Raw genomic sequence first — 232,256 nt, forward strand, 5'->3', positions numbered from 1 at the left:
CCGCTGAGACGGGCGGCTTGGAGCAGCTTTGCCTCTTCGTCCCCCCCCGCTTCCCCCCAGGGCGGTGAGGGGGGCCACCGGCTCTCCGCTCGAGACAGGCGGCGGCAGGGCGGCGGCGGGCTGAGCTCCGCCGAGCCCCGCTCTGTTGTCCCCTCTCTGTTTCCCCTCCATTTCCTTCCCGCGTGAATTTGCACAGCAAGTCGTCATAGGAACCGAGGAGCGGTCTCCTCGCTCCTTTTCCCCCTTCCCCCCGCCATGAGCGGCGGGGTTCGCTCCCCCACTCCTTCCCTGCGGGCCAAGCGGCTGACTGCGAATAGGGCACGAGGAACTTGCCGTTCCTCTAGACAGCGGATAATGCTGTGGGAGTTGCTTCGCTTGAATTTTTTTTTTTTTTTTTTACATAGAAATGGGGGCCACGTTTGTTTGGATTTCCCCCAGCTCTGCGGAGCGGCCCTGGGGCCATTGAGCCCCCAAAGCCCCACTGAGGGAGGGCCAAATAGCTTCGTCGCCTTTGAGGTGAGCAGAAGCTTTTTCCTTTACAGAAAAATGGGGGCCACGTTTGTTTGGATTTCCCCCAGCTCCGCGGGGCGGCCCTGGGGCCCTTGAGCCCCCAAAGCCCCACTGAGGGAGGGCCAAATAGCTTCGTCGCCTTTGAGGTGAGCAGAAGCTTTTCCTTTTAGAGGGACAGTTGATTTTTGTTTGGGTTTTTTCCCTCCCCCCCTCCCTCAAAACATTTCTTCTCGAGGCGTCTCTGTGAACAGAATTGGAGCCTTAAATGCCTGTTCATAATAGAAGAAAAATGACAAGAAATACAAAAAACAAATAAGCAACCTTTGTTACCTTTCGCAGATAACACAAGAATTATTAATAATTCTACAGTATAACCGTCAGTTATGAGTTTTAAGTGTTATCTCAGTTTTTAAGATATTTGATGTGAATTCACAGATATGATAAAGTTATCACAGTTCTACAGCCGGCTGCTGCTTCTGCTTCTTCTTCTCATGTACTTTGCTATTTGTCTATAATTGCCTGTAAGACACGTGTCACCCAAGAATTTTTCCTTGTTTCCTAGCTGTCTATGCTAGTTTTGCATTCATGATTTTCTAAATATTTTCAGATTTCCAGACAAGGTTATCTGAGTTTGTAAGAATGCCTCCTCTGTCCTGACGGTTTGGGATGCAGTTCCAATCCTGGTCACAGACCATCTCAAGAGCCTGCTGAGCTCAGAGCATCTCTACCCTGACAAATTTAGGAGGTGTCAATTACCATATTAGTTTCTTATTATAAGATTTTTAGAAAGTTTGTTTTTAAAATTGGTGTAAGGGATTCCTCTGCAGTTAGAGCTGGGCACTGGCCATGCCTTGGCTCTCTCTGGATGGGAATTGCCTGTTTGCCCAGATTTTTAACAAAAAATTACATATGAGTTATTTGACTCAACAATTTGACCTTTAAATATAATAGCTGAATTGATCTTTGAGGTGAACCTGGAATTCCTGCCCGGGAAGGATGAACAGGATCTCACTGGAAAAGAAGCACTTCAGCTTTTGCAGTTCCTGGGCTGATCAAAATTATTATCAAAAAGATAACAGGCAACAATGTAACATTTATGTTATGAACCTGAAGAAAAAGTAATTCTGAAACCTGGATGTTGAATTTAGACAATGGAGTCTGACAAGTTATCAGTTTAGGGCAGTGGAGCCTGACAAGTTTGTTAATTTAAGGGGAAGATGTGCCTGTGTTTTATCATTAGCAGGTTCAGCAGTCGTGTTACCCATCACCTTTGAGGAGTGAAAAGGGACATTGCATAGCCTTAGTGGCTGTCATATAGACTGCAAAGATGACCATGTGGTTGGAAGTTATGGAGACAACAGAAGTCCTGTGTCAGCAGCATGGTCCTGTTTTCATCGATCTTCCTCGAGTCACTTCCTGCTCCAGACTTCAAGAAGACATCCAGTGATGCTAAGGATCAACATCTTGTCTCAATGGACATTTCCTTTTCATGTGTTTTAATGTAGATGTTGTTTCATTTAAGTTTCCTACATAGATGTAGTTGTATTTTAGGTAATATTTCACGTGCCTTCGGTGTATGTTTTGTAGTTATTAAGGGTTGTTATTTCACTTTGTGGTTTTTGCCTTTCTGGTCTTTGGGATCATGTAGATTTTTTTTTGGAGTCAGATATCTTTTTATTGATATTTTTATTAATTTTATTATTCTTATTCTTTCTTTCTAGGTGACATCCTACAGGTATCATGGGCCAATTGAGTGACCAGTGGTCCAGTCCTGCACATCCTGCAATGGGTCTTTGCCCTTTCAAACATCACATGCATTTTTGCATTTAAAAAAAAAAAAAAAAAAAAAAAAAAAAAAAAAAAGGGTCAACTCAGGTTGTCCAAATAATTGGAAAATTAAATCAGTTTGCGGTTGCAGGTAATGCAAGGACCACTGTCCTTTGCTAAAAGGCAGAAAAAGCCCTTGTTATCTGAAAGGATGATTCCTAGAGTGATGGATCTTGACAAATTAGACTGCCATTTTTGAGCAGGCTAATGATGTTTTGTTTTTTTCTGTATTAGAATTAGTAAATAGCTAAGCTTGACACTGGTGCATGGACATGGTTATGAAGGGTCAACACCAAATGCCACAGAACTTCCCTGACCATTTAAGTTGGTGCCCAATGAAAGTTCTATTTAGTGATTGGTTGATTACTAAAGGGACTTCTGGTGTCATGTTTGTTTTTTTCTCTTGCAAGGGCCCTGCAGGAGAGGACACAGACACAGACGCCGCCCTCAGCAAAAACTAAAAGGGGGAGATGTGGGCCTGACATTGGTCTGAATTTAGGCTTCAGGCTCTGCTAGTGTCTGTGTGAAAGGCAGGCGAGCAACTTTCTCATGTTAGCCTGAGAAATCTAAAGGAGGAATTCAAACAAACCTTGGGAAGTGAGAAACCATCCGCAGGTGGTGTTTTTCCAACGTGTTTACTGGAAAGAAATGTTTACTAAAGGGTGTAGACGCTGAATAACCAATCATGTTCTTTGTACCGAACTACTCTATAAAAGTAGAATTTAGAAGAATAAAGTTTGCTCTCATCTTTACCATCATGGAGAGTCATGTTGTTATTTCTGTGCCGTCCGAAAACCATAGCAACACTATCCTATATCCAATATCACAATATTCTATATTTTGTAGGCCTTGCAGCATCATCGTGCATCAGCATCTTTGTGGTTTATTTGTTAATCCAGATGTTTCAGCTGTTTACTTAACAAACTTATCAGGTGTTGCAACCTGCTATGTAATCGTTGGCTTTTGCTATTATGTATTTGCTTCAGGAAATGATTATAAATTGTAACCATTTCTGTAGATGTACTGCAAATTATAATTCCTTTTGTGAACTATATAACTAAAATTGTGCACGAAGCAAGGCTATCCCAAGGTGTAAGCATGCTTGCAAAAATATCACAAGAAAAAAATATCACAAGATATGACTGCTCTTACAAAATGTATAACTGAGATAGCCCAGGTAAAGAGTGAGATAACATAAAAGGAAAATACCAAGTCTAAAGTGGCATCAGAAGGCCACTCCAGACTGCTTCCCTGATGGACCCTCGGAGACTGTAGCCATGGACTTACACAATGCTGTGGCAACCTGAGGTGAAGCTGTGGTAAACAGAAATGTGCAAAGTCATTTGGGGAAGTAATGCAGCTGTAATAGTATAAAGGACTGCTTGCTAAAGAATTTGGTGTGCTTCTGGCTCTTGCACGCACCAAGCGCTGTAAGTTTTGCGTTATTGATCATCCTTATTATCCCTTTTTAAACTCTTAAAATTTTGAGGACTGGGCTTTGTTTCTCACATCAGGCATCAGCAGCAACCCGTGCTTCTCTTAGATATGGATCTTTCAGGTAATTTTGTGAGAATGGGCAGGCGTTTCCCTCTGTTAGTCAATCACATATTCTTTTTAGTAGGAGTAGTGTGAAATGTGGGGTTGTGTTTCGTGTCAGGTAGATAAAGGTGGCCTGTGTAGTTGTAGTTGTGAAATGTGGAACAGTTATAAAGATGAGCTTTAATAAACAACTAGAAGAGACATGGAAAGGGGCTTTTGAATAAATATTTTTGCTTGCTTATAAGTGAATAATGTAAGTTTTAAAGTTTTCACAATATAAGTTTTAGGGTTTTAGTTAATATGAGTTTTATAGGCCTTTAACATGTAGGATAGAAGAATGCAGAAGTATTAATACTATTTTCTTTTGAAAAGAAAATTATTATAAGCTTTAATCTGCTTTGTAAAAAGAGGTTTTGAACTATAGCTTTAGAAAATATAGAAGGATTTGTAATCACCTAAACAAAAGAGGGAAGTAAGCTTATCCCAAGCTAAGAATTGATGATCCTGGAAAGGAAAACTGGACAGTCCTGGAAAGGGAAGCTAGACATCACCGTCACTGATTTACGATCCTGGAAAAGGAAGCTGGACATCACCATTGCAGATGGATGATTCTGAAGAGGGAAGATGGACATCACCAGCACTGATTTACAGCCCCGGGGTATAGAAATTCGACATCACAAACAGGAACTGATCACAATGGAGTATAGAAATAGGACTTATCTTCAACCCTAAGGTGTATAGAAATCGAATTCACAAATAGAAACTAGGAGGAAACCACAGAAAAAACTGCTGAGAAATGCTGATGAACATGCAATAAATAGCAGTAAGAATTAGCAGTCGGTGTGCAGCTGGAGGGGAGACCCCGCTCCACTGTACCCAGCCCCACGCTGCTTTGCTCACACTGTATCATTTGAACTAATGAATCAATACATTGATTATAGCTTGATATATTGGCTGAGTCAAGCTCCTCATTTATTCCAAGTAGATGGTGGGTCTTTGGTCCGAAGATGATGATGCAGTGTTTATATACTCATAATGCTGCTAGCTTCTAAGGACTGCATGCTCTCAATTTATACCACACCATATAGGCAGAAATGTAAAAAGGAAAGAAAAAAAAAATCAAAAGCAAAGACAAAATTAATTGCAGGACGAAAGAGCTGGCAGACAGCAGGCTCTTATCGCTGCAGATGGATGGCGGTAATAGGAAACCCGGTGCTGTGGAATGCCTCCACTGATGGCAGCAAGGAGGGAAAGGCCCTTAAAACCACTGTGGCCCTTGCCTGAAGGCTCCCAGCCTCCCCTGTCCTTCTTCCAGGCTTAGGAGAACACTTTCTCCTAACTACTGAGCTCTGGGAATGGGGCGTGGGAGCCCTGTTTTTGCGGCTGCGGGGTGTTTCAGCGCTCCAGGCCGCTCCAGGCCGCTTCAGGAGGCGCTCCCCGAGCACGCCCGAGGCGGTCCAAGGCGGGCCGGCAGCGGGACTACATCTCCCGTCAGCCCGCCGGGCCCGCCGCCATCTCGGCACCGACCGCCGGGCCGGGCCGGGCCGGCGTGCCCGCATTGCCCGCTCCCCGCCGCGCTCCTCGGGCCCCGCCGCGTCCCCCCCTCCCCGCCATGAGCTGGGACGGCGCCGGCGAGGAAGTCCGGCTCCTCCTGGACCTGTGAGTGCCGCCCCGACACCCTGTGGCCTGCCCGGCCTGCCAGGGGGCCGGGCCGCGGGCAGGCCGGGGATGGCTCGGCGGGCCTGAGGCGGCGGTGGAGGAGCGGGGGCAGCGAGTGCGGGCGCTGGCAGGGCTCGGCGGCGCTCAGGAGCTGCAGGAGAGGTGGCAGGGTTTGTCAGAGGTGCCCCTTGGGGAGGAGTTACAGGGCAGGTGACAGGCAGTGACAGGCAGTGACGAGGTGTGTCGGGGAGGTAACAGGATGACCCTTGACAGATCCGGGTGTGGAGGCACGGCTGAAGAGCTCTGGCTTCACCTGCCCCCACAGAATCCAGTGAATAGTGTTTTGCTCTGAGTTTTTCTCCATGTTGATACCAAATTTGTCTAGAAAACAAAATTTCTAAGACAATTTGAAGTATTAGAAAGTAGGCATTCTTTGTTGCATAGCTGGAGACATCTGGAGGATTTTTCCACTGAGTGGGTATATCATGACACTTTACAAGAGGTTTATTCCATAGTGCTCGTACGTATTTTTTAAAGCGTGCTTCCTGGCTAATACATAAATATCACTTTCCTAGAACTAATTTGCATGCATCCATGTCTTACTGGAAGTCCTTTTGTGGTCCTAGAAGATCATCTGAAGGGGTGTGTGGTGGTCACCAAGTGTCCCCAATGTTGCAAAGGGTGACTGTAATAAATGATTAGCCAATTATATCAATAAAGAATTTTATTGAAAATTTGCAAGATAGAAATCCGAGAAACTTGTGCAAAAATCAGTGCTGAGCCCAGGGTCGGCACTGGGTGAACCTCAGGTTTGGCCTCTGTCGCACCGAAGCTCCCTGAGTTCACAATTCAGTCCTTGCGGTGTCTGTTTATATACAGTTTTTGGCTGGACAGTGGATGCTTCCTACTTCTTTTGTTTCTCTTGATTCTTTAACGTGTTCATGTAGCCTCTTTTCCTTGCTGCTGGTCCGCTGAATAGCCTTCCGAGAAGGGGTGAATATTTGATTGATATCTGGGAAGCGGTATTGGGATGCACGCCCTGGATGATGGAGATTAGATCCCTATCGAGTGTTAATCACTGTGTCGTTGTCAGAGCCATCTCCCGAGAGGGTTCATCTCTTTTTGGTGCCACCCTTCTTTCTATTGCAAATTTTGGTCCTTTCCCGGGTTCCTGGCAGGGGCGTTCACAATTCCTGAACACGTCTTTTTTTTTTTTTTTTTATTCCCAAGCCTGAATGACTTTTCACCGTATATTTTATAAAACACCAATTATTTCATATCATAGATTACAAACACAAATTATTTCACACCATATATTACATCCCCAATGTTGTAAAGGGTGACTTTGCCTTGAACTTCTCTTAGTGCATGCACTGTTGCTTCTTGTTACATAACTTCGGCACAAAAGCCACTATATTCCTCATTATCTGTGTTTAAAATGACAATATAATATTGGCTTTCACATTTATTTATTAGCTTTTGCATGTTGTTATTGCTCATAAGTATTCCGATATGGCACAATTTATAACTCCTTTTAGCTGCGTGTTAATATAATATAATCTATCATTTTATATATGCACCGTATAGCTTATAAAAATAGTGGTGTAATGGATGTATTATATTGTAGGCCTTAGCAAAACTTAATAAAATGTCAAAATGCTCCTATGTAACTAAGAGAACATGTAAAGCAATTCATGTTGTTTTCCCACATCTGCTGACTGACCTCTCCAAGAGATAACAGTGACACAAACCAGAGCACCAGAGAAGAGTTAGAGAAGAACTTAACTCCTCATTATCAGGGAAGTGTGAAACAACAGGATAAAACCACAAGAAGAAACAAAATATATTGACCTGATCTGCAGGTTGTCATGCAGATAAGTCAGAATGTAAAGCCAAAACAAAAGAGTTCCCACAACATAAAAAGCTCCTAAGCATGTTTGAATAATGTATGAAGCTTAGGGATATGTATGTACCTCGGTAAAGTAACAGTATATAGATAACACTGCCTTAATTTACTGGTGCATTCTTTGGCCAATAGCCAGGAATATCCCAGCACTGGACAGTGTCCCTTTTTATCCCCTTATTAAACTTATAAAAAATATTCTAAAGCTTGAACTTCGTTTTTCACATCGGTTTATCCACTGGTCCCAGCTACATTTTGTATCCTGCATGTCTACTTTTTTATTATTTTATCTAATTTGCTAGTTAGTCTTTAAGCTCTATCTTGCAGCTCCAGGGGGAACTGAAAATTTCTGTTGTCTGCGTTATTTTTCAATGTTAAATTCCTCTGTGTTCCGGAGGAAGTTAGAAACAGCACAGGATATTATATTTCATTTGAAAGATAAAAGAAAAATAGCTAGCAAAGAGTACAGTTAGATTGTTATTTGTACCTTAAAGCACTGAAGATAAGATTATAGTTGCCATATTGTAGCCAGTAAGTGTTTTACAGTTTCCTATAAAGTAGAATTACTGTGAAGACCCTTATAATTTAAATGATTAATTGTTTAAATTGTACATCAGTATTGTACTATGAGAATATCAACCAGCTTTTTGAAAAGAACGTGATTAATCTTAATAACCATTCAAGGTAAATTTAATATGCCATGGTAAGAGACAGTTGGCATAGCTGACATTGATTTCCATGTATCTGTGCTGGGTTTGGAGTATTTTCTGCAGATTTTCTTAGATTTAGAGGCCCCTTTTGAAGCTGCATTAGCGAGACAAACCCCTGCTTTCTGCTCACCATGTTGCACAGATCCTGCCTGTGAGCAGGTTCATGTTTGTGGTTTTCAGAAATGATAATCAATGGTGTATTTATTATCTTTGATAAGATTATTTTTTTGAAGAGGTAAATAACTATTCTCAATTACTGCAGCCAAGCGGAGGAATGTTGTGTATAGATAAGATGTTTAATCTCAAAACAAAGAATGTGGATGGTGTAGCCTACATGTACTGAGGCAGAGCTTGGTACAGGCTTCTCTGTTGGACAGTCAGCCAAGTTCATCCAGCAGTCACTGATGTTCCCTCTCTGCAGGAATGAGTTCAAGGTGATCCTGGTGTGTGCTTTGGTGTATAAGGGTCTCTGCAGGCAAGACCTGGGTTTAACTGCCCAGATTATGCTTGAAACGTCTCCTCCACACAGTGTCCTCTACAGTGACCTGCTAGAGGTGCTCTTTCTATACTGTGTGAATTTCAGTGGTTTGTGGGGTTTTTTTTTAATGTGCTTCCATGATGGAAATCTTGCTTCTTTCCCGCCTTAAATCTGTGCTACCCTTCAGATTATAAAGCATTACTATTTTGACCTCTTTTTATTTGGTATGAGTTTAATTTCCTGCGGTTTGGTGGCATTCTGATGCCAGACAAGGTTTTGTTGCAAAACCAGTTGCCTGTAGGGACTCCAGAGCTGAGGTTATATGCTAAATTTAGTTTGACATTACTACAGGCTGCTGCTGCCCCCTGCACACAGCCACTTGTCCCGGCAGTGTTGTTTCTGTGTCCTCAGAGCTCTGGTCAAGGGGATTTTCTTTCAGATCAGACACTGAACAGCTCACACTGCAACTGCGAATTTCAGAGACAGCTTGAGGAAGGCGCAGAAAAAAAATGGTTGAGAAGCTGATTTTTGCCTTCAGCTGCTTAGGAAACAGTTTCACAGAAAGATCAGCTTGACCCCAAAGGGCAACAGCTATTCATCTGTTGTTCCAGTAGTAACATGGAACAGCTGAAACTGCTAAGGTCTGAGGGGACCAGAGCTGGATGCAGAAGATGACAATTTGTGGCTTGATTGTTCTAGTTCTACTATGTAATGCCTCTTTTTGACTGTACTGTAACTTTCCTTTATTTCAGATGCCTTCAGTGTTTGACAAAGAACCTTTCCAGATACTCTGCAGATATTAAATCATTGCCACCCAATATAAAAGATAAACTGATTAAATTAATGAGTAGGCAAGGGCAAATAACTGATGAAAATATCAGTGAGGTAAGCATTCAAAACTATACTGTCTGTTTTGGGAGGGGAAAGTAGCCTCTCTTGCACACCATTCTGTTCCTGAGTGTGGTGTGTTTCGAGATGCTCATGCATAATTTATTATGTATATTATATAAAGGATTTCACCAGCTGGTTAGAATTCTGTTGGTAGAATTCTATTGACACTAAGCACACAATCTCAATATCATTTATTTAAGTTTTGGTTCCTTGAAATATAAGGATGGCAGAACGAGAAATCGATAGTTCAAGTTCTCCCATCCCTTTTGCACTCTGATGTGTGTCAGTGTTTCAGTATGACACCAGTTAATGGCATTTCTTCAGCTGTAAATTCAGGGGCACATCTGTTTTGCGGTCTGTTTACTGTTATCTTGTTCAGCCTCACAGGGAGGCGTGAGAATTGAGGGAAGCTAAAGGTTGGCCTTGGTGAAACAGAAAATGAATGACTCCCTGTGCATTCCTGCTTTGACCTGTAACTCAAGAGACAAATATTATCAGTTTCTCAGAGTCAAGATAGTGGAGCCAAGACTAGAGGCAGAAGCACTGTGGAAAACTTACAAACAAAACAATTTAGCTTTAGATAAAATGATTCTGTGCTTACACAAAGTAAGTCTTTGAATAAAAATCAAATTCCTACTAATTTATCTTATTTTGGAAAAATTGACTGGACAAAATCTGGTCTACGCTAGCTTTTCAGTAAGGAATAATTTCAAAACATCCTAAGAGGTTATATAATTAAAGCCATGTGATTGTGTGTGTATGAATGTGCAAAATCCATAAGGATATTTTTAGTCTGGAAATAAACTAGAGACCTTAATTTACAGACTTTTCTGCTGTCTCTTTCTAAAGTCTCCTCTGTATTTGTCTTCATTCAGCAGTTGATCAATGCCTCTTGGAGCCTATTTTCCATGTGACTCTGGGAAATTCTGCTCTGGTTCTTTTTTCATGTCTTTTTCCTTTCTCTGTTCCTGCAATTTACTGCAATTCTGTCCTTAGTTGTCATCATCTTCCTTGGGCATGTTATACGTTAGCTTTCTTTGCTGGCAGTTTCCCATTTGTTTTCATACATGTCCTTCATGTCTTTTCTCTGTTTTTCAGGGTTTTTTTTTAAGAATTTTGCTTGAAGTTAAATTTCAGTTGAAATTCTGTTAATCTGAACTTTTTTGTAAACTTCTATTTAATCTCTTACCTCCTTGTTCTTGTCCAAATTTGTGTTACCGTGCATCTTTTTTTCCCCTTACTCTGCTTTTTACTTGGAGCAGCCCTCCACGTGCATGCCAAACTCTTTATTCTAAATCTCTTTTACCATCAAGTTTTATAAAGCCATTCAGCATGTGTCCACAGAATATAAGCCTGAATTTTCAAATGTCTTTTTTTGTGTGCTACATCCAGACAACCCTCTATCTAAAAATACTTTATATTTACAAAGCGGCCAGTTTTCCTTGTAATATCTTTGTTGTACCTTGTTAGAGTGAACAGGAGGGATAGGTCTTTAACAAGCCTGTCAGCTGTGCTGTTATCTTTGCTAGTTTATGGAAATTCGTGTTTCTATCCCTGGGAACTAAGGAAGGGAGTGACAAGCTGAAGGGAGTATATGGCTATTGTTACTAAAATCTGAGGCCTTCCAACGCTTTGGGTCTAAATTTCATAAATGTTCTCTTGGGAAAGATCTCACAAAAATTCCAGTCTGGGTCTTGTGGGAGTGAGAGATCTCATTTAATGAGGATTTGGTACAGCTTCATGGTATGGTAATGAAAGTGCTTGTTTATGAGCAAAAGAGTGTCTGCAGGTGAGAAAAATACTGTGGGGAAAACACCTTCCAAATATCACTCTTACCTGTTATGCAGGTTGAAGTTTTGATCACAGTCAGTATTTTTTTTTTTGCACTGCAGATTTCTGCCCCCAAAGTTGTGATAGCAAGTGGCAACTTGAGCAAGGGCCATTGAGGGCGTTGTCCTGGGTACACGTGTAGCAAGTGAACCACCAAGATTGTATTTCCATTGTTTAAGTATCAGTAAATGTGTTCCTACTCTATATGTCACAGAAACAGCTCATGCTACAGGAGCTGAACTGTTGCACAAATACACCAGATTTTCTTCAATTTTTAGTTCCTAGGACTGGTAACCCCACCCTGTATTGCAAACTTCTTTATGATGTCTAATATTACAAGTATTTTGTGTAAAAATGCACATGTTTGATGGCATAGCAGAGTTTGACTGAAATGGTGGGTTTTCTTTACAGGTATTGCACCCTGCTGTGGAATCTCTGGACCTCCGAGACTGTGATATTTCAGATAATGCATTATTGCAGCTTTATAACTGCAAGCAGCTGAAAAAAATCAACCTCAATTCTTGCAAGGAGAACAGATTTGGAATTACTTCAGAAGGTGTGTTATCTGTGCACAGATAACTGGAATCTTATTTCTGCCTTATTTTTCTTGTTAGATTGTGTAGAAGATACATCCATGAAGGATCTTTGGGCAAAGGCAGCTCTTCAAAATGCTGTTTATTGTATAGAAGATTTTACAGCAGTCATGGGTGACCTAAAGCTGCCAGCTACAGCCTATAGGCTAGCCTGAAGCCAGTTTAGTTCTGGTTACAATGCTTTATATAGTTTTCTTTGCTGAGCATCTTTATGCATAAAAACCAATCAGCATCATACACAATACCTTTACCATTACCTCTAGCCTATCATTACTATCATTACCACATTATGTTACAGTCTAAGCTTAAAGTTATTTTTCTATTTTCTTGCAGTGCAAAATCCTTAGACTTTTTTTGTACTTGGTGAAAACATGGTTTTTGTTTGCCTGTAGTATCTTTTGCTTAAGACCTGTTTCTGCTTGCTGAAAGCATCTTCTTTGTTTGTGGTCAACGTATCTTTTGCTCCAGCCATAAAACCTCCTTCCAATTCGACTTAACCTTTGCTTTCTAAGTTGTCCAGTAACAACAGGCTCAGCAATTCTTAATTTAAACATATTTTATTCTTCTGTATCAAAACTTGCTTTCATTTCTATTCTGTTCTCATATTCTACATTCAGAGAGCTTTCTGCCAAGCATACAGATCTGTGCAACTTTCCTGTCAAACATTCATCTTTCCCAACAAGATTGGAATAAAAAGAAAATATCTAGGATAAATATTGCTTTAAAAAATCCTCAGTGCCACCCCAGTACTAATTAAAAGTCTCTCCAGAGGTGTAAATTTCAGCCCTAGAGCACTAATTATCTCAGGAGAGAGCTATCAGGTTACTCTCCTGCTAGATTTCTGGTAAAACCATGCTATGCTCAGCATGTTTTGCACTTTATTTTAATTATTCCTTCCTCAAAACTTGTTCCAGAGCCTTTGCACTCAGCATGGTGGTTATGTTAAAGAATGACTAACTCTTTCAAGTGTTGTTTCTTTGGCAGGACTCATAGCACTGGCCTTATCCTGTCCGTACCTGCGTGAAGCGTCTTTCAAAAGGTGCTGTGATATAACTGACAGTGGAGTTCTGGCTCTTGCACTCAACTGCCAATTCCTACAGATAGTGAACTTGGGCAGCTGCTCGGGCATCATGGATGCATCTCTGCAGGCACTGGGAGAAAACTGCAAATTTCTTCACAGTGTGGACTTCTCATCTACTCAGGTAGCTACGGTGGCAATTGACCAATTGACTTGTGTTTCTTTTTTAAGATTGTCATGATAAAATTCAAAGGGGATTGTTTTAGCTCTACTCTTGACAAGATTTAGGACCATAGTTTACTTCTAATTTCTGCCTCTTAAGGAAAAGGAAAGGTGTATTTTGCTTACTGGTGAAAAATACACATTTTGGTATCAGAGCATGTATGGTGAACCAAAGGTAAACTTTTGTTAGAATCTACCTAGGGTTTGGGGTTTTTTTAGTATATGTATTTAGTGCAATCATTTTCTTTAAGTTGTAAAATAATCCAAAATATTCCATTTAAAGAAAGTAGAATCTTGGACAGATTAGTGCCTGCTTTCAGTTAGGACAAACCGATGTGGTAATAATCTAGGATGTCAAACAATACAAGCCCCTCGTAGAAGTAAACGCTCCATAATTAAATGATAGTTTAAGAGTGATTGTGCTTGTCAGAGTTATGCTACAGAGTCACCACTGAAAGAATGACATTTTAAATGTCAGGAATGACAGCATTTAGCATGAGAAGGGAGAGACAAGCTGCAAAAGCAATCCTGTAAAATATTTCATAATTATAGTGGGATAATGAAGTGAGAGAAAGGTTTTTTGCAGTAAGTGTAGCACTCAATTGACACTGATGGTAAGTAATTATGTTGAATGTTAGTCCAGTACTGAGCATTCACAATAAAATGTCAGTTCTGGAAATCATGTAGGAGGTTCTTATTTTAGATGCTATTCTTTTTTTGATTTGTACAGAAGTAGGGTATCATAAGAATCTTAATATTTGTTCAGTAATTTTTATTTATTGCCATTTAACTCTCATTTCTCCAGATTTACTTCATTGCTTTTTTATTTCCTTGCTTTTTTTCCTTTTTAGAAAATAGCTGTTTCCCTATATGTAGTTTAAATGAGGTAAAAGCTTCTTGAGTAACTACATGTTTACACCTTTTTTTTGTTTACTTTTCTGCTATGATTACTTTTTTCCCCAACCCAAATTGGTCTAGATAGAGCAGAAATGCTTTTTAAACCTATAAATTAAAAGTGCTATGGTCATAGCATATTAGTGTACCCATTGTTAAATGAGAGAAGCAAGCTGCAGAAATAGCAGTTCAGTTGGAAACATCCTTGCAGAAAGCCAGGCTGGATCACACAGCAGGAAAATGCAACAGTATTTAATAGAATGAAAAAAAAACCACCTTGGATAATTTTCTCTACAAGTTTAGTTGGGAAGAAAATACTGTAATGTTAAGTGTATTCATTGACTGCAGGGAGTGAATAAATTAATAGGATTTTTGCATCCAAATAGCTGTGTTTGAAAAAACTGAGCTTTAATCCATTGTGGGTTTTTTTCTCCAGGTAACAGATGATGGTGTTGTAGCACTAGTGAGTGGAACATGTTCAAAGAATTTAAAGGTAACTGACTTAACCTAATAAGAAATGGATGAACAAAATAAAACCACCTGCATTTTAAAATTATAATTACTATTATCAGCAGCATTACTTCTGAGGGAGGGTTTTTACTGACTGACTTTCATTTCTGTCCTCTTTCAAGATCCTTGGAGTTTATAAATTGGACTTTCCAATAAGACTTTTTTTTTTTTTTTTAACTTTTACTGTACGATCTTCAAAATATATTTTACCAAATCCCAATTTCACTAGATTTGATGGGTTTTTTTCTGCATTTCTTTTTATATGTTATATTTATTGATAGGTAAGGCAATTTAGAGGAGGGGAAAAAAGTTGGTAATAATCTGTTTCTTTATTCTGCTTTTTATGTTTTCCTAGCATGTACAAGAGGCAGTAGTTGTACATTCTCTGCAGAGAAATGGAGAAAAGAGCAGGATTTAATCTAATGAAGAAGTTCTTTGATTTATTTTAGGAACCATGTAGATAAATAGAAATACCAGAAACTTCAGCAGAGGCTATTTTGGGAAATTTTGGGAAACACCAGAATTTAGTTTGGGTTCTGTTTTCCTGAACTACCAATTTGTAGGAGAATGTCATAGGCAAAGTGGTGGGACTCAAACACTGTGGAATCTCACTGAAGAGTTTTCTCAGATATCTTGAATGGTATGTGTGTGTTGGGAAAACTCACCTTTATGTTTTTAGTTTAGACCCTTTACAGAAAAGCTGTCTTATTTTTTCCTTGGGGTATTTTCTTGTTCTGTACAGGACCACATATGAGGTCAATGCACAGAGGTCATCATTGCTTCTGGTTGGTGATCTCTGGAACTGGTTGGGCAAAGGAAACTCTGGGTGCTGTGACAGTCTGTTGTCATTCCTGTTTTCCTAACAGGAAATCCACATGGAGCGTTGTGTGAATCTGACAGACGTCGCTGTGGAAGCCGTCCTTACTTGTTGTCCCAAGATACACATTTTTCTGTTCCATGGATGCCCACTGATAACAGGTAGGTCTAATCACAAGAAGATAATTACTTGCTGATCATACCTTCTTGCTTTCTAAAAACCGTACTCCATAAGTAATCCCAAACAAATAATAACTTACTGGCTAAAATAATCATCATACACTGAGATTTTCAAAGCAAGGTGAGAGTTTTGCTTTGAAATGTGGCAGCCTTCAGACAAGGGATTTTTTGTTGTTGTTTTGGAAACTGGATTTTTTTCTTCCTTTATTTAACCCCCTCAGCATGCTGATGGAGACCCAAAGACTTCAGAAAAATATGAGCATTTTAAACCCCTACTCTGTTCCAAAAGTGTGGAACAGCATCCATTCAAGAAACAGTGGAATGGAGCAGGACAGCCTGTGGATGTTTTAACTCTGTTGGTTGGTGATGCTTTACAGTTAGGTGATTGGAGAAAGAACCAAGAGGCTTTGGATTACTACTGATGTATCTGAAGTGTGATATTGTGATAGGAAAAGAAGCATAAATGCAGATATAGAATTCCTTTACTGTGTTGTGTACCTATTCTAAACAGCACCTCTATATTCTGAATGAATAAGAAGAAATTCCTTTGTTCTTTTTCAGATCGTTCCCGAGATGCTTTAGAGCAACTCATCATATCAAACAAAATCAAGCAACTAACCTGGACTGTTTACTGATTATTTATCCTGTACATGTGAGTGTGATGTTTACAGGTGGGAGAGCTCCTTGAGCAAACAAGCACCTTGGAGAACGAGCTGGTGACTTTTGTGCCACCGGGTTGCATCCCTCCTGCTTCCCACTGGAGGTCTCTCTTGCCATTCCAGTCCTTGCCTGGGCTTCCCCTTGACTTTCCTTGGAGCCCTGTCTTTGCATTGATCATACTTAATTAAGAGGAAAGTGAAACTATATTTAATATTAGAGGGCCCTTGCTCAGGCTTCCCCAAGAGCTAGATTTGGCCGCTACTTAGTATCCTTTACCAATTTAGCTACATGTACAAACCCAGTTTAGGTAAGTCTGTGTTCTGAGTTTGTATTCTGGGGTGGTATTTGCAATTAAAAGTACTGAGTGCAGATATAACACTGACACACAGAAGTGTCTAAAGTTGGGAGTTTAGTCTAACAAATATCAGTAGACAGAACTGGTGAATGGAGGTGGCATTAACAGCAATACAAATGCACTTTCAGTAGTAACAATCTCCTTTCACCATGTACTTCTGGAATAAAAAACGTAGGTACCTTTCTTTTGATGTTACTGATGCTGCAGATTTCTGTTCTTACCATCAAATACTTGCTGGATTTTTACACATCCAAAAGTATAGCCTGTGAATGTGTAAACATAAACTTGCTTTGGAATTGTTATGATGACTTCACAAATTTCAGAGTAGTAGCTGTGACCAAGAAAAGGATTTTATGTATGGGCAATATTTCATTTGTTCTGGCTTTTGCCTGTGTTTCTACATGAAAATCCTTTTAGGGAACAAAACACTGGTACTCATAAGTGTATCTGTGAGTGAAATAGGACCAAATGTAGTGTCTGAGCACATAAGTTGCAGGATGGTAGAATATGTGTTCTGCTGTATGCAGTTCATTATATATCCAGTGCGCCCCAAAGTTGAAAATATTAATATTGTTCAGTTATAGTCATATTAAAAAATAATTTTTGAATTGTAGAATGAATTTCTGATATGATGAAGCAGTGCTCTCATCACAATTATAAGTCATGTTCCTTGGCTTTCTTGAACCAGCATAACCTCTAGTGAGAATTCTATGATTTCTGCATTAAGCTCCTTAATGCCAGCCATTTTAGCTTTATAAGGGCATGAAGCCCTTATAAACACTGGGTTCAACCTCTGGATTTGGAAGTAGAAGAGTTTAGCTACAGTGGTCCAACATGGATCTGATGACAGCTGGACTTCTAAAGAGTTTAGGCAACCATAAGGAATATGTTTACTTCACTTTAACTCTTGTCATAGCCACACCTAAGTGTTGCAGAAATAAACCAGTCTTATATTAATCTATTTAAAGTTCAGGTCTAATTGCATGGAAAATATTTTTTGTTGGCAATATTAAAGGATATTATGATGTCTGACAATAATCTTTTTTCTCCTGTTGATTATATGGTTTATGGAAGTGCAAGTCTATTTAGAAAAGTTGTTCAGGTGTAAGTAAAAGCATATTTCTCCAAGAGCAGCACCTAAATCCCTTACTCTTGTTGCATGGCTCAGCCCAGTGATGAATTTGTTCCTACGATCCCTGTGGGTGTAACTGCACCAGTACAGACCATTGGTGCAAGAAGTTTGTTTTGTTCCAGTAGCCACAAGCATCTGACACCTGTCATTGCAGCAAATCCTTGCACCAGACAGAGGTCTAATAACCTAATCTACATGGTTTTATTTCCCCCTTTTTCTTTTTTTAGCTAAAGAGTAGTTTATTGTTATTCCCTGTGGAATCTCTGGGATCAATCAGGGCCCATCATTCCTTTGAACTCTTGGACAATAAATCTGTGTTGCATTATTTTTGATGTTGAATAGTATAGCTGTTTAGGCAGCTCTGTGAAACAATGCCACTGCTATCCTCAGTGGCAAAGTTGTCCTTTTTCTCCCTGCTGATATGACCTTGCATTTGTCATGTTGATGGCAAATACAGCTTATAGTACTGTGTCCTTAAGTGTGCCTGTAGCTTTACCATCTTCCCGTACAGCCTCTTCTCAAGGTGTAACTTAGTGGTACATCCTCACCTGCTGCTTAAAAGCTGTACAGCACTGCAACAAGGTAACACTGTATTTCTAGGTTGGAAAGTTTAATGTGAGTTACTTTAAATCTCTCACCATTAGAGCTTGAGTTTGCCCTTACATGTTTAGTATTCGCATAACTCTAGTGGAATGTTTTTTGGGTCACAGTAATTTTCAACAAATGTTTACAGGCACTGGGTGAGGTGGAAGAAGAACCTCATGGATGTGCTTACCGCTTCATATTCTCTATTGTTTGGACATTGTTATTGTTGTGAGTCTTGCAGAATATTCACATATTGTTCTGAAAATTAAAGTTTAGAAGTTGGCTGTTTGGATAGCTCTGAAAACTTGTTGGATTATAGAACCACACATGTCTGACCATGCTCCTAAACCCCCTACTTCACAAATACCATGGTTTTCTGAGTGAGCACTTTTTCACATTTGTAAGCTTCCACCACAGCACCTGGCAGTGGGAGAGTTGTGGGTGCACTGTGTTCTGTGGTGCAGTTATTAGCTCCCCATCGCTGCTTGTTCAATAATTGACTGCTAAAGTTGACACTTCCTTTAAGACTGCTCTGAAGACATTGGTTACAGCATCTTACCTGAGGATCGGGGGTTTTTTACCATGTTTGGCAGATGAAACTGAGAATGATTCTGGAGTTTGTCCAGCATCTCCTCAAGATAAGAGCAAAATAATTACATCAGACTTTTATTCCCTGTTTTTATTTAGTTACCCTCTGTTTGTCACACACGTAAAGATTTCTTCATCCCTCAGCAGCTTCCCAAGGTGACAGATTGCCTGGTTTATCCTTGCAAACAGTAATGCAGGGAATGCAGTTAATTTGACCCTACTCTCAAGGGGGTGAAGTTACTCCATAGCTGGTACTATTTATTCACTTTCTATTTATTAAAGCTTTTACACTGGCTGACAGTCAAGAAGCAGAGTTTAGATTTGGGTGCAACTCCTACATAATCACTCTGGCAGTTTGAAGGAGGAGGAAATTTTTATTCTAGAGGGAAAGGGAGAGATTCAAATTAGTTACTTTGACATTCAGAAGAGATACCCAGAAAAAGAGCAAGGCACTTCAAGTTGAGCATATTATGAGCTAATAAACTAGTAGAGAATTTTACGGAGGACACCAATAATTATCTATATTTAGAAATTTTCCATAAATAAATTGCAAAAGCCTGTGGAAGCAGTGCAGTAGTCCTCTAGTCACAGCCCTCTCTTCCCACAGCAGTATGCTGGACATCCAAAACATTTCACAGTAATGTCAGCTAGACACAAATACACATGGGAAACATCAAGCATGCAAACTCCTACGTGTAAGTTTTCTGTAGGTCTGCACTTCAGTGCAGGCCCCTTTGAACACAGTTTGCATGTAGCTTTTACCTCAAACTGAGCAAAATCCTCAATGAGCATGATTGAAATCAGTCCAGTGAAGGTACAGTAAGCTGCTTTACTTTAACAGGTAATGTTCCCTGTTTAATTCCCATTTTCATTTTCTATACCTGCAAAAAGCCATCTGAGACAAAATCCCATCGAAAGGCAGCTTCAGGAGTTGTCTAAGCTGTTTGAGGGCTGGTAACTCCAGACAATACTTGATGTTAGCCCGTAGTTCTCTTGTCTCGTATGCTCAGGCAGTGAATATTCTATAACTTTGTGCAGCTGACTGCGAATGCTGTGGCTCAGAAACTGATGCCTGCCAGGGTCACCAATCAGCACTTCAGTCTGGTGAGTCCTGATGCACTTCTGCAGCCAGTGATGCAGACCATCAGCAAGTTGTTCATCATAAAACATATCTCCCAGAACTATGAGGTCCCAGTTGCCAGCCTCTGAGTTGATGATGTTCTTAATGGTGATGGGGAAGGGAGTCAGGTGGTTCAGTTCACAGTTCAAGATCATTGCCATTCCTGCAACTGAAGAAAAGTCGTAGGAAAATTAAAGTTTTAGGAGTCTGCAATTCAGCCCCCTTACATATTTCTGTGACACGTTTCAATTTCATCTCTCAAATGTTCTTGTTCATCCTGTCTAGGGGCCTGCCACAGTTTTTATTATGAGTCAAAATCTAGCATGAAGTGATGACATTTGATCCTCATTACACCATGACACAGGGAAGAAGTATTCCTAGAATGGATGCCAATGAAAAACAATAATGGAATTGAAGTAGAATATAATAACTGCCTTAATCTATAGATATACTTCATTCCTAACTAATGAGTAATTAAATTATGAGTAATTATGGAAAGACAAAGTCTAGAGGAAAAAGGCAAAATCTAGGCCCTGATGTACATGAAAGTACAGGAAATGTTATGGTCCTACAGAGAAGCCAGCTTGCTGCTTGTGCTTGGAGTTCTCATCCGAAGCAGCTGTGATGGTGTCTGGGCAACCCTTGATAGAACCTTTCCTGTTTGTTCTGAGGAGCTGTGGAGATACACCTGGGCCAAGAGAGGCTGGGACAACCCAGCTTCCAATACCGGCAAAACCCATCCCTCTTTTTAGCATTCGTAGGATTCTGTTTGGCACTTGAATTTCTCCCGAGTGGAGCAAAGTCTGTGTTAAAGGTGCTTTAAAAATGAGTATCTTTACACAGAGATGAAAGAAAAAGCCTTACTAGGGTCAATGTCATTGGCAAGGACTTGGGATGCACCGCTCATCACAGCAGCTATTGCTGTTGCTCCACATCCACTTCCTAAATCCAGAACTGATCTCCCTTTAACCACATGTGGATTATCTAAAATATACCTGAAAAAGAAAAGCTGTTAAAGCAGTGAACAAGAGCATGCAAATTTCTCAAGTTTACATTACTCTTGCCAAACATGTAATGAAGTGTGGTACCTTGACACTATTCCACATGTGCAGCTGCCACAAAACTCATTTGTCTCGGATGATATAGAAATCAAGAACCATCATTTTTCTCCCTTACTCCTCCCCCACCCACAAACAAAAAGAAATTCAGCCAAGTAAGCAACATCTTACATCAATCAACTCCTTCTCTGAAAAGTGAGCTTATCTGTTAAGTAGACACAAACTGGTAGGTAGACACTTCCAGGTAACTAGAATTCACCAGAATGCATAAGAAATAGTAAAGTAAGGATTTGTAGAAATTAAAAGTAATCTGACTGAACAAACATGATGTATTCACAGTGAATATGGTGCCCACCCATCAATCTGAAACACTGCTTATGCAACTGCCTGGAAGAAGAGGAATTTCTCCTCTTACTTATCCTGAGCCATGCAGATAGAGATGCAAATACTTTGAGACTGCTTAGTGTTGCTCCTGAGTAGCAATGAGAAAAAAAATAGAGCTGTGGTGAGAAGAAAGGGTGCCTTCATCTAATTGCTGACACCTGCCATGAGAAATCCTGAAAAACCTTTGTGCTGAACTGAAGAACTGAACTGCTGGAGAACTGACAGAAGGCAAGTAGCAGTTACTGTTAAATACTATGAATCATATATAACCATTACAGAGGGTTCAGAACTTTAACAACTGCCTTGAAATTCAATTGACTGCAAAGGGAAAGCCCTAAGTGTCAGGGAGAAGAGCCCTGGGTGAAACGAATTACTGCAAACTGCCATAAATTTACTACCAATTTCCATAACTTCTTTTGAAGTAGAAACAAGAAAGTATTCTACAATTGTGTTATCTTCTGACAGGGAGAGTGATGGCTGACTCTTCACAGAGGGCTACAGGTAAAACACAGCTTTTGCAGTGGGATTCCAGTGCAGATAACTGTAACAGAAAGACTGGTGTACATTGGGAATGGATGGATGGAAATGTCTGGGCCTGGAAGCACCAGCAGGAATGGCACCAAGAGGCCTAGTAAGCTTGTCGAGTGCAGGACATTTGTGTGGAGGCTCAGCAGCTCAGATGTTTAACAGCATTCCCCTAAGGCCATCACTCCCCTAAGGACAGCCCCTAGTTTACCACCAGGATGAAGGACAGGCATAGGCTCTCCACAGAAGTGCTGTGTTTCTCCTTTCTAGGAGCTCTGCTTGGATTTGCCATGACCTTCCATTAGTAATTTGTGTAGGGCATGATGTCACTAATGCTGCAAATGCCTTGTTTCCAGCTGAGTGGTTACTGCGTTACTGCTGCTGGTCGTGGTGCCTCAGGACAGCTGGATGCTGCTCTATCCCTGGCACAGTGCACACAGTGTCTCTGCCTCCTTGGTTAACAAGGAATCTTGGATTACACCGAGAGCAGCAGCTTGAAATAGGAGACTCCTGATGCTGTGGAAATGCCAACTGTGAAAGGAGGACAGTTATGGAGGCAACCATATGTTTCTGAGCTCCCTTTTTACTCTTCCAAATGATGCAACTGATTTCTGACATTTCTTAATACATCTAACCAGTGCATAAACAGTAAGACAATAAAGTAATGAAATGCCAGACAATTATTATTGCTACCCAAATATCTGAGCATACAAATCATATGATAACAAAATTAAGAGATTAACTAATCTATTTTATATACCCCATGTTTAGAAGCACTCCAGTTCATCTACATGGCAGTCTAATCTACTCATAATTTAACAGTAAGACTCATCTTTTACCTGGTCGAAACTGCTTTCTTATTTATGTTTCTTGCAGAAAAACAGTAACGCCTCATTCAGATTCTTCCCTTTCATCTATGTGGGAACTCTCTGACAGGTTGTTCCCTGCTGTAAAAATTAAGATTTTTTTTTCTGCTGTTTAAGTGAGAGATTTGATTTTACAAAATAAAAGAACTCTAGTTCTTGGGAATCAGAAACATTAAAGACATTTTGACAGTCAGCGGCCAAAATCAAAATGTGGCTTCTGATGTGACTAAAAACCCCAATAAGTCTCGACAATAAGGCTGCTGAAACCCTAGGTGAGGAGAGTTATTCAGGCTAGCCAGCACTCCAAATGCATCAGCATTAAACTACTTTTCTCAACAGACCAGAGGCACATCCACACTCCTGTCCATCTCAAACAAAAAAAACACACACGTTACAAAAAAATAGCAATCCTCTTGTTTGGAGTGACAGAATTAAACACCTTGATGGCAACTGCACAGCCCTTCCACGGATCCAAATTCAGCCCTGTTGTCAGCACATGCACGGCCACTGAATATAACAAATTTCTACTTAAAAGATGGAAGTTATTTAATACAGCAGGTGCTGGAACTCGCTGCCAGCCAGCAGAGATTGGGACACTCCAGTATAAGCAGAGGGGGATGGATCATGCACCCATAATAGGCAAACACACATCACCAGGAGTTGCTACAAGCAGAGCCAGGTCTGCCATCCTGGCACACTGGACTTATCAGCTGTGGTGCACTGTGCTGCATACCTGGAGAGGGCTTGGCCTCCTGGCCAGTAAATTGCCCAGAAGGGGTCCCCATAAGGCCACAGGTCAGGTTTTTCTCTCCAGAACCTGCAGCGAGGGGTGAGGAGGCGCAGCCGGATCTCTGGTGTGAGGTGCCCGCTGTTGGTGACCTCGGTGTTCTCCTCCAAAAACGCTCTCACCTCCGGGTCCAGAGACTTGCCTGTGCTCCAGTGACAGCAGCGCCTCCAGAGCAGAGAGGGGCCTGCCCTCCTGCTTCTCCACACCTTGGCAAGGGTGTTCTGCCTGCCCAAGAGGAGGAGCCATTTCCAGCCACGGAACGCCATGCTTCCCCAGGGACACCAGCCTTCCCCAGGAGCGCAGCTTATCTGAAGCAAGGGATGAGGCACAAAGCTTGGAAAAAAACTCACAAGATGTTGTTTTTCATAGTGATGGGTGACAATTCCTGCAAGGAGACAAATGCTGCGTAAGTGATGTTTCTCCAGTGATTTCAAGGCTTTGCACCACCAGGCACTTTAAGAGGAGGTCCCTGTGCTCTTGTGCCTTGCCCCTGCCCAGTCTTAAATCTGAAAGAAGTGGTATTCGAGGAAGAGGCTATCAAGAGACCCAGTCAGAAGAGTACTCTAAATTTATCCACTAAGAAACAACCAGTTAGTGGGACAGCTGATAGAGCTAAAAATTAAATGTGCAACCTTTTAACATCTCTCTCCCTCTGCCCTGAAGATATACACACAGCAATCTACTCCCATTTAGGGTTCTTCCACTGAATCTTGAGATTTTGCAGGAAGACTCTGGCATTGCAGGGCCTGTGGACATAGCAATGGTTATCAGTAGGTTGTTTGAAGAGACACCATTAATTACCAGTTTTATAATGGTGATGAATCTTTATAAAAAAGCATTTTTTAAAGGCAAGCAATTAAAGGATTTCCTCTGTCCCAAAGATTTATCAGTCTGCCAGCTCCAAAATTGACAAAAATACCAAAAGCTCCAAAATTGACAAAAATAGAAAAAAAACCCCAAACTGATCCTAACCAGAGTTGTCCCAATTCATCACATTTCAGTCTGTATTTTAGAGGATTGGTTAGTCTTATGGTGCAATGGTCTCATGTGGATGCTGTCAGCTGTAGAAGAAAGCAGATCTCCATCCTTGTAGCCCACTCTGAGACACTATATAAACATGCTCCAAGCTGCCTAAAGAGAGAAACTGAATCCAACACATTTAAATCAAGTTTTTAAATATACATTTAAATACATGTAAATGTAAAAATACATTCAGGCGGGATGGCCTTGTCATACCACTTGAGGTGTGTGATGCACTTCACACAAGCAGTGAAGGAGAATGAAAGATTGGTATATCAGAGTTTAGATTCATTTAAGAATCAAGAGAATGGAGAGTGGAGAGCCACAGCACTGCACTGAGAGGCAAAGCAAGAGCCTCTCAGTACTTTATTACCAAACTTTCCTCACCCACCATCTCTTGCAGACCCTGGGCCTTTCCTACGCTGATCCTGCAAGTAGACTCAGCAAGAAGTGGCCTGAAGGGAGAGGAAATGTTTTCCTGCCTTCCTGCTTCACCCATGCTTTAGTATTTCCGTGTCCTTTTTCCTTCCTCACCTTGCTGTCTAATTTCTTTTCAATAATCCAGACTTCCTTGCTTCAGGGCACAGCTTTTGAACTTTCCCTGAAACTGATGACCAGAGGAGCATTTCAGGCCTGTGCTTCCACAACAGCAAGACTGCAAGTACAAACCAACCAGAAACTGAACTCATTGTTTTGCAATTGTTTTCTCTCTTCTGCAGTGGTTTTCACAAACCAGCAGAATGATGCATGAAGAAAAACAACTTTCATCCCAGCCCCGACAATTTTTCACAACAGAAGAACCATGGACAGCTTCACCATCTAATAGCTGTGCAGGTTGTCCATAAAACTAGACAAAGGGACAACAGGAAGAATATGCCAGTGAAACTGTGCTAACACTTCGTAATTCATTAGATCAGTTTGATTTGTCTGTTTAGTAGTATTTTTGTTGTGTGCTGGCCTCTGCCTTAGGTACTGGTTTTAGTTTCATCACTTACTAAAACGTTAAACTGCGAACTTCACACTTTGCTATTTAGGCTGATACTCCCACTAAATCTTTGTTTAAATCACTGGCTAAAGGCTTTATGTTCCTATTACAAATAAATACACATGATCAAACATTTTGCATTTTTCCACATTGGAGAATGCCATTCAGAAGAGTCCATGTAATTAATGAATGCAATTAGCAAATGCCTTCCTTCTTGAAGGCAGAGCTCTATAATCCTCATCTGCCTAAGGGAAGCATGATGTTAACTGCAATCAATTGGAGAGATAAATCTTGTCAGCAAATGCTGTATGCTGGCTTTTCTCCACGAATTGCTGCAAATTAGCAGGGCTGAGATTCTGTAGCGTTTATTTTGCATGGCCCGTCACGATGGTTACTCTCCTGAAATTAATTGTTGGCACAGGAACACCTGCCAAGAGCTCGGCGCTCAAGATGCCAAACTGTGCTTAAGTGGGGGAAGGCATCAGGATGGACATCCCTGCATTTGACACTCCTGGCTCATGCATCTTACAGGGAATAAAATCAGGATGGATAGCCAGATGGATATCCCTGCATTTGACACTCCTGGCCCATCCATCTTACAGGGAATAAAATCAGGATGGATAGCCAGATGGATATCCCTGCATTTGACACTCCTGGCCCATCCATCTTACAGGGAATAAAATCAGGATGGATAGTAGGATGGATATCCCTGTGTTTGACACTCCTGGCCTGTCCATCTTACGGGGAATAAAATCAGGGTGGATATCCCAGCATTTGACACTAATGATCAGCCCATCTTACTACAAATCAGTGGGCGAGTACAGAAGACAAAACGTAGCAAAACACATAAGCAAACCTCACTTCCCCCTGCAAAAAAAACCCGAACCCCCAAACCAAATTCTAATTTCTATGCAATTTAAGCTGCTTTTTTTTCTTCTTCTTTAGGCGGCAGGAGCGGTCCAAAGCCGAGGCCCCCCGGCCCCCTCCCCTCGGGGCTGCCAGCCCTCCCCACGCCCGCCCCTGCCGGGGCCAAACGCCACCGCGCCGCGGGCCGGGCCCGCCCCGCCGCCATCGCCGCCCGCCGGCTCCGCGCTCCCGCGGCAGGGCGGCCGCAGGCCTCGGGAGCACGGGGAGCGCCCGGCCGGGCCACGGGCACAGCTCTGCCGGCCCGGCCCGGCCCGCACGTACCTGCTGCTGCCGCCGCCGCGCTCCCGGGGCCGGGCCGCGCTCCCGCCCGCCCGCCCGCCCGCCCTTAAAGCGGCAGCGCCGGAGCGGCCGGGCCGCGGGGCCGCCGCCGAGGCCTCCGCCCGGGCCGGGGCCGGGGCCGGGGCCGGGTCTCGGTCTCTTTCCCGTCCTGCAGCGCCTGCCCCGCTCCCCGTCCGGACCCCTGCGCGGTGCCGTGGGCTTGCTCCGTTCCTAATGCGTTCGAGAGGCTTTTCTGAAAGGCTTGCGTCAGTGTGACTTAGCCCTGGGTTTAAAAACGCTGATAAAAATCCACGCGGGAAAAGGAGCGATAACACACGTCCCAGTCGAACAGCAGGGAAAATGAGGGCTTTTTTTCCCCTTTGCACATCAGATCAAGGGCGCTGTCACTCCGGCGTGGGCCAGGGAAAGCTCTCCAGCCTCTTGGAGACAGCAGCAGCTACCGCAGGCAGCGGGCACGGAGCGCGCCCGGCGCCGGCTCTGCCCGTGGGGCGAGCGGGACCTCTGCCTTGTCCTCCGCGCGTTCCCTTCCGCGGGCTGCCCCCGCCCCGCTCCCGTCTCTGCTGCCCGAAAGAGCCCCTCGCCTCTCTCCCCAGAGCCTCTCCCCAGAGGCTTCCCGTGCTGTGGCTGTCCCTCGGGAGGGCACAGCTCTGCGGCAGGTGAGCAGCAGACACACCTGCAAACACCGCTGTGTCCTCCGAGGCCTCGAAGGGGACACATCTGCACTTGGCAGTGACTGTGACTCATTGGTGTGGGACAAGGAATTGTGAAAAACAAAGTTCACTCTTTAGAATTTTTAGAAGTTTAATAAGGGACAATAAAAGGGACAATATCCAGCGCTGGGGTGTTTCTGGCTATTGGCCAAAGAAGACACCATTAACTTAAAATAGCGTTCTCTAAATACTGTTACATGACTGGGATATATACATATTCATGAGTTTTATACATTATTCAAACGTTCTGGTGAGGTTTTGATGTTGCAGAAACTCTTTCGTTTGGTTTTAACCCCCGAATTATCTGCATAACGTCCTGTAGATTAGGTCAATATATTTTATTTCTTCTTGTGGTTCCATCCTATTGTTTCACGCTCCGTGATAACGAAGAGTCAATAAATTCTTCTCTAATTCTTCTCTGGTGCTCTGGATTTTGTTACTGTTATCACTTGGAGAGGCCAGTCAGCAGATGTGAGAAACAACATAATTGTTTTACACCATTCCCTTAGTTACATAGAAGCATTTTAACATTTCGTGTTTTGCTAAGGCCAACGATATAATATATTCATCGCATCACTATTTCTGTAAGCTATACAGTGCATACATAAACTGATTGAGTATATTCTATTCTATTAATGAGCAGCTAAAAGGATTATAAATTGTACCATATTAGAATACTTGTGATCAATAACATGCAAAAGCTAATACATAAATGCGAAAGGCAACATTAAATTGTCATTTATAACAGAACCAAACCCACCTGCATCCCCTCCAGTTCCCTGATTTCTGAGCTTCACAGAGAGCTCCCCCAATGGGCTCATCTCCCCCTGGGACCCCTGCGACTCCCCAACAGCTCCCACCTAGTCTCTGCCCCATCTCCAGTCCCATCTACTGGGATTTAGGGAATATGAGCAGCATCTAACTGGAGTGACAAATGAGGGGCTCTCTACTTTCCCGGTGGGACAAAGTGTACCAGATTTCTCCCGCTGCGTTTTTAAAAGGCTTCTGTACATTGCCCGAGGTGATGTTTCTGCAGCACTTGAGGTGCCAGGCGTTTAAACCTGGCTGTTCCTGAGCCCAAGCCCGACTCTGCCCAAATCTCTGAGGTTACGAGGCCATCTAGTGATCTGCGAGCTTGTTACAATTAAAATGTACTCTCCGGGCTCGGAAAGCTGCCTGTAAACCAGGATCTCTTCCTTAAATGCGGGTAATCCGCAGTGTCCCGAGAGAAGGTGACCCCTGCATGCTGGGCTGCAGAGTGACCAGCACCCAGACAGAAGCTGGTTCCTCCTGCCACACGAAGGAGCCTGGAATCCACAGATGTGTTAAACTACAGGGATCTTGCATGCCTTGTACTCTTCTGAAGCAGGACCCACACTCAGTCTTTTTAGAAATGATCCCTCGAATTGTATAAACGTGGACCTTTGTGGTTTCAGCTCAAGGAAGGACATTATTTCTTGGAGCTCCTAAGGGAAGTGTGAAGTTTCAAAGGTCTTTCAGCAGCTCTTTCTGGTCCTCTCCAAGAAGGGAGATATTGAAAACACTCATAACACCCAAATTTGTGAATAAAACCGGGGAGTTTGTGCCCTGTGAATACTCACCACCATGTTAGGAATAAAAGCTCAGTAATGTTATCAACATCAGCTCAGGATGCCATGTAAGATATGGTACCACTATGCTGACAGGTGATGATACAGCTCTACCTTGCACATTTTATTTTATGCCTGACATGGTTCTCAGGGAAGCTTTTACACTTAGATCACCAGCCTCTTTGACTGATATTTTAACAAGTATCTTCTCAGATCTAGTTTTTCTGAACTTCTGATACATGATTTTACTCAGTAGCTATGTGAACCTCAGTAAAGTCACTGCTGTCTAACACAGACCAACATCACACTTTAAAAGGCAGTTTAAAAGGATAGAATCGTAGAATCACAGAGTGGCTTGTGTTGGAAGGGACCTTAAAGATCATCTAGTTCCAGCCTCTCAAAGAAGTTGTCTGGCTGCTCCCAGATGAGTGATTTCTATGGTGAAAAAGGAGAGGTGAAGTCTTTGCTTCCCAGTAACAGTGGCAGGGATGTTAGAACCGGATTTTGATTCATTGTGATTGTACAGACTCCTAGCATGACATAAGAAAGCCTCAATACCAGTGATAGCTGCCATACCTCTTGTGAGAGTCTAGGTGAACCTTTTAACCTTTCAGGACAAGCTTTGTGCTGATTATTTCAGCAAAGTATCAAATGGTGTTGTCCATGAGAAAAAAGAGCTTAATTTCCAAAGGCATTTTGCTTTAGATGGTGACATCTTAAGAATTTCATCTACAATTTCTGGTATGCTGTGCAAACTACCAGAAGTGTGCTGGAATTTGCTCTGAGGACAAGGACGTCTTTGATCACCCTGTAACATCGATTTGGTGTATCATGGAGGAGTGCAACACTTGCAAAATGCAGTTGTAGAGTAGCACACAAGGGACTCCCGAGTGTCCAAGGGAATTAGGGGATTACTGGCTGATGCTACAACTGCCCAAGTGTCTGGGGAAATCTTGTTGGAGCCAATTAATAACAAAGAAATGGAGCTGCCCAAGGACAGAGAGGAGGGCAAGGCAGAGAGGAGCTGCCTTCACATTAGCAAGCCCACAACTCATGAATCTTCATAGATACAAAATTTAAACTCAAAGGAAGGCAGGCCAGTGGTTCAGCAGCCTGGTGGTCTTCCCAGGTCACTGTTCCTCTTCCAGCTGGTACCAGTGACAAGGCCAGCTGCTCCAGTTTGCTGTGGTGAAAAGACCCTGGATAGATTCAGGATGCTGTTGATTTGTCAAAAGTGTTCCAGCAACTCAGCATGAACAGTCAGGATTTTTGTACATCAGGACCAATTTGTGATTGCCCAGAGGCTGTGGAAGCAAGTCATTATCAGAATGTAGCTGGTGCAGGTAGCTAAGGTAAAATTGAAGCTGAGAGCTCTGGCTAGGTAAGGGAGAGGCAATTCAGTTATTCTGTCATGCCTTCAGCTACAATCCAATTTTAGAGTAACAGTACATCTTTTTCAGATGAAGAATAGGCATCTTTACATAACAATCTCATATTACCTGTGATGTGTCTTGAAAGCCCTACATGTGCTTTTCATAGGATTACCTTTCCCCACTGGCTTACCAGCTGCATTAAGTTAGGAGCAGGAAGGAGCAGCAGCTAGCAGAGATGAAGGCATCAAGTGCTTTCTAGCAGTGGAGGTGAGAAGGGGAATTTGTAAGGTGCAGATATTTTTCAGAGTGGAGGTGGGGTGATGAATTGAGGAGAAACTGTATTAATCTGACCCTTGTGCTGCTGTAGACTCGAGTTTTCTGGCACAGAAAATCTCTCCTCTGTGAGAGCCTTGTTGCTAAGAGTGAGAAGTTGAAAACTATTATCTTTGAGCTCATTCTTGATTTTGTCTTTTGTCCATGTCTGTGATTGAAGTATTCTTGGCCTCAGCTGTCTGGATTTATTCATGTGCAGTCAGACACGAGAGTACGTTTTTAGCATGAATGAAGATTGGAAAGATGCACAGAGTCAGGTGGCTTGTGCTTCTCTTTGGGGTATTTTTGGGTACTTGTTTTTCTCTTAAAACAAGAGGGTTCATTTTTTCAAGCCTTGTTTTTGAACAGTTGAAATCTCCTTGAGCTAGTGGGATTTTGGCTCTCATATATCTCGTGCAGTAACGACCCTTGGGCTCCTGAGTTTCAGGTCCCAGCAATATTTTGTGATAATCAGCTGAGTAATGGTTGTGCCTGGCATCAGAGCATTTATTTGTTTGGGGGTTTTGTAATTTTTTTGGCATTTGTTTGTGTGTGTTCCTGCAAAGCCCTGAAAGATGATGGAAGCTGAGTGAATATGGGCAGCCAGGAAAAAAGGCTGCTTAGGCACCATGGAGTGTATCTGTTCTGGTCTCCAGACAACAGGTAGCTAAGTTTTCCTGAATGACACAAAGACATTCTTCATGACCTCATCCCTCCTGACTTCCTGGGACACTAAAACCCATCCCATGTGTCTTCCCTGTGGCTTTGTCCCACATTCTCTCCATGTGTGATATATCAAGGGTGATATGCAAATCTCATTATTTCAGTGTAGATATTAGTCCTTAGCTTTTCCCAGACAGGCAAAAACATTGTCAAAGACCAGAGCTCAGCCAACACTTAGTCTGGAGCATGAGATCATGACCAACAGCTGGGGCCCTAATGCAAGTGATGCTTCCCAATCTTGGCTCTGTGTTGCCTGGCAGGCTGGATTCACTACTATGTTTAAATCTCTAATTTGTCTTTGATGAATTCTTCTTCTGACTAATTTCTTCTCTTTTCTCCAAGTAGAGTAGTTGCTCCATCTTGTTCCAGAAACAAATCCTGAAACCATAGTACCTCTGGTCATCTGGTTTTAAGGGTCATGCTAACAGCAGTTGGTACCAAGGGGCAAGGTAAGCAAATCAAGTTTTCAGGGAGCTGCATCAGTTCACAGAAGCTGGTTTGCTTTTGCAATTCAAATTTTCTAGTTTTCCGCTGGTGTTCAGATCCTGGCACCAGCAGAACTTTTCCTTTTACCTTCCATATGGTACTCTGCCAGAAATTTGGACCCAGGGACAGAGGGAAACAATGGAGATCTGAGACAGATAAGATAGACAGGTGGTGCTTACTCTCTAGAGCATCTAGACAAAGCTTTTTCCCAAGGGCCTGACACAACATGATTCCTCTTTTGGCTGACGTTTGCTATTGTGTCTTGGGTGAGTGTCAGGGTCCTCAAGCAACTCAGTTGTGAGTCAGGGTCGGGTCATGCTATGTCAGGACCTGTGCAATTCATTATTTTGCATTAATATCCAGAGGACATGGAAAACAAATGATACCACTGCAATGAAAGAAATGGACACAAAACTCCCCTCCAACACCAGCCAGCTCCCTCACATGATTAACAGGATGAAACTGAAGTTGGATGTGACCAAGGGCAGAACAGCTACTGTTTATGCACATGGAGGCATGGAAAGATCATGAGGGGCTGAAAAAATTTAGTCTTTGAAACTCCTCTCAATTTTCATTGATATCCTACAAAGCGTTAGCTCCACTGGCTTTCTCATCCATACTTATGCAGCATATCCCATAAAATGGAGTGTTTGGAACACCTCTCCTTTAGGATACAGGCAACTCTGTCACTTTTGTGTCAATAGATTTCAAACACATTTGTGAACAGACAAATGACTGGGGTAGAGGATTTCAAAGATCTTTTCCAACCTAAATGATTCTATGGGCCTGGTTTGCAAAACAACTCAAGCTGACATTAGCCCATATATAATGTCTGTGTGTATTTCAAGCTTCTGCAAGTTTGGTGTGTTGGCAGTACACTCCAATTTGTTTCCCTGCAGCAGAGGACATGGTGCAGTGACACCCAGATGGCTTGTTGGGAGCAGGCTTGCTTCCAGCTGGACCTGTGACCTGCAAGGCTGGGCAGATTGCATGGGGAGCTGCTTGGACACCTCCTCGTCACAGCTCCCAGGGCTCCAAAGAGCAAAGGGAGCCTGGGAACCCCCAGCCTTGTGCTGTGTGATCTCACATCATGGGTTTCATCAGCTGAGGTGTCAAGCTTCAATGCAAGCAGCTGCATTTTGTGGAGGCAGCAGTGTCACCACGACCCTAAAGCTCTGTCACTGTGACAGCAGTGTCACTGTGACCCTCTTCAGCTGTGGCACCATGAACTGGTGCTGGGGGAACCAGGGCAGGAGCACCTGCAGGTGAACTAATCCTCCATATGAATAAATGGCCAAGAATAATGAAGCATTCAGGCTCTGTTATCTTCCAGACAGGAAGGTAAGCACTTCCACCACTGAAAGCAGCACAACTTAGCTCGTGTGCTGAGTGTCAGGGCCTTGAAGGGCCTAATGGGTCTTACTGACTCTCCTCACACCCTGCCCACAGTACAGGACCCTGTTTCAGCTCCTCTGGGGCTGTCAGTCCGTGCCCAAGCAATGTCACTGCAGGGTGGGTCTCCAGCTCCCCACAGTCCTGCCCAGTCCATTCATGGACCCCAGCAAGCCATCCCCCTCCCACTGGCCATCCCAAGGTTGTGTTTCCAGTCTGGCTCCCTTCATTTGTCATCCATGGGCTGTCACCCATCAGAGTTGGAGCTGCCAGGTGCTCTGACAGTGCCTGGCACCAAAGGTTACCAATCACCTCTTGCCTTCATCCCTGCCGAGTGTTGTTGAGCACCAGGAAGCCCATAGCTCTGATTTAACTGGGAAAATACTTTTTACTGGGTTTTCCCAGTAACAGCTGAATTTTAGCCTGGAGGGAGGTGCTGAGCTAGCTCATTGCCACATTAGACAGTGTTAAATGCTCCCACCCCCAAAGGATGTGCTTGATGGGAACTGCTGGAATTGCTCAGCATGGATCCGGCGCTTAAATAAGTTGTGACTATTGCTTTGCAAGGAAGTCACTAAGAAATATGATCTTCAAGGAGAAGCAAACTGCTTTGATCTCTGTCCTTCTGGTTGAGCTCCTCTGTGTGAGCTCGGAGCCGATTTCCAGTAAAGCACGAGCGCGGTCAGCCAGCACGGAAAAGCTGCAGTGTAGCTGCTGTCAGTAGCAACTCTCCTAAGCAGCAAGTACTGCAAGGAGGTGTGCTGTTCTGGGACATGAGGAATGAGTGGCAGAGAGACATGGCTGAACCTGTGGATGGAAATGTTTAGATTTTTGCTAAAAGCACTAATAGGGAAATTGAAACAGACCCTTGATTTGTATGAACTGCTTCTGGATTCAGAACATAACACCACTGCAATGATGTGATCACAGAGGACAGAGCAAAGGCAGTCCTTGCTAAATGACATAACAATTTGCAATGTATATTCATTGCAGGAAATACTTTTCATCCGTCTTTGATTGCATGTTGTATATTGGCTATGGATTCGATGGCTTTGGATTTCTTTAGCGTGCCCTTGGGCTTTCAAGTGTGCTAGGATGCATTGTAATGTAGATGCTGGGTGTCTGGCACTTCTCACTGAATAAGGCTTCAAAGGGAAGTTGGAATCAGACTCTAATTACATTTGTAATAAGGCCAAAGGCATTTTGACAAAGAGATTACCTGCTGTTCATGGACAGATTTTGTCCGCAGCGCTTGAAACCGGTGGGATTGATTCATGCTTCCACTGGTATTGGCAGACATGGGATTACCTGATTTTCGGTAACTGAGATAAAGGCAGGCAATATTTGTGACTAGGCTTTGAACACAACGGTGTTACTCAGGTAGATGTGACAGCTTGAATGCATCTTCTCTGGAAGCTTTCCCAGTGCCAGAGATAATCTAACTGGGAGCACAGACCACTGTCACAGCTGTGCCTGAACCCCTGCCACTGCAGACAATATTGCTGAGGGCAGGTGGGCCAAGCAGCTTGCCAGGATCCCCTCATGCCTTTCTCCTTGACACAATATGTGCCTTTGAAGCTCTAGTGCTTTAAAAAGAAGCCCACAGCCTTTTCCTCATGCTTTACTTGGACAGCTGTATTATGTTGCAAGACTCTTCTACCTTCTCAGGTCTTTCCCAAACAGAAAGTTTGTAAGGGACTGGGGTCCTGGAGCACTGAAAACAGAGGAATTGGAGTTTAGGGGAAGCAAACACCTTGAGCAGAGAGCAGAAATTATTTCGAAGCGAAGGACAGAGGTTTGCTGTCCTCGCTGAATGCCTGCCTCCTCTCTGGCCTCCCGTGAGAGGCGTCTGTCAGCAGAGGATGGTGTTGGGACGCGCGGGCTGCAGGGACTCGGCATCGGGGCTGCTGCCTGTGGAGGTGCATCTGCCTCCCGTGCAACGCCAGGGGCTGGCCTGGGCAACAATAGAGCTCTGTGCCTGGCAGATGTTCCGGCAGCGTTTGCTTTCTTTTCCTGAGAGCAGTTGAAACACAGGGAGTGCGCTGACCTGATTTGCAGAAGGGTGTCTGGTGCTTCTGCAAGTCGGGTGACAAGCGATTTGGCCAAGGTCATGCAGCAAGTAAGTGAGAGAGTGCTGTCAGAGCCTGTCAGAGATAGATGGAAATCTCTGCGTGGCTGCTTGAGCTGGATGGTCCCAGCACAACACCTCCATTACTGCGTGACATGCTGGTGATTTATCCAAGCAGTGCTTTGCTCATTGGGTTTTATCTCAGTAGCAGTGGGAACAGTCTGTGTGTCTTCTACACCCAAAGAGCAGAAAGTGTACCCTACTCTGAGCAAAATATGGTCTTTGACCCAAGGATCTTGGCACTGACCCAAACAAAAGGTAATGGTTACATAAGATCTTTCTCCTGACTTCATGGAGTGAGGGACTGGAGCAAGCCCTCACTGATGTGTTGCTTGGCAGGAGAAGGTGCATCTCACAAGCTCAGTATATAATCACAGGCAGAAGTGGAGGAAATCAGCAGGAATCACCACATATTTTTTACCATACTGTGCCACTGAACAGGGTGAGAGGAAAGAGCGGGGTGAGGAAGGACACAAACCTCCAGAAAGTAGGCATGGCAAACGCAGGACTCACCTAGGAGTGCTTTCTGAGGCGGTGTGTGAAGCTGAAGTCTGTGTGCCCTATCTGCCCAGGGGATTGCTGTGACCTCCCCCGTCCAAGATTAAACCCTCGAGGAGGCCGATTCCGGCTGGGGGGATGTTTGAAAGGCCAGAGAGGAGGCCAGCCATGAAGCAGAGCTGCTTCCTCAGCAGAGGGATGAGCTGCATGCTGAGAAGCCTGGCTTGCAGCGTGATGATGATGTGAATGAAAATGGACAACACAGTTCCATGTCTCCCTGTGTTTTGGGATCTGTTTGCTGATGGTGAACTGGATGCACTCAGGAGAGGCAGATGAGGCTGCAGATTTGTTTGTGAAGGAGGCAGTGGGAACACAGAGCCAGTCCCAGGAAGGAGGGGGGAAGAAGGTGCAATAAACTATTGCATAATTTCAGTTGCCTCATGCAACCTCTCCCTCAAGGATCCTCTCAGAAAGCAGATAAGCGTGGAATGCATCTGTATGTGTTTGCAATGCAAGGGCATGGGTATAATGAATGTACATAAAATTAATAAAATGCAATGGGCTACAATAGGGAATTAGGGATTTAAAACCTTCAAATTTTAAATCACCAGAGCTTCAGAGGTCCTGTGGCAGAGATTCTGGAAAGTAATCATCTTTTACTTTATCTGTAGGTCTGGTGTATGAATAATAATTACACAATGTGTCAGAGGAAAGCCATGTGCTTTTATTCTAGTTTAATCTTTACAGATATGAGGCAGGTATAGAAGGTGAGCTACTTGCTTTAATGGTATTATAATTTGATTAGATATTAGAATATGTGCCTGCAGTATCTGCTTTCTAAGCAAGGATGGATTGGGCTGGGGGAAGTGTTCTTTGCTTTATGCCTTATGGTTAGTGAGCTGGTTTATTTGGGTTTAGACCCTAAGGCAGCCAACACCTTTCTCATGCCCTAAGCAGTCTTCTTGCATAAGCTTAGAGAATGAAAATTGCATTCTTTATGAACCTCTCTATAAAATATTCTGCTGTTCTTTTTTCAACTTCTGCTATAGACTCTTCCACACTTTGTGCCAGAATGACTTTTATTTTGGTCTTACAGTCCATCCTTAACCCATCCTTATCCCATTTCTTTCAGGTGACTATTCACATCCAGCTCCTCGTGAAGGAGTTGACAACACTGCTCAACTGGAAGTCAGCCAAGGGTTGAAATGTTCTGAGCATTACAAACGTTCCTATTGCATCTTAGTGGTTTTCCTTCTTTCCACCCTACAGGATCTCATGACCCCATAGATACTAGAGCAAAACAGGAGAGGCTTTCAATGGAAAATCAATGTGGCTTGGCAGCTTGTGAAAGATCTTTGAGAGGGAACAGGAGAGCTGTGCAGAAGAGTGAGCAATCCATCACAGCAGCAGGATTTCCAATTCATGGCAGAACGATGAAGAAAATGGAAAGTGAAGCAACAGTGTCACAGCAAGGGGAAGGGACGTAACCTTTAAATTGCAGGTTTTTCCACCTCTCTGAAGCATTGGGCATTGGCTTCTTGCAGAAGTAGGACAAAGCGCTTGATGGTCTGATCTTTTATGGCAGATCCTAAGGGCAGGGGGAGCTGACACGCTTGTTAGCATTTGACCCAGTTTAAACTAACAGGTTCTGAAGAACAAAGATTCACTGAGAGGTTACAGAGAGGGAAACCTGAACCAAATTGACATTGAGAGAAATATTCATGGCAACTAGAGATACATGTACCTAAGGAAGAAGAACAAATCTGCCAGGCCAAACACCTTCCCTTGCTTTGTTGTACCAGTGGCAATCCAGGTGGTGAGGGAACAAAGCTGCTGCCACAGGAGAGAAGATCAAAGTGAAAGATCTGGTCTATGCCAGTAAGTTTTTTGTGCTTGTCCCAGTCTGAAATTCTCAGTCCTGCCTTATCTCTGCTCCTTGGAGGAACATGTAAGAAGTTCTGACACTGCTTTGTGCTCTGCTGTGCCAGGGACAAACCTTATCTCCCTTGGGTTATTGTTAATGTGATTTGAATAGAGAACACCCATCCTATTCAAATCCCTTGTGGAACTTTGACACTTTTTGTCAGTGAAAGGAAAAAATACTCATAATCCCACCCAGTTATCTCTGATCATCCTAGATGTGTCTCCTGGCACAATCCTACCAGACAGTGCTGCTTCCCAGGCTTTTCAAATGGTTTTCCATGACATTTGGCCGATTAGTTAGTATGTGCAGCACTTTGTGATGCTTTTAGGCTTCATCTTTGTTTTTCTCTTACTCCTGCAAGAAGCTCCATAGCACCTTTGTGGACCTGCTGTTACTTCAGTAAAATTTAAGCACTCAGTGTTGCAAGTAGAGCAGAAGTATTGAAAGCAGGGAAATCTTTCTAAAGAGGCACTGGTGATCAGTGTAGGGTGGGTTTGGATGGTGAAAAGACAACCAAAATGCCTAGATTCTGCTAAAATGTTGTAAAAGTTACAGATTCCTCAGGGTGAGAGCCAGGGTGCAGGGGGAAAAATGAGAGTGAAAAAGAGTTACTCAAAGGCAGGGTGCAGTATCTAAAGCTAGATCAGCTTGGAGGGAAAGACTAGAATCCCTTAGATGGAGGTGTTTAGGGGAGAAAATCCAGGGACATAATATGGCTTACCAGAGCTCAGGCAAGCTGGGTCTGCTGGCACTACTTGGCAAAAGATCTGAGTGGCCTCTTAGGATGACTTTTGTGCCCAGAAGATCACTTGTCATAGGAGAAGCAATCAGTGCCCCCACAAAATTCCCCCACAAAAAACTGTCTGAGGGAGCTGGACGTATAGAAGTGGGAGCTCAACCTCACAGCTAACCCAGGAAGAAGGAGTTTATTCATTTTACACCTCCAATCCCACGTGTTGTGCTTTTTCCTGTTGTTTAATGCTATATGCACTACTGATTTTATTGAGATTGAGGTGTCTGTGCACTGAACTTTATTCAAGCAAAAAATGCTGCCTTGTACAGAAGACAGCTAAACCAAAGCAATCCAGAACCAGCTAGGAGTTGTTTTTTACTTAAGAGAAAAAGGTCAGAACCATTGTGTTAATTTTTGAGTTATTTTTAGAAGAATTCTTAACTCATACATCCTTTAGAGAGGCTGATGAAGCCTCTGTCTTGGACTTCCTGGAAACATCCATGCTACTGGGCCTCAAAAACCAGAGATACCTCCATTATGAGCTCTTGGTTTTGAATGAGAGTCTGAAAGTGACTTGTCAAGCTCTTACCATCTGACCTAAAGCTGAATAAGCAAATACATACAAGTTAATAAACAAACCAAACTAAATAAAACAACCTGGCTCAGGTGCAAAGTCGAGAAAATGACTGGTCTCATGGAAAATTTCTCTGCAGCTCCAGTAAAGTTCAGGCTGCTACTGAGTGCTGCAACTACAAGAATTGATGACTGTGAGAGAGGATTCATCTTCTTTTTCTTTTTTTTTTTCATATTGGGAATGGGCTATTGAGAAGGGGAAAAATAGTTTAGCTCTTGTCTGCTTTCACTAGAACACTACAGGAAGCTAAGAAATAAAAAGGCATAAAATTTGTTAATTTGATGGGATGAAGAGAGAGCAAGAGATGCAGACCTAGGTGGCTTCCAGGTCAGACAGTTACTCCATGTACCTTCATAAAATGACACATTCTGGATGAAATATCAGTTTCCTTGTAGGCATTTTCTTATCAAAGGCAAGGTTGTTGAACCAGGACAAATGTAAACCATAAAAAGAAAAGATATGATTCACACTGCTAAGAGGTAAAATAAAGGGGTCATAGGAGTCCATAGTAAGAAAATGACGAGACTGTAATTATTATAGACGGCATAGACCAACACTAGTAAACAAATGAAACACGAAAGGATAGAAGTGAAAATGCTGAATTCTGCCAGCAATGTCCTTATGATATCCAGATGTCAGAATTGTCAGATCGACATATGGGGGGAATCTCATCACTTTGGAGAAGAAATAGTTAGAACTTCAAACGAATCATCTCTGCCCCTTTAAAAGTTGGTGCCAGTAGTTTGGCATCGGATGATCCTAACGAGAAGGATTTATAGCAGCGGGGGTAAAATAACGCCGATTTCTTTCTGGACGCGGCAGAATGGCTAGTAAATCTTAAATAAACTAGGAACGAAGCAACATTTTAGGTTTTTGCTCTGAAAGGGAGTGCGGGTAGCCAAGAAACAGCTCTCCCGTAACGTGGTACGGGTGCCGTCCATCGCGGAGCGGGGATGGACACCGCACAAAAGCCACCCGCCGCGGGTGGTGGCTGTCGCTTCCACGTCCGGGCGGGGAGGAGAAGCAGCCGCTTCCCCCGGCAGGATTCCCGCAGGAAGCGCTCAGCGCGGCCCGGGCGCCGGGCGGGGCTCGGCCCGTTCCGGCAGCGGGGCTCCGGCAGCTCCTCTTGGGGCGGGGGAGAAGAGACATTCCCCATAGGAATCTACCACCGTCTCCTGCTTTATTTAAATAAAGCCAACCTCTCCGGCTCATACGCGGGGGAGCTTTAAGCTTAACCCGCGTCTCCCGAGGACTGCGGGCACAGCGGGTGACAAAGGCGCCCGCGGCTCTCGGGCCCGCCGGGAGCGCCGGCGCGGGGCACGGGGCGGGGGCGGCCGCGCAGGGTTTAAATGCCCCGCGGGGGCGGCGCGGCCCGGCCCGGCCCGCCCGTCCCCGCCCCGCTCAGCTGACAGCGGGGCCGGCGCTGCCGCCCGCCGGAGCCGCGCTCGGAGCCGCCGCTCGGTGCCCGCCTGCGCGGCCCCGCCGGGGATGGGGGGCGGCGCGCCGTGAGCGGCCCGAGCCGCGCTGAGCCGCCCGGAGCCGCCCGGAGCCGCCGCCGGGATGAGCGGGAGCGGCAACCCCGGGCCCGGCGCGGCGCCCTGCCGCTTCGCCCACTACTTCGTGCTGTGCGGCATCGACGCGGAGAGCGGGCTGGAGCCCGACGAGCTGGCAGGTGAGCGGCGCCGCCGGGAGGCCTCGCCCGCACGGCTGCGGCTCGCCGGGCGTTCGGGATGCGCTGCCTCAAAATGTCTGCTCCCCCCGAGGAGGGGAGGAGGAGGGGTCGCCGCGCCGGTGGGAGCCGGGAGGGAGCGACTCGGGAGGATAAAGCATCCTCCGGAGGGCTGGTGGAGCATCCCCCCGAGGGCAGCTCCCGGCGGGGAGCGCTGGCCGCCGGGGTGCGCCGTGCCCCGCAGGCCGGGCTCCGCCGGTCCGGGTCCTGCTGCTGCCGGGGACAGGCAGCCCCGGAGCCGGAGCGCTGCGGCCAGGGGGATGCCGCTGGCAGGAGAAGGGAACCCAGGGTTACGGAATTGGAGGGAGCCGAATGACCGAGCTTTCTGCCGGGGCAGATGCCTTTTCTTCAGTATCTGCACTGGAAAGGAGGGGGAGGGATCTGGGAAGAACTGAATAAATTAATGGAATCGCATCTTTATTACGTTTATTCGCATCTTATGTATATTCAGAAACAGTCTTCCTGCATCGTTCTTTCGTCTTTCACCCCAAAAATGTTACAGAAAAAAAAGGAGCAAAACTATTGCTGTAGGGTCGAACACATTTTCTAAAATGTTTATTTTTTGATGGGTTCATGACTGGATGTGAGCTGATTACGTTGGCACAAGGCAGCAGTTCTTCCTCAATGTCACTTTTGTTTATGCAGAAGAAACTATTTAAGTCAGGGTTTTACATATAAAATTTGGTTAATTTCGGGTTTAATAACAGGGCTTAACTGCATGGAAGCCAGGCGTTTCCTCACGGAGTTCCGAGCTCGGAAGTGTTTGAGTGGCAGCGCTTGCCCATTGCCCGGCAGGCAAAGGAGCTGTGCATGGCTCAAGTTGTCACAGCTGTGGCTGTGACAGTGAGCACCTCTGCTGGCAGTGGGATCCTGGGGATGGAGCCTAATGAGCTCTCCGCAGCTATTGCATCAGGAAGTACCTTGCCTTCTGGTTGTGTAAGAGAAACACGATGATCTGTATCGCTGATCAATGTACGCTGGTTGAAGTTCATGTTTTTGTCACCTGGAAAAGGGGTGGATGCACATATGTTTCCAAGGAATGACTTCCCAAGGAACCTTATCTTAAGGCAGGGTAACTAAGTCTCTACCCTTGGCGGTGAGCACACACTGGAGGTAGCCTTGGAGTCTCCAAGTTGAGGCATTAGCTAAATGTACTTTCATATCTTTGTTTTTTCACATGTCCTTGTGACCACAGTTGCGTGTTTTCAGTTTTGCTGCTTTTAGTAGAAAACTCCTGACTTGTGAGCCACCTCCCAGCTGATGGCGTGCAGGGTTTGATTTGCATGATATGACCTATTGGGGTTTCAGCTACCTAAACTTTAAGTCATCTATCTGAAAAGAAACTATTTTTAAAGCTATGTTGCCTGGTAGGCTGTGCCTTCCCTGAAGTCCCCAGACTTTCCAAGTTGTCTTTTGCTGGTTTTTGCACTGCCTGCATTTCCCAGGGAGGTGCACAGGTCTGTTCTTGGAGAGCACTGCTCAAGGACAGCCTGAGCATGGTGAATTTGAGCAAATGTAGTGCCTCGACTACAGGGCTCCTCTTCCACGGTCATTCAGTAGGTTTGGCTGAACTGCTCCTGCCACACTAAGCAGATTTCAAAGCTAAAGTAATCTCGTCTTTATTTTCAGTGAAAGAAAGTAATTTTGGCATATCTAAGATATACTCATTTATAAAATACAGTGCAGCTGTGAGTAATTTCAAAGAGAAATTAACAAAAGTAGTAATTTTTGAAGCAATGTCCTTGTAACTGCTTTAAACTAGACAAGGTTCAGCAATATGGCTTGAACATACAAACAGTTTTGGTAATGTCAGTTCAGGAGGCATTCTTAATATCTTAGGAGGGTTGGGATGTGGAAGAAGTGGAGTAACAGAACTATGATGGGACTTAATATTGCCACTGAGCAATGTTATATTTTTAGGGACTCGTGACAGGAGCTTTCTGCTATCAGCTGGGAGCTCAGCAGTGGGAAATGCTGGGGAGGAACAGGGAGTGCTGTGAGCCACAAATGTAATGCAGCCATGGAAAAATTAACTCTGGTTTGAGATGTAGCTGAGAAAACGTTTCTGTTAAAGCTTGGGGAGTACTAGTGCTGCTGTAGGCAGGCAGTAGTGAGAGCCCATCTAGAAATCTGTGTTACAGGTTTCAAAACCAAAGTAACTGTGATTGAATTCGCTGCTGTAATGGGTGGGGAGAAAGATGCTTGAGGGAACAGAAAGTCTGATCTATCACAGGAAACCCACAGATGGTTGTTCTTTCTGAAACTGTTCTTAAAATTCTTTGTAGAAGTAAATGGCCCTTTCAGTTCTTCCAGTGTTATGGAGCTGTGATAGCTGCATCTTGCTGTCCTTGTGCTTAAAGAGCTTGTTGAGGTAAGTCACAAGGCATCAATGAAAAGTTGCCTGTGACTTAAGCTGCTGCACAGATCATCCCCAGTTTAGCAAAAAAAAAGTAATCAAGCACCTGCTTATCTCCAAACCCGTGAATCCCTTGGCAGGCAGTGTTCCCAAAGCGCCCTGCTCACCCCAGGTCTGACTGATGGAGCTGCCTTGGGGTCAAGCAAAGGAGCAGGACAAGGGACAAGAGGAGCTCCGCTGCTGCTCTGGAGGCCCCAAGGCCTCTCCTGTGAAGAGAGAAGCAGGAGTCAGAAAATCCTTGAGGATTTGAGATGGATTCTGTGGTGATCTGCTGATATCCAGGCAGCTCACCGTGGTACACAGTGTGCTGAGGAGCTGCCTGTGAGTCAGCTCTGGTGGCATCTGGAGCTCCCTGACCTGTGCCCTGCCTTAGCTGGGGACAGCCTGGGACTCTCCCCTCTGTGGAGGCTTTCCTTGCCTTAAGCCCAAAACCTCTTTCCACAAAAACTCTCTTCAATTAAAAACAAAGCACAGAAAAATCCTCATCTACTGCATCAGGCATGAAGTGAAATGTTCCAGTGTTACTTGTGAAAGCAGGGCAAAGAACTGCTTTTCTAATTCTTGTAGTGTTGATAGGTTTGTTCAGAAAATGAAATCAAATCAACATGTATGGTTGTATAACATTTTGACATGCTTTTTAGGGAAGAGTATTTTGTTTTATAGTTCTTTTTTCCACTGAATGGATGCTCGGGGCTTAAAATAAGCTTGGTAGATGAGAATTTTCCACCAAGCAAATGGTTCATTTTGCTTGGATTATTTTTTGTCTTTTACATGTGCGATGTTTTCTGGTACAGATTTTTTTCCCCTTCTTTTTTTTTTTTCTTTTCTTTTAGTGAGTTGCTTCGCAGCTGGCTCTTCAGATGGCTGATTTGGGGTTTTTAAGTGAACTAATTTTGAACAGCTGAAAGCTGTTTACCTATTGCTCAACTTGGTAGTGTATCCAGGCTCACAACAAAATTGTGAGTAGATTATGGTGTTGTCAAAACACTTGTGGCCCTTATCACAAAGCTCTCACTCAAGGATGGAAGAAAAAAAAAAATCCTTTTTTTCCAGGGACTCTTTTCCAGGCTCTTTCCAGGGACTTGAGGGAGGAAAGGAAACTATCTAAGGATTTCTTGGCGTTTAATAGTTGGAAAGGTCATAAAAGAAAAGCAGGGTATTTGATGTGAAATATCTTGAAATGCATGAAAATTTCAGTGTTGGTTCCAGTGCCCTGTTGAGCTCCACAAAGTAGGGTGAAGGGAGCTTTTCTGTCATGTTTAGGGCTGATGGAAAATAAATTTCAGGTTGCTTTCCGCTTCATGCCTGCTTCTTTCAGGTAAAGCCATTTTGAAGCTATCAGCCTTGGAAAAGCATGTATTCAAATGAATTTGTTGTAGTAAATATTTAACATTGCATTTAACAAAAAAACCTAATTATTCATTAAATTGTTTCTATCATATGTTTTGTCATACTATATGAACTTCATGTTCATATATAGTGAACTATATGTGCAGGGCACAAGGTTTTCTGGCTGCAGCAGCTTTTACCATTTGCTTGGGGAACATGTTAACTTTTGTAGTATCTTGTTCAAGTATCACAAACTAGAATTTAGAAAAATCCAGAATACACATGACTCGACTAAAAAAAAAAAAATGAAATACACATTATTGGGGAAGTAATTTAGTGATCTGGAGGAAAGTAGGGAGAGAATTAGGGATGGGTGTTTTGTTCTGAAGTGGAAGGACTGGTCTCCATTGAGGGAGTAGTTTGGAGGAAGAGAAGATACAGTAAGCCAGCATGGGTACCTGAGACTTGAAGGACCATGTAGGATGGTGCCTTCTCTGTCTTAGAACATGAATGTTGGTGGAGTTATGGTAGCCTGCTTGTTGTGTGAAAAGATTGATAAGATTTTTATAGAGTTTTTTTCAAGACATGAACTGTAAATGTTACCTTATGCTGTCTAGTTTTGGCCATTGTGTAAAGATCCAATGTCTTACTGTCCCATTCAGTGCATAGTTGAAAACTGTAGAGAGCTTCATCACTCTACTTTTAAGATCAAATTCTTTATTTTAATGGCCAGCAAAGTAGAGAGTGGATACTGGTCATGCTTACTGAAAATGCTGAATGTCTTGGGGAAAATACACGTTTCTTCTCCCTCATGCTGTTTCCCTACAAATACCCACCATACTGGTAATTAATTTCCCTTCAACGAAATGCTGAAATCCAAGCAGGGCATGCTGCAGTCTGGCTAACTGTGCTTCTTATCTAGTAGGCTCTTATTTTTAGAAAGCTGGAAGACTCTTTCGTCCTTGTGTGTGCTTGGCACCTGCGTGCTCACGCCTTGCAGAGCCTCCCCGCCGCCCGCGCCCTTCTCCTTGGCGCTTCCCCCGTGCCAAGCCTGCGCGCCGAGCGCGCTGCCAGAAAACTCGGTGGCATTACTACAGTGATACAACTCCTTGTGTGCATGGCTTCTCTGAAAATAGGCAATTGGATTTTTTCCTAGTTTGCTGGAAATAGCCTAAATTTCCCTTCACCGAGGAATATCTGATCAGTTGTGATTGCTGTTCATGACTTACGCAAATGAAAAGCAGGCTATGGAAGTTTTGCTTTTCATTTTTAGTTACAGTCCAGACTTACACAAAGTATGTGGGGGGGGATTGTCCAGATTGAGTAACCTGGATGTGTATGAGAATGATGCAAGTAGAGGCAGAGATGGCATATGCTGTTCAAGTTAACAAAACTTAACTTGCTCCTCAGAAGCAGTTGAGGTCGATTGCTTAGGATTTCTCAGCTTTGTAGGGCTTGTGGGAGGGATGCAATTCAAGAGTTTCTCCAGCCCCCCTTAAGAAGTGATGCTCAAATGCTGCACTAAATCTTCTGACATTATAGCTGGAAAAAACCAAGTCTCATGGATTAGGGATTGGATGGACTAGCCGGTTTATTGAAGTAACTGTCATTTTCTGTGAACTGTTGTAATAATAGGGAAATACTGTGTATTGAGTTAGGAAACCTGTTGGATAAAAATCTAAGCTGGGTTAATATTTTGTTCATGTGAAACTGAATCTTATTGTTCATAGATAAAGTGTTGCTTTTCTAGTTAAAGGAGTACGGAGATAATCCCTGCTTTTGGGAAACCAAAATTGGATGCTGGAACAGAAATAATATTTCTACTCTCTTCTCCATCTTTAAAGATGGTGGCATGGTTAGTTGCTGTAATGATTCATTAGTCACCTTTTTTTTTTTCTTTTTTTCTTTTTTTTTTTTTTTTTTGCTATTAGAGGAAACCAGAATTCCATTGTAATACCACAAAGATTTTAATTTTATTTTAAAAAAATCTTAATTATGCATTAAAGACTTAGTTCCTATAGGAAGATTTCTGCAGCCGAAGGAAACAGTGCTTTTATAAAGAACTGTCATTATTATTGACAAGTATGATCTCCAGTTACAATAACCTTTAATAAGGAATAACTCTCTTGCTTGTTTTGATAACAGACCGTTTGTGAAATTGCTGATGGCTGTGACATATTGCTGTGTTTTAGCAATAGCACTTTCATTCTCTATCTGTATACATGCCAGAGAAATGCTGGATGGATTTAAATGCTCACCCAGCCCTGGTGTGATTATTCTGTTATACATTTGCCTTCATCTGATTTTTTTGTACTGTGTTCCTTTGAAAATAAGGTACTGATTGGACTGGAAAAACATCATTATTCCTATCAATAGCGCTAACTCACTAATGCTAAACCAAAGAGAATTTCTTGTACTTTGCTTGCCAGATAAGCTGCTGTTTTGATTTCCACTTAGAAAGCCTAAAGCCTCTTGCAGGCTGGGAGGCTGCTTGGCTGGCAGTGGCTGTTCAGCAGCAGAGCAGAAGGTGTGATAGTGTACGTGAGGGGCTTTTTCAGTGGGTCCCAGGAACTGCCCCGCTGATATTGCAGGAGGTTTCCCTTTTCCTACACTGTAAATGCGGTAGTAGTCAAAGCAATGCCAGGCAGAATGGCTGAGCTGCTGTCCTTTATAAGAACGACCTAAATCCAGCCCTAATCTTGTTCCTGCGCATCAGCCTGAAGTCGCTGCCGGCCCATCCCGGCGGCTTAGCGGCGCGGCGGCTGGGAGAGCCGGGCTGCGGGGCACAGGGCTGCGGGGCACAGGGCTGCGGGGCGAACGGGGCACGGCCCGGGAGCGCGGCCCTGTGTCGGTACCGGGGGAGGTGTGGACACGGTGGCTGTGAGCCTGAGGCCAGGGTCCCTGCTGCCGGGGGAGAGGCTCCCGTGCTGGTGTCCCTGGTCCTCCGGCTGCTGGAGGACGGTGGCACCGGGGGAAGGCGGTGCCCACCGCCCTGCGAACGGAAGAGCAGGGACCATAAGAGTGTCGGAATTGCCCAGGGCAGTGCGTGACTGTGGTATTGATTCCTCTGCTCAGCTGTTTGCCCGTGCCCTCGCCAGAGCCATTTCCCAGTGCTGCAGGAGCCGTGCCAGTGTCCTGACACCCTTCCCACAGCTCCCCTGTGCCAAATCAGAGCTCCACGTAGGAATAACTCCGGAATGAGCTGCTTCAGGAGAGGCTGAGCTGCACCCAAGGCAGCAGAGCAAGGGTGTCAGAGCTCTCTTGCCTGCCTTCTTTCACCCACTTGTCGTGGACTAATCAAGTTGTCCTTAATGCCAGCTCGTCCCTAGAACAAGCTGGCAAGTGTACAGCCTGCAAAGCCTCTGCGTGGGCTGGCGCTGGGTACGTGGCTGGCACACTGCTCCTGCTGCAGTTCTGGGCTGTTGCAGTGAGGGCTGGAGTCAAGGAGAAATGTGAATGAAGGGGAAGAAAACAAACAGCGTGTGCACTTTGATGCAGTGAATGCCGTGGTCTTTGGCTGGTGCTGTTTGAGATCATGCAGAACCACTTACCTATGTGGGAAGCACATTACAAGTAGCCTGTTCAGCCACCTCTGGTGTGCATGGCGAGGAGCTGTGTGGAATATGTAAGTCTCTGTATAGTTCATGAGTGTAAATAGCCTACAAATTTTTTTCTTTTTTTTTTTTTTTTCATGAGCTACCTCTTGACCAGTGAATAGCAAAATATATATACAGTAGGAAAAATTGCATTGAGGAAAACCAAATTTGGTCAGGAAACAGTAAGCCTTCACTGTGGTGTTTTGATTAACATTAGCCATATTGATAATCCCAAAAGTAGTTAGGGAAGAAATGGTGATGGGTCATCATAGTAAAAGAAACATACTGGGGAGATGACTGAGGTGTGACAGACTCCTGATACAGTGTCAGATACAGGCATGGCTGGAAGAAATGTCTGTTACATTACCAGTATGAAAATATAAACAGCTCCATTTGTGCTTCTTGCTTGGAGTCAAAGGTAATTTTTAATCAGCTGTCTGATCGTTGTATTTCAGCTGATGGTTCTCTCATTATGGTGTCCTAGGCTTGGTGGAGGTGCCTGCTGAAAATATGAAGCTGTTCTCCTTTGAGGTCTGGGATTTTGCTTCTACCTCCATACCTACCCAAACCATGAAAAATGACACCAGAACATCCAAGCAGATGCTTAAAGAGTGAAATGGGAAGAGTATTCCTGTGCTAAGGCATACTCTGTGTTTTGAAGGACTTTGACAGATCTCAGTGACTTGCTTCAAGTGATAGTATAAAAATTAACTCTCAGTAGAATATGATACTGGAGTGAGTGGTCTGGTTTTGGTGTATCTGTAAAGAAAACTGGTTCTCCCACTGGAGAACAATTTCATGCAAACGTGTCAGCTGTTCTTGGTTTGTGTTCAGAGGCAATGTTTATATATGTCAGTCTTGTAGAGTGAGCACCCCCCTCACCCTGGAGCACAAATTTGACTTTGCTTTACAGTCATTTTAACCATCAAATCACAATAATAATTCTGGGACCTAGTAGCACTAAAAAAATAAACCTAGCAAGCTTTATATCAAGCTTGATATGGAGTCAAATCATGCTTTGAATCTGTGTGAGTGGTAAGTTGCAGAGCATGAAAAGCAGAAGTATCCTCTGTCCACCTCCTTCTTGGTATTCTCTTGTCATGTTAAAGACTAACATGTGGAGGGGTAAGGGGGTTTAATCTGAAACACCATTCTGTGTAAACAATGACAGGATTAACAAAAAAAAAAGAAAAAGCCAAGCTCAACTGTCATGGTGTGTAGTGGCTGCTGCTTTTCACGGATGACTGAAATTATTTGTATAAATTTGCATTTTCCCCTCAGCATCTCTATAAACCTCTGCTCATTTCCATGCAGAGCTATTTTCGCGTACAAGCGGATTGGCGTGCGGTGGCACGCGATGTGGGATGTCACCTGTGGGAGCAGGGACTAGAGTTACAAGGGAAAATCAACTATCACCACGTTTGCTCCTTACACGAGGCTGCCCAGGTGTCAGAGGTGCTTTGAGTCCCTTGGGACTGAAACACAAGAAGGCTGAGCTCTTAGTAATGGAGTGATGAAACTCAGAACTCACTTATCTGGTAATTCCTCAATGAAATATTGATCAGATGGGCCAAGCAGCCTGCTTGGGATGGGTCAGCGTTTGGAATGCAGCTGGAGCCTTCTGGGAGAGGATGCTGCTGTCGTGGTCCAAATAGGTCTTGCTTACACTGACTTCAGGTGTCTGTCAGCTTCTGCAATCCGCGTTCTCGCTGACTTGGAGCCTGCCTGGAGGGTCTGAATCACTTGTCTAAAAGCCCCCCTCTCCTGCTTTTTCTCCAGATTGCTGCTGAGATTAATCCAGTCAGATGGTGTAAATACCTTCTGCTGGGCCCTCTGGTCTCCCCTGAGATGCTCAGGAAAGAGAATTGAGATTTGTTGTTTTAAATTCAAATTATGAGGTATTTGAGCAAAGAATGCAATATGCAATTGAATAAATATTTGGCTTTTCATTGTTGAGGGAGGGGAGGATTTGCTGATGAGTTAGCTATTCACACAATACTATTTTTTCATCAGCATTCCCACTTGGTATTCTTGTTTGTTTTATGCTGTGCAATACCCTGACATGAATTTAAAATGAAGAACAATTTTATGCTTAAAAACAAAACATGAGCTCTGTTAACACAGACTTTCTCTCAGCTGTGATGCTGGCTGGTGTGGAAGAGATAAAGGGCTGCTGCACTGTTTCTAGAATGGGACTTTCTTGTAATGTAGATTTTGTGCTTTCCCACTTGGTTTATTCTTCCAGTATATCTATATGAAAATACACAGCACCAGGTATTTGAGGAAGAATTCCCAGTTTTTCTTTAAAAAAAACAAACCAGAGGATCCAAACAAAACCAACAGAAACACTGAAAACATCCAACCCCCTAAAATTTTGTGAGGATATGAAGATTGAATGTTGGTCATGACTCACATTGCTTGAAAACTGCCAGATGCTTTATAAAAATGACTGATGGCAGATGTGTGCAAAGCTGTGAAGGGTGTATTTTGCTGTACATGATGCCTTGTAAGCACTGCTGGGATATCAAGTCTAGGAAGAATGGTATTATGGTGTCTTTAATGCCCCCCTTTTGGGGTTGTCAGCCTTTGTCTGTAACTACTATTGCTATTAATCTATTAAGGGAGAACGTTTATCTCTGGAAATCGAGCCAGCAGCTATTCAGCATGGATGGATTAGGTGTTTAGCCTTTTCCCAAGATGATGCTGTTCAAGATAGCTTTCTCTTACAACATATTTGCAAATATGTTGACTCTTTCTGGCTTTAGTGAGTATGATAGCAGATGTTGTTTGACTCTCTTAATTCAAGCAGGGATGTGTCATCTAGTGTTTGTGTCTCAGACTGGGGAATGCCTAAGAATTAAAGAATCCTGGTGTAGGGAATGCTATTAAGGAATAATTTTTTTCCTCTATAAATATGAGCATATGCATAGGGTGAGGCAGCTGTAGCTGTGGTCTGCTGTGGCCCTTAGCAAAAGGGGAATGGTGATGGGAGATGTTAACTTTCACAATAGCAGTTCTGGGTAATAACTTACTGTCACTTCTATTCCCATTGTCTTTGTTTTCTCTCTACTTGAAGCTGCCTGCAGAGTGGTGAGTGGAGTGGGGAGAGAAAGAGCCCTGTTGAGATTTGCTCAGCCTAACACACTGTTTAAAAAAAACCCTCCAGTGTAATGTGGGCTGAACTTCCCAAGAAAACTCTGCCCTAATGAGCTGAGACCCCTCGGCCCTGCTTTGTCCCTGTCAGCAGGTGAGAGAGAGCCGAGGTCCCTGGCGCGGGTGCCCTGGCTGTGACCCAGGAGCTCGGGGCCCCGATTAGTTCAGCTCTCGTGCTTTCGGCGGGAATAAGAATGACAAAACATCTTGTCTGGGGGCCTGGATGCGTTCGTGCTCCTCGCCTTCAGGTCCCTGCTAGTGCTGGGAGAGCCATTTGTCCCGGAACCTAGGAGAAAAAGCACAGATTTAGGTCTGGCCCAGAGCAGCCATTGCAGTGGCGTGGCCAAGATACAGATCATATGTGATGGTGATAATGGTCTGAAAGCTATTTGCAATTCAGAATTGGTGTTGGGTTTCAGTTATTGGTTAATATTTTGTCAGCGCTTTGCGACAGTGACTTCTGACGGTGTCCCAGTATTGCTTGTGATGCACTGAGTAACTCCAGAGGGAAGCTGATGCTAACTAAGCAGGAGACCATCTGTGTTGTTAATAGTGCAGTGTTATCACACTCAAAACTCAGCTTGAGTGATTGATAACATGATCACACTAGGCTTGTTTCCTTTTTATTAAAAAAAAAAAATCAAAATACCAACCCCTCAAACCAATCTTATCCTCCCCCCAATCTTATCCTTACCTACCAACTTCTGAGCACACAGGTCAATTTAGTTTTGTCAGAGATGGAATGGAAAAGAAAGGGATTTTTTTTTGGTGAAGTCCCTGCAGCTAGAGCAGAGATCCTAATTAACCTTCCAATAGTACAAAGGCTGCAGGAAAAGCAACAGCCCTTTCTAAAGCAGGGGAGGCCCCTCCTGATGGGTATCCTGGCAGGGTAATTGGCAGCCCCAGAGCTGGGATGTGAGCAGAGCATGCATTGCCTCCTGCGTCTGGTGGGGTGGGTAGTGAAGGTAACTCCTGGTACTGAGGGGGAAGGAAGGAATATTGGAGCTAGCAGGCCTGTGTGAGCAAAAGGAGCTGCAGATGAGAGGACCATCAGTTCTGTCCTGGCATCCTGTTGCATAATTCCTAGTGCTCTTCACTGGTACCTGTGAAACCCTACAGCTGTGCTAAAGCCATCAGTCTTTCTCGCTCAGTCTCAGCTCCTACAGTGTGATAACAGGCAGTGGGAACAAAGCTATGTTTGGCAATAAATAGCAGTTCTCAGATGGTTGTTTGCAGGGTCCAAGTCCTTCCTGAAGCTCAATGAAAGGATCTAGGAGCTTGACTGTGTTGGTACTGTTGCATCCAGAGATGTGTCCGTGGGAAAAACACTTCTGTTTTTTTCAAAGTGCACTGAATGGGAGATACAGAAGCAGAATATGCTTGGGAAGAGAGTTCTTTACTATCTTTCTTTCCTTATCTTCTCCCTTCCTACATTCAAGAGCAAACCAGCTCATCCTCATGCTTTATTGTTCTAAAACGCTATTCTGACTTTTCTGATGATATTGTTAAGAATGAGAGTCTGTAGTCTGATATATTGAAGTGCTAATGATGCATTAGGAGTCATAAAACTGTATTAAGTGCATTAAATTTTGAGTAACTCCAGTAAAAGGCGCTGCAAGGGATGGCTAATCACTTCTCATTTGAGTTATCTTGGAAGTAAATGACAATATCCAGCTGAATCTGCCCGCTGAAATAGCCTAGGAGGAGATGGCATTGCCTTGCAGTGGAAGTTGGCAATCTGTGCTTGATTAATCTGCTCACACCAAAGTGGCATCACTCCATGCTTCCAGCAAGCTTGTAATAGATGAATGAATTAATGAGCCCCTGGGTAACTGAGACGACGCTCGGGGGCCACAGGATGTGGGGAAGGATAAACATCGCTGACTCTGATTCTCTTTCTTATATTACATATTTTTTCCAAACTGTGCTTAAGTGGTTCCATGTTAAAGTGTTAGTGCCTTTCTGCACAACTAACAGTAGCAGAGCTATTTCTGTGGGTTTGACTGCCTGGGTTACTTAGGCCTTTTTGTTTCCCTGACCTTTCTCTACCTGAGAAAATGTTATGATCTTCAGATCTGAAAGACTGACTCTTGGTTAGTTGCTGCCAGACCATGCTGAGTCTTTGTATGTTAGAGAGGGGCTGGGATCAAACCTCCCTTGGGGCCAGCCGAGTGATCCACTGAGCAATCACCATCTTATGTGTGTATTCAATTAAGTGGCTGGTAAAAGTGTGTAGAGGCCTCTGAGGGCTGATGACAGTATGTGGTCTAAAAGTTGGGAAATTATTCTAGCTTTAAGAGAAACAGATTCAGGAGGCTACTTATCTTTTGCAGGCTTGATTATCTTTAATTTTCACCATCTGAATAGGTTTAATAAGAAAGGAATTGCAGCTAAATTTAAGCAGGCTTTTACATTCGGGAATTAAATTTCTATTTTTCTTTCTTGCTTACTGACAATTGTCTTGCTAATGCATTTAAATTCTGCTCCTTAAAAATGTATTAACTGGTTTATTTGTAGGAGGTCATCAGTTTCACAATATTGTATAAAACTGAAACCAAATCCTCCTGTCTGCAGCTGCAGAGTTAAATAGAGCATCATTGTCATGTGGTGAGCATGGCTGTCAAAACACTTTGGTCAAAGTGGGTAACATGAACAGTTCTTCTACATTAAATATTTATAGAAGAAAATGCAAACTCAGAGGGCTGCCAGCAGACAGACACACTGCCTAAATACATTGTTGTGGTGGCTAGGGCACGAATGTTTGAGCCGTAGCTTTAGGAAGAAGACAGCGACCTGTTTCTCCTTGCTTATGGGCTCAAGGGTGTGCTTTTTCTGCGTGTCAACATACACAAAAAGGAACTGGAAATTTAAAACTGGGAAAGGAAAACAATAGCTCTGCATTTGTTTGAGTGATTTGGCTGCCAGCATTCCCCAGGCTGGTCTGTTCTGCTACAGCAGCCACAGAAGAGCTCAGCACAAGCCTCTCTTGCGTTCTGGCCTCAAGGGCCAGCACGTCTTTATTTCAGGTCCTCTGGTGCAAACAGGTGGTGAACTACAAGTGGCGAGATGCTGAGGAGAAAACCGTGTAATTAAATCTGGCGCTGTGGTATAATAAATCTCCGTTGTACTCTTTGGCTTTCTAGACGCCTTTCAGGCAGCACACAATGGCTGTGATTAATGACTGGTGTATTGTCTTCAATAATAAGCTTGAGCCTTTGGATAGGTGACATAATTTAGCCGTAATGAGCGTCAGCTTCACGTGTTTGATCTCAATGCTTTGAATTTCGGTGTCGTTGTTGCCATGTCCTTGAGAGATTGTTTTATGCTGAAGAAAACCAGTAAAGGAGGGGGATGGGGAAAAATCTTTATGAGGGTGTGAAGAATCCAACCAAACTGTTGCTCTGAGGACGCTGACTTTCTTGTTGTGTCTTGTTTTTAGATATGTGAGATGAAAGTGATTTGAATTGTTCATAAACTGGATGCACTGCTATTGAGAGAGGTCTTGTCTTTGATAAAAGTATTCCTTGCTGGGAGGTGTCTGCTGAGACTACCAGTGATGGGTGTTTTCTTTTGTGTGTCAAGATGCACCAAATAGCCATAGCAGGGAAAAGGCTTTTCGATCCTTTCCACATCATCGCCTCGTCCATCACCACCTCAGCAGGCTTCTCTGTTGTTTTCTCCCTTGACTGAAGGCAGCAGTTCTTTGATATGAGCTCCTGTTTCTTCACATTGCCTGGATTCAGCAGGCAGACAAGAAAAAAACATTATACTCTCTTCTCTGCAGTACCTGTGAAGATGTTTCCCCATTTATAGGCTGTGTATCTGCTCAGCACTTCGGCAGAGCTGGAAGGGGAGGGCTGAGAAACTACAAAGCACGTCAGACCTAATTATTCAGCCAGCATAAGGGCCTTTCTTTCCTGCTTGGGATATTCCCTTTTGCCTGTGTGGTAGTTTGACTGACAGAGCGTGCCGATTCCAAAGCCACTGTGCCATATAAACGCTCCAACCCCAAATCCATCCTCCCTGGGGCAGCCCGGCCCGAGGGGGCAGCCCTGGGGCTCCTCAGGGGAGGGTCAATGCAGACTCTCCCCTCCCTTTGTCTTTATTTTGCAGGGATGGTGGGGAAAGGGATTTAAAATCCCTCACCCTTTCCTATGAAGTCTGACTCATTTTGTCTGGTTTAGCGTTGTGCTGGAAAGAAACATAATGGATTTGTTAGGGTCAGTGCTTCACAATGTGACGGTTGACTTTGATGGGCAATAGGGCCTAGTTTGCCACTCCAGACAAAGGATTTGTAGGTCTTGCAGGCTGCCATCTGTTTCTAAAAGCAAGTTTTTGTGGAGAAGTGATGCAGCTTGCATGCTGAAAAAGTTGGGGTCTTTTACTTAAAGCTGCTATATTTGAGCTTTTAATTTCATAAAAATTCAATAAACACAGTTTATTAATAGCAGGACTCCCTTTTGCCCTCCCTCAGACAAGCTGAACATCCAAATAACATTAGTGATGTGTTGATGTCTTCTAAAATATTTGTGTTTTAGAATGCATGCAGTGATCCCCAGAGAAGGTTCTATTCTTCTCTTCAGCCCCCACCCAAACTCTGAAATGCAACATCTGGCTGCATTCAGGTTGTTTGCCTTTATTTTGCTACACGAGCATATAAAGCACAGATTGGAGAAGAAATAATGTTCGATTTTTCTCTTGTGCTGATGTTTTGTCTTGTGCTCCCTTAAAAACAGCAGAAAAACAGTTGATCATATTCTGCCCCTATAATTCAGAGTGGAAGTCCCTGCTTTCCTGCAGTGAGTCTGCTGCAGAGTCTCTTAAATAAAGTGGCCAGCTGACCTGTAGGGCTTAGGCATGCTGACAAACACGGTTATTTATGTGCTGTGTGTTAACCTGACTGTTAATGGATTGTTTCTATGTATAACTACTGGAGGAAGCACAGAGCTGCACAATCCAGGTCTGGAGGGCAGGAAGACATCCTGCTGCAGGACTTAGCAAATATAACAAGTAAAGCCTCTGCAGTTTTCTTGTTTACAGCTGGAGATGAACAGGACCTCCAGCACTATAAAGAGATCCTGGATTCTGGTCCTGCCCATTTGTTTAGCCCATTACCCATCTCCTGGTATAGTCCTTCCTAACACTCTTACAGTGCATTTTTCTTTTTTATTAAGGAGAGTGGCTGGTATGGCTGCTGCAGCTGTGCAGGTACACAGGAACATCTCTAAAAATGAGGCTGAAAATGCCGTGTTGTGACAAGTGAGTTAATATGCTGCTGCTGAATGTCATATTAAGACTGTGGTGGCAGCCAAAGGAAACTGGCACCTTCCCTTTGCCCCCAAACACAGCAGCCCAAGGCGTGCCTCCGCAGACATCCTGGGCATCTTGTCACTCTCCTGCAAACCAGCGTTTGTCAGCCACTGGCAGAAAGCTGGCAGGCTGCACTGGCACTCGTGCCAAAGTGCTGTGTTTCTGGCTGTTCCTGGAATTAACCTGTTCTCCAGACCTGCTCCCAGCCCTGGCAAGTAGCTTGGTGCTGGGGGCTGGCATGGGAGAGGGGGCAGAAGAAAACACAGTCATCAGCTGGTGAGCAGCATGACCAGCTCTGGTTCCCTGCCCTGGCTTTCCTCACAGCACTGTGCCTGAGCCAGCAGTGAAAAGAGGATTTTTTTTTTTTTTGAGGGAATTAAAGGAGTAAAATGACTGCCTTTGATGTGGTGGCCTGGTTCTGTACTGAGCTTTCTGCCACAGAAGCTAATAGCCTGTCCCTCTGCCAAATTTTCCTCTGAAGGGTGGAAAACGCTACTGACAAAGACCTGAGGCCCAGAAAAGTGGCATTCCTGGTCAATAGGATTAATTTAAAGCAGGGGGTACCCAGCTCTTATATGATGATGGGAGCTGATCCATAATAGTAGGCAGTCTAAACACAGGCTGCTTCTACTGAGTCAGGCTCCTGGGTCCTCCACCTGGCTGTTTTGTGGAATTTAAATAGTTTGCCAAGGAAGGGCATGTCACGTCCAGCCACGTAATCTAGCCAGCTTTGGATAGCTGATGCTGATGATTTTCTTTGGAGATGCGACCATGGTTCAATCATCTAATATATGTCCCAGGAGTGAGCCCATCCAGCTACCTCTAAACTCTTTCCAAGCAGCAGAAAAACTTCTGTCTCCTTTTAGGTGTGGGAGTGCCATGGTGTCAAGTCCTAACACCTACATGGAACCCTTGGAAATAGGCTTGAGGACGCCCATAATTTTCTTGCAGCTAATTTTAAATTTCCAAAGCTGAGATTTTCTAGACTCTCTTTCATTAAAAGACAGAGTGATACAACAAGCTTCACAGAAGAGCAGTCATTGGCTAAAGAGGATCAGATAAAAATTGAAAGGGTTTTATTTAAGAAAAATTTGCATCAAATGCTTCTACGTAGCTGTGTTATCATTATATCTAAAATGAGTATTCAGCTTGAGAATCCAGCACGTTCTTTTATGGTCCATTTGTGGACTACAGGTTTTTGGCCATGTGTATATACTGCAGCTTTGAGCTATCAAATTTATTGAAGTGGTAGGTATATGACTCTCAGTATCTTTTATGTGTACTCTTTGTATTTTCTACACCTCAAAAAAAGATTAAAAGAAGGGAGTTGCAGGGAATAAACTTCTGAAGAGTGAGGACAAAAATGGTGGGATTGTCATTTGTAGAAATATCAGTTGATTTAGTCTATTTAGCCAAAGAATCTTTGGCTCTATCAGAAAAGAACTTTTTCTGCTGTACTTAATTGAATTTGCCAAGCTGGAACAAGCCCTGGCATAACAGTTTGAACCCCTGCCTTTGCTAGTCAGCAGCATTCAGAGCTGCAGAGAAGTGATGAAAAATGCTGAGCAAATGCTGTGTGAACTGGAAAGTCAGCACTGAAATGCCTTCTTGACCTGGTGGTGATGGTCATTTCCTCCTTCTGAGTCAATCTGGGACATTTGGCACGTGTCCGACACACAGAAATGAGTTGTGTTCTGCAGGGATTATCTTCCCTGCAGAGGTTTGTGGGTCTGGGTGGGCGCCTGTGCAAGACGAGCTGTGCTCTGGAGAAGCTGATCTGATCAAGCCTCTCTGGAGGAGGAAAACTCAGATTAGTTGGGAGCTGCAAGAGGAAAGCACAAGTTTTTACATATCATTACATAGGCGCATTACTTATGGAATGCTGGAAGCATAAGGGTTATAGTGGAGGTATATTAAGTATATTAAACCTGAATTTAAGTCCTGATGTGGCATTGATTGTAGGTCATGAGGAGCTTTATGTTCTGTCATTCATGCGGTCTGCTGGAAAAAAAAAGTGTTATTTGTACAGGCAGTGAAAGCACTGGCTATGGAAGTTGCAGTCATTTGCACATACAGCTGGATGGTTCTGAACCAGTTCAGTGATGAGTAGTCCCAGCCTAGTGAGATAGTGGGGAGTTAACATCCTACCAAATCAGTTGTTACTTGCATCAGGAAGGAGAGGAGTGGTGTGCAAAGGAATGCCTTCCATTTGAGTTCATTTGGATGTAGGAGCTGCTGTTTTTGTTTGATAGACTTGATAAACCTCATCTGCTGTAACAATGATTTCAATTGGAGGAAGATAAATTGAGGTGGAGAAGGAAATTGGAGGGCACAGGCTCAAGCTTGAGCAGGAAGGTTGTTTTAATAACCTTGTCAAATGCTTGTTGCTCTGGTTCAGTGTAAATGCCAATTCTTCCAAGTTCTTAAGGTAAAAAAGGCAGAGACCTCAGTTTTTCATGTGTATTTGAATATAATATTTGAATACATTGGAGATGCCTGTGAAAAGCAAGCCCAGTTTCAACCAACTGAGCAAGACAGAAGACTGTGCCACTTCCTTGAGCAAACAGACAGACTCTGCTGGGTTTGTTTTCCCAGTCCTGGAATGAGAGCTTTCTGTTTGTGCTGTCCAAAATGCTGATAAGTAAGATGCCCAGACAAAAAGGAGAAATTTAATGCAGTAGGAGGAAGAGTGATGTAGGAGGAAGAGTGATGTAGCTTTTCTGTGGTTGTGGGTGTGCCCCTGTGGGTGTGTGAGATTCCTGCCCTGGATTAAGGGTGATGATGTGTGCTTCTCTAGGACCCAGAGGAAATGACTTTCAAGTGCATTGAATAGTGTTGAGTGTGTGTGAGGAATAGAAGGCAATGAGCAGAAGTCTTTTTCTAACTTAAGGTAAGTTTCACTTTTATTTGATGCACTGCACCAAAATATTCCAGTTAAAAGCTCGAGGTTAAAATGCGTGCTAAAGCTGGAATACAGACTAGTGTCTGGAAAAGCTAAGTTGCAGAAGTTTGTAGAGAGCAAGTCTGTAGTCTAAGAAATAAGCAAAACCAGTAAGAGACCTGATAGCTTCTTTAGTTTATAAGGCAGGAAAGATTATCAAACAGAACCGATGAGTTAGGGGTGCTGAAAGTCAAAGCAAAGATACACATTGCCTGGGAAGCTGACAGTGGTGGTGCCTGTTATTTCTCCACATCACAGAGAATTCTGTGTGTGTGTGTACAGATGCATGTGCACATCAAGTTACTCTTCCCCATCACAGAAGAACCCCAGGTAACCTTGTTTGTTAGAAAAGGAAGTTTCTGCAGGCTCACAGCTCTCTGAGACCCTTTTCCACTCACTAGATGGCAATTCACTGGATATTTCTGACTGTCCTAAATGAGACACAATGACCTCAATGGCCAACAGTGACAGCTTCAAGAAGAATCCTGGAAACTTGATGGCTTCTTGTGTCCATTTTTTCTGTACTAGGTCAGAGAACTCTAGTAATCTTGCATAAGGTGTGCAGTCAGTGATCTGAGTGAAGGAGCCAGCTTCATTCAGCTTCATTTGGTGCCAGGGCTCTTGCAGATGAAGAATGTGCGGTGGCACCACCCTTTTTTTTTTTTTTTTTTCCCCTTTTTTTCTTTTTTTTTTTTTTTTCCCCAGATGGCAGCCAGTTCTAATGCTTGTTGAAGACCTTCATTATTCCACAGGTCCCAATGTTCCACCAGGAGTAATCTTCTAATGTCTGCAAACTTTTCACTTATGCTAACAGGAGAAATTTTGACATCTCGTTCCCTCACTCTGTCCTTCACTAAGAGAAAGTTGCGGAAATGTGAAACAAGAAATCAGTCTTTTTTTGTGTGTGTCTGTGCGTGTTCATGATGAGTCAAGATAATGTTCTTAACTTTCTTAAGACTCTGAATATAAAATCCATATTTCAAAATCTATGAGGTAAGAAGTAAAAAGACATAAATGGGAAGTGCTTTTGATAAATGTTTCTAAGAGGATTTGTTGAGATAGATGACATATAAGGATTACCTCATATATATGTATATATGTATGTACTACAGGAGGAACTAATGTTAAACCTCTGACAGACAAAATCACAGTATTTCTGAAATGGACACAGCATTTACATTTTTCTTGTGATATGGCTCTGATGTGGAGTCATTTCCCCAAGCTTATTCCAAAAGCTGTGGAAGCATGAGCTCAGTTACATCCAAATTCAGTAAAATGTTTAGTGACATTAGAAGCAGCACATAGCTGACAGCAGTCCTTTTTCCTTTCTCTTTGAGGCTTTCAGGCAGGTTGTGTGTTGGCAGCCAAGGTGGTGTTTTTCAGGGCTGCATCATCTTTGTCCTTACATTGCAGATACCACACAGTTCTGCAGGGTGATGGATGGCTTCTGGAACAGGCTGCACAAGCTGTCCTGCTGTTGGAGCAGGGAGTGAGGACCAAGTTGGCTATTTTGGGGCAGTGGTGATGGCTACTGCAGCACTGACAAAGCACTGGCTGCAGGAACAGGAGAGTTCCAACTGGTCATGACAAATTCTAGGGAGATGTGTGGCTTGATTGTGACTGTCCTGTCTGGTGATACTTAACTGCACAAAAAGACTTAGCCAAACTAGCATGCTGAAAGTCTCATGGGGAGCATGGAACAGATTTTGACAGTTTTCAAAATCTTTATGTCCGTTCGCTGGTGTCTGAAATTCTTTCCTTCAAAAACAATTTTCAAAAGAATTTTCAAAATTTCAGGAGTATTAACAAAAAGGAGGGGTTTGGGGTCTCTAAGCCTGTTTTGCAAGGAGAGGTGTGGTGGAAGAGGCTTCCAAGGACTTGGTCTGACAGTAGACAGCTTCTGTGTGAAATTCATCTTTATAATCCTTAACTGAGAAAGGTCTTACCACTCTCTTTGCCTTCTCTTTTTACCTTGCTACATCTCTGAAGAAAAGTAGTTTCCTTTTTGAAACCTACCAATTTAATGCAAGACAACTAATTGTAGTTGTGGCCCTATGTTGTATTATGGGATAAATTCTGTTGGAAGGCTTAATTAAAAACTAAGATGTCTCACTCAAGCAATCCCACGTGTTTATTAAGTAGCTTGAGCTGCAGATGCTGTTCTGTGCTGCATATCAATGTCTGTGTAGGTAGTCAAAGAGTCAGCCTAATGCCAGAGGTGGTTCAGAGTGCTTTCTGTTGTTCCCTGATGGGGGTTAACTCCTATGTGGGAGTTCCTGTCCTGGTCAGGTGTATTGTCCATCTTTTCTAACAGCTGGGATATGCTGTTGCTGTGGAGTGTGATTCATATTATGAAATAACTCCCCTGCAAGGAACACATCTTCATGGTAACCCTTTGGAAAGGTTGATTTCCATACTGGAACAGTAGGGAGTTTGTGTGTGTCTGCACGTGCATCCTTCTGCTGAGCTCAGTGTGCTGCGACGGCAGACATGGGCAATGGCTTTTCATTCTCTACCGATATCAAAGTGAGATTTTTTTTTTGCTGTCCTCTGTGCACTTAGATCTTCTCCTCATGATCATCCCCAGCATGTGAAGTAATTCAGCTGATGGCTGTATAACTTTGTTCAGTGTGTTTGATGGATGGGGTTTATCCCCATCACTGTACAGCCTCTCCATTGCAACTTGTAACCTTATTTTAGAAAGTGGTTCAGTCAGTTTAGAGGGAGAGGGAAGCAACAGAGCTTGTGATGATATTTTTAGAAGTGAGAGAGAGGAGAACGTAGTTATTTGGGTTGCTTCCATGAGGCTGCCAGATTCACTTTCTGAACATTCCCAATGAAGGCAGATTTGGCATTTTTGAAGAATATGCTTACTGCTGTTTTACACAATATTAGGAAACTGTTCCAGCTCAGGAAGAGCTGGACCTCTCCTCTAATAAGCTGCAGCAGCAGTGTGTGCATGGCCCCAGAAGGGAGTTGGTGTGCCCTTGCCTTCTTGGAAATCTGTCTCAAGTGGTACAGCAGTCTCTCAGTGCATGATTACTCATGCTTAACAAGCCATGGTCCTTCAAACAGAGGCAAGAATATGAAGAAATAAAATATTAAGCAGATTGAAGTTCAACACAATCATTGCATTAATCAAAACTGCCCTCCTCCACAAAACCAGCTGAAACAAAGTAATGGACTCATCAGTATGGATTGAATTAATTTCCAAATGATTTCATCAATACATTGATCTTTGATGTATTCATTTTATCCAGTTCATTTGTTACACAGCTTTTCTCACCAGTCTCAGTCCTTTACAGGAAGCAACTTGGTATGGCAGAGCTTAGTTTATGAGTGGGTTTCTGCAGGTCTGCTCATGAAGTATACACGTGGGTGCTTATAGACCTCCAGTTTGGGCTTGCCTATAGAAAATTCCCCATAGGGTCCCCAGAATCCTTCTAGGAGAGGGAAAAAGAGCCTCTACATCCCATTTGAACTGAAGGTTTTGTGTCGTGGTTGGCTGAGGGTTCAGCAGATCTTCACCTCTAAGCACCTGGGAAGCGTGGCACAGGCTGACCAAGGTTTGGCAGGGTTCCCCTACAGAGTTCTGTTCCTGGCTGTGTGCTCTTCCCTGCCCTTCTGCTTTCTAGGCATTCCTGAGCTGCCCCTCAAGAGGAATTGGGATACTAAAACACTGCCTTGTCATCAGAATTGGTGTGCAGTATCTGTGGGATCGAGGAAGCAGAAGGTCCTCATGCCAAAACTCTCCTCACAAAGGGGATATGAAGTAATTTGGCTATTTATGGAAAGTTTAGGGTTCCACTGTCTGTGATGGTTGTCTACAGCAAGTTTCTTGTGGAAGAAAAGAAGTGGGTGGGAAATCTCTTTGGAAGTTGTGTGAGCACGTGGTGTGGCTGGATCAGGATGCTGTCTATGATTTGTGAGTAGCAGCTCCTGGCCCCATCGTCACTGATTAAAAGATTAAATATCCCTACAGTGTAAAACATAAGTTGATGTATCTTTTCAGTGCCATCCTGTAGTTTGTTTTCCAAGGCTTCAATTTACAACCAAAAGGTCTGTCCTTGTAATGTAAGGCCAGCAGTGGCTCTAAGGGGCTGTGTGGAGGGGTGCATTTTCCTAGGGCAGGAGACAGGTTGCTGCTTTGCTGTGTCTTGGAGAACTGCAGTATCTGTCTGAATAAAAGGCTTTTGTAGACTGTATAAAGAATTTGGTAGGGCTTGGCACAAGGTAATGCAGCACGTTGTGAAATATTAATGTAGAACTTAAAATCTTGCTTTAAAAACTTGTTAAACTTTAATTACAACAAACACAGCTGAGCCACCGCATTAAAATGTTAGAACTTGATGTCTCAGTGTGTGAGTTCAAGCAGGCAAAGATCATCCTGAAATATACATGTGAACAGGATTTCCCCTGCCCTTTCTCTTCAGAGTAAGAGGGAGGAAGCACCAGAAAGTCAAGTGTGACATCAGCGTGCCAGTTACAGCAACATGCATGGATTTAATTCACTAGGTTCATGCCTAGAAAAAAGCTTACCCCCAGGAAGTAAAAAGCAATTGTTCATCACCTTCTTAATGGGGCTCATAAATCTGTGTGACCTAAGGAAAGCTGCAGAGCTTGAGAGGAACCTTAATTCTGTCATGCAGCTACAGGTTCAACATGAGACTGAAGTCTCTGTCTGCACTCCCAGGATTTGTCCCCCTGTTTTATCCAGCTGAGGATTGGACCAGGTATTCCACCTGACAATGCTGAGCTCATCCCAGTGAGATGAGTGGTGTCACTGGGGAACTGTGGAGGTACAGTTACCTCACAGGTCTTGTCTGTGGCCATTTTACAAGCTTGCTGGCTTAGCCAGGCACAATGTTTTTGCTTTAGTGAAGTGTTGACAAAGGCATGGCATCATCTGAAGCACTCCTCAATCCTTACTGAGGGACTGTGAGTAGTGATTGTCTTGGCAATGCTTTGGAGCACCCCGCTTGCAGCTGGGTGATCCCTATGGAGAATTCAAACACTGCTCATACATCTCCAAGAGGGCCTTTTGTTCTTGGTTGCAGCAATTATTCAATAATGAGTAATTTTTTTTTAAAAAAAACCAGGAAAATGTCCCTAGTTCATCACAGGGATGGCTGTTCTAAAGCAGTGAAGAGCCTCAGGCTCTTCAGGTGCAGGTCTCTCTCACTGTAGTGGTTGCCTTGGCATAAATTATAAAAGCAATTACGTCTAATACAGCCTATGACTGGACTGCCCTGCAGTGTGTGGGAGGGAGGGGAGAAATGAACAGTATCCTCCTAAGCGGGGGTTGCTGGCTACACATTTGGGAAACCTCACAATTACTCCTTCATAAACCAGCTTTTGGTAAGGTAGCTATGGAACCTTCTTTGAAAAAGAGGTAATTAAATACTTTTCATCATTCCACATTTCAGGTTGGTTTTCACATACTTCATTCTTATCTTCCTTTCTGCTGTGTCCTAGCAGTTTCCTTTTGGAAGTCTGGGGCCTCAAGTTCTAGAGAGCATGTCTGCCTTTTGTTTCCATTTTTTGAACCAGTGCTCATTGAAATCCTTTTTCCTTTAAATAAAATTTCCATGCTTGAGAAATTGAAAACTTTCTTGCCTGCAAAACCAGAGACAGTTTCCCTGAACTGTTTAAAGCTGATGTTGCTTTCCTCATATCCTTCCTCCCTATCCTCCAGGTGTCTTTTTAACAGAAGAGGCTGAAAACACCTCTGAGGTATCACAGCCTCCCATGGAACCCACTGGAGCTTGTGGAGATTTTTATATCATAATTATTGTGCAGATGTTTAACATGAAAATTTTATCTGTGGAACATAGCATAATTTAGCACCTGTAAACAAAGCAGGGACAGGGCTTTGCAATAACAATGAGACGTGTTAATAAAAAAAGAAAATGAAAACCTGGAACAGGGATGTCCGAGATCTTTTTGTGGCACTTGTAACAAAGTGAATTGACTCAGCTTTACAGGTGTTTAGAGTAAGGACACAGGAAAGAGAGAACTTTGATTTCTGTCTTAAAATGAAGCCAAAATGAACTACAAGCACAGTTTGTGGTGCCTGTTCCTATTTATAGCCAGTACAAACCTTCTTGATAGAACACCTGTAGTCTTCTGACATCAGCCAGTAAGGGCTGCTGGTTCCAGCTTACATGTGAGGAGATCTCCAGTGACATGAGCCCATGTTTTATTTGGTTTCTCTAATGCTACAAAAATCATAGTTCTGAAGTTCTGATTAGAGATGGCCAATATTATACAAGAGAACATAAAAATATTGGAAGTTTTCCACATTATTTACCACATCAGCTGGACTTTTGCAGGGATCCATGGGATTCCAAACACTCCTGAAAATTTGGTTGCTACAGGCAAAGCAGAGAGTGGCTTGTGGGAACAAAGTCTCAGCATTAGCTGAAAGTGACTGTGTGCAAGACAGACTGAAGAGTGTGTTTGAGCAGCAGCAATAGATGGAAAATTGTAAATAAGCCAGTGAAATGGTAATAGGTAAAGTTATAAGAAAAAGTATCTGGATGTGTCTGATCCTTACTAAATACTTGACATGAGATGCTAAGGCAGCCCTGAGAACAGAATATTTATTTCTTCCTGCCTCTTCCCCAGCCAGAGCCTGTGGAGCAGGAGCAGGAATAAGAAATTAAGCAGACTAGTGCAGCCACTTTAAGGACAGCAAATCCTGTTGCCTCAAATGAAGCTTCAGAACCATCTACATACATTTTATATTCTGCTTCATCTCTCATGTGGTCTCACAGAGATCCTATAATTTTTGTAACTGCTTGAAAAATGTTGATAATCTTTCTGAATTGAGGCAGTAAATTAAACGGATAAGTACCAAAAGATTAGCTGCTTTTTCTTTAGATTCTGGATATAATAATAATTGAAAAGCTACAGTATTCACTAATCTGTGAAAAATGACATTAGGCTTTCCCAGAATGTACAGGTCTGTCCCTTGTAGTGAATACAACATGAACATGTTCCCATCTGGTTTTTTGTTCCGTTGTTTATTATGATACAATGTTTTAAACAGCTGTTGCTGAATAATTGAATGTGTCTCTAACTCTGTTTTCAAATGAGTCTTGCTGTTAATGTGTGAAAAGTAACAGATGCTTCAGGATAGTGGCTATCTAAAGTTCTTTAGGGAAAAGTGCATGGATACCAGGCACCAAGGTAGACCGTTTTGGTTCATTGTTCATTTTTTTTACCTATGTGTCCTTCTTTATGTTCCATTTAACATCCCTATGTCCTTGGGCTATGCATTTGGTTGGCTTGGTTCCTGTGGCTTTCTTTTAAGATAGCAGACTTCTGTTTTTTCATATTTCCCAAAGGAAAGTTGATGTGCCAAAACTGTGTCATTTTTTACTTTGGAAGATTAAGTAAAATTTAGAATATTAAATTCACATCCGGGTGAATGTTGCAGTGAAGTTGTCGTGTTACTGAGGACTCTCATTGTTCATCCAGTTGTCTTGCTATGGTGCTATGGTCTGCTACACAAAAAAAAACAGCTACAGGAAACATATGGTGTCAGTTTTAATGTGTTAATTCATGATTTGTATTCTTAACCTGTCTATGGAGCCTGATTTTTAGTAACCTCCATCAGTAGGGTTGGCTTGTTCTATTTATTGTTGGGGCACTGCATCTGTTTACAACACAGATGTCGTCTCCTGCAATAGAAATTGAGCTTTTTTTAGAGCCGTTTGAATGTTTTTAATATTCAAGCCCACTGCAGTCTCATAACTTAACCTACCAGCTGAAGTGAAGGCTTTCAAATGAGGCTCTTCACTGCTGTTCCTATGGTTACACTGGAAGAGAAACCTCTAAATAGGAGCCAGAAGGGCAGACAAAATCTAGTAGCAGTTGCTGTCATTATTGCAAGTTTATAATTTCCAACTTATTTCATTTTCTGTGCAGTATTTTCTTTTTAAGTGGAAGTGTATCTTTGTGGGGATTAGTGACTGGTAGTGTTGGAAAACAGCGGCTAGAAGATGATGGAGACACACCCCCTGGAAGCAGGTTTTTGTTCTGCTTGCAAAGGGGTTTGTATTTTCCCCCTTTACCAGTTAACTTAAATTGCAAAGCAGTCTTTGTGTGCAGTTCTAAGAGACAGATCCTGTGTTATCCATAGATGACTTGCATGGGAACTGTGAGCCAGCATCAATGTACACCTTCCTATCAGATGCTGGGAGTAATAAGTGGTATGTTAACTGCTATTGCATGTAAATAATACATATTTAAAGCAAACACACATCAGTTCCTTGAGTGCTGGAACAAATGGAGCCTGGGTCTCCTGTGGATTTGCCGTGTGCATGATTGATTTTTGCCATCTGAGAATGAGCACGAGTATTTCCTCGCAGCTGGGGCATTTTGTGGGGTTTCCCTCGTGTTGCAGCTCCTGGGGGAAGGCACACACGGCACTGCTGGTGGGAGCTGTGGTATCCTCCCTCCTCTCTCATTCCCACCCTACACCCACCTTTGGGCTGCAGCAGAGTGGTCTCCCCAATTTCACTTTCTGTTCAAAAACTTTGCCCTCATGAAAACAGCCCCAAGCCTGTGGCACGAGTGCAGGCCAAGTCAGCTTTTGTGTTGCAGAAAAACACAGGGTAATTAGACATTCATATAAATAGCAGTTGAGGACATATTAAAACAGAACAATGGTTATTCCAGCTTCTCTCTGAGTGCCTGAGTTTGCCTTGCTTTTTACATTATTGCAAAGGGTGGATAGAAGATCTTTGCAAACAAGGAGTAAAAAAATCCGATTATAATCACATAATGCAAGCTTTCCTGCCCTCTTTAATGCTTTTTGTGACTCAGCTCATGTGTGAGTGAAGAAAAATGGAGATCGTTTAGGAGGGACTGAAGGGAAAGGACTACAAATTGGGCACTGGGGCTCTGCTTCCTGCTCTGAGTAATTTCTAGCTGTATCCCATGGTGTGGTTCCTAGTGAGGCAATCCATGTTTTTGTATCAATGGAAATGTGTCAGGAGCACCTGGGGCCGTGGGGCCAGGAGCAGCAACAAGCTGTCGGGGTTTTGGGAGGGCGTGCAGCAGAGCCCCAGGCTGTAGCAATATGCCCCTATCTGGCAGTCAGGCTGTGTGATGCGTTCATGGACTGCTTTTGGCTGTGGGCTCTGCTCTCTGGGGCAGCCTTGGCTCTGGCCTGTGTTCTTACCTGGCCACCAGGGTTGGGGTTCTCTCACCTCCTGCCCTGCCAGGGAGCCAGCCTGGCTGTGTCCTGCCTCGCACAGCCTGGGGACAGCCACCTCAGGGCTGTGCTGGCTTCTCCAGAATATCCAGAGGATAGAGAGTTTCATATAGGTATGGTGCTCTGGTGCTGTCGTTTCTGGGATAGTCACCCCAAAGAAAGACAGTATCTTATGTCCACCACTTGACCTGAAACCTTTTCTAATGGGAAGCAGCTTGAGGTCAACACAGAAGATATTTTGTTTTAAGTTTAGTTTATTAAATAAATCACGAGGTTGAAATGCAGACAATACAGTTGCAAAGTTGAGAAGAACAGGTGAACAGGGATGAAAGGAAAACCAGAGCTGAGCTCTGGGCACCTTCTCCTTAGCCAAACAGCTGACTATGGTTTGGTTTAGAGGATGTCCCTGTGTTGGAGATCTCTAACCCATCTCCCCAGGAACCAGCCAGCTGTGTGCTGCTCTGGTACCTGGCTAAGCCTTATGTCCTGAAGGGCTGATGGCAAATCACTAGAGCTTTCCATATCAAATCTTGTAACCTGTATGAGGTGTAACAGCGATCGATGCACCTTGCATGCTTTGAGGTTTCTCTCCAGACCAGCAGAGGCTCTCATCAGTCACTGGAGGCGATGGTCCATTTAAAGGTAACTTGTGCAACTCTGTCACAGGGAATAGTGTGGCAAAGGGATTACACAAACTCACTCCAGTGCCTGTTGTCTGAGGGGTGATGGGTCCATGAATGCACTGCTTGTCCTGTGCTGATCTGAGACTCCTGCTAAGCTTCATCTGTAACAATGTTTTAGCAGAAGTGACTTCCCAGCACCGGTGCAGTAAATAACTCTGCCATGGTAAATTTACTGACCTGTTTATTGACGGTTGCTGACTGCTGAGAGACCTTTCTGCCCTGTCTGCTACTTTCAGGGAAGTGAAACTACTGTTCCAGAAACTGGTGGTTTATTGGTGCTCATCTTCAGATGCTTAAAATCATCTTCAGCCTTTGATACAGTTATACTTATGCAGACACAGCAAGTCTTGGAGGTAAAATGGGGAACTTCAGAAAGACTGTTAACTGCACGAATAAATTCTGAATTTAAAATTAGTAACACTTCTGTCTTGTCAATATATAGACATGTAAAAGTTCACTTTGTACCTCCCCTCCCCTTCTGGGTGTCCATTTTTGTCTTTTAAGAAAGTTGCCTTTTTTTTCTTGTTTCAGACGTTGTCAGTAGGACTGGCTTTTGCTTTTCCCTCTGTGTAAAAGCTATTGATCAGCTGACAAGGAGAGAAAGGTGTTTAGATTATGACCTGAGGCTGCTTTCTGCACAGCCAGGTCCTTCTGCACAGTTCCCCAAATGGCTTCAAATGCACAGTTCCTTTGGTCTACATCGCTTTTTTTGTTATTTTGTATTGGGGTTTTTTTAACAAAGACTGCATATTGCTTTTTTGGAGTGTTGTAGGTGACATATGAAGTAAACCTAAAATGAGAAATCTCTTTCTTTAGATGCCTTTAGTTGCTGGGATCTCCTTTGATGGCCTGACACACCACTTGAGAGATACCACACAGAGCCTTCTGTTAAATGAGGGCTGGTTAGGAGGATCCCAGTACATGTGAAGCTGGGCAGAGAGCAGACCCCAAATGTATTCATGGACTGACTGAAAATACAGCTGGGTAATGGCTGGGGTTCTTCTTGCATGTCTGCCTTCAGTGTACTAATGGTGCATTTCTTTTGTTGTGCAGTAAGCCATTTTTTGTTGATATCACCTCTTTTGGGAAGTGGGAGAGGGAAATTTAGGTGCAGTCTCTCCTCATTCCAGCAAGTGAAAAATGGAACACGTTTTTCATGCCTGAAGGCATGTGTTCTACCTCTTACTCAGTGCCAGAGCAACCCCTTAGAAAGATGTTTGTCATGGTTTAGTCCCAGCCAGCGACTCAGCCCCACGCAGCTGCTCGCTCACTTTCCCCTGGTGGGATGGGGGAGAAAATTGGAAGAGTTGAAATGAGAAAATGAGGGTTCACATATAGCCATTTTAATGGGTAAACTAAAAACAGCCTGTGCAAGCAAAGCCAAAAAAAGGGAATTCATTTGCTGCTTCCCATGGGCAGGCAGGTGTTCAGCCTTCCCCAGGACAGCAGGGCTCCAGTGACTTGGGAAGACAAATCCAAGCCTCATGGCTCACTACTGTGAGGAAAATTAACTCTACCCCAGCCAAAACCATCGCAAAGCTATAGCTGCATTTTGTGAGGATGCTTGTAACACACTGGAAGCTTTTTTGCATGCTGGATCAGGCTGTGCAGGGACTGGAAACCAGGGGAAGGGGTGCCTTAGCTGTAGCTGATACAGGTAGGAGCCGTGTTTCTGGTGGCTGAGGGAGGAAATGTGATGGGAAGCAGCATCCTGCAGGGCTGAGGTGCCCAGGCCAAAGGAGGAGCTGCTTAACAAATCCATAAACCCCCAATCAGTGAGCAACCAACCCTGCAAGTGCTGAAAGCCAGGCTTTTCTTAAATATAGAAGGAAAATCCTGTGGTGCTGTATCCAGTTTTGGATATGGGTTTAAAGACTTTTCAAAGACCAGAAAGCTCAGCAGTGTTACTTTTCCATTTAACCAATTTTGTGAAAGCTTGAGTAATACCAGCCTTGCTGACACTAAGTTTGTGCAAGCAGTTCACATGCAGCTTTTGCCTCTGTGCATGAGCTGCCTCCAGGAAGGTGCTGGATTCTGTAACTCATGTCGAGATCTCTGTGTAGTTCTGCAAACAGGTGAAATCAATAGATCACTCCTGAGCAGGAAACCTTCCTAACAGGATGCCCCTTTGCATGTTAGAAACAAGGGCAGTATGAGGATAGCAGGGTTTATGAAGGCTGGAGGCTTTTCTCTTAGGGCTGGAGGAAAAAGAGAGGGGGAAAATATGATCCAAGAGAGCATGCACTGATTGTCTGTCTTTCTGGCTCTGAAAAAATCTGGGGGCATTCTGCTTGTAGTCTTCCCCACAGAGTATTTTCTTTTTAAAACTCTGGCTCTGCCCTGGGTTGGGGGTTCGCTTAACACAAAGCATACACTTCCCCTGTGGCTGCCTGGAGCCCAAGTGATGGGGCCTGACCAAGTTTCATCTCACCTTCAGAGCCAGGCTGGCATTGCTGGCTTTTAGGATTTGCTCTGTCCTTCTGTCTCATGCTGGGCTAATTTAGCCTCATCTTGGTAAACAAGAGAAGGGTCCTTATTCAACAGATTTGAGCTGGAGTGACTGCAGCTGTCGTCTGGTCTGTGCACAAACCAATTTTGTTCATTCCCTCGCCTGGCAGGAAGCCTGAACCAGAATTTTGTCGGGACTAATCAGCATTAAACCAATGTCAGAGGGGCTGCAGCAGGCTGCTCTGTGGCAAGGCAAGAGCAGCAGGGCTGTTTGGGAGGGATTAGCCTAAGTCCTGCTTGGGATGCAGCTGTGCTAGGAAAGGCACTGGAACTGTGCAGAGTATTTTTCTTGGGCTTTCACAACAAGTGCCAAAAAAGTGGCTTCTCAGTGAGAAATCAGCATGATTTACTGTATGTGACCATAGATAAAAAAGCCAGGAGAAGGTGCAGTGTCCACAGAGCTGCAAAATCCAGGAGATACAAATGGTGCCTTTGAGCATGCTGGGCTTTTCTCTTCTGGAGAGGCAAGGAGGCAGACAGTGAAATGAGTTCAGTGTGTGGTCTCCAGCCAAGAGATGATGTTAGTGATGCTGCTGCTATTGTGGTGTTATACCATAATAGATGTGTTAGTACTAAACAACATCAAGACTAGGAGTTGGAAATATTTTGAAGAGAAGACCAGAGGTGTGGCAAGGGCTGATTCATAGCTCAAGTGCCTCACAGACTCTGTTTTCCTGCCTGGCATTTACCTTGCCAGGTTCACAAGTGCCTCCTGGTTTGCACTGCAAGCATTAAGTCACAGAGCCTGCCTTACACTGTTTGCTCCAAAGATGCTGAAATATTGATGTCTTACTTTGCTCTCCCCTCCTTACAGCTATTGAATTGTCCTTGCAGTCTTTCATCTCAAGAATTATTTTGGTCTTGCCCCTGAGCACCATGATTTGGCTTTGAAGTCAGAAATAGGGGCATGGACCAGATAACCTCCAGAGGCCCTTTCTGGTCTGGTTATTCTAATACACTAAATCCTGACCCCCCTGCCTTTGCAGGTACATATTTTGGATGATTCTGCAGCTGAAATTCCTCAGCTTCCTCTGTGACTCTGTGTGTTTGTGTATGTCCTCAGCATTAGTCATCCCATCTCTGACTGCAGCTAGGAGAGTTCCTGGGAACAACCTGAAATGGGCTCGTGTATTATCCACAGCAGGCACAGCCCTGAATGTCTTCTAGGCCTCCCAAACCTCTGCTAAATATGAGTCTGCCTAAATTTACATGTCAAAACTGTTTTCTTGTGCAAAGCTAAGCCCAAATGAACTTTTGAACCACATCCCTGCCACATGCTAAGCGTGTTTTTGTTGTTTTGGAAGCTCATTCAGGGGCAACAAGCAGACCTTCTGCTCTGGGGTGCCCCAATTAATTATAAGCTACACAACATAAGAAATCCTCCTTCCTAGGGAAAAGCCTTTAGCAGCAAACCTGTCTGTGATGAGAGAGCTGAGACACAGGAACAGAGCAGCTGTCTGAATGCTTTCATCACAGAAAAAAACTCCTTCAGGTCTCAGTGAAGAAAAAGGACTCAAGGGCCCAGCCTTGCCTTGTGCTTACTGATAGATGATATGGTCTCCCTTGGCAGTGTCTGATGGCCTGGAACATTCAGTGGGTGTGAGATTATTCATGAGGCAGAAGAGTATTAGCTACCAGCAGTGCCTTCTGGAACACCATTTTCCTAGAGGAAGGTGAAATGGTTTGGGGTATACTCTTAAGTGGAAGTAAAAGGTCAAAAAAACCCCCCAGCTAACCAAAAAGACCATCAATTTTCTGAGAACCTGCCATCCAGCTGGGTGCAAACAGAATTGGGTGGGCTTTGGAAGGAGCCTCCAATGCACATCCTCAAGCAGACACTGAAAATATGTATGAACCACTCCAGTTCTGGTAGTGGGGTTTTTTTGTGGGTGGTTTGTTGTTGTTGTTGTTGTTTATTTTTTATTTTTCTACTCCTGGCTGAGAGCATCCTGGCTTGCATGTGGGCTGGGCTGTTTAAAGGAGGTAGGGCCAGTAACAGAAACTAAATTTGCTGTAACCCAAAGCCCCTTTTATCTTCTGTCCTTCAAGACTGGTATTTTTTTCCTAAACAACTTCCCACTTTGAGTTTCAGAGTCTCTGTTAGTCTGTGGATATTCAAAAATTGCTTTCCCCAATGCAGTTGTTACACTTGGATTCTGCAGGGACCCATTTTTCATGCCTAATTATAGGCAGTGTGCTCTGCTGATGGTCAGTGGCTTCAGGCTGTTATCCTGAAATTGCCATCTCTTGCCATTTCTAGTGCAAGAGGTGGTTGTTGTTTTTTTTTTATTAATTCAGGGCATTTGACAAGTTTGGGCCCCCTCCCTGTGGGAGCACAGATGGCAGCTAAAGGGATGCTGGAATGATTTCCCTCCTGCCTTGGTGATGGCCAAACCGGGTTTCAGGAGAGAGTGGCAAGACTCTGCAAATCTGTTTGAACTTAACCTGCGTCTCTGACAAATGTGGAAGGGATTTGATGCTCTCTGTGATGGCCAGTGCTGAGGTCAGAGGTCCCTCTTGCTTACCTACACTCTCCTGATTGATGATTATATCCAGGGCTCCCCTCCTGTCCACATTTCAGTGTTGTGCTTCCTGCCCATTCTGCCTCAGGGCATCCTGTGAGAAGTGCAGAGCTGTTCTTGTCAGGGAATTAATTCTTCATCTTCAAGTAGAAGGGCCCTTCAGGAAAATTTATAGAATGATAGAATGGTTTGGAAGGGACCTTAAAGATCATGTAATTCTAACCCCCCTGCCGTGGAGAGGGGCAACTTTCACTATCCCAGGTTGCTCAGAGCTCCATCCAACCTGGCCTTGAGCACTTCCAGGAACAGAGCATCCACAGCTTCTCTGGGCAACCTGTGCCAGTGTCTCACCACCCTCACAGTAAAATTTGAGCTGCTGCAGCTCCTTTCTCCATCTTAAAGACCATGTGTGGTTTCAAGTTTTGTATGTGCCCAGTTTGCACAGCTCAGGGATTTGAGGAAAGGGACAGCTTGGAATTGAAATGTCTGGAGGTGCAGCAATTTCCAAGTTCATGATCTGACTTTGGAGTTTTGTTTTCTGTTGAGGATCTTTGCAAAGCTTTGTGTTACTTTTTGTTTGGAATACACAATACTGTAGTTTCCGTACTGGGCTGCGCTTTTTCTCAAAAAAGCACGATTTCCAAAATACTAGGTAAAAGAAGGGTTAGGGAAAGGGAAAAACTGACTTTGGGTCAGAATGGAAGTCAGTGCTTTTGCTTCTACAGGTTAACACAAGGCTGCAATTAAATGCCTTTTCAAAGCAGAAAATAAAGACTTAGGAAACATCAGTTATTTTGGACAATATTGATTTCATGGCTTCTTTGACATGCCCTGACAGTTCAAGGAGATACAGCAATGTTGTTTGTCTAAGAAAGTGCAAACCTGTCAGAGAGTCCACCTGCATGGCTATTGCTGGGTCATGTGAGTCTGTGTGTTATCATTTGTGTAAGGCACTTTGATCTGACCTGGAAAGGGAGCTGTACCTGTGTGGGGCCATTCAATATCTGCTCAGGATCTCCTCCTGGGGGCTGCATCAAAGTCCATCAACCCTTTAGGCAGGGAGAAAGCAGTGGAGAGGTGGGAAGGTGATGTGGATTAGTGCCTGCCTTTAGTGCAGGATTGTTACATCTTCCCCCTTCACTGTAAAATCAAAGTGTTCCTGACCTGAATGAAACAGGGCTCGCTGCTTAAGCTGCAGCCTAAAGCAGCTTTGTGGGAAGCACCAGTTAAGAAAGGAGGCAGGGAAGGTGAGGAAGGTCTCTGGACAAACACAGCAAATAGTTTACATCTCTGGGATGGGTGGCAGAAGGACATTTCTGTGGGGAGGCAGTAATTTGGGAAGGGGTTAACCAGAAGCAGAGAACACACAGATCCTCAGGCTGTTTATAAATGGATACTCTGATGCTATGAAATACAGATTCAGGTTGAAGTTTCATATTTATGCATTAAAGTAAGTCACATTCAGGCTGTCATATCAGGATAAACAGAGAAGAAACCTTGCTGAATTCAAAGCCTGGGGTGAAGTCCTACTTTAGCAAGCAGCCTTTTTCAGAGGCAAAAGGAGCCTGTTTTGGAAGCTTTGTTGTTTTGGCTCATAAATAAGTTTAGCTAGAAGTTTGAATGTTCTGAAATTCTTTCATGACTCTGAAATTTGCAGCTGTAGGATGTATGGGAGTGCTCAGATTCCTTTAATCTCATACATACATAGTGGTTTTGATTTCAAAGGAGAATTCTGTTCCCCACATTTACCTCCTGTTCTTGTGACAGCTTGGAGACCAGCCCCATTGGACTGATTGCCTGTATACATGTGAAGCCCTTGAAATATTCATTGTGGTCTGTGCTAATCTGGTATTAGTAGGTCATTTTACAGTCCTTAACAAGAAAGTATTTTTTCATCCTGATAGTAAAACCACAGAGTTTATTTCAGCAAATATTCAGTAATTCTTGCACTCAGGTATCCCCTGCTTATCTTATTGCTAACGTCTGTGTAACTGCTGAGATCTGTATCATTTGTTGTCACAAATATTTTTTTAGTTTCTTTCTTCTTGTGTGTGCTTCCAATTTAAATATTAAAAAAAAACTTGCTTCCTTAATGTAAATATTGAATGCAATGCACACAGACCTGTTAACCTTTGTGTTGAGGAGGCATCCATCAGGGATGCTCCTGGTGTATTCTGCAGGATATACACCAAGAATAAATCACTGCAAACATGTCAAACCCTGAAGAGGTATGCAAATGTCTGTGTCTCTTTAATCTGACATGTGTGTATCCTGCCTGATTTGAGGTGGGAATTTTAATCCCACAGGAGCAATGCAGGAACTCCTGATGCTGCTGCGTTGCTGTGCAGAATTAGGAGCCAGCTGGAGTCCAGGTTTGAGGACCATTCTATTGTTGCTCAGGTCATTTTGTGGAAGAGACCCAGGTGGAGGGGACAGCCTTTATCCTGGAGCAGAGTGTTCCTGCCAGTCCCCTCCCTCTCTTTGGGGGAGAGGGAGTGTGCACATGCATGTGGTTGTGAATACACTGCACGTGTGCACTTTCTTACACAGAATAATCATCTTGAGGGCTTAGGTTTTATAGGGAATGTTGGGTGGGACTATTGAAACCCATCCTTAAGCACCCAAAATTACTCTCTTCTGCTTTGATTTGAAGGAATAACAACTTTTTCAAAGCAAAATGACAATGCTCTTGTTTTTTTTGCAACAGGATGGTCACACCAAGACACCACTATTTTCAGTTGTGTTGCTACACCCGTACATTGTTTTAATTCTCTCTCTTTTTGCATGTAGTTCCTTGCTTTTATTAGACTTTGCAGACCTTTGTACACTCACAGAAACCATAGCTATGCTCCATGCCTAATCCAGCCTTGATCTGCTCAGTGTGAAATGCTCCGTTTCTAATGTGTAATATTCCAACAGCTACCGAGGCTCCAAAACAGCGTGGTATGGTTTGCCTCATTAGGTGAAGCATTTTATTTAACTCCATAAAATTCCACTTTATGCCAAAGGAAGGTGTAAAATACTATAACATATGTCATGTAGAAATAACAGGAGTTGTGTGCAATGGCCAGGAGGGTTCTGGTGTCTGTTTGAGGTGGCTCTAAAAGCCTTGGTTTTCAAGTAGATCTGTAGTTGGTGACAGCTCATGCTTACATAAGAATTGGAGCAGAAATTACGTGCCTTCTACCTCTGTATTTTTAGCATGCCAATCAACCTAGGATCCAGGCACCCAAAGATTAGTGGATTAGCGGTGAAGAGGTAACATTTTTGCTTAAATGCCAAGTAATTTTAGGTTTATTTAGATCTCTGTTCTCTGCTGCTTTCATCTCTACTAAAAGGGCACTGAATAGTAGCTAAGACATGCACTTTGACTGAAAGTGGACTTCAATTTCTTACTCTCCTTTCTGTGCATCTCTTGTCTTTTAGAGTCCCACTCGGTCTCTTCAGCCTGGTTTCAGGACAGGAATTGCTCCCTGTTCCCTTTTGTGCCTCTCTTGAGTCTTTTTACTTCTACTTTAAAAAATTCCTGAAACATATGCCATTCCTAAATGGATATCTACTGATAGAGGGATTTTCACTGCAGTGGCTGTAGAAATGTGAGGGGAGAAAGGATTAACTCTGGTTTTCATTGCTGGGCTTTGGCAAAGGGGAAACTTGTAAGATATAGAGCCCTTTGCACTTTTATGTATTCTTTAAGAGATCTTGTTGATGGCAGTGGAAAGTGTATCCTGAAGTTTAAAGCTGGATTGTTTGGAGAGCAAGCAACTCCAAAATACACCTGAGAGAAGGTCTGGTAGAAGCCTCGAAGCAGTGTTTTTGAGGCACAAGGGTCAGGACTGCACTTGCAGAATGGCCTTCATTTCCAGACATTTGTGGGGACCAGTGGGACAAGGGAAGAAAGGATCTGGGAGGCATTTGTGAGCCCAGAGACAATTACTTTTGTGGTCTTTTCAAGTGACATCCTTCTTTCCACAGATGCTTTGGCACCTAATACTCCCCAAGGCGTTAAGGGAAGGCAAAGGATTTTGTTTCTGGCAGTCTTGGTAGGGATCTGAACTAAATCTAGAGGCATGGTAGAAGTGATGCTGTGCTTTGAGTTTTCCGCCTGAAATCTAGTTTGGATCCAGAAATTAATGTTTGTTCAAGCCTTTGCATTTGAATCCTGAAACTTTACAGTGTCCTGGTGGTTGAGTCCTGGTGTCAGCTTTCTGTATTTTCAGTAAACTTGGAAACTGGCCACCAAATTGGTAGGAGTGATAAAGCATAAATCTGGGGGTTTAGGCTTTGTCTGAAACAGAGCTGTGCTGTAATGAATAAAACCTAAAGCTGTATCTAACTAATCCAACTAGCAAAGATTTATTTAAGGTTTACACAAGCATAAAGAATATTCTTCATGTAGATTACATGCACAATTACTGTGTACTGATGCACTTCATAATCCCTTCTGTAAATTCACTGGCATTCTTAAGATTGTAAATGAAGCTGGTGTTGTCCAACACCTGTAGAGATGTTCATGGAGTAGTTACAACTGATCTTTCTTTCAAGATGATATTTTTTCCTTTTAACGATGTTCTAACACTTCTAGTGGACAAAACTCCACTTTTTTTCCCCCAAAGCTAACAATAACTGCATCACACGGTGTATAAATGCCTCGGTCCTTTGGTAACAGCTTTGCCTGCTTTGGAAGCATTTGCAGCAATATGGTGATCTCCAGTTCCTGTGGTAGGGCTGGGTTGAAGCAGCTGAGAGCAATCTGCAAATTGAAATGGTTTTCAGGTAGCTCTTAAGAGAAGCACCAGCTTTTAAGGATGACTGTGGCTGTGTGGGAAGCACATCCTTGTCTCTCTGCAGCTCCATTCCTTCTTGCCACCCTTCTCCATCCGGAAGCTTTGGTAACTTCAGCCCTTGCCTGAGGGTTCTTGTGACTTTTCAGTGTGCAGAAGGTTTTTTGTCTTTTCTTCTAAAAGGATTCATTTGTTGAAAACTGGCGGAAGACTGGCTCTTGGAGACTGTCATAAGGACAATTCCTTATCGGCAGCAACTTACACTGCAGTTGCTCAAAACTCCCTAAACAAAGTTTGTGCTACACAAGGGAGTGCTTCTTCTCTATGCCAATGAAAGGGCTTTGTTGGCTGCAAGATGCAAAGTTCTTCCTTCGCCTGACCCTTTTCTCATCAAAACCACATATTAACTAAGTTTTCATAAAGCTTAGTAGCTACAGCCTTTGGCAGGTGACAATTGCCTTCTTGTAACCCTGTGCTTGTAAAGGGTGTGCAAAAGGAGTAACTCACTGCAGTGGGGAGCCACCTCTGGGCCCACCCTTTCTAAATCCTCCTTTTGCCCCACTAAGAAAACCAGCTGTGTAAATCTCTCAGGTGTTGGCCAGCTCTTCAAAGGACTGCTAAGAGGGTGTCCCTTCTCAGGGTGTTTTAAATATCCATCTTGAGTGCCAGTGCTGGGTTATGGACTGTGCTGTTGGAAGAGGAAGAACCTTTCTCAGACACTGGGGATAGCTTCCTTCTGGTGCCAACAGCATGTGGGCAGTGCTGAGTCAAAACCAACCATAAGTTCCTTGCATCCTCTGTGTGCCTCAGCACATCAAGGGATAGTTCTTGGCAACATCAGCAAGGAAGGGCTTCCTTTATCTGTGGATAAAGAAATCTCAGTGTAACATTGCTGAGTCCAGGGAGCTGAGACCTCAAGCTTGTGTGAGGTGGATAAAAAGAAAGCTGAACCCCTGGGTTGTTTAGCTGGATATTCAGGCTGCAGCATGGACATCTTCGTGCTCTGTTGATGTCAAAGTTGTTTAGTACTGAAAATGGTACAGGCCAAATTGTACTGATTTGCAAGCTGAGCTTAATTAGGATGGCAGGAGATGTTATATAAATGCAGCTTTGGTGAAACTGCTTCTGACCTCAAGTAACAGAACACCTGAAATTGCCATCCTGGTGAGTGGAGACTAGTATGGGTGCATGATAGTATGTGTATTGCAGAGTGGTTTAAAAAAACCCCTAACTTAATACAGCCCAGTTTAAAAACTAATTGAATGAGCTGGAATTATAAAAATAAAGCTGTTTGTTCCTGTCTTTAAAAAGCCCCAAGGCAAAATTTACTGAAAAACCCCCTTGTTTCCTGCATTGTTGCACACAAACCTAAACAGTAGTAGTACAGGGATTTTTAGGATGACAGGTTCTACTTGTTTTTGGGTTTTGCTGGTTTTTTTCCTTTCCTTTTCTCCAGAAATACCAACTGTAACAAAGCAGATCTTGAGACAAGACTCTGGTACTACCTCTGTCACAGTGGAGTATGGAACAAAACCTGTTTTAAGATCGAGTCAGAAATTATATTGGTGACACTATTTCCAAAACCAGCCTGAGAATGCAGCATCATATTCTAACACAGAAATCAGATGCATTTGAACTTGGACCTGTCCCTGTAAATAAGCAGAAAGCACAAGCATGAAAGATGTGCTGTGCACAAGGCCTGACTGGGCACCTCGTCTTGGGTCCTGTCCGTGGAGGGAGGTGAACACGTGAAGCAGGGAGTGGCAAACTGGCATTGCAGGGGGTAGGAAGCTGTTCTGACTTCACAGGGAATGTGATGGCATCTAAAATACCTTCATTTTCTTCATGGTTCAGCCCAAGACTGCAGTAGTCAGGTCCTGTTGCTGCTAAGCCAGGGATCCCCTTGCTGGACCAGCTTTAGCATCCTGCTGTGTTTAAGGACCCGAGCCAGTGTCTTATTCCTGCTTGAACATTTGTCACTCTGCCATCATTAATGTTCTTTTGGGAGCCAAGAGCTGCATTTCCAACTCTTCAATTTCGTGTGGTTAGGTACATTGCTGATGTCCTGTGTAACTAAACAAAAATTTAGCAGGCAGTTTTAGAATAATGACATATGAAACTTCAGTTTAAATGAACTTTTAATTGTTGCTTGGATTGTTTTCTCTATTAATAAAAATGCTCATTCATTCCATATCAAGTGTTCAAAAAATACAGCAGATTTGAAAGTAAACATGCAACAGAAAAGAAAATATGCCACTTGTATGTGAACAGCATAGGCCAAGGGTCTCTGGGGCATGTTTTCCTAGATTGGGAGCCCATACTTTTAAAGCAGTATGAATATATGAGTGAATTCCACATCTTGATTTCTAGAGGAAAAAAAAAGGCCTGAAGTACAAAAGTTCCCTGTATTTGTAAGTACAGGTCTGGTTTTATACCTGCTCCACTGTTGCCTGCTAATGCCTTCAGCCTTTGGAGACAGACTCCAAGATGTTTGTATAGGAGCACCATGCCTTGGGTGCCTGTTTACTAAACTCCACCTGTTCCACTGCAAAAAATCACCCAAACTGACGTAATTTAATTTTTTAGATTTGACAAGATCATAATACAATTTTGATGTAAAAGGAATAGTGTAATTCATACTTACTTGCTTATGTAGTCACATGTCTGTGATCTCTTGGCAGCTGGAACTTGGGACAACATGTCTCCTTTTTAGTAGAGTTTTTAAAATATAGCATCTTTTCCAAGTGTAATTAATTTGTGGCAATATTAGTGTTCCATTACATTGTGTTTGTGTAAAGAATTAGGCTGTACAACACAGGGAGTGTCCATAGCTCTGTATTTGTATCATTGCTGTCAATTTGACTTCCTGTGCAGGAGTTTTTACATAATTTCTGTGACTGTTTAGCCATGTGATTGATGATAATAAATAGTCAAAGTGCTGTAATGGGCATCAAAGCAGAACCTGTGGTAGAACATACATTGTTTCACAGGTTGCTCCTTTTCATTCTTTCTGTTGCAGAGGTGGTGGCTGCCTCTGTGGAAGCTCGCTGCCAAATTCCCTTTGAATTAAAATCTCTAGGGGAGAGCTGAAAGGACAGCCTGGCAGAGACTTGTAAAGGTATTGTGGATATGGGCCATTAGCAAGAGGCACCTCTTGTTTTGACAGTTGTTTTGTTTCCTTTAATTTAATACTTATGCAACTTTTTAGTTCAAACAGCTCAAAATTAGAATGAAATAACTTCAGGCACACGGGATGGAAAAACATCATCCCGTGGATTTGAATGTGGGCTATCTTCAGGTGCCTCCTAAAGAGAAGGAAAATTATCCTAAAGTACAAATCCACATCTAAAAATCTCTGGTGAAGGAACTCCTGTGCCCTCTGCTGAGAGTTACCTTCCCAAAAAATCTGGCCTTGGCAGAACTGTTTGTGTCCCCTACACTGGTGGATTAACAGCTCAAGTGGGAGGTTGTAGCGGAACTACTCTGAATTTACACCTAGAGGGTGAATCACCAGGGAGGTCACTGGTATTGCAGCTTTCACATAGGCAGCAGCTCTATAAAAAGAGATGTAGCTTGAGGAGGATTGTGTAATGCCTTTGTGTAGTGTGTGAATGCGACTTTTTTTGACGAAGAAATTCCAAGGCATCTGTGGAAACATTTTTGTTTGTCTGCAGGAGATGAGCAGACCAGTTGGAAGAAGCCTCAGTTAGACATGCTAGCAGGAAGCTCTTCCTGTAGAAGTGGTAGCTGTTGCTGGAAGACATTAAAATTGTTCATCCAAGTTCTAAACATAGCTTATTTATTCGCATTTTAGTCTAAAAACACCCGTTATGAGACAGAAATGATGAATAAAGCTGTTAGGTAACTTCAGTAAGTCCTGCAAATGGCATGCAGTACAGGATTGAAGGTGTAACAGCACAGATAACAGTATTCTCCTAAATAAAACTTCTTGAGTTTAGTTCAACACTAGCTGAAGGACTAATATGTTTTTTCCCCTGAGTTTCTCAGGCTCTGGAAGGGCTCAATATGTGAACAAAGATGTCTTTCATAATAGGGAAGCTGTAAAGCAGCATGTTGTTTGAAGTACTGAGAATTTAATCTTGTTACTAATTTTGACAAGTATTTCTACCATGTCTGTCATTGCATTCAACACCTCTATAGTAATCCAGTCCTGGAAGGTTTTATTTATCATGCGGATTTACCCTTTGGATTACTTTGGCAGTAGTGGGGGGAAGAGAGATTGCAAGGGGGAATATTTAAGGTCTACTTAATATTTTTTTCCCTTCCCCAGTACATTGCTTCATCAAGCATTCATACTTGCTTTTTTTTTATTTCTGTTTGTTATGTTGTGTAGTCTTGTACCAATATCTACAAGCAGAACTCCATGGCAAGAGCTCAGACACTGCAGACAAAACCTCAGGTAAAGAGGGATTAAGGATAAAACAATGATCAGGACCTTTCTATTTCTTTACTTTCAGTCTTCTAACTCTTCTTGAATCAAATTAAAGATCACAGATCAAAATCAAAACCAAAACTCTTGGACTTTTTCATTCTTTTATCTAATTTAAATCAGTATTTGGAAATTTTTGTTCTGTTTCTTGAAGCTCTCTTGGCAGACGTGGTTCTCCAGCAAAATCCCACTAGTGATGTGAATATATTGGTGGAGAGGAGACTGTGCTAGGTCTCTGTGCTTAATAGACTGAACATCTTGCATGAGGCCATTTTAGAGGGTACTTACCCAGAAATCTAACAAGGCTTAGATTTCCCCCTTCCAGAGTGGACTGGAAGGTTCAGCTCCACCAGTTTCTGCTGCAGAGATACAATATTTTGCAGTCCAGATTTAAATGGCGATACTGGTGAGGGTCACATAGATATATACCCCCTAAAAATTTCCAAATTATTTAGATGTATTGATATGGTACACATCCCCCTCTGGTTTCCTGCTTAAATATGATCCATTAATTCCTTTATATATTGGCATACAAAAGGCAGGTTAGGCACTGCCCTCCTCCTCAGCCCCTCAAAATCCATTGCCATCTTAAAGGCAACTCAGATTTAAAAACTTTTGAAATGAAAACTGTTTTGTCTGCCTTGTCCCAGTCCTCCCTTTCATATCATATCCATCCTGTGCTGTGAGGTTGTGAGAATGTGAGGTCAGAAATAAGAACTTCGAGTTAATGTCCTTGAACTCTGCTCAGCCTCCCACTGCCCCCTTGGCATCCTGGGGAGGTGTGGAAGAAAAGCAGCAGAGCAGTTTCTGCACTACTCAAACTAACCAGTCCCTGAGCCTGACAATGAACAGCTTGCTTGCTCCCCAGCCAGGCACTGTTATTCCTGTGCCCACACTGTTTTCTCTCTCACACATTGTGTATTATTCACATCTCGTCCAGGGTCATCCTGGTATTTAGTAAGCTGAACAAAATTCCATCTGCAGTGAGGGGACATAGCTGGGTGTGCTGAGCACTTTTAATTAGAGGTGGCTATCACAGAGGTGGTCACCAAGAGCACTGTGCATAGCTGTGCTCCCAGTACGTTCCTCTAAAGGAATAAAAGATATTTTTGTTCCTGTAGTCACAAGCATTCCTGTCCACGTTCCAGAGCTTGGAAGGAGTGAGAGATAGCTCACATTCCCTGGACCAGAGGGTGTGGGTGGAGGATGCCTCTGCCTATTTGGTACAAGGCTTTGTATGCCTCTGTCACTGTGACAATTAATTGAAACAGATCTGTTTAAACCAGAAGATGGCTAAATGTTTACGTGGGATCACTCTTAGGAAAGTCATTGTGATTAACAACTTCATGACTGCAGTAGCATTTCCCTAGTAATTGTGTCCTTCATCCAAAACACAGATCAGGCTTGTTTTCTAATTTTGAGCAATCTTTTTGTTTTGAAACAAAATTAGCACAGTTTTTTCTTGACCTAGCATCCATCGTTTCACATTTGCTTTTAATTTGAAACTAAATGTCCCTTTAAAAGCCATCTCCTTAAAGGAAGGCACAAGTTGTTTGAGTACCATTAACAGGATGTAGTATCCAAGTGAAATGGAAACTGAATCTGACATGTTTTACACAATTTTTACAAATACTTGATTTTTTTTAAATATCCTGAAAGCAAAAGGATTCAATTCAAACACAATTTTTTAATTTGCCTCTGAGGGGCAGCTGTCTCTGTAAGTTGTGCTGTTTGCATGGGCAGCATGGATCAAATACAATATTCCTGTCCATATTCATAGTACAGTTATCTGGCCATTAGTATTTTAGCAAATGGATTCAATTTGCATTTAATACTTGTTTCACTTTAAATGTGCCTTGCTAATCCTGTTTGGAAAGTTAGCAAAGAAGCACTTAAAAGCACGTGGGAGGTTTAATGAGAATTCACTGTTCATCCAGAATAACAGCTGAGTAAATTCTGTCTGCCACGTGTGACTCAGCAGTTCAGAAGTACCGAGGCTGAGCGCTGATAGCATCAGGTACCCTTCAGTCCACATCCCTTCCCTCCTGTTTGCCAAGAAGATTCTGCTGCCTGTGGTTCTCTTCCAGCTGCTTGTCAGTGTGGAGCTGGCTGTCATGGTCCATGGCTCTCATCTGGTTTTGGTGAGAGTTGGGGGGTTTCCTCCTAGGTTGGGCAAATGATGACATTTCACCCTCACACACAGGCTGCTCCTGTCACATCCTTGTACTGTTTTTTCCTAATTTATGTATCTCCTCTAAAAGTTTGCTCGGCTTGTCTTTCTGTGAGGCAGCTTTGTATGGAGGGTGCAATGTCATATCCTTTCAAGCTAATGACAGATTGATTTACTCCAGTGTGGTGTCTTGGCTCTTCTCTTTTCCCTCATGATCACTGACTGAGAAAATTGTATTTTCTCTGTGTGTATTTTACCTTAAGTTTATATTTTTCTTAAACCACTGGAGTGGTAAAATGCAAGCACCGCAGAGACACTACAAAGGTAAGTTGTTTGTGCCATTTACTTTCCTGGATAAAATGAATCCATGTTGTCAGCCTACAGGCACATTGTAACTGCTGGTTTTGGGCAGCTGGATGTCTTAAAACAATGCTTACACTTGATAACCAAAACTTTTTTATTTTTTTGTCATGAGAAAGGAAACCTTTAAAGAAATTTAAACTTCAGCAGTCACCTACTGTTAGCAGTGGAGAACTTCATGAAGTCATCCAGATATTCTCTTTTAACTTTTAGTAGGAGCAACCAAATAAATTTAGTATCCAATACCTGCCTTTCTGCCAAGTCACAGTTGTAAGGGTAGACTGTCAGATGTGAGGATGATTGAAGATCTAATTGGGAAATCACCTCATGCATATTTGGTGGATTATGCGAGTGTGTTAATTATTGTTTGATCCTAAGAGCTAAAAATATTACTGAGTACGTCTAAGTACATACCTGGAGAGAAAATTTTTGCTGGCTTTGCTTGGGGAGGTCTTTATTGTGTGAAATTTTGGGAATTGCTGGATGACACTGTGTCTTTAATGGCTCTGCAGAGAACTTTTGGACCAAAATAAGAGGTTATTCTACTGCCATGTTCTGAAATAGAGAAATGGTGTCTGTTTTTGGTGTACTTGTCTGAGCTTGTAACTGAGCATGAGGAGGATCTTCATAGATTATTAAATCCAGCCACTAAACCTGGCTCTGCCTTTTTACTATTAAAAGATATCCCCAAATGTCCCATCCAGAAGTTTTTTGAACACTTCCAAGGGTGGTGATTCCACCACCATGATGCTGCAATGTGTCTAAATCCTGTGTTCAAAATAAATATTGTATAAAAATAACTACATCTTTAAAATCTTAGAGATTACTTGGGAAAGAAAAGATTTTAAACCCCTTCTCAGAATGCGCTTGCATGTGAGTGCTGTTGGGAGAACTGGTTTAGTGTGATAGTGCAATAGTTGGTAATTTAATTAATAGATATTAGGAACTCCTTGTTTTGATTACTGTTTTGCATGCTGTAGACAATCCAGTGTAGGGAACTCCATTAACAATATCACTGTGAAATACAGTATTTGTATGCTGATAACTGGATGCATTTCTGCTTGAAGTCTAAGTTCAACCTTCTGCTTTGCACTTGCTGGATTCTTTGTGTGAAAAAAGTCTGTCCTTGAAATTTTATGTAGAAAAAATAAATGTTTAATTTTCACACAGGATTTGTAATATAAAAAAGATCATCTATAATGAATCCTTTAATAATTTATAATAACCAAGAGGTGCTCATATTTTTTATTGACCCTAAAGACAGCTTATAACAAACTTGAGGGAAAGTGCTCTTTCAGAGACTAAGTAAAGTCTATCTCTAGATACTCAAGCTATTGGGGAAGGCCAAGAATCCAGCTGATTGCAAGGTCCTTTTCTGTGGAATTTCAGTAGTGACTTTTGTCTTGACAATATATTTCCATTCTGTAAATACTAAACTGGCAGCTGTGTTGCAACTGCAGTAGGATTTTGTGGAAAAGAGGGTAAGGTCAGACTGAATGGGAATCTTTTCTGTTTCTCTTTTAAAAGTAGTACCTCTGTTGAGAGTCAAAATGTCTATCAGATTTCACAAAAAAAGAAAAGAAAAAGAAAACCGAAGCCAGCTCTCTCTGAACTCTCACTGCTGTTTTGAGTCATTATTTCTTCATTTGTTGCAGGAGAGAATTTTGACCAGAGTCCCCTAAGAAGAACCTTCAAGTCCAAAGTTTTGGCCCATTATCCTCAGAACATCGAATGGAACCCCTTCGACCAGGATGCTGTCAACATGGTAGGTAGAGAAAAACTCTCTCTTCTCAAATTGTCACCTGACAGTGTCACCTCTCTCGAGGTTCCAGGGTGGTTTACAGCCAGCCCTTGTGATGCTCTGGTGATCTTGTGGTTGTGGTGCTTCTGCTGGCACTAAGAGCACTCACTGGGCTTGCTGCTGTAGAGGAAGAGGTGTTGTGAGAACACAGAATACTTTCAGGCACAACAAAGGTGAAGTGCTGCATTTCCCTTGTTCTAAGTGTGCTGAGTGATGGAACCAGTCTAAGCACCAGCCCAGGGACTGGGTGAGGAGGAGTGTGGTCACCTAGCATACCTGTCCACAGGTAGGAAGGGGGCAAACCAAGGAATTTTAAGATACTGATATCCATGTGAGGGTTTTTTGAATACAAAACACCTCGATTCTGTACACAAGGGAAAGAGGAATCTTTGCACAGAAGCTGGAACTTACCTAAACCACAGCTTTTGCTGGGTCATCACTTTTAATGGCACCTCAGCACAAATCCATCTCGTGTATGTCTCTTTCTGCTCAGTTACATTTGGTGTGAGCATCTGTGGGGCTGGGTACCATGGGCTGGGAAGGGAGGTGAAAACAGCTCCTGGAGTGGGGGCAGTGACAGCTGAAAGACTGATGATCCACTGGGGAACTTTCTGAAGAGCTGGTAATTACAGGATGATTCCAAAATCACCAAAGCACTTGTTAAGAGCATGACCTGATAAAGATAACAGATCACTGGTATTTGAGCTTCCTGTACAGAAAATGTCATTTGTTTCTTAATTTAAAAACAGCCAATTTTTGTAACCATAACACTGAATAATATTGCCACTTTTAGCTGTTTTCCTAAGTATGCATTGGGTCCAACTCGATACTGGAAAATTAGGGAGGCCCTTCGCCCAATCGAGTTTAGATGAGCTTTGCATTTGAGGAAGGCAGGACAGCACAGTACCTGCTTCAAAACAGAGCTGACCTCATTGTATGGTGCAAGTGGCAAGTCAGGAGAATCTCCTGGCCCTCACCAGCAGATAGAGAGGTGGGGAATACATAGAACCCACATTAAGTTGGCTTTTCCAAAAGCAAAAATGCGTTTGTAACTTCCCTGCAGTCGTGAAGATGTAGAAATCTGGAGTTCATCTCAAGTTCTGAATTTTATTTTTAGCGTTCTGCCAAATATTTAACACAAGAGCACAGGAGCTGGAAGTAGCAGTGACAGAGAGAGCTGATTCTGTGGCACTGCACTTGCACAGAAAGGCAGAGATGAGCCCAGTCGCCCCCTCTGCCTGCTGACAGCTGGGGATTTCTGTCTTCTGCTTCCAAATGTGCACTGCTGGAGTTGGGGTGGTATTTGAGTGGGTCTCCACATCACTTTGCTTATCCTGAAGGCATGAAGGACTCAGAGCAATGCTTTGTCAGCAGTTAAGATGGTAATAGCTCAACTGCCAAGGCTATTTCTGCCTCTCAGTTCTGCCTTTGCATTGGGGGTGTTGCAGTATGAAGTGGTGAGGGGTGTGCAGCAGGAAGAAAGCAGCTGGAATTGCTGTGTTATTTGTCTCTCACGTTACAGTGGAGAATGTCTGATATTCATGAAGTGTGATCACAGTATCAGACAAAAATGGAATGCTAAAACCAGCAGGAGACATATTAAAATAATTGAACTGAGCTGCATTGACCACATCTTTCATCTGCAATGTGTCTTGGAGAAAAAATAAAGCATCTACTAACAGCAGCAGTATTTAATGATCTTTTAAATTATCTTTTGGAAAACTTCTTTATTGTTTTGATCTGAAACATCATTTAAAGTAATACCCACCTCCACAGAATCCCTTGAGGCAATTATTGGCCTTTCTGATCTTGCCTTGCTGCATTAGTTCTGCCTATGTGTTTGCTTTATGTGAGCTTCCAGAAGCAATTTTCCTCAGAGAAGAAAATGCATAAATCCTTGAAGGTTAACTTGTGAGAACTTTGGCTTTGCTGGATGCCTAAGGAATTTCAGTTGCCTTCTGGAACTATCACTTTAAAAATAGCCCCCTGAAGTCCCAAGCAATCAAGCTGCCAAAGAGTCATGTTTTCTCTCTCTTTCAAAGTATGTGTCAAAGTACTGGGTTCTCTTTAATGGGAAATTGTCTTTCCCCCCACTGCTTTTTGTGATTATCCCTGCCTAACCTCATATACTATCTTCTGTGGCCATTCTGCAAGTAAGTGTTGTACCAAACTAAAGTTCTCAGTAGAGAGATACAGAAATTTTTAGAATATGAGCTTCCTATTTTAGCCCTCTGATTCATCAAGGTATATAAATCTTTGCCTGTATTTCTGAAGCTCAAGGAAGCATTATCTGTTTAATGTCTCATGTACTGAAATAAAAGAATTAAAGGTTCCCTGGTGGAATTTGAAGGAGCAGGCTTTAACACAAACAAAAGCATCTTTCTCTCCACCCCCTCGCCCACAGTGCAATTTGGGTATGGAGCTTGCTGCCACGGCATGTTGTGAACATGAGAAATACATAGAGGTGTAAGAAGTGAAATGAAGGATCTAGTGGAGAAGAGGTGCTCCAGAAGGGACCTTTGGTTCAGAAATACCTGCAAATGATGATGGCTGGGAAAAGAAGGAGGGAGTGATTATGGGGGGGGTGGCTGTGTCCTGCCTCTGTGCCTGGGGAAAAGGTATCTCCTACTCAGGACTTCCAGAGACGGGTTATGGATTAGTTGAAACCTTTTTATCTGTCCTGGTGTAGCTTCTGCTTGTTTATACCAACCATTTTGGTTATAAACCTTATTGCAAATATGGTGCAATTCCATAGTTTTCTGCTGATGGATACCTTTAAATATAAATAGTGAAGTGCTTGGGAAACCAAAATCCCAATGTCCTTTGATCAGTAATCTTGGATAGTTTTCAGTATTCGTACAAAGATGCAGTGCAGGTGACTGACTGTGTTCTCAGCATTAGTGAGCCAGATTCACTCCAGCAGGCTAAAATTTCACCCCCCTTAGCACATCCCAAGCTGCTCTCCAACACTCCCCTGTGTCATGTGTGACACAGATGAGATGGGAAGTGATTGATGTCCAAGGCCCTAAGATGAAAGTTTTCATGCATTAACTGCAAATTCAAAGGTTTTCTGTATTGCTGGAAAATGATTACAGGCTCTTCCTTTTGATCTTAGCTTCTTAAGTGACTCCTGGTCATTCCTCCTGCCTCGGTTCTTCCCATCTTTTTTTTTTCCTCTGCTTTTTCCTGTGTCCTCTTATAGGTCTAACAACAGCAGAGTCTCTGGGCCAAGGTTTGCAGCCAGGGTCTTAAAAGGTCAATATTCTGTATGTGTCAAGTTGTGGCTGAAACTTAATAGAAGGGCATCCCTTTGTGTGTGTTTACCCAGTATATAAAGCACAAGGAATAATAATTAAGGCTTGGAGGAAATTCATTTAAACGGCCTTCTGAAACTGTCTCAACTGATCTGAATTTCCCTGATGCCTATCTGGGTCTGATTATAATAGTATATCTAATTTGCTTGTCCTGGTATTTTTCACCTGGTAAAGTGAAGAAAATTTAATTTCTGGTAGTGTTGAGATTGAAGCCTATGATTTCAGCCTGGTTGGCTTTGATAAGGCTTACAGCCACCACTGAAAGCCCACATTCTAGAAATAAATTTTTATTAAGCAAGCCTGCCAAAAAATGAGGTTAAGAGATATATTTATTGTGGAGAATAAATTTAAATAAAGTGTGAAACAAGGGGTTTTTACTAATTCTTTATTGGAGAGGCCTTAACCGTGGCACTGCTGTTAATGCCTCAATAAAAGCTATAAAGCTCTTGAATAAAAATGTGGCTGCTCTTCAGAAATAGTTCAAGCTGCAATTTCATGGTTTGTGTCAGCAAAGCCCATCAATTGAATTAAATTCTTCTGCCAACTCCAGGCTACTGATTTCCCTACACATTACCTTTTTGAGCAATACGTAAGAGCTGCCCTAGATAATTTAGGGGCCTGATAGCCTGTTGTGGAGTCTGGGCCACTTGCCTGATTCCCAGCTATACCAGGCTGTTGAATTGTCTCTGCAATGTGCACTGCTGAGTTCAGGGTAGGATGTGCCTGAAAATATATAAATATTTCTCCTGACCTCTTCCAGCATCTGAGGAATTTTCTCCTGGTCAAGGTGAGACTTTAGGGGGCACACTGAGTTGTGCCTAGGTTCACATACTATAGTAAAGTTGGCTTCTACTGTTGCCCTTTTTGAAAAGGAACACTTTGAAGGTTCTCCTTCTCTTCTTTCCTTTTATTTCTTCAGATGGCACAAATAAAGCTATAGTCCTTTGTTTAAACATACTTACTTAGCTAGAAGGTGAGGAGTTTCCTGCTGATGTGCAATTCAAACAAGTTCTGCTGGATGTTTGTTATTTTGTATCAGATGGTTGATAGCATTCTCAAAGAATGTCTGGAAAAATGCCTTGATTTAACACTAGGGCCCTGCTTCAGAGAAACGCCCAGTGTAGTAGAATCACTGCACGGGGTTTTGCTGAGTGGTAAATCAAAAATGAAGCTTTCATAGATTTTGGGTGTTTCCCTCCCTGTCCCTCCTTTTTACCAGTCTAAGCTATTTGGTAGCACTTAGAGAAGAAAGTAAATATAATAGCTGCCAGTCAGTTGGGGTTTGGTTTGTTCGTTGGTTTTTTCCCCCCCAGAAAATTAGGGAAGATCAAAGAATTCCAGAAAGTCTGTGTAATTTAAATTCAGTGGTATAAGATCCTTCCTTGGCTCTCTGATTTTAGAGTACTGTGGGCATGATATATGCAAATGAGTGCAAAACTGGATGTTTTTGTATGATGCTTAAGGAAATGACACAAAGGCTGTTCAGTAGTGAAAACAGTTTCAGCAAGTAATGAAAATGACTTGTAATGACTTAATAGATGGATTATTTTGGACGATGCTTTCCTTTCTTCAGTCATGTCTCCCTTTTAAGCAGCATCGGTTTTAGGCTGTTTGTTCTCGGGTATTTTTTATGTCTAGAGGTAAATGGCTTGTTGTGATGCAGCAGATAACAAGAATGTGCCCGTACAGCAAGAACAGCAAAACAGGATTGTGTCTGAAGTAAATAACTCTGTTCCTTCTCTCCTTCCCCAGCTGTGTATGCCCAAGGGGCTGTCCTTCAGGACGCAGGCGGATAACCGAGACCCGCAGCTGCACTCGTTCATCATCACCAGGGAGGACGGCTCCCGCACCTACGGCTTCGTGCTCACCTTCTACGAGGAGGTCACGAGCAAGCAGATCTGCACGGCCATGCAGACGCTGTACCAGATGCACAACGCCGAGCAGTACGGCAGCGTCTGCGCCTCCTCCTCCTGCAGCATGGACTCCCTGGCCAGCAGCATCGACGAGGGCGACGCCACCTCCCTGGCCAAGCTCCAGCGCTACAACTCCTACGACATCAGCCGGGACACGCTCTACGTCTCCAAGTGCATATGCCTCATCACCCCTCTGCCCTTCATGCAAGCCTGCAAGAAGTTCCTGATCCAGCTCTACAGGGCAGTGACCTCCCAGCAGCCGCCTCCTCTGCCCCTGGAGAGCTACATCCACAACATCCTCTACGAGGTGCCCCTGCCGCCCCCGGGCAGGTCGCTCAAGTTTTATGGGGTTTACGAGCCCATCATCTGCCAGAGACCTGGGCCCAACGAGCTGCCGCTCTCTGACTACCCTCTGAGGGAGGTCTTCGAGCTGCTGGGCCTGGAGAACCTGGTCCAGGTCTTCACCTGTGTTCTTCTGGAGATGCAGATCCTTCTGTACTCGCAAGGTGGGCACTCATCCGGCAGTGTCTGTTTCCAGCGGGCAGTTCCTGGGCAGCTGCAGCCACGGGAGCTCATAGAATTTTGTGTTATATAGACCTAAGGTTGATTTTTGAAATGTGAGAATGCATTGAAAAAATGAGAGAAATGAGTGTGTCCTAATGAAAGCAATAAATAATTGTTTCCTCCAGGCAGTCTAGGTGCTGCTTGTTTAATTATGCATTGTCTTTATCAGTTGTAGCAGCTAGCAATAGAATACATTTGATTATTATCCTCACACTGGCCTTGATCATGCAAGACAGCATGAAATTAATCCTATCTTCTTCAAAAATACCAGCAGAAAGTAATACATCTTGCAGAAGACACTCTTGCTACTACTTGATTTTTCAAATTTCAGCAGCATATCAAAGTCTGGTGTAATTTCCTGTTTCCCATATGATGGATGTGTTCTTGATGAAACACTGAGAGTGTTTTAGCAATAGAGGCTAAAGATTTAATGGTGAGTTGAAACTGTGTGGAGCTGCAGGTCATTCCTCTTTAGTCCTGCTTGAGGTGTTTGGGAACATTGCTGACAAGGATGCTGGTACTTCTTTTTGAGACACTAAAATTGCACTTCGCCAGACATTGGCAGAACTTGCTTGCACAGAGCCTGTCCATGTTCCATGTTGGAGTGGGCCAGCAGGCTTTGGAAAATCTGGTTTTGAAAACCTTTTCTCTTATGGTTGTGCCTTTCTGTAATAGTGCAGCACTCTGCTGCAAGTTTGGGGAATCCTGACTTAGTACTGGGCATGCTTTGGGATTTTACACCCCTATTGCTGTTTCCTCTAGGATGGTGGTTCCTGTGAGTCTGGCCCTGGTGGTGTTCAGATGCCTAACATGTCAAGTTCAAGTTTTCCTGCTGATTTTCAAAGGGGGTGTTCAGACTTCTTGGGTGTTCCTCTAAGTCTCACTGGAAGCCTGTCCATGTAATTCGGGTTCCCAAATGGCATCTGTGATTCTGACCCTAAATTAGGAAAATGTGTGTCAGGGAAAAATATTTGGGGTGAGGGGAGTGGTTTCATCAGAGAAGAATGAAAAACCTTGGAGCCAGGAGGTACACATGCCTTGTAGTGAAAAGAGGAAAAGATGCTGAATCTTAGGCTTTTCAAGAGAAGTGGTTCAAGCAGCAGACAGCTTGAAATGGAGCAGGGAGGGAGGAAGGGAAATCGTCTAAAATGAGTATGGATAATGAACCTTCAGGCTCCAGAAGGGATCACTTGGGTTTGTCATATAGAAGTAAAGGTCAGAAAGTGTGTAATGGTAATGCTAATAACTAAATGACTGAGAATGGGGAGGAATGTTCAGGGAGGTGGAAAAAGGGTAGTTCTTCTGCAAATGACTGAATTCAAAGGATTGATAGTTCTTTGCAAAGCTCTTCTCCACATGGACTCCAGGGGTTTGCTTTCAAGAACTGAAAATGAAAGGTTTTATCTTTTCTCAGTTTGAAGTGTGAGCAGAAATCCTGCTGTTAGTTTTGATTAGGCTGCTTTTCCCTCCTTCCTGCTTCTATGTGTGTGTGCACTTATCCCCTTTCTTCCTCTGCTGGAATCGTGCTGCCTTTGCCACTTTGCACTGGGGTTTGCTGTTAAACAGCAGCACCACTGAAATGCCTCTCACCCATCCCTGCTCATCAGTCCCACCCTGCTCCCTGCTTATGCACTCACTGAGAACTGAGAATTTTTTTTTCTTTTTTCTTTCTCACTGAAAGATAGTAGAATTAGGAAAAATGTGCTTGTCAGGTTACATTTTAGTAATATTTTGTGCATGTGGAGAGCAACCTGTATATGTGTTACTTTTGTAATAATTATTGAGACAGACACAAAATATCTACTAAGTCATTTTGACTCAGCCTTCATTGTTCTTCCAATTATTTGTTATAATTTAAGGTTTTACTTGGTTTGTTTGGTTTCATTGTATGGGGTTTTTTTAAAGTGAGATAGTGAGAAGTCCTTTCCACCCTTCAAATTGCAGCATTTTTTCTTTGCCCTCCCTTCTCTTCTATTTGTGAATCTAGGGATGTCCTTGACATGACTTCTACTTGCCTGTCTAATATAGACACAATTTGATGGTGCATGGGGGAAAGTATATAGCTGTATTAGGGAAATTCTGTGATTATGTAAATAGCAGTGTAATGCTGCTATTTCCCAGAGGTGAGGAATGTGGAGTGGAGGGCGAATGCAAAGCCTCAGTTTTGGCATACTCTGATAGCTGAGTGCTTAGCTAATTGTGCACTGAGGCTTCTTTTAAAGGTCAGTTCTTGCAATTCCTGAAAATGAAAATTGTGGCTATTTACCAATTTGAGATATAACCAGTCTGGAAGGTGCTGAAATCTGCTCTCTTCAGCTTTGAGATCCATTGGGGAGAAACATTTTTTTAACTCCCAAGTTCTTTCAAGGCAAAAGATGAAAAGGTTTTGGCTGACATATCTCTTGTTCCAAAATAACAAATGGGAGAGAGATTTTGCAAGTTTTCCTGTCTTTGCCTTCCCGCTTTAAAGAGGTTGGACTCATTGGAGCATGTTTCCAGAGGCCTGGCCTTACTGCAACCTTCCCAAAGTCAGCAAGGGATTAGTAGAAGATCCTCTGGTGGCAATTTCAAGCAAGACAGCATTATTTACACAAAATCACAATTCACTAACATTATCTTGTAATACTCAAGAAATCAGAGCTGGACCAAAACCTACTTCAGTTCACTAAACTATTTCAGTGAAAGCTGCTGTTTACATGTATGGGAAATGCAAGCTGGCTTTTTTGTGGTTCTCCTAGACCTGTTGGAAGGAAGCTTTTCATTTAAGCTTGCCAAAAATTTAGTTCTTCTTCTGTAGAGTGAAGACTCATTTTGGAAAGTGGAGTGAAAAGACAAATTGTTGCACAACCCTGACCATACAATGAGCCTAGTTGGTAATAGCAGTGAAAGGCTAGCAGGAAGGTAGCACAGAGTCTGTATTGGATTTTCTGGAGTGGTTTTTCTCAAGGGAACTAAAAAGTTTGGGATGAAAAAGTTTATTTTTAACCCTGTAGCTTGAACATATTGTTTCCAGCTGCCTAAACAAAGGCATGTAAGTCAATGAAGAGGTGAAGGTGTTGGGTGACTTCACCCAGCCTGCCCTGATGTGTTCCCAGGGTGATCCAAGAGTGTCTGGCACAGCTGTGCCTTGGGGACAGGACCAGGGAGTGGCTGTTTGCACCATGGCTCCTAGAGTCATCTCTGGGTATCCAGCTGCACTGCTGATGGTGTCTTAGGGCTGATCCACCATTTGGGAAAATGCAGGGATTGTAGTGGATTGTAGCTTCACTTTCCAGCTGTGGTGGTCAGGCAGAGGGCTGAAGAGACTGGCAGCAAAAAAGGATGGGCTCATTTTTGAAGCTGCTTTGTTCACATTTTGGACTGCATAGCTGGGTAACTGACCTGTGCTTGCATGTCAGTGGCAAGACTGAAAAGATCAGCCCTTACTGTTCCTGGAGATTGTGTGGACTTCCAGGGAGATAATCACAAGCACTGCTGCTGGGAAGGGCCAACTTTGGTCTGCAGAAGGGTACAGAAACCTGTACCTGAAATCACTTTCACTGTACATTAATTCTGCAGCTTCAGGTTACATCCTTCTGCATATAGAGAATATTTTTAAGATTGAATAGGGCAAATTTTCAACATTTGGGCTTTAAAAACCAAAGGGAGGGATTAGATATGTTTTCCCTGCAATTCTTCAGGGTGCAGTCTTTCCAGTGCTCTTGTAAGTGCCCTTTATTCAGACACAGCTCTCCCGTGCAACTGTGCAGATGTAAAGTCTTATGTCCACTCTTCAGTAGCCACTACAATTTCCAAGGGATAAGTAACAAAACACCACTGGTGTGAGATTCCTGCTGGATAGAGATGAATTAAACTGTGAGCTCTGTGGAAACCTCAGCAATCCATTTTGTATGTCTACCTTTTGGGGGATTTAAGCATGAGAGGGAATGTGGGGATGAGACAGAGATGAACTTCTTAGAGCTTAGGCTGTTCCTACTCATTATAATTTTGAGCGTTTTCCAAGTTGTTTTTCCAAGCGCTTGAGTAATTGCTCCTTCAAGATTGAATTATTCTTTGCATTTTTTTTTTGATCTTAGAAATTATAATACAAATTACTATGCATATATAAAGTCATTGCCTAGAAAGCCTTGTGTCTGAAAGATCTTTCTCATGAAGTCTGTTTTGGGGTAGATTTTTAAAAACTAATACATGCATAATGTATTTGCCTTTTAAAACATTTTTACACCAAATACACAGAAAACCTTTGCTCTTCTACTCATTATTTAACTTGTTGCCCTCCACACTAATATTCATCCAAATCAGTGGAATGTTATTGCAAAGAACAAATTGTGGGGACAAAATCTATGTGTGCTGTGGAAGAGACCTCGGTTCAAAGTGTCAGTAGAACTACACTTGGATGCTGCAGTGCTTGTTTCCCTGGAAAAAAGACAAGTAATTGGTTAGCAAAATCAGGGAATGACATACAGGCTTCCTTTTTAAGTTAGGTAAAATGATAAAATTGTTTTTTAATTAGAAGTTACTCAATTTTATTAGCCAAAGTCAGTATGACCTGAAAAGTGAAGGTTTTAAAGCATCTGGAAAAAAGGAGAAGGAGCTGGTTCAGGTCTATGCCACAACCCCACTCCTGTTTGTGTTCACAGTGAGCTCTAAAGGGAGATGGGGCCACTGCTTTTAACACTCTGCACACACACACCACAACATCTCCACTTCTTTTTTTTAACTTGGATCTCATTTTTTCCATGATGAAACATCTTTACTTTTTCAGAATGAGGGGAAGAAAGTTAAATTAGGCCTTTACATTGCAGGTATGGCAAATGCCAGATAAGTAACATGGCAGTCTACAGTGATCTTGAGCAAAGTTGTTTCCCTGCTGGACTCTTGTGTCCTCCCCATCATCCTGCTGCTGGCTGGGGAGCCTGTTCTGCCCCAGCAGCTACCTGGAGAGGGAGCAAGGGGCTCCCTGTGTCTTCAGGAGCACCTTCCTGTGTCCTGCTGGCACCTTGTCAGCCTTGTCACAGACTTTTGCCCTCTTCTCAGAGACTTAACCATGCTGGTAATAGGAGCTAATTCTTGAGGTGGCTCTTTAACATAAATTAATTCATACTGAACCAATAATGGCAGGCTGGGACACAGTTAAATTATATAAATGGAAATGTATTGAAGCAGAAGCTTTTTATATTAAGGGCTGGCCAACAAGGAAAAAGGGTAAGAATTGGTGAATTGGTGAATATTGTCCTTGGGATGTTTCCCTTGGGGCAGAGCTGACTCCCTGTTTGAGAGGCTAATTCTTCAGGCAATTGGATGCAGGCATATCTTGACCCTTCTGTTTAAGAAAATGTGTATTTTCATATTTGCATAAATAGCCATTCTGCTTTTATCAGATAACTGATGTGCTGCATCATTCACTGGCAAATCCACCCTTCCTTTGGGGATGGAAGGGCACGGAGATGCCGGGGGTCATTTCCTCAGGACAGTCTGCTGGCTACAACCCCATGCCATGGCCCCTGTCCAGGTTCCCTGAATGCAGCACTGCTGCAGGCTGATTTCTGTAGTGAATAAACATTTCCTGCACCATTTTTGTGTGTTTTATCTGAACATCTCTTGAAAGTCACCAGGACTGCCTTGTCAGTTGTCGCAGCCGCCAGCACGCACACCAGATGAAAGGTGGAAGCTTCCAGGGCACTTTGATGTCTGGAGCACTTGTGTGTGCTGCTTCTGTGGAACTGTTGAGATCTGATTTGAAAACCTTTGCTTTCATAAACAATTTTTGTCTCCGATGTGAATTTCAGATTTTGTTTTTCATCTGCAGTGTGCTATATATAAACATTACAGGTCTGAAGGTACCCAGACCCAAGACAGGTCTGGTTATGAGCTGTTCTTGAGTCATACTCAGAGCTCAAAGCAAAATAGTTTTATTTCCCAATTTTTCCTGTAAACCTGGCTCACCTAATTCATATCTTGTTACAAAAAAACCCAAAAAAAACCAAACAAACAAAAAAGGCTGTTAAATAATAATTGCTTATAATACTTGGACTGAAAAGGTAGCATGTGGAAAAACTACTGGTCACAAGAATGTTTGAAAGCCTGTTCAGGTCTTTCCCTCTAAAGAATTAGCTTTTATTCATTCAGGTTCATTGATTTTTTTTTTCTCTGTTGTTGGTTTGGTTTATTTTGTTTAAAGACAATTGTTTTGTGCATATTGATAAGGTACTCTTTGAGAATGCCATCTGATTATTATCTTCCAGGATACATTTTTAAATATGTGGCTTTTCAAAGCTGCAGTTTCCTTTGTGTGTGTTCTAAAAGCAGTAGAGGAAAGGAAGTGGTGTCCAGGTAACTCATCTTTTCAAATGCTTTCAAGTGCTCTCAAATTCTATGTCAGTGAGACTTCGAAAGGAGAATGAAGAAGCACAGTCTATTTTTAAAGCCTTGGACTGGATTTAGAGGATGCAGGCTGTGACTCCAGCTCTGTGGTAGGCTTTCTGCCCTACCTTTGGCAGGTTAGTGGAACAGAGAGTTGGAAAATGGCCAAGTTGTGCTTTCATTGGGAAGGCTGGGAGTGTTGAAACTGGAATAGCAGTACACTGTTCCCAGCAGGAACGCCGTTTCTGGGAAAAATGAGCATGTATGCCTTATACACAAAATTCCTGTGATTGGGAATTTGCTGAGAAGGTCCCAGGTGAAATTCTTTTCTGTTTGATTATGACCACAGATTTGAATCTGTTTTGGGGGTCTGAATGTGGTCTTAGCTCTTTGGGGCAGGGATAACACTGATGTCTTTTTGGCTTCCCAAAGGATCTTGGTTTTGCTTTGCTGCAGCATGGGAAGGATTTTGAGATATCAGACTCTTTTGTGGCAGAAAAAGTAAATGCTTTGTGAATTGCTTAACATCCTAGTGCTTCTTTCCACAGTATGTAGAATGAAAAGAGGATTGGGGTTTTTTTATTGTTTTTTCAGTCACTGCCTGTGTTTGAACTTTAAGGTTTTTGGGATAGATATTTCTTCTTGATTATTGTCCTGTTATTGTGTTATGGAGAATCAACATCAAGACAAAAAATAGTCAAGTTCTGTCCTCTTTCAGAAAAACATTTATAGGGAATTGATGTTCAAGTGCTGAAACCATTTCCATCTCCAGCAGAAAGTAGTGTTGGGTAATTCTGCAGGAATATCTCAGTGTGTGCTTTTTAAGCACTATATCTGGTGAGCCATGTGAATGTTACCAGACCCGGTAAAGGTGGCAGAACACGGTGCTGGAGCAGCAGAGCTGCCAGCCTGCAGTGGAGCAGGTCCCTGCAGCCGCTGCATGTCCTGCACAGGGAATTGAAAGGCTTGGCCAGGGGCCCCGGCAGATGGGGCCAGAAAAGGGAGGTGGATGCAGAGTCTTTGAGCTTGACTCTGTTGCCCTCCCCTTCACTCAGTGAAGAGGTTGTATGAGAGACAGCACTGCACCAAAGCCAGCTAAGCTGTTAGGAGGCTGTGGTTGCAGTAGAAGCCCCAGGGACCACTTTGCCCTGGGGTTATCCTCCTTGAGCAGTTTCTCTTGGAAAATGTTCTGTGAACAAATTAGAGATGGAGCTTTGAACATGGAGAGTCATAGAATAATTTTGGTTGGAAAAGAGCTTGAAGATCATCAACCCCAGCTGTAAACCTCACACTGCCAAACCCACCACTAAATCATGTTTTTAATTGCCATATTTACATGTCTTTTAAATGCCTCCAGGGATGGTGACTCAGCCCCTTCCCTGGACAGCCTGTTGCAATGCTCAGCAACCCTTTCAGTGAAGAGCTTTTTCCTAATATTTAATTGAAACCTCGCCAGGCACAACTTGAGGCCATTTCCTCAATCCCCTCTTTCCAGGTTGTCCTCAGTAACCATGTAAGATGATGATAGGTTCCCTCAGATGATGATAGGTACAAGAATATCTCCATCAAAAAATACTTCAGGCTTTATGTGATAGGTGTTTAACCTTGTACAGGCTTGAAAGTACATAAAAAGTAACTAGAGTTTCTGACTTCTTTAAACAGATAACAAAAAAAATATTTACAGATTTTTGAATATTATTTTTCTGGAGGAAACTGGAACTTCCCTTTCTTAAGTCAGAACTGCTGGGTACATAAATGTTTGTTATCTGCTAATCACTGACAAGCACTGCTAGATAATAACAGTCTAATAATTTAGTCATCACTAGTTTTTTAGGTTTTTTTAAAAAACAGCTTTTCTCATAGTAAATTGGTTACAAAATTTGTGCTGGTGATCATGTTAAATATTATCAGTAACACCAGAGAAAAGTCAGCATGGATTTCTAGAGTTGCATGCCCTTATCCAAACAGATCCTTGCAACTTCTCTGCCATAACCTTTTTCTTCATGTGGCTGTGTAGATCAGAACAGACTTTGAAGGTGTTTCACATACTAAGATGTGCTGCTTCCTCTATTAGATTTTTTTTTTTAATCTTTAAAGCTTTCAAAGTTGTGAAGTGTTATGAGACTCGTAAGCTTCTCCAGTAAGTATTATAACTTGAATTTGTGTAAGTGCTCCTCAACAAGACAGGGAATGCACATGTGTAATTATGGACCATTGCATGGGCAGGGATTCATGAGTGACTGAGCTGTAGCTGGGATGTTTTGGAGGTGTGACCTTGAGACTGACTTGTATGCATGAAAATCATTTTGAAGACTGAATAGCTATTAGTAAGACAAGATGAAAAATGTTTTTCCCCGCCAGCTGACCTTCTGCAGCTCGTGGCTGGTTTTCCACAGAGAGGTGCTAGCAAGGAGAATGGGTTATGCAGTTTGTTGTTGTAATTTGCATATTTATTCAATAACGTCTTCCCAGTGACCTCCTAATAGCTGAGCAGTGTCAGATGACAGCGCTTTTGCTGTTGGTGTCTGCCAAGGTCTCGGGCTGGGATGTTCAGGAAATGGGAAGGGTCAAGCTGGGCTCCTCCCCAGGCAGAAGCAGTCAATGGGACTGCAGAAGAAGCCTTCTCACCTGACTCAGAACCAGGGTGTTCATACATGTGTCTTCCATTTCCTGGAGTGGGGCAGAGAGGATTAGGGGAGATGGGCAGCAACCCAAATGTTACCCAGGGTCTGGGTCTAGCCTCCATGAGAGGGAAATTGCATCATGCCAGCTGGATATTTGATAATTTGCTCTTATCCAAATTCTGAAACATCCAGCTCAGCTGGACCAAAATAAATTTTAATTCAAAACATAATGCACAATGAGCTTACTAAAATCAAAATATTGTAAAGCAATGAACTAGTGGATTAAATAAAAAATTGGGAAAGTAATGTAATATAAATATACTAGCTACACAGAATATATTAGAGAGCTAAATTTATATTAGGCTTCTGTTTGGATTTAACTTAAAAGCACTGCTTTTATATACTTAGGGAGTGTAAACTTCTGCTGGTATGTGGCCAAGACAAGTCTTCTGGAAAGTACACTCAGCTTTGGAAATAGTAGCAAGTGGAGCAGAAGCAGGCAGGAGCAAGCAAGAAACCACAATGTTTGCTTGAAGTTCACTTCTTTCTCTTCTTCTTCCCATGTAAAAATATATGCTTATTATGGAATTAGAGTACTATTATCCTGTACTAGAGACAGAACTTTTGGTGTCTCTTTAATAAATTAATTTAATGACAGAATAGATCTAGATAGGGTATGAATATCGATGCTCAGCAGTTTCTTTATGGGAGGAATGAGTTTTAACAGATTAAATAATGTTTAAAGTTTTGAAGTACTGTCTGATTTTCCAAACAACATCTTATCATATAAACATGATTTCTGTCTTGTTTTGTCACTGATGTCCTTGCCAGATTTCCAAAGCAGAACACGGGGAGATAATTCAACATCTGTCTTTCTCTCTCCCATGTCTAGATTATCAGCGTCTGATGACAGTGGCAGAGGGAATCACAACGCTGCTGTTCCCGTTCCAGTGGCAGCATGTGTATGTCCCCATCCTTCCTGCCTCCCTGCTGCATTTTCTGGATGCTCCTGTCCCCTACCTGATGGGGCTGCAGTCCAAGGAGGGAACCGACCGCTCCAAGCTGGAGCTGCCTCAGGAGGTCAGTGTCCACCTTTGGGGTTGCTATCCTGGAATGCCTCATTAGTGTTTGTGTGAATTACTGCTGGAAAACAATGCCTGGTGTTCAGAGGCTTCTCTGGCTCTGTGGAGACTGATTGCCAGCAGGAGTAAGATAGTAGGGAGGTCTCCACAGCCCTTCTTGGTCCATTTCTGAATTTAGTGAGTACCACTTACCGCTTTGGTTTCTAAATGCTTCTCCATCCGCCGTTTGTTGTGTCAAAGCTGAAAGTTTGTTGGCTTTCCCTACATCACACACTTGACCAAGTTTTGTTACTCCATCAGTGTCACAGTCCTGCTGACAGAGGGCTAAAGATCCCATTTGAGGAGGATCTTGATGGATCTGGGTCTCAGGTGCAGTTGCTAGAAGGTGTAAACCTGTCCTTGTCCCCCTGCTGCTGAGGAGCGTGCCTGGTCCTGCCAGCCCCGTCCTGTCTGTGGCTGAGCCCATGTGTCCCTGGTCTATTGCTAGACCAGCATCCTGGCCTCAAACAAGCCAGGTTAGCATTAATACTGTGCCTGTGAACCACCCAGAGAGAAAAAAAAGGAAGGAGAGGTCATCCTCTTAATCTCAGGGTTACATCCTTGGTGGTGGTGGAGAGTGAAATGGAGATTTTTTCCCCTCAATATTTGACGGAGGCGATTAAAACTGCTTGACATTTTTAACCTGGCCATGTGGCAAAGTCTTTGGGATAAGGCTCACCTGTCTGCATTCCACATGGTGGCTAGTGGTTTTAAACTCAAGTTTCTTCTCAAAATCAAAAAATTGGTGTGGGAACCCCAAGAGTATTTGTTCATACAGCAGTGACATCTCCTGCCAGTGGCTGTGCTGAGGGGACTCTCCTGGGGGCAGAGTCCTTAAGGTTCCAAATTCTTGCTCTGACTGAGAAGGCAGAAGGGAGCAGCAGCAGAGGAGAATATGCAGGAATGGGAGTTTTTGTGTGGAAGTGGAGGGGTAACACAGGGCAGGGGTTATACAATTTTTAATAAAGGTCTGTTTTACATGCTGCATGAAGGTGACTGAGTCAGCCTCAGTGGCATGGAACTGCAAATCAAGGTTTACTTCATAGATACAGTGACTGCAACACATGAAATCTGCCCTGATGTGGAAGCAAAGCTGCTATCTAGCAATGCTCCTCAGTAAAACCATGCTACTATTATGTAATTACTGCAATTTTTAAAATTATTAGTCACATGCTTTCAGTTAGCAGATTAAGCTGTCATTTTCCTTAAATTAAAATTTTATGTGACAGTATTTAATATTGCAGTATCATTGGAATAACAAATATCACCAGGGAGAGAAGAGGAAGAGTGGGGTGGAATCTGCCCCCTCCATGACATTTAACAAATGAGTGAAAAATACCAACATTTATGAATACCACAGGTCCAGTAACTGTGGTAGAGGGAAAGAAAGAAGACACATTGAACAGGGGAGATCTTGAATCTCAAATTCCTCTAGACAATAAAAAGTAAAAAATTCCTCAGCATGCGAGCAGTGCTGAAGTGCTGTTCACATCAGCATTCCTTTATTGTTCAGGCCAGGGGCTAGCTTTTCAAGCTCTTGCTCTAAATGTAAACCATTTGTTTGTTAGAGATAAAAATTCTAACAACTGGCCATCATGCTGTCTTAAGGTTACTAATCTCCCTGCATTAATTTTAATCATCAGATGTTTTTGAAGAGAGAAGTGAGACCAATTTCCCCAAGGGTTTTCTGAATCCAAATCTCATTTTTCAAATTTTGTAAATGATATGCAGAGCTGAAATTAAAAAGCCTTTGAAATGAAATATTGATAGATAAGAAGGCAGTCCCTGAGCTAAAGAACTGTACTGACACATACCACAACTGTGTAATAGCTACACAGTTAAATAAAGCCAATCATTTTGTATGAAGAAATGCTTTTCTTTGTACAGACTAAATTTAATACAAAAATCTGAAGGGACATTTCTGCTTTACCAGGCAAATCCTAATACGCTTTAAAGTATTTGTGTGAAAGGTGATTAATGTTAATAAACATGTCCCTGAAATATACGGTATTTTATAAACATGTTTGCTTTGGAATGTATTGTCCTGCTGAAAATTAACCTTTTCAAAAATGAAGGAAAAGAAATCATGTACCTTAACGTAATCTGAAGATTAGTCTGGGGTGTTTGGTAAGAAATAAAGAACACTGAAAGTGCCTGGCAGAAGGCAGAGGAGCTGTGCTTATGGCCAAGTCAGGCTAACAAAGACCTACTGCTGCCCTATGGGTTTTCTGCAGTTTTATGGCAGGATAAAATGCATCAGAGCTCAGCACCTTGGGAATCTGACCTGGTTTAAGATTTTACTCAGTGCACTCATACAGTGAATTTCAGATGTAAGCTGCCATTCAGAAGATCAATTACTGTTTTTCATTCTGCTATTATTCCTGAGGGTGCATGTGCAATGTAATTAATTTTTATGTGGGGTTCTTGTATCCCTCCATCGACACTTTCCTAGTAAAAGTATCTGCTCTGGTAGATTAATGTCTTCACTTAGCTTTAATCTTACAGGCTGAGATCTATCTCCATTCATAGCAAAGCTAAGAGCACTCTCTTTAAATCTCAGGCAGAGGAATTGCCAATATTAAAAGCCTCCATGGAAACAGGAGTCAGGCGAGTAGAGAAGTAAGACTTGGCCTCTAGTGGACAAGCTGTATTTCACATAAACCCAAAGAATTTCCATGGAGCCCTCTTTTGTGGTTCTGCTTGAAGCAGCATCATCTTTCTCATTGAACATCTCATTTCTTGGTAGCACAGCTGCAGAGGCTTCTTGCAATTGGATCCTGGTAAAATAAAAGTGCCTGTGAGATGCAGTAATTCACACAAATGGTATTTGCATGGACTGAGAAGTGGTGCTGCATTTCCTGTTTGGTGGTGTGTCCTTGGCTGCTCTGGAAGGGCATATGAAATCTTTGTAGTGGGAAGTTTGGGGTCTGCATGTCCTGGGGGGAACAGGAGAGGGTCAGGAGCCTTTATTTGTCATCCATTTGATGACAAATAAAGTCCTCAGCTTTACTGAAGACTGAAATGTCACAACACAGCTAAAGCGTCCTGCATACGTGTGCACTTACCCTTCTGTCTGGAAGCACCCTGGGAGAAGAGGCCACATCACAGAGGAACCAGTTCAGTGCTCAGGGTCCATTTTGAAGCTTCTGTTTGTATTTCAGGCAAACTTGTGCTTTGTAGACATCGATAACCATTTCATCGAACTGCCAGAGGAATTCCCGCAGTTCCCCAACAAGCTGGAGTTTATCCAGGAAATCTCCGAGGTTCTCCTGCAGTTCGGGATCCCTCCAGAAGGCAACCTGCATTGCAGTGACAGCGCCACCAAACTCAAGAACCTGGTTCTTAGTGACCTGGTGAACGACAAGAAGAACGGGAACATCCCCAGCAACGCCCTCAACATGTACGAGCTGCTGAAAGGCAACGAGACGATCGCCCGCCTGCAAGCCCTGGCCAAGAGAACGGGCGTGACCATGGAGAAGATGACCATCAGCAGCCCCCTCACAGAGGAGAAGGATGGGAAGCTGTCGTGTGAGGAGCTGGAGCTGAGGGACTACAAGCTGAACGTGCAGCTCCGCGAGGTGTTCGCCAACCGCTTCACGCAGATGTTTGCCGACTACGAGGCTTTCGTCATCCAGGCTGCCCCCGACATGGAGTCGTGGCTGACAAACAGGGAACAGATGCAAAACTTTGACAAAGTAAAGATAGCCGTGCATTCGTGTCTCCATCTAAAAGGGGGAGGGAGGATGGCTGTATTTGTATAAATAGCCTAGGTACTCTTTAATCTGCTGTTCCTCATCTGCAAGATTTGTCCATTTCCATTACACAGGGCCAGATCTCCTGCCAGAATAAATCAGAGCGCATCCACTGAGCTGTTCAGAGCCATCCTGGCTTGTACAAACCAAGCTGGCCAGCTCCTGCCTGCTCACAGGGCTGCTCCTGTGGGCTTGGTGGAAGGGCAGCAATGCAAAGTGACTTCTTTTTCTGTCTTATTTTCTTCTTCTGTTTTTTGAGAGGAGAGGTACACACTTGAGACAAAAACCAAATCTAGTTTTACATGTCTCCTAATCTCACAGTAAAGGGTTCTTTGTAATGGGTAGTGTTGTTCTCAAGAAGGTTGTCACTTAAAGAGTATTGTTATGACTCCCTTGCAGTGTATGCAGAAGAGGGAAAAGGAATCCCTTGAGATTAGAAATGGGGATATAAAGAGATGGGAAGATAGCAAACAGAACAGGAAATGTTGGGAAGCTTGTATAGCTGCTGAGTGACTGTGCACAGCAGATAGTGTTCATAGCCATAATTTTTCCTAGATACATGTCCTTCTCTAAGGAAAAGGTTAACAGTGAGGAACAGACTAAATACTGATCTGAGTCAGTTTTTGATTTAAAAAAATTGCTGCAGTGCCTTTTATTGTTTTGTTTGTTTTCAGGCATTAAACAGGGCAGCATTCAAAAGGATGGGGTTGTTTAGGCAGTCTCTGCTAGTGCTTCTGCAATAAAATGGGCTGTTGAGTTTAGGGTTTTCAAAGCTCAGTTAGAGACCTAGATACACAGTCAATTCTAATTGGAAATTCATGACTAATTGCCCTGTGTAACATTACAGAAGAGTGTCAGCTGAAGAGCACTATATGACCCTTGATATGTTTGACACCTTAGTAAGTGATATTGTCCAAGGCAACTGTGCCCAGACCAGCGGTCTCAAGGGGGCACGTGTGATGGTCTGCTGTACATTTCACAGGGTTTATTCCTGGGGGTGATAGCTGCTAGGTTACTTTGAAAAAGCTGGCAGCATGAGCACTACTTCAGTAACTCCACATTCCCTTTGTTCCAGCTGTCACAAAGCCTCCCCGACTGCTTATTTCTCACAGTTGTGAATCAAATCCCTCTGTAGGTGGATTCACAGCTCTCTGAGAGATGTTTTTATGGTGGGGGAAGCCTTCTCCAAGTCTTCCTGCAGGCTGCTGGTTCAGTTCTCTGCTGAAGGATGGCTGGGCACATCAGTGCTGGGTGGGAATGTGGCACTAATGAGCTGTTCTGTATTTCAGGCTTCCTTCCTTTCGGACCAGCCCGAGCCTTATCTCCCATTCCTTTCACACTTCATCGAAACACAGATGTTTGCAACCTTTATAGACAATAAGATAATGTCCCAGTGGGAAGAGAAGGACCCTTTTCTACGAGTTTTTGACTCCCGAATTGAGAAAATAAGGCTATATAACGTCAGGGCCCCTGCACTGCGGACATCCAACTACCAGAAATGCAGCACTTTGAAAGAAGCAGGTATGTTCAGACAGCCTGGTAAAATATTCAAAAGTACCATGCCAGCCATCAAACAAATACAAGTCCTGAGTCACCTGAGTGTTGCAGTTGATGAGAAAGTCCTAGAGCTACCTGAGGAGGACTCGGCAGTGTCCGTATCTAAGCAAAAACTTTAGGATGCTGTTAAACACAAGGAACAGCAGGAGCCTTTACTTTCCCTTTGAGCTCTCCTGGGCCGGTGCCTTTGATAAAATCAAGCCAAACTCAAATGGAACTGGCTCAGTTTCCCATTTCAGGCAGCTCCTGTTCCATTGCCAGGAGAGCTTTCCTTCACCCTGGTGGTGGGACCAGTGCCAGCCACACTGAGGAGTCGAGCCCCGGTGTCTGCTCTACTGGCCTTGTCTCCCCCTTCCCATAAAAAGATGTTGTTTTGCCTTACACCATTTGGTTAGAGCAGCAGGGGGTGCCGGGGATGTAATCCTGTGTGGCATATTTAGTACCTCCAGCAATAGATGTTCAGTGTTAATGAACAATACTCTGTACTGAAGGCTTGGCATTTTTTTTCGTTACTGTCACAGGAGGCCTTATCAAATTGTACTTTAATTTTGTACTTAACGCTTGTGCAAGTATTTATTTAATTTCTAAGTAATACAGGGAAATTATATTCTTAAATTTGTTGGGACATGTATTAGTAAGCTAGGGCAAACACAGTTCTCATGGTTTTTTTTGGTGGTTTAACTCCTTCAGTGTTTTACTTGTTATAAACTTGTCAGAAATAGAAATCTGTGTCTGTTAACTTTTTCTGTCTAAACCCAATTCTAATTTGCAGGTCAGCTGTCTATTCAGCGTCTAGTTTTGGCAGATATTGTGGCACCAGAACCTCATTTTCTGTCTTGTGAAAAGCAGCAAACTGATAGTAATACAAATTTTCCTTCATATTTACCATTCACAGTATATGTGACCCTAGCACTGATCCAGCACCTGTTTGTTTAACTAGTTTCAGAACCCTTCAAATCCTCTGACCCCACACTACCCACTCCTTTTCTCCAAAATGGAGCCATACAAAGTGATTTTTATTTTTTTAGAGGGGAAAAAAAATACTTGCTGAGTTTCTAATGATAATGTATGTAAATCTTGTGACAGCTTCTTCCCCATCACAGTTTTATAAAATAGGAAATGAGTTCTGTGTTGTTCTTAACAAATGGAAAGCAGATTTAGCTTCCACATTTTGCATATGTATTCACTAGCTGTGATACGCTGAAAGAACAGGCCTGCCCATTAATAGATGGGCTAGAAAGAGTTGAATATTAAAGTTGCTAATTAAATGCTGAATTTGCCCATACACCTCCTTTCCCAAGTTCTTCACAAGTTAAGAGGGTGACAGGTTTTATTTTCATTCTGCTTGAGGTTTAAGATTGAAACCCTCAAGTCCTTGAAGCAGAGGATTGAACCGCTTTAGTCTCAGTGGAGCTGAGATTCCCGGGGAGCCCTCTCCCATCTTAGCACAGCCTTCCCTGTTTCCAAGAATCTGCTCATCCTCTTGATGCTGCTCAGGTCTTGCTACAGTTAGCTATGCATTTTGAAGGCCTGTCATCCAGTAAAGGCGTATCTAATTTCAGGAGGAGGATCACTGTAGTCCCAGATGTTGGCAAAACTCAGGTGTCACCCTGCCATGCATCTGCCCAGGGAATGTGTCTGGGGCTGAGCAAGGTGCCCAGTCCCACAGGGCTTGCAGCTGGCCTTGGAGGTCTCCATTCTGCTGGAGAAGCCTTAAAATCAAACAAGGAAATTCAGAAAAAGATTGCACTGTTCTTGGCAGTTCCTAATGCATCTCGTAGGCTCCTGTAAATACCTGCTTGCTTAACAGCTAACTTGCTTGCACCAGTGCTTGTTGTGTTGGGTGAAGAAACTAAAAGCAAAATTAAAAAATCTACAGCACAAGTGTCTTCTCACCTCTGTGAGTGGCAGATTTCTCTGTCCAAGGTCACTGTTTAACTTTCTGGTGGGTTTTCACGGGCATGACCACTGCTGTTGGGTCAGTGTGCCCTCGGGGGGTCGTGGCGTGGTTGTTCACCTGTGACTGTCGCCTGCAGCCCAGTCCATCGAGCAGCGCCTGATGAAGATTGACCACACGGCCATCCACCCTCACCTGCTCGACATGAAGATTGGCCAAGGGAAATATGAGCAAGGGTTTTTCCCAAAGCTGCAGTCAGATGTCTTGGCAACGGGACCCACCAATAACAAGTAAGCGCAGCTTTTATTTTCTGGATTTAAGAGCAGGTTTTTCATGCAAATAATTCACATCATTGAACAGAAGTCCTGATTTTGGACGGCATATAGCTGATCTAATGAACCCAACAGTGGTTTCCATTTCTGGTTTGTATGGGCTGCGACTTTTGAAAATATAACCATAGTTTGGGTTGTGTCAGGAAGCATTAGCTCTGTTTAGGGGAAGATTCCTCACTGCTGTTTTCTGTTGAGTGGTAACTACTCTGTCTTCTCATACATAGGTTTTGTTTTGTAATTGGTCTTACAAGTTTCAAATTAATTATTTGGCTGTTTAGCACTGAGTACAGTAATTTGGGAATTCGAGCCAAAATTCAGATTCTGAAAGAAATGTTGGTGTTGAAACCTTCCCACCATCATGTGGAATGAAATTAGTATCCACTCTGTTTCTTTCATTTCTTTGGCTGTTACTATGTGACCCAGAGATTTTTGTAGCTCTTTCTCAGTTGCCACATTGGAATACCCTGGAAGAGTAACTTGGTGATGGTGGAACATATGTGGTTCTGTACCTGGGTTTCTTTTTTGAATCTGCTAAGGTTCTGTGGTGCTCCTTGATGAGAGGGTAGGGGTACCTATAGCTGTGGAACTGAGCATGGCACTCGTTTACCTAATGTAAAATGAGAACCTGGAGTACTATGCACTTTACATCTGTACAGTTATAGTACAAAGTGCGTGCTGTGAGTTCCTTTATTTTTTAATCTTTCTTCATTCAAAACCCATGAATGAGAGGTTTCTCCCTCCTCAAAAGTGAAATATTTGTGCATCATTATTACAAACTCATTAAATTATCAGCCGAAGCCCTCAGTTTCAGTTTCTGGACATCACAATGTGGGAGCACAGGTAAATCCAAGAGCTTCAAAGACTGCAATTGTCCAAATGTTAAAGCTACCTCTTGTTTTAGACATGTGCATGCACACATGCTGCTCTGAGCTTCTGCATGAGGTGCCCACTCAGTTCTATTTATACACCTTTTGTGCATACCAATGCTAGCTAAACCCTTTTTAATAACCTGCTAAGAATAAGAATTGCAAATGATAAAAAGATATCCTTAAGCACTGAATGTTTAAAGAAATTGAGTTCTTTAAAAGAAATTTTAAAAAACCCAGGACCAACCGAAAAGGAGGAACGCATATTTCTAAGTTCCTTTGCTTTCAGTCCTCCTGCAAATGGAGACAGAAATGTATGGGTAATGGTCCTTTGAGGAATGGAAGATTTCTTCATCTTGTGAGATGCTGTATTTTGCAGTCTGACTCTTAATCTTATGGGTGAGTTTCAGTTTTACAGTATCAGCAACAGTGTGAGTGTGCCCAGCCTGCTTAAAGTTGCTTAAATCTTCTGTCTCTGTTGCAAAATCTTAGTGAATCTATGATTAAGCATCACTTAAAAATAGTTTTCCTTATGCCCTTTGAGATTTGCTTCTGTTAGATTGGTACTTGTTCTAAAATGACTTTAACTCCTTGAGTGATAATTTTGATTTAGATTGCAGCAGGTTTCAGAATTTGTAAGTACCAAAATCCCATTGCTTACCACAAAGCGATGTCAAAGTGACAAATGTTTGGAATTCCTCCAGTTGTATGTTGCCAAAAAGGCTTGTAATGGGAAAATCTCAAGACCATCTGTTTTTATCTTTCCTATTCCTGGTTTTCATGAGAGCAGCTAAGAAGAGTCTTTCTCTCCCATTTAGGACATGTAATTCTGCTGATTTTACACCCATGTATAGAACAGTTTTTCCATGCTTTCTGCAGATACAGCATGACTCTTCTGATCACAAAATCAACTGAAGTATAACCTTCCATTAATTTGAATTTCCCAGTTTATGATTCTGGGAGATGCGTTTTTCTTACAGGACTGGAGCTTTGCATGTGGTTATGGGGTAAGAGAACATTCTAGCTGCATTTCCAGACTCTTCAGGTGTAGCTATTGTGTGTTTATATTATAAAATTAATGCAAAGGATATTGCTGTGTAGATAAGAATTATTTTTGCAGACTTTAATTTTACATAGCAAATTTTGTCCTGATTCTGTATGGAAGTGTATTTGTGGCAAATGGGGAATGATTCCCATGTTGCGGTCAATTGTTGCTGGACAGTAGCAAATAAAGTAATTCAAAGCTGTTGTAATGAAAACATGTCCCCAGTGGCCAGCAATCAGGGATTTATTGCTTCCCTTCCTGGGCTGATAAACTAACAAAAGTACAACCAGAGCTCATATTGTTATCTGGCTCTTCCCTTCCTGTAGGCAGGAGGAGCCCTGAAGATACCTCTGCTGGGCTGGTACATGTGTAATATGTTATAACTAAATCACAAATACAATGCAGATAACAAACACTTCTGGTTTCAGTTCTAGATCCCATGTGTAAGATTTAAAGAATTTAAACCCAAACACCCCACCCAGTTCTGTCCTCCTTCCCACCAGGCAGCAGTGTCCCACTTGAGGGACTCCCTCTGTGCTCCTTGCCTTTGATACATCCCCCACATCATGGGAAAACCTTCTCAATCTACAGAGAGCAGCTGCAGGATTCCTCTGGGTACAAAAGCATCCTCTCCACACTGCTGTAACTGTGTAAAGCAGTGGCTTCTGCAATGGTCCTCCTAGAAAGCATCCCAGGAGAAAACAGGCTGCGGTCCCTCAGGCTATTTGTCTGTCATTCTGGAAAAGAGCTGTGGTTTCCAGGGCCCTCATTTTTTTTCTCAAACCCCAGCACCATGCTGTGGTTTCTATGTGTTCCCTTCTTCCCTGTGTGCATTTTTTGCCAGGCTTTAAAATTGTAGCTGGGTCTCCACTGGCTGATGCATTTGCAGGAGTGGAATTTGAATGACAAAAAGCCAAGCTTCGTAAACACTTCATGGTTTTTGATTAGCTAATTGTTAAATTAGGGGGAATATGCTTATAGTGCAAAATTAAAACAATGAAACAAGCTGTGTTTTCAATCTAATTGATTACCTTGTAACTTAATTTGTACTAAGAAGCTTGATAAATGAGATTAAATATTGCAGAGGAAAACAGTGATTCCCAAGCATGGGAATATATTTGCATTCTGGCAATTTGTATTGAATGCCTTCAGAGAACAACTGAACAGATTTTTCTTTTTTTTTTTTTTTTTTGGTTTTCAAATGAAGGGTTTGCTTTGTTACACATTTACAGAATAGCTTTAATTATCCTTTTTTTGCCTTCCTCTCTGTTTAGGCGTGCTTTCCCCTCTATTTCTCCACTGGAGCCCTGCTTTTCTCCTTGCTTACCTTCCTGACCAGCCCGTTTCCTCTTTCCTACCCTGGCCTTTTGTATCACCTGAACCCTCTCACTTGCATCCGAGCTTCCTGTGAGTCCTGTGCTTTTGTGTGTCCTCTGTGTCCTACCTTTCCTGCCCAGTCCCCAAAGGAGGGCACAGTCCCAGTCTTCAAGCACAGATCCCGCTGTTCTTGGCCTCTAACCTCAGGGTTTTGCTGAGTGATGTTGCTCTTGCCCATGAAGCAGAATTCAGAAGTTATTTGTTTGCTTTCTCCAGGCGTTTGTTCCCGAGCTGTGTTTTGCTGATCTGACTATTGTGTCAGTATTTATTTACAAAACCCATGCACTCGGAGTGTATGGAATTGGTTCATTTTTGTGCTCCATTTTATGACATGACTTGTGTGGGCACTGTCCTATGGCCTTCATCTTCACCCCCTCCTTCAAGTTGGGAACTGCGCAAGGTTTATCTGCCATGGACAATGGTTCTCCTTATTTTTAAACAGGACTCTTGTTTGCTTGTTGCTAGCATTTAACATCAGGTAATGATTTTTAAAGGAAATATGATGTATAGATAATGCAAAGGGGTTGATGTATCTCTGTGTGAGGACAGAATTTGTTCTGGTTTTAATTAAATTATTTTTTGTATGCCAAATGGTCTTTCTCTTTTAATGAGTGCTTCATATTATATGGCCATTTACTGTGCCCCCCTGTCTGTTGGGTACTGTTTCAAGGCTGTGTTAAATGAAGATATCTTCTTTTTTAATCAAACAAAACAATTGCAAGTCATATAGAGTGGCATCTATGCAGCACATATAGGTGAGCATGAAATGAGTCAGCAATGAGCCATCCATACACAGGCCTGAGGTTATTTAATTTTTTTGAGTAGTAAAAGCTCACCTTTTACATAAGAAAATCTGAAATAAGCAGTTACTATACATCAGGAAACATAGTATAACAAACCACTGATGGGTGCAATGAAAATATGAACCACTTGCAGTCAAATACATTCATTTTCAAGAATAAAGTGTGACTGACAATCTGTACTTAAAGATGGTTTCTGAGATAGGAAATATGTGCTGTGGTGACTTGGAACCTGATGGGTGACTCTCTTGAGCTGCTGATACTCTGCTCAACTGGTGCAAGGCAGGAAAAGTGCCATTAACTTCTTTGAGTTAATATATCATTTTAACATAGCTGTGCAGAATTAAAGCTGACAGGGGAAAATGGGCATTGAATCCTTGCATCCGCTGTTCCATTTGAGCAGTTACTACTGTCACAAGGGACTTGCAAATTAAATACCTCATAGGACAGTGTTTCCTCAGGGCTCAGGAGGTGATGCTGGCAATTCACTACAGCTCTTCCTTGCAGAGGATGACAGTTGTGTGCCACCCTTTAATATCCTTCTTTTCATATAAACTGATGAAAGAGCCTGTCAGTGCAAGGCCACTCTCTTTAAGGCATTTTACTAATCTTTCTCCACCCAATGAGCAGTTTCAGAGCTTTCCTATTCCACCCTACGGCAGAGATGGAAAAGGTGCCTGAGTCTCCATCTAAGCCTTTATTCTCCTTACCATGGAGCAGATTCACACGGTGGATCCCCTCCCCTGTCAGCCCATCCATGATCAGGTGGAGCTGTTTCAACATCCCTTTTCTTGTTTGGTCTGACATGTGTCTGACCTGGAATCTCTGTGTAGTCCCACACAAACTACATCTGAGCTCAAGGAGTTTGCACATGAAGTCTGTGTGTGTTTAATGTGGGCAAGCTTTAGGGGGGCTTGGTGGAGGCTGTAGTACAGCTGTGTGCTAATCTGTGAATACAGAAACTCAGATAACTCCTTTGATGGACATACCTAGGTAGAATAGGTATTGTCATGGTTTGCAGACCTAAATAGCAGCCTGCCTCACAGGATTGTGTATATGAGGAGATTTAGGTTCTGTCCTGTAAACAAGTGCATTTGTCTCCTTCCTTCTCTCCATTATCACTGTAAGGGGCTTGTAAATTACAACAGTGATTTTCATGGTGATGGCAGTAGTGGTTAAATCCATCTGAGGAGGAAGTTCTCTAGCAGCATGTTCATGTTTTGCAGTATAAATCTTGCCTGCTACACCAATGTCTGATTTGGGAAGACATACCTTCTTCATTTGTCCAGGGAGCTTTAAAAAGGAGGGTGGGGAGAAGGTGGGGGAAGAAAGAGCTGTGTACACATGTTTGCAGTACAGCATGGCCAGTCCCTGGTGTGAGGGGCTGTTTTGCTAGATTGTTTCTGACAGTGCAGCTTTGCTACTGACTACCTTACCTCTCTTGTTATAGAAACGTAAAAGATGATACTTACGTGGGATGTCACCATTACATTCCCTCCAACCTCTGCAGACCTATTCCTACGCTTGTTGGGTCTAGTTGGATATTAAACAATACTGACTTGACTGCCTTTATGTTACCAAGGTTTTGGTTGGAGGTGCCTTACTTCATTTCCATATGTTGAACTGAGCACAGTCTTCCCTGGTTCCTCCTCGGAAATATCACTGCTTTTCTGCAGTCCCTGGAGGTGAGGAGCATTCATCTGTGGACATGGGAGTTAGATAGAGACAGACACACTGAAATGAGCCTTTCCTCCCTTCTCCATGGGGGCAGCTTGTCCCTGGGCTCCCTGCAGCACCACGCCCGAGCTGTGCCAGCGCTGTCCCCAGAGACGTGGTGCTTGTAGCAGTGCCTCCACTGTGAGGAATAGATGAAACATGCCAGTAGCCCATGCTCATGGCCCTGCCAGCAAAAAACTAAAGGGGAAAAGGTATTTTTGGGGTCAGGGAGTCCAGGCTGAGCAGCAGGAGGACTTCACCTCCTCAGGACAAGGAGGGGAGGGACACAGGCAGCAGGGGTTATCTGAAAAGCCCAAGTGTAAGGGCTGACAACAAGCAAAGGGTTGCTGGAGGGAGAACAGCTTTCCCTGCTGCTTTGGCAGCACCTGGGCTGAGGTGTGAATAGAGCAGCAGCTGATGACAGGGCCAGCAGAGGTACCCACACAGGATTGCAGCAGCCATGGGGAGGTGGTGTGACCACTGGGGCTTTTATCCCCCTTAAAATCACTTCAAGTGATCGCGGGGAGAGGAAGAGCAGTTTAAAATACAGTCACTGTTGAGGAGAGGGAATGGTTATTGTAATACTGAAGCATTGTTTTGGGAAGATTCTATGTGGCCCAGAAAAGAAAAGCCTTTAAAAGATTTAGCTGCTTAATCCTGTTTATCTGCTGTTAGATCTTCACAAAACCTCCCAGAGAGATTCAGAGCAGCATCTGAATGCACAGACCTCACCCAGCGACTCAACAGCTCCTCTTCCTTAACTTAGAGTTTGGAAAAGAGGGAACGTGAAGCTCACTGTGTGTAATTGCTCCTGCTAATGAGCAGCAGTCCTTTTTTTTTTCCATAAACATCTGATAATCTTCACTTTTGTATGATTAAAACATTCAAATAGTTCTGATTAATAATCTGGAAAATGGTCGGTGCTGTCTCCCAGATGAAGTACAGCTCTGGAATGAGCTGAAAATGCTTTAATGATGGTGCATTATTTTGTAATTATTCTGTGGCTTTCGTTCTGCTTTCACCTTTGGTGAGATGTTTTCCCTCAAAGGACACTTAAAGCAATTCTTTCATCTTCCAGTAAATGCATAAATGCAGGTGGAGATAGATCCAAGCTCTGTCTAGAATTCAGAAAATAACCATATAAATTGGAGCAGAAAAACTATGATATGGGGTAATATTTGATGTGTAACTTAAATTTCCAGTGTGTTATTGGCATTCTGATGTGTGGAACATAAACACGGTCCTGCCTTACAATAAATGGAAGGCCTCCAGAACCAAGTGGCTAAGGTCACATTATATCTGCTCTCCTCTGTTCAACAGAGTATTTTCCTGTGACATTTCTGTTGAGATTATTAAAATGGAGGTGTTTATTTTCCCCCTCTTAGTCATCTAACGAGGCTTTGACTGTTGCTTCTGAAAAGAAAATTAAAATGGTGATGTATTAAACTCAAGGGCTGTACATTTTTAAGGCTTCTGTGGACGTGCAAAGACACTTATGTCAGTGATGTGTTCCTCTGAGAGGGTATCAGCATTTGCTGTGCAGACACCTATTGGGCTGTTTTGTTTTGCAAGCAGAGACTTGAGGCCACCAAAAAAAATCTGCTTTAAAAATAAATGTGTTGGCGTATGGGGATACTGAGGTGATGAACAGTAATTACATGCAGACCTAGATTTCTTCCTTTGTATTTGTTTTCTTGAAGTTATTTGTGAGGTGTGATGGTACCTCAGTTTGGCTTTTAAAACAACAATTCCTGTGGCTTTTTTTCCCTTTGTATCTGTGTGGTGAGCCAAAATTCAGATTTTGGTTGACTCTCTGAAGGAACTGATGAAGATAGCTATGTTTGCATAATTTTTCTCTCTGAAAACAGAGGCCTTCTTTTGGTCACCAGGGCCCACATTCCTGCACTACTCTAGGACCAGATTCCCCTCCCTGTAAATCCCCAGTGTTTTGCCTAGCATGTCAGAGCCCAAGACCAGCTCTGTGCGAGAGTTTCCTCCCTAGACATTCATCTGCCTGTGTCACTAGCTGAAACTTCTTGCCTGAACAGTTAGATCCCAAATTTTATTTGTATGTGCTTCTGTTTGGGGTTCACACAGAAATACTTGGGTTTGGGATCTGGAGACTGCTGTCCTCACCAATACCATTTGTGTAGAGAGAGGAAAAATTTAACAGGATGTACATGAACAGGTGGAGAAAAACAAGGCTTTCTGTGGTACTTAGAAACCAAATGCAAAAAAAAAGATAAGGTGAAAATAGCAACATGAATAATCCCAGGAACATCAGTATTATTTATAGCCTTTAGACAGAGGTGCACCCAGTAACAGTTGTTAAAATTGCAATGAAAAGTTTGTCTTGAAAAATTCCTGGAAGTACCACAGAAAATGGACAAAGGAGAACTTCTCACAAAAGAGCAAAATCGTAGAAGTTGCTACTCAAAATAAATCATTGTATTTTGTTTTTTGCTCTTGTCAAACCTCATCAAATGCAGCCATGGTGTTGGGTAGCTACGTTCAATGACTTACCGAGTGATGGTATCAATGCTGTGGCATGACCTGCATTTCAGGCACCAGGAGCTCTCACTGGAGACCCTGGCAGGCAGCTGAGCACGTTTCCATGAGGATTTTTGTCCCCTGGGTGAGTGCTGGCCTGTCACCTTGCGGGTGATTTCCCATGGGGAGGTCAGGCACCAGCTCACACCCACATTTACTGCAAGGTCCCAGCTTGGGCTTTCCCTTCTTTCCGTGCAGGCCCACTGGATGTTCCTCAGCTCCTGATGCAGGCTGTCCCTGCTGCTCCTCTCTGCTCACAGTGTGTTGTCTCTGTTTTCCCAGCCGCTGGGCCAGCCGCGGCAGCACCACGCAGCGGAGGAAGGACCGCCTGCGGCAGCACTCGGAGCACATCGGCCTGGACAACGACGTGAGGGAGGTGGGTGGCCTCACCTGAGGGCAGCACAAGCTGTGACCCAGGAGGTGCAGGTTTGGACAATGATGTGCCCGTTTCTTAGGGCAGCTTTGTGGCTGCTGTATGGCGTGGTTGGGTCTCTGTAGCCATTCAGATGCTGCTCCGCTTGTCATAGATGCGGAGCAGCTTCAAAGCACACAACACAAATGAAGTGCTTTTATTGTTTTGGAACAAGACAGCCCCATTGTCATCAGGAAAGTGGCTTATTTGCTGGTTTAGACCCTGGCCATGTTACTGCACGCAGACAGCAGAGCTCTGGCAGTGCAGCTGCCATACTCTAGCCAGGGTGGAAGTCTCTGGAAAAGTGAAGTCCTTGAGTAAATGTCAGCCCTGTAGAAGCAAATGAGGCAGGATTCCTCCTTTTTTTTTAAAGGGACCTTTTTCCTTTCTCTTACATAGATTTATGACATGAGTATGCTTATTTGAACAGTTAAGACTTTGGGGCCTTTTTATGCCTAAAGCTTGGAAACTCCCATGCATCTTGTAAATGTCAGTCACGTACATGTGTTCCTTTCCCATCTTTTCAGTTCCCCATCCGTCATTAAATAATTTCTGCCACATTTTTCCATTGATGTCCATATGCTTCTATTGTATGTCACTAGCAAAAATATAACACTCATGCTGTTTTGTGGTAAAACTCACTGAATAATGTCGGTCAGTGTTGGAGTTTGCCCTCCAAAAGAACCTGAGTGGATGAGAGGACTCTTCGACCGTAGCTCTGAACAATGTTTCATGGAAACACAGCAAAACAGCACTTGTACGTGTTTGTTGCTATTTTTGCTAACATGGCTTTGCAGGTGTTTTTGGACAGTGCCCCGTGCGTGTATGTCGCAGCAGAGCCTTTTCAGTACTTTGTCATATATTTACTTTCTTCTTTTTTTGGCTGTGGATCATATGCATGCTTCTTTTGCTTTGTCTCCTCTTTCTTTCTGGCTGTTCTGCCATTGTGCATCTGCCTCCTCTTAGCCATCGGAGGAGCTTTTGCTTCGTCAGAACTCAATGGCCTTCTGGGAGTGGGATCAGGGACCACCCCCTCCTGCACGGCCTCCTAAAAAATCCTTCTCTGAATGCTGCCTGGTATGTTTTAGTTTTTCTTGTTGAAAGCTGCTTTTGAGATGTTGTTAGCATGAGGAGCCTCTGTCTTTGCTGCATCTCAAACCTGCCCCTTTCTTGTAGAGTATGAGCACGTCCCTGTAGTACTTGGAAGTGTGGTTATAATCAGAAAAGTAACTGGAAAGGAGCTTCCCTGGAAAACTCAGTGACTCCAAGGCTAAAAGACAAGAATTTTTTTTCTCTTTGGGGTTTTTTTTTCCCCCATGTTGCTCACCCAGCAGTTCAGTTTAGGGTGTCAAATCCCAAAAGCATTGCTTTCTGCCTGCTGGATCATTGCATCCCAGTGTGCAAGAGGGTGGTGGTGCATGGTTGCTGATGAACAGGCAAAGGGCAATCAACTCATTCCCTCAACCCATCCTTATTCTTCTTGGAACCTTAGAGTTTTGGTTTAAAAAAAAAATATAATAATAAGATATACAATTAATAAAGTAAGGTTAGCTATGTTTTGTACTCTTCGGACTATAACCACACTTTTTATCCCTTTACATTTAAAAAGAAATATTAGTTTTTCTAGTTGTATATTCCCTGTATTACTTTTTCACTGGTTTTGCTGTTAATTTTTGCACTGAAGTGGAAGTCACTTGTGAGGTTGCTTGCTGAACAACATACTTTCATCATCTGTAACTTTTTTCTTTTATTCCCACCTGTAGTTTTTGAACTATTTCAAAATCCTTACTGTACTGTAGTTACCTGAGTACTTCAGTGGAACACAGCTTTTTCATGGCAGAACCCTACATTCTTGTCTGACCTGTTAGGGTGATGCTAAGTGCTTCTTGTCCAGGTTTCTGTGTTGAGAAAATCCAATTTCATCAGAAAAACTGTACTCCCATTAAAAAACAAAAAACAACAACAACAACCCCCACACACACGCACACAAAACAAAACAATAAGAGGGGGGTCCAGCTATTTCAATTAACTTCAGTGTGTTAAGATTTTGTTTTTGCTTTTCCTGATCTACTGGAAGGGGTCCATGCCCGCAGCAGAAAGTTTGGAACTGTGTGATCTTTAAGGTCCCTTCCAACCCATACCATTCTGTGATACTATGAAACAAATTTTCTACCCAGGCAGACAGCTCCAAGGAGGCAGCAGGCATAGTGACCTCTCAGTTACCCAGAAAACCCAGTAAGCAGCAGCAAGAATTCCCTGGAGGGATGTGATCTGCTCCTTCCAGGAAAGACTGGTCATTGTCACATACCATCCTCCAGAGCGGCATCATTAACTGGACAAAAACCCACTGTGGAGACAGAGCATTCCCACACCAGGCTTTGAGAGCTGTTATCAAGACTTTTATTTGGCAACATTCTATTATCTTGCTCTTTTTAAGAAAAAGTTGTGGATAATGCTTGAACAACATTTTGATAGTTGTGGCCGAGTTCTCAGCCTTGCTCAGAATGTCACTCTCTCACTGATGGTGGGGTCAGAGGTCACTTCCTGATTGGTTTGTGGATTTTGACTTAACAAAAAAAACCCCAAAAACCACACCAAAGCAAAAAATACCCTACCCTTGATGACAAGGCAGTGGAGCAGGGAAGTTTAAAAGTCTTCAGCTATAGCTTGGATCTTTATTTAAAGAGTATGCTGATTTTTGTCCATACTTAACAGTTACCATAGTAAGAACATGAATGATCCCAAGTATCCATTCTGCTTAAAGCAAGCTTCACTTGTAATCAAGAGGTTAATTGAGGATAAGATCAAGTCTCATTTTTCCTGCAGAAACTATCTAGATGAAAAGGAGTGGATGAAATCTTTCTCCTCATTCGCTAGGTGTATTTCTGCTTCTTACAATTTATTTTTAAGGATTTTTTTTCCTATTCATGTATAGTCTGGTCACAAATCAGGCCATTCTTAATTTTTTTAAGTGAGAAATAACAGTGGAAAGAACTCTTCTTGGTGTTTTGACTTCATTGCTGAATGAAGGTATTACACTTCATACACTTGTGCCTAACTTCATGCTAGTGACTAACAGCACAGTTCACTGGCTCATACTGACTGATTCTGTACCACTCAGGAAAATATCTTGCTTTTTCTGTTGTCAAAAGGGATCATTCCACTTCTCCAGCCTGACATCTAAACATCAGACAAATCAAGATTAACACGAGCTCATTTGTTTTCACCAGCTTGCTTACCTAGAATGAGGAGAGTCACTCTGACCTGTAATATCTAAAATTATTCTCTTTATTTATAGAAATACATGCAGGAGGCAAGGAGTTTAGGCAAAAATTTAAGGCAGCCCAAACTGTCAGACCTGTCTCCAGCTGTGATTGCACAGACCAACTGGAAATTTGTGGAAGGGTTGCTGAAGGAATGTCGAATGAAGGTAGGACATCCCTGTGTGTGCTCTCCCCTGGATTACACTGAGCTCATATAGCACCTGCAGATGTTCTCCTGGCTCACAGCTGGAATGGCATTGTTCTCTTGGAATACCTGGGTTTTGCAGGATGGATATCCCTGTAGTGTTTTTCAACAGCTGGCAGAGAAAGGAACGTGTTGTTGCTCTTCTGTTTATGCAGTTGAAGTTGATGGAAGAAGTAGAAAGGACAGGAAGGAGAATCTGCGTGACCAGACATCTTCTAGAGGATTTCCTTTAATTGTTCATATTGACATGTAGCCTAAACAGAACAGCCTGGAGACCCTTGGTCAGAAGGGAAGAACTCAGCACCCGTGGCTTGTGCATGTTGTTTCTGCAGAGCAAATGAACTATAACAATTCCTGATATGAAAGAAGCTTTTTATAGCCATGGACATACAGCTTCTTTGTGTCTGTTGGTAGTATACTGCTTTACCTGAGTGTTAAACTTTATTGGCTGTAAAAAGAATTAAAACAGAAGCTAACTAAGACTGAACATGTATTCTGTGCTCTGCTTGGTAATAAATCACCAGTATAGAAACAGGACAATAGATAAATGGTATAGAAATGGGACAGCTGGAACAGGCTCCCCAGGGAAGTGCTCGCAGCACCAAGTCTGCCAGAGTTCCAGAAATGTTTGGACACATGGTATGACTCTTGGGGTGTCCTGTGCAGTCACAGGAGCTGGACTTGATATTTCTGGGTCCCTTCCAAATCTGAGTATTCTCTGATTTGAAGAATCAAGCTTTTTTTAATATCATTATTTTTGTTAATACACAATCTCTGCAAATAGATTTGAAGTTTCTCTCTATTAGCAATGGTCTCTAGATTAAGCCTGTGTAAGTAAACTCATCTGTAAATTCTGTCCCTTGTTGGATCACATGCTTAGAAACTCTTGGGATTTTTTTTTAATAGACTAAACGCATGTTGGTAGAGAAGATGGGCCATGAAGCAGTTGAGCTGGGACATGGAGAAGCCAATATAACAGGTCTGGAGGAAAATACACTGATTGCCAGTCTCTGTGATCTGCTAGAAAGAATCTGGAGCCATGGTCTGCAGGTTAAGCAGGTTGGTAAACACTGAATGTCATCTCTGCCTTCTAAGCTGCTACTCAATGGTGTAACTCCAAGATAAGGCGGGAGGTGTCTTTGGGATCAGTGTCCCTGGTTCATATTTTGCAAAGGTTTGAGGAGTTTTAGGTATTCGGGGTTTTTTTTTTTTGGCGGGGGGGATTGTTTTGGAGTTTTCCCCTCTGGAGATTGCGGTGATGTTGTCAAGTACATGTTTGGTTTATTCCCTTTCAATCTTCACAAAGAAAACCAAGAAGGAGGACAAAGAAACCAGGTGGGTGATATGACTGCTGGATCACTGGGATGGTCCTCTCTTCCTGAGGTTTCATGGCCCAAGAGAGAAGGATTGGTTTTCATTACTGAACGTGTTACCCATTCAAATGTCATTCCATTATTCTGCCATGTTTATTGCCCATTATTGGTTATTTTTTTGCCTGGTTTATTTAAAGTGATGTGCTACCTATTCCATTTTCAGGGGAAATCTGCACTGTGGTCCCATTTGCTTCAGTACCAGGAGAGAGAAGAGAAGCAAGAGCACAGTGCAGAGTCTCCAGGTGAGTACTTGGCAGGTGACTCCATGAGGAGTCCATCATAGCAAATTAACTTGGCCATGGGAGGAACAATGCAACCACATGAAACCCCTGCAGGATTTTCAGTGTATTTGCTTGCTAATACCACATTTACATTTTGAGACTCCTCATAATCATTGTGGAGATGTCTTGTTGTCTGGACAAAATGGATTGAAATCATTGGAAGCAAAGGAACATAGTTTCCATCCTTGTCTGGAAAATCACTTGATGTGTGTGCACTACCTTCGTTCCCTTTTAATGAGCATTGAGTGAGGTGTGAGAAGCAGTGTCTCCACAAGAGATAATTTCTGAAGGAGCTGAAAGTGTGGAGCTGGGAATAAGACAGCTGACATTTTTCTTTCAGTGAGCATAATCTGTCTCTCAAATCCCAATATGAATAGCTCCATGTTCAGTAAATCTTTATACTGGTGGGTGGTACAGTTCAGAAATTGTGTCATTAATCTCTGTCCATCAGTCTAGGTGCTTGATTTATGCTTTTGCTTGGCCCCTTACAACCACTGAATCACTTCTGTGTTTTAAGAGAGGCTTTCTGACAACTTTGAGATGTCCCTGCCCTGTGGCTGGGGTATTGTAGTAAAAGTCTCTGAACTTATACAAGTAAATCATTTTGCAAGGACTGGACAATTCAGATCCTGCAGATGGGAACTTGTATGATCAGTCCTCAAAGAGGCATTTATGGACAAAGTAGTCTCTCCCATGAAAGGACTTTTTAATAAGCTTCAATGAGTAATGCTCTAAACAATCTGGCTGGCAGGCACAAATTCCTGAGAGCAAAATATGTCACCACAAAGTGGTTTGATCAGTGCAGAGCACAGAAATGCATGGCATTCTTTGCATTGAATATGTTACTGTAGCTTAATTTTATTTGAGTTGTTCTCAGTTGTGAGCTTTCAATGGAAACTTCTTACTAATAAAAATCATTGCTGTACAGATTTAAGTTAAGGTATTTCACATACAGAAAAAAGAAGCTAGATCTCCCAAGTTCAGTGCTGATTAAGGAAGGAATAGGTAATATGTTCAGAATTTCCATTTTGTCTACTTCTACATTTCCAGGATAGAGTTAGTGACAATACACAGCAACAGTGCAGTTACCAGCCACTTAAGATTGTTTTCAGCTGTAAGTAGAACAAATGCATTGCAGATTATTACGTAGTGTTGTATTAACTATGTGTATTTTCTCTACTGTAGTTGGTGGTGGAACAGAAAGACGAAAGTCTGATACAGGAATTACTCTGCCTACATTGAGGGTTTCTCTGATACAAGATATGAGGTATGCAGTCTGGTTCCTAAAGTAATAATTGTGGGTTTAATTTTGTAGCATAAGGGGAAGATCCTCACTGGCTTTGGGTCTACAAAGGCAAAGGAGAACTAAACCTTCTCTGCAGCCCACATTCAAATCTACGTGTTACCTTTTTGTTTTGAAAAACTTCTTTGTGTGTTCACTTGATCTGTTTTAGTGAACAGAAACTGGAAACCATACGTTACTGCAATTTCTGTTTTCCTAGGGGAGTTCTCCCAGTAATAAAGCCAACTTCTACAAATAACAGCAGATATCTCAAACTCCTTGGTATTTTCAGTTTGTTGCTTTTCATTCATTTTTTAATTACTGACCCAGCAAGTTCAGTGGATAGGCAAAACAAAGGGACATAAAAACCTGCTCACAATGCCTGAGCAATATTCTTTCTTCTCAAGTAGCATTTCATGGCAGATACTAATTAGAAGGTCACTCAGACCTAGAATTTGGGTGAGTTTAAAGCTGGGATGTGAAGTTAAGGCAGGTTCTCTCCAGTGGACCACAGCCTGGCTCTGGAGACCTTTTCAAGCAGTGTTTGTTTGGAACCAGAAGGATTAGAGAGTCAGAAGAGATGGAGGCTGGTGTAACAGCAGCAGCCAGAAGTTCTTCAGAGCATCTCCTTGATGAAACCACTGCCAGGTCAGGCCACTGTTTTGACACCTGTCTGGCCAGGGCTAAGTATTTCAGTGGGATAAACATGCCATGAAAAGAGAGGAGGAGTAATGCAATAATGCTCATCTGTAAAGAGCTGAGAGCAATTGCTGGTAATTTAATGTGTGAGACAACATGAGTATAGTTTCTTGCAATAACACATCCTTCTTACACCTAGAAATATGGCAGAAGAACCTTAGGGTAAGAATAAGATTTATTGTAGTTAGTTCACAAAACCCTGATTACAGTGATGTGTTTTCTACTGTGTGTGTTGATAGAGAAGTCAGATTTTTCTGGGAAAAAAAAATCACTGTACTCCCCACCCACAGTGGGTGCAACCTTTTAATTTGACGCTTTGTAGTTTGAATCTTTTGTTCTGATTTCAGAGAGTATGACATGCCATGCATGGCTAAAACAACATGTAAAAGGGGGAGAGAGAATACATACAGTGTAATCAGGGGTGTAGTGCCAAGAGGTCATTTTGAACATGTGTCTGCCATTTTAGCATCCCTCTCATGGGATGTGGCAGCTCTCTCCTTAATTCAGTCCTGGGAGACTGACAGGCGTGTGGAGGGTCAGTCTGAGGGAAGGATGAAGGAGGATCTGGAGCGGAAACTCCTGTGCTGGGAGGGGTTTGCTGACAGAGGAGGCTGTGTGTGCTCACTGCTTCGTGCATGGCTTCTGCCTTCCACCAGCTTCCACTGGGGTAACGAAAGCCCAGCATGGATCTCTCTTGTTTGAATCACAAAAGTCTTTCTTACTGCTCTCAGAGGAAAAGTACAGAAGCAGAACATTACCTTTCGTAATATTTTGGGTATTTGTGATTGTCCACAAACATGTCTGGTCACAGAAAATGCTGGGCAGATGGTGAGCTGGATTTATCATCTGTAATCTCAAGGCATACTTTCTCCTGCTTGGAAGGAATGCTGCCTAATATTTGTTTGCACCCACAGACCCAGGCTGAAGTTGAAGGATGGGTAATTGTTAAATTGCAGGGCTGGTGGTGCTGACTGAACTAATGGCTGGGGGATTAAGCATTGCCTTAAGCAGGGCTTGTTTCTGATGGCTCATGCAAGGTTATATAAACAACTTAAAAGCAGGGCTGAGTCACAGCCATGCTCTGAACTGCCATGTGCTACAGGTACTGTGGTGTGTCCTCTGCCCCCCCTAAAAGCCAGGCATCACAGATGTGGTCAGGAAGATGCTCAGGGTGTTTATTTTTGTTCTGTGCATGGAATCTCAATGGCACAAGTCAGCCCGGGGCTATTCCCTCCAGCCTTTCCCCTGGCACGGGTCTGCCTCATCTCTCCAACCCCTCTTCCAGCTACAGGCTGGTTCCAGCATGGCCTCACCCTTCAGGCATTGCTGATCATCCAACCAAACCAATCAACATCACGGCCTCCCCAAAACCTTCGGTCCAGCTGGATTCAAGTTTGTGATCCTGCCCCTTTGGGCAGGCTCTTCCTTGCTATCAGCACTTGCTCTCCTGCCTGTGTCCTGCCTCCCTCCTGCAGGGAGCTTGCACTGGAGGATGTGAGCTGGCCACTGGGTCTGCAGCAGTGATGCTTAACCTGCTGTGTTCAAAGAGAAGGCTGAGCAAAGACCTGCTGCCTACCTGGGAAGAGCTGTAGGCTCCTTCCTGGCTGTGCTGGCATGAGAGTGTGCACAGCATCCCCAGGGCATGGCAGTGCTGAGCAGCTGTAACCTCTGCTGTCAGCACAGCTGTTTGCAGAGGGTTTGTCTCACCGTACCCCAGGCTTACATTTGACAGGGCAAATAGATTTTTCTTTATTCCTAATGGGATTAAAAGCAAGTCCAAACCAGGGGAGTTGCATTGAAATGGCTGCTCAGTGCTCTGACAAGAAGAATTTGCTGTGCAGTGGTAAGCATGCGGTGCTTGCACTTAGGTCACCGATAAAAATAGAGCTGTTCTGACTCTCACAACTGACAGTGAAATAAATTTGGGTTCCTGCATCCTCTGTTCTGTTACATTTCTGCTTTTGCTGACACCAAGACTGATTACTGAATCTTTTTTAATATCTCTGGCAAGCTGCATGCTTGCAGATACTTACTTTTCCCAAATGCACAATTAATGCTAATCTAGTCTGAACCAGACACAGGTAATGAAGAGGCACAGAGCGTGCACTGAATAAGGTTGAGTCCATCTGTACTTGAATCTTCTCACAGTGAAATAACATATTCTGCTCAGTGTTTCATAGTAGATGTAATTCAAGCTGAGCACTCAGGGGGAAGGGGAGGGAGATGATAGTCTGTGCTTTGATCTTCCCATCTCAGAAGGCTTGAAATGTCTGAGGAGAGTGTCTCAACATGATGTAGTTGAGTGTAGCATGCATCCTGTTTCTCAAGGACTACGGGTCACGTGTCCATCTCTGCTGGAAGGTCCAATGCTGGCTGCCATGCTCGGAGTTAGGAAGGGTTTTCCCATGCCAGGAGCGAGCCTTGCAGGACAGCCTGGAACAAAGCAGTGCTGCTGGGCTCTGTATCCTCTTCATTTGTGCAGGGACAGCTGGTATTTCTGGACAGCTCCAAGTTGTTTGCAAATTTGCCCTAAAGGTCATGGGCCTGCTCCATTAGAGGGTCTATAAACAAGAGAGTAATTTCCTCAAATAATGCAGGGACTAAATGTTACACCATCTTGGTTTGAAAGACAGGTGTCTCTTAAGGAAGGCAGGAGCATCTCTTGGAATGGAAAATGTAAACCCCTTCCCTCAAATTATTATAATTTTGAAATTAAGGGCCTCTCGGGCAAAGATATGAGAATAGGAATAACAGTTCTTTTACTAGTATGTATAAATAAAAAAAAATTAAAAATAAGTACAACTTAATTGGAAAATTAAAAATAGAATGCTGTAGTACAAAAATACTGACAGAGTCAGGATACAACCTGTCACCCTGTCTGTCAGGGTGTTGGTAGCAGTCTGATTAAATGGTGGCTGCAGTCCTCCTGGAGTGAGAGATGTGGTTCTGTTGAAGCAGTGATCCTGTAGAAGGGTGTAGTTTTCCTCTGAAGGTCCACTGGTGATGTAGAAGGGTCTGGTCTTCCTCGGGGAATCCAGTGGAAAAAGGCTGACTGTGGTGTTCCACATCTCAGATTCTATCCAGGTAGGAATTCTTGGCTCCTCCCCCTGGGTGGAGCATCTCCCAGTGGGATGCTAATTTTCAGTGATGCACTGAGATATAATGACAGACAATGTCCCCCAGGAGGGAGGATGGGTCCTGGAAGAGATAAAGAACACTGCCCCACCTGGCTTTAACAGATGGTAATAGGATGCATACTTTTGGTTACATCTTGCATTGCAGCCTAAGACAAGCACAAAGCACACACTTGGGTGTAACAGATGGGGGAAGGCACAGACAGAGAGACTATAGCAGTCATTGTAAAAAGCATCAGTCACAGCACGACATGGTTGGATTTCCTTTGGAGTAAATATTGCCACATTCCCCAACACTCAGCAATGCGTGGAGGGCTGTCAAGGAAGTTGCAGGGGTTGGACAGTAAATTGCAGCTGGGGTTAGTTCAGGCTTCAGCTGATGGTACTTGGAGCCTGCCGTGAAGATTTGGAGGCCTGAATTGCCTGTGCACTTAACATGCAGACTGTACAAAAATTAAGAAATTGCAGCCTTTTCCCCTACTGAAAACTGTTACTCATTTTTCTTCTTTTTTATTTAACCAAGTGGGGAGTTTTTGGAAGCAACTTTATCCTGCCATGACACTTCTCTTCCTCTTCTAAAGCTCCGTGTGCTCTAAAACTAGAGTTCTCCAAACTGAAATGTGGGAAGTTTGAAAAGAAAAAAGAAAAGCATAACTGCTAAGAAGAAAGTCCCTATGGAATAGTTCTGCTTTTCTACAGATGAAACATATGGAGGGCTGTTCAAATTATCACTTACAGGGAGGCCTCTTACATCCCTAGAAATGTGATCCTGCTTGCAGCTTCCTGTTGCTGGTTTTGCCTCAGCAGTCATCCTTTTCTCAGATGTGCCATTGCTGCTGCCCTCAAGGCAAACAACCTCTAACAAACCTTCAGAGCCACTGTGGTCTGGAGAAACTCTCAGGACACGTGTTTGTCCCCTGCCCTCCCAGACACACCCATTTGAGTCAGCAGCTTGAGGTGTCAGCTGAGATACAGCTGGGTCTCACAAGGTGTCTGCTCTTTTTAAGTGTTAGCAGTGTCCATGAGAACATTTACCATGGGTAAACAGGTTTACCACTCCTCACCCTGCCCAGGCAACCACAGAGCAGCTCCTATGGGCATCCATGCCTGGGAAAAGCTGCCACTTGTCCTTGTGCCAGCCTGGGACCTCATTGCCACAGCACAGGGTTCTGGGGAGACCTGCTGGGGATCTCTCCAGAAATTGTGTCAGAAGACATTTTCCAGTTCACCTCCTGCATCATCACACGGGATGTTACCATTTGAAGCATGCAGAATTTTTATGATTCATCTATTTATTTTCTTCCCCACACATTTCAGGCACGTTCAGAACATGAGTGAGATAAAGACTGATGTGGGGCGAGCCCGTGCCTGGATAAGACTTTCTCTGGAGAAGAAGCTTTTGTCTCAGCATCTGAAGCAGCTGCTTTCCAACCAGGCACTTGCAAAGTAAGCCAGCTTTTTTCTTCAAACCTTCACTTTCACGTTGTGAAAGTGGTGTCTCAAGGTGCTGCTGCTTGGGGTACAGCCAGGCACCCTGTTTGGGTACTGTGATTTCCAGCTAGAAGTGATTGAAGGGCAGGGGGGAGCTGGGGAGGTTGTACTGCCCACCCAGCAGGGCTAAAGTCTGCTCATCTGCATGGAAAGCACATCACAGATATCAGGAAGGAGGCATTAGTTCTTGGCCAGATCCATGCACTGATCCAAGGCACACTGCAGCCCTACAGATCCTTGAGCTGCCAGAGTGGTGGGAGGACCCCAAGTGCTGCTTGGTGCATTCTGGAGAGTTTTGTGTCGCAGTAGGGAGCCGAAGGAAGATGAGGTTATTAGATGAGACCATTCCACGGTGGGAAGGTGTGGGGAAGAAATGAGGTTGCTCTGTGTGGGTTCAGATCTGCTGCTGTGAGTAGTGTTAGCTTTTAGCTGTGCTTTGCAGCAAACCCCAAACTGAGATTAACTCAGTCGCCTTGCTGTGGGAGCGTGGAGCCAGGAGTGCTCTTTGTAAAGCACATAAATTTACATGCCCTCTGTGGGTTTCTAGCAGCTTCTGTTATGGGGGTGTCATACCTCCCATTAAGAGCCACTCTTCATTTGGTGTTTTGAGGTTCAAACACCTTTTAAGATACATGGTGCTTTTTCAACAGCAACAACAAAAACACCATGTGCTTGTTTCTCCCAGGAAACTTTACAAGCGTTACGCTTTCCTGCGCTGTGAGGAAGAACGGGAGCAGTTTCTGTATCACCTGCTCTCACTCAATGCTGTGGATTACTTCTGCTTCACAAGCGTCTTCACTACAATCAGTGAGTTGGAGAATCAATTTTTTTCTCCCTGACTAAAAATTAGTTGCTGTCACGGTTTGTAAGAGATGATGTTGCTGGTGCTTGAGTGGCTGAGCCCCTGTCTGGAAGCCTTGGTTGTTTCTGTGGGGCTCCTGAGTGCTGGGTGTTGCTCTGGGAAACCAACTGGAGAGCCAAGTGGGAGTGCTCTGGAGAAGAGCCTTGCACAAAGGAGAGTAATCAGCAGAGAGTGCTGCTCTCTGTATAGTTTCTTTCAGCTTCCCTCCCAGACAAGTCCTCTACCTCCTAATGCCTCTTTCTGGCCTTCATTAAGGGTACATCCTAGCAGTCTGCTCTCCCCAGACTGAGGAGGAGATGGAGGATTGGAGGATGAAATACTTTGTGCTCCTCTGTGCATTTTAAGCCTCTTTTTGTCTCTACTTAAATGCTAGAAAGATTCCCTTTCTCACTCTCTCTTGTAAAGAAGAGAGGAGAGGTTGGATTGATACCTGGAAATTAATCTTTGTCTTTCCAGAACTGGACAATGGAGAAAAAGCAAGATCCCATTAGATGACCTAATTATTTGGATTCACCTGAGCAGCCATTATTTTTAATTTTCCTGTCTGTTCAGAGTGAAGTGAAGCAAGTTTTACATGACTGTCAAAATGGGCACTCATTCTGCTTTTTCTCCTCTTAAAGCAATAAATCCCCCCAGAACTAGTGCAGCAAAGATTTATTCATCCTTGATTACCTTATTTCTGTGGGGCATCCAGCTTAACAGCTTTCTCCTGTAGGAGAAGTGCTTGGGATTTGAGGGGGGTTTTTTTGAGTGCAGTATGATTGGCTGGCACACAAAAGTAAAAGGGGCTGGCTTAGCTTCCCCAGTCAAAAAGACAGCTTGTGAAACATAAGGGGAGAGTGAGTCTTGCAGTGCTGGAGCTGCAGTGTCAGAGTCAAATCCAAACTGGGGTGGGTGGCAGTCCTTGTCTTAAGCATGTATGAGTGGTACAGATTTAAAAGCTGAAGAGTAAGAGAATAAGAACAGGAATAAGAATAAAAGAGGGGGATGTCCACAGAGACACAGCAGACCTGAGAGTCTGGCTGTGGTGTTTGCAGCCGTGCCAGCATTTCCTGCTGCAGCCTTTCAGTGCTTGAAGGGGGCCTACACCAAAGATGGGAGCAAACATTTTATCCTTTACCTGTTGCAGTAGAACAAGGAGTGATGGTTTTAAACTAAAAGAGGGTCAGTTTAGGTTAGATATAAGGAAGAAGTTTTTTACAATTTGGGTAGTGAGACCCCGGCACAGGCTGCCCAGAGAAGTTGTGGATGCCCCATCCCTGGATGCCCCATCCCTGGATGCCCCATCCCCGGGAGCGTTCAAGGTCAGGTTGGACGGGGCTGTGAGCACTCTGGTCTGGTTGAAGACGGCCCTGCTCACTGCGGGGGCTTGGAGCAGGTGGCTGCCGAGGGTCCCTTCCGAAGCAGGCTGTGGGTGGCTGTGACACTCCTTTCCCGGTGCCCTGCCTTGCTCCCTCCTCCCGCGGGCGGGCTCCCCCGGCCCCGCGCTGTGCCGGCTGTGCCGCGGGGCTGCAGCTCCACCGTGCGGCCCCGCCGCCCTTCGCCCAGCGCCGGGGCCTCCTGCCTCGCTTCTCAGACGGGCAACGGGGGCTTGCCTTCAAGGGAAAGGCGTGGTTTGCCCCAGAAACTGCGTTTACTGTAAGGGAAAAAAAGATAGAGGCTAACGTACTTCCTCCTCTGCCTGTTCTCAGTGATCCCTTACAGGTCAGTGATAATTCCCATCAAAAAACTCAGCAATGCAATAACCACATCAAACCCGTGGATATGTGTGTCAGGAGAGCTGGGAGATAGTGGTGTCATGCAGATTCCTAAAAACCACCTAGAAATGACGTTTGAGGTGAGTGCTCTTCACGTTTTCCTTTCAATTTGAAACGTGCTTCCAAATAAATATTAATTTGTTAAGAGGTTTTTAAGAGCACGGCATTTCATATTCCTGATTTTCGTCATCACTGTAGGTTCAAATATGTACAGGAAAATAGCCTGCCCCTCTCATGTGATATGATTTTCTGTGAGCACACTCCTCTTTTAGCCACAGGTCTTGCTGCTGTCCCAGTCCAGCCCAGAACTCCTCACCTTGCCTGGCTATTTCCACGTCTCGTTCCCTTCCACACCTCCTTGCCTAATTTTCCCTTTCAGTGCTCATTTCCAACTCCACATCTCCCTTCCAAGTTGATTTTCTCTTTTTTCACTCTGTTTTTCCACTAACCACCACCCAGGTCCCTGCTGACCTCTGACTAGTCCCAAATTTCTTCTCAGCCCATTGTCTGGCATTGTTCTTCAACATCCCAGCCTCACGTGCTGTCCGTGGCACACCAGGAGCTGCCATCCCCACTGGGCTCTCTCCCTTAGGCTTGCTGAGGTTTTCTCTTTGCTTTCCCTCTGCTTTCCCACCCAGAAATTACATGTTGGCTTGGTGCCATGCCAAAGCAGCTGGTAGCAGGAATTGCAGGGAAAGCCCCATCAAGCTCCCCTAGCTGTGGGCTGTACCATATCCATTAAGGAGTGATTCTGTAGGAAAATCTGCTGCTGAAATTGAGGTTGCATCCACTGAGCATATGCAGACTGATCTTCAACAACAATAGCAAAAAAAGCCTCTTGCCAAATATAGGTCAATTTTGACAAAGAGAGGATATTTTTGATATAAATGCCCACATCTCATTCAGGTATTACTATTTTGTAGAAAAGATCTCCAGGCTTCTAACTGGCAAAATGACATATTTAGATATTTCTAAGGATAGCATTGATGCTGTTCTGGATTATTCCTTCGGCTGAAACTTTCCTAAAATACCGGCTTGGGTAGCCACCGACTTAGAGAAAATGTCAGCCCAAGCTGCTTGTTTGGCAGCATCAGGAGCAGTGAAAACCAAGGTCTTTCAAGGGAAGTGTTTAGGTGACGTTAACAGATGTTGTTGCCAGCCCCACCTACAATTACATCTTGCACTGGAATTCACAATGCCTTGTTTTCCTTCTGTGTCTTTGTGATGCTGATGTTAGTGATTTTTTGTTTGGCCCAACAATAAGCAAATCAATCTTTGAAAATAATAAAGGATCTGCTGCATAGTGTGGAGTGAGTCAGCTGAAGGTCAGTATGCTCCAAATGGATTTTTGAAAAGCTGTTTGTATTGAAGATCTCTTTCTTCTGCAAAAGCACACCTTTTTATCACCTTACTCAGAAATGTGTAATTAATACTTCTCAGAAATATTCAGAGTGAGTGCTCCCAACAAAGAATGTAATCTCTCCACAAGCTTTAAACACTTCTTTTTCTTTTCTTCTGTCTTAAAATAATTATTTTGCTTTTGAAAATGCTCTACATGTTTGATTGAAAATACTTGTTCTATAAATCAAAGAAAGCTAGAAAACTGAATAAAAGCCTATGTTTGAGACCATATGCGTGCAGGTGGTGGGGGTGTGTGTTGTCTGTTCTTTTTCAAATAAAGCAAAAACTGTTACTCATTTCAGTGCCAGAACTTGGGGAAGCTGACGACGGTTCAGATTGGTCATGACAACTCAGGGCTACTGGCCAAGTGGCTGGTTGATTGTGTCATGGTCAGGAATGAAATAACAGGACACACGTACAAGTAAGCAACAAGTTGTAATTTTCCTTGTCTGAAATTCTTGTTGAATTTAGAGAAAGCAAGACAGCAGTCACCTTCTCCTTGACTCAGATTGGGGCTGATTTGGGTCCCTGATAGGCTTGGGTTGGTCTCCCCCACCCCTGGTTCTCTCATTTCAGAAGGCCTAGTTGAAGTCAGATAATCTGATAAATAGGAAATGAGATTTGAGTGTAGGATTTTCTTTGCATCTTTCTGAGACAGGACAGACAGTATAGATACTTTTGAAGTGATTCATATGTTTGTGTCCAGTAATTAGATCTCTTGATTTAAAGTAGTGTGGTAAAATTGAGAACAAATTAACTCTTTAAACCCCAAAAGCTGAAATTACTCTCTGGAGGAAATATTAAGAAAATAAAAGGTTGTGATGATTTCTTAATCTTATATTGAGCACATATCTCTGTGTCAAAATGGTCTCCTAATTCATCATTGGTTTTACAAAATGTGGCTAAGCAGACTCAATTTTTTAAGAAATGTGAACTTGGAAAACTGCAATTCAGAGAGGTGAACTTCAGATCTCCAAGTTGGCCACAGTGTATAGGGGAAAGTAGTAGGACATGGGATAAAATGACTGGAGAAATGCATGGATTTCATTAGGGCTGTGTATGGGGTCCAAAGGTACGGCAGTAAAATGTGAGGTCAGGTCTGAGTATGAGGAGATGTCACAGCCTCAGCTGGGTGGGAATTCTGTGGGGATTTGGTTGTTAATCATCACAATGCTCTTATCAGTTGTGGATGCAAGTGCAGAATAACTCATCAGAAAACAACACATGGACCATAAAAAAGGCGTGTGATCCAAGCTTTGCATATTTCCCAAGGATGGTCAGTGTGGTGCAGGGGCTGCTCCTGCAGAACTCTGCTCTGTGAGAATTTTCTGGCAGCAGAGTATTCCCTGCCTGTTAGCAGTGTCCATTGGGTGCCAGCTGTCCCCCAGCTCTGAGATCAGGCTGTGCTCTGTGTGTGGCTGACCCGTGCTCCTCCTGGGCGCTGTGCAGGTTCCCCTGTGGGCGGTGGCTGGGAAAAGGCGTTGATGATGGCAGTCTGGAGCGCATCCTCATCGGGGAGCTGGTGTCCTCCACGTCTGATGAGGAGCTGGGGAAGCAGTGCCGCACCCCGCCCCAGCAGAAATCTCCCACTGTGACTCGCCGGCTGAGCATCACTTCCCTCACAGGGAGGAACACCAGTAAGTCCTTGCCTTCCTCCCCAGGGTCGTGGAGAAAGGGTCAGCTGCCAACTGCTGGGCAGAAAAAAAGCTTCTGTGAACAGGAGGGTTCATCCTGAAGCAAGGCTTGGTGCAGAGCAGCAGCTGCAAGCTGATGAGCTTTCCCTGCCTTCCCTGATTGGTGTTTGCTCTGTGACGTTCACGTTGCCTCTTTCAATGTCCCCTTTTGACTGTTGAGAGATAATAATCTCTTTCTTTGGAGCATGGAGATATGAGATGAGGGAGGAGGAGGCAGCAGAATTTGCAGGAGCTGATGCTGCTCAGCCTCCCAGCTCCTTTTGCAGTCTGTGGGAAGACAAGCCTCTCTGAGGGCAGCTCAGAGCTTGATGTGGCTGCTGTGAACTGCCTTCTGGTGGAGCTTATCTCTGCAGGGACCCTAGGGCACATCAACCTCACATCCCTAAAATTAGCTTTTATGAGTAACTGCACATGGCTGCAACAGGACACGGGATTGTGAGGGTCACACGAGGCATTCTGTGCTAAAGCACAGAGATGGGACAGTGTAGATCCTGCTCATGCATCTGTCCAGCTCCTGTAAATTAGATGACATGAGTGCTGAAATGTCAAGCAAGGAGAGATTAACTTTCAGCTAGTCTGCTCTCCATCATTTCACAGAGCCTAATGCGGGGCAGATCCAAGAGGGAATCGGGGAAGCTGTGAACAATATTGTGAAACACTTCCACAAGCCAGAAAAAGAGGTAATTCCTACTTCTCATTACTTGCCTGCAAGTTTTTATAAACAGAAATGGCACTGAAGTACCAGCAGATGTACTGCTATTAGATCTGAAGTTTCTGGCATTCAGACAAGGCCAGTTGTGCTTATCTACTCTCCCTTTTCCACAGAGAGGGAGCCTTACCATTCTGTTGTGTGGAGAAAATGGTCTGGTTGCAGCGCTGGAGCAGGTCTTCCACCATGGATTCAAATCAGCTCGCATTTTTCATAAGAATGTCTTCATCTGGGATTTCATAGGTAAGTCTGGTATAAGATTTGGAGGTGAAGGTTTAGGGCAAAAGGACTCCTCACATGCAGACCTTGGATTCTCATCAGCTAGAGTGCCATTTCTCCTGCCGGGCACCTGCTCCAGTTTGCTTAAAGTCAATGAGAAACCCAATGAGATGAGAAATACGAAACTCTGTGTAAGAGAAGAGTGTGAGTCTGTGCAGAAATTTAAGAGTTCCTAGTTCAAACAGCTGCTTTTCTGAGAGAAAGAAGGTAGGCTGGAGATTGGGGTAGAGGAGCAATCAGTGTTAGGGTGAGAACTGGGAGAGGGCAGGGAGGGAAGGCTTTGGATTCCTGGTTTATGAGAACTCTCCTAATCATTGCACTGGTCTTCTGGTGATCCTTACCCCTATAGGGATAATTTAAGATGTACTTTCTCTCTTAGAACGGGTTTGCAGGCAGAGATGCTCAGCCTGAGGGTAAGTGCTTACTCAAAAAAAGTGAAAAATCAATGCTGATGGTATCACTTAGAGTGAAACCGTTGAGGGGAGCCCCGGTGCTGCTCCTTGGTATTACCTGTGTTAGACATCAGCCAGACTGACCAGTGCTATACCATGGCAAAGGTGGAGATGACCACTTGCCTGGGGTCTTCAGAGTCAGGAATTCATAGATAAACTGGAACAGCTCTCAGCAGGTGGCTTTTTAAGAATTCCTTTGTGTGATCCTGTGTCAAAATTAAGTGCTGCTTCTCACTGATGTTCTCCCTACCACAGAGAAAGCTGTTGCTTACTTTGAATCCAGTGATCAGATTGGAGACAATGAGGAGGCCCTTTTGCTTCAGAGATCTTCATGCAAAACCTTCTGTCATTATGTCAGTGCCATCAATACAGCTCCAAGGAACATTGGAAAGGATGGCAAATTCCAAATCCTGGTTTGCCTGGGGACAAGGTACCGAACTGCTCTTCATTATGTGTGTCCTCTGGCATTAGACTAGAAGAATATTTTTCCACCATTGTTATTACCTTTAGTTTTCCATTTTAAGACATCTCACACCTATCTATTATCCGGTGTCTATTTTAGGCAGCTTTAGTACTACGTCAAATATTAGAGCAAAGAAGTGCTAATAATACATGGCTAGTGTCTAAACTGCTAAAAGTGTTTTGAGCTTCTTTATAACTGTTAGCTTGACAGTCATGTGTATGAATTCTGTCTTGCAATGCTATTTTTGATGAAGTACTGACTTTGAGAATGCAGAGTTCCTTTTCAGGAGCTGGTGAATTTCTAAATCCTCATTCAGTTGCTTGTGAAAATGGGATGCCTGTTTTAATTTTGACAGAACTGTTCTAGATGAATCTTTCTTTCCTAATAGGGCACTTTCTGTATTGCATTTGGGGAGGGGCAGGAGGATGATTTGGAGGGTAGAAGTTGGTATGTCTAGAAATAAGTACGATCTTTGTCTTATCTGTGTGGGTACTTGGAAAACCAGTTGGCAGACGTGTGTCAGATTTTTGTCAAGTTTTACTTTCCCTGTTCCTGATCTGAAAGTGTTCCTGGATTCTTGCAAATGCCCAGTTCTGCTAATACCTTTCAATTTTCATTTCTACAGTAGGTAGTATTTTACTAACCAAATCAAAGGGTGCGATTACATGGCAAACTTGTATGTGCCAACAACAGCCACCGCTCACAAAAAGGGCTGCATGTTTTAGGTTGTGCTCTAGAAGAATTCCAGTGTGAGATCTGTTGTACTTGGTGCTAAAACGATTCCTGTCCCGCCCTTTTCAGGGACCACCTGCTGTCTCAGTGGATCCCGCTGCTGGCAGAGTGCCCGCCCATCACCAGGATGTACGAGGAGAACGCCCTCCTCCGGGACCGCATGACTGTCAACTCCCTGATCCGAGTCCTACAGACACTGCATGATTTCAACATCATCCTAGAAGGATCGCTCATTAAAGGAGTGGATGTTTAGCATGGCTTGGCTGAGAACTTCATTACTCCTTTCCCAAAACAGCAGACCACAATTGGAGACCTGTCAGGACTTGAATGACATGGTAGTGCACCACTGTAAGGCAGAGCTGCTGGTGGAAGCAGGATTGGGAAGCCCGGTTTGTGCCCGATGGGACTGGCCTCTAAAGCTGCAGAAAGCTGAGATGCAGTATTGTAGTTTATTTGAAACAGAAATTTAGTACAAAAAATAGAGTATTTTCATGTGTTAGATGTGTGTAAATATGCTATCTTCTTTAAGAAATTATATTACTCTAAGAAATTTTTCTTAGACTGAATGTTCTTGTTCTGACTATGAGTAGCTTAAACCCAGGGGAAGGACTTGGGGGAGGGAGGGAAGGACCAAGGTGGGAAGGGATGCCGCTACTTGCTTGCGAGGAAGAAGCCAATCAACGTGTAAATACAGCGCAAACTCAGCAGGGCTTTTTTCAGGTATTGCAGATTAATACAGCAAATATCCTTATGTAGCCATTGTGATCCTGTCACTCTTGGAAATGCTGTAAGCATATGCTGGTTTACCCTACTGTACATGGTCTCTCTTAGTTTGTTGTTTGTTCAGAGACTCACCTTCCCATGCATGGGAGTAGCGAGTCGTCATTTCTTTTCTGTAAGGTCTTTTGTGTCACTCCTGTTGATCTCCAAAAGGGGAAACAAGTGTTGGAATGCTTAAACACTGGAGAGAAGGACTGCTGTCAGCCTCGGAGCCTGAGAGGATGAGATACCTGTTGAAGCCTTGCTGCTGCAGCCTGAGATGGGGAATGGTGGCTTGCTTGACTCGCTCCATGTGTCCCTTCCCTGTCTAGATGTTCTCATGATTCACCCTCAGCTAGTTTGTGTTGTGGATGACCATTTTTCTTCCCCATGATGAGGAATTTGGCTTATACCAAATTCTTGCTGTACTTGAGAAGAATCGTTGCTGTAGAGCCACAAACACTGCTGTTGCTGTGCTACCGAACTGGCTTGGAAGTGCTGACAGGTTATGAGTCTTCCTTTATCCTGCAGAATGAGTGTTCCTAGGGGAGTACAGGGTCTTGGATGACCTTTTTTTTTTTTTTTTTTAATTATCCAGCTACAAAAATAAAAGGAATTAAGCAAAAGGAGGGGGAAAAATTAATGTCATGTTGGTATTTTGAGGCTTCTGTCCGACACTCTTTCCAGTTAATATGTTACTAATACAGTGCATATATAGAGATACAGCTCTTGATGAGGAATTGGGAGCAACTGTATGATACAAAGTGAACAAGAGATTATATCAAAATCATTTTGTGAATACCATGCAGTAAATATGGAGTATATTTTCCATTCTTGTGGATGGGAGTTGGAAGGGTCTGAGGACACAGTTAGATTCACCTGGTTGTAATTTTTGGAAGTTAGTTTAAATACAGGTTTTTGTTTTCACTTGTTTATTCCCTGCAATGTTGGGCATTTGGTCAGTGGATTCTTTGGATGTCTCACTGTCAGCTGAGGCTTGGGAAGGGCCCCTGACTGGATCTGTAAGTGTGTTGCCTTGCACTGTGCTCCCAAGTGGCGTTTGCAAGGGCTTGGCAATGGTGGACAGTGGCAGGTCTTGGCGTAGTGTGTGCATGGTGGAAAGAGGATGAAAATAAGGATTTACTTTCTCACCTGCCTTTTGTCAAGCTTCTCCACTTTCCTGTGGTCCTTCTGCTGCCCAGTTTGTAGAACAGCACTCACTTCAGTGTCAAAGTTTCTCCTCAGACTCCCAACCAGAAGAAAACTCTTCATGTAACTTTGTTTCAGTGGAGAGTTTTATGTTATAGAAGCCTTTTTGTTTCTAAGAAAGGAGTAAAATAACACTGTCAAGGAGCCTTCCACTTTAGTGAGGGTTCCAGCTTTCAGTAACCATTCTTTCCTCCTGAGCTTGTGCTTCCTTAAACTGACTGAACTCATCCCAAATACTGCAGGCAGCACTGCCATGTCGCTGCTGTGGGTGTGAATAACTAATGTAAAGGCTGTGAATGGTGTCTCCAGTTAGTAGCCAGAGCCCACAGCTGTGTGACAGCTCTCTTACATTTCCAGAAATGTGAAATTTGGGGTGTTAGGATTTTCTGTGTGGCCAGGCATGTCTGCTTAGAGTCAGCAGACATGCATGACAACCCTTCAGCAGCAATTGCAAATGTGTCCCTGTACTTAACTCTATCAATGAATTATACATTTAGCACCAGAAACCATGTGGCAGCATTATTTGGTAATGACTGCTTAGGATGTTCTGATTTCTATTACTACTCAGGCCTTTCATGTCTAATGACTGCTATACAGGATTTTTTCACACCCAGCCCAGTCTTAAGTGACTTTCATTTTACTGAAATTACCACCTCTTTAGTCTTTGGATTTCTTCACAGCATCGTCTGCATTTGCAGGCTGGATGCTTCCCAAAGTACACTGCTGCAGACTTCTCCAAAGGCTGTGTATGACTGGAGCAGTCGGAACATTCATCTGACATGACAAGGGTTAAGTGCAAGCAGGATAAAGGAGAAATGTAGACACCTCTAGAGGTCATTCATTTAAATGAACAAACCACACGCAGAGAAAAAAGGCAATAACTACGTGAAATCTTTCTTAAGTTAAAAGAAGTCAAAACCTGGGAATTTTTAAAATTCAAATCAGGGCCTTTCCCCATTTCAGACTACATTAAGAAACCTTTACCACTTAACACAACTTCACCTCAGCTTTTTCAGCAAGTGTTGACTTGTTTGGTTTTGTCAGGTTTCACATCATATTAATAATAATACAATAAAAATTATGTATGTCTCATGTTTCCTTGTAGGCAATAAACCACCCCAAGATATGTTGAAAGGGGCACAGCTGAATGCCTCAGATTCCTAGACCAGTTATTTGACAACGTTGGGAGAATGGTTCTTCATAGTGAATTTGTGTTCTACCATGTAGGATTTTTTTTAAGTGGACTACTTTTGTTGATTGGAAACTGTGAGGTTTTTTCTGTAAGGTTTACAGAAATCATTCTACCCACTAGAATGGTGAGAAACCCATCAGGATTCTTCTAAGCGAACACAGTTTTTACTTCAGTGTTAAAGCACCTTCTTTGGTTGAGAAAGGGAATCTTGGAAAAGACCAAAGCTCTCTGGTATCTGCTTTTTAAAAAAACAAAAAAAATCCTATCCAATGCCTGTCTGCAGATGTCTGAGTTTGCATAGTCCAGTTGTACTAACAGCCAGCATGGTAACTTGAGGGAGTCAGAGAATCAAATGCCTCACTGTGTACAAAATGTGTATTTATAATTCTCTGAAATAAATGAAGTTGTACTGTTTAGTGAAAAATCTACTCATGTTATTCCAGGTTGGTTTGTGTAATTAGCTATCATAGTTCAAAAATGTGTTTTTAGGGTAGTTGTGTGGCGGCATATTTGAAAAAATTCCTTCTTTCAATCAAATGAAGGTGCGCATCGTGAGGGGAAATATTGTGTGTTACACTTGAAATGTACAAATGTGCCCTGTATAGCTTAAAATGATCCCTAAACGTCTCCACTGAGTATATTTTGTCTTTACATTATTACTAACGGAATAAGAACTGGATTGTTTTCAAGACAACATTAGTAAAAGTATTGTTATATCAAGCACTTTAACATACACACCACAAACCGACATGGTTTTTTCAGGTTTTGAAGTACATTGAAATACAGCTTTTCATGCTATGTCCTTTACAAATAAAACTGTGAGAATAATGGTTGGTGTCACTTTCTCCTTGCAGAGGAGCCAAGAGATTCAGGTCTCGAGCTGAGGAGCTGATCTGAGCCTGGAGGGAACACACTGAACAGAATGATCCAGCTGGTGCTGACTCTGGTTGTGGGAAGTTGCTGGAGCAAAGCTGGGGAGAAGGAGGTGTGAGGGACGGTCCCCAAAACCAGCCCTTCTGCCTCCCCTGACACAAAAGGGAGGCAGGCACCGTGCTGAGCCTGAGCAGCTTTTTATTCCAAGGCTTGAGTGGGAAACATGGCTGATTACAGGGAAGAAATGGGATCAGAGTGAAGCTGAGCTCTTACCAGGGTGACGTTCACTAGGCAACCAGGGTTGCTGTGCCCTGAGGATCTGGAGGAATGGGCAGAAGAAAGATGAGATTAACCTGTAGCAAAGGGTCTTCTCTTTCCTCTCTTGACGTGAGTTGTTCTCATATTTGAACTCAGGGTTAAAATGGATTAAAATGCAGGAGTGAAGCTCATGCTCTCCAGTCTGTCCAGTAGCATGTTGTGGAAGAGGAAAGGTTGATGGACAAGAGAGAGATGGTTGCCTGCAAAAAAAAAAAAAAAAAAGGTGCAAAGAAAAAAAAAAAAAAAAGACAGTAAAATGCCCTCTTTTCTAAGTTGGACTGGATTTTCAGAAATTTCTCCCATGTCCCTCCCAGCTTTGAATATGCTGGAATTGGCAAAAATAGGAGAAATTCTGGAAACTTTAACAGTTTGAAATGTAGAGCCCTGCGTGTGTGTGCATGGTGTGTGTGAGGTGTGGCATGTCTGTTCATTCATTTTAACTCTGTTTTGAAGAGGCAGAAGAGGCAGACTGAAAGTCTCAGAGCTTGGGACCATATATGTGGGAATCCTGAAATATATTGTGTGATGATACTGGTGCTTTTCAACATTATAGATGTGAATAAAATCCATAGAGCTGCTTATTGTCAAATGTCAGTGGATGGAGTGGCCGTACCTTTACACCTCCTTAGTAAATGTGTGTAAATTAGAGTTAGTGAGGTCTGACATCTTAAAGGCAATCAGTACTTGAAGTAGGGCAGAACTAAGCTTGTCCAGGTGAGCAAGTGCAAGTAACTTCCTCTCCACTGTACTGTTGTTGATGTCTGGGAGCTGCAGTGTTTTCTGTGAGGAGGAATAGAAGAAAACTGAGAAAACTGGTACGGGTAGGAGTTGAAGAAGCTTATCAATCTAGTTTGTTCCTTTCCAGCATTTCAGGTAAGCTCATCCAATTAAAAAAACTGTGTTCAATGAAATGGTGAGTGAAACTGCTTCCCTGGCTGTCACTCCATCAGCTCAGAGGCTGATGCTCCTGTCACTGCAGTCAGGGAGCATTTCACTGCTGACATTCCTAATTTCTCTCCTGCTATTCCATCAGCCGTGTATCACAAGCAGTTTGAGCCCAGCACAGGGTGTGAAGGGAATGGGAAATTCCCTGTACGGGTCTGCTATCTGGTGGCTGGTTATGGTAAACTCTCTGCCGAAGCCACTGCAGAGCTCTGTTGTCAGTGGGGAGCTGTGGTCCTGCAGGAAGGCTTGACATTTCACAGGGCCCATCTGCATTCCCTGCAGACCTCACAGGGCAGCTCAGATCCTTTGAATGAACTTCCTCTGTTGGAATGTGACCAGGCAAATTGTTTTCACCTTGAACCAAGCCCACCTTTGTCTTGAGGGAAGGGAGGGAAAATCCATAGGAGGAAACACAGCCAAGCCCCCTTAAACCTCACCCCCAGCATGTTTTTCATGCTGAGAAGGAGTGCTAATGATGACCTTATTATCATTCAGTAATGGATTCAGTGGGGTCCATTAATGTAAAATAGTTGTGGTTTGCATAAGAGACTCAGGTGTTGACACCAGTCTCTGTGTAATAAAATAATCTGTAAGAGATGTCCCCATCTTCACACAGGACATTCAGTGGCAGATGGTTCCCTGCTCTCACGGTCAGCTTATACAAGTCTAAACTAAAATGGAATTAAACTCAATAGCAGGCAGATGTTGCATTGGTGCTTTGCAATCCTTGGATTCTCCTGCTTTCAAGGAGAGGTTTCCACAAAGGCTGGTGTTAGCCTAGGAAAGACATTTCCCTTACCCTGCCCTTGCAGCCAGTGGGAATAGATGGGCTCCTTTAGGAGCTCTTGCAAGGAGAAACCTCACTTGGCTGCTTTTAATTATGCCTAAAGAAGCCAAATAGAGAGGCAGCTTGCCCTTGGAGGCTAAGCAAGCATTAATCTTCATGAATATTCCCACCAGTATTGTCTTCCCATAGAGTTCATTCCTTCAAAGGCACCCAAGTGGTATCTTGTGATACTTTTACACATCAAAAAAAATAAACCATTTACAAGAGTAAAACCTAAAGGTGATGGATTCAGGCAGTTATTTTTTCACAATATGTTGATAATTTAGATATGAAGACAAATTACTTTTCTTACAGAGGCACGCAATAGAAACCAGAAAATGTGGCTTCAGTGTCTAAGTCTCCCTGACTTCCCCCAAGAGCTTTAAGCAATTGGCTTTTGCCATATCCCATCTTGCAGGTAGGGAGCTGATGTACAGAGTGGGGAGACTTTGCTGCAGCCAGTTCTGCCTCACCAAGGAAGATTGTTCAGCCTTGGGGTCAGCAACTGCCCCTCCAGCATCCACTGGTGTGAGACTGAGAGCTGCTTTTCAGTGCTGCTGTGACAGAAGTGCCCTGAGGTCCCATCTGTGGTTAAATCCAGTTTAAAGGCATTGGTGAAACCTGTTGATTTGTAGTGTTCTGGGCTTGAAAGTCTGTCAAGCTGTGTGTGGTTGGAGAGTTTTGTAATTGTCCAGACAGAAGAACAGGCTTTCTTCTTGCTAGCTACAATACAGGAGTTATGGTTACTATCAGCAATGTGATTCAGCTCTGCAGAAATGCACAAAAATCCTTGTTTGGCTGTTGTTTGAGGATGGCAGTGATTCCCTACCAAAAGGGAGGAAGAGGAAGCAGATATTTTGCAAGGGCACCTTTCCATGGCTTTTCATCTTGAGTCCATAGCTCTTCTAGGAGGTACGGACATTCCTTAACATCTCGTTAATCTTGTCCTCTCTCTGCCTCACAGCCTGTCCCTGCTCGTTGCAAACACAAATAGATCATACCAGATCCACCACACACACACCAGAAAATGCAAGGTGGAAGACCTGTGAAGCGCTAGCAAGAGATTTACAGCAGTAATCAGAAGTGGTCAGTACAACTGAGAACCATCTTCTGGTGCTGTTGTTTGGTTGTGGGGGTTTTTTAGAGGCGTGGATTCAATTTCAAATGGTCTGGGAAGTCAGCCCAAAGACACTGTGCTTCTGTGCTTGACATAGTGCAAAGTACTTGAGAGTGCAAACTCCTCCATGAAGTCCCCTTAGGCTGTTTCTTCTGCTCAGTGCTCTCACCAGTGTTCACCTGCAGCTTTTGTGAGATAAATAGAATGTGCTCTAAGTTGGACCATGCAGTATGAGCCCTCCAGCTAAGAGTTGGTGTGGCTACTGCCTTGCCTGAGATCTGAACTTCTTGCAGATGGCTTATGGTTCCTGACTCTATAAATAGTGTGAAGCTGGCTAGAAGTGGGTGTGGTGCACAGGATATTCTCCCCCAACCCATGAAATGAAAAAGAAAAACTGCATTCAGGGAATGTAAGTGGAAACATCACCCCATGGCTCTGCCCAGCTTTCATGTTCCTAAAGCTGTGGAAAAAGTTTCCATTCATGGTAACAGGAGAACTAGGAAAAGTTTGCAGACCAGAAAAGCTATTTAATTCATCCTCAGCATGGATTTTGTTAGAAGAGAATTTCAGATATCAGCAAGAATTTGTGCTAGACAGGGGTAGTGTGGGTAGCTGTGTTCAGTGAGAAATAGGATAGCTGCTCTGGGCTTAGTCATTTGTGTTTAACTGGCACAATGCTAAAAAGTGAGGAATGAACTATCTGATCTTCAATTCAAATGTGTGTCCTGGGAAGTGCAAATACAAGTTGATCCAGCATGGCTTGCTGAAGTCAGTGAAAGTTCCTAAAACTAATGAGTTTAGACAGGCATTCATGAACAATGTAGTCTGCAAAACCTATTAGTTTGTGCACAGAAGAGAAGCGACCCTCTTTTGGGAAAATAATAAAGTAACTGTTGTTGCTGCTGCTTTCAACACACAATGTTTATTAGGACAGTCTTCCACGTAAGAGTTGGCTTCTGGATGATGTCAGCATTTTCAGTACAAACAGTTATCTCTCTGAAGGGCCAGGCCTGTGCTGGGGAAGATACTGTACAGCCTGGTGTAATCTCTTCAGATAGCCTGGGAGAGAGAAGTGGCAGACTCAGGGTGTGACAGGCAGGGCACTGACTGTGGAGGCTGCCGGTGTTGACTCTGGGTAGAGCTGTGAGCAGCATGGTGTATCTTATCACAAAGTGCAGGACCTTCTGGATAGACCCCCCTCAGCAGGTGGGGCAAATCTGAGCCCTCATTCCCCACAGCAGAGCAGGGACTGGCAGCAGAGGACAGCAGTGCAGGCATGTCCCTTTTGTCCCCTCCACAGCCGCTCCAGGCTCTCGTTATCAGAAGCATTTTTCAGCAGGATGCACACATCCATCTTTCCCTTGCACATGGCTTGTAACTGAACTAAGTTTTCCTTTGACACTGTTAAATCTGTTTGCAACAGGACCAGCTCCTGTGAGTATCCAAAGTGTTGGGAAGTTTTCATGCAAAAATTGATGCAGGGCTACCCCAGTGCATTTTCCCAAGCACTGCCAGCTTCGTGCCTTGTCTGGTTCATCATCCAAGCTAGCTGTGTTCCTGGAGATATCATAAGCTGAGCTGCTGAGCAAGGTCCTCCTCACAGAGCCTCCTGGGATGCCCCTCTGTCCCTTGGACCTTGCTCCTTCCAGGTTGCATAAGCAGGGGGATTCTGAGAGACTTTTGTGCTGAAGATAAGGGTTGGGAAGGGAAGGAGAAGGACACAGCAGCAAGAGGGGGGAGGAAGGAGTCCGTAATTCATTTGAAGGGGTTCTCAGCAGGCAGTGTTTGCACATCTCTGACTTCCCCCCAGCAAAACACTGCTTGGGGGAGGATGGCAGGAGGGCTTGCCACTCCCTTTGCTCTTCCTAAATGTTAAAGTGACTTTCTACCTCTGGCTTAGGCAATTAATCAGGTAAGGAAAAACTACTGAGGACTCCAGGCACAATACACACTGCAACTTCTTAATCAATTTCTCCTTCCCCCTCTTTCAAAAAAATACTTGCCTGCAAGGGCCTGTACTATTTTTTCCTATGTTGGCACAGGAGCCATGGGTAAGGAGATGGTGGTAGCAGCTCTTTTTGTGTCTGTATAATAACTCATGACTCTCTTACTCAGCTAATTAAAACCAAAACCCCTCTAGCTACCCTGGAAAATGTAAATAACATTTATTAAAGCATTGTTCTGTGGTATAACCAGCACTCAAGTTACAGAGAGGCTGTTATGAAACACGGCTTTGCTTGTGAAGAAGCTGCAATTCAAGTGAATAATGCTTCTTCACGGAAGCATTAAGCTGGAGACAAACAGAAGTGTGTACATTTAAAAATGCTTGAAATGCAGAGGGCAAACAGCTGGCAGGGGCCAAAGCACTCTGAACACCTTTGCATTGTGCTTTGCCCATCTCTGGAGTTAGCACAGATATACAGGGTGTGGAATATGCAGTGAAACAAGATTTCTCCAAGGGTATTTTGTTCTTAGCACAAGTAGCAAGGTAATAGGAAGACAAAACACATCAAAGCAGGAGAAAAAAGTTTCGATGAGACAGGAGAGTGTTCTTGAATCTCTGGCTAAATGCACAATGCCTGTACAGCAGATCTGCTGTAATGTAAAATGAAGGGAATGTAATATAAAAAAAAAACATGAATGTGAAGCCAGGAATAAAGTGAATATTAGGACACAGCTCCTGTGTATTCACATTTATATCAAAATTGAGGCATGTTTCATACAGAGAATGAACCAGAATAGACCCTTTGTGCAAAAGTGAGTAAGTGAAACTCCTTGCTTGTTCCTTGCACCTGATAAAGATGCTATGGAACAGGCCTGATTTAATTCTTCAGCTGTGGTAGTGCCAGAGTAGCTTGAAAGAATTTGATTCAGCTTTTGAGCACTCTAATCTGAGTATATAAAACCTCTAAAGATAACTAAATGAAGAACTCTGGGATTAAAAGAGCACGTAAAGCCAAGTGCATATTGTAGCCTTGTGAAGCAGGCAGCATGAGCCATCCTAAATACCTGTTTCTTGAAATATGGAGACATTTGGAGAAGTGCTTCTGCTTTAATGCAGAAACAAAACCTTTCCCATTCACTTAAAGGTTCTGCCACCACTGTTACAGTACAGTTGGCAGGGCTTTGGAAGCAATTCATAAAGGGATTGTAAAACTTCCAGATGAGAACAGATGTTTTAAAACATATTTTCTTTGCATTGTCTAGGAGTTCATCTCATTCCATAATCTCAGTTTAAGTTACTTGTCCCAAAGAATCAGATCCACAGGCACAAATATCCCACTGAGTCAATGTTTGCCTTCTTGCAAGCAGAATAGGATCAAAAACATCATTGTATGCTTTGGTCAAATCAAAAACCACGGTTCCTCTCTTGTTTTAGTTTTGGGAGAAGATTCTGTCTCTATGTCTAGTGAAAAACTTTGTTCCAAGATGTTGCATTATGTCAGAATCCAGCCTTGTTTAGTCCCCAGAATTTGTACAGTTACATGGGTCTATACAGGGTGAGCTGCTCTTGAGCCTACAAGCTGCAGAGTCTGGAAGAAATTATCAGGTAGTAGTTACCAGTTTGATTTATTCTTTCTATCACTCTCCCTTTCTGTCACACCCTGGGCATCCTGTGTTGGTGAACAGTATGAGACATGAAAGCTGACAAGTTTTTTATGACCTTCTTACTCAGGTTCATCTGATACAATCTAGATCAGGTGGTTTTACCCAGTCAGAGCAGTCTCCTATTCCTGAACAGAGAATAACTGGAGCATGCTTGGCTGGTTCTGCAGTAGAACCAGTCTGCATATCCAGGTACTGCTTCCTTCTGCCTTCCAAAAGCTAATCCCTGTCGCCTTTAGCCCCCTAGATGTGGTCATGCTGGTCAGAGACACCTCACAACCTGAGAACAAGGGATGGTCTCTGCGCCAGCCCCAGCTTTCTGGTAAGAGTCTGGATTAACCTCTTAGCTGAACACACTGATGCAGTTTATTTTCCCAGGACAGAAGACTCCACTCTGCTTCACCTAGCATGTGTGGCCCTGTGTCTTTTTGAGTCAGCTGTGTGGAATGGATGCTGTCACTTGATGAGCACTTTGGTCCTTTGTGGTAAGATCATTTTATGCTACGTGTACTGTGCAACTGGTTAATGCTGAGTACTATTTCTAATTTCCTGTTGCTGGCGTTAGGGGCATTATTTATCCTACTTGAGAGAAACATGAGTTTTCCAGCAACAGGTTACTGATTACTTCCAAGAAATTAGTTACCCTCATTTCCTATTTAAGGAGAGGGAAGTGCCAGGATTACACATAGAACAGATGAGTTTTGTAAGCCTTTAGTGCAAGCAGAGAACTAGCACTGAAGGGAACATGTCATGCTTCTTCAAGAGGTTTTTGGATGTTTTCAAGTCTAAAGCAGCTATCGCCCCACCATATCAGACTAATTCCTTAGCAGGGCTTCCCTGGTAAAATGGACGGGGCACCTGTGCAGAGGGTTTGAAGGGAAGGGGCCTGTGGCACTGACCTGTTTCACTCAGTCCCCAAGAAGCTGAGCTGCAGCAGCTTCACATCCTGACATCCTAGTCTGTCTAGGGGTGGATAAATAGGTGACAGTGATTTGAAGTGGACTTCTGAATATTGGTACCTGTCCCCAGGCCTCCCGGCACATGCTAAAAATGTTGTTTCCAGCGCCTCAGTCAGTATCTACATGCTGACTCAGTGTAAGGAGCATGCTGGGAGCTCATTTACCACAGCTTATAAAAGAGGCTTTAAAGGACTGCTGCTGCCTTAAAGAATGGCACAAACAAAACTGCTCCTGTTTTGCAGACCTTCTATGAATGGCTACTTATTCTAATATACCACAGGGTATGTTTTACAAGAGGGTAAGTTTGGCCCAAGTGTGTAAGTGAGAAGCATTTGAACACTTGCACACACAAGTGGGAGAGGCCTGGGCATTCCCACCTCACACACATCTGCTGGATGTGTGTGCTGCCTTGCTCCTGAGGGTGGCAGCTGAGTCCCTCCTTGCCTTTTTTGTGTGGCTGAATTGTCAGGTCTCTCCATTCTAGAACAGCTTGAGGGTCTAGAAGTAGAGGGAACACCCCTCTGGCCAGAGCTGCGGTCTGGGGTCTGTCTGGGACTGTGGCTGGTACAAGATGGCACAAAGGAAATTACCTGGGACCTCAGTCTGTTTTGCTCACCATGAAGGAGCTGCTCCAAGCAGGACAGATTTAGCCCCTGTTCAAAATTATTTTTTTTTTACTACATGGTGTGAATTGGATGTTTGTGACTCCCCAGTCCACTCTGAGTGTGAGTACTGAGCCCTGACGTGCAGGGCAAAGAAGGATCAGCACAAGAGGTCACTTCCAGAGCTATCCAGTTTTCCCACTATCCTCCTACAGATAATGCAAATCAACCAGTAAATATTGCTCTTGCTTTTAAACCTTGAGTTAGGACTGGTTCAACCACTGCTAAGGGTAGTCATCCTGCCAAGAAGAGTCAGTCAGTTCAGCTATGGATAGAGATTTGTTTTGACAGCATGCTGAAAATAGCATCTCAGAAACCACACTGCTAGGTTGTTTTAGAAAGGCCAGTTTTTGAAATGTTTCTGACCAGCCAGCATATTACTCTGCACATAGCAATCACTTTGTTTAGCTGTTCTCCAAAAAATGCCCATGCCTGGAGGACAGTGCCATCCCAGGCCCCTCCTCACAGCCTGGGCCTCCCTGCGGCTGTGAGGGGACTCGTTTCCAGCCAGTCCCGGGGATGCACTGCTCCCGGAGCCACCCTCAGTGCCCGGGGCGCTGCTTCCCGAGCCCCCTGCGCCCCGGTGAGCTCAGTCCAGGCTGCCGTGTGTCCTCTCCCACAGCTCCCGATCAGCCACCACAGGTAAACCCAGCCAATCCCACTGACTGAGAAAGAGACAGAAAACTCCAGCTGTGGCTTCAACCAAAGAAACTTCTTTGTATGTGGTACAGAAGTCCTAAACACTCCCCATTCAAACCCCGCCCTCTCCTGTCTGAGAGGCTTCTTGCGTTTTTCCTGGAGGTGGAAATAAGTTGCAAAATACTTTCTCTGTCCCTGCAGGGCAGTAGCCTCTAGCATCTCCTCTGTCCTACACACACAAGGCACTGGTCCTCGGTCCTTGGTGATCTTTGCATCACGGGGACAGGGAAGACAGAGGAACTTTCCCACTGGCCCTGAGATCTCTCAGATGGCTCCGTGCCTGTGGAGCACAGGGGTCACGCTGCACACAGGCTCTGCGGCTCAGGCTCTGCCACCTCTGCCCTGCAGGCAACATCTGGGTCCCTTGACTTCTCTGCTTGCTGTAATTTGCAATATGAACACGCTGTCAGACCTGAGAGACGTCACTAAGGTCGCATGTGAGTCCTGCTTTGGGTTTGTTTCTCTTTCATCACCCTGTAGAGTTCACTCCTCACTATGAACATCCATGATGAGACCCAACTTGCTTTTGGGGATCCCCGTGATCAATTTTTGCTCAAATTTTGCCTGAAGTTTGCCCATGTTGCTTCTGCCCTCCCCTTATCTACATAGTTTTGTGAGTGAATACTTCCTCCTGGAAAGCTTTTCACCTTTTCTTATCTTCTTTTCATTGTCAGAATGGGCTGCCTCTGCCCTGAGGAAGGGGGATGTTCCTCCCTTTGTGCTTCATTCTCCCTGCCTGCTCTTTTCCTCCACCTGCCCTTGGCTTGTTTTTCAGAGGATGTTGAGTGTCAAATTTGGTTGATTTGTTGCAGTCCAATTAACTGATTCAATCCAATTAAGCTATCTGAAGTTATCTCTGTAATGTGGCGGCTTTATTAGTCAACTCCATTCCCTCCTACCCCTGCAAAAATTTTTGCCTCCAGCTCTTCCCTCCAGATTTTGGAGGTAGATTTCCACTTGGTTCTTGGCTGCTTGATCAAAGCTTGTGATCCGGGCTGCAGATTCTGCAGATTTCCTGCAAGGACCAGCTCCTCCAGCTGCTCCTTTCCTTGGTTAGCCAAGTCTACCCACAGCTCTTCTTCCTCACCAGAAGACTTGCAATTACTGTGTCTGCCTTTGACAGCTTGGCAAGAAGGTCAGCAGTGCTCTATCTCCTCAAGAGACTTGTCACTTTTACTGAGCCTGGAGAGGAACCACCATCCTCTGCTTTGCTTTAGCTGAGTGAAAACTGCCCACTGAGACACATTTTTTCCATAATTTCTTTGGCTTTCTGCAGTCTGAAATCTGAAATTCTGTCACCTCCTCAAAGTGCCTTTTTCCTTTCATACTGCCTATTGGTACTGTAGATTAAGAAGTAGTGTCACTGAGAACAAACCTTTCTGAAGAAAGAGTGGGTGATGCTTTAACCTGGAAAAGAACTGCCTTGGGTTTCTTGTTTTTATTTAGCAGAGTACCTTACACCTGTAAGAAACCCCTTCCTGGCAGGTCCTGTTGCCCCCCATACTGGCTGCTCCCAGCAGAGGATTTCAGGGGTCAGGTATTTCAGACAAAAACCATTTTGCTTCCCTAGGTGTTTCCATTCCCAAGCACTCCTATTTACCTTCTTGATTCCTGTTGAGAAAGAGGTTAAGATAAAAAGCCTGTCACACTGAAGCATTGCTTCCTAGACTCCATGGATGCTCTCCCAACTACCTAGCCTTGCTTTTCATTTTCTCTCAGCCAGCTGTGTCTGTGTTCAGGGCCATGCAGTAGAAAATGGGATTAAGGAGATGGATGTACCTGGTCAGGAGTCTTAGGTTCAGTAAGAAAATTCAAAGAGCAAATTCTGTCCCCTAAGTGATCCCACCCGAGACCAAGCCTACACAACACTCTCCAAAGGAGTTATCAGCTTCCTCTTCCCTAAAGATTACTCTGAAATCATCAGTATAAAATCTGGAACTGCTCCCCGTGCTGTTGTTGAGGGGGTCTCAGTTCAGAGGAGAAAACTCTTTTGGGTTTCCAAACACGGCCTCCGTTTTCAGAACTGCCCCAAATGGCAGGGTGAGGAGGGATAACTTTATTGACAGGAAACAAAGTCTGGCAGGCAGAGAGGGCTGATCTTCTTAATGGTGTCTTCAAATCTCCTTAATATAAATCCCTCTAGAATAGTCTTACTGGCTTTAATAGGTATGAGAGCAATAGTGCTGCAAAGAAACCAGCAGCGCTTGAGAAGCTGCAATAAAGGTGTTTAACCAGTAATAGAAAATGGTCATTTTCCTATAGAATTTGAGAAATCCTTAAGAATTTAAGAGAATTATCTTCCTCTTAAGGAATTTGAAATGTCAATTAAAAATGCTTCAGAAAGGTTATTCTTCTCTGTTAAGCCCTAATGGATTTCTGAGGCTGGGCTATAAATGATCTGCCTTGCTCCTAGGAGTAAGCCAGTTCAGGCTCCTGTCTCTCTGAGCCTCATAGCTTGAGTACTTCATTCTGGAAGCATAAATATCATAATATCAATTCTGATTATCATCAAACTTTGCTGTCATTTTTTGTAGCCATCTGTTATTTGGCCTAAAACATAAAATGGTGAAAACCACATTTCCTTATTAACCTGCTTGCTTAGAACTACCAGTGTTCAGAGCATTTGCACCTTCAAAAAACTAACATGCTGCTACTTACATGAGCAACTGGTGCAAGCAGAAGCTAAAGAACTGATTTTTTGATGGTATCTCACTCTGAAATTGTACTCCTTGGCAAAACCTTATTTACAGTTTAGGTCAATCAACACTTTTTTTTTTTCTTCTTTTTTTTTTTTCTTTTTTTTTCTTTTTTTTTTCTTTTTTTTCTTTTTTTTCTTTTTTTTTTTTTCTTTCCCTGAAGGAAGTCCTGGTAATTTTTTCAAAATCTTTTGGCCAAGCTCTAAGCCAAGAAAGTAAATTTTCAAATTACTCAGGTTACAAAAAAGCATTTTACAGTAAAGTCTCAAAGCAGGAACAGCTGCCTGGGTTTTGTCTTGACAGCTGCTTTTCACCTAAAAACAAGTAGCCTATTTGTGTTTACTTATTCATTAATATTGAAAAATAAAACAATAGGATCAGATGTCTTGGCTGGGAAATGCCCTACTTTTCTTCTGTGTTAGCACCTCTGCCTCAGCATTGATGATACATGTATATTTCATGTTTAAAAAGCCCTCATGGTTCGCTTTATTTTGACACCATTGACATAATTTAGCTTTCCAGATAAAATAATTAAGAGTCCAGGCAGGGAAGGTACCAGTTTAACTGGAACACACCAACAGTCCAATTAGTTTTCCACACGCATTCTTAAAGTAAATGTTTTTTGGAACTGATCTGGATGAGGATAAATCCTCTGGTCTAAAGCTCATATTCCAGGTCACCTGGCATCTCCGTGAAATCCCATATTCCTCCTTTATGCCAAGCTCTGAGTGGAAAGGAAGATGCTTAATTTTTTAAAACAGAACCTTGTGAAAAGAGGCTTTACTTGTAGTGTAAAGATGCATGCACTTTTTCAGATATCTGCATTTTCCAAATTAAACTCCCCAGGTTGTCACAAGTTGGGGCTATTTTTTCATCACCCACTGTGATGAAAAATCCATCACTCCAAACAGTGAGGTCAGAGAAGATGTCCCTCTGATGCTGTGGAGAGCAGATGTGGCTTGCTTGTGGGGAAGGGGCTAGGGAACCTTGATGAAAGCTCATTAGGTGTTTAAGTGCCTTTTATTTATTTGCAAGCTGGCTATCAGCCAAAAATGAAAACTCAAACCACTGTCGAGTTACAGCACAGCCCTGAAATGTCATCAGCAAACACTTCAAGGAAACCAGAGATGTTTCAGAAATGAAGGTTGAAGGTTTGACCATGTGTTGCATTTCTGTCATTTGTCATTTGGAATTCTGTGGATAGAAGGGTTTTTTTCCTCTGAGAGGACAGGAATGACCGAGCTGTTCACAGGCTGGAGCAGCATGAATTTGGAAACTGAAATCCTCCCCAGGTCACAACAACACCTGTCCTCATGAGATTTGGAGTGGAAGGGCACAAAGCTCTGAAATAAATACCAGAGAAGCTGTCCTGGCCCTGGTTTGTTTGCAATCAAAGCCCACCCTGAGATGGTCTGTGAACATTCAGCATGGTGGTGACCAGGGCAGCAGTTGCTTGGCACCCAGAGATCCATTTTGTTCCATTGGGTTCTGCTTGATAGCTAAGGGAATTCTCCTAGGAAATATCCTTTCATTGTCACTTGGAGACTTAAATGCTATACTAGGTGGTGTTGGACTAAAAGGAATGTCACCAAGGGGCCTTGAGAAGTATGCTAGAATAAAGAAATGAGGAAATAATGGCAGAAAATCATGGGAGAAACACTCTCTCCAATCAAAAAGAAAGAAGCAGATGAAATCAGACACACTATATGTAAACAAAAGTTGCCAAAAGTGCTGGTAGAGTTCCCTAGACCAGTTAAAAGCAGTAAAAGTATAAAAATATTTTGATAAATTATTCAGCATTGGGTACACCTGTGGCTCACAAGTTGAATGTGATTTGGTTTAGCTGTGTCTGGAAGGAAGCACTGGTAGCAAAGGCAGCACTCTATGATCATTTAAAAGGAACCTCCCAAAACTCAAACGATAACTTGGAGGATTCCTTGGGAGGCATTGTCCTGTGCTTTGTGCCCAAACTGACTGGTTTGGCAGCACTGAGGAAGGAGATGGGGTAGAATTACCATGGATTTACAAGCAAGGAGAGAAGCTGTAAGATCCTCAAACTAAGGTAAGGAAAAGTTGCTTGTCCTGCCCTCTGAAAATTCCCAGAGCAGAGCTAGTGCTCTTGATGGAAGCAAAAGGATCATTTCAGCAAAAGTTCTTGGTGAGTTGTTGGTTCTGTGCCTAAATCAGGATTAGACTGAAAAGGACACTGGCAGAAAGAAAAAAAAAAAAAAGTTATAGAAATATTCACTGGCATTATTTCAGTGTTTTAGAGTATTCAACAACACTTACACATGGTGCCTGAGCTGCAGTTGGTTCTGTGGGAAACTTCTAAACTTTTAAGGAGTTCAAAAGAAGGGAATCCACATCAGGGCTCGGTTTGAGCGCCAGCCCGGGAGGGAGTAGCTCGCAGCTTTATTGCAGTCACAGGCTGTAATGGTGCTAAGTCATAACTCCTTAGGTGTTACCTTGTATATCACATGCTAATCCGTCTGACACAGTTTTCAAAGGAAATCTATTTCAACATAACCTGCCAGCAGCCTCGTGAAGCAGCACTTCCAAAATTGCACAAAAGAGCGTGAACCCAAAGGTTGCGATGACGCGACTTTTCAATTCACTCATTGTGACGCTGCAGGAAAAATTACATAAGCCACTGATGACTTTTAAAGCGCTTTAGAAAACGACTTTTAAAATTAACCCGGAGCGGAAAAAAGACTTTTCCTGTTACTGGCGGAGGCCGTGAGGCGGAGAGGCAGCGATGGCCACAAGCGCCGCTACCCGCGGTGCGGCCGGGATGCGCCGCGCTGGGACGGGGGGCAGCGCGTCCCGGCGTGTCACCGGGCATGGTGGGGCGTGCTGCGGGGCTGCGCTGTGTTCGCCGGGATGCTGCGGGGCGGGGCTGGGTTGGCGGGGATGTTGCGGGGCTGGGCTGTGTTTGGAGTGATGTTTAGGGGCTGTGTTTGAGGGCTGTGCTGTGTTTACGGTGATGTTTGGGGGCTGTGCTCTGTTTGCAGGACTGTGTTTCGGGGCTGTGCTCCGTTTGCGGTGATGTTTACGGTGATGTTTGAGGGCTGTGCTGTGTTTACGGTGATGTTTCGGGGTTGTGCTATGTTTGCGGGGCTGTGTTTCAGGGCTGTCCCCCGTTTGCGGTGATGTTTGGGGGTTGTGCTGTGTTTGGGGGCTGTGCTGTGTTTGGGGGCTGTGCTCCGTTTGCGGTGATGTTTGGGGGCTGTGCGGTGTTTGCAGGGCTGTGTTTGGGGGCTGTGCCCCGTTTGAGGTGATGTTTGGGAGCTGTGCCCCGTTTGCGGTGATGTTTGCGGGCTGTGCTGTGTTTGGGGGCTGTGCGGTGTTTGCAGGGCTGTGTTTCGGGGCTGTGCCCCGTTTGCGGTGATGTTTGCGGGCTGTGCTGTGTTTGGGGGCTGTGCGGTGTTTGCGGTGATGTTTGGGGGCTGTGCGGTGTTTGCAGGGCTGTGTTTGGGGGCTGTGCCCCGTTTGCGGTGATGTTTGCGGGCCGGTCCCGCGGGGTTGTTCCGGCGCGAGGCAGGTGCGGGGGACCGGGGCGGGGCGGGGGCGCGCGCCGCGTGCGTGAAGTCACCTCCGCCGGCGGGGCGGGCGCCGCCCCCTCGCGCGCTTCCCGCGCGGCCCTTGCTGCCTTAAAAGGACAATGGGGCGCGCGCAGCCGGCCGGGCTCGATTGAGGAGAACGGAGCCGTGGGAACGGCGCGTGCGCAGAGCGGCCGCGGGGCGGGGCGAGGAGGGGCGGGGCGTGGGGGGGCGGCGGGCTCGCGCGCCCGCCCGCCCGCGCCGGCGGCAGAGCGCGGGGAGCCGGGGAGCGCGCGCAGCGGCGGGAGCGCCGCGCACCGCACGGGTGTTGGTGGGCGCAGCGCGGCGGTGAGTGATGCCTTCCCTTTCTCCCGGGCGGGCTCAGACTAAGTTTTGTGGCTGCTCGCTTCTCGTTGTTCGGGTTTTTGTTTTGTTTTGTTTTGTTTGCTCGTGGTGGGTTTCCTTTTTTTGGTCGTGCTGGGATTTATTTATTTGTTTTCCGCAGCAGCCGGTGGTTTCTGTTCACAAGTTACTCCCCGGAGCTTGTCCGCAGTTTTGTAGCGGCAAAAAGACTTTGCCGCCTTGAAACACTTTGACACACGTGTGTCTTCTGTGAGCGGCGTTTCCCCCGGTTTTTATTTCGGTTAGTAGAGTTTTAAAGGATGTGCGAGCGGTGAGGAACGCCTCCCGCATTGTTGCGGACTCATCCCTAGAACTCTGATTTCTGCTCGCCCATCCCCAAAGTACGATTAAATCTCCGAGTCAGTAGGGGGAAAGAGTAGCCAGTTCCCGATAATTTAACTCCGAAAGCAGTCCCAAGGTGCGGAGCGGGTTTGGAAAACGGGGTTGTTTGGCGGTGACGGGCTGCAGGGCGCCTTTCCCGGGCCGCGGCTGCCCTGGCTCGCCACGCGGGCGGCGCGGCCCCACCGGTGCGGAGCGGGTGCCGCAGGTGCGGCCCCGGCGCGCACCGCAGCGCACACCTGTAGCGCCCGCGCACAAGTTGGTGCCAGCGGCGTGGCGGAGGGAAGGGGGACCCAATAGTGCCCGCCATCTCTCCCTTGCCGTGTTTCACGTGGGGAGAGTGGGGCAGTTCTTATTGTTTCCAGTTATCACTAGTAATTGCGGGGGTGTCCGAGTGCGTGCACGCTGGAGAAGGGCAAAACGTGCGGCCGTGGGCTGGCGGGACACGTGCTGTCGGTCGCAAAGGTCGCGGCGTGGGGCCTTCCGCGTCCTGCCCCCTGCCCGGTGCGCGGCGTTGCCGGCGTGGGGACGGTGCGGCGGGCGGCGATGGCGTCCTGCCGCTCCCGTAGCTCGGCGCCGGTGCGAGCAGCTCCCTTTCCTGCTGCTGGCGTGTGCCCGCGCCCGGCGCCAACAAGTTGTACCTCGGGGCTCCGGGGTCTGCGCGGCGCGGGCGGCCGGCGTGCCCCCGGCGCGGCACGTAGGCAGCGCCCGGCTGCAGGGAAAACAAAGGGCTCGCATGTGCTGCGGGCGGCGCGGCTCCCCGGCGCGCCGGAGGAAAGCGCTCGTCCGCGCCCGCCGGGGCTCGGCCCCGGGGTGGCGGGTGTCGGTGGGGTGGCACTTGTCGTGCGCGGGATGGTGTTTTTTAGGGGCTGCCTGCCGCTTTCGGAGGAGTTTGGAGCGGCGGTGAAACTTTATGTGCAGGCGCGCTCCGCACGGCACCGCGCTGCGCGCACGGCGCCGGGGCGGGCGGGCAGGCCCCGCCGGCCGCCCCGGGGCTGCCCCGGGGTCGGGGGTCCGCATGGCCCCCGCCGCGGCGTGCCCGCCTTGCCGGGAGGTCTGCGACAGCCCTTTGAAGTGAAACTGTTGCCATGTTTGAATTACGTCAGGGCCGAGCCATGAGGAACCGGCGCGGGGCGGCGGAGCACGGCCGTCACCGCCGGAACGGGGGTCCGGATCCTCGGCGGTGCGGCCGCGGCTCCATCCCCGCTTCCCCCGCGCCGGATGGGGCGGCTGCTCCGCGACCGCGTGGTGGGGCGGCGTTTCTGCGCGGGGGCCGCCTCGCAGCGCCCACCTCCGCGCTCGGGGCTTTCCTCCCTGGCGCGCCGCCTTCCCCTTCCTGTGCTCCTCTAATTTATTTTTAATTTTGCTCGTCTTTCGGCGAGTTGAGCGCTTGGCAGCCCCGGCAGGGCGGGGGGGCTGCGGCCACCCGCGTGTGCGCTCCCGCGGCTCCACCTGACCGGCGGGGCCGCCCGCGAAAGTAGGTCGTGTGCCCCGGGGGGGGTCTTTGTTCCCGGCGCCGCCGCCCGCCCGGCCCCGGCCGCCGCTCCGGCCGCCGGCGCTAACGGGGGGAGCGGGGCCGTGTCCGGGGCCACGCGGTGCCCGGCGGGAGCGGCGCGACCGAGCTCTGCCTTTTGGGGCGGCTTTTAGGTCTGTTATTTAGGGATGGTGGGTTTTGTTTTGTGTTAAAGTCGCGGTCTTGCTCCAGAAAAGTGCTCTCGTTGCGCTCCCACTTCGGTGAGATAAAAGTTGCCGTCTCCTCCCGCAGCCCGTGTCCGGATGCGTGTAGCTGAAGGGATTTAAAGGGACCTGCCAAACCTGTTGTTTTCTCGGGTGGGCCGTGTCCGCACGCAGCGAACGGGGCTGAATCCCGCCTGCCCCGGAGCACCCCCGGCGGCGCTTTCCTGGCGGGAACGGCCCCGGTTCATCCCACAGAGAGCCTTGTCCCCCACTGATGGCCCATCCTTCGGACCTAAATTACTCAGTGAACATTACAATTGCAAAAACCTTGGGAGCTGCCCCCCGGCGCTGTGGCTGTGCAGGCAGCCAGTGCAGGCTGCAGGCAGCTGATGCAGGATGCTGCCCGCTGCTGTGCCCTGAACACGTGTCTGGGCTGGAGAACGGGCCCTGCCACCGTCCCCTCGTGGCTGGGGAGCGGCAGGAGAAAGCCCAGCGTCCCGCACTGAGCCCACAGCTGCAACAGCAGTGGTTGTGCTTGAGCACAGCCTGCGATGCTCTTTTTTACTTTGAGTTTTAGTTTGGTGCTTAGGAAGGTGGCAGGCTGACAGCCACGCACGCAAGTGATTCACTCGTTGCACAAGGCAGTCGGTGAAGTGATGGTTCCTCAGCAAACTCCTTTACTGCTGTGTGCTTGCTTCCAAAGCTCAGACTGTTCCTGGCAGCCGTGTGTAGGGTGTGTGCACCCCCTTCTTGCCACTCTGCACGCAGGCAGATCCCCTGTGTAGTTTACAGCTTTTTAAAATAAAAGATTGCACAAACTCTACACCAAAGACAGTGAACTGGAAACCTTTCTGCTGATACCACTGGACACTCAGCTCCTTTGGTACAGAGGTGAACTTTTGCTTTCTTGGGATCTGTGGTCCCTGGTAGAGAAGCAGCAAGTAACAAGTCTGCATTTTCAAACACACCTACCGGCATGCAACATCCAACTCCCACTGAAAGTAGGTGGAATTGAGTGCCAAGCCGCTGGGAAAATTCCTCCTCACTTCATTCTCTAAAAGGAACTAATTGCCTATGTATTCAGTCTTCCTTTAAGAAGAAAATATCACTGACTTCTTTGTAGAAGATGCTAAAACAGCTGATAAATTCACAGAGGCTAAAAATAAAGTTAAACCTGTGACGGTTTGTTGTCTCACTCATGCTGAACAGCTCTTTCTGTGTTAGCTAACTCTGCGTTGATTCTCAACACCTGATACCTTGTACCTCTTTCATAATGACGTGAACGACATCCACAGGGTCCTGCTTGACAATCAGCTTCATTCTTGCACCCCCTGTCGCAGTTACTTTTTAACACAAGCAGCCTGTGAGCCGGGACTTGAAAATTGGCCGGGCAGGACTCCATTTCACAACTTAAGCCTTTGCATTTCTGTAGAATGTGCTGGGTTCAAAGTCCAAGTGAAATGACCAGTAATGCTGCTTAAGGACATGGAAATGTACCCTTTTCAAAGAAGTAACTTCAGCTGTTCTGCCAAATAATTACTGTTCCTTCTGTTCAAGTCCCCATCCATATATGTTACCCTCTTAAAAAACAACATAAAAGAGCCCAGCCAAAAAACCCAACCCAAAACTTCAATGTCTCATGATCTCAAGTGGCTGTGATTCTTTTTCAGTAGCAGGTGCTTGCAGACAGCATCATAACAGCTGTGGTGACTGCTCTCAGATAAGCATCGCAGACTGAACTCCAGCACATGTTTGAGAACATCCCAGTTTTCCTTGCTGGCCTCATGCTCAGGCTGAGCATGGTTTTAGTTAGGCAATAGGAGTTTCAGGCAGGGGGAAGTAATATTTCAAGATGCAATGTCTGCAGGTGGGACAGGTTTGGATTTTTTTTTCCCCTTATGCAAATCTTACTGATTATTGTTTTCATGCTTTGGCCTATCCCTTCTGGAGCACTAACCACATGGCAGTTCAGAGGAACACCCACGTGGCATAGCCTTTCTGCTCTCTAGCTTAATGAGGCAGGAACTTCCTTCCCAGGGAAGATCCAACAGTTGAGTGAGCTTCTTTGTGACTTGACTACTTCTGAAAATGTATCTAGGAGCAGCTTGTTCCAGCCAGGATGCCATGGAGACTCAAACATGGGAAAGAAATGTCCAGTTTGATTTTTGATAAGAGCTTAGTAGTTGCTTGCTAGGTGCATTGGCTGTGCTGGTATTTCACTTCAGCAGTGAGCACACAACAGTAGCTGTGAACATCTATTAGCAAAAGAGAGAGTTACTTATTTTGTCAGAGGAAAGACTTCCTGAAGATGTAGTTTTCACCTTTTTCTGTTTTGCTCAGCTCATCAAGTGACAACTCCACTGTGTGCTGTGACATTTGGATGTTTCTGGGCTGTAATAGGCAAATACAGCTTTCCTCCAAGTAAAATTGTTTTGGGTGGAGAGAGGAAGGAAAGTGGAAGGAAAATCTGAGTATATGGAGGACCAGAAGAGTGTACATTGAATAGTATGCACAGTTCCAAGGTTATGGTTGTTGGGTATTTGTACCTCTGTTCTAAACTCTGTAGGGAGAGATGACAGTAAAATATTTTTGCATTGCAGATACTGAAGTTGCATTTTCAGACAATTCCAATTAGATTGATCTCTTAACATCCTTGGAGCATTCCAGCTCTGTGCATGTTTAAATGTTCTTTTTTTGAGGCATCCAATTTTAACTTATGTTCCGTGGGTTTTTTACAGCAGCCTGTAAACTCAGGGGAGGTATGTTTATGTTGAGTCTCTGATACAGATCAGTCTCTCTGTTAATATACAATTCTCTGTCTTACAGTTGATTTTCAGTAGAGCTATTGCAGTTTATTTCAGCAGGGGGACAGGCCCAAGAATTTATTGTGAGACAAGCAACTCTGCTTCTGGCACTGTAGACAGCTCTGGAAGCATTTTTCATGTGTGTGCATGTGCCTGGATCTACGCTCTTGCAGATGCAAAAGCCAGAGCACCTATGTTCTTTCTATATTAAGGCATCTGTTTTCTTCCCTTTAAAAGGAAAAAGGAAATGGTATAATTTTGGCTGTTTCTTAGTTCCAGTGAAATGCTGTAGGTATGACAATCGTGAGATTGTCACTGACAGGAACCGGCTGCATCAACATATGTGGGGTAGATGGTATTTTTCTTTAGCCCAGCTTCAGGGAGGCTGTGCCAGGGCTGTTGCGTACAGAGAAAGGGAAATCAAATTATTGTTCTCTCTGACAAAGGTACTGGCAGTTCTGGGGTGCCTAAAGGGTGAATGATCCCAGGTCAGATTGGGGAGATGGGAGGAGAGGAGGATACTGAGTATTTGGACTGGCATGCCTCTGCTCTCCTGTAACTCCAGGGAATGTTTCTCTTTCAGCTTTGCAAGAAGCAGGTGAGCATGTTCATTCCCAGTGGCCTGGTAATTGTGTTACAAAGGGAGACATGCCTGTTTTCCAGGAATTCTGTACTTTCCATTATAAAAGGTTTTCATTCTTCTTGGGTGATCAGAAAGAATGCAAAAGGAATCTGGAAAAGCCAATGAAAGTGGCTCAGCTTACTTTAAGATCTGAAAGAGTTCAGAAGGTCTTCCCTAACTTGAAACCTTAATGAGCATCTGAAGCAGTGCTTCCTTTTCATTTAGATCATCAAACCAAATTTTGCAAAGAAAACCAAGCACCAAATTCTAGTCCTGACAGGTAACAAAAACATGAAACCATTTTCACACACGGTTCTTTGTACCAGCCTTTCACAAAGGTAATGAGCAGGGTGTGGGGATTTTTTTTTTTTTTATTTCCCACTACTTTTCTCTTCCTGACTTTACCATTCTCTTTTGCAAGACAAGTTTCTGTTTTTGATGTTGCTTTTTCAAAAGTGAGAGGGCAGAAGAATGGAGAGAGTCCATTTCCTGGAGTCTTTTCTGAGTCCATTCAAGTTGCTAAAGCAGTTGTATAAAGCAGAGCTTGAGGGAATAGCAACTTCTGCAAGGAGAAGCTGTGGAGAGGGACACCAGGGAGGGAGGAGGATCACTTTTCCCCTGGCTTGGGGGAATACTGCTTTCCAACTAGTGCAGATAAATCTTCATTTCTGCAGAATGACAGAAAACACACTGCTAAGATTTCTGGTTGTTTTTTGAAGATCTGTCCCTTTCACTTCTGTGCAACTGTTGATACATTTTAATAACATGCTTAAATTTGGCAAATAATAACAAAGTTAAAGAGCGTTAATAACATGATTGGATTTAGCAGAATTATGTTGGGTAATACTTTTTAACTTCTAGGCAAGTGACTTAGTTTCTACTTGCCATCTTTTATATCTGTCCCACATTTCATATGGTTAAAGTTCCACAGCTAAGATTCAGGTGTTAGAGCAGCTGGCATCCAAACTCCCTGGTTCTAATTCGAGATCTAAATTGCAAAGCTTTCAAGTTAAACCTTTTAAAGGGCACAGTGATATTTATTTCTAAGTCCATAATAGCTATTAAGCTCTCCAGATGACAGAATATTTAGTGTATAATGGTCAAATGGCAACTGTTTAGGATTAGATGTGTAACTGGACTGACGCCTTCCATTTATAACTGCACGTGGATGCAGTTGTCAGAGAAATCTGTTTAACTTGTGGTTTTGCTACTAGCTCTTCCCCATTCAGGCATGATGTGTGGTAATACCATTGCTGACCATTCATCAAGTGGGAAACAGATGGCACTAGTTTCCCTTCTATTGAAGGATGGTGTTGAAAGGCTGCTTCTGTGAGAATGGCAGCAATGATGCAAGCCAAAATATTTTCGGAATATATGTGTTTTTCAGTCTTTGCTAGAACATTGATTGTAAAACATGTATCTTCTTCTACTGTGGTATAAATACCAGCTGGTGACAGAGATCATCTTATCATTGTCTCGATTGCTGGAAGAAACAAGATTAGAAAGTAAACGACATTGTTGATAATTGTCTCTTGCCACATAGCAGTTGAGATTTTCTTGCTGCTTAAGTTTGGCAGCACTGATGAACTTTGTGTCTGCAACTAGTCTTTGACTTTCTAAAGAAAGTTACCAGACTACCACAGATTTAACATTGGAGTAGTCAAACAACATCTAAAATTGCTGCTTGGAAGTTGAAAATTCCCAGGTGAGCATGCTGTTTCATCTCCAGAGGCTTGTCGAGCAATGTCCTCAAGAGCATCTCTTGAAGAAGCACATCAGGTGCTAAAAAACTAAATACCCAAAGTGTTTGCCTAGATACTCCGTTGTTTATTTTCTTGACAGGTCAGGAATATTTACCTGGTTTGGCTGTACATTCATTTGCTACACATCCAGCAGAGGCTGAGAGTAGTTCTGAGTTTACCCATCCCTCAATGAGCCTGTTCAACAGGTGACTGCTTGGATACCTTCTTTTATTTACTAGATCTACTCCTGGCCTCCAGGCCAATGCTGTACTGATACAGGGAGCAGTGTATCTCCCAAAAAAGCCTGACACCATTTGGGGTGACTTTGCTGGATATTTGCACAAGCTAACCTTGGAAGAATGTAGCCCTGGGTGAGTTCCTTGTGCTGTAAGTGTGAAGAAAAGAATTCAGCACTTCAAGCCTGTAGAAGACAGCATGAGCTGGGACTGGAGGGAAGGAAAGACTTTCCCTCTCCATCTCTCTCCTAGGCCTGTAGGATCTCCTTGGCATTCAGCTTGAGCAAGTCCCTTGCCATCAACAGGCTCTACAAGGTCAAGACAAGCTTTATTGAGAGTTGAATCTTCCTAAATTAAATGTTGGTGCAGTAGAAATTGCAAAGAGCCGCAACCTCAGTGAGCACCAAGTGGTCTCCTATATGCTAGACTGAAATGCAAACATATACACTTTCAGCTGGAAACTGGTTTTCCTTAATGGATTTTGTGTCAGAGTATTAGCCAACAATATTGGATACAATTTTTACTTTTGTCTTGTTCTCAGGAACCTGGGAAACTGTGTGTTTATTTTGCCATGCTCCTGTACTCTTGATCTTCTCCCCTGGGGTGGGGGGTGTATTTTCACCTCAGTGTAGGACTGTGGCAGGGCTTGGATGGTTCCCTAGCCTTTGCTGTGGTCCCGCAGAAGTGCACATGATCTCCCTGTCGGTCAGGTGAGTGTGACGCTGGGTATGGTCGTTTTGTGGAAGCATGTTTCTGACCTCACCTGAACCTGCCTTTCAAAATATTTTATTGCCATAATGATGTGGCAAGTCCTGGCAGTGCAGATGAAAGATTTCAGATGATTTTTCTCTGTACCACTGGAGGGTAAAAGGATTGCAGCCCTTACCTTTCTGAAGGTGGAAGATTTGGGGACAGATGCCTGTGCCACAAACGTTAACCAGTAACCTGACTTGGGTTACTGGGACTTGGTAATACCTGGGACTCAGAAGTGACTGTGAGCTTCCCCTCCCCGCACTTACCTCACAAGTGATGGAGTTACTCCTCTCTTAAAAGTCCTTCCTTAGCTGCTGGGTCATTCAATAGGTTTTTTGTTAGCTTTTTTAAGAATTCAGCAGTTTGGCCTTTGTTAAGGAAGGAGAGGGAAACGCTGTGTTATTTGCATGGCTCCATCCAATTTTAATTTTTTTAAAGAACAAGTTCTCAGCAGTGGGAACCTGTTCTCCTGTGGCTGGAGGGCTGTACTCTCTCTGAGCCCTCGGTGTGTGGTGAGCAGCAGAGGTGCCTGCTCGCTCCTTGCAGCAGGTGGTTGAGGCAAACCTTGCAACAGGGTCTGTTCAAACCAGCACGTCTTGGAACAGCCCTGCCTGTGTTGTGAGATGCTGTGTGGCCTGTGAGGACTTGCTGTGTGTCCAGGCCCAGTGCCAGGAGAGCAGCAGCTTTGCTGGGTTGTTGGTTTGGGTTTTTGAAGCGCTGTGGGAACGCTGTTTGCTCTGACAGCATTTCATGCCGTGTCAGGCTGTGCCTAACAGGAGTCTGCACTGGGGAACAACCAGCTTAGGGGAGAACTGGTTTGGTGGGGGGTCGGCATGTGTTGAAGGGCTCTTTGTCATGGTGGCTGCAGTAACTAATTTAAAGGTTTCTGCCTGGAAAATGGCTCCACTGTATGATACCTGCTCTGGTAGCAAATCCCAGCCTTGGTGTACTGAAAAGAATAGGCAGATCTCTGAGAGCAGGAGGGCATTCTTGGCTTTCTGGGCTGGCGCCAAGTTTGCAGAGCTGGTGGTTACAAAGCAGTGACTTTGCTGGAACTGGAGTTCTATCCTTGTTGGCGAGGATGTGTGGTAGGCACATGCTGAGATGCGCCCCAGGGTCCTGCTCTCTTTCCTGGCTAGGTTTCCTTCCCATGGAAAGCAGGGTGGGGAAGGCAGGAGGGCAAGAGCAGAGCATGTGCTGACATGGAGCTGGGATGCTCACCCAGGCCCTGAGAACAGAGAAATGCTCCCGGGTCCTGCAGTGCAGACAGGGCCATTGAGGGTGGGGTGGGACTCCCCCACCCTGCTGTTTTTAGAGCAGCTTTTCAGGTATGTCTGCCCTACAGCCTGGGGGTATGACTGCAGCTCATTTAAAATGACTCCTACTCACTCTCAGCAAAGTTTGCCAGGGGTGTTTCCAACTAGCACTGGTGATGGTGATGATGATGAAGTAGTTGAGTGACCCAGAGTTCAGCTGCCAGCTCCTTATCCATGGGCTTGGGCAGGTTCACATGGCTGGTCCTGCAGCCTGTTTGGCCACATGCACAGGGCTTTCATTGGCCAGGCTGGCTGCATTCACACATCTGGCTTGTGCTGTTATAGATGTGCCCTTGGAGCAGATTTGTGCAGTAAATGAGCTTGTTATGGGTCCTGCTGGGTATTGTTTAATATTCCAGCTGTTAATTACATAATTTTTTTTGGCAACTGCATTCTAGGTGCATTTGTTCTTCTGAGGCAACGTGGGGTAAAAAAACTATGTCCTAATCTAGTGGGGTTTTTCTTTCATTATCTAACAGTGATAATTAACACCAGTTTCTGTTTGTTTTCACAGGGTACAGCTGGGAGGAAAAGATGTTTGGCTTTCACAAACCGAAGATGTACCGGAGTATAGAGGGCTGCTGTATTTGCAGAGCTAAATCTTCAAGTTCTCGTTTCACGGACAGCAAACGTTATGAAAAGGATTTCCAGAATTGTTTTGGGTAAGATTCCCACCTTAGTCAGCAGTTCTGGCATTGATCTCTAAGCTGCAAACCTGATGTACTGTCGTCTTGCTCTGAGAGCCTGAAAGATTAGGCTTGCTTTCCAGTTAGGTAATGTTACTTGCAAACACTGGTAAATTAAACTATAACAACTAGAGATTTCTTGTACCAGTTACTGTGATCTTTCAATTTTTTGAATACTTTTGAAGAGCTTTGAAATTTTGTATAGAATTCACAAATTTTCCCCACTTCATCTAGAAACACTCTCTTCTAGAAACTTTAGTTTCTTGTAGTGAACTTTAGAGTGCTTTGTATTTACCTTGAATTTTTTGTACACCAGTCTGGTGGTGACAGTTTTCCTTATCATATTTCTCGACTACTGTCCTTGGCAGCCAAAGGCTGTGTGCAGATCCATTGCTTTTTTTTGGATGGTTGTTGTTTTTAACTGCAGTAAAGCAGCTTGCAGTTTACCAGGACCGTTGTTGTTGTGCTATCTGAAATATGTTTGCCAAGGTAAAAATGCAGACTAAACATGGGGCAAATAATGGTTTCCTGAGCCTGCCTCATTCATTTATAAATGATCCAAAGTCTTCCTATTTAAATAGCAGAAAAATTCTAGTGTTTCCCTGTTATGTTTCTTTTAGCATGGATTAGCAGTAGAGATGATTCCTGAAGAAAACTTGTTAGAGGGAGCAAGTACTGCTGTCATTCCAGTGACTGCTGTTTCTGAAACCTTATCCTGTGCTTGTGTGGGAGTGTGTTAGGTGATGTTTGTTACTCATCCTTGAAGCTCTGTGAGAAAGTTAAGACCTGAGTAAGCTTTGATGTTTGTTCCCAAGTGTACGTTTGAATAACATGATTATTCCTCCTGCTCCAAACTGTCTAATCCACTGCAATTGTGTTTTGGTTTTTGGACAAAAAATTCCAAAACCTGCAGGTGATGGGACTGTTGTTTTCAGTGCCCCACTGGAGGCAGATTGTGACACCTTTTATTTCTGTGTGGAAGAGTGCTTTCTGAAAGTGAGACCTGGTCTTTTAGTGACACTGTGTGAGCATCCCAGATGAACTGTAATGCCAGAAAAACAGAATATCAGAACCCTTCTTATTCATCAGTTTTTATACTTCTTGCTGTTAACAAGTAGGGGTGTGCTTTTATTAATTGTTGTTAAGCGACCTTTGCTTTTGTTTTTACCAGGCTCCATGAGGCTCGCTCAGGAGATATTTGCAATGCCTGTGTTCTTTTGGTGAAAAGATGGAAAAAATTACCAGCAGGATCCAAAAAGAACTGGAATCACGTTAGTAATTTATTTCCCTTCCGCCCCAAAACTAACTCCTTCTAGAGAGGTGAGGTGCTGGCAGGGGTTTGGGGTTTGCTCTTTCGTCCACAATCTTCCTTCCCACCCTCAGCACCTCTAAATCCTTCCTAGAGTATTTACTACTATGTGACTCCTACGTGCTTATGTGCAAATGGTGATTGTGCAAGCCTGAGAAGCAGTCACAGACTGACTTACCTTGTAATTCCTTTTCACGAGCTCATAACTTTGTCCAAAAAAACCCACAACCTTTCAAGTTTGGTCTTTATCCAAAATTGGTTACTTTTTTTTTCCCAAGCAAAGCTACTTGCTCAAGCAACACATAAATCAATCTCATTTAATCAGATAATTACAATGATTAATATCTTGCAGCTATTTTCACTCATATATTCTGTTTTGATATGTCTAATTCCATTCAGGCCTAGGGCTAGGAGGATGATCACAATTCCTTGTGTGTATATAATCTTTATCCAGGATGCCTTGATAGTAATGGGAGCCAGAACTATGGTTATTATTACCACTAGCTTTAGCCAAAAGTTAAATTTATGATTAAAAAACAAAACAAAACAAAAAAACCCTCCAGGGCAAATGTTTAGCAGACACTCTTAACTGGACCTGTATTAGCTTAAACAGTTATTTGGTTCTAAACTGAATGTGTCAAAAATGGGAAGATTTAGCCATATTTAAATGAAATATATGAATGTCAGTACACAGAACTGCCTTGGATTAACTAAGGGGGTTTTGAACACCCTTCAGCTGAGTCAGTACCTGTGTCTTGACTGGAGCAATATCTGGGCATGATCCACAAGTATTCAGACATGCATTTTCTCTGTTCTAGGTGGTAGATGCCAGGGCTGGACCCAGCCTTAAAACAACATTGAAACCAAAGAAAATGAAAACTCTGTCTGGAAGCAGAATAAAGAGCAATCAAATCAGCAAACTGCAAAAGGAATTCAAGCGGCACAGTAAGTGGATCCAAAGAGATTTTGATGATAAAATTCAGCCTCCCTTAACACAGTTCACTGCTAACTGGCCAAGCTGAATCACCCTGTAGATCTGGTTGTGCGCTCACACGTTTGGCCTCTCCTTGTTTTCACAACCTCTCATCCTCTGAGAGCTTGAGGAGGGTGTGGAATGAGAAGGAAGAGCATGTGTGCAGGGTGGGCTGCAAGGCAGAGGCAAGGAAGTGTCAAGGGGGCGTGGGGAGTCTGGCTGGAGAGTGCAGGCAGTTGTAGCTTGTGTCCCACACTTCAATGGCATATCCCTAGAAAGAACATCTTGGGCAAAGATCTCAGTGAACCTGAAGGTGAAGAGGCTTCTCCCTGCCTTCAGTAATGTGCTATGGCCATTTCCAGCTCTCTTGTCCCCAAAAACATTAGTCTTTTTCTTCCATACATACTTTTTAACATAGATTTACTACCCGTGCTCCCCCCGCCCATGTTTCCTTATACCTTCCTCTGCCAGTTTCAGAGATTTCTTTCCTGTAGTACACGGACTCTCCAAATAGATTCGGATTCACAGCTTTCCAACAAAACCATCTGCCGATTATGCTCTAAATGTGTGTCAGTACTTAAGGCTTTTCTTCTAAAGCAAACCTTCCAGCTTCTTAGCTGGCTGACTTGGTTTCTCTCTCTTTCAATTATCCTACCTAGTCAGAAGAAGAAGTCTCCAAAGAATCAGTAAAGGCCCTGCCCCAATGAGCGTTTATCTCCTCATTCAAGGCACTGTAGTTAATCTGATTGTGTTACTGTAGCTGCTAGAGATGACAGCTGAAAGGTAGAAGAGTTAAGATGTGTCTGCACCGAGTCTGTAGTTCCTAGTCTTGATCCAGCAAAAGCCCAGTGCTACCTAATACATAATGAGAAAATATATATATGATGCACTATTGGGAAGTGCTGTGCAGCACTTTATGTGAAAGGATGAGAAGTGAGAGTGAGAGAGGAAGTCTGGAGCACAGATTTCCACTGGCTTGAGGGATCTCCCAGTGATTTCAGAGCCAGCAACTGACCTTCTTTCCAATCCCTCATGTACAAGGACTCCCTCCACATCTGAAGTGTGTTTCACAAATCCTCACACTCTCTACACTGAAACAGGCAGGAGCAAGTGAAATAAATGGGTTGTCATTGTTAGGTTTTTCTTGTTAACTAAAACACATCTGTGCCCCTGTTCCCAATACACAAGTCAGGAGGAGGGTAAGCCATTGGATGCATGTCCTGATCCTTGCATTTGTTCTTTGCCCTGCAGATTCTGATGCCCACAGCACGACCTCGAGTGCCTCCCCGGCTCAGTCGCCCTGTTACAGTAACCAGTCAGACGATGGCTCTGACACGGAGCTGAGCGCTGGGGCCAGCAGGACACCAGTGTTCTCCTTCCTAGATCTCACCTACTGGAAAAGGTAAAAAGCCACAGAACATGCCCTCTGTGCAGGCAGCAAGCTCGCTCTGCATGCGTGCTGCTTGATTCTGCCTCTTCATCTTTATTTGCTACAAGGATATAATTTAAGTCACAGGGCGTTACACAACACCTGTCTGTCCATGCTTGGAAAGAAATGCCTTGTATTTAAGATACTTTACCCTATCTCCATGCAGTTCCCTAAACACTAAAACATTTGCTGGGAAATGTTTTTGCTGGTTTTGAGAACAGCAGATTATATCCCTGTCTGTCATTATCTCTTCTTAAAACTATGCCCTGTAGATATGATGTGTTGCTACATACAAGAGTGCTTTCAGCTTGCCAGCAAAACACAGCATTTGATTTGGTTGACCTGTGATGGTAGTCATTTGGAAAAAAAAAAGTAAAATCCTGGAGTGGGAGGAAAACCACAAGGTTTTCTGGGAGCTGACGAGCTTGTTATCTTTTATTGCATGTTGTGACACAGTAATCCCTTGTTTAGCTAATTGCTCAACTGAAATTGTTGTGACTTTGCTGCCTCCTCTCAAATAATGTTTGCAAGTGCATTGTAGCCAAGGTTAGTTCAGCCCAGATGGTTGTGTCTGAAACTTCTCTGGGAAGCAAAGTAGGAGACTTAGTTTTGTATGGACATGTTTGTGTTTTTTCTCTCTTTTTTTTCATTTGGTTGGGGGTTTTTTTCCCCTCTGAAGACCTGTTGTGGATTTTGACAGGGACTTCTTTTCTGTTTGTGAGCAGTCTTTTTGCCCCTGTCGTCTGGGCTGGAGGCTCAGTAAAGTAGTGTCTGGGGTCAGAGTTACTTTTTGCATGTCTGTGAATCCTGTATATTCTAAACAGACAAAGTATCTCCCTCCTTGCCATTTCTTCCAGGCAAAAGGTCTGCTGTGGAATTATTTACAAAGGGCGTTTTGGAGAAGTCCTCATAGACACTCATCTCTTCAAACCTTGTTGTAGCAATAAAAAGTCTGCCACTGAAAAGCCAGAACAAGAAGGACCCCAGTCTCCAGCAATCTCCACCCAAGAGGAGTGGTGACTTCCTTGGATAGCTGCAGAAGGTTATGCAGATCCTCTTATTCTCTGGAAAAATACTAGAAAGTGACTGTTCACTTTGGACACCTGCTATGCTGCCAAAAGACTATTCCCTAGAACTGTTTTGGGTTTTACTGCTACAATTCCACAAACTCTGAAGCCAGTTTGTATCCTTTCAGAAAGACTGTACATAATATTTAAGATGCTGTGGAACACTTGGCAAAGCTGAATGCTGCTGCAAGGTTGTCTAATTTTCCCCCACACTCACTTCCCAAGTGAATATGAGGATGGGGTTTGTATATTAAAGTATACGTAGTTCACGTTTCTGTATTGAAAGAAGCAGTGGTTGTAAGGCTTTTGTTCTTTTTTTTTTTTTTTTTTTTTTTAAAGTTGGTTGGCAAACTTCCTAAATTCCCAAGAAAATATTTCACGTATGAGATGAACTAATGAATGAAAATGAACTAATACATAGAAATGTAACAGATCACCTCTAGTTATATAAGTATATATTTTTAAAGGTGTGGCGATTTCACCCTATACTACTGACATAAAAAAAGACAAATATTTCATCTCTCCCATGTGACACAGACTGGTAGTCTGCAGACATCTCTACTTCAAGTGGTAGCTATCTGAGAAGGCCTCCAGCATAAAAGTGCTCTTGAGAAGGGCTGGGAGAGCTCTCCACCTTAGCTAAGGATTAAGATTTACCTAAGAACTGAACATGGCAGAACGGGAGGTTAGTTTGTTTTAAGCCAGCAGCAGGCACCCTGGGCTTGGTGTAGTAACCCCTGCTGGTTAGAGATGGACCAAGAAACATCTTGATGCCCAGTCAGGTGTAGATGACAGCCAGAACTGAGTAACTGTTCTCTGTTGGCCCAGTGCAGCTGAAATGTGACCACAAACAAGACTCCTCCTGGTTTTGGACCTGACCAAGAACCAAACCCCTTGCTAAGCAAATCAGGCTCTGGTCCAGGGACATAATCTGGTTGCAGCCTGGGGTCTGGATTCACAATAACTGTTTTGAAACCCTTCCCCTGCAGTGCTTCTCTGTGTTTGGGTTTTGTTGGGTTGTTTTTTTTTCTTTTCGTTTGTTTGTTTAAGCAACTGCCAGATCAACGCTTTTGTGAATACTGAATCTGAAAAGTTCTGCTAAGAATGGTGCTGTGCTGAATCAAGGCAGCAGCTCTGTTTGCATATGTGATCAAAAGATAATACTTTCTACACAGATTCCCAGACAAGCTCATGTGCAAATCGCTGTGACACTCCTTCAAACTCTGCTTTGCCTGTGGGGTGGGAGCAGCTTCCTGGAAGATTGTGCTGCAGTTTTAGCTCCCAGTTGCTTTATATTCCTTTTGTGAAGGTTTACTTTGTGTGAGTTGGGAATTCTGCTTTTTGTTTGTTTTTTCCTGGTTTTAGGGGGAGGGAGGATTTTTTTTTTTTTTTTACTCTTTTGGGATATCCTACAATGGATTCCTACATGGTGTGATTCTTGGGGTGTCCTGTGTAGGGCCTTCAACTCAGCTTATTCTATGATTCTAAGCTTTCCTTTTTTGTGAGAGTCATTGGCATAATACTGTGGTGGGTAGGGTTTAGGACTGGATTTCCATGTTGTCTCAGTTACTGAAATGGGAATACTTAGCAAATGAAAATATAGATAGGGAAAGATAATGCAGTTTTAAGAGGAGCCTCTACCCTCAAAGCTTTTTCTTTTCTTTCTTTTTTCCTCTCCTGTTGGGTCAGCCAACCTCTGGAGAGAAACAAAATCAGGGGAAACAGGGCTTTGACTTTATCACAGCCTTACAGCTTAGAGCTTTCCTTGGACTCATTTTGTTTTTCCTAAACTCTGAGGTTCTTAAGGGAGGACAAAGCTGCTTACCTTGCTTTTATTCTCGACCAAATAGAATCATTCAGGTTGGAAAAGACCTAAGCCCATTGAGTCCAGCCATAGATACAATGGATAATGATTTTATAAAGCATAACTAGGTTGGTCATGTCTAATAAGGGCTTGAACAAGAGTCCCTGCTGTGTTTGCAGACACCTATTTCATGTGAATTTGTGTTTTCAGCATCAGTAATTCTGTACACCTAAGAAGGCTGCAGTGTTGGTGGTAGGATGTGCTCTGATTTGGATCATCTCTTCTGTATTTATTTATTTATTGCTAGATTTCAACCACCAACTGCTTCCCCTACTCCCTCCCACCTCTTCCATTCCTGGTAGTAATGCAAAATGAGTAGTCATGCACTTTGTATTAATGTATTAGAAATCTATGGAACCTGTTTTGTACTTTTATACTGTTCAGACACTTGTAATCCAACTTTGTTTTTACTAGGGTAATGAATAAATTTAGACTTGTTTAGAAAATAAGCAACTTCTCCTGTATTTATTTCAGCTCTGTTCTTCTGTTAATTAGATTCAGTGTTTGACCCAGCCCAGGCAACCCATGTTTCTATTTGAACAAGACCAAGCTTTTTTTTTAAAGGGGGGAGTGAGGTAATTCCCTTCCTATTTCATTTGGAAAGATGAGTAGAGCAAGGGAAGGAGGTGATGTTTGTTATGACAGACAGCTGTCTCAGGGAAGAATCACAGGGCTTTCCCCTGGCACTGCATGTGTATCAGGCATTCCTTTACTGGGAACGGGTGGTGCTGGCATTCCTTGTTCCCAGGGGGCTTGCTCTCTCTGTAGCTCACCAGCATTCATCAAAGGCCAGCACTGAAGTGTTGGTGCTGACATTTGGGAACATCCCTTTCCAGATCCAGAGGAGCTGGAAGAGACTCATGCTCCTCTGTCAAAGCTGGAGCCTGGTGTGTTCCTTCGCATGGCAGGCACAGGCAGCTGGATGAGCTCCAGCAGACTGGTGGGAGCAAGGTCTCTGGTAGGAGCTGTCAGTGAGTAACTGAGTTTAGAAGATAATGGGGAAAACATTGCAGCCTTAAGCACAATGGCTGCAAGAGGCTATTTTCAATTGCAGGGGAGATGCTAACGTATTCCTGCTGATGTGCGGGCTGTTTTCTTACAAACTGAGCACAATGATATTCAGAGATACATACAGAAATCATTTCAGAAAGCTCTGCATAGACTGCCAGACTGTAGTACAATAGCATCTGGTTTGACGTGTTTGCATTATCTGCTGTAGATGCCTAAACACACCTTGGGCATAATTCAGTTCACCTAAAATATAAAGTTTATGTAAAGTCACTGAAGAGAATGCACCAAAAGGTGGTTTAAAGCAGGTAACCTGCTGTGTAACCCGTTATTTGCGACTTTCCACCCTGTTTCCAACAATTAGTTCCTTTTCTCTCAGACTGCTGCTGCACACCAGTGACTACAACTACTGTCAGGATAACCTCTGGGTGCTGAGGATATCTGTGTTGATGGATAGAGGGCTTTGTGGGGCAGAAAACCTAACAGGGTTACAGCTGTGGAAGAGGAAACTCCTCTGGGAACATTGGGGAGGCATCTTCAGAGCAATGGGAAACAAAATCCAAGAGCAAAATCCTGGGTGTAAAGCCCTCCTGTGCTTCACCTGGATCAGCTATTACAATGACAAGTGTGGCATCTGCTAAAATCCCTCACAGTGCACACATTATAAAGTTGGTTTACTGAGAATTGTATTGAAAGATGAGAAAAATATGGCATGGGACAAGAAGATATTCAGTTGGGGGTCACCAGTGGAAAGGGAGCAGATCCATGATCTCCAAAGCCTGAGCTGGGCATCCAGTGCTGCTGCTGAAGCATGCAATGGCAAATTCTGTTTGCTTTTGTGTGGTGCTGCATGAAGAGTAATTTTATTCTGATTTGTACAATTTTGAAGTCTCTGTGACTTCTACAACACTGAACCTGAGACGCTTTCTGAGCAGATGACTGGGTCCCATCCAGTCCCGGTGACCAACAAGTTACAGCTCTTCTGAAGTCATATAAAAATTTTATTTCAGGATAATGTTACAAAAAGGGAAACTCCTCCCAAATGGTTCTTGTGTCACTTAATGTAATCTTTTAGGTTGTCCAGATCAGGGGTAAGAGCAGTCTGATGGGTATTCTGCAGACCTGGTCGTGCAAGAATCAACATCAGAGACACAACTAACTCTTTTGTGGCTTTAGTTTTCTGTCCCTTTCCCCTGGACATCTGTCCATGAGGAGGAAAGGGAGCACATTTCCAGCTTCTGCCCAGCTCCCCTTTCTCAGACACTGGAGGTGGCACCAGGGAAATGCTGGCTTCCTCTATCTAAACAGTCTACAGTAAAGCAACACAAAACCGGTGCTCCTTTTCAGAATAACTACATGTAGGGTTTGTAAAACTGTTATGGGGCTGTTTGGTCATGATGGGCATCATGTAGCCAACCCAGCCTTTCAGGAAACCCCATTTTGTTCTTTGGTGCCACTTCTATTGGAAATTCCATGTTTGTGTTGACCAGCAGGAGCTTTGAACTCCATTAATGGAGAACACGTAAGTTAATAATGTGCCTACAGAAAAGTTACACATGCTGGGAGAACAGAAAGGTACCAAACCCCTTGTGTACTCTAAATCCTGCATGTGCTTGAAATGAATGTGACACTAACATTTCACGCCATCTATCATCTTGTATTTAGGTTTTGTATCTCTTTTATATTTACTAATGAGACTTATTTGGAGAATACTTTCTACTGTATCTGAGAGAGAGTTTATCACCGCAGGAGTGTGGGACACCTCATTGCCATCTGGCCCAGCAGAAGGGGCTGGAAAGGCCCAGGCATCGCTGACCCCCAGCTCTGGGCATGGGGAGGGACACGAACCCGCTCACCCTGGCCCTCGCCGCTGATGTCTCATCACCACAGACGTGGTTTCATGCCTCAACTGCGAACCTGGCCCCGCCTCTGCAGGAGCCAGAGGATGGGAGAGCGCTGGAAAGGGGCCGGGAAATGTGCTATAGGAGAGACTTCTTGGGAAGGAACGGGGGAATCGGGCACTTTGAGGGCTGCACAGCAAGGTGGCACGGGCGGCTCTTGCTGCCGACCTCTACAGCACGGCCTGACAACACCACGGAGCCCACGGGCGCTGATGGGGAGGGTGGAAATCCTCGGCCCCCGACGGCCCCGCGGAGCCATCGCTGCCGCTCCGCGCCGCCAGGGGGCAAAGCACGGCCCGGGCTGCGGGATGGGGATAGAGCACGGCCCAGGCTGCAGGATGGGGACAGAGCACGGCCCGGGCTGCGGGATGGGGATAGAGCACGGCCCGGGCTGCGGGATGGGGATAGAGCACGGCCCGGGCTGCGGGATGGGGATAGAGCACGGCCCGGGCTGCGGGATGGGGATAGAGCACGGCCCGGGCTGCGGGATGGGGATAGAGCACGGCCCGGGAACAGAGCACGGCCCGGGCTGAGGGATGGGGACAGAGCACGGCCCGGGAACAGAGCACGGCCCGGGCTGCGGGATGGGGATAGAGCACGGCCCGGGCTGCGGGATGGGGATAGAGCACGGCCCGGGAACAGAGCACGGCCCGGGCTGAGGGATGGGGACAGAGCACGGCCCGGGAACAGAGCACGGCCCGGGCTGCGGGATGGGGATAGAGCACGGCCCGGGCTGCGGGATGGGGATAGAGCACGGCCCGGGAACAGAGCACGGCCCGGGCTGAGGGATGGGGACAGAGCACGGCCCGGGAACAGAGCACGGCCCGGGCTGCGGGATGGGGATAGAGCACGGCCCGGGAACAGAGCACGGCCCGGGCTGCGGGATGGGGATAGAGCACGGCCCGGGCTGCGGGATGGGGATAGAGCACGGCCCGGGCCGAGGGATGGGGACAGAGCACGGCCCGGGCTGCAGGATGGGGATAGAGCACGGCCCGGGCTGCAGGACGGGGCAGAGCACGGCCCGGGCTGCGGGATGGGGACAGAGCACGGCCCGGGCTGCGGGATGGGGATAGAGCACGGCCCGGGCTGAGGGATGGGGACAGAGCACGGCCCGGGCTGCGGGACGGGGATAGAGCACGGCCCGGGCTGAGGGATGGGGACAGAGCACGGCCCGGGCTGCGGGACGGGGATAGAGCACGGCCCGGGCTGAGGGATGGGGACAGAGCACGGCCCGGGCTGCAGGATGGGGACAGAGCACGGCCCGGGCTGCAGGACGGGGCAGAGCACGGCCCGGGCTGCGGGATGGGGATAGAGCACGGCCCGGGCTGCGGGACGGGGATAGAGCACGGCCCGGGCTGAGGGACGGGAGCAGAGCACGGCCCGGGCTGCGGGATGGGGACAGAGCACGGCCCGGGCTGCGGGATGGGGATAGAGCACGGCCCGGGCTGAGGGATGGGGATAGAGCACGGCCCGGGAACAGAGCACGGCCCGGGATGCGGGACGGGGATAGAGCACGGCCCGGGCTGAGGGATGGGGACAGAGCACGGCCCGGGCTGCGGGACGGGGATAGAGCACGGCCCGGGCTGAGGGATGGGGACAGAGCACGGCCCGGGCTGCAGGATGGGGACAGAGCACGGCCCGGGCTGCAGGACGGGGCAGAGCACGGCCCGGGCTGCGGGATGGGGATAGAGCACGGCCCGGGCTGCGGGACGGGGATAGAGCACGGCCCGGGCTGAGGGACGGGAGCAGAGCACGGCCCGGGCTGAGGGACGGGAGCAGAGCACGGCCCGGGCTGCGGCCACCGCATCCTTGGCATCCCGGCCGCAGGTACAGCACCCCGGCACGCCCAGCTGCAGTCCCAGCATCCTGGGCAGCCCGGCCGCAGTCCCACTGTTCCTTTCCCGGCTGCAGCCCCGGCGCAGCCTCGGGATAGAGCTGTGAGTTGCCGTGGCTCAGGCACGGCCGGCAGCGCTGGGCTCTCCGCACTGCAGCGGCACGGCCGGTCCCGCTCTCCAGCCACAAAAACCGAGCACAGACTTCATCGCCGCCCTCCCTTCTCACAGGCGCAGGAAACTGGGGCTTTAATTACTTTAATTTCAGTCGGCAAAGAGTCACAGGACACAGGGAAGGGGAAAAAAAAGTTTTTAGGTAGGCAAACACAAATAATACCAGAAGTGATGGTTGTTAGCCTCAGTAAATTGGTGTCAGTCTCATCCAAGCCAGTGGCACCAGATTTGGCCCAGTAGGAGCAGTTGGTGACTACAAGAGAGGTGCAAAGGAACGGCTGCCAGAGGGATCCCTTGGCAGGGAGAGCAGGTCGGTAGATGTTGCACATGTCTGTCAGCCCTCAGTGCTGCTGGAGCACTGTGTGATGATGTGAGAGCCAGAGCTGCACTCACGGTGGGCCTGGCCCAGGTGCTGCTGTTCTGAGGATGTGTCTGCTCTGCGAGGTTCTGAGGCAGCTCTCCCTTGGCCTTCCTCCATAGCAAAAGTAGGGCACAGGCCCAGCAGTGCTGCAGGCTGGGACACACGGCAGGCAATTTTCTTAGAAGCTGGGCTAGAGATACTTCCCTGCTGCCAGGTCTGTTCCCAGGAATTTCAGCTCTGGAACAGCATGATGTCCTGGTGATTGGCAGCGCTGCACCTCATACGTTTCACCTTCTGGCATCTAGAAAGTAACTGCTTCCTGATGGCTCTGCCTGATCAAGGAGCTGCATCCTGGGTGTTTGCCTCCAAGTGCTGATTTCTGAGCTCCCCTTGTGCCTGAAACGAGATGACCAAGGACTGTGACCTCTTCCCCACCATCTGTGACCATGAGAGATGTAGGTCTTATATCCACTCACAGTCTTTCTTCAACTCTGCTTTAGGGAGAGCACACATCAGGTCACAAATCAGTAGGTGGGTTTTGCTGCTGCATTGAGAGGCTCTGGCATCCTACGTTGGCCCATAGCTGCTGGTATGCCTTGTGTGGTATTTATCTTCAAGAAATGGAAGTGCAGGACATGCAGGACATGCAGGAGGCACACATGGAATCTATAACTTGCAGAGCACAGTGTCAAGGACCAAATCCTGCTCAAAGGTGCAGGCCACTGCAGTTGAGTCAAAAGGCCCTGTTCTTTAATCTGAGAACAGGTGCAAATTAAATGGCTGTGAAATTTACAGCTGATTCCCAGACACTACGTAACCAGAATCAACAACTTCTGTTCCACTCCAATGAGATTTCACATCCATGTGCTCCTGCTGCTCATTAACATTGCCTTAATTAGGCCATGGCATTCCCCAGCAGTCTGATCCTGCAGTAGAGGTCTGATTCAGAGGCAGGAGGTCTTCCATCTGCCTAGGAAACCTCACTAAGTAATTGGAAAAATACAGTGCATTGAGTCCAGGTGAAGCATAACAGGTCAGGCACTAATGGCTCCTCACAAGGATTGCTTTCATGGCAAGGCCACCTTGTGAGGAACTGGAGAGCAAACCACAGCCTTTACAGAACCCTTTACAGAAAAGCTGCCACCTGGTAATGGTGGCACAGGGAGAGCTCCTGAGGACCTCATTAGATCTATGTAAATGATTAACAGTGAATGCAGCCTTTTTATGTCTGATTTACCAAAATGCCTGTGGTCCAACCCTTTCACAGAATCACTAGGTTGGAAGAGACCTTCAAGATCATAGAGTCCAACTCATGCCTCAACACCTCAACTAAACCATGGCACTGAGTGCCACATGAAATCTTTTTTTAAACACATCCAGGGATGATGGCTCCACCACATCTGTTGGCAGACAATTCCCTGGGGCTCAGGGGACTCTGTGCCAAAGAACCCTGGTGGGGACCTTGGCAGGGCTGCAGTGCCATGTGTGACAGGGTGCACCCGCAGAGGCATGCTCTATTTTGTGTGCACAAATCAATGTGCCTGGGGCACAGCAGGGGCATGTGTGCCCTGGTGCCACACAGCCAATCCATGGGCTCCTGCTGAGCCAGCCATAGGGACAGAAATACTAGGGGAGGAAACAAGACAGGCATTGTTCTTGAAGCTGCTGTGATATACACGTTACTGCAGTTATTTTATGTCCTGAAGGGGCACCAGATTTATTAACCCTCTTTATGTCTCACTGAAATAAAGCAGGAAAATAGGAAGCTCCTGTTTTGTGGTGGTTTGGTGTTTTTTTTTGTTTTTTGTTTTTTTCCTTTCTTTCTGTTATTTTTTGTCTTCTAAAGTTACAGAGCTTCTAGAAATTTCAAAATAGTCATGAACATAGCTCAAGGTACCCTAGAAGGAAAAATTGAGTAAAATCTAACTATATTGTACACTAACTCTCCTAAGTAACATCACTTGCTTAGTTTGATCCTGCCCCGTTTTCTCTCTTTCTCTCAGCTTTGTCTCTTTTAACATTTCTATCATTTTTGTCTAGCCTGTTGGACACACTTTTGAAGTGTGAGTGATAACTAATCGTCCTGGGTTTGCTGCTGACTCTGCACATTTGGGGGTAGATGGCAGTCCTGGCACAAGTTGAATGTTTGAGACAAAGATCACATGAAAAATGGGAACAGAGTATCCACATGGATTTCACAGGAAGACTAAGCAAACATGACTCTTAAAAAGAAACATAAAAGAGTAAGCTTTCCAAATGAAGGAAAGGGGTTTTTTTTCTAAATGTAAAGAGTAGTACAATGCATGTTCCTATTGCAGGTGAGGAAAGTGCCTTTTAGGAAGGCTCTGAGAGGACATGGAGATATGTGGGAATACTGAACAGGAGGAGGGCCGAGGAGCATCAGGACCTGCACAGCTTTCCAGCAGTGTTGGCACACAGTAGCCCTGTGCTGTCTCTCGTGCTTCTGGAAGGTGCCTGTCCACACCAGGAGCAGGAGCTTGCCCTGCCCTGTGTCCCAGCTCTCCACGGGAGGCGGGCTGTTCGCGGGCAGGCTCTTTCCCCGCTCTGTGTCCCGGCTCTCCACGGGAGGCGGGCTGTTCGCGGGCAGGCTCTTTCCCCGCTCTGTGTCCCGGCTCTCCACGGGAGGCAGGCTGTTCTTGGGCAGGTTCTTTCCCCGCTCTGTGTCCCAGCTCTCCACGGGAGGCAGGCTGTTCTTGGGCAGGTTCTTTCCCCGCTCTGTGTCCCAGCTCTCCACGGGAGGCGGGCTGTTCGCGGGCAGGCTCTTTCCCCGCTCTGTGTCCCGGCTCTCCACGGGAGGCAGGCTGTTCATGGGCAGGCTCTTTCCCCGCTCTGTGTCCCGGCTCTCCACGGGAGGCAGGCTGTTCGTGGGCAGGCTCTTTCCCCGCTCTGTGTCCCAGCTCTCCACGGGAGGCAGGCTGTTCATGGGCAGGCTCTTTCCCCGCTCTGTGTCCCGGCTCTCCACGGGAGGCAGGCTGTTCGTGGGCAGGCTCTTTCCCCGCTCTGTGTCCCAGCTCTCCACGGGAGGCAGGCTGTTCATGGGCAGGCTCTTTCCCCGCTCTGTGTCCCGGCTCTCCACGGGAGGCAGGCTGTTCATGGGCAGGCTCCTTCCCCGCCGTGGGAGCGCAGAGCCCGGCCCCTGTGCAGCACCTCGGCAGGTTTTCACCAGCTCACCCTGCCTGTGGTGTGTGCGCTGTAAACAGCGCTCTGTGCCGGCGCCCGGGCTGCCGAGGGGTGCTGCGGAGCTGCCGAGGGCAGCCCGGGGCCAGCGAGGGGCTCTGGGCCAGGCAGGGACCGCCGGCTTCCCACACATCCTCCCCCGGGCCAAATCTCCAACCACGGGGGCCTGGGGCATTCCTCACGCCCAGTCCTACCTGCGGGCTGAACAGAAAGGATGTCAAAACTGAATAGGACTGATTCAATATCCACGCAGGAAAGTGTAATGCAGAGCTTTGTAGGCTTTGAGGGGCCAGGGAGAAGTTACAGAGGTGAAATTTTTCCCCATGTGGTTTGGAAGGTGACTGGCGCTGGGATACATAGTGAGATCTGATTTCGATTTTCTAACACGAAAATCTCGGGCAAGTCATGCCACCTCCTTTCACATTAGTTCTTTATTATTTCCTACATCTCTTGTATTAGGTTAAAAGCAGTCTGTCAGTTCTGAACCATGAGGTAGTTTTCTCCTAATTTTCTACCATGGAGATTATATAGTTTTGAGCTGGCCAAAGTAAAAGGGCAGTGTTTGTATAAGGGATTATGTTTTCTGCCTGCCTGTGGCTGCCAGGGAACCCACTCCATTACCAAGGATGGGTGCCCTCACAGCTCTGTGTTCTGTAATGAGTATGCAATTGGTATTTTAAAATGCATAAATTATTGCCTGTCTCCTTGCTTAGAGGAGTTTGGCCAGTTACTACCAAGTTATTGGCTAAACCTAGTGAGAAAATAGTACAAAAATTATGCTATCAGGTCTGCTTTTGTCTCAACAACAAAAAAAGCACATCTTTTTGTTTCAGTCTTTTCTCTCATTTATAGTGTAGCAATAGCGTAAGTTATAAGTGTATGTGCATGAGGTGGGGATTTACCCAGGCTCCTTGCTAACTCTACAAAGCTGTCCCTTCCCCTTATGTTAGGAGTTTGCACCTAACATAATTTTTTTTGAATTTTTTCTAAAAGCTTGTTCCTTTTTTCCCCCTTAACTAAAACCCACATACAATCAAACAAAATCCCAAACCAAACAAATAAATTCCCACCAAAGCCAGACAACAAAACCAACACATATTAATTGTGGATATCAGCTGACCACTACTTCTTGTTTTCAGCCGTAGCCCTTTTGAGTACAGTAGTTGTGAGCAACCACTGAGCAACACAAAGGAAAATGAGATTTCTGTTTCTAACACTCTGTCATCTCTTGTAAACTGTAAATTTATTTAAACTTTCAAATTAGTTGAAAATTTATGTCCAACAGAATAAGTACATTTGACTTTAAAAAACCTCACACATTCATCCTTATTTCTACCTGCCTTAGAGTCTAGATAGCAATAAAACTAACAAATTATTCAGTCTTCAGTGCATTCATTTAATAATTATAATCATTCACTCAGCTAAAAGGATTCAAAGGAAATTAAATGTGCAATTAACAAAACTCATGACTATGTAACAAAGTGGGAAATTTTTGAATCATAGTTTTAAAGCATGTGTAAGTTCAATGTTCTCAATTATCTATTTAGAAATCACTGCCATGACTCTCTTATTGATGTATGAGGTAGAACCCAAATGTATAATAATTTGAATCATCTTCATAATTTTTTAAAGCATTGCTTTAAAACTCTCCATTATCATATGCAAAACGGCAAAGTCACTTCCACTTTATTTATTTCATATGTTATTCCAACAGCATCACAAACAGTTCAGAGTTATGCATCTCTCCAAATAATGAGTTCAAGACATCCTCTCCTTCCCCCCACTTCACGCTGCACATTTCCTGTGTGGTTGTCTGATGGAGAAGGGAAGCAGGTAGCCTGGGGCTATGAGAAAGGACTAGCGTCAATGGAGAAGTGTTGGACACGGGTCTTATATCCCCTAAGGGCCATGGAATATTTGGAGGATGCATTAAAAAAGGAAACAGGATGAAACTAATCAACAGATGATTAAAAACATAGTTTAACTTCCCTCCCTCATCAGAATGCCATCTATCATCACAGATGTTCCCTCCTAGCATGGGGAAATTCCACACAACCATGAGATTCCCATAAAAGATGCTGGATGAAATTAACTGAGCTCTGTCTGAATGCTGCACTTACAGTACTTGCTGGAACAATTTACATGATCTAACAAACCACTTACTAGCTAATCAGTAGATTTTTAAAAGCCTAAAGAAACTAAAAAAAACCCCCACATAATGGTGATAAATTAAATTGGAGTAAATTAATTTCTTGTGCACTTAAGCCTGTGCTTTGCTGGACTGGCAGCATAGTAATCACATAAAATGCATCTACTTAGAAATACTCCCATTTCTCCTTAATATACAAAATATAAACACCCTCTGTTCCTACGCATACATACAGAGTAAAGCACATGTTCATCTTCTGATGATTGCAATGCAAAAGTACAGCAACTAATTCTTCCTCTGTATATTTGGGGGGAGCTGTTTGGAAGGCAGAGAAAGCATCTGGTCAATTTGCTAAAATTCAGTCTGCTGCTTGACACAATTTTTTTTAATCCTTCATGTTGGTTTTCAAGGGAAATTCCCATGTAAAGTTCTATTCAACTGCACCTGCTGCCTTGAATGAGTTCCTAATAGCAGCAGTAACATCAGCTAAACATGAAAAAAAAAGTTTAGAAATGTTTTGTAGCCCATTAAATTGCTGTAATTTTTCTACTTGAAGTCTGTACATATCATTTCAGTGTAAATAATCACATAATTGTTTGGCTGTGAGCAAGGTCTTTTGCTGTGAGGCTGAAGGGGCAGAAGTTTCATAAAAATATTTTCTTTAAGTTGCATTGGAAATTTAGGAAACTGATTTAGGTTCCACCCTAAGGTCATTCATAATTGTTGGGGTTTGGTATATTGGGTTTTCTCTGCTACATCCTACCCTGTAAAGCAAAGAGCAGAAGAGGAGCTGAGCAGCATTGTACTGCCCTGTGCAGAGCCATTTTATTCCTGGGGATGTTCCAGGTCTGTGGATCCCCTGTGCCATTTGAAAAAAACCCACAGGTATTAAGTAAGAGAGTCTTAGACTCAGCCCGTGATCCATCAAAGCAAGACAAATAGTAACCACCAAAAGAACAGTTATACATTATATTGGCATTTCATATGGCCATCACACCTGAGTATCTTTATAAAATCAGGATGAGTAATGCAGCTTCTAGCCAATTTTCAAGATCCTCTGAGTTTTTATTGTATGTTTCCCTGCAGAGAGCAGAAACATCCACCTAACTGCAGTCAGGCACTGCTTGAGGGACTTTTTTGTAAGGGTACAAGAAACTTGAACCACACAGCAAAAGAAACTATCAACAGGAGCAAATTAAAATGCAAACCTGAAACTGGTAAACCTTTGGAAATGGGAAACTAACAGCAGCACCATATGTAGGCATCATGGCAAGGTAAGGGGGAATGTGGATGTTTTTTAATTTAAAATCTTTTTCATGAAATACATCCAAATATTCAGGGTGAGGGAGTTTTTGTTTGTTTTTTTGGTTTTGTTTGCTTTAGTTTGGGGTTTTTTTGTGAGCACAGAAGCCAAATTTAGGTCTCCACTGAATACATAAGTACAGAGGGAGTGAGGGGCAAAACACTGACTCTGCTGCTGTTACCTTGTCTGGAGGCTGAAGGCTCTCATTATTTCACAAGTTTTTTTTATCAGTGTGCAGCCCGTTGAAAACCAGGAGAATTTAATTATTCTCCTATATCCTGTCAAGATTCAGAGATGGTTCTAGTATTTTTTTAACCAGAGAATGTTCCTGGTATCCCATCATCTCTAGGAGGTATAAGAGCAGTATGCTTCTGACATCAGTATTCATTACTTTTTTATAACTACGTGTCTGCATGCTCAAAGTGCTGCAGAAACACTAAGTTTTTGTTTTATTTTTCTTTTTAATGGGATGTCTGAATTGACCAGTATTTATAACCTTTAAAACATAATAATACATATGTATCTGAATTAGATGAAGGAATAATACCATGAATAAATAATTATTCATAAACACTCTAAGTAAGGTTCTTTCATGTAACTTTTTCATTAGCATCCTAATATTGTCCTGGAAAGCTATCTAGATTTTTATCTCAAGGAGGCACTTGCAACTTCTCTTTAAGAAGATGAACCATCCCATTAAGACCACAACTCCTGTGAGCAGGAAAAACAGCAAAGGCAAAAAACCCCTATGCTTTTCAATACAAACTTTAATAAAAATCAAACTTACATATGGTCTTAATGAAGTCAGTGGGATTAGTCAATTGCTCAGAGTTAAACATTGGCTTATGCAGATGGATAATAAGGGTCCTGAATAAAAAAATAATTTGCAGGTTCAGCTGCAATATACTCCCTGTGGTTCTATATTCTGACACTTGTGTGAGTGACTGCACTTATATCAACACAACAAACATAAAAATGCAAAATACTTAATCAAAAAGTATGAAGCATACTTAGATTTTACTTAATCAAGTTGTTTCAAGTGAAAGCTTCCTTCTTGTAGCAAGACTTAATAAGGTAAGAGAAAGCCAAATTAGTTTCTATGCAGATATTTTAAGAGGGAGTTTTCTTTGTAACAGATATAGACAGTAAATGAAAATGGGAGTTAGATGAGGCAGGAGTTAAAATCAATGGATAAGACTGAATTAATTTTAACAGTATAAAAATATTAAGACCCAAGTTGTCAGAATCCCTGGACAAATGCATGCTGCTCTCTGACAGCTTTATGAAGTTATTGAGATGGTTTCAGCTGTGTTAAAAAATTGTCAACAATATTCTTATTTTTCATAAAAATCAATGGCTATTTTTCCTAAACATACTGATAGATGTAGGAGCAATTTGTTTGCTGGTGAGTCTAAGAAAATAATGGTTGCAAGATAAGATTGTTTTAGAATAGAAATTAATGAAGAGCCTGGATTTTACTAAAAAGTAGACAAATGAAGGACTATCATCAAAATTGGTTCTCATACTTTGAATTCTGCAAGGAATCATTGGAAGTCTTCAAGAAATACAGGGCCTATTCTATAAATCTTGGATGTGTTTATTTGCATTCATATGTTCAGTATGGTTTTATATTGTGACAAAATGGCCAAAATAAAATTACACATATGCATGCACTTATTTAGAAAACACTCCTCTGCTTCATAAAAGTACCAAAGAGATGTTTTGGGTCTCTATTTTGTAATTTTTCTCTATAATTTCTATTTACCATGCATGTTAAACTTTTGTCAATATTTTCCCCATAAAATACCATGTTATTTTATGTATAATTTAAGTATTTACAGGAACACAGATGAATGAAATAATGTGCTGGTTTGAAAGCAAAACCAGTGAGACTCCAAGTCAGAAATACAATTTACTAGAGAGAAAACAAATAACATGAAAGATAAAAATAAAATAAAATAAGACAAATGCAACAGTACAAAGGACCACTGACAGAGTCAGAACACAAACCTGCCACCCTGTTGGTCAGAGTGTTCCAAGCAGCCTGAAGTAAGTCCTCCCAGAGTGACAGTTGTGGCTCTATTGAAGTAGAGATGATCCTCAAGAAGTCCAGTTATCCTCTGGGAATCCAGTGCAAACAGGCTCCTCTGGTGTTTGGGATTGCTGGTTTTATCCCAGTGGAAAGGCTCTGGCTCCTCCCACTGGGTGGAGCATCTCACAATGGAATGAGATGATGTTATCAGTCATGTGAGAGGCCTTAAATGGCCCATTCACAGGTGATGTGCCTCAGAGGAGGATGGGTGGAGGAAGAGATAAGGAGGCACTGCCTTATCCGGTGTTATCAGGTGTCCCATTAACAGAGGGCATCCACCCTCTTTCCACCCCTAGAGTTACAAGAGATAAAGAACAATATCTCCCAACCGACTTCAACAGATGAAAATAGAACACACATTTTTGGTTACACTTTTCAACCCAGAACACTTAACTGATAATAAAAATTACTGCAGTCTTCAAGCTTTGTTCACTAATAATTTTGGATTTTTTCCCTCCTCACTGAATCTCACAACAGCACTTTGTGAAGCTGCCAGATTTCAACCCTCTTTTAATTCAATTACATACACACACACAACATTTTGCATATTGAATTGCTCAGAACTTGAAGAAGGAAAAAAAATGAAGCCACAGAAATTGAATCCTGAATTCAGGTCACAAAGAGATTTCAGGAATGTCAATTGTCTACCACTCATCCTTTCTTCCTAATGGGGAAAAAATGTCAGAATGTGGGGCCTATTTTTTTCTTTCCTTTGAGCTTACTGGGTAAGGATGCAGCGGAAGCTACCAAATTGCAGAGATAATCTGCAATGGTCTAAAATCAGACTTTTAAATTAGGTTTAATTGAGTCCCAAAATGCATCAGTGACACAGTAGGATTCAAAGGGAAACACAAGTGAAAACATTTTTCACAGGTTCACCTGAAAAGCCTGAGATCAAGGGTGTTTAGGTGGCAATAAGAAGGAAATAAAGCTGTCATTAACATTTCCCTGGGAATAACAAAATCTAATGGTAGCTTCTCCAGAGGAGTCGGATTATTGGTTGTGGAGTAAAAGCCATGAAAACTGTCCAGCTCATTACTATCTAAACCACACTTTAGATGATTAAGTGGATCAAAAGCCCAAGCAAGTCAGGCTGGTTGTTTTCTTAAACCTATTTAACTTAAATATTTCTGACCCAGACCCCATGGTTGTAGGGGTACAGTGAGTCTGAGATTCATGTTTGTGAGGTGCCAGGAGATCCCCTGTAATGCAGAGACCAGAGTGTGAGCCATTAGGGATCCTGCAGCTGAGTCAGCGGGCAAGCAAAGAAGATTCTGGGAGGAGAAAGTGTGATCACATAAGAACTCAGAAAGCTGAAAAAGAAAGACGTGAGAAAGGTTTTTAAAAACAGTTGGGAAGCTACTTTAATAGAAGTGAAAACCATAGGAAAAAAACCATGGCGCTGCAGCAGGAAAATACAACATTACAGAGTAATATTTTGATGGAGACCTGCAGCATGCAAGGGCTCTTCAGGGCAGTGATGGAAGGATAAGGACACCAAGCAATCCATAGGCACTTCTTGGGAAGCAAAGAATCTCTGGACCATCTGGGTTCTGCTAGAGGAGCAGACAAAGGTAGCACACCCAGTATCTCAGTATCACTGGTTAACCCCTGTGCAGAACTGTGAGCACATGCAGTTCTGTAGTTCCTCTTTTCAATAAACTCTTTCCACCACAGAACTTGCCTTTTCTTTTAAGGAAAAAGATTTTTCCACAGACTAACAAAACTAAATAATAAAGATCTGTTTTGAAGATATTGTTGGTTTCAAATGAACAAATACCCTGGGCAGCTTTTTATCATCATTCCCGTGAATGGTGGATTTGGGATTATCCCCCTTTTCTACAGGCAAAAGTCACAGATGCTACTAACTTTGAATACATAATTCAAGACACCATTCCTCAATCTCCAGGATATTTGTGTTCAAAGAACAATATTATGCTCAAAGCATCCCCTTTGTTTGCCAGTTGCAGCTGTGAATGTTTTGTACCTACAACCAGATCCTAATTCATCTAGAAATTGAAGAACACAGCCATGTAAAATTCTTCTGAAGTTTGTAGCAGAGGTCAATTAAAGGTCAATGTTGCATCATCCATAAAAATATCTTTTCCTGCAGTTATTTTGCTCATTCGTTAAATCATCTAAATCCTGCAAAACCTAAGAATGTATTCTGAACTCAACTGTTTTCATGTGCAGCCCAGCTTTGCTCTAAGGATACATCCATGCCAGGCACAGAAAAAGGGGATAAGTTTGGTGGTGTGGAGAAAATAACACTCTACACATGTTTATGTATCAATGTATCAAAAACAAATATTTCTGACACAAATTAACAAATCCACTTTCATGGACTGGTCCCTATTTCAAAGAATTTACCAGCACATGACTTTAATCTCACAGCTGCAAATTAGTGATTTTTAAAAAACTTTTTCCTCATGCCCACACAATAAAAAATCCCATATGAATGCCTGCTCTGCAACATTTCCCCTTTTGCAACTGAGGTTTGATTAACTCCTAAGCAAGGGCAGAGACATTTATAGAGGCAGGAGCTGCTCCTTCCACTGCTCAGATCACATCATCTTTCTGCTTAGCTGGGCTCTCTTTTTACTGAGCTTGCTCAGCACTTTTAAATTTTGCTTTTGCTTTAAGACTTTTTCAGTTCCAAATGAACTCTTTCATTCTGGGTGACTGCTTCAAACTGGGTTGAGATGCACTAGGGTTTGGATTAAGTAATCTTTAGATGTCCCATCCAACCCAAATCATTCAGTGATTCCAGGTGGGACTGAAAAAACCAGCAGTTCACAGGATCCTTTCTGCATTTTCACTGAAATTCCAGAAACCCACAGCCTGGAAACAGGAATTTCAGCTTTTGCCAGGGAGCATAACTCCATTCCCTTGCAGATCTTATAGGTGTTAACATGGACTTTAATTAAACACATGCTCTTTGGCCTGGAGCTACATAGGTGAAATTTGGCTAAGCTCGTAATGGCTGCTCCCAGGCACAGTAATTATTTTTGTTTAATTTTGTTGCTCCCTTTCTTCTTTTCCTTGAAAACTTTGGGAGCAATTTTCTGATGAAAACACAGAAAGTGAGTGAAAAAAAGAAAAGCCAATTGAGAGGAATGAAAAGGAATCTATAGAATCTATAATTCTGGTGAGGTGAGAAGTGAGCCAGGCAACTGGAACTGGCTGGGAATTGGAAAGGGTGCCTGGCACTGGTTGCATACAAAGAGCAGGAACATGAACCAATTTGCTGGGCAGGACTGAACATGGAGGCAAAAAAGGAGAAAATTTTCTATACAAGGAAGCTTAAATCAGGATCCTGTGATGAAAACACAGAAGACAAGGAGCTGGAGTGTAAAGGGAGAAGTGTATATTTAAGAAACACTTACAAAGTTAGAAATCACTGTGAGGTGCAGCAGGTTGTGTAAGGCAATGGTGGATACTGAGTGGAGCAGCCTTTCTCCAGACCCCTTGGCTCTGAGTTCTGAACAGCAGACAGGCAGCGACAGGGTTTATATGTGGGAAAAAAACTCCTTGCAGAATAAAACAGCCTTGTAGCAACATGTTTCCTCCAGGCTCTCCCAATAAATTGGGTGTAATTCTGACTAACAGTCCTCTTTGTGAGATCTAATGTATTCATCTCATGTTGGATCCAGAATTCCTTAGCCTTCCAGTCTGAAATATGTTCTGTGACTGAAGCAGGTTTCTCTAGTCCATCGGCGGATAACCTTCACAACACTTTTGCTGTCTGTCCTTCTCTCCTAAAGTTAACAAGCAGCTGTTCTTATTCTACACACCGACTTCCTGGAGTTTCACAGTGCAGTGGTAGAAGGGATGGCAGGGAATGAGCATGGGAACCTGGCCTCAGCACTCCCCACAGCTGCCTGTGGGTTGGCCCACTGCGGCTGCAAGGATACAGCTGACCTGGAATGCCACTGGGATCAGGAAGGGGTCAGTGGGCTGGATAAAGGGTCAGGTGTGGAGAACTGGAAGTGGTTGGGCAAGAAGTTGGAACTGCGTGCAAAGGAGATCCTCCTTCTCAAAGGAGCCTGTGACTTGGACAACATGCAGACCTGGGGAGAAAGACTGAGCCTGGAGTTCAGGAGTGGAAATTGGAATCTGAGAAAATGAGAGAGGGATAAACTTCTGGGACTGGGAAAAATTAAGGCAGATGCAGTGGGAGGGGATAGGCAGAATCAGTCAAACATGACAAAAAGAACAGAACACTTTTCTTCAGCCATTAGAGTGTATTCCCCTTCTAATCCTGGAGTAAAAGGCACAGATCCCCATGGCTGTGATTGATGCCTGGCTAGACTATCATAACCTATGATCATCTACTTAGGGATGACCTCACAATGGATCTGTAAAATGGCGTGATTAATTAATTAATTTAGGCTGTGCTTAATCCTGGCATTTCCAGACTTCACTGGCCTTGACCTCACCACACTAATACACTCTTTACAGTGCTCTGGAGACCACAGATATACTATATATATATATATATTTATATATATATATACACACTATAAATGTATATAGCATTAGTCTCAATTAGCTACTCTCTATATTCTAAAAATGAAATTAAAATAATCTTTGATTTTAAATATCAATTTGGCTTGTATGAATTTTCCTTTTGATTTTCCTCTTTAAGGCAAACAATTGTAAAAGTGCACTATAAAACAGTTTTTCAGCAGTAATTATGACTTACAGAATAGTCCCAGGTGTATGAACATTAATTATGACTTATTGTTAATAAATGCCTTAACTGATCATTCACTTTATAATTACTTTTCAAGGATCTAGCCCATCTGTGTTAGCTTTGAAAAAAACCCACGGAAATCTACTGCAAGGACTTTCAGAGCACACTGCTGATCCTAGATACAAGCTGTGTCTTACTCATTATCATTTCTTTTCATTTCAATCATGAAAACTGCCTCACAAAGTGACCTCATTCTAGGAGCCCGGGCTTTTAAAAAATGAAGAATTTTGATTCATGTAATTAAAAAATTTGACACATTGAGAAGCAGCAGGATTGTCGATGCTACAGGTGGTTGCATACAACTGAATCTGATTCTGTGATACTCTGTGAATTCTCCTTATTGTTTGAATCATGTATCATTTGCTTGGTTTACTTTTAAAAGCAATCTTTCTTATGTATAACCTTTCCTCCCCAGTTCTCTCATCCATCCCATGTACTACAAAAATACTTCTCATGTATTGAAAAACCTGTCTTTGCAATCCTTCCTCACTGACTCACTTTTCTCTCTTTCAAAATATCTCTAGTTTCATTACTTTCACAACTTTCAGGATTGCTATGAATTTGCCATATAGTTTATTTATTCTTTGTGGTAATGGTTACAAAAACAGAATCAGAAAACAGATTTCCAGCTTAGAACATCTGTTTTCCCTAGTATCTAGCCTTCGATACCTTTCGTGGCACTAATTGCTAGGGGTTAACAGAAGTTTGTGATTCCTTTATTGTGTGTATTCAATTCACTTCAAGTGCTTTTACCAGTTATCAACCCTTTACATGGCTGGGTGGCACTGGGTTGTCCTGTGGAGAGTGGCTGAGGGAGCTGGGGGTGCTCAGCCTGGAGAAGAGGGGGCTCAGGGGGGACCTCATCACTCTCTACAACCTCCTGAAAGGAGGCTGCAGCCAGGCGGGGAGTTGGGTTCTTCTCCCTGGTAACAAGGGATAGGATGAGAGGATAGTCCTAAACTGCATCAGGGAAGGTTTAGGTTGGACATCAGGAAGAATTTCTACACAGAAGGGGTGATTAGACATTGGAATGGGCTGCCCAGGGAGGAGGTGGAGTCAATGTCCCTGGAGGTGTTTAAGGAAGGGCTGGACGTGGCACTCAGTGCCTTGGTCTAGTGTAATTACTCCAATGTAATTGATTCTGTGATTATTAGGGGACATTCCCATTTTTTATTATGTAAGGTAACCCACAGTCTTGCAAGTCTCCTGCAGGACCTTTGTACGGGCCCAGAGTAACCCTTTAGCTGGTTCACAGGCACAGACCAACACCTTTCCTGTCTCATGGCTGCACCAGCCGAAGGGTGTGACTCAACAGCGGGCTGTGAACGGGTGGAGGCCGAGGGGCTCCCCTTGCCCCGGGAGGACGGAGCCCTTGCCGTGGGGCTGTTCGGGGAGCGCTGCCCACCTGCCCCGGGCTGGCTGCGGTGAGAGGCCGCTGCGACACACGCGGTGCGGCAGCGCACCCGGACAGCCGGGGCCTGCCAGAGCTCTGCCCCGCGGAGCGCACATGGCCGAGCGTCACGCCTCATGCCCCTTCCCCACGAAGGGGCTGGCACGGCCGGTCCCTGCGCCCCGATCCCCGCCAGGGCCGTCGCTCAGGTGCCTGCAGGAGCACCCAATCCCATCCGAGAGACTGACGTCCCACTCCCCGAGGAGCCCAGAGCACCCACACAGCTGTCGGGCGGGCGGCGCCCGGGCGAGACGGGACGGCCCGACCTTCACGGAGCCGCCCCTCGGGCCCGCCCCCGGCCCGGCGCGGGGCGGGCAGCTGAGGGGCGGCCGCCATTGGGGGGCGGGCGGTGACCGGCGCCGAGCAGCCCCGCCCCGCCGCTATATGAGGCGGGGGGCGGGCGGCGGGGCGGGCCTGAGCGTGTGCGGGCACCGAGGTGAGCGGGGAGGCGGGAGCGAGCCGGGCGGTGCGGGGCCGGGGGACGCGGGCCCCCGCAGCGCGGCGGCCGCGGGAGGCGGGGGCGGTGAATCCCCCCGGCAGGAAGGAGCCGCTGCTCCTCTGTGCCCCGCAGAGCGGTGCGGTGCACTGAGGAGCGGTGGCGGCCGTGCCCTGCTCCCCCCGGGAGGAGCTCGCTGCCCATCTCTGGCAAGGACGCGGGGGAGGCTCGCCCCGGCTCCCCCGGCGGCGGGGGAGAGGCGGGTTGTGCCCTGGTTGCCCGCTGGGGTGATGTGGTCCGGCCTCCCCGGCGGCGGGCAGGCAGAATTGTGGTGTCATTGCTTGCCAGGAGCAGGTGTCCGTAAGTAGTTGAAGATGAAGGTGGCCGAGCATCTCTTGCAGAAACTCTCTGCTCAAGGTTACAGCCCCTCCCATGGAGGCCGGTGTTTTGCCGTGGCACCGGCACGTCTTTTGGATGGGTGTAGGCAGGGACCAGTTCCTCACGAGGAATGATGCTGTTGAACTAAGCTGTCTGCTTGGTTTATCAAACGTGGGTGGTTTGTTTTTTGGTGGCTTTTTTTTTGGTGTGGGTGGTTTTTTGTTTGTTTTTTTTTTTTCGGTGTGTGTGCATTTTTTTAAAATTGAGTTGTTTTTAAGTTCTTGGTTCGATTGCTGCAGAGGTCATGAAAGGGTAAAACCGATTTAACAGGGTTGAGAAGGAGAGGGGCTCTACCTTCAGGCATGCCACTTCCAAATTTTCATTCAGGCTGCAGCCCGGATGCCAGGCTGGCGGCGTGATTTGCAATTGCTTGCTTGCAGTTTTTTCCCCTGTGGGTGATGTGTGCAGAAAACCTGCCTAGTTTTTATATGGTCACTATATTGGGTTTCTGGAACCGTCCCCTGTGCTGTCTATTTCTGCCTATGTAAAGGATTTTTAGTGCCTGGATGGGTGGGGAGGCTTCGAACAACATGAAGTTTGCCTTGCTTTGAAATTCTTGCTACAGATATTTTGAAAGGGAGAGAGAAGCGTGGAAAAATTGTGGTCGGTCCTTCCCGAGGCTCGATTTTGTGACTACACGTTCCGAGTATGTGATGTGACAAGAAAAGGTGTAACTCGAAAAGGGGGAGCAGGCTGTGAGAGAGCTAAATAAAAGAGTTTCTTTGCAGCTCCATCCATTTCAATGGTGCAGCTTTCCCAAGCCCCTTTCCATCGTCCATCATCACCTTCAGGCGGGTCGGAGGAAGGGGAGGAGAAGAGGATGAAGGCGGCCAAGCAGCAGGTGACCCCGGCTGGGGAGAGCCCGGCTCCCGCCAGCCCCCTGCAGTCCGCGCTGAGCACGGCGGCCTCTCCTTCCCAGGCGTACGAGACCTACATCGACAACGGGCTCATCTGCCTCAAACACAAGATCAGGAACATCGAGAAAAAGAAGGTAACGTGGTGTTCTTGCCCACGGCACCTGTTTAAGCTGCCGGTAGTAAAGCTCATTGCCTTTTAAATAATATTTCGTGTTATTTCCATTAATTTTAATAGCTGGAATAAGGCTATGTGTGTATATAGAGAGCAAATATATGTTGATCAGAACTGAAGATGCTTCTCTAGAACAAATCAGTTCAGAACCAACTTGGATGTGATTTAAACGTGGTTTATAGTCTTGCAGAAATCTTTGCAATTACATGCATCTGATATCAATTTAGATGTCAATTGTTTGTAAAATTGGAAGTAAGAACAAGTGTTTCCTCTGACAGTGGAAATATCAGATTATATTAAATATATATTGCCCTTTACTTGCATAAATATTTGACTTACATATTTTAAATGCAGGCTAATATTACTGACTATAAAACTTTTATGCAGAAATCCTCCAAAATTTGATCTCCTGTTTTGACCTCTGCTTTTATGAGGCTGGGGACACAGAACAGTGTTTGTAAGAATAATAACTGAGATAATTATACACCTAAAATGTTGTGGCTGTGGCTAGTCAGACTTTTGCACCCTAAGGCTTTTTTTTTTGATTGGCAGGTGACTGAAGGCTGTGTGTGTGGTTTTTAATTGAGAGAATGTTATTTTCTGTAGGATAAAAGAAATAATGATGCTGTTGCTTTCAGTGCTGGATCAGGACTACAAGTGAAGCAATTGTGTGAATATGTTGTGCTACTCTAAATGTCTGAAAAGCTTTTAGTTCTGTCTTAGGGCAAGGGGAGAGAGTAGATCAGACATCTGGCCATGTGCTTAGGAGACTTGATCCTCCTGCAGGAGATGCAGCATTACTGCTGTCTCATGTCATGCATCATGCTGTAATTCTGAATAACTTCAGAAAAGCATGTTTCCTTTGTGTGATTAAACATCTTTGTGTTATATTCTAATTCTGTCCCAGGAAGCTTCTTCTTGTGATTTTCAATGGTATCTTTGATTTTGACATGAATGACAATATGGCCTCATCAGCAAATAAGAGTGTGACTTACTAGAATGAGTAGAAAGTATTCCTAGTCTTATGCTCTTATAGGTACTGTGTCTGTGAAGCTCTAGATACACAAATGGAATAGTATTTGACTTCATGGCAGTCACCTTTTTTCCCTAAAGAAGTTTGCAATACCAAATACTTTACTTTTGTATTGCTACATCAGCATTTAAAGACTGCTTTGGTATATTTATTGGCAATAAATCTTGTTTCTTCCTAAATACACTTGTCCACTTTCTTAGGGAACAGGGCTATAAATTTGTCATGTAACTAAAGCCAAACTTTTGACAGACATAACAAGGATTATTCAAGGATAATATAACTAAATTCCAGCCTTGACTTGGGAAAGCTAAATAAGCTGAACTTAAACAAGGACACTGGATGATTTTGAAGACACTTAAAGATCTTGGATCATTACTTTAATAGTTCTTAAATTAAACAAAAGTAGCAAGTAAGAACTGAAAAATCAGTGGTAGGGAAAGGAAGTAGACAGTCTTGCAGACTGAAATTGCCAGACTCTGGCAACAAGAGGAAGTAGAAGGCTTTCTATTCTATGATACACTATTCCACTCTTACTTAATTTTTATATTGATTTCTGTATAATGTTTACTTTGAATTTTCTGCAGCTCAAACTAGAAGACTACAAAGATCGTCTGAAGAAGGGAGAAGCCCTCAATCAAGACCAATTGGTAAGCTTGCTTTGTGCAGGTGTGGAAGGTCTCAAAGCCTTCTGATGTGGCAGGGAGGATGGGTTGCTGAAAGAGATGAGGTTGTTTTTACAGAAGCAATGCCTACAGGCTTGTAAATGTGTTTTTCATAAAACCAAATTAACAAATTATTGGTAATCAGGATGACTGTTGGGCCAACAAGCTCCATCTCCTGTTTTATCCTTCATGGTGTTCCCTGAAGTAATAGAAGATCCCTGTTTATCTTTGCTCTGTAGACTTTCAGCTTCAGTGCTCCTGCACCTCTTTCCTAATGAGGTACCTGTATCTGTGTGCAGCTGATCTATATGGCAGTGCATGTTTAGAACCCAAGCTTCAAGAATTCTGAGGTGGCTAATTAATCCTCGTGATTTCTTCATTAGCAGCTATTACTTGAAATTGCCTGTTGTCTACACAGTGCTGTTGGTTATAAGCAGCTGTTAACATAACTGACAGTGCTGGCTTTTTTTTGTCTTGGTCTGGAATGGATTCTAGATCTGAAGCCTGAAAGCTTTAGCAAAGCTGAGTAGCAGTGTCACATAATCCAAAGATTATTGCTCTAATAATCTAGGAGTCACATTTTTAAAATGTAGTGGACACATGCTAAAGAGTAATTGTCTGATGAGAGTTACTGACACTTGAGTGATAGTGCTGATCCTGCTAATGAACCAGCTGGAAAAATATCGATTGCTAACTTTATCACAGTACAGCAGTCTGAGAACACAAATTCTGTTTTCTTACTGTGAATCATTTGTAAATGAGTTAGACATAAATAGGATAAGAGGGGGAAATAGTAACTTCTTAGAAGTAGAGTAAACCTGTTGGAGTAAATTGTCATTTAATACTTGACTGCAAAATCTGATGTGGTCTCTTGCCATTTCAAGTGCAAAACTAAGTTAATTAAATGTGATGGTTTGGAGTAGGTTGATGACCTTCCAATTCGTCTCAACTCGATCTTTAACCAGGTAGGCAAGAAACTTTTGTGTTTAGATCATAGGTGTTCTTCATAATCTGTTTGCTGCCATGAACAGTGAGACTTTTGAACAATGTTCTGTCAATTGGAATAGTCTGGAATACATTGACTACTTTGGTGTATGCCCCAGACTGCGAGAAGATGTCAGGTGACAGTGTTTGGAAAATGGCATTAACTTGGTTACTGCATTTTAGTGTTCCTAGCTGGGCTTCACTTTTTAAATGTTAGTATCTTCATCCCAGTTTCTGGAGTTTCTTAGACTACTAAAATAAAGAATTAGATTCAGTCTTCATAGTGAACTGACAAGTGGTAGTCAGACTGTTCAGGTGACTGCTGTAGAAGCACATATACATTCAATATTTAATCAATAATCTTGTGAAATCCCCTGCTTTAGTAGTTAAGATACAGAAATACTGCATTTGTAACTTACAGATGCAAATTTGGGTGTATATACAAATTGAAGCTGGAGTAGAGCTTAATAGATCTTAACACCTAAAGAAACCAACTGCCTATAATACAGTGTGCTCTAATATAACTTGATGTCATCTACAGTTTTAATTTTCTCACACAGAGGAAGAAGTGCATGTCTGGTGATGAACCTGTTTTGCAAGCAATTTGGATTAAGCTGTAATTACTTATGGTGCATGCTTGCCAGACCTAATATGTGTGCTAGCCTTACATTAGGAAACATTTGTTTCAAAAATGAGGAGCTTCCAGCAACTTAAATGCTCTTACTGTGCTGTTTTGCAAGCAGAGCAGATTTTCCTCGGTGCTGCTCTTCCAACACGCTGTTAATGAATGCTAATAACAGGTGTGACAGAAGAAAGCTTTTGCTTTCCTGTGGGCTGAGGTACAGCTTGTCAGGAGAGCAGTGGTAGCTGTTCCTGATGCTTTCAGGTGGGGAGTTTTACTCTGCAATTTGTGTTGTTAAAAGCACAATTACTGTAACCTGACTAGTAAATGGTTGGTGTTGATTGTGAGTCTTCCTCAAATGTGTGGGCACTGGATTCTTAGAATTCATTCTCTCCAGTGCTAAGTGAATTGCTAAAAAGTACTTCAAAACTGCTTGGTAAATTGTGTTAAGACAACTTAAACTACTAGGTGAGAGCTTGCACTTTGTGTTGAGCAGCATTTAGTCCTGGTAGTGTCTCATATACCACAAACAAGTGAATAAAGGTAACTGAGCAGTCAAACTGAACCAATGAATATAAAACGTGTTTTCCAGTTGCTTAGGAGCACATATGGAATTTGCAGGTGGCCCAAATGTTATTGGGACACTAGATTAAGCTTTTGTCATTTCACTGATGAAACACTAACACTGCTGTGGAAGAGCTTTATATGAGACTGTTGGGCCTGTTCTAGAAAAACCTGTGATATGTCAGGAGCATAAACCAAACCGAGTGTAAAGCATATGTGAACATCTGGAATTAAACTACTACACCTTGTGGTGTGAGGATATGGGCAGCCTGTCTGAACTACAGCATTTTGCTATCCTCAGAGCTGTCAAGGAAACTTAGGGAAACTAACTGACCCATTAAGAAAGGGGTATATCAAAATCCAATTAATAATCTACTGCAGTTAGTATTTTTGAAGACTAGCCAGTAAAATACTGGTTAAAGCCATTAGTGAAGACAGTAACATGGCTTCTTTTGTGGAAACTAAATTGGAAAGAGTTTTTTCTGGAAGTATGACTTGCTTTGTGTATTTCTAAAGTTGGTACACATTTTCTGTAAAGGCATTCAATTAAGCATGGGGGTAGAAGATCTGTTCTGAGCTTCTGTTTTCCTTTCAGGCTTTCAGACCAGTCTGATTTTAAACAAGTGTTTACCTCTGTTTGCCAAGACCTGTATAGGCAAGCTTGTAGGATATCTGTTTGGTGATGTGAGCTGGCTTTGCACTGCATCTCAGACAGTTATGGGTGAATGATATTTGCAGCTGAAGTACCAGCTACAGACACATTATCTTTAAAAAGCTACAGTTTCAGAAAAGTACACATTAAATGACCACTTCACAATGAGAATTTAAGTACAAGGCAATTGAGTTGCAACCAGTAGTCTTAAGCATGAAAACCTCATGTGGATCTATTCCTTTGTAGGAGGCAGTAGAGAAGTATGATGAAGTAGTGCACAACCTGGAATTTGCCAAGGAGCTTCAGAAGACTTTTTCGGGACTTAGCCAAGATGTAAGTATAACTGTTCTTTATATTGACAGGAGGTAACTGCAAAATTTGTGCTACTTCTTGAATGGCTACACTTCTGTTCCAGTACAGCCCATACTAGGAAGTTGCTGTCCTGTATCTCTGGAGCAGTGAAGCCTAGGCAGAGATTGAGGAGCTGTAGATTAAGGAGAACTGATTGGTACTTGTTAACCAGTTGTCTTTTTCTGATCACTTGGTAGCCAAAGGCTAGAGAAGGTTCAGTGACTCCAGCGGTGGGCCCCTGAATGGCTGGGCCCTGGAAAATGACACCTGTGAGGAGAGCCTGGAACAACTGGCCTTGCTGGGCCTGGTGAAGTGAAGGCTTGTCAGGAGATGCAGTTATCCTTCTGACAGCAAATACTCAAGGGGTGGAGCTGGGATTTTTGATGACAGATGTGGTAGGGGAAGCAATGATCATCACTTGAAATAGACTCCAGCCAGGTAGGAGGAAATGGTCACTCAATGGGTGATTAAACATTAGAAGCAGGCTGCCTAGCAAAGTGGTAAAATCTGTCCTTGGATTTCTTCAACACCTGACTGCACAAAGCTCCAGGCAACTTGGTCTTGATTCACTGTACCCTTTCTGGAGGCTGGGCTAGACAGTGTCCCAAGATCCCTTCCAAACTGAATTTTTTAATGCTTCTGGTGAGGGAAAGTGCTGGTGTTAGATCACTTTGACTTCAATGAGAAGTACATCCCTCAGTGAAATTTAACTGAAGCTTGTGGAGTTTGCTACTTAATCTTCCACAGATGTCTGTAATTGTGGCTAGTCACAGATTTAGTGCTTTGTTTAGGTCTTTGTTCAGGATTTAAAGCACTACATACATTAGTTTTATGCAAGCAAGTCTTTTGTCTTTGGAGAAACTGGTCTCCTGGCTCAAGCAAATTCTACACTTATGGAAGATTTGATCCAAGGTAGTGGCAGGGAAGCTAAACATGATTAGTCATTGCTCTGGCATTATTTCTCTGCCTCCAACAGAATGCTGAATGACTGGTGCCTTGTGACCCAGTGTATCTTCGTGCAGGTGTTTTTAGTAATGCAGCATTAGCTTCAACCAGTTCATGCTTGTTCTTGAACTCATGCTGTACTTCAAGGCTAACCCACCTTGTTTTTAACTTGGCTCTGTGCCTGCTGGTATGGATTCTACAGCCAGTAGCCATTACTGGAACACTAGGGGCTATTCTGGCAACAGCATCCTTGAATCTTTTGCAGTGTGTTGTAGGGAACAAAATTTTCATACATCTTGACACATATTAAAGCATTTTAAATTCTGCAGTTACTTGGATAGCTTCTGCTGGTGAGTTCTATTAGTGCATGATGAGAAACTTGAATGCATATTCTGTATGTGTTCTGTAACTCATGTTGTTGCTTATTTAATGAGTGTTTCAGTCTTCTGCCAGCAGAAATAATTGTGGGATTCTGCTGTATCCTTTAAGCTGGAGTATTCAAAAATGAAAAGCAGTTGTCTTACTAGGAGGAACTTGAGACAATTTCTGCCTCTCTAACTCTGTGGTGAACGTTAAAGGTCAGCTAGGCCTGGAGCGGTGCATTGGTTTCAATTCTATCAATTTCTTTAAAAGCTGCTACAGTAAAACAACTAGCAGGTATAATGAGGGTTTAGATATCACAAAGGTGTATCACAAGTGAACTACCAGTATCCTGTTTGACTGCAAGTTAGATGTGTAGACAATTAGTAGATACATGGGGAGCTCTTCCGAAGGAGGAGCCTAAAAGATTCTGGGTATCTGAGGAGTTAGGAGCTTCTGTTATCTAAACAAAATTAATAGTTGGTTTCTTCATTGTAGGATAATTAATACTAGACCTTAACATTTAATCCTAGAATCTTGTTACTAAACAGGATTAAACACACTAAATTGTTTAATTGTTGTATTTTGCATTAAAATAGCTGCTGAAAGCACAGAAGAAGGCTCAGAGGAGAGAGAGTCTATTGAAGCTTGAAGCAGAGAAGAAAAAGCTACGTACAATACTTCAAGTCCAGTATGTGCTGCAGAACTTCACTCAAGAGCATGTTCAGAAAGATTTCAAAGGTGGTGTGAATGGTGCAATATACTTGCCTTCTAAAGAACTAGACTACCTCATAAGATTTGCAAAACTGACATGTCCAGAAAGAAATGAGAACTTGAGGTAAGTTCAGGGGTTTTTGTCTAATTAGTATGCTTCATTTGTTGTGTAAATGTCCTCTGTTCGACTCTGCCATGTCTTTAAATACCATGTTTTGGAACATTAATTAAAATTCTCTTCAGTACACTTGCTTTGGTCTGAGATTAGGAATGTAACAGATTTACCTCACTTGGAGCATTAGAGGGAGGCTGCAGTAATTACAGCCTCAGGTGCAGGTTACAGACAGACTTTGCCATTTTGTCTCCCTGTGGGGCTGAGAGGACATAGTCCAATACCATCCTTAGCAGGGAGGCTGGGGATGTGCTGCCTCTCTGAGGTGTCACTGTTCATGAACTGAAAAAAGCGCAGTAAAATCAGAGCTCTTTCTGTATTCCATTTACATTCACGATTCAGATGTGCTTCTTTATTCCAGAGTAATGTGAGATGGTGCTCCTGAGGTGCTCTTGCTGTTAGCTTCGAAGTGGTTTTGAAAAATTGCCTGAAGTTTTTGATACCTCTGCATCAAAACATGTAACATGTCATGCATGTTACTAGGCTGTCAGCAGAAGTAATATCAGTATCAGTGCTCATGTGGCACTGCTCTGGTGCTGTGATTGCTTATGTTTAGTGTGACAGCCTGTCTGATAGTGCAGCAAGAATTTTATTTGAATATGGACTGAGTAGTTATTATATATTATAAGTAGGTGGTCAGTTGAGACACTTTATGGATAAGTAATGTTTGAATATGGACTGATTCTTTAATTGCCTCAAAATTCTAGTCACTTGTCATACACTAGACTTGCCTAGTCTTTGCTCTTCAGTTAACTACTGCCAAAGAACAGCTGCTTATAAAAAGCTACACCATAGGCGTGTCTCATCCCAATGAAGTAACTGTTTCTAGGTTACTCTTATTGTATTACTTCTGCAAGAAGCATAATCCTTTCCTTTGGGATACTGTTGCATTGCAGTGGACTGCAAATTCCATCTTCTGGAGGAGGTGGATCTTGGACCTATAGGAAAGTTTCCCAGGAGCTTCTAGTTAGTGAGAATGGCAGCTACTGTTGGGTGCACCTGTACAAGTTCATCCAGTAAATGTGACCAACTGATTAAACAGCAATTGTTGCCCTTTTTGGGAGTCCTGGCTTGGAAAGAAATTCAGCCATGTGGTCTTGTGGAACAGTGCTTAGAATCTCTGTATTGACTAACAAAAGAAGTTAGGTTTGCTAGGTTAAATCCTTTGCAGACAGAGACAGATGAATTGCTTCCAGAGATTTCAGGGCTTACTATTCACTTTGTATATGCAGCTTTGGTTTGGAAGGCTGGACATTAGTGCATGTCATAAAATGAGGGATATTGGGATAGTGCAGCACTTGATCTTGGCTATGATTCTACCTGGTAAAACTGTCATTTGTTTTAGTGTTGAAGACCAGATGGAACAATCATCTCTCTACTTCTGGGACCTTCTAGAAGGAAGTGAGAAACCTGTGGTTGGAACAACATGTGAGTCTCATCTAGAGAAATACCTTAAAGACCTAAAATTTTTGTGCTTGTTAAACATCTTAAAACCAGTGAATACACATGGAAGGCTACCAAATTAAACACTTGGAAATGATGCATGTATCTTGATTTTCCAAGGATGAATGGCTGTTCCTAGTTCAGTTAAGTACAGGTCAGCCACAATGCCACATGCTTTCATTTTCCAGTCAAGAATTACTCTTCTGTGTGTTAGCATATTTTTGAGGAATGATGGTAGCAATTCAAAACCTGATGCATGAATACCTTACAGAACAGTGGGAAGCTTTTTGTATAGCCATGTGCAAATGAGTTAAGCTTGGAACTAAGCCACAAAATGCTTAGTTGAGTACCCTGACTAAGCTTCACTGGCCCTGGGCTGAAGGTTCCACAGCATTGAAGAGTCTCCTTTCTTTGTAGGAATTTTAGACTCATACCTGTTTTCTTCCTACAGTGCAAGACACCACACTGGGGAAAGGTAGTCATTAATGCAACTTGCTGTGATCTCTCATGATGCACAGTGCAGTCTTTCATTGATGTAATGCAAGTGTCCTTACTTTTCAAGTATACCAAAATATGTGGGACTCTACAGATTTATTTGTGGCAGTTCCAAAATCCCTGGTTGCAAGCCAACATACACCTTGTGTTCCTGTTTACAACTTTCTTGTGAGGAAACTGCCCTTAACTGAGTTGTAGTGTCTTCCCTATTGCAAACAGCCCTTGCTTGTTGTCTTAACACCAATCTTGTAGCAGCTGTGTGGCAAGAATCTTTCATATGTTACTGACAACAATGCTGAAACTGTTAAAGCAGAGCATTAGTGTGCCCTGTTTAACTTCCACATACAGGTAGCTGAACTGACAACTAGGTGTTCAATCTTTCCATGTAGTTCTGGACAAACTGCAGGCTTGGATTGCTACAGGCTGGTAACCTTAGCCTTGTATCTGTAGATAGTTTATCAGTATGTTTAATGCCAGTCTTGTATCCCTTTGTGTGCAAGCTAGACTTCAGATAAAGCTGTTAGGTTGTTTTATTTGCATTCATTGCCTTGGAAGACAGTTTTTTATAGCCATGTTAAATTCTAGCTACAATTCTTGTTTGTGTGGTTGTCACTGGTTGGAGTGATCTTTCACTGAATGTTCTTCCTGTTCTCAAGGCTGCCCTGTTTCCAGCTCCTCTGAAACAATTTCTAGTATCACTGTTACTTCTGGGGTCTTACTCTCTAAGCTGCTGCCTCTTGCTTGCACAGAGGAGCAAAGTGACAGTGCTTCTCAGAGTACACAGTTAAGCTTCTGTTCAACCATATCAGCTCTGAATCTCTTCCAGCTTCAGAGGAGTAAGTTCAGTCTGGGAACAGTCTCTTGCATTTCCCCTGCTTGTTTCTACAGTTCTTAACTTTTCTTTCTGAGACACCATCCTGTTACCAGCAAGTGTCTTGTAGAGTATTTCCATTGTGACTGTTGAGCTTTACCTCTGTTGCAGTCTCACATGATTTTACTATCAATGCTGGCTAGCTTATACATGGTAAACAAAGCCCTTTCTAAGCATGTGGGAGACCAGATGGCTCTGTGTTTATCTTGTGGGCATTTAAACACAAGCTGCAATCTTGCCCTGGGATTGCAAAAATATTTTCAATTTAAATTACATAGTGTAATAATTTCCTTTACTGAAGCATTTAATTGCTATAGGTTTGTAAGATGTGTGATCTTGGAGAAACTGCAGTTCATATAAAGGGAGGAAGCAATAAGTCTTAATCGGTAGTCTGAATACCCCTTAATTTCAGATTTTGCTATTTTACCTCTATGAACTTTTACTCTCTAGATAAGCACATGAAGGACCTGTTATCCAAACTTCTAGACTCTGGCTACTTTGAAAGTATTCCGACTCCTCGTACCACTGTGCCAGTAAAAGAATTGGAAGAAGAAGTAAATAGAAAACCTGAGAAAACAAGACAGCTGTCAAAAGGAGAGTCTGCCAAAGAACCAGGTGGAATATTACAGGGTTCAATTTTTATGTCAGTGATGGGAAAGTCTTGAATGGAGCACTGACTTTGCATAGCCTGGTGCTAAATCTAATGCTGTGCTATAGCTTGCTTGCAGTGCAGTAACTGAAATGGAACCTGCAGGGCTTGCAGCCCTATTTTAGTGCATAATGTAGAAAAAAACTAAATCATAGGAAGGAATGATTTTGCCTTCTGAGCGAGTTGAAGATGTGGGAACTGTCTGGTGTGTAGGGAATGTTACATATTAGGATAAGAAAATTATGAGCACTATAAAATGTTTCTTGTTTAACTCTAAACTTCTGCAGCTGTAAAACTTAGGAAATAAAAGCTTGTCTACAAATAGCATGTTGAATGGCACACTGAGCTTTCAGAATATCTGGCTTAGCAAATTGGTACTACTATTTAAATAAATTTAAAGAGTTGCTACTGTTTGATCTGCCTTCATGCATTTGATCAGTTGAAAACAATTAACATCCTTTCTCTAGAATCCATTATGGAGCTTATGAAATCTGAAATACAGCCACAGGAGGTAAGATACTCTACTGTTAATTGCTTGCCTTTAGTGTTGTGGTTTATCAGATACATAAATGCTCTTTTGCAGCCCTTTTTTAAACTTAAAAAGGGAGTCTGAACAGCAATCTAGGTGTTGCTTGATGTAGGAAGCATTAAAGACTTGGTTGCATTTCTGTTTTTCACCCCAAAGTTACGGCATCTGGAGTTTTATTTTGGGATAAACTGAGCAGGATTACATGAAGCAGTATAGTACTTTAATGCTCTGGCACTTTCCTGAATAAAACAAAGCATCAGCGTTTAGAATGGAAACACTGATCTTTTGTGTACTGTGGAATAGAGAAAATACACATCTACTAAACTTTCTGTAAAAGCGAAGCTTGTTGCAGTAGGCTTGATATTGGTGGGGTTGAAAATGATGTTGGTCTTATTCTGATTTGTCAAGAAAGCAGGAAACCCATGACAGACTTGTGTACAGAGGTGTGTAGACCTGTTTCAGCAGCTCTTCAGACTCCTGAACTCAAGCTTTGGTTGTCAGTAGCATAGAAATCATTAGACCTAGGTCAAAAGGTGGGAAAGGTGTCTTTTTCCAAGTGGAAAAACTGGTTCTTAAAATGCTGAATCCCTGTTTCCCAGGTATCCCACTAGAGGGTGTACTCTAGAACAAGTATTGTAACTTACGGTTACCTGACTCTCATCTGCTGTCTAGCCAGAAAAAAGATCTCAGCCAGTGAGCTTTGTACGTTCTTCACTTGGTATATTTACTTCCTGTTCATGACAAAGTGGTAACTTAGAAAAACCTAGGACATCATCACTGAACTCTGACTGACACTAAACATAGCCTGCAGTTGAGGTCCAGTGGTACTAAATGAGAATCTGGTGACATTTTAGTTTTAAAACTCCACTAAGAATGAGGGTTATACCTTGTTACCGAGTCTAATGTTTTGTGCTGCTTTGCAGAATGTCTGCTGATATAGTACCAGAGCTTTTTAGGTGCTTAGAAGGAGAACTAACTTAATAAAAATCACAATTGAACTTGATATTATCACTGCCTAGGAATATGACGTAGCATTGAGGATAAGGGCAATAGATTCACTCAGCTGGGTTTTACTTGTGCTGTTCAGTACTGTTCCCTGTTTCTCTGTGGCATGCCAGGCAAAGCTAGTCTGCAGTGTTGTAGGATAAAGCCATGGCCACATAGTTTCTATGACTAGTGCTTAGACTGTCTAGGCTCTGCTTTTACTCAGCAGTTTTCAGTAGCTGGGTGACCTAATTTAACTGACCTGAACTGCAGTAGCAAAATGTGTTCTTGGGAGCCATTAAGTTTCTTTGGTCTATATAGTTTCTCAACAGGCGTTATTTGCCTGAAGCAGAATACTCTGTCAAGAAGAAGCCAGAAGAGCCCAGATCTTGGGAAGCTGAGTGTGCTAGAAAACAAGAACCTCCAAAGTCCTGGGAGATGTTTGTTGATATTAAAGAGCAGGAACAGAAGCAGAAACAAGAGACCTCAAAGCCTTGGGAAGCTCGTGTTAGACAGCAAGAACAAAAAAGACCAGACTCTCCAAAGCCTTGGGAAGCTCGTGCTAAAGAGGAGGAACAGAAGCATGAGTCTGCAAAGCCCTGGGAGACCCGTGTGGAGGAGGAACAACAGAAGAAGCCAGAAGCTCCAAAGGCGTGGGTAGCACGTGTCCAAGAGGAGCAGGAATCTCCCAAACCCTGGGTAGCAAAGGTCAGGGAAGAGCAGGACCAGAAGAAACAGGAATCACCTAAGCCATGGGTAACAAAAGTTAGGGAAGAGCAGGAACAGAAAAAGCAGGAGTCCTCAAAACCTTGGGTAACCAAAGGTAAGGAAGAACCAGAAGAAAAGCAGGACTCTCCAAAACCATGGGTAACCCAAACTAGGGAGAAACCAGAACAAAAGAAGCCAGACCCTATGAAAACATGGGAAGTGCCGGTTAGGAAAGAGCCAGAGCAAAAGAAACAGGAGCCTGTGAAGGCTTGGGCTGCACATGTTAGGGAGGAGCCAGAACAAAAGAAGCAGGAGACTCGAGAGGCTTGGGAAAAAGCTGACAGGCAGCAGCAAGTGTCATCACCGCAGTTACAGAACCCTCCGAAGTCCTGGGCAGCTGCCAGTATGGGGCCAAAGGAACAGATGGGGCCAAAGAAGTTTGATATGGAACCCAAAGAAGTGAGTTGGCATATGTAGTATTATCTGTCATAAGCTTTTGACATTAGTGTATTGGAATAAAGCCACCTGTTAGCAGAGGTGTCGTGAGGTGTATTTTGTAGGCCAATATTTAGACTACCATTTCATTCTTTGGGGAAATAATTCTGGCAGTTAAAGTTTAAATAATAGGAGTTTAAATAGCAAGATGGTCTGCTTTGCTTTTTGTATTATCACAGTACTGCTGTTTGAACCTTGAATAACTGCTTTATGCATAAGACAGAAGAATTAACTTGGTTCATCTGTAGCTATTGGCTCTGGCCACTGTTAGCAGTACAAAGCAGGTATGACTCATCCAGGGATCAAATACTTTGTGGCTGCATGCAAATAACACTTCAGTAATTTTTAGGCTTTTGATTAAAATAGCTGCTGATTCAAGAGAGATCTAATGTCTAGATCAAGCAACACCAACTGTACAGGGGCTTAAATATGCATTTCCAGATGAATGCATAAACCATATTGCTGTTCTGGGAGTCTAACAAAAGCATGGTGTTAGAAATGTAAAATGAAAGCCATTGCTTGGCTTACAGCTGAACAGGCTGCTTCCCTTTGGCCACATTACCTTCTTTCTCACCTGTGCTTGGGTAGCAACAAGGCTGATCACTGTCAGAACAGATAACTGAGCTCTGCTATGTCTGCCTTAGGTCACTAAGAGAAATGTTAATCTAAAGGTAGACTTCAGGAAGAAAATATGGTGAATTGAGCAGTTCTCTGTACAGTGTTGTCACTACTACTGTCTTCCTGCAAGAAAGCAGGAACCAGTACATCCCATGTTACTTATGGCAAATGATTAACCTTGTATCTTGTCAATAAACTTGGCATAACTGAAAAATGGGTGTTCTTGTGCCTAGAGGCAGGACCACAAACTGAAGGTTGAATGCGAGATTAAAAAAGTATGTAACAATGCAGCACTGGGTAACAACGTGGGATTAAGGTGTTTCAGTTTGATCCAGCTTTACACTCAAACTGAGTAGAATATTGTGTCCACAGGTGGTGGTGGTACAGGTGGAAAACCTGGTTGCCTCACTAAGTAACTCTGAGCACAAATAGGTGTTGTGCACCCAACTACGCACACCATTCCTGTAACTGAAACTAAGTACTGGAATAGCCTCAAGCACTTAGAAGGTGCCTTGGAATTTCTGGTGTCAGATTAGCTTAAATGCAAGATGCTTCCTAATGAGAAGATGCTTCCTCTTATTTTTATATGGGATGGGTAGATGGATGGCTTAAGTGTTTGAGAAAACTGCTGCAGTGAGTAAAGAGGAGGGTCTCCAGTCACCTGGAGAAACTTGCAAACTGCTTCAGAATCTCCCTAGTAGTGTGTGGATGTGCAAAATTGCAAAAATACTGGCAGAGTTAAACTAAATTCTGGAATGTGAGGTCACTGAAGGAGGATTGCTGAACTAAGTAAGCAAAGCATATTTTAAAGTGTTCAAACTTGGATTTACATAGACCATAGGAAAGCATCAGCTAGCCTTATTTGTTCCTAGTAGCTATTGAGAAATCCTAATACCAGAAGTATATTGAATGAGTAGAAAACAGTGTACTGTCAACATAACTAGTTTCCATAACAACTTTGTTTAAAAAGACATCTTTGACTTGAGGTGCATAAAAAGAACAATTAAAATCATGTTAAGGTTTTCAGATAACAATTTCTCTTGCCCTTGCTTATGTAAAAAAGAGGCAATGCAGTGCTGTAGCTGGACCTGTTTGAGAGAATCTATAAATGCTCTTGTGCAGGGATGTAGTCATGGCAGATAAAAGACCTGTGCCACTGCTGCTGCCCTCTGAGCTGAAACTAACTATTAGAGCTCTGAGGTATTTAAAAAAATGGTTTGAGATATTAAAATATGCTTGCTCAACTTAATGTACCTTAAGGTGCCATACCAAAAAGCTGAGCCTGAGACAGCAGGGTGGGCTGATGTGCAGACCTGTTTACTGTTGATCTGTTTAAATATTTGTGCAACCTGTGGACCAGCAAACTTGGTTAGAGCTGAATTTGTGGCCTGGTATGGGAAAACAAAACAGTTTGGCTTATGCTGTCATCCAGTGTGTCATTTCATTCATACCTGCTGTGAATGCTGCTCTCAGTAGAAAGTGGATTTTAATTGTGTATCTACACAGCAATCACTGCTTACAGCTTAGGTATCACTCTTTTAGTACTCCATAACTAACCAGCCTGGAGAGGAATGGGAATCTCGTCTCAGAGAATGAAGTTTCACTAGCAAATCAGATGGTTTAAGTGATTAGTGTTGCATGTAAGTAGACCTGTAGACTCTAAAAAAATTTCAGCTTTAACAGGAGCCCATTGTACTTGCCATTCTAGCTAGCCAAATTCCAAAGTGATCATTGGTTTATTTGCAATGGTTTAACAGGTCCTAGAACCAATTCTAGATGTTTCACCTCTACTTTCAGTCAATTCGCTGAATGTAAGTCGATACATTTTGCTGAATGTATAAGTAGTGTTGAAGTTAGATTTCAGAAACAGTTCTTATGACAAATTAGATTCTGAATTTACCAGTGCCGTTTAACTCTAGTGGTTCAAGCAACATTCAGATTAATGTTAAGTGATCTTAGCACGTACAGGTTTGATCTGAGCCAGACTAATAGGTCAGAGTCCGCTGCTAGTTTTTAATTATTACCAGAAACAGCATCTAGTAGGCTAGAAAGAAAACATCTTAAGAATATCAAGTACCTGCGCTTCTTTAGAGCATCTCATTTTATAAAAAGCATAATACCTGAAATACTTTAATTTCTGGATATCTTTCTGTATATGATCTTATATTGCACTTAAATATTGTGGGTTTTGAACCCCTACCAGCAAAGCAGCAAATCAATGAGGTAACTTCACTGCAGCTTCTTCTGGCTGGTGTATTTTAATATGTATATGAACTAGAAAATAATTTCTATGGCATGGAAAGTCTCCTGGCTTAAAGCCCTGATATTGTTTATGTAACTCTGCATTCTTGTACTTCTTGAAGTAAACAATGCTACCAACAGAATGCATAGAGTATGAGCTAGGGAAGGAGATAAAAGCTCTGACAAAATTGTAAAAGCATACAGGAATTTTATCATATTTGGAAGCAAAAGTGACAAGTCTCTTCTGCTTTCGTGCTCTTGGGGCTTTTTCAACTTTTTTTTGGTGTTTAATGTACAAGTCTCACTTACGTAGTTAGTGGACTGTCTTAAGAGCTTTAGATGCTGCTGGATTTGACCTAGTTAAGTCACCTAAAGGTGAAAAGTTTGTTACCCATTTTCAAACACACAGAACCACTTTGGTAGTGTCCTTGTGTCTTAATAGAAATAGTAGTGAGGAGGAAGAGGGTAACAAAAGTATGAATCAGTAAACCCATAATGGATTTACTATGACAGCAAGTGCTGTCCAATTAAAACTTTTTATAAGTGAGGACTAAAAATGATGGACAGAAAGATTTAGATTACCTATAACTTAATCTATAACTTGCTGAGATTAATTTAATTCAACTGTATCTTTTGTCCTACACTTATATCCTTAGAAGCTGTGGTTACTGTTCATTACTGGAAACTATAGCAATATAAACTTGTATTTAACTGGTAGTTAAAGGTAGTGCTTGTGCAGCAGAATTTCTAATTAAGATAGAGCTGTACAAAGATGCAATCTTTTAACTATAGAATAAAGTAGAAGTCCTCACAGCTCAGCAAGCAGCTATCATGTGGGACACATAGACACTAGAAACTGAATCCTCCAGAGTTAATGTGCTGTAAGCTTCTTGCCTGTGCATGGTATTGGCATTTCTGCTAAGGCCAGAGATTAGGTTCAGAAAACTATTGAAAAGGAAATGCAAGGGTGTTTTTAGGCTTGTCCTGAAAGTGGACAAAGAGCACTTCATCAGTCTGTGGTGGACTTTGTGTGACAATTGTCACCATAACACAAATACTCTTCTGCCATATATTTTCCAATGACTTCATGCAAACACTCCATAACACTGCTGTACAATACATTGAAGTTGTAACCTCCTGTTAGAAACATAGGTGTTTGTCCTGTAGGAAAATAAAGACTTTCACACGTTCCTGCATATCTCAACATCTGGACCAGCTGAAATAATGCAGTTAAATGTCTTCAAATTTGCCTCCCTCTACCTGCACAGACAAACATAAGAACAATAAAACTTTAGAGTACCACAAAAAAATATTGGTTTAAAATACTTCAAATGAGCCTACCTCTTCTCCATGCTGCTTTCAAAAGACATCTGAGACTATCTAAACAGTCTAAAATTATTGTCACCCTATAAATAACAGGGCTTCTGTTGCTTAAGAAGCTTACTATAATGAGTTTTGTTACCTTAGACTGACTTATTCTCTGATATTTGTCTTTTAAATATGTTGGGATGAACTCTTAAGGAACCATCTGAAATAATCAAGGAGTAATAAAGCCCTGCAAAAGTCTGTCTTAGGCTCTTGTGTAGGAGCATGGGTGTATTTATGCCAAACTCAGATGTAATACTTTCTGTAGGAGGTGGTGCATTGAAATTATCTGGCTTTTTAGTAGAAACACTTGGGTCTCATGAAATGCCCTCCGAATAAAAGATCTGTACTTATTGGTATAGGTTCTATTGGGAGGAAGTAAACCTTGAATGATGTAGCTTTGATTTTTAAGTTTGTTCTGGCCTTTAACTGAAGTGAGTTTCCTTAGATGGAAGTGCCTAACTTTGCACTAGTTGCAGACAACTCACTTCTTTACATTTGGCTAGAAGAAACTGAAGTGAATTAATCAAGTGAAAGGTGTTCTTGCCCATGGCAGGGGAGTTGGAACTAGATAATCTTCAAGCTGTCTTCCAACCCAAACTGTTCTATGAAATCTGTGGCTTAACTAGCTGTAGCAACAGGAAGTTTCTTTTCTGTTCTTAGATTCTTTTCTAATAAAGTGAAAACTTGATTCAGGAAATATCAATAACACCATAGAATTCCTTGGCCCACAGTGTCTGACACCTCTAGGTTACTGTGGAAGTATATTGGATAAGGCAGCTTGTCTTGCTTCCAGTATTAGATTTAACATAATTTCTCCTTATTAGGTGCCTAAACCTGTACATCAGCCAGCTGCAGAATTTTGCTCCACTTCAACTCTTCCAAAAGATCCAGTGTTGAGAAGGGAAAAACTTCAGGATCTGATGACTCAGATACAAGGGACTTACAACTTCATGCAAGTATGTCTTTTCTGCTGTTCTTTCTGTAGCACAAAGCTCCAGTTCCTACTGGGTTAGGGAAAACACTGCTGACAATGTGTGTTGGCACTGAATGAATGAATGTAGCCCTAATTAGCTAAAAGCAGCTTGTCAAGTGAGAATGTTTCATTTGTATCTAGAGTTTAATTTTTTTTCTACCCAATGGTGATCTTTTTTTGAAAGGAGTCCATTCTGGATTTTGATAAAGCTTCACCAAGTGCCATTGGTTCATCCCAACCTCCTTCAGTTACTCCAGCAAGTAGTCCTGTAGGTAGGTGATACTATAAGTGTAAATGGTATGTAAAATTTTGCAAGCACTAACAGGGTTTGTTTGGGGTGTAGATCAGTAGGCCTGGTGAAGACAGCATCTTTAAATATAAAGAACAGACCATGCTAAAAGACTGGGTGGATCCTGGGCCATAGAACTCCATTACCCAGTTTATTATTTTTTTTTTTAATCCGGTAAGTGGGCATCTTTTCTGTGGTAAAAATATTTTTGTCATTGAATACCTGTCCTCTTTTACCAAAAGCCTGAATTTTCAATTGGGTGTAGTTTGCTGATGCTAGGTTTAAATACTTGCAGTCCACATGATCATAATAGTTTGTATCTTCACATACCAAATGTTTTTTAAAAATAGAACTGCATACCAAAACTATATGTAGTGTTTGAATTTAAAAGTAAATGTTGCTTCTATTTTTCTAGCTTCAAAAGAGCAGAAACTGCCAAGTCAGAGTGATTTTCTTCAACAGTCGCTTCAGGTAAGTTGAAGTTAGGACTGCCCTGAAGAGGCAGATAGAGGTTATTTGCCAGCATGGACTTGTACTTGAGTTGTTTTTCTTGCCAGTAGTTCTGTATTTCATACAGCATAGTAACTTGCGAGTCTAAGGTCACTCAAATGCTGACAAAGCTGGCTCCTCTTCTGGTTGAAAAAGGGAAATAAATGCTTAAAGTTTCTTGAAGTAGGTTGAGGACCTGCTGAAATAGTTTGCATATTTTACCTATAGATTCAGGTCACATAGCCAGTAGTTGTGTGCAGGAGAACAGCTAGTTTCTTTCCTAGATAGTGTTTTCATCATCAAGATCCTTACACCAAAGATTGTACCTCAAGCTTTGGTAGTTGTGATTAAATGAACCTTAAATTCAGTCACTGTGCTTGCATGTCTTGTGACCTCTACTTTTAAACGTTTCCTTGCCATGAACAGTAATTCCTAAAAGACTGACTGAGTGGTCAAAACTCTTCAGTCCCTGCCTTATTCTGAGGTTTACTTGGACATGCTGAGGGTGTGAGTTTTAGTGACAGACATTTACGTTTGGTATTTTTGAAACCTTATCTCTGTTTTCTCTCCTTGCAAGGCTGCTGCTTCATCCATGGCGCTGCATGGTTCAAACACCTCCCTGGCATCTGCTGATCATGCTCGTTCTGGTTCTGAAACTGAAGACTTGGTGACACCACAGGTACCATACCCTGGGGTTCACTGGCATTCAGATGTGTGTGACAGCCAGCCCTAGCAGAAAGCTGAGCTGGGGCCCTCCTGAATAACTGTACTTGAACAACAGACAAGTAACAGCAGTAGTACAGCCTACAGTCTGGAATACTTAAAGATGGGTGGAAGTGTCTTCCTAATACTGCATGAATGCAAAGTGAACAGTCTACTTCTTGACATAGGGAGGGTGTGGGATGAAAAATGCTCACTAAAAAGTGTGGTGCACATTCTTGTGGGAACATGGGAGCACCATAAATATTTGCTTTGGTTATAGTGTAGAGTATTCCCTCTAATGATGATAAAGAGGTTGCATAAATTGGGATGAGTATTGTCATGAAATGGCAGAACCTGTGTGTAACCTAAAAACTGAGATATTCTCTAAAACACTAACTGAAGCAATACTGGGAATCTGACTTCCTAATGCTCAGCTGAGACCTAAAACTTTGCTTACTTAATTGTTTTCATGTGAAGCTAAACATTCAAATAACATTCAAATAGTATTTACAGCTGAAAAGTTTCAATTTATGCAGATCAGTGTCTTAAAGATCTCTTATGAACTGTATTGCTGTGTTTAAGAACATAGCTGACTCTTTGCTGCTGGACTCTATAACTCAGAGTACGTAGAGAAAATGTTCTTGCTTTTTACATTTGTTTTCCTGATGTACATGTTATTAGCATACGGTATATATAGTACTTACTCTATTTCTTAATATACTACATACATTAGTCTTACAACCTCTTGAATCAGCAGTTTTGTCCCAATTCTTGACACCTTCTATCACTTCTACAGTGCCATGAGACTCTTTGTGCTGACAAGAATTCAATAATTTTGCTGTTAATATGCATCCGGAAGACTTGTGCTGTGCTATAAAGTAGAACATCTGATTTAGTAAAATGTGAACTGATTGTTTGGATTGTTGGTTGCTTGTGCCCAGCCTATTTCTAGTCCCTTCAGCTTGAAGTCTAGTGTCTGTCTTTTCCAGGGAAAGCAGTAGTTCAGTTTTGGTCCCAGCACAAGCAGGGAACACACCCCATGGTGGCAGTTCTCCTCCTGGTGTGCAAGCACACCCCAGTGCTGTCTGAGGCACTGTGATCTGTACATGGTGAGCACAGGACTGGTAGTCTTTAGCCCTAGGCTCCGTATTTAAGTATTAAGCAACTCCTAAACTTAGCATTACAAGTGTGAGCTAACTGTAGAAGACACAGGCTTTGCAAAGCCTTGTTCCACAGAGCCTACCAGAGGTGCAACACATCTTTCTATTTAATTCAGTGAGACAGTTGTGTTGCAAACTTTCCTGTAAGTGCTTGAAGCAGTCCATGGTTCTTAAAATGATCTGACTTTGCAGGGCTAGTTGTGCAACCAGTTGTGTAAGAAGAGTAATCTAAATCTGAATCTCTAAAGCTAATTACTTGAAGCTTTGGTTAAGATGACTATTTAATACTTTGGCTTTGGAATAAATGTTTGTCCTGGTCTTTCAGAATCTTTTTGTTTCAACTTTTGCACTGGTGTTTCACAGCTTTACCAGAACTCTGTAGTACTACTCATAATAGCAGGTGCATTGTGGTTTCTTCTAGGCATCAACACCACTTTCTCAAGAGAATGAGAAATATACTTCCCAGCCTCTGTATCAGACAAGTTCACGTATTTCTGAGCCACTGATACCTAAAAAGATTGAAATTGCCCAGGTGAGCTATCCACAAGTAAGGTAAATATTGAAGTTGCTGAAATGGTAAGGCTCTAGACATGTTCCTTTTGACTCCTGATTCCTATAAATATCTAAATCAACACTTCATTTTGCCATCTGCACAGCTGAGGCCTAATGCTGGTTAATACTTTGTCTGGACAACTCAGCATTGTTTCTAATCTGAAACATAATGAAGTTGGAAAGGAAAAAAAAAATCAGATACCCTAAATTTCCTACATTCCTCCAGAAAAGAGAAGTGATTTTTGATATCAGCCAAAGAATCTTCTTTTTTTTAAATGGGACAGAAAGCATTCTGTGTCCTTAGTGGTAGGGAAAAATACCTAACATCTCTTTATCGTGAAATTATTCCAAAGAATGGTATGTATAGTAGCTCATAGGCACATTTCACTTAATCAGCAGAGACTGCAATAGAAGTACTGTTTGCTGAGGATGCACAGCAAGATTTGAAATTGTAAGCAAAAGCTATTTTGTAGCTCTACTATGTCCAAATGTCATCCTGTAGAAACTGCTGACTTCTGTCAGTCTAGGCTTTAGAACAAATTAACTGCTTCTGTTACTGCCTGATAATTATCAAGTGACCTTTCATTGCATTTGTTCTTCCCCCAGGCAACTATTCCCCTCCCAAGTGAGCCGCAGTCACCATTGCCTACTTCAAGCACCTCCATGCCCTCTGTGCCACCAGTGCAAAGCTTTCAGTCTCCTCCAGCAAGCAGCACCTCTGTCACAATAACAGCAGCTCCCTTTCAGGCTATGCAGACTGTAAGTATGCAGCACACAGAAAGCATTGACAATGATGTGAGTAACTTGGGGCCAACACTGAGGAGCTGGCTCCTCTTGGAATAGTACAGAACTTGATAAATCATTCTAACAATAAAACCTAGATTAGTCCTCTAGTTCTCTGACTCCTTCAGGACTTATATCATCTAAGAAAAAAGATCTTGATTTTGCTCTGTATAGTGCCAAAAATCCAGTACTAGGCTATCTTAGTGGCCTTCAGAAACTAAGAGGGAGAAGTCAGGCCTGAAATCAAGAGACTGATAGCTGTGCCCTAAAGTAAGGTGGACTGCACTTAAACTGTTCTTGGGAAAAGATTTCAAATACAACAGACTTCATTGGAGAAAGAGAATCCTGAAGTATATAGATATTAGGACAAAATGCTTTCAGAAGCCTGAGTTTGTCTTGTTATACTGTTTGCTTCAGTGGGGTAAAACTCAGTCCACTGGAATCATGGAAAATGTCTTTGGAAGACTGGTGTTGCTCATTATCCTGTGTTGTTAGCAAGCAGTCAGTGTACATATCTAGGAGATGTAACACACAGTCCGAGATGTTCACTGCAAATACAGAACATCAGTAATGGTGTATGGCCTGAAAATATAGTATCAAACATTGCTACTTCCTGGTCATCTGCAGTGCAGGCTTAGAGCAGTTCAGAGGAAGTCTCCACTTCATTAGGTTCAAGTACAGAGAAGACAACATTATTTACTCCTCTGGTACCTTCTTCAGAAGCTGATAGAAACATGGATTTACTGGTTTTTTCAAAAGCAAACTTTAGATTCTCTGAAGGCATTCTCCATTTTAACAGAAGTGCTGGTGCAGGTCACAGCTTGCTAGACAATTTTGCTTGCAGTATTGAGACATATGTGATGGGAACTGGTGGAAGAAGGTATCTAATAGCCTTTCAAATCACAAGAGTTAACAACTAAAACTTTGGTGACAACCTGGTGTGTGTTCTGTAGTAAAATCAGTGCATTGACTTTTTCTACTTGATTTCCTGTATTTGTAGAAGAGGTCATGAGGATGTTCATTCTTCCTGTAGTGGTAGGAGTCTTGAACTTTGCAGTGCAGGGTTTTCTGCTTCCCTACATTGCTTAGACTCTCATTGCTGCCAGGAAAGCACAGCCATTGGATTTCAATAGGTAGCCAGGATGATTCCCTGCCACACAGTGGTATCACAGTGACAGTAATGGAAGTATCTGGTTACAAGTCCTCAGACATCCTATTGCTGCTATTGTGCTTATGGAGGCTTAAAGGCAGGCTTGACCTGTAAACCTAGTCCTTGATTTGAATTCCACCTGTAACCTTCACTGTAGGGAAAAGCAGACTACTTGCTACAAATACTTCAGGATGTGGGTGTTGACAGCTTGACTGCCCTGCATTCTCAATTCTTTTAGAAAAAGGATAGCTTTGGATCTCTTTATATACCAGATGAAGTGATCAAAAATTAGGAAGAAAAAAAACCAACAAAAAACCAAAATGAAAAAAGCTTGTTTTTGGTCCAAAATGTATCATGAGTCATTTCCATGCTGCTTCTTAGAGGTAATACTGGGTTTCTTGACCCTGGAAAAAGCATTCATTTCTTGTTTTTTAATTAATAGGGCATCTGCAAATGGCAAGAATTGTCAAACTGTGAAGATGTTTCTTGCATCATCTAGCTGTGTCATTTGCCCAAGTCTGTCTTCAGAGAGTTTATATAGTCTTGGAAAATGTTAGATACACCTGTAGACTCAGTACCAGTACTGCTGACAGCTCTTTATGTGAAATTTAGATCCTTTTAATCAAAACAGACTTTACCTATTTGATGTCGATACTAGTTGCTTTTGACAGCCTTATTTCTGGTAATTGGGTTTTGGCTATGAAGTAACACAGTCACTGGAGTGACTGAAGTCTGGGTTATTAGATTTAACTAACAGTAATATCTGCTCATCATTGTACTGCCCAGACTAGACATTTGAATGACAAGACTTACTTAGGTTAAATGTTTACTTTTGGGTAACTTTAAAGGAGTAGGAAAGATGAAGATCCATTTACTGAAGGGGCAAACGATGTCTAATATAGTGTTTGAGTGGATAGCAGTGTTACTTCAGGTTCCAAGACATGCAGAAAGACCCAAATTCTTCCCAAATGTGAATATCTCAGGACAGGCTGTCCCAGCTTCAGCTTTAGCTGTAGGACAGGTAGTCAGTGGATTTCCCAGTGGATCTCCTGTAGAAGGAAAATAGCTTGTTGTATGGTAATTGTTCTGCTGACAGAGTACAGTAGCTATGGTCATCAAGGTGTTCCTTGGGTAGTAGCTACATAAGCAGGAGTGTGTTCTGTAAGTTTCCTGAGTGGGAAAAGGATGGGTTGATCTATGATGTTTCTGGTTATTTCTAAGAAACCACTGGTGTTCTAGAAATAGACTAAAAAGCACATGGATTCAAACCACAGCATAGCAGAGTGGTGGCATTAGGAGAGACTTTAGCTGCTAGTGTTAAGCACTTGTTTTCAAATATGCTTGTAGGTATTTAAAGTGAATGCACCACTGCCTCCACGTAAAGACCAGGAAATTAAAGAGGATTCTTCGTATTCAGCGGGATATAACCAGAGTTTCTCCACAGCAAGTACACAGACTCCTCCTCAATGCCAGTTGCAATCTTCCCATGTTGCAGAACAAACCTCTCTTTCACAAGAATCTCTGTCTTCAGGTAAGAACTGCACTTGCATCTGTATTTCAAGTAGAACTTAAATATGTTAGTTTATAATAGTATTTAAATTCATTTTCATGTGCTGTGAGTACTTCTAACCCAGTGAAGTTCTTAACAGATGCTACATAAGTGTCCAAAATTAGGCACACATCAACTCTAATGTAGTTGATGGTGTGTAAACTTAATTTTGAAACTGCTAGCAGGATGGAAGTCTGGTTCAAAGTTGTTTCTGTATTAGATGAACAGATTGTTGTCATTTACATGCCTGAATTTCCCAGTAGGTGAGAAATTCCAGTATGCAGTGATACTTGCCAGTCAAACTATCATTGTCTTGGAATAGTAGCAATGATTGAAATACTCTTATTTGAAACCATTCACTTGGTCTCTGGTAATAGTGCTGTCAGTGTTGGGAGTTGCTGAATGCGAAATAAGAAATCGGGGATAAGTTTTCAATCTGACCTGAGAAATAGTAAGCTACCAAGTGGTCTTGAGCTGTTGCATTCAATACAAGCCTGACTTACTTGATGTTCAGGTAGTGCAAGAGGTGGGTTTGTATAGGTGACACTTAATTTGACATGAAACTGGCCCCTAAATGCCTTGAGGTTTTAGGATGAAGGAAAGTGATGATTAAGGACCTGTATTCATAAGGCCATCTAATGAAATGGCTCAGGGTCACTTACAACTGCTGTTTTTGTGCCAGAATGATTTTCACAGGTCTTGGACTAGAAACAGACTGATAGTGTGTGAAGTCAATGAGACATTAGGAACTCAAAAGAACAGTGTAAGTGTAGCAGTCAAGAAAGCATGTTTAGCTTTAATGCTCTTTCTCATTATTGAGACTACAGGTGATAAGCCTTGGATTTTTTTGTGGGAAATCATAATTTTACTAGCTTTGTGCAATGGCTCTGCACAGACTTCACACAGGGGTTTATACTATTGTTCTGGATCAATTTTAAGCTTTCTGGATTGAAATAAAGCATGGTCTTGTGGAAGTATATTCATAGTTGCAAAGTTTGTTGAAAGCTAATCACTCATTCACCCTTTTGAGTGAAAAGTATTCCTGAATACATTTTGCTTGGAGTTGAACTGCCTAGTATGTGGTAGGAATGTCTACTGAAAGGCTGAACCCTAGGTTGGGTATTTTCATGCTGCTGGCAAGCTTGTTCTGATCTGTGCAACTGACTCTTGCTGAAGGTGTTAGGGCCTTACACTGAGAGCCTGTACTGTCTACAGATTGTAACAAGCACTACACTTTACAAAACAAAGGGAAGGATCCAATCACTTAAATGAAGTAATGAAGGGACAGAAGGATGGAATATTCAGAGCAGCTTAATTGGTCTCTGAATGTCCTAATACTGCCCTTGCTTCTGTGTGTGGTAACTTACTGCAGTTATAAAAAGCTTTGACTTATCTGTGCTTTCTGTTTTAAGCAGTGAACTATCAACCTGATGGAGCTGTTCCTGTTAGCAATGGTAGCCTTGCCTTTTATCCAGCACAGGCTAATGTTATTCCCAGACCCCCTCAGCCTTACCTCAACAGTCGTGGGTCTGTCAGAGGGTCTGCTAGAGGTGGAAGGTCACTGGCTAATTCGTATCGCTCCCCTGGTGGGTACAAAGGTATGTCTGTATTTACTGTCATCCTAAAGAGCTAATGTACTGCAAATAGAATGTGATTTAACACAGCACAGTATTGAATTCATGCTCTATATGTGAAATGTCTCAAGACCTTAAGGACAATGTGCAGAGAATGGGGCCCTCTGTTGTAGAATTTAAGGAAGTTCATTCTGACTTCTATTTGTGGTCCCTGTAGTTGAGATACCAGGCTAAATGGCAATTTCATAGCTTGCCTAAATATGAAAATAAAACTTTCACTAATAGGTTATTAGATTACTCATTTGGACTTTTCTGTTGGCAATTTCATTTGCTGTTCTGAACTTTTTACCCACTTAATTCTTTCTCTTGGCATCTTGCTGACAAACTGGGCAGGCATCTTTCTCTTCAGGTATCACTTGCTGTGTTTGTCCCAAATAAGACCTTTTTTGCTTAGCACTATTCACTTTAATATTACCAGCAGAAACCAGGATTGTGGGAGAGGCTCCCAGTAGTGAAGAGCCCTTCTAGATGAATAACAAACTGAAGAGTTATAAGGGGAGGCTTATTTGGTCTCTGCAGACAAGTTATTCTTTTGCTGCTACCTGAAGTACTATAGAAAGTTTCAGCAGACTTTACAAGTAGTTAGGAAATTCAAGTTGCTGCTAGCTACCAGCTGCAGACTGTGGCCTATTCCCCTTTGAAGTGGCACTCAGTCTGTGACAGGTTGTTGGGCGAAGCCTGCTCAGTGCCTTGGAGGAACATGCACCAGATAATGAGTTTTATAGTTCTGACTTAACAGCAGTCTGGGGTTCGGTGGAGTCTGGTGTGAAATTACTTGCAGCTCTGCTTTGGTAGTTAAATAATAGCTTAAGGTAATAAGTTAATAACTAAAGAGGCAAAAGATTATAGTAGCCCTAAATGTATAAAAGTAATAGCTCAGTGTAAGTAACAGAAAAGCAAGTGTTTCTTAATCCTGTTTCTGGATTTAGCAAGCTTTTCAGAGGTTCTGTGACATCTCATTAGTATCACAGGCAATGGGTAGGGCCTGATGTTAATATTTTGAAATACACCATTTTGTAATAGCTACTGTGTGAGTTATGAGTAGCTAATGAAATGCATTTGTTATAGGAGTAGCAAGGTTCCTGTTGAATTCCAAATTTAAGAATAGCTCTGTTACTGCATAAATTAATGTACATAATTGCAAAAAAAAGAGCTGTAGTTATATTCTGGACTTGCACTGTAAATCAAACAATCAATGATACTGAATAATCAACTTTATTTGAACAGGATTTGATGCTTACAGAGGTTCACCTTCATTAACTAATGGCAACTATGGCCAGCTACAATTTCCTGGTAGAGATTATGCTGGAATGCCATATTCTCAGAGGGTAAGTATTGACTTTATTTCCAGTCGCCTTCCACTGCATATGAGCCAAATCTTCTAGCATGGTAGTTTTTCATTATCTTAACAGGTGAACTATTATTTACAAGCTAGAGGTTGGTTTTGTTTCACAGACAAACCCTTTTGTGGAACAGTAGACAGCAGCTGAAATAAGTCAGTTCAGACAGGTAACATCTCTGTATGACAGGTTGATTTTAGTCTGACAGGAATCTTTGAAATGCAAACAGATGGTAAATAACATTCTATGAGTCTGGTCTATTATTTTAAAAGTTCACTAAAGTGCCTCTGTAATGTAAAATAATGAACTCCTAAATGGACTGGCTGACAATGTGGGTAGGCCAAAAAAAACCCCACCCATCAATAAAAAAGTAAGAAGGCAAAGGTTTCTGGTGTGAGGAGGGTCTGTCAGTGTCTTCTGTACAGGCTCGTGGACTTTGAACAGACTTGAGACAGACTTAAGGGTAGTGCTCAGTAACCTCAACTGAGTCCACAGTTCAGAAGCAAACTTGCTACAACAGGCATCAAAGTAGACCTTTAATTTTATACAAGCTATTATAAAAGTAAATTTTCCATAAGTAAAGCTGCTTCTCTACACCTTGTTTCTGAACTGTCACTGTCTATTCTAGAGATTGAATTCATTGTGCAATAAAGTGTATTTGCCTCACATGACTTCCGACTTGCTTATAGCCATCTTCCTAACACTTCTCTTTTAGGATGTTAATTACCAGCAGTGCTATAAACGAGGTGGGATAAGTAGTGGTCCTCGAGCAAATTCCAGAGGTAAGGCCAACATCAGGCCTCCAGTAGTCCAACACCTGCTTGGGCATTGCAGCAGGGGTGTTACTGGGAACAGTGTGAAAAGCAGAAAACCATCACTCACCTAACAGATCGAGCTTGGTGTAAGTCAACCAAGCTTAGCTGGAGGCTTGAGTGCTGTTCTTCCACAGCATTGCACAGCAGAATTCTCAGTCTGGAGAGTTCATGTCAAAGTTTTGGCACAGTGGTACTTGTGTTTGTGAAGGTCACTTACTGAACTTCACAAATAACCTGACTAGGAAAACGCACACAGGGCAGTTCCCTGTGTTCAGGGAAGAAGCACTGGGTTTCTCCCCTTAGTTGTGTAGTCTCCCTTTATTCTGGGGAGGCTATCAGATCACAGAGACTGTGTAAAATATTTTTTTTATGAAAATGTATTTGGTAATACAGATTTACTCTGTATGTCCATGTTGGAGAATAAAAATTAAAGATATAAATAAGGCTATTTGAGTCCAAGCATGAATACCATGTGTTTTGAAGAGTTGGAATCAAGATGAATTGTTACTACTGTATGTGCTGGAAAAAGATGGACATCCAGAGCTACTGGTGAGAAGTGAGATAAAGAGTAGCTGTGGATCACTATTTTAAGGACTAAAGGGCATATTGTGGAAGCTGTTTTAGGATAAAGCAGGTCATATCCTAGCTTGAGGGATGATTCGTAGAATATACTTCAGAAGGGAACTAAATGAGATCATGGTGAATTAACGGCTGATGGAGGTACTCATTAGTATTGAGATCTCACAGCAACTTCACTTATTTTATTGTCTGTCTTAAGGTGTTGTTTTCCAGTGGATTGTAACTTAAGTATGACTGCTCTAAATTTCTTGGATCTATTAATGTTTTCATTCTAGATCTTTTTAACTTGGATATTTGAAATGATTAACAGCTTTATTTTGGGGAGCGAGGTGCAGAAAACTTAAAAGCAACTCTAGTTTGTCAGACTTCAAATATTCTAGCATTGTAAGCTGAGAAGGTCTACCGGAAATGCAACTACAGAAGAACAGTGTTAGGTAACAAAGTGAAAATTTAGATCTTCAAGATGACTTGGCTCTAACTTTGTCTGTTTTCAGCAATTACATTTTATTTCCTCTCAAAAGTTAGCATGTGCTTTTTAAGTTGACATGAGATAGTAAAGCTAAAATGACTATAACCTACTGCCCTCTCCTACTTGGAAGGATAAGAAGTAATTTTTCATAGCCCAGTTATGTCCCATCCTGCTCAATGCAAGTGTAATGAATGGAAGTCAGCTTCAAAGTTCTGTTCTCACCAGGGTCCTTTGACAACTTGCTGTGGCTCAAAGATCTGCTGCAAAGCCTGTACACTTACTGCTTGAGATTAGGCTTAAGGGTATCCTTCTGCTGTAGTACTTACCACTGCTAATGGTTCCTAACAGCAGGGTGGAGTGACTCCTCTCAGGTGAGCAGCCCAGAACGAGACAATGAGACCTTCAACAGTGGGGACTCCGGGCAGGGAGACTCTCGCAGCATCACCCCCGTGGATGTGCCCGTGACGAGCCAGGCTGCCACCATCCTCCCTGTGCACGTGTACCCGCTCCCGCAGCAGATGAGGGTCGCCTTCTCTGCTGCTCGAACGTCCAACCTGGCCCCTGGAACGCTGGATCAGCCCATTGTGTTTGACCTGCTGCTCAACAACCTTGGAGAAACTTTTGATATCCAGCTTGGTAGGTTCAACTGTCCGGTGAATGGTACCTATGTCTTCATCTTCCACATGCTGAAACTGGCTGTGAATGTCCCTCTGTATGTGAATCTCATGAAGAATGAAGAGGTCCTCGTGTCAGCATATGCAAATGATGGGGCTCCTGACCATGAAACAGCCAGCAACCATGCGGTCCTGCAGCTGTTCCAGGGAGATCAGATCTGGCTACGGCTGCACCGGGGAGCCATCTATGGCAGTAGCTGGAAATACTCCACCTTCTCGGGATACCTCCTTTATCAGGACTAAAATCCAGTGCAATGTTTACAAAAGAGCTGCTCCAAACACCTTGGTGAGGGGGGTGGGACTAGCTTTGCACTTACTACTGACTTTATAGAGGATATGTGGTTCCATTATTGGGGGGGATTGGTGGTCCTGTTTTGCAAGGTGAAATCATGGAGTTGGGGTACTGAATCAGCACTAATTTGGCACTTTATCAGTTGTGATGTAGCCTTGCTAATAAAGCTGTGAATGTATATTGTTTGCACTTACCCAAAACTGTATTAATGTCCAGCTTACTACACTATGGATTGCCTCAAGTATGGGCTATTCACAATGCCTTGTTGTGCCTCAATAAAACAAGTTAATATGCATTTTAGTATTAATCTTGCCCATGGTTTTAATTTTAAGACATAACACTGACCTTCTTCCTGATGTGGGGTGTACATGAATATTATATAGAACTGGTCTCAATAATTTAGGGTAATGTGTATTTAACTGGGGTTTAGTTCCTGCTTAATGCCATTCTTAAGAGTGTTACCTTGATGAAAATGAATTCAAGATTTAGCTACCTTTTTCTTTCTAAAGGTCAAGAAATTACCTGAAAGGCAGGGAAATTACAAGTGCAATGCTACGTACTTCATTAGAACTACTTCTTTTAAATACATACCCTGTCAAAATCTAGCATGGTCATAGCATCAGTCCTTCAGTAGTGAAATAGTTGGAATTCTTATACCTGCAAACAGTCACTGAAGGGCTGACTTACACTGTTACTCAGCTGCAATATATTTTAAAGTTAAAATTCAACTTTATGAAGCATAAAGGTGTATGGCTTTCCCCCTGCATGAGACTTCAATCAGATTTTAATACAGGTTCTCCTCAATTCAGAGAAATGCTGAGGAACTGGGGATTTGTAGCTGAAACCTGGTGCTTGCATTTTACATCAAATCTGAATACAAATGCTAGGAAGCATTTCTGAAATCCCCTTCTTAAAGCTCTTAGGTTTTTTGACCAGCCTTCAGCACTCTTGTGGCCTGAGAACTGAACAGCCATGATGCATGTCCTTGTCTAAGCTGCAGTGTCAAATACTATAAATAGTTTTGATGTTTAAAATGGTAATATGTACTAGTAACAAGGTAGGTCACTGGCTCTCTCCTTTCAAAGGCTTCAGTAAGTTATTTTAACAGTGGAAAGCACTTGATCTGAGTGTACTAAATTAGCTGCTGCACAAGTCTGACTGGTACATCTAAGGCTGAAGCAGAACTGTGCAAAGTGAAAGCAGCTGAGCTATCTGCTTATTTAGGTAAAAGTAAGAACCTAAACTGAATAAACTTCAGACCTGGTATAAAGCTGCTGTTTCTAGCTAAGTGCTTTCTCAGCATCCAACTTCAGTTTGCCTTTGCTATCATGCAGATGCCAAAACAAGTCTGGCATGGCTTCATGAAGTTACTGCCATAAAGATCTGGATTTTGTTCCAAACTCAGCTTTCTTTTTCATACAGATTTTGAGGGTGATTATGTATCAAGTCTGGGTTTGATTCCATTAGCAAATTTTGAGAGAAGTTGAGGTAGGACAAGTTTTTACCACTACAAAAAATGTCAAGCCTTAACTGTTGTACACTAAGCCTGTATTTTGTATTTTTAAACATGCTAGTTCTGACTTTAGCCAACAAAGAGGCTTATTTCCAGAACACCTACTGCAGAATAAGTCACAATTCAACTAGATATGAGGTAAACAATTTCAGAGCTGTATCTTGTATAAGATGGATTTTTACATTCCCAGTTAAAAAGAGTACACAGTTACAGCCAGAATTGTGCAGGTAAGATGAAATAGAAAATCTAATCATATAATTCCTTGGCCATAGGTCATGTAATGGATTTTTTTTTTAAAGGAGGGTTTTAGGCTTTATCAGCCTGAATCACAATAACTTCTACAGTAGTAGCTACTTTAAAATAAAATGTTTGGTTTTGTCCTGCTATTTTTATTGAAAAGAAAACAACTTGGAGAAGTCTCATCCCTTAGAACAACTTAAAAAATGTTTGATTTAATCCTGTGGGCTTCTCACATAGTA

The 232,256-nt window shown here is 43.5% G+C and overlaps 5 protein-coding genes across 16 annotated transcripts; 4 read left to right on the top strand and 1 right to left on the bottom strand.

Annotated features, from left to right (window-relative positions):
• The first annotated feature begins 4,372 nt into the window (after positions 1 to 4,372).
• Positions 4,373 to 18,606, top strand: AMN1 (antagonist of mitotic exit network 1 homolog). Its single transcript, XM_063395636.1, is given in 8 exon segments — positions 4,373 to 5,405; positions 5,408 to 5,535; positions 9,379 to 9,511; positions 11,759 to 11,903; positions 12,925 to 13,142; positions 14,511 to 14,567; positions 15,451 to 15,562; positions 16,142 to 18,606. Coding segments are annotated over 8 exon segments (1,041 nt in total). The 5' UTR covers positions 4,373 to 5,231; the 3' UTR covers positions 16,216 to 18,606.
• Positions 18,607 to 18,953: 347 nt separating this feature from the next.
• On the bottom strand, positions 18,954 to 27,878 carry ETFBKMT (electron transfer flavoprotein subunit beta lysine methyltransferase). 6 transcript variants are annotated; one of them, XM_063395630.1, is made up of 6 exons: positions 26,834 to 27,878; positions 25,195 to 25,315; positions 24,273 to 24,386; positions 23,587 to 24,025; positions 20,885 to 21,015; positions 18,954 to 20,189 (listed from the first exon to the last, which is right to left on the bottom strand). In XM_063395630.1, exons 3-6 carry the CDS (start codon positions 24,376 to 24,378, stop codon positions 19,825 to 19,827), a joined length of 1,041 nt encoding a protein of 346 aa, XP_063251700.1. In that variant the 5' UTR covers positions 24,379 to 24,386; positions 25,195 to 25,315; positions 26,834 to 27,878; the 3' UTR covers positions 18,954 to 19,824. The 6 variants fall into 6 exon arrangements, with proteins under 6 accessions (XP_063251700.1, XP_063251701.1, XP_063251704.1 ...); XM_063395631.1 differs by lacking the exon at positions 25,195 to 25,315; XM_063395634.1 differs by lacking the exon at positions 24,273 to 24,386 and having other exon boundaries at positions 26,834 to 27,877.
• Positions 27,879 to 40,501: 12,623 nt separating this feature from the next.
• Positions 40,502 to 145,216, top strand: DENND5B (DENN domain containing 5B). 4 transcript variants are annotated; one of them, XM_063395637.1, is made up of 23 exons: positions 40,502 to 41,025; positions 83,902 to 83,967; positions 88,183 to 88,292; positions 93,395 to 94,061; positions 103,999 to 104,186; positions 107,389 to 107,922; positions 109,269 to 109,500; positions 110,309 to 110,395; positions 111,573 to 111,723; positions 120,402 to 120,495; positions 123,830 to 123,961; positions 124,906 to 125,058; positions 125,536 to 125,614; positions 126,839 to 126,920; positions 132,086 to 132,214; positions 132,945 to 133,066; positions 134,813 to 134,958; positions 136,582 to 136,700; positions 137,729 to 137,916; positions 138,571 to 138,653; positions 138,799 to 138,925; positions 139,669 to 139,843; positions 140,678 to 145,216. In XM_063395637.1, the coding sequence occupies exons 1-23, from the start codon at positions 40,914 to 40,916 to the stop codon at positions 140,859 to 140,861; spliced, it is 3,960 nt and encodes a 1,319-aa protein (XP_063251707.1). In that variant the 5' UTR covers positions 40,502 to 40,913; the 3' UTR covers positions 140,862 to 145,216. The 4 variants fall into 4 exon arrangements, with proteins under 4 accessions (XP_063251707.1, XP_063251708.1, XP_063251709.1 ...); XM_063395638.1 differs by lacking the exon at positions 83,902 to 83,967 and having other exon boundaries at positions 40,503 to 41,025; XM_063395639.1 differs by lacking the exon at positions 110,309 to 110,395 and having other exon boundaries at positions 40,504 to 41,025.
• A 13,965-nt stretch (positions 145,217 to 159,181) lies between these two features.
• On the top strand, positions 159,182 to 177,676 carry SINHCAF (SIN3-HDAC complex associated factor). Of its 2 annotated transcripts, none has more exons than XM_063395641.1 (6): positions 159,182 to 159,312; positions 170,414 to 170,561; positions 171,757 to 171,856; positions 172,713 to 172,839; positions 174,119 to 174,269; positions 175,154 to 177,676. In XM_063395641.1, the coding sequence occupies exons 1-6, from the start codon at positions 159,225 to 159,227 to the stop codon at positions 175,314 to 175,316; spliced, it is 777 nt and encodes a 258-aa protein (XP_063251711.1). In that variant the 5' UTR covers positions 159,182 to 159,224; the 3' UTR covers positions 175,317 to 177,676. The 2 variants fall into 2 exon arrangements, with proteins under 2 accessions (XP_063251711.1, XP_063251712.1); XM_063395642.1 differs by lacking the exon at positions 159,182 to 159,312 and adding an exon at positions 160,235 to 160,356.
• A 20,085-nt stretch (positions 177,677 to 197,761) lies between these two features.
• Positions 197,762 to 230,553, top strand: CAPRIN2 (caprin family member 2). Of its 3 annotated transcripts, none has more exons than XM_063395643.1 (20): positions 197,762 to 197,887; positions 199,054 to 199,316; positions 200,972 to 201,034; positions 204,118 to 204,204; positions 206,127 to 206,365; positions 207,759 to 207,841; positions 209,673 to 209,837; positions 210,339 to 210,382; positions 211,706 to 212,551; positions 217,639 to 217,770; positions 217,972 to 218,059; positions 218,492 to 218,547; positions 219,143 to 219,244; positions 220,849 to 220,959; positions 221,586 to 221,738; positions 224,260 to 224,443; positions 225,874 to 226,059; positions 227,323 to 227,423; positions 228,151 to 228,217; positions 229,647 to 230,553. In XM_063395643.1, exons 1-20 carry the CDS (start codon positions 197,836 to 197,838, stop codon positions 230,213 to 230,215), a joined length of 3,591 nt encoding a protein of 1,196 aa, XP_063251713.1. In that variant the 5' UTR covers positions 197,762 to 197,835; the 3' UTR covers positions 230,216 to 230,553. The 3 variants fall into 3 exon arrangements, with proteins under 3 accessions (XP_063251713.1, XP_063251715.1, XP_063251716.1); XM_063395645.1 differs by having other exon boundaries at positions 225,877 to 226,059; XM_063395646.1 differs by lacking the exon at positions 211,706 to 212,551 and having other exon boundaries at positions 197,763 to 197,887.
• The last annotated feature ends 1,703 nt before the right edge of the window (positions 230,554 to 232,256 follow it).

The sequence above is a fragment of the Prinia subflava genome, chromosome 4, assembly GCF_021018805.1.
Source record: "Prinia subflava isolate CZ2003 ecotype Zambia chromosome 4, Cam_Psub_1.2, whole genome shotgun sequence".
NCBI classification, from domain to species: Eukaryota; Metazoa; Chordata; class Aves; order Passeriformes; family Cisticolidae; genus Prinia; species Prinia subflava.

What these genes read in the sequence shown, in the direction of transcription:
- CAPRIN2 (XM_063395643.1), top strand. Translation starts at nt 197,836, where the DNA reads ATGAGGCGGGGGGCGGGCGGCGGGGCGGGCCTGAGCGTGTGCGGGCAC. An exon ending in ACCTGTGGTTGGAACAACAT is followed by an intron (nt 207,842 to 209,672) that starts GTGAGTCTCATC and finishes TTTACTCTCTAG; the next exon opens with ATAAGCACATGAAGGACCTG. An exon ending in CCTTTCAGGCTATGCAGACT is followed by an intron (nt 221,739 to 224,259) that starts GTAAGTATGCAG and finishes ATATGCTTGTAG; the next exon opens with GTATTTAAAGTGAATGCACC.
- DENND5B (XM_063395637.1), top strand. Translation starts at nt 40,914, where the DNA reads ATGAGCGGGAGCGGCAACCCCGGGCCCGGCGCGGCGCCCTGCCGCTTC. An exon ending in TGAAAAGCAGCAAACTGATA is followed by an intron (nt 110,396 to 111,572) that starts GTAATACAAATT and finishes TGTCGCCTGCAG; the next exon opens with CCCAGTCCATCGAGCAGCGC. An exon ending in TGAAGGAATGTCGAATGAAG is followed by an intron (nt 123,962 to 124,905) that starts GTAGGACATCCC and finishes TTTTTTTAATAG; the next exon opens with ACTAAACGCATGTTGGTAGA.
- SINHCAF (XM_063395641.1), top strand. Translation starts at nt 159,225, where the DNA reads ATGGCCACAAGCGCCGCTACCCGCGGTGCGGCCGGGATGCGCCGCGCT. An exon ending in AAAGGAATTCAAGCGGCACA is followed by an intron (nt 172,840 to 174,118) that starts GTAAGTGGATCC and finishes TTTGCCCTGCAG; the next exon opens with ATTCTGATGCCCACAGCACG. An exon ending in GATCTCACCTACTGGAAAAG is followed by an intron (nt 174,270 to 175,153) that starts GTAAAAAGCCAC and finishes CATTTCTTCCAG; the next exon opens with GCAAAAGGTCTGCTGTGGAA.
- ETFBKMT (XM_063395629.1), bottom strand. Translation starts at nt 24,396, where the DNA reads ATGTCCACAGGCCCTGCAATGCCAGAGTCTTCCTGCAAAATCTCAAGA. An exon ending in GGAGGCCAAGCCCTCTCCAG is followed by an intron (nt 21,016 to 23,586) that starts GTATGCAGCACA and finishes TTTCTTTTTCAG; the next exon opens with GTATATTTTAGATAATCCAC. An exon ending in TGCCAATGACATTGACCCTA is followed by an intron (nt 20,190 to 20,884) that starts GTAAGGCTTTTT and finishes ACTTTTCTTCAG; the next exon opens with TTGCAGGAATGGCAATGATC.